General features: G+C 42.0%; 2 protein-coding genes and 1 long non-coding RNA gene across 4 annotated transcripts in view; all 3 read right to left on the reverse strand.

Annotated features, from left to right (window-relative positions):
• Positions 1-8,604: 8,604 nt before the first annotated feature.
• Positions 8,605-132,971, reverse strand: FAM171A1 (family with sequence similarity 171 member A1). The gene is made up of 8 exons (XM_040967927.1): positions 132,875-132,971; positions 62,608-62,835; positions 60,176-60,268; positions 44,844-45,002; positions 40,583-40,759; positions 13,831-13,947; positions 10,928-11,042; positions 8,605-10,342 (listed from the first exon to the last, which is right to left on the reverse strand). Exons 1-8 carry the CDS (start codon positions 132,969-132,971, stop codon positions 8,653-8,655), a joined length of 2,676 nt encoding a protein of 891 aa, XP_040823861.1. The 3' UTR covers positions 8,605-8,652.
• An 89,621-nt stretch (positions 132,972-222,592) lies between these two features.
• On the reverse strand, positions 222,593-237,864 carry LOC121148024. Its single transcript, XR_005882496.1, has 3 exons — positions 237,630-237,864; positions 222,914-222,917; positions 222,593-222,604 (listed from the first exon to the last, which is right to left on the reverse strand). It is a non-coding gene; the product is annotated as an uncharacterized LOC121148024 (long non-coding RNA).
• Positions 237,865-253,715: 15,851 nt separating this feature from the next.
• Positions 253,716-288,358, reverse strand: part of ITGA8 (integrin subunit alpha 8) — a 163,598-nt gene continuing 128,955 nt past the window's right edge. For both annotated transcript variants that reach the window (XM_040967867.1, XM_040967868.1), the window contains 4 exons: positions 279,051-279,164; positions 265,462-265,563; positions 257,965-258,087; positions 253,716-255,919 (listed from right to left, as the gene is read on the reverse strand). In XM_040967867.1, the coding sequence (XP_040823801.1) occupies positions 255,833-255,919; positions 257,965-258,087; positions 265,462-265,563; positions 279,051-279,164 (426 nt within the window). In that variant the 3' untranslated portion in view covers positions 253,716-255,832. The remainder of the gene's footprint in view (positions 255,920-257,964; positions 258,088-265,461; positions 265,564-279,050; positions 279,165-288,358) is intronic.

The following is a 288,358-nucleotide window of genomic DNA, read 5'->3' on the forward strand; positions in this document are numbered from 1 at the left end:
CTGGTTTTAGGCATCACTGGGGGTTACGGTACACATCCCTTGAGGACAAAATTGGGGACTACTACATATGTTTCCAGATTCTTACATGGGGAGGCTATACCATCATGGAGCTTAATGGGTGTCAGCCACCACCTGCCAAAACCTCCCACTTATGTAAAGGGAGAGAAAATTCAGCTTAAGCTGGCAGATTGAAATCCAGATATGGAAATAAGATTCTGTTGTTTTGTCTCCTATTTTCCTGAAAAAGTGGAGAAACAGCTAGTATTACTCCAAAAATGTGACTACGGCTACACTGTCATCAACAGATTAAGGAACCATACAATACAAAGAATAATTATGAGAAATACACAATCCTAATTGTAAATGATTTACAAGGAAATTTAGCATTAACTTATTTGAACTCAACCAGCCCAGAGAAGTGTGGAAAACAAGTCACTCCACGCTCCTCCCAGCACAGGAGAAGTCAGGTATCTGACCAGCAGCGCCACACGTGGCACCAGGTCTTTTGCAGCCAACTCGAGAGTTCTTTCCACAACTATGGAGTCTTAAATCATTTAAGTGGCTTCCAATACTTTAGACTCTACCAATTGAGTATCTGTTGTATATAGAATGTGGCCAGATGGCCGAGGTGTGAAAAAGTAGCAGGTGGGGAAGAAGAGTGCCAAGTACCGGAAGATGACACCCTCTCCCTGAGATCAGTATGTGTGGCAATGTCACTGGAACGCCTGTGGCTGCTGCAGGCTTCACCTGCCTCCTGTGAGAGGTCAAGGTTTCTCATGTTCTACATTCTCAGACTGCAGCTCCTGTTCATCCTCTTGTGCAGATGGTCTTACGTCCAGTATTAGCCACTTTGCGGGCATCAGAACACCAACCATCAAACAAGGCACAATCACCATAAGGGATGAAAACCTTGGCCAGGTATTTTTGAATGTATTTGCACTTACAGTTTTGAAAACAGTTCTGGACGGAGCACGGAAAGGCTTTCAACTTTCACTTCACCTCTAGAGTTGAGCTGGTTCCCTCTCCCCATCTACTATAGCCACTGCCTTCTCCTCCACCTCCTCGTTCCTTCTCCTTTTCTGTGGATCCTAAGAGCCATCGCTCACTTCAGCTGGCTCTCTGTGATGCCCAGGACTGACATCAAAGTCCCTCAACAGAGCTGCAGTTTACTTTTTGATATTAAACAGCAAAAGCTAAATGACAGAATTTCAAAATGGTTGAAAAAAATCCCTGCATGTTCCTATATATGGAATTACTCGTTTATATCCCTTTGTCCTCCAGTTAAAGAGGTTTGCAAAAGTAATGTGTATAGGAGGATGAATATAAGAATTCCTGTGGAGTTTATCCTACGTAATTTCCGTGAGGACAGTCTCTCTGCCTTGCTGCTTTTCCACTGATCTGTGCCACTGATCTGACACTATTCACAGGGTGACTGCCATTAAAATCCTGATGCATGTCTCTTGGCGCAGTTTCATAAATGGTGCCCAAAACCTGTAGCTACATCTGCACCATGAAAGGTACCTCATTCCTCTCCCAGTGGATCCCACCATTTGTGCCCTGAGTTATCAACAAAGACTGGCAAAAGATTTTTCCCCCCTTTAATATGTAGGCCTCTTGGACTTGAATTTATATTCTTTACAGTTTTTTAAAACTTTTCACTTTTATTTAAAAGGCAGAGAGATGAGAGGGAACACAGGAGTAAGCAATCCCATCCACTCACTGGTTCATTCCCAAATGCCTGCCACAGCCAGGGCTGGGCAAGGCTAGCTCTGAACTCCATCTGGGCCTCCCACATAGCTGGCAGGGACCACAGTGCTTGAACCATCACCTGCTGCCTCCCTGGCTGAACACCAGCAGGATGCCGAATCAGAAGCAGAGCAACTGGGACGTGAACCAGGTCCTCTGATAAAGGATGTAGGCACCCCAAGCAGGGATTCAACAATTATGCCAAATGCATCTCCCACCCCACCCCACCCCGGAGGAGCAAGGCCACCTAGATTTTTCTGTGTAAATTAAAATTTTCCATTGGAAGTTTCATAAATGAAATTATGAGCTGAAGCCATAACTACTAACAGGGAAGGTTACTTACTTGCAGTATTTAGTGGGGAGAAGTGGATTACAGAGCAGAGTGAATAACTCTCTGTAGAAAATAATATATCTAAATAGAGAAAAAAAAATCTCAGGGCAAACAGAACATCAGCTGCAGCCCATATCTAGATGGTGGTTTTTGTAATCGTGTTTTTCTTCCTCTTTTTTTTAGTAAAACTTTCCATTTTTTTAAAAAAGAATAATGAATGTAGACACTGCATTAAATATCTGCTTACTGGAAAGCCTGGCGAGCTACAATAAGGTTTGCTTCAGTTCACAGGGCCACGTGTCTGCTTCCTTTGCTCTGACCAATGTCCCTTGATTCTGCAAGAGAGGGACATTTGGGAAGTTGGATGAAGGGGTACAGAACTGTTCCATAATATATTTGCAATTCATCAACTTATAATGACTTCAAAATAGAAAAGTGGCTGAAAAAAAAAATAAAAGCAAGCATCCATGTTTGCAGTCAGGCAGACCTCAGCTCATACATGGCTCTCTTGGAGTGATCTATGGGGGATGCTGCAGGACTCCAGGGGCTTTGCAGGCTGGTTACTAGAATTAGCAATTAACAATTAGATTTTGAGGCCTGGCACGGTAGCATAGTGGCTTAAGTCCTCACGCTGGGATCCCAAATGGGCGCTGGTTCTAATCCTGGTGGCCCCACTTCCCATCCAGTTCCCTGCTTGTGGCCTGGGAAAGAAGTTGAGGACAGCCCAAAGCCTTGTGGCCCTGTACCCACATGGGAGGCCCCTAGTAGGCTCTGGGCCCCTGGCTTCGGATTGGCTCGGCTCCGGCCATTGTGGCTGCTTGGGGAATGAATTAACAGATGGAAGATCTTCCTCTCTGTGCCTCCTCCTCTCTGTATATCTGCCTTTCCAATAAAAACAGAATAAATCTTAAAAAAAGAATTAGATATTGGGCTCAGAGTGATGGTTCAGTGGCTAAATCCTTGCCTTGCAAGTGCCGGGATCCCATATGGGTGCTGGTTTGTGTCCTGGCTGCTCCACCTCCCATCCAGCTCCCTGCTTGTGGCCTGGGAAAGCAGTAGAAGATGGCCAAAGCAGCCACTTGGGGAGTAAACAGCAGATGGAGATCTTTCTCTGTCAATCCACCTTTCTAATAAAAATAAATCAATCTTAAAACAAAAAGAATTTATAAATGTGTAACTATATTAAGGACAAAGGTTTGAATTGCCTTAAATACATCACTTCCAAATGGGTGACTACAGTTCAGTTTTGTGACATTCTGTGATACTGAGCACAGCTTGGAGCCATTGTTCCTCACGGAGGTTCACAGGCAGTTTCCCAGGTGCCTCTGCGCACAACACTAACATCTGCTCTTCCCTACACAGCCTTGTTTTCTCCATGCTTCTATTTAAAGGCATATCCTTTAACAGAGGTTGACATAGTTAGCATATAGTTAACATTTAATACATGATGCTGACTCATGAATATTGAATGCATGGTCAACAAGAATATAAATTATGCATGGGTAAAGTTTATCTAACTGTCTTCTCAGACTTTGGAATCCCAGACAGCACTGCAGCATGGAGCATGGGACCACTTAGAAGGCAGACTGACCAACAAAAAGCACAGAAATGCAGATAACATGACCAAGAACAGATGGGAAAGGGAGAGGCAGGCATGCTTCCTGGAGAGCTGCAAGGCTTTCTCTGCTGAAGTTCACACGGGAACGTGTGTGCTGAGCAATTCACAAATTTTTTCAAATATTTAATTTCAAGTATCTCTTCTGGGTTGCAGGAGTTCTGCTAGTACTTGCACTGTCTTCTGATGCTTTCCCAGGCACCTCAGCAGGGAGGTAGACTGGAAGTAGGACAGCTGTGACTCCAACTAGAGCTCATAGGGGATGTGGGCATCGCAGGCAGAGATTTAACCAACTGCACCAGAATGCTGGATTTTTATACATTTTATTTTTTAAAGAGTTATTTATTTATTTGCTATTCAGAGAGAGACAAAGAAAATTGGTTTTCCATCCCCTAGCTCATTCCCTAAATGGCCACAACTGCCAGGGTAGATCCAGGCCAAAGCCAGGATCTTTATCTGGGTTTCCCACACATGTGACAGAGGCCCAGACAGTTGTCCCATCTCCCACTGTTTTATCACAGACCGTTATCAAGGAGCTGGGATGCAAGTGGAGCAGCTAGGACCTGAACCGGCACCTATATGGTATGCTAGCGCTGTAGGCAGTGGTTTTACCCACCATGTTAGCCGCAAAATCTTTTCACTTGACTCATCCCCACGAGTGTTTGCAAGACACAGGGAATTGTGACTTTTGGGACTGCAAATACATTTTGGCAAGTAGGTGAATTTGTTACTGGAAGCCATGATTTATGAGGGCTGATTGCATATTTAAGTATTCTCTGTGCCCTGAGGTTATTTACCTCCTTGGCTTTGCCTGGTGGAAATAGGCTCTTACCACAGGCTGCTCTGCATTTCTGCCCAATATCTGTGTGCAGTGATCACATCAGAGCTGCTTGATATTGGCCATGATGGGAACACCTGCCCTGTGGGAAGTGGAAAATGTTACAAGTCAGGACTTCCTGTGATTCTCTAGATGTGAGAAAGTGATGAAGAAAACGCTAACCACACAGATTAAGTTTAAAACAGTATCATGTTTGGAGTCATTACTTTGTAAACATATGAAACAACCGAGGAAGTATACTTCCAGACTCAAGCACTATAATGCAACTTGGTGAAGAAGTGACTCCCTGACTTGTGAATGAGTTATGCTCTGACATATCTGTCCACTGTTTCAACTTCATCTTAATCTCTCCTTTTTAAAAAAAGACTTATTTTATTTTTATTGGAAAGGCGGATATACAGAGAAGAGAGACAGAGAGGAAGATCTTCCGTCCAATGATTCACTCCCCAATTGAGCGCAACGGCCGATGCTATGCTATGCTGAAGCCAGGAGCCTCTTCTGGGTCTCCCACACGGGTGCAGGGTCCCAAAGCTTTGGGCCGTCCTCGTCTGCTTTCCCAGGCCACAGATAGGGAGCTGGATGGGAAGCGGGGCCACCGGGATTAGAACCAGCGCCCATATGGGATCCCGGGCGTGCAAGGCGAGGACCTTAACCATTGCGCCATCGCGTCGGGCCCAATCTCTCCTTTTTTAAGATTTGTTTTTTATTGGAAAGTCAGATTCACAGAGAGGAGAGACAGAGAGAAAGACCTTCCATTTGCTGGTTCACTCCCCAAGTGGCTGCAACAGCCAAAGCTGAGTCGATCCGAAGCCAGGATCCAGGGGCCTCTACCTGGTCTCCCACAGGAATGCAGGGTCCCAAGGCTTTGGGACATTTTCTACTGTTTTCCTAGGCCACAAGCAGGGACCTGGATGGGATGTGGAGCAACTAGGACACAAACAGGTGCCCATATGGGAATGCTGATGCATGCAATGCAAGGACTTTAGCCACTAGGCTATCATGCTGTGCCCTCGTCTTAATATTTACTGCAACAAGATAACATTCATATCAGAATTATACCCTTTTGTCAATCCAACTTGGCTACAATGAAAATCAGCAAAGCCATTCTGTAAACGAATGAAATTCACAATAGCATATTATGTACCATATTATTATTTCTAAGTTGATTATATGCACCTTTCTTAGGAACATTTGTAACATATGATGCATCCATTTACAGCAAATTGGTTAAATTAGCACTTAATTACAACTATCCTCTAGTTGAGTGACCTCGGTGACATAACCCATCAATCCCCAATATAGTTAGCTTAGTAAAAAACAAACAAGAATAAATACATCTTCCTCATGAGGTTTTGAGAATTCAATGTACTGTTGTCCCCACACATGGTTCCTTGGAAGGAGCTCCTAGATCTTGGTCCCCTCTTTTCACCCATTTTCCTAGGACAACCAGGGGCTGATTCACTGTCCACACACACTTGTATTTCCCACTCTGCCATAGTGGGCCCCTGAGAACTAGTTATTGGGCTTAAGCAAGTTCTTTACCTGCAATGACCACTAGGTGGCAGGAGCAAGAAGCCTTTGATGGCTTTCGTCTTCCAGACAGTATAACTGTTTTGAAATACTGTACCATACCTTGCCTTTGAAACCTGCATCAAGCAACAGAGAAGATAAATGAAATGTTTAAAATCCACAGTCACAGGGTGCTGTCCAGAGAATGCAGGTCTATTGATCAGTGTTGGTAGCCTGAGAAACATGTTCTAGCTCAGAGACCTCTCTGGGGAGCTGCAAAAGGGGCAGTGCTTCATCTTTGGCAAACCCACTTGCCTTGTCTTCCTGGACACATGCAGTGCTGTGAACACTGCTGGCTACTCCATACCTTCCATAAAGAACCTGGTCGACCCACGCATGTCTCACTTAACAAGGAAGTCTGACAAGAGCCCCCCTCCCGGCCCTCCATCATCAGAGCCAACAGTTCAGAGTTCCCTGTAATGCACAGGTAACATGCATTCACCGAGACTCTTCTGGAAAGTGGTGAAATCAAAATTCCACTGGCAGCAACTTCAGCAGAGCTGCAGGGGGCTCCGGACTGAAGATAGCAGGCTGGTCTTCCAGTGTACCTCAACCCCAATCACCAATGCCCAGCCATGGTTATTCTTGGAGGGGCAGCTGCTGATTTCTTTTGACAGGAGTTAACACCTTCTCTCTGGAGCCTTTGCCCAATCTTCAAGGTTTCACCTGTAGCACAAGTGAGACTATCCACTCCCCCAATGAAGTGACCTCATCTACTAAACCCACAGGTTTCCCAATGTTTAGTCCCACCCTTGAGAACTTCTGAAATCATTTGCTCCTGAAAAGCCAAATGCTAAACATCACCCCTGGAGAACTCCAATAATAAAAAGTCTGCTGGATTAGTTTTCTGTCTGCATAGAATTTGTAAACATGGATTTTTATAAGAAAGTTGTTGACTGTAAACATGACTGACTTAATTTAATTCAGCCAACCTGTTTTACTTTCTGATGTCTTCATTCATTGCTTTGATGCATGGTACCTGTGTTAGGCATCTGGCAAGATTCTGGTCACTTTAATGCAATCTTTTGAAGCTAGTCCAGGATGGAGCGATACTGAGCATAAAATATCAGCTTCTTGTAAAGTTGGGACATTTCTCCTCATCTGAAACACAACAAAATGTTACCATGTGTCATGGAGGGTAGTAAAGGCAAAGTGGGTTTTAAGGCCTTCCACCACAGCGGGAATTCCTAGGGGGTCTACTAGGTAGTTTTCACCTATCGAGCAAGCATGCTTCAGATCACCAAGCAATGCACACCAAAGTCTTCATGATAATGATTCAGAACGAATGAAAAATGACCACCAAAATACTGTTTTTTTTTCCCTCTGTCTCCAGAGTTTATTGTGAATTTTCATTTTTGGATAACCAAGCAGCTCTTTAAGGAGAATGCACAGAAGAGTCATTCTGGCACTTTTGGGTAGTACATAAGAATCTTCCTAACAGTCACATCCAGTCCACCTGCTCTGCCTCTGCTCTCGGGGTTGGTGAGTAAGGTCAGCCCATGGGATTCCGGAGCCAATACGTAACCGTATATACAAACAGCCAGAGAGCCTGTCGTGGTGGCAGGTGGCCGAGGGCTGGAGTCGGGAAGGGCATCTCTAACTGTCCTCTCGTCTATCGCAGCTAATAGAACCCACAGGACACACGGGGACTAGACAGCACACTGCATGGAAATGGGAATGCTGAGCACAAATGGCACTTGGCAGCATGCAGTTGAAAGGTGTTCCTTTGATCACGTTATAAAATCTAGGCAGTTCAATCCAGAAGGTAGAGGAAAAAGACCCCAAACAAACAAAAAGTGAGGGACTGTCTGTTGTCACTGTAAAAAAGGCACTTGGAGTTAATGGGACCAGAATTGAAGGACTCTGAGCTGATACAGATTTCGGTAGGATTTCACTAACAAAGCCTGGGTGTCCAGAGATGACACTCAGGGGCTCCTGAGGGGAGACACCGAAACAGAACCGCTGAGAAGCTGAACAGGTTCAAGTGAAGGAATCAAACCCTTACAACCAAACTGTATCACAAAGATAAACGCAAACCCCCATACAAAACCTAACCAGAGCCAAACCTAAGCAAAAGTAAGACAATAAAGCAGCGATGCATAGCTTTCCTCGGAGACACTAAGTGGTAACCTAATTTCTCAATAACAGCTTCACAGTAGCATCGTCGTGATAAAACCGACTTGAGCAATGCAAAGAGTCTCATCTGTTTCCAGAATCTGAGGGAGGAATGAGGTGATTGGTAGAGCGTTAGCGACACCATGCGTGGGTTTTTCAGCGTCTCGGGTGGTGGACCCGTCCTGTCCGGCCCGGAAATCGGGACGTTTTTCCGGCGACCTCCCTGGAGGTGAGGTGTCCCTCGAGGTTATCCTGTATTCTGATGTGGTGGGCGGCTTTGAACTCTTTCTCACGTCCGCAAGGCCAACAGGAACGCAGGGAGCGCCTGCCTCCCGCAGCCGCTGCTGCTCCACTGCCTCCACACGCAGGCGTGCGCTTCCACCACAAAGGATATTTGGCAAAATTTGCTATTCCACAGCTGGGTGGCTCTGCGGCAGCTCATTTAATGTTAAATGCCATCAGGGGCCTCTCTTCTCGCTTTTGCCAGGGGCTTTTCTTGTCTTCTCCTTGGTCGTCGTCCTCGTCGTCCTCATCCTCTTCGTCGGCAGCAGGCCTTCTCGGGCGGGGGCTGCCTGGTGGCTCTGGGGGCGCGTCTGCAGTTCGTTTGGTCGTCTCTTCCTGCAGGCTGGGCAGCTGGCCTCCGCTCCTCCTGCTGGGTCCTTCCAACAAGCACCGCAACGCGCTGTCCTCAGGGGTGCACACCGTGGTGCCTCCCTCGCTGCCGCTCTGGTCCATGTCGTCCAAGTACACGAGCTGCGTGTAGGCGGTGCCGTCTTGGGCGTGGGGCTCTTTCTGCTGATGCTCCTGGACCGGCGGGTGGTTCTGCGGGAGGGGCAAAGGGTCTCCCCTTCCCTTACGGGCAGATTTTGGTTCGTTCATATCCACGCCAGAGTCCAAACTGGCGTCGTTACTTCCGTTCCTTCCAGCTCTTTGGAGATCAATGTAAGAGTGTCTAACGTGAGCATTGGACCTTCCATCTAGGGAGACGAACCACGCTCGTGGGTGTGGGAGCGGCTTCCCACCGCCCAGTTCCAGCAACGCCTTCTCCGTCAGCAGCTGCACCTCACTGTTCATCTGAGCGAGAGCCGCGTCGTTCAAGGATGCCGGGATGGACAGAGACTCGGACATGGGCGCGTTCTGAGGGCTCCACTCCCGGGTGCCTGCCTCCTGCAGGTGCTGCTGTGAGATGGCCTGGGAAGACAAGGGCTGGCCCTGTATCTGGGAGGCGGGATGGGGGAAGACGCCAGTGTGCGGATTTGCGAGCTGAGCCTGGAGTCTCTCGATCTCCAGCTGCTGGTCGGCTGGAACCGCCAGAGGCTGGCTGACATAGGAATGGTCCCCTGGGAGTTTCATGTAATGGGCAGGGATGACCAAGGCAGGCAACACTTTTCTGTAAACACTGTCATTGACCTGGTCCACAGAACTACAGCAGATCAACTGGCCCGGCCGTGGGAAGGATGTGGGCCTCTCCAGGTGGTCCACCGAGCGTGACATCATGCACTCGTTAGCTCTGCGGTCCAGCAGCTGCTCTTTTTCAGGAGACGCTGGCGCCGGATACATGTGCTCCTGCATGGCCATCTTGCTTCCTGCCATCGAAGGACCATCCCGCTCCTGCTTCTCAAACAAGGGCTGTGAGAGCATGGCCTTGTAACTACCTCGGTAGTCCTCCTGGCCGGGGGACTCGTAGCCCTCTCTTTCTGCAGACTTCCTGGCCTTCAAGGGGAAGATCTCCACGGACTTCTGGTAGTCCTTACCCAGGGTCCCGCTGGGCGTCAGGTTATCCAAGGAGATCTGGCTTTTCTCCTCTTCCTTGTGAGAGAGCAGCTCCTCCCGGGAGCTGAACTCCTGTGAGGTGCTGTAGGAGAGCTTCAGCATGGGTGTGTGCAGGTCCCCTTCACCGCTGGGAGACATCATGTCCAGGTGGACCCCACTCCTCAGCTCCTTGGTGCCTGGGGCCTCTGGGCGGCCATGGCTGGCGACGGACAGCGGCCCAGGGAATTCTGACGCCCGCCGAGAGAACAGCAAGTTGATGTGTGACATCGATGTGGACTGATCTCTTTTGGAACTCTCGAGGGCCGCAGGAAGCTGGAGTTTTCTGTGGTGCTGACGAGGTTTCAAGCACTTCCTCCTGCGTCCAAAACAACAGTGCAAGCCCAGAGATTACAGAGATTCTCACCGTGGAAAAGTTTCAAATCCCATGGTAAGAGCAACGCAACTAGTCAAGCAGCCCGAAGACTTCTCACCCTGCTCCCGTACCCTTATCTTAACCTAGAGCAGTGTAATCCAGGGGTTTTCATAAGCATAGCCAAGTTACTCATTCAAAAGGAGCCACCCGAGAGGTGACAATGAACATTCTGGCAAATTCAGCAGGCTTGGCATCCAAACGAGAGATTTTCTGCCATGGCCTGGAAAGTATCATCACTTTTAGCCAGTGTTCACGAAAATACTGAATGCCTTGAATCACAACTGCCAATTTTTTTTTAATAGTTCCCCTGCTAAGCAATGTTCTCTACAGTATCAACCTTGCAATATCCTTTCTGTTCATTTTCAACTTAGATAACAAATATGAGTTCATGGATATCATTGCAAGAGAAAAAAAGTACCTCGATTTAGAAAAAGATAAGAAGACCTCCACACCAATGCTTCTAAATATCAATTGCACAAGAAATTCTAAATAATAAAAAAAGACATCGCCAAAATGGTAACACATTACCTGCAATAATATAAAAGGAGACACAGCAAAACCAAAAGTATGAAAGCCATTCCTCCTAAAATGGCCAAAAGAAACACCGTGTGATACGTGGTAATGTCCGGTGTTACAACGGGACCTAGAAGGTCAGAAAATGGCATTTTAGATGTTTGAATATTTTTCAATAAAAGAGGGGTAATCAGTTGAGAATGTCACTTTTTTTTTTCTTACTTTTCCCTGCTGAAGCACAGAGCAATGGATAAATGAAACACCCTTAGGATGAAGTACTTCTGGCTCCACCTTTTCATTCACAAGCAATACAACTGTTAGGGAAGCTTCATCGGCCAGTAGCACTTTAATACCAAATACAAAATGCTGTTGTATCAAGGGGACCGCCTCGAGCTGAGGGGTAAGCCTTACTCAGTGACATGGTCAGTGTTCTATGTGCATGATATTCTGAAGAAAAGCAAATGAATACATGATGATATGAACAAGAGACTCATATATTCAGAGATGGACTATCTGGGAATTTTAGAAGGCAGGTAAAAAACAAACCCACAAGATTTTATTCTCACTTTTCATGGGAGTCAATAATAACTGGGAGCCTCTTGCCTAAATAAGTCAATTTAAGTGTATAGCATGAAGGCATTATTTTAAGAAGCTACCAACTTAGTAATGGTTGCCAAAACTGGTGAAGAACGCACTCCATTTTTTAATATAAAATGCTTTTTCTAGTAGGGCCAATCTTACATAGCCTCAGAATTTACAGATCATGTCACTACAACTTAAGATATTTTTTCATTTACATTGTAACCACCACCAGAAATATTTAATTCATAAATGTTATATTCAATGGTAGTACAGATCTTCCTTAAATCAGACAGATCAATACAGACAGATCAGTGATAACTAAAACCTTGCTAAACCACATCTGGGCAGCTGTTGGAGCCTGCGGAGCCTAGCAGTGTAGCAGTTATGTGGGATGGAATGAACTGTGGTTTCACAGCATTATTGCAGAGTAGTATGATTTTGATGAACAAATATCCATTTGTTTATTTTTGATGTTTTAAGATACAGATTTTATTAAAAATGATTTTAAAGAATTAGATCCCTTAATTTTAGAGTTAGAGAAAAATTAACAGCATTTACTTGGAGGTTTAATATGGACATCCACTAAGTCCAAAAGGGAGCTCTTTTCTTGTCTACATTTAGTTACCTACAGTGGTATGAGGAAGGGTTAATGTTTACAAACACTGAAAACTAATGACTCTGTGTAACACCCTGGTTGTTTAGAGAAATGAGACAAAGTCAAAATCTTGTCAGGAGTCACCAAGAAACCAGGGTTACAACAAAACGACCATTTCCAAAACACTAAAGCTTGGTCCTTTAAGTACTCAAGAATGTTTATATTTTAATCTTTGCAAACAGAACTTTTTATAAAACTCATAGCTATACCTCCCTTTATTTTTAAAAGCATTAAAGAGCAAAATCCCTATTATTTTCCCACTGCTTCTGGGTTCATGAGAGCACTGCATCACTGTGACTGTGTTAATACAGTAATGGCCGGGAGGTTGCCAATGTGTGGCTCATCTCCACGTTAAATACCACTGGGGCTGTGTGCTGTGTTTGCCTGAGTGAGTCTTTTCCTTCTAGGAAGCTCCTAGGGGATTGTGTCTGCCAGTCCCATCTTCCTTGTTTACAGAAGCTTACAGTAATCTGTGGTATGATGGCAAAGTGGATGGCCACAGTTGTTTGAAACGGATCTAAAATAAAAGTTTGCATGAGCTTTGTGGCCTCTAATTTGATCCTTGAAGAATTTCCTTTTCCTTCCTTCTCTTTCTCCTCGTAGTCACAGATATTTCAGATGTTGAGAATGGAACATTTCCGTTTTTGGCTCATGCTTATAACACGACCAGAACAATACCATCAAGGGACGTGCTTACGCCTAAAACGCAGATGTGAAGTGTAAATTTTCTCAGGATGCGATTATAATGTCAATGTGACAGATTTTTCCACACCCTGCTAGGAATGGTCTCCATCAAAGCAGTTACTTTGGGAGTCTTGAGTGTTAATTCCAGTGATAATTCCACTGCTGAAATAGCTTGAACTTTTATTTTGGAGCTGCATTCATGGTTAATTTATGAGATACCTTTTAATCATAGCACATTTTGATTTAGCTCAATTTCCTATGTTACGTCCCAAACTTGGATGCACATGACTTTTAAATGTGAAAAAAAAAAATCAGAAGCTCCCTCTGAGCATAAAGATTTTCCACCGATGAAGAGACTTGCTGACAAAAAAGAAATTCTAAAGGCATCTTGGTCAGCAGAAGCCACCACCGGAAATCATTCTCCTGAGATAACTGCTTTGGAAATAATAATTCTGAATACTTGTTGGGTACAGTTTTATTTAAAGTAAGTTTTAGTCAGTTCTGAAATGCGTGCGCTAATTCATATGTAACACATAGATACTATAATTTTGGACACAAAGCAGCTGGTTTGCTTTTCAAGTCTTCTGGAAATGGCAAGCCAAGTTTTTGCTGTATGAAACCCCTGCTGTGGACTCGGTGCAAGTTCCTCTGTTGAGTTTTCTCCTTTCCACGTTCCCTCACAGCTGTTTCAGGAATTAGGGAGGAGGTTCCTGGCCGCCTCCGTGGGCTTTTGAATAAGAATTCCTTGTGGCAGCTGTCTGAGCAAAACGGGGGCTTGAGATGAGACTATTTTTTCTACGCATTATTCCGATCCTAGATGGGAGCGCTCCAATCTGAACTCCTCCAACTGCCATAAAATAATTCTCCTCATTATCTGATTTTTAGACTTTAAAACATTTTTGAGAAAGACATGTTGCCCCTGCTGAATCAAAAGCATACTTAGCCCGTGCTCTCTGAGACAACAACCCCGGGGTCGTATGGCTTGGCTCCATGTTACCTGGGATGGGAGGAGACATGGCTGCCACCCAGTAGCCCAGCTGCGGGGCTATGTACGTCCACGTCAGCTGGCTGCCCTCCTGATGCACGAGGCCCAGCCCACTCTTCAGCCACGTTCCTGTGAGAGTCAGAGAAGAATGTCAGCCACATGTTTGTGAAACTCCCACAAAATACTTAAGCATGTTCTTTAAGTCATCTTTTTTTTTTTTTAAGATTTATTTTATTTTTATTGCAAAGGCAGATATACAGAAAGGAGGAGAGACAGAGAGGAAGATCTTCTGTCCATTGAATCACTCCCCAAGTGACTGCAACAGCTGGAGCTGAGCTGATCCGAAGCCAGGAGCCCGGAGCCTCTTCCAGTTCTCTCACGCGGGTACAGGGTTCCAAGGCTTTGGGCTGTTCTCGACTGCTTTCCCAGTCCACAAGCAGGGAGCTGGATGGGAAGTGGGGCTGCCAGGACATGAACTAGTGCCCATATTGGATCCTGGCACATGCAAGGTGAGGACTTTAGCCATTAGGCTATGCAGGGTCCTCTTTAAGTAATCTTAAATGTCATGTTTATAATCTACTTGATAGCCCAAAGAGTCAAAGGGTCAGCCAGGGACTGTTCATAGCTTCAGTTTTTTTTTTTTTTTTTTTTAATTTCCTATCAGGGAAAAGGTGAAAACTTTTGTTTTTTCCTTGTCTTCTTAATTAAGTTACTGGCTCAATCCAGTGCTGTTTATACTCTTTTTTTCTCCATCAAGTAGTAAATCTCCTATCCTGACTCACAGACCAGTGACATCACAAGTTCTTAGGGATGCAGTTTAAAATATAGGGATTTCTTGATCCCATCTTTGCAAATTCTGACCTAGTAAGCCTGGCTTAAGTGGGGTATTTTAAAAAGCTTCCAGTAGGTTCTGATGCTAGGAATCACCAGAGAAGTCAAATTTCTGCTGTACTCTCAGTTGTGTTGTCTGCTAGAAGGGAACATGAACATATCACAGCATATGCACTTAACTGGAACTCTCAAAACAGCCATACAGGGAAAGACTTATTTGTTCCTTTTGGGATGAGGGCACTGAAGATTGGTCTCTTGGTGGTAGAGGGCTGAGCAGCAATGGAACCTAGGCCCGTCCAACCTCAAGACCAGTGCCTACTGCTGCTGTACTATAATGTGTAGCTTATACACCTTTCAGACATCCAATTATGCTGCTGTTTCTAGGAGCAGATCCACCAATGAAAGTCAACCTGCCCACAGCCGTTGAGCTGATCTCATTCAAAAACAGATGCCTTTGAAGGGACTTGTCTTGCTCATCTGCAAAGGACCTTGCTCTGAGGCCCATGATGATGGCAGTTGTGCATGAACAGCAAGGAAGAACTGGGTTCTGCTCGCTGGGAGCTTGAGTACATACGCACACTGCCATAGAGTTCAGCTGTGTATACTGACTGCTGCTCAGCTCAACTGGCTCCTGTTATCATTCATCAGCCATGGGTGGCACTCAGAGCTTATGCGGACCAAGCATGAACCAACCACATGATTCCCCAGGTCTCTGAATGCTTACCCTTCCTAGTTACATATATTACTGAGCTGCCAATTGTGGATTTCTTTTTCTTGTCCCTGAAGGAAAAAAGGGAAAAAAGAAGAAAAAGAAATACTCAGGCTGCTCATAGGGCTCACTGGTTGCCACGGCAACATTCAAATGCAGTAGGTAGGAAGGTGCCCAAGGTAGAGTGGGAGACACAAGGGGCCCCTCCTCCCCTGCTCCAGCTGCAGCTACACAAAGAAAGAAGAACCAGGCAACCGCAAGGGCTTTGCACTCTTGGCTTCCTCATGCAACACTGGAAGACAGCACTATTTTGTTGCAAGTTGGGGCAACCAACAAGGGAAAGGTTTTTAAAACGGGTATGAGATCAGGGACGCACTATTCAGATTGATTTCCTGAAGCACATCAGTGAAGAGAGTGCTTACAGGTTTAGGAGGAAACAGAAGACACATTAGGAAAAAGAGTTGGTAGGTTGGTGGACAAGAATGGATTGTTTGCCATGATTTCTAGCCCCTGTGTGGTCTCCTTCCATTCAGATCATGACTAGCATACCACGTCCACTCCCACACGCACTCCCACAATAGCAATGCTGTCAGGATGGTGCGTCAGCCAGGAAGAGGCTGTGCATTCTTTGGTTTGCAGTTTCCCCCAGATTAGATTCTTGAGTCACTTCTGTTCAAATGAAACGGATACAAGGTTGGCCTAATCAGCACCCAGAGGATAAGATCTGTGAGCTCAGCAGGAACAGGAGGGAGCAATAGGGTTGAGGCTGGAAAGGAGTTTAGTGTCCTTCTGTAAAGGGCTTTGAATCCCACCTAAACTGGGAGGCCACTGGTGACCTGCCCACAAAGGCACAAGGTTGGCACCTTTCCTAACATGTGTCCGTCTGCACTCCTCCCTCCTCAGTGTTTGCCAGGCCAATCCTCACATCACATATTTACCCATGTGTGACTTTACCTGCTACCATTTTGGCTTCAAGTGTATGTAGCATTTCTCTTTTAAAAATCTACCATCTCTCTAGACTCAAACAACACCTTCTAGTATGTATGCCTCTTCTAGGTTTCAGAGCTCCCAGGGGACAAGCACTATGGCATCATCACTTTCCCCAAAACATGCCTGCCTTAAGGTGCTAACCTGTTGTTTCAGTTCTGATCTCCTTTACTAGACTGCATACTATGGTGAATGTGAGCATGTCTCATATTCCTTTTGTCTTCTTCTCAGCATCTGTGAAGATCCATAATGTAGGAACTCAAAGTACTTTTGGCTGAGTGATAGCTAGAAGCACAATCCACGGGGCATCATCAGGTTGCCTTCTGTGAGACGCTGCAGCTGGTGGGAATGCATCTCCACAGAAGCATGCTAGCTTTGGGATGCTACTCTTGCTTTGGAGCATTTTCTGTAAAAAGCGTATAAACCCAGTGACTCGAGTGTGATAGTTTTGGTATTCAACAGTCATGTTATTCCTGGCAAAAGCATTTCTAAGCTTTCCATGCTTTGTGGGAGGAAATAAACAACAGGGATTATAAGGATTAATGAATTGTGTACTAGCAACATATGTTTCTCATTCTGGGAATCCTGAAGCTGCTGTGGGTTGAAGCCAGTTTCTGCACCTGAGTGGCAGACACTCACAAGGCACACTGTGCTTATGGCTGGGACTCTACGCTGAGATCCTTTAGTGTGATCACGCATCAGGGTAAACACACCTCAAGCACTGCTACTAAGGTTCTGGACTGTTGGAGTGACCCACGGGGTTTTTTGATAAGAGTACCCTTGCTGTGTGCGTTGGCCTTGGGCACTGCTCGGATGTCAGGGTAGCTTCTGCCACACAGATGCAGAGGAAGCTCCAGCTGCAAGACCTCTGGCTTATTATTGAGTTGCCCTACTTACCTACAACCCGGATGGCTTCTGGGGCAGCACACCTGTCCAATGGTTGACCTTCTCTCCTCTGTACTCCCATCATCTAGCTGCAAAGCTGCTTCCTCACACTACCTCCTTCTGGGCTTCTCTGTGTCCTTCCTATGTTTTTGCAGTCTCTCCCTATCGCTTCGTTGGTGGGGTTCATTGTTGCTCTCAGGATCTAGGACATACAGAGCTCCAGGTGGGCTCTTCTGGTGAAGGCAGGCAGGTAGAAGCCTTGGCTTCCTCAAGCCCTGCCCCACTGACCTTAGCTAGTTGGCTGGGCTTCTTCCTGCCAAGCATCACAGCTGAAGCTGCACCAACCTGGCTGCTCAACAGCTATCTTAGCAGTTGGCTGAGTGATGATACACACCTCTTTGTTCTAACCAAGGCATGTGGCCAATGTCTATTATTGAAATCACACGTGTATGATAGTGACCTCTCTGGTAGCAGCAACAATGACACTGTGCATTATAGAAACTTTCACATTGTCAGTTTTAAAATGGGTTTTAAAGCATTAGACAATAGAGAGAAGGTGTGGGGAGGCGAGGAGAGATACAGATGTTTCCCATTTCCTATATGTTATTTCACGCCTCCAAATGCTTGCAACAGTTAGAGTTAGGCCAGATCAAATTCAGGATACAGGAAACTCAACCCTGTTTCCCGTGGGAGTGGCAGGGACCCAACTACTTGAGCCATCACCTGCTGTCTCCCTGAGTCTGCATTAGAATGGAGATTAGAATCAGGAGTGGAACCAGGGTTGAACTCTGATTGATAGGATTTGCAAGAGTCCTAAGCAGCGTTTTATAGGTTAGGCCAAACTCCTGCCTGTCTTTAATGGAATCTTAAGTAGGAGCTAGTTCATGAAACAGATAAAAGGGAAGTTTCAATGGCATGAAGATAAGAGAAATACCACTCACAGCAAGCCCTTAATGCCTCCTAAACATGGTCTGGAGTGTGATACAATTTGTAAAGGTGGTTCCATAAAAATGCTAAGAAGACTCCCTCACTTTTGGCTTAAACTGAATTCAATTTTTATTTTTCTTGATAACTTAAGGTTATGACTATGGCCCACTACAGCCTACTGAGGAATGTAGAATCATCTGTCCTTAAGCAAAATCGCTCTATCCACCCTCCCGTGTGTTTCCCTTTTCTTTCTTTCTCATGGCCTACTGTTAGTAGTCCTGTTATCAGCTTAGCTCCTCATCACCACCAACCCTAATGACTTCACCAACTTCCCAGCTGGGACAGTCTGCTGCCGGGAATCAGAGAGCTCACATTAGGAAAACTGAGAGTGTGCAAACAGGCAGTGAGAGGGACAGAACAAAGCCAGCCACTGGAATGTTCTGAACCCACATTCAAGACATTGTCTGAACTATTCTCTAGATGTAAGCCTTCTACAACAAGACGGTTCAGAGATACCTTCAAGAATAATTTGTTGAGACATCTTCCTAATCTTTTCAGAGTGACTAAGTTATATATTCAACTGGCAAGTGTTGATAAAGTTCTTAATTTAGAAGCTACCATTTAACTTCAGTGATTATCACATACAGCAACTGATAGGCAGGAAGAGATGTATCTTCTGTTTGTCTGTAAGTTCTGGTGGGGTCTCCTAGCAGTCACCAAGGGTGAAGGTTTTGTGCTTGGTTTCCAAGCAATAATGATGTTGTCTTTTATGAGCAAAATATAAAGATTAGAGGGTTCAGAAAATTTAAAAATGGCTCTCAAAAGTGAAAAGAATTCTAAAATGTAGAAAAGGCCCTGTTACAAAATAACTAATTTTGAATACAACCTCAGGAGTTTAGACCTATCTTGTTTTTTGGATCTGGCGTGATCATTTGACCTGGAAGACCCTATTCAGCAGCCACAAAGCCTCAGCTCAGCATCTGGAAATAACTAGAATGATCTGATAGTTTGGGTACCACAGATTCTGACAAAAAATTCCAAGTGAAGACCCTCACTATTATACACAGAAAGTAACATCTTATATATCGGCCAACACACATCACTGCTTAAACACCAAGACACATTACTACACCAGACTTCAAGATACAGGGTAGATAAATGCCTCAAGGCGACTTCTATGTCATGAGATAGTCCTATTCACTGACTCTGGCTCTGCTACTTTTAGGAAGGGAACCAACAGATGACAGCATAGACCCCCAAGGGCCACCTGCTTCTTTTCATACAAGCAATAAATGGCCTTATGATTTAAGCACTTCTTGCAGCTGATGGATTCTAGTTGATTTATTTTCCTTTCAAGAGGCTGCAGTGAGATTTGTTACATCTAAGAGCTGGGACTTGGGTGGGGGGGGAAGGGCGGGGTGGTTGGTGTGATAGCGAAATGGTTAAGGTCCTCGCCTTGAAAGTGCTGGGATCCCATATGGGCGCTGGTTCTAATCCTAGCAGCTCCACTTTCCATCACTTTCCACAAGCTCCCTGCTTGTGTGGCCTGCGAAAGCAGTCAAGGACAGCCCAAAGCATTGGGACCCTGCACCCATGTGGGAAACCTGGGAGAGCTCCTGGCTTCGGATAAGCGCAGCTCTGACCATTGTGGTCACTTGGAGAGTGAATCATCAGATGGAAGATCTTCTTCTCTGTCTCTCCTCCTCTCTGTACATCTGCCTTTCCAATCAAACAAATAAATCTTTTTTAAAAAAAAGAGCTGGGACTTGGGAAGATATTCTATACTCAGAAAATTCCTCTCAAAAAAAAAAAAAAGCCTTGTTAGTGAAAAAGTGATTACTCACACTGTGAAAAACACATCCACTTTTATTCCTGCATCTGAATTTTCACTGAAACATTGGAACATTTATGACAAGAAGTGAGGCCGCCTGGGCTGATATAGGCATGGACTCCCACAACAGGAATAGACAATCTTGACTCTCAGCTGATATCTCGGGGCAATCACCTCTCCTTGCCTGAGCTCTGGTGGCTCTGAGGCTGTTTAAAACAACAACCTTAGTAAGAGGAATGCACTTTCAGATCCACAGCCAGATGCTCTTCCTCTTGCTCCTGCTCCTTGTCATACTTCTAGATCACCACATATGCTTGACTTTCTTGAGAAACCAGGACACTTACTTTCATGGATTTCCTCTACATTACCTTAAGCCACAGCCTCCATTATAATTTTCTAATGACTGTATTTAAAAAGTTCATGGTTATGGAATTAGAAGATAAGGTTATAGGTTGGGTGTTTGTGCTAATGCTTGAGGCTCCCGCATTCCATAGTGCAGTATCTGGGTTCCATACTGGCTCTGCCCTAACTTCCATTCCCTGCCAGTGTAGATCCTGGGAGCCTGCATTGAGTTGTTGGCTCTTGGCTTCAGCATTAGCCAGGGCTATTCTAGGCAGCCAGTGGGAGTGAACCAAAAGAAGGGAGCTCTCTCTTTTCTGCTTTTCAAATAAATGCATTTAAAAAATTGCTTTTTAAAAATAAAGGTTATTTTGGTACAAAAAGTTGTTGGAATTCATGCAGTCTTCCATAATACACATTCCCATAAACTTACTGGAGATGTTTTCATGCATGGATTTCCTGATTTTCTGTAGCAAAACAAACCTATCTTTTAATTCCATTTACATGAATCTTTGGAAGTTCTTTGCGCATACAAAATATCTACTTTATGTATGCATCCATAAAACTGGCACAGGATCCCTCACTAAAACCAACAAAAATCTTTAATTATTTCTACATTTATGGTATCATGGGGTAGCCTTCGTTCTAAACTGAAGCATATCACTCTGAATAGTCAGGTTTCCTTCTTTAGAATCATTGCCCCATGAAATCTGTAAAGTAAACATTCTTAGTTAATTATATAGCAAAGTCTGCCTGGGAGTCAATTGTGGAAAGCAAACAAACTGAAGAGCAAAAATTCTGTGGAGATGGTTGGATTCCTAGGGGTTTGGGCAAGTGCATTTCAACTGTGGTTTAAACAATAATAAAATTAAAGGCAACTTGCTATAACCAAAGAACTTCTGTTGAAAGTATGAAGTCATGGATTAGCTGATTATTAGAAATTAAAACAAGGAATGACTCAGAGTTCCCTACAAAATGTTCTCTGAGTATTTTAGGGTAGCATTGGAGGAGCTTCCTGAGAACAAATGTAGTGTAAGCAGCTGATATTTTTTTAAAGAAAAGCTTTAGCTGAGCTCTCATAAGACTTACTGAAACAACTTTTAGGGAAGGATCAGTTATGGCAAACCATAAAGACTGTGGCAGAGATTTGCAAAGTTTATAGGTAGCCAAATATATTAGGATATATCATAAAATCTGATGAGAGAAATTTCAGAAGCTAGTCAGTCCCATCTGTAGAGAAAATCTGTGCATTACCAACTAATCCTCATACTTGTCTTGTAGTGCCAGCATCCCACGTGGAACTCCCCATTAATTCTCTGCTTATGGTCTGGGAATGCAATGGAAGATACCTCACATCTTGGGCCCCTGCCCCACATGAGTGACATGAAAGAAACTCCTGGCTTTGGACTAGCTCAGCTCCAACTACTGCAGCCATCTGGGGATTGAGCCAGTGGATGGAAGACGTCTTTCTGTCTCTCCTTCTGCCTTTCAAACAAAAATAAGCAATTAAAAAAATTTTTTAAAGAGCTTGTCCAAATGCAGCTTTCATAAAATTCAGATTCTGAACCCTGCATCTATAGGGGTATGACAATCACAGTTCTAACAAGGTGAGTGGTAATGTGAACTCCACTTGGATACAGAACTTGTAGGAGGAAAGTTCTGTGGGGTTCTGTACAGTTCTATGGGGTTGGCTATTCTTTAAGGAAATTATGATGTCGTTTCCCATATTGTGGCCACAGTGCATTGACTATACAGCTGGTGCTTGAAGCAACTTGGAGACAGTTCTGATGGATTCAGGAAGGTGCCTAGACACTGGTGGAACTGCACTCCGGGGGTCAGCAAGCTCAAGTAGCTACAGATGTTATGGAATCCTTGCTTAACGGGATGCGCTATTTAGTAACCTGGTTACCGTGTGTGGCCATATTGGTTCCAACCTCAAGAACTCAGCATTGGCCATTTTCTTTGGCCAGGATGTTTTACCTATAGTGTCCCATTTGGCACCCACAGGTGTCTGTGATCTCAGCTCAGTTGTCACCTCTCCAAAGGTTTTGCTCAGTGAATGGCCCTTTGTGACACTACTTTTCTTCACCATCTTGTGTTTCTAGCCCATCCAAAAGCATCTGGTACACTGTTTCCTTCTAGAACAAGAACTAACAATTACAGAGTCTTCCTTGATTTGTTTTGTCATTACTTTATTCTTAGAGCCTTCAGTAGGGTAATGTCTGGTAAAAAGAAGATGCTCAGTCAATATTTGCTGAACAAATTAATTGTTTGATTTTTTTTTCAAGAGACTATTGCATGGAAAATCTTTTCATTTCTTGATGTTTGCAATAAATTCAAAGATAACAGCTAAACAAATGTTCTCAAGCTAGCATTATGAGCCCCCCCCCCCCCCAAAAAAAAATACATTTGGGAGTGTGTTGTTGGTTTGTATTCTCAGATTAGTCCATAATTCTATAAGTCACATTTAGCCTTGGCATTGAAGGAAGACTGCAAAAATCTGACATTTTGGAGTTTGGGGTCTGAGGGAAACAATGGTTTGCATCTTCCCTTCTCCATTCCCTAGGATGTCCAGGAGGTACACTGAGCACACACCTATGCTAAACTTCAGTTTCTTTATGATAAATAAAAATGTTGGCCTGCTAATTCCAGGACTTTTTTGAGAATAATGACCAAAACCATTTTTTTTTTTTTTACTAATATCTGTTCTCCTGTTGGATAGGCTCAGCTAAGAATGAGTAAAGTTTTTTTTTATGATTGGTATTGTGATTTTATCTTTCACCACAGAGGCTAAGGTGAACAGTTACACACACACACACACACACACACACACACACACACACACACATACACAAATCACTTTTTTTTCTTTCTTTTAAAAAAGATTTATTTATTTGAAAAGCAGAGTAAGAGAGAGAGAGATTTATTCTACCTGCTTGTTCATTCCCCAAATGGTTGCACTGGCTGGGACTGGGTCAGGTTAAAGCCAGGAGCCCGTAGTTCCTTTCAGGTCTCCCATGTGGGTGGCAGGGGCCCAAGGACTTGGGTCATATTTCCTAGGCCACTGGTTTCCCAGACTCAAACCAATGCTCATTTAGGATGCTGGTGATGGAGGTGGCGTCTTAACACATTGCAATAACAGAGGTGCCAAAGGCACCTTCACAAGAGCTACAGAAGACATGTGAGAGAGTGGTGTCTCTTATAAGAAAAGTTGACTGAAAGAAACAAGAAGGGGAGCGTGACTTGTGTCAAGCCCTCCACCAGCTCCAAGGGATACTGCATGGAAACACCTCAGTCAAGCTGATGCCCCAGCTAATTCTCCAAGGTTTGTATCAGTGTACCACTGGAGCAAATGTTTACAACCTCCATAGCCATGCAGTTTCTGCCAGCCCAATCACCAGTAGAAAGGAAAACCACTCAGAGGAGCCACAAGAGGGAGTTTAGGACTGTATTTTTGAGTTCAGAGCCTACTGCACCAAGATTCAGCACTTGATAAAAGCCAAAGGCCATGAGCTACCATAGGCAGAGCTCACAGATGAGCCTCGAGACTTGCTCAGCATCCAACAGAGCACTTGGGGCTGTTTTGGGTGCCAGGCTTGGGCTGGTTAAGCCCAAGACTTCGCAGATGCTGTTTCCATCTTCAGGCAACAAGCCTGTAGACAGATTTCTGGATCTGTCTCTAGATCGTGAGACCTGAACCCTGATGAGACTTGTCTTTGTGCATATTACTGCCACATCTTGTGGGCCTGTTACGCACCCCCAAGATTGTACCAGGTCTGATAAATGTGATGCTTCGCTGTGACCCACTGAGTTGCTGAAGGGTTGCTTCTATCACCCCTCAAGCCACCTTGGGCAGCCAGCAAAGAATCACAGGAATGTTTTAAGACTCAATGCCAGGCTGGTAAGATCCAGCAGTGAGCAGGTCCTTAAGACACAAGTGGAACTGTGTCAGTGCTCTGTAGAGTTCTGTGGTTCTGCTTGAGCACTTTTATACCCCAGCAATGTCACCAGGGGCTGACATGTTGCACTTAGCAGTGAATCTACCTTACAGAAGAAAGATCATAGCAGGGCAACCTTCAGTCTTATTCCTAGGCAGCACTGGTCTTGGGGGGCTAAGGGCCTCAGTTGTGACCCAGTAATACAGCATTCATGGACACTGGACATGGAGTAGAAGCCTACCATAGGCCCAGCAGATGGTTGTAGGGACAGACTACCCACTTTTAGATACTCTGCCAGTATCTATGAGGAGTATCATCAGACTGAATCAGTAAAAACATTAATAGTGGTCCTGCAATAAACTCTGACATAGGGTACTATCTGCTGCTATAGCTCTATACTTGTAAATATATTTAGCATATGTACCAATAGGCTCAGTGAAGTTATGCAGAATGCTTAGAATTTCTAGAATGATAGCCACAAAGTCATATTACTATAACTTTTCCTTTAATGTGCAGACAATTTTTATACCACAATCATCAAAACCTTCTATGGCCTCACCTAAAGAGCAAGATGAGGTCATCTTGGATATGATCTAGGAGTTGAAATTTCCAAATAGTTGGATGAAACTTCAAAATAGTCATTTTAAGGAGAAAACAAATTTCAAAATACAGAGAAATGATTTAATATTCTAACAGAGAGATTTATTAGATAGAAGCAAGCAAAATCCAGTGGAAATTGTTCGGCTGAAAGCTACACAAAGTGAAATTAACAATGTGATAGAAAGCTTCAACAGCACAACAGACCAAACAGAAGAAAGAACCAGTGGGCTTGAAGACAACCTGTTTGAAAACATACTACCTAGAGGAGTAAAAAGAAAATCAAGAGCAATGAAGATGGCCTAGAAAAAATGAGATAGCATGTAAAGAGTGAACATTCTAGTTACTGGGACTCAAGGGGGACCTTAGCAACTTTGAAAGGGGAGAAAATACATTCAAAGAGATAACGACAGAAAACCTCCAAAACTTAGAGCAAGACACAACCGTCTAAGGAAAACTGAACCAAGTCTACTCCAAGACATTACAGTCAATATTGCCAAAGTCAAAGTTAGAAAGAGGATTCTCAAGGAAGTAAACAGCAGAAAGGTATTCCAACTCACCTAACCACAGCCTTCTCAGCAGGAACCTTATGGGTCAGGAGGGAGTGGCAGATTTTTTTAAGAGACTAAAAAAAAATCTGCCAGCCAAGAATACTGTATCAGCAAAGCTGTTTTTCAGATATGAGGGAAAGATAAATACATTTCTTTCTTTTAAAAAAATTCTTTATTTTTATTGCAAAGCCAGATATATATACAGAGAGGCGGAGAGACAGAAAGAAAGATCTTCTGTCCGATGATTCATTCTCCAAGTGACTGCAACGGCCGGTGCTGTGCCGATCTAAACCCAGGGGCCAAGAGCTCCTCCAGGTCTCCCAAACAGGTGCAGGGTCCCAAGGCTTTGGGCTATCCTCGACTGATTTCCCAAGCCACAAGCAGGGAGCTGGATGGGAAGCAGGGCTGCCAGGATTAGAACCGGCACCCATATGGGATCCTGGAGCATTCAAGGTGAGGACTTTAGCTGCTAGCCCATGGTGCCAGGCATGAAAAATGCATTTTTAGACAAACAAAAGCTGGGAGAATTGATCAGTACCAAACCTGTGTCACAAGAAATGGTAAGGGGAGTTCTTGAACCTGACCGAAAGAGATGATAATAAGAAGAAAACATCTAAAGGAAGAAAATTCACTGGAAAGAAAAACCACAGAAACAAACCCAAAATGTTCTAATACTGTAAACAGCGTACATTAATCATTTATATCTTTTACTTATTTGAATGGTAGCTACAAAGAGAGAGAAGGAGATCTTTCACCTGCTGGTTCACTCCCAAAGTGAAGCAATGGTGAAGGTTGGGGAAGGTTGAAGCCATGAAGCAGGAGTTTCATCCAGACTTCTCATTTGGGTGCCAGGGGCCTAAGTACTTGAGCCATCTTTTGCTGTCCTGTCAGAGGCATTAGCAGGGAATAGATGGGAAGTAGAGCAGCTGGGACTCAACCAGTGCTCACATGGGATCCTGGCACCACAGGTGGAGGCTTACCCTATGTGGCATGAAGAGGGTCCCCTAATACACAGAGAATATTAAAAGCAGTCAGAAATTTCATTTAGTAGCATTTTATTTAATTCCATGATGTTGTAAATTTTTAAAATTTTATTCTTGTTGATTTTTGTTTTATGGCTTTTCATTGAAGTGAATGTATAGTAACTGTGTAAAAGAGGCTATCATATCCAGACATGAGGATACAATGCAGTATGCATCTCTACTTCCAAATCAAAGGTGGACTCCCAATGAAAGTGTTGGACATGTCTTGACAACAAGATGCTGGACTGTCTGCCATTTTCTGTATCTGCTATGCCAGGATACACTTACATAGCAGAATGATGGATTTATTACTGCTTAATGAAGGACTACACTATTGTAATAATATAAAAATCAGTGGGGGAGAGAAGTTTGGGGAAGAGGGTATGGAAAATCCCAGAGCCTAAGGAATTGTACCATGAAATTAAAAATAAAATAGAAGAAGAAGAAAAAACAAACAAAAATAAAACAAACAAACAAAGCAAAACAATTTTAAACTGTTGTGGCCACCCACACAGAAGGCCTGGATGGAATTCTGGGCTCCTGGCTTCAGACTGGCCTAGTCTCTGCCATTGTGGACATTCAAGAATTGAACAAGTAGATGGAAGAGTTCCTTTTTTGTTGTTTGTTTGTTTTGTTTTGTTTTGTTTTGTTTTTTATATTCCTTTCTCTCTGCTAGTCTTCACTTTCAAATGAATAAACCTTTAGAAACAACTAAAAATTGAAAATGTGGAGAAAAATGGAGTATAAAATGTGAGTTCTTTATCAGGATTTCTTTTGTTTTCATTTTTGTTTCTTTTGCTATCTTTTTTTTTAAGATTTATTTATTTTTATTGCAAAGTCAGATATACAGAGAGGAGGAGAGACAGAGAGGAAGATCTTCTGTCGGATGGCTCACTTCCCAAACGGTCGCAATGGCTGGAGCTCAGCCAACCCGAAGCCGGGAGCCAGGAGCTTCTTCCGGGTCTCCCATGCAGGTGCAGGGTCCCAAGACATTGGGCCATCCTTGACTGCTTTCCCAGGCCACAAGCAGAGAGCTGGATGGGAAGCAGGACTGCCAGGATCAGAACCGGCACCCATATGGGATCCCAGGCATGCAAGGAGAGGACCTTAACCATTACGCTGTCGTGCTGGGTCCTTCTTTTCCTATCTTTATAATCAATGTTCAGTTGTTATTTCAAGACAGTTTTTTATGATGTAGTTTCTTGTAAGCCTCATGCTAGCCACAAAGCAAGAATCCATAACACACTTCTCAAAAGTATTAAGTAAGCAATCCACCTGAGAACATCACTTAGCCAAAAATGAAGACTAAAAGCAGGAGAAGGAAAGGAGCAAGTATTAAAATGGGAGGATTAAGATCTTGCCTATCAACAATTACATTACATGTGAATGGGCTCCAATGAAAAAGAACAGGTGTTCTGATATGGGACGTAGGTATCTTAACCACTATGCTCAATGCCTGCTCCTGTGAACTTTCTGAAGATCCTTGTATGTTCTACTTTTGAGGCACAGAAACATTAGGTTCAAAGAAAAACATTAGGGAAAACTTAGGTTTTCCCAAGTAAAGATCCATCCTGACATTTGCAGAACTCAGGATCTAAGTACATCTGGAGGTCCAAATGCAACGTTTTGAACACTTACAAGCCAGAAAGCACACTATCACACTGTCTAAACCCTCCCAGCAGGATTCCACAGCAGGTGGGAACATAGAAGTCTTGAATCTGTCAGAGTATGTGCTATAACATGGTGGCCACGGAGGGCTGCTTAACATCTCTTGCCCTTCCCAACTCATCCCCGGCCTCATGCACACGCATCTGCACTCCCACGTCACATGTTTATTGTCATTCTCCAGATGGTGGCCACTTTTCTCACTTAAGGGTGGGTACACATGAGATGTGCATCCAGGAGATGGGCCTGGGAGAGGCCTTGGAGCAGGTGGAGGCCTGTTTAGGCAATGGACTGTAGGATTCTGGGTACCAGGGAGGTTTTCTAGAGAGGAGGCTGAGATTTCAGGTGAGACATCTCTCTGTGACAATAGATACCATATCCCATGGGGGCACATGGTGAGGGCTACAGTAGGCCTTCTGAAACAGGAGACTTGGGCCAGGGTTCCTCATGCTCAGTTTAAGAATGATACTACTAGGGCCCAGCACTCCTCGCCTTGCATGAGCCAGGATCCTATATGGACGCTGGTTCTGATCTTGGTGGCTCTGCTTCCTATCCAGTTCCTTGCTTGTGGCCTGGGAAAGTGGTGAAGGATGATCCAAAGCCTTGGGACCCTGCACCTGCATGGGAGACCTGGAAGAGGCTCCTGGCTTTGGATCAGTTCAGCTCTGGCTGTTGTGGCTGTTTGGAGAGTGATTCAGCAGACAGAAGACCTTTCTCTCTGTCTCTCGTCCTCTCTGTATATATAACTTTGCAATAAAAATACATCTTTAAATAAAAAAAGAGAATGTTACCACTAAATGGGACAGAGTACTAGGAGGTGAACTTTTATTACAAAGAGGTATAATAACTTAACAAAATAGTCTCCTCAGAAATGCCTGTATTTGGGCCCAGCGAGGTGGAGCAGTGGTTAAGGTCCTTGCCTTGCACGCCCGGGATCCCATATGGGTGCCGGTTCTAATCCCAGCGGCCCCACTTCCCATCCAGCTCCCTGCTGAGGCCCGGGAAAGCAGTTGAGGATGGCCCAAGGCTTTGGGACCCCGCACCCGCGTGGGAGACCAGGAAGAGGCTTCTGGGATCACCATAGCATCGGCCGTTGCACTCAATTGGGGAGTGAATCATCGGACGGAAGATCTTCCTCTCTGTCTCTCCTCTCTGTATATCCGCCTTTCCAATTAAAAAAAAAATGCCTGTGTTTTTAAGACTGCACCTGGACCACTGATAAATCTGTATGTAAATAAGATGATAATCATGCCAGGATTATTAATTTTTAACCAGGGGCTTTCAGATGTGATGAATGCATATAACCACTTATTTTTGAAAGTTCCCATAAAAAGTATTACTTTATTTTATGCAAGAATGTCCTGATATAATATCTTACAGAAGGCAGGAGGAAACAACATCGTTTCGGGCCTACCAGCTACTCTTAGCCAGGGATGAGCCAGTCATGTTTAGATGCTGTAAGATTTTACTCTTCCTGTCCACATCCTATTATTTTATACTTTACACACACACACACACACACTCTCTCTCTCTCTCTCCCTCTCACACACACACACACCCCTCAAACTATATGGATCTAATAATAGCAATGAAGATGATAATACAATAGTTGGCACACTTAATGCCTTTATTAAGTGCACAGCTCCATTCACAGATCAGTGCTCTCCACTCACAATTCTACAAGGTAGGGACAGTTAGTCTTCGTATTTACAGATAAGGAAACTGGGGCTCAGAGAGCTTACAGAAGTTGTTCCTGACCACACAACTCAAGCCCCTGCTCTCTTCTTGCCTGGGCTGCATACTGTCTACATTCTTCAGAAAACACCATACTCTACATGTGACTGTATAACTCTCAAACCTACCCAAAATATTCTTTACCTTTTAATTATCAATTCAAGTGGAGAACAATGAAAACAGAAAACATTTGGGAAAATAGTTGTTCTGAAATGACTGATGGCAGCTTTATGTTCCCAACTGTTTTTACTCAGTTGATACTGAAGCCACATTTTAGGTGCCACTGTTAAAATCCTGGCCAAAGCGCAGTAGAGCATGAGCGCCTGAGGTTTTTCATTGACTCGGAGGTCAGCAGGAGGGTACACATTTGCCACAGATGATTCATGGAGTGAATACTCCCTCGGCGGTCATGAGCCTTGACTCCCACATAGGACAGGCTTTCTTTCAGGAGAAATATGTGGGTCTATATTCTTTTGGACTGCAGAAGCAGGTAACCACAATCTGTCAAGCTTGCTGACAATGGCTTCCATTAAATCTAAGCATGGAAAGCCGTAACTCCCTAAAAAAAGATTCTTTAAGAAAACAAAGTTCCTAAGAAAGGAGGTTTTAAAGCAAAAACCAGAACTACTGTGATGGTATTCTTTCCTGAAAATTTTCAGCTTGGGGGAATTATAAATGCCAAAAGCTTAAGAATTCCTATAAATTGACTGATATTACAAGATTTTTTTGAGTTGTTAGGCAACACTGAAAAACAAATGTCCATGTTCTGATGTCATTCTGCTTCCTTCTTTCCCCTTTGGGCAGTGCAAGTGCTACAGGGCTAACTCCACTCCACTCAGACAAGAGGGAAGAACACTGCAGTTGGGACCCTGAGGAGCTGTAGTGGCAAAAAGACACCAATCTGTATCTTACAAAACAACTCAACAAGTGTCTGGCTGGGGCAGTCTTAGGCATGACAAGGTTTGTACCAGACAGTCATTGTCCAATGCCCTCAGTATTCTTAGCTACTAACAGTAATGTTGTAGCACAATATGCTGTAACACAATGTGTTAACCTGTTTTCTCCTTTTCCTCTTTTTCCTCTTGCACAGTTCTAAGGGTGTCTTTAACATATGAGAATGCAAAAATCATTTTCCTAAGGGTTACTGTTTTGTTTCTGAGTAATAGCCTTCACTGTAAAGATATTTATTTGATACCATCTTCCCTAAGGATATATTGATATTGCACTTAGGCAAATAAGTTTTCTTGTTGGTTTAATATCCTTAACTACTGCTGTTTTTTTCAAATAATAATAATGTTTATGATATGCAGTCATAAGATTAATATCATCCATATGACTACACAGTTATTACAGAAATGGACTGCCCTTTTAACTTAGCTTTTGCCTGCATCATGCAACATAGCTCATCCTTACAATTCAATTATTCTATCCCAGTATTCTGATCTAAGCCTTTATACCTAGATAGGAGACTTAAGACATATAGAGAAAAGGGCAAGCTATTATTATTCTTATTAAGGACTTTGTTTTCAAGGCAGTTCAAGCTCACAAATTTGGAGGAAGGTACAAAGATGTCCTAGATCTCCCCTCCCCCAACAACATGCAGAGCCTCCCCATTATCAATCTCCTAACAGAGTTGTACAGCGGCTTCAATTGATGAACTTACACTGGCACGTTATCACTCATAGTCCACAATTTACATGTTCGATAATGCTATTTCAAATTTCTGAGAGCCATAACATAATTTGGTGCTTTAAGAACTTCCATCCCTTACCCAACCACAAAAAAAAAAAAAAAAAAAAAGAATGGGAGAAAATCAGATCTGTATTTTAGAACAAGCTCCACCTTCAAGGGCAAGCTGGCTGTGACTTACCTAAAAAGACCAATTAAAGGAGCACACAACATCAGCAGTAATGTTCACCATCTGAGGCAGACACAAATCTCCAACAGGCCAATTATGACTGGTATTCCTGAATATCTGATACGTATGCACCATACATGATAAGAGGCTGCTTCAGCAACCACCATTTCTATAGCAACCCTCACACACTCTGCAGGCTGTATTTGGAGACGGCAGTTAAAACTGGATTCTACAATGCAGCAGCATTCTTAGAATATGCTTTCAATTTGTTCATCTCATTAGAAGCAGAGTACACAAATCAAGTAAGCTAGGCTGTCACTAAACAGCAGAAATTCAGCAAATGCAGAAGCTAATAAATCTTGACTTCCTTGCCAATCCGTGTCAGTTGGTCACTTTAAATTTAAGCCACTGACCTGGTTTGCTTGTTCATAAGTGACCATTCCCCAGGGCAATAAGTCAGATCTCAGTCTGACAACCTCATTTCAGCCATCTGCTGCCCCAGTTCCAGGCTAAGAAAGAGTAAATGCCTATAAAGGAGGCTGACATATTCACCTCTTACTGTCTAGAAAGTCCCAGCCAAAACGCACATGCTGGGACCAAGAAAAAGTCCTTTGCCCAGTCTGGGAGGGACACCTGTTTCCTTCGAATAACAAACTGAGCCCTGATGCCTGTATTCACTTCACCCCGTCTGGTCCCCTCACATATACCTTGATCTGCATGACACTGAGAGTGCACAATTAGAAGATTCTAAATTAACTCTGCCAGTTCCTCAGAAGAAAACACTTCTATACATCCACTACAGAGTCCTCCCTTATTTCATAAATAAGGGACATTGTAGTTCAAAAGTCTCAGCAAAGCACATAAATTTCAACCTTAGTATATGAAATGGAGCTTTTAAAATATTTTTATCAAGGCTATCTATAGTAACTAGTAAATTGATACTTTTGTAATATACGATCAATGTTCAGATAGTTTTAATTTAATAGGTCATCCTTTGATAACTATGTAGGTTGAAACAGGGAAATTCTAATGTTAAAATAGAAAACAGTCCACCTGCTTCAAAAAAACGAAACAAAAACAGAAAGGATAAGTCTGGCCATTAAAAACAAGAAAAGGATGACTGTGATAAATGGTGGTGCCAAATAATGATCCCACCTTATTGGTGTTAGGAAGGCAGCATTTCCAAGCTGGCCTCACAAGAATCTTGACTCACAATAATCATGACTGAGCTAGTTAAAACGTAGGTTTATACAATTGATACTAGAATCCAGTTTTATTATTCAAACATAAATTATTGCTGAACCATAACGGAATTTTATCCACTGTTTCTTGTTTTCAATTACCTTTGTAGTCTTGCTTTACGATGAAGGTACTGTCACTCTGAGCATCAGCTGTTACTCGCAGCAAACAGAATGCTGGCCAACGAGCAAAGGGAAAGTTCCCCTTTGCTGTATAGTCAGGTGGCATTTGAAAAGAGCCAAACATGCTAAACACAGCAAAGGTTTCAATTATGTATGTAAGGTGTGCTTCTTGAAAAAAGCCATTTTTATCACAGGTGCATATAGCAATTAGGTACTTCATATTCAACAAAATGCAAGTTGAGCTTCAGTCGGCATCCTCATTTGGCCCTGTTGCATGTGGCATATGGTGCTGAACTCGGGGGTCACTAGCTTTTTCTAAAAGAGGTCTGTGGGTTAATCTGGCATCCCATATGGACATTTCTCTGTTTCCTGCCTGCTCCACTTTTGATCAAGCACCTGCTGATGTAGCTGGAAAAGCAGCAGAAGACGGCCTAAGTACTTGGCTCTCCTGCACCTACCCAGGGAATTTAGAAATTCTTAACCCATGCCTTTGTCTTGGCCCATTCCCAGCCATTGTGGCCATCTGGGAGTGAAGCTCTCTGAAACTCGTCTTTCAAACAAAGAAATAAATAAATCTTGAAAAAAACACAAAACAAACCAGGTCAGATGGTAAGTGGTTTTGGTTTGTGGCACATAAGGGATTCAACTGTGTTGTGATGTGAGAATAACACAACATATTAGCAAGTGTGTTTGGTTGTTAAATAAATCTGTACTTCTGGATGTGGAGGCAGAAATTCGCTTTGATTTACCTTAAAAACATATAATTTTAAGGTATTAAAAGATGCTGTGATTATTTTAAATCATAAATAGCAACTAACTAATCAATTATGGTATATAAGATACATACATGTTTGCCATTTTTTCCTGCTCTGCATTTGAAATTTATGAAACTAAATTTTTTTATTTTGAATTTTTAAATTATGTGGTACAATTTTGTATAGAGTGGGATTACACCCCCCAAAACTCCCACCCTCTGACAGATTTTCCCCATTTTACTACAATGGTATAGCTCTTCATAAGGAATCGTAATTCCATCAGCCTCTTATTTAAGAGTACCCCAACACTGCTGGTACAGACAACATCAGACAGTCCAGCATCCCATTGTCTACACATTTCCAACAGTTTCATCGGGAGTTTATCTTTCGTCTGGAAGCAGAAATGTGTGGAATTAAAATTTTTTAATTTCCACTTACATAATTATATTTATGATCAAATACCACATTAAAACAAAATTCTCTAGTTATGTTAGTAAATTAAAGGACATATGGTATCTTTCAAATCTACATCCAAACTTAAAGTTTTCAGAAAACACTATTTCTTTGATTATTTTTGAGTGATGATCCAAATGTAGGTTTCTTTGAGCATGTGCAATCTATTAAAGTGAAGAATCTAACAGTTAAAATTTTAACAGTAGATGCTAAGTTAAAAAGATAATAGAAATAGGCTATACAATAAAGATTCTAAAAAGAAGAGGTCTAATGCCTTGGGCACAATTGCCAGAGAACAAGGAACTGGAAAACTTGTAGTACAGAGATGTCATAATAACACACACTCCTTTGTTGTCATTGATTTCTATGTTGTACACTTCTATTGCTACCACAACAAATTTATTCTCATAACCCTGGGGTCAGAAGTTCAGATTCAGTTCCTCTAGGCTCAGGTTAGGGTTCTAGCAGGGCCAGTTCCTTCTGCAGGCTTGCTGGAAGGCAGAATCCTCTCCCTGCTCATATCAGCTTCTCTAGTTCACTTGTGCTCCCTCTCTCCATTCTCCACGTGTATCACTGCAACTTCTCCTGCAATCACACTGTACCTCTTCTCCATTTGCAGCTCTCTTCTACAGATCCTCCTGATTATGCTGGGACATCAGGATAATCTATCTGATCCAGGATCTCAATAATATCAATAACGTGTCCAGTTCCTTTACAGTAATAATCACAAAGTTCATGTATTAGGACATGGATATTGGGTAAGAGGTATTATTTGGCCTGTCATACATATCAAGAAATCATTTTTTTTTCTGAAAAAGGAAACGGAATATGGACAGAGTACAAAGATGACAGGACAAAGGAATTTCTATTTTTCCTTTTTAAAAAAGATTTAATTATTTATGCATTTAAAAGGCAGAGCAACAGAGAGGGAGATACAGGGACACACACACGCAGATTTTTCATCTGCTAGTTCACTTCCCAAATGACTGGAACAGCCAGGGTTGGACCAGGCCAGCACCCGGAATTCCATCTGGGTTTCCTGTATGAGTAGCAGGGACCTAAGTTCTTGGGTCTTCCATCTCTGTTTTTCCCAGGTACACAATTTGGAAAACTGGAACTGAGGTGGAGCAGCCAGAACTTGAACCAATGGTCTGATATGGGATGTTGGCATTATAAGTGTGGCTTAACATACTCCACCATTACCCTAGCCTCCCAGAAAACTCTTTAAATAAATGCCTGTTCTATACAAAACATACAAAAAACATACATGCAGAAGTAAAGATGTTGCTTTTACAGTGCATATGAAACACACACACAAGAATTCCCTATAGAAAGCAGCACTGACATAATCTTTTAGACAGCCATGTTGATCCCTATTCAAACATACTCATTCCTAGATGAAGAAGCAGAATAACAGCAGGCATGGAAGCCCCATGATGGAGAAAAAAAACCCCAATGTTAACTACTCCCTCCCAACAAGAGCTCAAAGCCTTACCTTTTACTAAAGGAATTCATTCAATATATATTAAGGCAGATTCTACACACAGAACTCTTTTTTTAAAAAGATTTATTTTATTTTCATTACAAAGTCAGATATACAGAGAGGAAGAGAGACAGAGAAGAAGATCTTCTGTCTGATGATTCACTCCCCAAGTGAGTGCAATGGTTGGTGCTGCACCGATCTGAAGCCAGGAGCCAGGAACTTCTTTCTGGGTCTCCCACATGGGGACAGGGTCCAAGGTCTTGGGCTGTTCTCGACTGCTTTCCCAGGCCACAAGCAGGGAGCTGGATGGGAAGTGGAGCTGCTGGAATTAGAACTGGCGCCCATATGGGATCCCGGGCATGTTCAAGGCAAGGACTTTAGCCTCTATGCCACGCCGCCAGGCCCTATATACAGAACTCTAAAGTACAAAAGCTAACATACAAGACACCCTGACCTGATTGGATCACTCATTGAACGTTGTAGCTGTTTGGCTGGTGTATGCCAGGAGCTGCTCCTCATCATAGGAACTGACAGACAGCAGATGTGGGGAACCCTCAGTAACTGCCAGGCATGGAGCTCCCGGGATTAGAACCGGTGCCCATATGGGATCCCAGCGTGTTCAAGGTGAGGGCTTTAGCCACTAGACCACACCGCCAGGCCCGAATTCTTCATTTAATGGAGGGTTAAGCTTGTGATTATAAAGCAAATGGAAAGTCTATCATGGTAAAAATTACAAGAAAAAAGAATAAGGAGGCAAGGTGGGAAGCACCATTAGGTTCTTAAAACATGAAATACATGAAACTTGTTTCCTTTACATGAATAAATTAATGAACTTAAAATGACATTCCTTTGAAAAGAATAAACTAATTAGAGGACTAATCCACAAAACAGAGCAACAGCAAAAGTCCTGGGGAGGGGAGAGACATGGAAGGCCACAAGACAGCCCCCAGAATTGGGGAAGAGGGAAGAGTCCTGGCTGAGGTAGTAGTGGAAACTCCAAGGAAGAGAGAGGATAGGGTAAGTTTGGAAAACTCAACTTGCCATTGATATGACTTTTCATGGTATCAGACGTGGCACAGAAACAAAAGAACAAACTAGAGTAACTCTAAGGTTCTGGTTTGATGGTCTGCTGGACGGCACTCTTCTTAAGATTAGAATCACAAGGTGGAGGAATCCACCATGGGGGGAGGGGTATGGGAGGGGTGGGGGGGATCCCCAGCGCCTATAAAACTGTACTACATAATATAATGTAAGCAACAATAAATAAAAAAAAAAGATTAGAATCACATAATGAACAGTGGGTATAGAGGTGAGTGTTGGTTTTCAACATGTTGAATCTGAGTTTCCTATAGGACATCCAGAAAATGGGTGTCTTAGAGATGAACAGAAACACAGGTAGCTATGGAGGTGCAGGGAGGGTAAGACGCCTCAGCAGTGGCTCACAGAGTACATTAGGACCTGGGCATGCAGCAGGCCGAAAAGATAGCCCCAGGAGAGTCACTATGTCACAGGAATGGCGACAAAGAAGTGTTGCAGAGGTGTGATCAGAAAGGACGAGGAGGTGCCCTAATTCTTCTATTGCTCTTTCAGGAAACTGGAGAGGGGAGGTCACAAAAGAAAAGACAGTGGACTTGGAGGTGGGTGCCGTGCGTGGGGAACCAACTTTCAAGAAGCCAGTCTTGATGGCATGATAGGGAAAGTTGTCTACAAAACAGGAAGATCTTCACTTACTCTGCATCCCTCTCGGGGTGCACTTGCTATGGACCAGGCACCGGATTAAGCCTCTTTTACAAACAGTACCTCGTTTGCTCTTGTGGTGGCTGATTTTATTGTCTTGATATTTGGTCTAGATGCCGCTATGAAGGTACTAGATGAGATTCACTTTTATAACTACAGACTGAGTAAAGCAGACCACTCCTTATAATACAGATGGGCTTTACACAATCAGCTAAAGGCCTCAAGAAAAAGACAGGTCTTTAGAGGGGGAGGAAATACTGCCTATTCATAACCATTGGCCTTGAATTACAGTGTCATTTCTTCTCTGGATTTCTGGGATGCTATCCTCCTGTATACCTGTGATTTGCCAGCCTCTACAACCGGGTGAGCCAATTCCTTAAATCTGTGCAAGCCTTAACAACTTGCAGCAAAGAGAGGTATATACTTCCTATTGGTTCTGCTTCTCTGTAAAATGCCAATACTCTGTTCAAAATAGTGGCAAGTACATGTTACAGTGGAGGAAACTGCAGCACAGTGGGGTTGAAAACTTGGCCAGGATCATCCAACCAGTGGGTGACAGAGCTGGAATTCCAATTTTCTCTGCCCCTAGCATATGCTGTGTGCCCCCCCCCCCCACACCAGAGCATCAACCTGAATGGGTTGGGGACCCCATAGGAGGGCTAAAAGATAAAGGCAAGAGAGTTTCCAATAGTGTATGGATGGGAAAACATAATGTGTGATTTGCCCACAGTGGGACCTAATGTTCTATAAGTAGCAGGAGCCAGGATTTTAGGAAACAAAATGCAAGCCCTTTCCATTCTCTTTCCTACCTTCATTATCCACGTTCCTTCCACCTGTCACTCATGTTCAGAGTTTCTCAGTCACATATTCCCTCTAAGATTATGAAGAACAGAGAACACACACCAGCAATACACTGCCCTTACTCAGCAGGACATGCAGACGGAGCATCACGGCCCACCTAACGATGCTACATTTAACTGAGCAATGTTGCTGCAATCCACATGAGAAGTATAGAGTCTGAAATCAACCAACTGGGAACAAATAACAAAACAAGGCATCCCCAACAGCCCACGGGCATTTACTTTCAAATATAATCCCTAGAATTATATTTTGACCAACTCAAGAAATTAGGTAACTATGAAAAGATACTTGATATAAAATTTAAAAACAGAAATTCTCATTTATCTTAATGAATCATCTAAAAGTTTTGAATTCTGAATTGGATTATTTGAAAACTGGTATTTCTCAGATTGACATTTATGGAACAGAAAACCAAGGCACGTGGGAACACCTCTTGGATTTAACCATGGCTGTATATAAAGATTTAGCTACAAAGATTTTTTTCACGTTATTAGTGACCTTTTCTTTCCTAATTGAAAGAGGCTGATGCACTAAATTGTGATAGAGACATATAATGGAATACCATGTACTAATCAAGCTTGATATTGCAGGATAATATTTAATGTTTTAGAAAGATGTTTAGAACACTGCTTAGCATAAAATTCTCTTTTTAAAAGTATGAGAGTACTTCAAAAAGCTCCATGCACATGACTAGCTTCGAAAATTTAATAGAAAATGTGTTACATGAAAAAAACTGTGCATGGCTTTTGAGGTTTTAAAATTCCATTTCCCATGAACTTAAATTTTTTTTTTTAATTATCTATTTGGAAGAGAAAGAGACAGAAAAAAGATACATATAGAGAAATATATAGAGAGAAACACTATCATCTGTTGGTTCATTTTCCAAACACCTGCAAAGGTGAGCATGCGCTAGGGCAGAAGCTGGGAGCCCAGTGGCTCAGAACGGGTCTTCCACATGGGGTGCTAGAAATTCAATCACTGGAATCATTACTATGACTTCCCAGGGTCTGCATTAGCAGAAAGCAAGAGTTAGGAGTCAGAACTGAGTATTCCTCTCAGGCACTCCAATATGGCACACTGGCATCTTCACTAAGTCAAACACCTACCCATCCATCAACCTTTCAAAGTGTTCTCGTGTGCTTTGTGGAAGGCAACCTCTGAGATGACTTCCATTCTGAGTACCTGTGCTTTTACATTTTTATTTTTTAATTTTCTCTAAGATCACATATTAAGAGGATGGCAAGCTGCCATGCTATAATCAGCTCTATGGAGAGACCCATGTGGCTACTACTGAAGCCGCTTGCTGAAGTGTGAGTCCGGAAGTATGCTCAGTGGCTGCAGGTAACTCCTGCATCTCAAACTCCTGTTTGAGATGACCAGAGCCTTGTGGGCAGCAAGATAAAATTTTGCTAGACACTGACCCAAACTGCTCAGTTTAGTTAGGCCTGGATTCCTGACCCGTAGAAATTGATAAGGCACTGATTTAATTGCTAAATTTTAGGGTAATTTGTTATTTAATAGCTGATAACTAACACACAGGTGCATGGTAAAAATAACTGAAAAAGGTAGACTTCAAATATGAATAATCCTTTCCCTTGTTTTGAAATGCAGACAAATGTCTTTCCTTTTTCATTTTCTGAAAAATGACCAAGAGAGACTGTAGGAGCTTCTGAAGAATAAAATGAAGCAACCAATTACAGTTTTAATAATCTCTAATGGTTCTTTTCAAAATGGGCATTTGGCCTGAAGGTTAAGAAGCCAGCTGAGATGCCTGTGTCTCATATTAGAGTACCTGGCTTTGATCCCCAGCGATGGCTCTTGACTCCAGCTTCCTGCTAATGCAGACCGTTGCAGACAGTGATGCTGGCTTTTGGGTTCTTGGGATCCCAGTCCCAGGTCCCGGCTTTGGCCCAGTTTAGTTCTGGCTGTTGCAGGTACCTGGGGAGTGACCTGGTCAATGTGAGTACTTTCTCTTCCTGCTCTCCTAAATACATAGTTTTCCTATAACATTCTTTTCAGGTAAATTAACAAAAACACACAACAAATAATAATAAAAAAAGAACTTGAAATGGAGTATCTGAATGGTGTGGCAGAGTGAGCTTTATCCAGCTTTATCTAGTGCACTGTGAGCAGCATTCGCCAACTGCAAGCAAGGGGGCCTTTCACAGGGTTCTTAGAAGGAAAACCAAACAGCAGTGAAGTCCTCGAGAGCTCATCATCAGCTCAGAGCTCTTGCTTACCCAGCTTCTGGTCAAACCGCCACGCTGCAACATAGGCATTGTGCCTCAGACTGCTCTGTGTGGCCAGGGGCACGGTGACATAGATGGGCCCATCCACCAGCACCGGCGTTCCATTACTGCTGAGCAGGTGGACACTGACAGCCGTGACCGGGGTCAGGTCGTACCTAGTGCTGTTTCCTAGAAGGAAGAGGTATTCTCCATCATATGCATACCAAGTACTGTGTGGGGCTGCAGATAGCCTTTGTAAAACAAGAACATGTCTCAGTCCCCATTTCCTGAGCACTGTACCTCCTCACAGCCAGAGGCTCCAGTGAGCATTCTATAAGCATAATCCTCACCACAATCTTCTAAACCAAGTAAAGCCTCCATAATACCCTGGAAGGAACAGGTTCGGAGAGGTGGAGATGGCAACTGGCCTATAGATATCCAAACCCCAGGTCTGTCAATTCTAATTACTGTGTGTGCTTTCAAAGAAGGACTTTTTCTATTATGTGAGATGAAGGGGAATGTGGAAATCACCAAGAATAACTTTCATATAAGTGAGCCCTATGCATGTGTTGATAACCTATAGCATATATTATATAATAAATTGTGTTAATAACAGATTACAACAACAAAACCAAATGGTTTAGAACTTAAAAAGAAAATAGTAGATCTCTTCATGTCTGTCTTAAAACTATTAACTTACTTGGAGTTGAAATATTTAAGAATGATTTTAGTTCCATTGTTGTTTTGATCTATTTAAAAGGAACTTAATATACCAATTATTGTCCATTAGAGGCCTTTTATCCAAGCCAATCCTTTAGTGACTCTCTACTTACAGATAAAGAATATTTATGGGTGTATTACTTACACACTTAAGTAATCCATTTTTACATTTTTCTCTAGTAAAATACAGTTTCACACAAATGTATCTGTCATAATTTTATATATTTGCTTGAATGGAAAGACAAAAACAGTGGTAAACACATTTTTAAGATGTATCAGAATGTAACATAGGATTTCTTGTTTAGTTGCTCATGCACTTACCTATCTAATCTGCCCAAATTTGCATTACACTACATGCCTGAGTTTGGATTACGTTTAGACACTGAAAGTAAATCTAGTGAACTTTTCGGTTTCAACAGTGAGTTCTAATGAAATCCTTCACAGAGTGATTTCTATACAGCTAATGACCTTTCACTATTCAAACCATCTCTGTGTACCAACGTAGGCATGCAAAGGCATGAGAATGGAGATTTCATCAAAAGGTCTAGGTTGGAATCTTAGATTCAAGTTCAGAAATCTTCTTGTCTGAGCATTTCTTTCCAAGGTAAAGAAAACAAAAATCCAGAATTTACCATGCTGCGGATTACAACTTGCTGTGGGCTGAGACATCGATGTGCCAACTCCTTAGAGGCAAGGCAGCGTCGCACCAGATCTATCCCAGGTTCTCTTAGACCCCTCAACCAGACACAACTTAAAACTACAGAAACATGAAGTAACTTCCCAAACTGCATGAACACCTTAGAGATAGTATTCTCCATCATGGAGTGCTGTTTTTCTTTCATGAGATCCTAAGCAGGCTGTCTGAACAGCAGCAATAGGGAGATAGACAGAAAAGCACTAGGAATGCCATCTCCCTTCTCTGCTCACATCTCCTTTCACTATTCCTTTCCTCTGATCCTGGACAGTCCTGGTCCAGGAAGATAAGGTGCCTCTGCCAGATCTGCCACTAACTACCTACACAGCCCTTGGCAAATCACTAATTTCTCTGGGGTATGTTTTTCTTACCTTCCTGAATCTATGGAAATAAAAATATTCAGCTGTAAACATTCATTATAGCATAGCAGAAATGAGCACATTAACTGCAAGCAATATGCCTTATGTCTGTGTCATTTCGTATTTCTTTAAAAGGTGGCTTAGGGAGGCAGGCATAGTGGTATAATAAGCTTAGTGTCTACCTGTGGTGCCAGCATCCCTGGTTCGAGTCCCAGCTGCTCTGCTTCTGATCCAGCTCCCTGCTAATGTGCCTGGCAAAGTAGAGGAAGATGGCTCAAGTCCTTGGATTCCTACCCATGTGTGAGACTCGGAAGAAGCTTCAGATTGGGGGCAGTTATATCTGCTTTCTGGTGGCCCCTTTCCTTCTGCAGTGTTCCTACTCTGTTTTCCCCAAAATTCTTCCCTTATCCTCATTTTTTTTTAAAAAGATGAATTTATTTGAAAGGCAGAGCTGTAAAGAGATTCGGAGACACAGAAAGAGATCTTCCATCTATTGTTTCATCCCTGTATGGCCACAATGGCCATAGCTGGGCCAGACCCAGCAATTCCCTCTAGTCCCTGTATGGGTGAAGGGGCCCAAGCACTTGGGCTGTCTCCAACTGCCTTCCCAAGCATATTGGCAGGGAACTGCATCAGAAGCACAGCAACCAGGGCTTGAACTGATACTGAAACATCATGAAGCACTGCAGGGCAAGGAAGAGGAAGTGAGTGCCACCAAGCTGGACGGCAGCATCTGGCTGATGGCCTGCAAGAGTCACACAGTTCAGTGGAGCCCAGGATCCCAGATCCCCCTGGCTGGGCAGCTGTGTGTGAAAACACCCCTGCGGCAGACCCTGGCGGGGGGGGGGGTGACTCAGGGAAAGGCTGAACCTTTCTAGGTCCATTCATCAGTGATTCGATGGGAAAGCAGCTTCATGTCACAATCTAAAGACAGTGTGCTCTCTCTCTCTTCTGAAATAATGCCGAGAGACTTTAAAATAAAACAAATGCTTCTGAAATCAATAGTCCTGGGCCTTCGTGTTCTTCTCTACCACCTTCCTCCTACCAGCCCTGTCTCTCAGGTTTCATAATTTATTCATGGAAATGGGGCACCAAAAAATTAATGAGCTCTGAGGAAGGAGGTAGTTTGAGTTTGGGTTTTATAACTTCTTTCCCTCAATCAGACCTCATATTCTCAGAAAAAATGCTTTTCTCCCAGGCCTGCACACTGAAAGTAATACTCAACATATTCCCCATGAAGACTGGTTAGGATGCTGGTATACATCTGCCTGCTGCCAAATGACTGACTTATTGATTGCATTGCCCTGACATATGAATTAAAGGAATGAAAAACATTTCTGAAAACAGGTGCTACAGGTGGGAAGACAGGCAGACAATAAATCACTGGCATTCCTTAATCTCTAGGCAGAAATATACTTGCCTGCTACAAAACACATCAGATATTTCAGGTTCAAAAACTTCCCCAGACTCATCAGTTTGTAAAAGGTCTAGAAAATAAAGTGCTCCTAAGAAATGTGATAATTTACTCACCTAAAAGGACTTAGCCTAGAACTGCCTCTGGTTTTCAAGTTTATGCTTTGAGTAGTCCAAAGTGTGTGTGTGTGTGTGTGTGTGTGTGTGTGTGTGTGTGTGTGTGTGTGTGTACTGAGGGGGAGGTGAAAAGAGAAGGCGGCAAACAACAAAATAATTCTGAACTGTGGAATCTCAGCACCTCCTTTTCCCCAGGACTAGGGCAGGTGTCCTGGAGAACTGCGCTTGCTGGGTATGGGCGGCAGCGACACATGCACAGGCTCTCCCTGATAAGGAATTATCACCTACTTTCTGGCTGGTAGCTTTGAGCTCCTCTGATCTTCCAGCTCTATGTGTCACGCCAGAAGGGTGACAGGGACTGACTCAGAGCTATCTGCCAGAAGAGGATTCCAAAACCACTGCAAAGCCCAGTGACTACTGTGTTAGAGGGCAGAGAGAACAAGCAGAGAGAGGGGAAGACTGGATGAACACAGCCGGCAGAGAGCATACGTTCCCCATTTCTTTAGCATGCCAACTGCTGGGGCAGCGGGTGGGGTGTTTGCTTGGGGTGCCCTCTGCACAGTGCCCTTTGCTTCCCAGCATCTCTATGACCCTATGGCCCCATGCTTGCACACACACATTCTAGGGGTGGAGAGCAGAGACACAAATCCCTGTATCTCATACAACTGTTTTAAATAATTTCTGCTAGAACAAGTGTTCTGAACTTAATCTGATCAGAGCCCAGAGAAAGAAGGTACTTATGGCAACAGGCAAAGCAGAATGGTTCAAGGAGATGGAGCCACTGAACTGCAGAGATGCAGGCTCAACTGCCTGGCTTCCCCAATTTTAAAGTGACGAACTTGCAGAAAGGGTTCTTAGGCCTACTCCAGCACTGCTCTCCCACCAAGTGCTAACACTCCCAGCTGTTGCTAAGACTCACATATAAAGACTGCAAACACAGAAGCCTCTCCTGAGCAGAGTGTCCCATTACCTGTTCCATTGCCGTCTAATCCTCGTAAGTAAGGAAAACTGTCCACCTCCGAGGGGGAGCTGGCGGCTGTGAGGAAAGCGGTCAGATCGCTGTAGCTGGTGTTCTCCGGCAATCTCAGGGCCCTCCTCTGGAAGTGAGCGCGAGGCTGCGGCCGAGCACCTGCGGAGATCAACCTCCAAGTTACCTCCCCAGGCAGCAGTTTCCGTTTATAGAAAATGCAGGGCGGGGAAGTGCTGTTCTAAGGTTTCCTTTGGCACGCCTCCCCCACCCTGCTCCTTCCCACAGCCCTGTCTGGATTCTTCACTCATGCAGGACACCCAGAAGTGACAATATGCTATTATGGGGAAGAGAAATAATAGCCCATTGTCACATTTGTTTTGACACAGGATGTGCCTTGGGTTCCTAACAGAAAGCGTGTTCCAAGGGCAGCTGGTGAGCAGGCTCCTTGCTGCTCGGCATCTCCCTGAGGATGAGGGTGACATTTTGGGAAAGTCCATGAAAATGAGACCAGCAGAGGATAATTAATCTCTTTACACAAACAATGCATGGCTTATTTTCTGATATGACCATAAACCCATCTTTAACTTGTCTGGTCTGACTCTGGACCACATTGAGGCAAAGTGAGGGAATGAATGGAAGTGTGGTGTTGAGAAGAACCCTAAGCAGGGGTCCACCAATCATGAGTCCCTGCTCCTTGGGGAAGCTGCCACCTGGCACCTAGTCTCTCCTGCACAGGCACTTCTTGTTTGTCACTCTGAACAGGCTTCTGCAGTGGCTCAAGACGAGACTCCTGCCTCAGACTCTGCTCCTTGGTGCAGGAGGATGGGGTTAGTCACAGGCTCTGTGCAGCTTATTAAATGATCTAGCCCAGGCTCGAGGTAGATCATGCTTCTCCTGTGCTCAGCTGAGGGCTCTGCCTTTCCAGCCCTGGGCTGTCCTGGCACCACCTTCTGGTCCTGCCCACAGCCCGTGGTCCCTTTTAATATTACATCTCAGAGCTTGTGTGTGGAGGGGGTTAAGCCTATCTTAGAAGTTCTAGAATAGAGGTGCCTCTAGATCTAAGACCTTTCTTATTCCTAAAACACACACTGGTCTCTGTCTCTGTATCTTTTTACATTCTTCATCTTCACATCTGTTCTTCTTTTCCTTCTGGTATAAAAATTCTGATATCTTATTTCTGCCACCATCTCGGTCTGTGTTGAGGTCCAACCCCTTGCACTCCTCACCAGTGTCTTGAGGCTGGCTGGCTGTTCCTGACCCCTGTCTGCACTTGGCCACATGTGCTGTTAGCTTCTTTTGTTCTTCTTGGCCTTCCCAAGATGGAAAGTTAAAATCCATCCTCTCTCTTTTCATCTCCCCTCAACTATACAGCAGTACTCTGTTATCTTTTTTTTTTTTTCAATGACAGGAAGAAAACACTTTCTCCACTGTTTTGTAGGCCAAACAATTGTTTCTGACGTTATCCAGTAAATATGCTCCTGTTTGTTAAGGGCCTGGGTTTCAAACAGCGGAAAAGCCAGGAACTTTGCTAACACAAAGAAAGAGCAGAACAGTACATCTAAGTGTGACAGGGCAAAGAGGGAACTTGCTCTCATGAGCGTCAGGACAGGAAATAGATTCCTGGCTGGGGACCCCAGGAAAGGATGAGGAGGGGTTCATATAGCTCTCCGGGACTGAGGAACAACTTCCTGTGAAACAGGAAGGCTGAAGTCTGTGTGCAGGGTCTCTGGTCAACAAAAAATAGCTTCCTGCTCAGCCTGGGCAAGCGAGATTCACAATGAAGCTGGGATAGGCGGCCCAGTGAGGCTGAATGTGGACTCGGAGAAACACACCCAAGGCCATTCTCCCCCAATTTCCCAGGGCTTTCAGGGTCTCACGGGTTCTCTACCTATGCTGCTTTATCCCATTCTCCAGCAGATCATGTATCTCATGCATGTTGGTGGGAGATGCCAACTCTCTTTCCTTTCCACCTGCTACCTCCCTTCACTGTTCCAAGCATAAGAAACTGGCCCCAGTCATATCATATTGAGGTCCATCTCTGTGTGGCTCGGGACATGCTGGGGTGCTATGTTGAGGACGGTTTGTAATTAGTCTAGCAAATGTGACAAATGCTGTGACTGGCATGGCAGGGGCAAACGGATCAAATATACCCCTATTATGCAGTACGAGCAAACCTGATAGCTAATAAAACAGGCAAAGAACATGGACTCAGAGAAATACACCCAAGAAATTTAAGTGTAAAAGCTTAAAAAACACACTGAGAAATTTAAGTGTTAAAGCTATTCTAAGTCATGGTGCAAACAAAACCTCAAATGAATGTGTAGAGTAGGTGGGTGAATGGTTGTGTTCGTAAGCTGATCTTTATGGATTAAAGCTGCTCCGATTTCCCACATGTTGGAATGGGATGTGATTGGGTGGGGATGGAAGGCTGTCTTCTTAGCTTGATTGTCCCCGCTCCCCCATTCTCTACAGCAACTGTTTCAAAAGTCCTCTGACTTTTGGCCCTGTCCTCATCCCCAGAGTGCTTAGGTGCAACTTTAGTGAAAACATTGGTGCCATCACTCCATTTCCACCCATCCCCCTGCCTCCCTTCATAAATAACCTGTTTCTCCCACGACATGAGTTTGGAAATGCTGACTGTTGATTGTATGATCTGCAAACCCGTGATCCTTTCTCAGCTTCCATCCTCATCCACCTCGGCACAATGGTCAACATTGTTCACCACCCTACCCATGACCCCTTCCTTCTTGGCATTCATGGCCTTATACTCTGCATGTCCCCAGCCAGGGCTTGCCTGTTTTTTCCTTTGCAAGAACAGTTCCCTCCTTAGGAATGAAACAGTTCCTACAGGCCCTCTGTCGCCTGCCTCTGCCATCTCCCTCCTCTCTCAGTAATTCTGCCTTGGACCTTGGCTGCTGTGGCCCTTTCTAGCCCTGACTCTTCTGCCAGTCCCACATCCAGATACATCCTTAAATTGTCTTCTGCCTTCTCTCTCACTTTAATACCCATGCTCCTCAGCACCCAGCATTGATCCAAGTAATCCTCATCACTTTACTTTTCCAATATCTTGCATATTCATTCAGGGACCAAGACTGGCCAATCTTCCTGCATCAGTGCTTCTTCCACTATTTTTTCTGCTCTTTCTGCCTCCATCCTATGTTCCTCTTTGCTTCAACTATTGCAGAAGTCTCCTATGTAGCCTCTGCTTCAGTCTATCTCATTTTTTTGTTTTGTTTTATCCATGCACACAATGCTTATTCTTAGATGCCACTCTGATTGAGTGTATGCTTTTCAGCCAAAGGGTCTCCACTACTTGCCAATTTTGCAATTATGACTAAAACAGTAAGAATAGATAAGTTCATGAGGCCAGCATTGTAGCATAGTGATGACAGCATCCCATATGGGCACTGGTTTGAGTCTGGCAGCTCCAAGTTCCTGCTAATGGTCTGGGAAAGGGGCAGAAGATAGTCCAAGTGCTTGGAGTCCTACATCCATGTGGTAGGCCTGAAAGATGATCCACGCTCATGTATTTAGTCACGGTCATTGCAGTCATTTGAGGAGTGAACCAGTGGATGGAAGATGCTTTTGCTCTCTGTCTCTTCTCTCTGTAACTGTCTCTGTCTACCAAATAAATAAATCCTTTTTAAAAATAATAGGTAAACCAATGCAGACTTAGACTGTTACTATATATCTCATGGAAGTGAAAGGTTTAGATCAGTGGATCATGAGTTACAAAGTTCAGGAGACTGTGGCAAAGTGGGTCAAGTTGCCGTTTGGAACACCTGTATTACTTATGAGACAACTCATTCAAGTTCTAACTACTCTGCTTCTGCTAACACATTATTAAGAAAGAGGAAGATGGTTCTAATGCTTGGATCACTGCCATTCAAGAAAGAGATTCTGATGAAATTCTTGCCTCCTAGCTTCGGCCTGGTCTAGACCTGTCCACTGCAACCACCTGGCGAGTGAACCAGCAAATAGATCTCTTTTTTTCTCTCTCACCTACAAGTTCATATACATAATTTAACATCAAGAACAATCTCTCTCTATGGGTGAGGAATCTAAAATCAGGAGCAGTTAAGTGACTTCCCAAAGTCATGCAGCTTGGAAGAAGTAGAAATGAATTTTTTATTCTAACTTCTTTATTCCTCTCTATTATACAATGCCTACCTCAGAATAAATCCTGTATTCAGTCAGCCATCACCTGGTCAAGCAGGTTCATACAACTCTGCATCTGTATTTATGCCCATGCTTGTTTCCATCTCCTTCAATGATCTCTATTTGTGTATCCTGCACGTCATCCAAAACACATGCCACATGCCACATGCCACATGCCACCTCCTCTACGATCTCATCTCCAACGTTAATGTCTATTTTGGCATCTTGTGTGGCACTGATCCTACTGGGCCTTGTATTCTTGTTTATTTACATTCTCATACATATCCCCTAATGAGAAGTGCAACCAGAAAAAAAAAAAAAGATGGACTGTACTGTCACTTAACACTAAATTTAGCTCTTTCCTCTATCACATGATAGTTGAGTGACTGGGCTTCAGGTTTCTCATCTTTAAGATTGAAAAGAATTGGAATCTACCATGTGGGGAGGGCACAGGGAGGGTTTGGGGGAATCCCAGAGCCTATAAAACTGTGTCACATAATGCAACGTAATTAACAAAAAAAAGATTGGAAAGAATCATGCTGATATCACGATATGGATGCTCTATAGTTAGTTCAGAATATATGTGTATATGTATATGTATGGTGCCCAATAGTGGCTCCTGGTTAATAACAGCTACAGCACAGCAGTGCTTTTCTATGTTTTCAGCCTGTTTTAACTGAAGTGCCTTAAAGGAAGACATACTACGAGATGCATCACACTATGTTGTCGATATGGATAGACTGAACAATATTTAGTGAACAGCAGTAAAATATTTAAGAATGAGATCAAGGTTTCTCAAATTCAGTACCATTAACATTATGGGCAGGTGATGCTGTGTTTGGAAGTTGTTTTGTGCCTATAGCACCCCTGACTTTTTCCCACTATATGCCAGCAGTGGCTCCCAAACTGTGACAACTAAATCATCTCTAGAGGTTGCTAAATGTTGCTAGCTAGGGGGTGCAGAATCACCCCATTAGAGAGCCACTGTGTTAGCTGAGTACCTTCACAATAAACCAGTGAGAACCTCCTCTGCAATGGTGGTTGGAGATAAGAAGAGGAAAAGGATCAAGACTTTGTCTTTTGTAGCTCAAAAGTCTGAGAGGCTATCCTAGAAACAGCTTCATCATCATAGCGTCTTAATCTCACAGTAAGAGAGAAATGAAAGGAATACTGGACACATTTTAACAGAGAGGGTCCAGTTAATCGAGAGGAGAGAAGTTCCTCAGTATTTGTGAGCTGATCTTGAAGGCTACTCTATGCTTCCCCATGCTGTGTTATGTGCAGAGGAAGAGGAGAAGAGCCAGCATACATGAATACACAGAGGTGTGAAACAGTACAGATGTATGGGCAAGTCTGCATGAGTAAGTGTAAGTAATGAGGGACCAGGAGCAGAGGGTATTCTAATCTAATTCCAATAGCAAGGTGGTGGGAAGGGTGTAATACTGAGGTTGCTATTGAAATGGTAAAGTTCCCAGTAAAGTTAGTGGTTCCTGGAGTCAGCACAGAAGAGGAAATGGAGTTAGAAGCCATTTTTTAGAATAAGAGGCAGGAAACTTAAGAATCCACAAATGAGGTAGAGAAGCAATGGATAAAGAGCTGGGCAGACAGCATAACGGAAGGAAAGAGACTCAGGAAGGAAGGAATGAGTGGGTTGGTAAAGCTGGAGAGAATAGGCTGAGAGAGGCCACAAGCCTGGCAACGTGAGTTCTGTAGTACTCAGCCGGAGGAACTGCTGAGTGATGTGAGGACACTGAACCCTAAGAAAAGGGAATTAAGAGGTATACACATGGTAAAGGAAGCTGTCCCTAGAGACTGGGAGAGAAAGGAAAGGAGAAGTGTGCACCTGGAAGGAGGAATAGGGTTTCTCCTTGAATAGCAAAGCCTATGTAATTTTCAGGGCTGAGAAAGATTTGGAAGAGAAAGCTGGAAGATTCTGCACAAACAGAGCAAAGTTGGAGAGGAGGCAAGTGACAGGATTTAATGGGAATGGGAAGGCACTTGTGGCAGGGCAGAGAAACAGCAGGAAGGAACTTACCACACCCTTGCGGAAAAGGGGGCAGGAAGAAGCAGTTGGATGTGTCCTCTCCCTGCAGACCTGATTTCTCTATGAAACAGGCAGTCATGTCATGGCTAAGAGGATGGATGAAGTGTGGAGAGTGTGGTGGGAGAGGCTTCCAGCAGCTGCCCTGCGGAACAGAAACTGGACCAAGGAGAGAGCAGCAAGAGCCCAGGAGAGGAGGAAGCTGATTTGGGTAGTGCCAGGCGGCTGGAGCATGGTGTGCAGTAGCAGCCTGGATAGTTTAGTTTGCTCATTTACTGTTGTTTCTCCTGAGACCACAGGAAGGCTCTGAGCCTGAGCTGCAAGTTGGCTTCCACTGCCTAGCCTTAGCGTTCGAACAACTCTCCCATTACCATTTGTGCCCCACACAAGGAATCCTTTTGTAATTTTGACACGGACATGTTTTTCAGCAAAGTACAAAGGACTGAAGGAAATTATTCTGTTTAATATATAAACAGAATCTTTCTATCTCTTTTTTTCCATCCTCCTATCATTTCATTGACATTTGTGAAAGCAACTGGCTTTTGCAACAATTAACACATTTCAGGTATAGTCGAGGCTGGGAAAAATCCCTTTGGTTGAGACTTCTAAGCTAGGCTTTTGCTTTTGACTCAAACCTGAGATTGTTTCAAACAACATAGCTAACTCAGATACTAGAGCAAATGGGGTTAACTGATATCTACAGAACCTTTCATCCTATACTTTTTTTCCACCGGTACATGGAACTTTCTCTAGGACTGATCATGTCATAGGCCACAAAACAAGTGTCAATCAGACCATCAAAGAGTGAAAATAGAGATCAACAAATCAAAATACCCAGGAAAGCATGCAAATACATGGTGACTGAACAATATGCTACTAAATGAGCAATGGGTTAGAGAGGAAATCAAAGGGGAAATGAAAAAATTGCTTAAAACAAGTGAAAGCATCAATACAATCTATCAAAAAGTATGGGATACGATCAAGGCAGTGTTAAGAGGAAAGCTCATCTCAATCAATGCCCATGTTAAGAAATTAGAGCAGCACCAAGTAAACGAGCTAACCGCACATTTGAAGAAGCTAGAAAAGCAGCAGCAAAGCAATCCTCACATCAGCAGGAAAAAAGAAAAACCAAAGTAAAAGAGGAAGTAAGCCAAATAGAGACCAAAAGAAAAATACATAAGATCAATGAATCAAAGAGCTGGTTCTTGGAGAACAGATTCTCCAGTAGCCCAACTAATTGAAAAAAAAAAAAAAAGATATGCATCAATAGGATCAGAGATGAAAAAAGACATATAACAACAGATATGTTGGACATACAAAGAATTATTAGGTACAATTACCAGCAACTATACACCAACAATTCAGAAGATCTAGAATAACTGGATAGATTTTTGTACACATACAATCCTTCAAAACTGAATCATGAGGCAATTAATAATTTAAATAGATTGATAACAAAGACTGAGATTGAATCAGTATTTAAATCCCTCCCAACCAAGAGAAGCCCTGCACCAGATGGCTTTACTGTAGAATTCTACCAAACATTTCAACAACTTATCCCAATTCTCCACAAGCTATTCCAAACAATAGGAAGGGGGGGAAATTTTCCCTTTTTCTATGAAGCTAATATAACCTTAATACCAAAACCAGACAAAGACACAGCAAAAAAAGAGAACTACAGGCCAAAATCCCTGATGAACATAGACACAAAGATCCTGTTGACATAAAATACTCTAGTCAACAGGATCCAATAGTACATCAGGCAGATCATTCACCTGGACCAGGCAGGATTCATCCCTAGTATGCAGGAATAGTTTAACATTCACAACTCAATAAATGTGATTCATATCAACAGATTGAAAAGCAAAAACCACATGATCATCTCAATAGATACAGAGAAGGCATTTGATAAAATCCAACACTACTTCATGCTACAAACCTTAAGCCAGGTAGTCTTAGAAGGAACATTCTATAACACAATCAAAGCAATATACAAAAAACCCAAATGCTGGCATCATACTAAAAGGAGGAAAGACTGGAAGTTTTTCCACTAATAACTAGGACTAGACTAGGATGATCACTTTCACCACTGCTATTCAATATAGTATTAGAAGTCCTTGCCAGAGCAATTAGGCAATACAAACAAATTAAAGAAATTCAAACTGGAACTGAGGAACTGAAATTATCCCAGATGCAGATGACAAGAACCAAGAGACCCAAACAAGAGACTACTGGAACTCAAGAGACTTTGGTAGGATAGTAGGACGCAAAATTAGTGAACACAAATTGATGGCATTAGTGTACACAAATAATTCCATGGCTGAGAAAGAAATTGTAAGTACAGTTCCTTTTAAAATAGTGGAGAGGAATCTTAAATACCTAGGAATTAATGTAACCAAATACATGAAAGACTTCTATGAAGAAAATCATAAAATATTAAAAATATTAAGAGAAATAGAAGAAGACATAAAAGATGGAGAAACTTACCATGTTTCTGGATCAGCAGGAGCAACATCATCAAAATGTCCATATTACCCAAAGTAATGTACAGATTCAACGTGATCCCAATCAAAATCCCAACAACATTCTTCTCAGAAATAGAAAAGAAGATACAGAGGTTCATCTGGAAACACAAGAGACCACAAATAGCCAAAGCTATCCTAAAATATAGCAATCAAGCTGGAGGAATCACAATTCCAGACCTCAAGACATACTACAGAGCAGTGGTCATCAAAGCAGTCTGATATTGGTACAGAAACAGAGAAAAACCCCAGAATGGAGCCCCACATGTACAGGCAACTAATTTTCCACAAGGGAACTGAAAATAATCCAGGGGAAAAGTCTGGTCTCTTCAATAAGCGCTGTTGGGACAATTGGATAGCAGCCTGCAAAGCTAAGAAACAAGACCCCCACCTGCCACTTTACATAAAAAGCAGCTTCAAATGGATCAAGGAACTAAATCTGCACCCAGAAACTATCAAACTATTGGAGGAAAACATAGGAAGCACTCTCCAAGATATAGGAATTGGGAAAGACTTCTTAGAAAAGGCACCCAAAGCACAGGCAGTCAAAGTCAAAATAAACAAACAGGACTACATAAAACTAAAAAGCTTCTCTACAGCAAAGGAGATGATCAACAAAATAAAGAAGCAACCAATGGAATGGGAGAAAAATTTTGCATTCTACACAACTGATAGGGAACTAATACCAAGGATTTACAAAGAGCTTCAGAAACCCAGTGACAGCAAAACAACAAATACTGTGAATAAATGGGCAAAGGAAATGAACAGACAATTTTCAAAAGAACAAATGCAATGGCTAATAGACAAACAACAACAACAAGAATGCTCAGGTTCCCTAGCTCTCAGGGAGACACAAATGAAAACCACATTGCAGTTCCCTCTAACTCCAGTGTGATTAGCCTATATTCAAAACAACTGACACTACCTGCTGGATGTGGGAAGAAAGGTGATCTACTTCACTGTTGGTGGGAGTGTAGGCTAATACAACCACTATGGAAGTCAGTATGGAAAGTGTCACGAGAATTGAAAACTGACCTGTTGTATGACTCAGCTATCCCATTTCTGAGAATATATCCAAAGGAAATGTAATGTGAGAAATGGATCTATACTCATATTTATAGCAGCACAATTTACAATAGCAAAGACATGGAAACAACCCAGATGCCCATGAAAACAGGAGAGGATAAAGAAACTGTAGTACATCTACCCTACAGAATACTACCCAGCTATTAAAGAAACAATTTCATTCTGCCATTTACAACCAAATGGTCCCAACTAGAAACCAGTAAGCTCAGTGAAACAAGTCAATCCCCAAAGGACAAATATATGTGCTCTTTGCTATAAGGCAACCTTCATGTAAAATACAAAATCAATAGCCCTTTCAATATTGTTTTTGCTACATTTTAGGGGTTTGATATTTTTGTTTTTGTTTTCATTCATTCAAAAAAAGTTTCTGTTTTTCTTATTATTTTTCTCACTAACTAGGTCACAAAGTAGCATCGTTTGCTTCAGGAAGGTCTTTGATTTTCCTTTTCACTTCTTCAAAGACACATTGGTCATTCAGTAACATGTTATTTAACTAAATGTTGTTGTAAATTTTCTATTTTTCTCTCTGTTATTGGTGTTGTTCTATGGTTTTTCACTTAAGGGGATGTATAATAACTGCTGTAGAGACTATCACATAGAGATGTAAGATACAATGCAGTGTGCATCTCTATTTACAAATCAAAGCTGGACTCCCAATGAAACTGTTGAATGTATCTGGACAACATGATGCTGGACTTTCTGCCATTGTCCATGCCTACAAAGTCAGGATACACTTAAACAGCAGAATGATGGATTTATGATTGTGAAGGAGTATACTATCCTAATAGTATGGAACAATCAGTGGGTATTGAGGTGGGGGAAAAGGAAATCCTGGAGCCTATGGAATTGCATCATGGAATAATAAAACACATAAATAAACTTGGAAAAAAACTGTTTCAAGTATAAAACAATGTTGAGGATCACATTTTTTTTCTTCTTCTTTTTTTTAAATACCAGGGATTCTGTTGACTGTTGAAACAGTTTCTATTGCAAACATACATGAAACATACCTGTACCGTGTGGCAGCTCCTGAGTCTGCAGGCATACAACACCCTTCGACTTAGTCTGATAAGGGAATGCACTAACTGGGGTACAAGTTTTTACTTTGAAAGGGAAGTTCTCATCAATCACAAGTCTATCCTCTTTCATTGCAGTGTTAAGATTTTTAAAAAACCTTAACTGAAACATTGAGAACTGGTGGATGAAAATAATGGCTCCCATTGCTCTACTTGTCCCTGTGTGGTGTTTATTCTTTTCAAGCTTTAGTGTCACACCAAAACCAAACCCAGAGGCACCATCTGACCCTGTGCATGTGAGGTGTGCAGCTGCATGCGTGAGCACCACTGCACTAACATTGCCTTTCCCAGGGATCGTCTGACACCCCAGCCAAGCAACATACTTCTAATTCAGTGGGCTGATAGTCCCAACATTTCTCAGCATGTAACTACTTACTCTTTTTCTCCTCTTAATTCACAAATGAAAAATGGTAAGTGTGTCCAGTTTGAAAATAAGCCTAGTAGTTCATTCACAAATTCTGCTACAGGGGTTTTACAGAGGAGAACCACATTAAGCACCAGTTACTTATACATATACACATGATTTTCCTTCCAAGTAGGGAGACAGCGCAAGACAAAGTAAATTATTCATTATGGTTACTGCCATGCCTTGGTTCTACTGAAACTAAAGGATTAAACATTATTGTGCTCTGAAGTAGAGGCAGTTAAAAAGAAAACTAATTGTCCATGATTTGAAAGAGCTGTCAGGTAAATGAGATCCCAGAAAGTGAGAAGTGCTTCACACCTTGCTCCTGTTATATAGAGGAGGCAGAAGAACACTGAATCAGTAATTATTAACATATAATGATCTGAATAAATTATCTGCTTGGAGATATTTATAATATGGTCATGGTTCTTGTTCCTTAGAGAGAGAAGAGCTACTTAAGCACTCTGTGCATGTTTGAATCTGTGTGTACAAACTCAATTTTTCTTATCTCTCATGGCAAAGAAAATAATTGCCCACACAGCAAGCAGCCTCTATAGAAAATACAACAAGCAGATGAGTTCTTACTGTTTGTTTACTCCATCAGTGACTCACTCATTGGGTATCTATCATGAGACAGGCACAGGACCAGACCCTGAGAGTATCAAGATGATAATGCTACATTCCTTGCTTTTTGGGTTGTTAAGCTTACGTGGGGAGCTAATGCTATCCACCAAATACGGCAGAAAGGAAGGTATCATCAAAAGATCCAGAATCCACATCTTAAGGGTTGTTAATGTGCAGTTTTGAGTCACTGATAAGACTGTGAATAGCAGTAAGAAGGACAGGAACTTGTGGGACATTAGGGCTAGGAGCAGAAGGAACTGGCCCATATGTTCTGGCTGCAAGTGGGTCTAGGGTGGCCAGTGGGAGTACATGGGGTTTACTCTGATGCTCAGGCATGATGAACTCCCTCCCTGTTATCAAGTGGCCTCGTTTGTTTAGTTATCCTGTTCATTCTCACAGGTGGCCTGGCAGGAGATGGGCCAGCCTATTCCTCATGACCCTTCAACTGCTACTCTTACCAGCTCTGGGTTCTTGACGGAATTCTAGTAAAAGGAAGAGAGACCAGAGCTATCGACCCTAGCTCACCTTTTCCACCTGAGTGGTCACTTCAGACCTGACTGCTGGAGGCTGGAAGGGATGGGGTCACATGGTCTAAGCCTCTGTCAGGTGGATGAGAAAGGCAAAGTGGCAGCATGATGCACATGTTCAGAGATGCAGGAAAGATCTCCTGGAGAAAGTGGTATTGAAGGTGGCCTTACAGTATTGGGAGACAATAAAGTTTGAAGGCAGATAGGAAGACGGGTGGGATATTCCTGGAGGAAAACAGAAAGAGGTATTTTGGTTAGAATAATATTGAGAATAAGTGTGGAGGCCAGATCAGAGAGGCCTATGAATGTTAAGGTAGGAGAAAGGATTTTATTCGATAGTCAAGTGGATTCTCACGGGAGGGAAAGGACTAGAGTTAAACCTCCAGAAGTCTAAGCTGACAGGTGCAGAGCAGATTACAAAGGGGAGACTAGAGGAGGGAACCTAGCTCATTCTTTTGAAATCTGGCCTCAGTCCTACCTAAAGGGCTGGTGAGAGTATATGAACTGCAGCGGTTGGGACAGAGACCCACCAGGATCGGAATGAGTTCCTAGACCATGGCAATGCAAGTGGGTAATACACAGAGAACACATAGTAGGCACACAAAGTGTGTGCAGGCACAGGGGTTATGATTCTCAAATGACTTGGGCTGTAAAGTTACTGTAACCAAATCAGATCTATAGAGATACAAGAAAAGGAGAAGACACTGGGCTGCTATGTGGTCAGAGGGTGACTCAGGACAGGTGTGCTAGGATCCTCCTCTACAAACCCCTTCAGGGTAGAGGGAGGAGACAACCAGGCATCAGGGCTGCAGATGACACTGGGGAATGGGCAGATAGCCATGACAGAACACAGTGACACTCTACAACCCCAAATTTGGGCACTGCCTCAAGTACCGTGAGAGGAGAGCAGGGATAGGCAGGAGTTACACATTTTTCCCTAATAAAGGGGAACAGATAAGTGGAAAATATGGCCAGCAACAGTTGGGGGTGGGGGACAATGCTGAGGACCTGAGGACCTGGGGCCTGGAAGCCCCAAGTAGAGAGGAAGGGGTGCAGGCAATTGACTCTGCAGGGAGCCCTTATAGCAATGTTGCAGCCTTCTTTCTTACGATTAGTTTTAGGATTGACTTATTTTATTTGAAAGGCAGAGTGAGATAGAGAGAGAAAGAAGGAGGAACAGAGACAGATGGATTTCTGCCTGCTGAATTCACTCTACAAATGGCAACAATGACAAGGTTGGGCTAGGCTTAAGTCAGGAACCTAAAACTCCACATGTGTGTCAGGGGCCCAAGTACTCAAACCATCCTCCACAGTGGGGTCCACATCAGAATGTGCAAAAAGGAAGTCTCTTTAAAAGGCCCAAATAACCCGTCTTTCCCCTAAAAGATGCCTCTAAGCAGCTTTAAAGTGTTAATCTCATTTTTGTGTTTTCAGTTTTATCATGAGAGAGCAAGGAAACAGTGATTTCACCTGTCCGAGCTTTCAGCATATCATGAGAACAGAAATGAAGAGTTGCCAATCATATACTTCTGGTAGCTTTTTGTTTTGAGCAGATTACACAAGACTGCCCTTTGAGGATTGTCCTCACCCTCTGACTGTTAGCTGCTGTACAGTTATTTTTTCTCTCCTCAAATTTGTGTTTAAAAAACTTGACCCTCTGGTAGACCCCTGATCACTGTGGCATGAGGTTTCTGGCCTAGTAAGTTTTGCTTTGTTCGCTGATCCGTCCACACGGAAATGCTTCTATCATGTGAGACAAGAACTGAGGCTATCTTCCACTTTTCTGTGCCGTTTCCCCCATAACAGGTTCAGACAGAAGGAGATCAAGATGTACGCAAGGAGAGAGATCTTCCACCTATTGGTCTACTCCCCAAATGGCTACAATAGCTGGGGCTGTGTCAAACTGAAGCCAGGAGCCTGGAACTCTTTCCAGGTCTCCCATGTGACATGCAGGGGCCCAAGCACTTGGATCATCATCTGCTGCTCTCTAGAAATACAAAGAGAGGAGTTGTTTTGGAGAGACTCAGCCTGGCACTCAAATGGGATGCTGGCGACACACATAAGGCTTAACCCTCTGTGCCACAACACTGGCCCCTACGATACAATGTATATGCTTAACACAGCATAAGTGCTACATAAACAGTTGCTCTACTGCCTTGGTGGGAGAATAATGACAAGAAAAATGTTCATGTTTAGTAGAGACATAATTTATTTTTCTTAACGTATCTGACTCATGGTTGGCTGAATCCACAGATGCTGACTCTGTGGATTCAGAGAACTGTCTGGAGATGAAGAGCTAACCTGGGGAGACGTTCAAGGCCTTGGAATACTTTCAGGCCCAGGATTTAGATGGAGTAAAATGCCCCTAGTACAGAGACACATTTCACATAGCATCTTTCCAGCTTCTCTCTCCAGTATCAACGAAAGGGCAAGTCCCTTGAACCTTTTGTATCAGCTTCTCTAGAAGAGCGAAAAAGAGATCATACAGAATACTTCTTTATACATCATCACTGCAGGAGAGGCAAATTAAAAATGCAACAGGGCGGACAGTGGGAGAAGCTAGACACATGTGATTATTTGAAAGGAACCCTTGCACTAGGAAATGGGCCCAGGCAGTAGCCTGGGTTCTGACTCAACAAGCTTAGTAATGTTTGTCTTAGAAAGAAAGGTGGTGGTGCATAGAGCAGAATAGTCTTAAGAGATGGACCTAAAAGAAACAAGACTACAACCAGTTGATAGTTTAACCAAAATTTAACTGTGCTGTGCCCTCCCAGGCACAACTGACATTATGTCCCAGCCATGGAGAGATTCATTGCCGACATCATCTGAAAAAGATTTTAGCCAATTGCCCAACTGTTACCACGACTTCTCTTTTTAAAATATTAAACATACCTTGGAATCCTGATACTATTTGGACAACATCTTCATATACCATTAGTGTAGCAGATCTCTCTGGAAGCAGGCCAAGACTCAGTGAAGAAAATACTGCAAGAACGAAAGTGGATTTATGAGAAGTCTGCAATTCAAAGACAAATTATTCCATTCTATTTCCTTGACACTATGTATTCTTTGTATTTGCTGATTTCAAATCAATCAATAATGCTGACTTTAGCAGGATTTCATTTTACTTAAAAAGTAGAGAGGGATAGAGATCTTTCATTCATTAGTTCATTCTCTAAGTATCCACAACTGTTGGGGCTGGGGCAGTCCAAAGTGGAGAGCCAAGAAGTCTGTCTGGGTCTCCAACATGGGTGGCAGGAATCCAAGCAATGACCTGTTGTCTTCCAGAGCACAGATTAGCAGGAAGTGGGTAGGAAGCTGAGGAGACAGGCCTTGCATGAGGCACTCTGCTAGAGTATGAGTGATCCAAGCAGTGATCTAACTGCTGCACCACATGCCTTCCCTATGGAAGAGCTTTAAAATGCCAAAAAGAGTACTGCAAATCCTTACAGGACAACTGCCTGCCCTATAATGGCCAATTTTTTTTAAAAAGTTTTTTTTTAAACTTATTTCAAGATCTAAAAATATATTTGAAAGACAGAGAGATAAATAGTTTACTTCTCAAATGCCTACAACAGTTGCACCTATGCCAAGCAGAAGCCAGAAGCCAGGAACTGAACCTAGGTCACACATGTGGCAACAGAATTACAACTAACTGAGCCATCGCATGTTGCCACAAGGGTGCACATTAGAAGGTGGCACGAATGAATACCAGGCATATGGCATGTGGGCATCCTACATGGCATGTTATTGATACATGGTACTAAACACCTATACCCACATACCTTTGGTTTGTTAGAAGCTTTTTTCCTGTAAAATAATTTAGCTTATTTACATTGGGAATGTATGAAAATTTATAATATATACATATGAATATATTAGGCAACAACATGAAAAAAGAGACTTAAAGAGTATGTGCTTACAGTAATATGTTTTCCTTGTTGTAGGAACTAATATGTGATTTAAAAATTCTTGCTGAAGAACCTGAATTTCTAAATAAAGATTTCACATCACAGGGCAGGTGTTGTGTCATAGTGGCTTAAGCTGTTGCCTATGCCACCAGTATCCCATAGGCACAACAGTTTGAGTCTGGCTACTCCATTTCCTGTTCAGTCGCCTGCTAATGAACCTGGGAAAGTAGTGACAGATGGCCCAAGGACTTGAGTACCTGCCATTCAAGTGGGAGACTCAGATGATGGAGTTTCTGCCTCTTGGTTTGCCCTCACCCAAGCTCCAGCCATTGTGGACAATAGTGGAGTGAACCCATAGATGAAAGATCTCTCTCTCTCTCTCTCCCTCTCTCCCTCCCTTCCCCCCCTCTCTCTTAAACACACACACACACACACACAATTCTTTCAAATAAGCAAATTTATAGCAGGCAAAAAGTGAGAGCAACCTAAGCAGATCAACTAATGAATGGATAAGTAAATTGTGGCAAGTCCTTAGAAGGGCTATGTCCTTCTGTCCACGTCCACTCCTCCCAATCACTAATCTACTCTGCTTTGTTACCAGCAAGGTTCTCGGAGGCTCCAGTCTTTTCCAGTGCTCACTGTTGGTGCAGTGGCTCAGCAGGACTAAATGGAAGAACCTGATCTTGGGTAAATCCTGCATGACTACAACAAAGGTAAACTGAATCTTTAACAGTGGCCCTTTCCCCTAGTGACACAGGCCCCTTGTGGCCAGGAAGCAAGGGCAGGTGTGGCCTGCAGGAAGCAGCTCACTTTTAAAGGCGGGGAATGTCTCTCACCAAGCCCTTCCAAGCCTTGATGCATTCCTGAGTACACACAGAGCTTCACCACTCACCCTCTTAATCCTTGTGCCAACAAGTAATGTGGTTTGCGAGCCAGATGTAGCCTGAGGCAAGAGAATGGGGGGACTGCAGCTGCTGGTCCCCACTTGCTCAGCCCCTACTGAATTGGGTCAGGGGCCACCCCTGCTCCTTGTAGTGGACAGAGTGCTTTGAAGGGGTCAACAGGATAAAGGGGAAAAGAGAAAAAATTATCTTGATCCTACCTGCCCTCTCTGGACAGACAAGCATACCCTGCAGCCTCTGCAGTTTGAGAGCTGAGGGAGAGGATCTGGGGAGCAGAAGGAGGGTGCCCCACCCTAAAGGACTCTCCCAGATTTCCTTTTAGTCATTATCCACAGGGTCTGAAACCCAGAGCTGGGTAGCTTTTCCAGATTGTGTGGAATGAGGTAGAGCCCATACCTGCCTCACACGTTCATTCTTTCTTTCCTTCTAAGGATGCCCCTCTGAGGCAGAAAACAAACATGTCCCACCACACAATGGACTCAGCATTATAGAAGGTTGGTGAATACTGTACCTGGGAATCGGATAGGCTTCCATGGGGCAGAGTTTGGCACGTAGCCATGCTTCGTGGCAGTGACCACTAGCTGACTGCCCAGCTTATACTGGAACTTGATGAAGGCGACACCATCTGTCCCCGATGTGCCAGAGGCAATGGAGACTTGATTGTTGAAAATCTCAATCAGTGCATCCCCAATGGGCTGGTGGGTGCTGGCATCACTGATATGCACCTTCAGGGTGACCTCTGAAAGCAGAAAAAAGCCATCAGAGCAATTGTTGTCAATTGGGCTAGGTCCAGCATAATTCTGCCATTACTGTGGTAGCACACTGAAGGGGGAATATACCAAGGAAGCTCAGGCCCACACCCAAAACTGGAGTACTTTTATTCAGAAATATTTTCTTCCTAATTCACAGGATTTTGTAATTTCTCAAAAACCACTGCCATTTGCTTTTTTCTTTATTGCTTCTGCACATACATACAAATAACTGATGGAAAGATTCTAGCCCTTTAAGACATGGGACTACAAACACAAATACTCTTTCATCTTTCTCAGTATTGCTGCCAAGCATAGCCCACACTGAGCCTGGGCTGTTCCAGAAGGGTCAGACAAGGATGTAAGCTTTGTAGCCACACTGGTTAACAGCTGTGCCTCTGTGGACATAAATATTCACTGTGCTGGTCGTCACAAAGCCCAGACGAAAAAGGCATCAAAATATCTTGAAAATGGAAGATCTACAGAGTGGGGCAAGGCAAGGTTAGAAGAAGAAAGCAAGCAAGCAAGGAAAAAAAGAAAAGGAATGTTTGAAAAGACAGATGAGGCAGATTTAGAAATGTGGCATAAAGGTGGATAATCACTGTAGAAACAAAGAGATCCAAATTATCCAAAAATTAAAGTGGGATGAATGGTTTTCATTTACTGACATAGGAGAAGAATTTACTGAGTTTTGCCTGTGACTAGAACCCTAAGGGCTTTATGACACAGCATGAAGGTGAAGCTGACAGCTGTAGCAGTTGAGAGGGAACAGCAGGTGCCAGGGCTCGGAGGTAAGAACAGGTCACACTTTCAGGAGCAAGGACAGCAGGTTCTAAAAGCCAGAGGGAGAGCACTTGGGACAGGAGACTGCAGAGACAGGTGATCAAGGTTACTGACAGCTTCATGAATGACATACAAGGATTATTCTTTATCCTGAAGGCAGTGGGAGGCCACAACGGTTTTAAGCAGGGGCGGAAATCAAATTCAAGCTACAGAAATATCTGGCCCTGGATGAAGAATGGGTGAGGGAGAGACAAGAGGGGAGACTGGATCTCCAGGAAAGGCCTCTGATAACTCAGGGAACATGACAGTGAGGCAGACTCGAGCATCATAGTGCACATCAACTGAAGGCACTGACTCTAGAACCTGAGGAAGGAGACAACTACAGCAATTCACATCCTAGTTTTGAATCTCAGCTCTGGAGGACTGCCCATGCAGCCTTCTGTCTGTCCAGGTCTCAGACTTGGTACCTGTAAGCTGGGGGTGGCAGCTGCACACATCTCCACGATCAGGTGGAACCACTTAGGATAATACAGAGCAGGGGATGCCTAAAACACAGAGCTTCTGCTGTTTATCATTCCAGTTACTAAGCCTGAAGCACTCCACTGCTCCAGAGTGACATGTGGGGCTGGGAAGGGAGGTGAAGAGGAGACAGGTGCACCAAAAATGTGGCAGATGAATCATTCTGGGGGAACTAACACCTTTGCATCTGAAGTTTCCTCCTAAATTGGAGCAACGACACACAGAAGAATATCTGGTTGGAGAATTTCTTCCTTGTTAATTTAGCAGCTATTCCTCTCAGGATACTAGAACAACCTTTTCAATATTGTGAATTCTAATAGGTCAATCTCTTTCTCATCCAGTTTTTTCCTGATTTACTGATTTAATAAATTTCTCAAGTAGATGATGAGAGAGAATAGCTAATAAATCCTGGACCCAAATAATGTATTAATGCACTAAATAACTCACTCAAAAATTTTAGAATGAAAAAAATATGCCAGAGAAACTTAACTTGGACACTTTACACTATCAAAGGAGAAAACTAATACCAAAACAGGGGTAAAGTCAACATCTCAAAAGCACAAGGAAATTATACTATGAAATACATTTAATTGATTCACTGCAACCTTAAATGATTATTTTATTGCAAATAAATGCTACACCCACATTATCTTAACTTTATCTTCCTTGTTCTCAAGAAGTATGCTAAGTCACAACATGAATTAACTCAGCTTTCGTGAATATTTACACAGAATTCTTCTAGATGAGGATGAGTGGGAAGGGCTTTGAAGGGTTGCATTGAAATAATTTTATGGTAATGCAGCATTTACTAACTATTGGGATTACAAGGTTTCTGTTCTCTTCACTGTTTGCTGAGAATGCAAATCTTGAAGAGATTTGGGGAGAAAAAAATTATGAATACATAGAGAAAGGAATTCTAATCAATGCTCTAGGTTCCACCACTGAAATTCTTTTGATATAGGAGCTCTAGCTTATATACTGCAACTGTGTACTTCAAAAGAGATCATTTAGCTACTTCTTTTGTGTGACAGGATAGAAGGACATTATCGGTGTGGTTAGGTGCTTCTTACAGATGACTTGGATATCACTGTTTCAGAGTAACAGCTTATCTGTTCAATAATAAATGAAACTATTTTACTAAAGGAAAGCCTGGTGAGCAATAACAGTAATATCATTATTTGTTATTAATGTACTGTCATTCTGCAAATAAAAAGACCCTAGAAATGGCTCCAGGGCTACACAGGCATTAAGATATGGCATGTTTCTGTGCTGTTCAGTGAGAGTTTAAGGATCTTGCTGAACAGAGCAGGAGCACCTGTGCCACTAAACCTGAAACTAGAACATTGTCCTTTACTCCTCCTCCTGCACATCCATCACCAATTTCTGCTGATTTTCATTCTAAAATACACATCTTAAAGGGCTTCCTTTAGCACCCATGTTAACACTGCCCTGGTTTCAAGGCTTCACCATCCATCACCCAGACTTGCTCAGCCTCTTAACAAAAGCTGCCACTGTCTTCAGCCTAAGCCTTCTCTGCCTGCCTCTCTGGAAACTCTTACTGCCTTCCTCCTACCACCTGTAGCAGCATGAACACTCCCAGCCCAACCTACTGCCTGCTCTTTGGTGATTGAGCTAAGCATGGATTTTACACAGCAAAATTTTATCTACTTTAATTGAGACACATAGAAGAAGGAAGAGAGAGAGAGAGAGAAAAGGAGAGAGAGAGAGAGAGAGACAGAGAGAGATCCCATCTAGGTTCATTCTCTAAATTCCTGCAGTGATTGGGGCTGGGCAGGGCTAAAGCCAGGAGGCAGGATCATATTCTACATCTCCTGTGTGGACCCAAAAACTCAGTTATCATTTGTTGCATCCTCAGGTGTGTATTAGCAGGAAGTTGGAATTGGGAGTGGAGCCAGGACTCAATCCCAGGCACTCTAATAGGTGTTTCAACCAGTGGCTTAACCATTAGGCCATGTTGTCTCGTCTTCTCCAAATACCCTTTGAATGGAGAAAAAAAAAAAATCAGAAGAATAACACTGTGTCACATGAAAATTATCTGGGATTCAAATGTTAGCTGCTAGACACAAATTTTAGTGGAATATAGTATACCAGTAATTGCATCTCATCTTTAGCTGTTCTGCTTTATAATGGAACAGTTCAAAAGTTGTCACAGTCCTATGGCCTACATGTCCTAAAGTAGGTAATTTTGGCCTTTTGAAGAAAAATGCTGCCACTCTAGAGGGACAAGGATGGTGCAGTGGGGAGGGGAGGAGGAGAAAAAGAATGGACAAATCCTCCCATCAGGCCTTGTCTGACCCCAAATCCTGCCCTGGGGCCTATTCCTTATGGCAGAATCATTTCACTCTGGAAGGAAATCACTTTGTGCCCATTCTGTGTTTCCTATTCCAATTCCTCCTTTGAAAGTCTGAGTCAAAAACTGACTTCCAGCTTGACAACCCCTCTCCAGTTCGTTCCTCCTCCTTGTCCCCCCGCAAACTGTGTGTGCACATGGACCCTACTCTCCACTTTCGCTGTGGATCAGCAGTGCAGGCGGGAAAAGGGACTCAGACCCATGGGCCTAAGGAGTTTGGGGCTTTACACATTATAGGAGTCCTCTCCCACACCCGCACCCATGTTTGGGGTTTCAGGTACCAAGTGGTCAACCGCAGTTTGAAAATACTGCATGGAAAATTCCAGAAATAAAGAACTCCTGGATTTTATAAGTTTCATGCTGTTATTTCTGAATAGCATGATGAACTCTCACACTGTCCCATTCAACCCTGCCCAATAAAAGAATCATTCTTCCTTCCAGTGTATCCAGGCTGGAAATGCTATCTACCTGCTGTCACAATTAGCAGATTAACTGCCCATATTACAGTGTTTGTGTTCAAGTTATTGTATTGTATTTAATGATAACCCTCAATAGCAATAGTGATGATGCCAATTTTGCTACAATGTATTTTATTTTTGATTTTTTGCTAAAATATTACTTTGTATTATAACATTTTTTTACAGGCACATACAAGGGTACCTTTAAAGGTTCATGAAAATGGAATTAAAATAATTCTATTTTGGTGGCAGAAAATCTGAAATTCATGTAGATGAGAGTGATCTAAAGGTTTATGAAAAGTAAATACTACAAAGGTCTATGGATGGATTCCTGGCTTCAAAACAGACTTATCTTTTTCCATGAACTTTTTTGAGGTATTCATGTTTTGATGGGACAAACCAGTCTATATATGCATGTTGGTACTAGCCACACCTTCATGTACTACTAGAAATCTTGGAATGGAATTCCTCTGTAGATAAGGAAGGCCAACTGTAAATAAATACCAAAGTCTAGTTATACACGGGCACCCCAGGAGAGTGCACTGAGGGAGTCAACTTCCAAGTGTGTGGTGTAGGGGGACCTTTTTGACATGCTATCATTTAGACCTGAAGAGATAGGCACCAGCCAGGAGAGGGGCAGGCAGAGGCCAGAGACACCTTGGGAGGAGGATGGTCCGGTCCTGTGCACTGAACAAGATGCAGTGTACAGAGAGCCCGCAGAGCCCTTCAATCTGAAGGTGAGTAGTACAGAGCAGCATGTGCCACTGTTTCACAGCTTCTGGTGTGGCCTAGGAGCCTCTCAGGAGAAGGAATCTTCTTGTTTGCTTTTTTTTCCCCCCAGATAAAATGTCTTTAAATTTAATTTTTGATGATATTTACATAGTTCATTAGGGTGGAAAGGGTCAAGAATTATGGGAAAGTGGGTGAAACCATTGTTTCCAAATTTTCTTTTCTTTTCTTTTTTTTTTTCTTTCTTCTTGTTTCTGGAGGAGAGGGGAGGATTAGAGGAGAAGCTCCACTCAGTTTCCCAATGTCTTGGCATCTGGAGATGGGGAATAGTCATACGATGCCATCCCAGGGTTCGTGACGTGGAGCATGCTCTGGGAGTTCTGCTCAAGTGGTTTTGATAGTTCTGAAATGCTGTTGATCTTGCTGATACAAGGATGAGGAAATCCTTCCAAGGTCCATTGGCTGACACAGTTCACCTGAGAGTCTCATTCACCCTGATATTTGCTGTCAGCACTTGGCTGGGGTAGTTGTCCAATTTGTTCTACCCTCCTTCATCTGCTATGGTACCAGATGTCCTCTGCATGCTGCAATGGACTGCCAAATCGTCCTGTACCTCTGGGCATGCCATCCGCTCCATCTAAGCCCCTAGGAGATCCAGTTCTGACACATGCACTCCACAGTCAGATCACTGATCATATGCTTGGAATTCTGAATTCAGCAGTTCAGCTGGGAGGGATCCCCAAAGAAACTGCATCTGAGGTGATCCAGGAGCTGAGTCTTGTGAGTGCTTGCCAGTACTTTGTTTGGCTCCATCTGTCATCACCTACCTCCACCTACATCAGCCTATGCACACACTGGTAGTTTTGATCGCTTGGTCAGTTCTATCTCTTGTCCCATCCCTTATGTAAGACAATGGATGCTGTGGCTGAGCCCAACCCTGCCCACCAAACACTCAGCCCTCACATATATCAGCAGCAACTGCAGCCTTGTCAGAGCAACTCCCAATAATTCCCACAAGGCCATCCCAGTCATGGCTCCTGTGCTTGCCAGTATATGCAGCAGACCAATGGGTGTTGAAGCCTTGCTCAACCCAACCAACCCCATTGTCCAGCCCACAGGCACACAGGTTCAGAAGTCATTCCTCGCTTCCCTGATCAATCCACAATCCCGCTCCCAGGAACTCATGGGTTTCCCAGCCGAACCTTCTGAAGCCCAGTCTTCCTGAGGGGTGGTGAGCTGGCCCAGAGCTTTCCCCACCCACTAGGGTCCCAAGCTCTTGGCATGTATGCTGACCTGGGACCTTACCTCTCTGCATACCCAAATTCCAGGCCTATTTAAAGTTACCCAAGCCTGGTCTACCAGCATACCAGGCCAGCATGCTAACCTAGGGCTTTCCTCTCCCCTTCCATCCTCTCTCTCCTCTCCTCTCCTCCCTCCACACTACCCGTGACCAAGCACATGGGGAAATCCCCAGGCTAATTCTGCCTGACTGAGCTATCCTCTGCTGCTTTTCCAGGCCATTAGCAGGGAACTGGACTGCAAGTGAAGCAGCCAGGACATGATGCTGGTATTACAGGTGGAAGCCTAGTCCAATACTCATGGCACTGATCCCTTTTTCTTTTCTTTCTTTCTTTCTTTTTTTTTTTTTAAATTTCATTCTGTCATCTTAAAGAGCTAGCAAGTATTCACTCAACATTTGTGAAATGAATTTTGGGGTGAAACTAACGATATCCAAATATGGCACTGGCTCCTACAGGTGGGTGTGCACATTTAAGTTAAATTAGTTAATACTAAACTACTGGAAACACTGAGCTCCATGATCACAGAGGTGGCTTGTGGCTGCCATCTTGGCCAGCACAGGTTGACCCTTTCCATCACCACATAGAGCTCTGCAGGACAGCATTGGTGATACATAACGAATTTTCACCTCATGATGCAAAGAAAGAAATCCAGGTATCTAAATGGCTTAGGGAGCTCCCAAGAGGTTCAGTGCCCTCAACTGCCTTGATAACAATAAATGGGGCCCTTTATAGTCTCTATCTCTTCCTCATTAGTAGCTAAATGACCTGTGTCCTGTTGCCTGTGCTCTCCCCATTCCAGGAACTGTGAGGAGGCCTTGCTGGACACCATCTTCGACCAGTCCTCCTGGCAGCCCAGTCACTTAGCTTCTCCAGGTCCTTGCCATCTCCTCAATGAGGCTCTATCACCACCAAACTACTTCATTATTATCTTTTCAATTATTGTGGCAACTTAGGACATTCTTCCTTGCTCTAACCATATATCATAAATTAGATAGTCCATACACAACGTAAAATTCTAACAGTGCTAGTGGCCTGGAAGTCTGTGGTCATGGTTGATTTAGCATGTGGTCAGGGCCTGCTGTCCAGGTCATGGATATTGCCTTCTTGTTTAATCCTTGCAGGGTAGAAAGGGTCAGGGGTCTCTCTTGGGTCTCCCTCACATGGACACTAAGGACATTCCTCCCAGTCATCTGGGCTCTACCCTCATGACGTTACTGTCTTTGAAAGACCCCCTGGGGAGCCAGGGTTTCAACATGAGAATTAGGGCAGGGGAACAGACCAAACTAGGAAAAGTTACGCAAGGGATTCCTCTCTGCCACTACTGCCACCATGCTGTCCAGATGGATTAGTTTCAAATAGTGATAATTGTCTGCCATTCTTTTCTCATCTATTCTTTTCCTCCATTCCTTTTCTTTCTGGAGCAAATTCCAGATATCATATTAAGTTACATAACCTCCCTGTAAATTTCAATTTATAAAAGATAAATATTTAAAACAAATAACCAAAATCACATCATCATACCCAAATGAAGTAACAAGCTTTTTATATCATCTGATGCGCAACATATATTCAGCATTCTGCTCTCTGAAAACATTTTTAAAAATTCTGACCATTGAATTTAAAATGTCAATTCCAACCTGCCTTGAACTTCTGATATTACTCAGCTTGTTCTCCTTTTAATATGGTGACACCCATTAAGTATATTATGTATATGTTTATTAGCTGTGAGCCTACACCAGATGCTTTGAAATATAGTTCACCTGCTTATTTTTCCTTCTTTACTCTCAAGTCCCAGGTTACCAAATAGTGTCTAATACATGTGAGCACTCAATACATATGTTGAGCATATCAGGAAAACCTGTTTGTATTTCTGCATAACATTTGGCACATGCCCTAAGTTAGTGTCTTTGTTGTTGCTCTACTTATATCTTACTCTTTTTTATGCAGTATTTTTTAAGATTTATTTATTTTTATTACAAAGTCAGATATACAGGGAGGAGGAGAGACAGAGAGGAAGATCTTCCAGCTGTTGATTCATACCCCAAACGGCTGCAACGGTTGCTGCTGGGCCAATCCTAAGCCAGGAGACAGGAACTTCCTCCAGGTCTCCCACACGGGCACAGGGTCCAAAGCCTTGGGTGTCCTTGACTGCTTTCCCAGGCCACAAGCAGGGAGCTGGATGGGAAGTGGAGCTGCTGGGATATGAATCGGTGTCCATATGGGGGCCTGGTGCATTGAAGGTGAGGACCCTAGCTGCTAGGCCATGCCGCCCAGCCCAGGTTCTGCTAATTCTTAAATAATATCAAACTTCATTGGAAAAACATCAAATAAATCATATAAGTGACTGTAATTAATAAGTATCTAATACCATACTATGCATACAGGAGCTGATCAGAAAATATTGATCAGCTACTGCTACATTATATGGTACATGGTCTTTATCACTGCTTGGTAATTTAAACAAAGGAAATAGAAATATATAGCTCTTGTTTCTAAGAAGATTATAATTTGGAGTAGAAGAGGGAGCCAGAACCGATCAATGTGGGGTAAAGCAAAAAAGATAAAATTTGGTAGGGCAGTGTAAAAAAAGTTGCAGTCAAGAAGAGACAATCTGGAACTTTTGCAGACATAAGAAGGAACAAAGAAACCAAAAAAGATCTGAAAGTATTCACAGAGAGAGGGTTGGTAGTCAAAAGATTTAAAGAGGGGTGTGGTGTGACCACCACTGGAAAGCAACGGACATTGAAGGAGTACATGTTGTGTGCCTACTGGCCTGATTGTAGGGCACAGAGTTTGGTGGAGACAAAACTTCCTGGGAGGGATGAAAACTGAAGGTGAGGCTAGAAGGGTGAGTTGCATAGACAGATGAGGCTGACCCAGCGTGGCATCTTTCAGAACAACCTTCTTCCATGTGAGGACGTTCCACACTCCAACTTCCAGACACCCATTTTCCCAACCTTCCTGTGGGGGAGCAATATACTTTGTCACAGCTTAATCTAATGTTAGATTTGCATTTGGAAGACAGCATCACAGAGAAGCAGGTGCTTTTCCTGAATCCTGGGACCAAGAAGGAGGCATCTGGGATTAGTCTCAGCCTCCGGCTCAAGGCATGAACAAGGATCCCTTCTTATTAAGCCAGCTAGAATGTGTAGTGCTGGTTGTCCAGAGTGTGTGCTCTGGCCTCATCCGGTAATGCACTCTTTCTTAGCGAATTATTTTCCAATCTGGAATTCAACTGTTGCTTCCATAGCATTCCAAATTTTCACAGGCCAGTGGCAGAGCAAACAGGAGCATGCGGTAATTCCTCCACCGTGATCCAGAGCTCTTTTTTCTCTTGGCAAACATGAAGGGTTTGGCTCTGCGGGCAGAAGCTTATCCGTTTCAACTAGTACAAAGAACAGCTGCTTTGTGGGTAGAAAATTAAACATTATCTTTTAGCCCAGCATTATCTTTTAGTCATTTCCTTTCTGACTACTACAGATTTAGAACTAAATGTGACAGGGCTGTTTCAAATTGCTGGCTTGGGAGAAGGCACCTCTAAGTAGCAAGTTAAGAGCAGCCTTGGATGGCAGGGACAAGAGGATGGAATTACAGTACATGATGAGCAGACAAGAACACTGACAGAACTGCCTGAAGACACTGAAGGTCCTGCATAAAATTTGCCAGGATTTTTCTTCCCCCTTCATCCTCAAATAATAATGCACACCTTTAGCTATTCTTCTGCTAACATGAGAATGCATTTATTTGATAACTTGTCATCAAAACTCCACAACAAACATCTTTAACTTCTTTCTTAACATCATGTGCTAACCATGGAACAATCAGGACGGACAAAACCCTCATGGATTTCACCAGTCCCCTGCTTGTGGAATAACAGGCACTTGCTTTCTGAGTAGCCTACAAGTCCTGCTCTCAAATCTACAGTAACAGCTCTGGCTTTGTCTTGGGGGGCAAAGTTGGCAGACTCCATTCTTTCTGTTTGTCTCTGTGAAGTCTGTGGCTCCCTCTGTTTCTCATTTCTTTTTACAGTTTCCTATATTGGCCTTTGTTTTGGGACTTTAATTATTTTCTTTCATTTTGGTTTTTAGAGATGCTGGTTTCCACAGCAACCCATCCTAGTTGAGAACCCAATATTTTCTGTGTTGGCTCTAGTGGTCAGGCAGAAAAAGTCCATTTCCACTAGGCCACCCCCAGGAAGGCTCTCATCCCCAGTGCCTACAGCTGTGGGAACTGCCTGTCACCAGGGGAAACAGCTGAAGAGGAGGCACCACAAATGATCTCCAGCACTGTGATGAGCTATATTTCACTCCAATGATGGGGAGTTACACGACTCTTCATCTCTTAAGACAAAGAAAGATTACTTGATCATTTTTTCCAAGAGAGAGGCTATTTTTTAAAATGTTTCCAGATCTTTATTCCAAGAGATTTTTGTCCCATGCTTCTTAGTGCTTGAATTTTACAGCATCTGCATGTGCATCGAATTTCCATGACTTTATACAGCAATTAAAAGCACATTCTAGAATGCTTAGCATGTGCAAGGGGCAGCTTTCTTTCCACTTACATTATTGTTTTTATGAACAGAAACCTTTTCACTTTGCAATCTGAAGAATTTATTTAAAAAATGCTGCTTCACTAGAATTTTACAAGTGTTTGTTCTTATCTACTTGAAATACAGAGAAAATGAAGGAGAGAGAGAAGCTTCTATTTCTTGGTTCACTTCTTAAATGCCTGTGACAGCCAGGGCTAGTTCAGGCCATCCATGTCTTCCATGTCAGTGGCAGGGACCCAAGCACTTGCTTCATGATCTGCTGCCTCTTAGGATACATTAGCAGGAAGCTGGATTGAAAGCAGGTTAGCTAATAATGAAAGCATGATATGCACACACAGATGTATGTTGACTTTCTACTGTTTTCAAATAACAGGACTCATTCTTCTCCCTCTTAAACACTCTATCATGAAAACAGAAGGCATCATCCTACAAAATCATCAATTTCCTGCAAATTTTTGGCTAAGAATTCTGCTAAGTTTGCCCATTTAGCATTGATTAAACAGTTTAAGTTCATTCTTTTATTATAACTGATAGAGAATGAGGTTTCCCTATGAACGCTATGCTGTATGAGCAAGTTTAAAGGTACTATACTTATCAAGACATATTAGGTAAACATCCCAGGATAATTTGAAAATTATTGTTGAACTTAACCTGGCTCAACTGTAGAATTAATATATAAGGGTATTTCAAAAATTTAGTGGAACAAGAGAATTACAATTTTATTTTCATGCAAAGAATTGAAATCCATGCATAGCTTTTTACAATATGCATGTTTGATGACTTTTCTAAATAATATTTATTTATTTAATTTACTTGGGAGGGAGAGCAGAGAGAGAGAGACTGATTAGCTCTTACGTGCTCATTCACACACCAAAGGTGAGCACAGCTGGGGCAGGACCAGGCTAAAACCAGGATCCAATGATGCAAGCCATCACCATACCTCTCATGGTACACATTTTGTAGGAAGCTGAAATTAGGGCAGGAGCTAGACTGGAACTTAGGTACTCTGATATGGGTTACAGGTTTCTTAATATCTCTCTCTCCAAAATCTTTAAGAAGCAAATATCATGTATTTTTATTTATTTAAGAGAGAGAGAGAAAGACAAGGACAGAGATACCATCTGCTGCTTTTACTCACTAAATGCCCGGAAGAGCCTCTGGTAGGGACTGAAATTGGGAGCTGGGAACTCAATCTAGATCTCCCACATAGGTGGTAAACAACCAAGTATTTGAGCCTGCCAAGATCTGCACTAACAGAAAGTTGGAGGCAGGAGCCAGAGCCAGGAAGAGAATCCAGATACATCAATGTGCAATGTGGGCATTTTAATCACTAGTATCATATTTGTACCCTTTGCTCTAAAACTGGCAGACTAACTTACTGGCTTCCAAATAGTGCAGAACTTGGACCCCTCACAGTTTTCTGATAATCACAAAGGAACCCCAGGAACGATGATGTCACCAAGGCAGGTGGGTTAGGATTCTAGACAGATATAGGGAAACTGGAGAAGAAACTAACAAAGAAGTCCCAAGTTATCAAGACTTGCTTTTGACAGTGGACTTCCAACTTCTTAAATAATTGCTAGGGATGGTCCAAATTGTCCTTTTTTTTTTTTTTTTTTTTTTTGGCAGATTCTAACCACTCCCACTCCTCACATCATACTTTCCCCTACATACCAGCTAATGTGCTCTAATTGTTCCAGAATGTTCCACATGACTACAACAGTTCCACAGGACAACGGGGAGAAGCAGCAGAACCTGGGGGTTTCTACTTCAAGCATTTGTGGTTGTTTTATTTATTCTTAAGGCACTGATCATTTTAGTTCCTTTTTAGTTCCTATGAGAGGTAGAAAGTCACAGTCACCTTTCCATAACAAGCAGTAACTGAGAAATGGAATTAAAATGATATGCTAGTTAGGTTGCCAGTGCTATTCATTTAACATTGAAAATGAATTTGTTTAATGAAGCACAATTTCTGTTTTTTATATCTGTTTGAATAAATTATTAATGAGACAGCATAGTCAACCATATTCACTCCTACAAGTAACAAAACCTTATAACATCCTAATTAACACCCAGATTATAAACTCCAATTTAGAGTAGTTTTCTAAGAAATTTAAAATTCTGCAGCACAACTGAAATTTCTTGCTTCATCTATGTAAGGAAAAGATTCAACAATTCTGAACAGCAAAGTACTGTTTCTGATGATTTTTTCCCCACAGTGAACATCACCATACAGTATTTTCCACAGTTTAAATCTACAGAATGGGTTCTCAGTTTGTGCCAAATAGATTAACCTTTCACCCTTTAACCTTTACAGCTCATGTTCTGGCAGTTCTATCAAGAAAGGGGTTTTATTTTCATCTTTTCCCTTGAACAAGTTCCACACACCCTTTCACTGCCAACTCTGAATAATTCTACAGCAGAAAAATGGAGCTTTATTTTTCTAACTGGCAGTACCGGTCTGCCATGATTTTGTTTAATATTTGAAACTGATGCTATTTTTACTTCTCCTTCACAAAAGCATTATATTAAATGTCACCTGTCAAATGGGTCACAGACATTTACTCCACACTTCATAATCATTTGGCTCAGATCAAGAACTCAAAACTTATGAGAGTTGCAGGGCCAAAAATTACATCCGCAAGAGAGCCCATCAGCCAGAGAAGTGAGGAATTCAAGTGTTGGCAGGAAAACGCACAGATGAAAGATATGGAAGCGTAGCCCAGGGTGGTCAGCTGGTGACCAGCCATGTTGTTGCTGGAGCCACACAGAGAGGGCCATGCCCATCCATAGCCATCAAGTCAGCTCCTGGGGCTGATGGTGCACCTTCCTGCTGGAACACAAACAAGAATTTGCAATGAGGAAAACTGTGGGTCTTGTTGGAGGCTTCATCCCCACAGGGAATGAAGGGTGGGTCTTGGATGTACTGTAAGCTGTAACCCCTTGTTTTACAATGAGGAACCTGAGATTCTCATTCATAGTATCTTGCCAGCCTGTAGCCGAGATGGGACTGAAAGGGTGAATGGGGGTAAGAATTGTCTTTTTCTTTCTTCTGTAATTTTGATGTTCTCACATCTTAAGTTTTGTTCCTCTTCAGTAACTTCCCCTCCCAGGACAAGCTAAACCCTGGGCACACTGAACTCACCCTTATGTGTGATGTTCAACATAACCAACCAATCCAGGGCACACACCTCTATCTCCTCCACGAAGGATTTTCCAGTCCGTGCCACACTATTCCTCTGCCCTAATCACCCAGGGTTCAGAAACCTGACAACTCAGAGCAGCTGCCATGCCTTAAAACCTGTTGAAATTATTCAAGTTGACCAATCCTAAACCTGCCTGGCACCTTTACCCGGTCTTTTCCTTCCTGGGAAAGTCACCATAAAGGCTCTCACCCACCTTCTCCTTCATTCCTCTGATCTTAAGACCAACCTTGCTGCTTCTGTGTGGCCCTGTGTGGCCTGGGCTGCCCTTTTCCCTCAGGAATTATGAGTATAATTATGCATTTAATTATCTTTTCAATGACAATTGTCTCTTGATCTCTTGGCCAACTCACATTTAAATTAGCAAAACGCATATTTTATTTTAAATTGTAATTATTTGAGAGACAGAGAGTACTTTCATCCCCTGATTCACTCCCCAGATGCCTGTGACAGCCAGGGTGGAACTGGGCTGGGCTGAAGGTGGGAACCAGGACTCAACCATGCTCTCCCACATGGTTTATAGAAACACAATTAGGCGAGCCAGCATCACTGCCTCCCAGGGCTTGTTTTGGCGGGAAGCTGGAGCCAGGAATCTAAGCCAGGTACTGTGATGTGGGATGCAGGCATCTTCACTGCTAGGCTAAACACCACCCTCAAAACCTCTATTTTAGGAGAGTCAGTGACTCAAGTTTTTTCCTAGCTGAGGATACTCCATGAAGAAAGGATCAGTACAGAACTAGTTGCACTTAACAGCTGCTACCAGGAAGAACTTCAAAGTTTAGGCTGTGTGACTGAACAGTAAATTCTAGATCACGGAAAAAAATTAAGCAGTGAGAAGAGGAAATATCCAGTCAGGGAAGTGAAACAGCAAAGTGAGGATCAGAGCTGATGAGCCTTAAATCCTCTTCGATCCTCTGTGATGTACAGAAAATAATCAAATGCAGCAGGGCAATGAGAAAACAAACAGCTCTCACTTTCAAGGTCAGTGGTCACCAAAGATTTCTGAGTAGAGAAGTGGAGGGATTCATCTTGTAACCAGCAAGACAGACATCAATGCGAGGAGACTAGTTGGGACGGAAGGGTCAGTTGGGAGCTGATGAAGTGCAGTCTGAGATCAGACAGAGGCTTGCTGACACTCATGAACATGAAGGGAGGATAGGAACAGGACTGGGAGCGGGAGAGAAAGTTAACCTGAATTCCTAACCTCTGTCCAACACAGGTGAAGAATCAGGAGTGGGCAGAGGTTCGTAGCGGAACTGCTCCTGACCCCTGACCCTAACCCTGAAAGGTCATCATCAGGTCCCACAGCATAGACATGAGTATGCAAAGGAATCTCCCCAGCAGAGCAGACTCCATACAAAATGGATAAATACCTCAAAGATTCAGTTTAGCGTGAAAATGTTAGGCCCCAGGTCTCTAGCTTCACACCCAGAAGCACATTTACCAGAATAATTTGAAATCAGAATTTATGGACTCTGTTTCACGGAGGTTAGGACAGGAAAAGTATTTGCTCATTTTCTTTAAAGTTGTGCATTAAAAAGGTGTTTAAACAATTCTGTCACCAATAACTGTCTAATTCAGAGCAAATTTTACTTAGCTTTCTTAAAAATCCTTTTAAAGTTGATTATCAAGATCATCAGATTTAGCGTGAAGATTCTTGGGCCCAGTGCAGTGGCCTAGAGGCTAAAGTCCTCGCCTTGAACATGCCAGGATCCCTTATAGACACCGGTTCTAATCTTGGTAGCCCTACTTCCCATCTACTTGTGGTCTGGAAAAGCAGTCAAGGACAGCCCAAAGCCCTGGGGCCCTGTACCCGCATGGGATACCTGGAGGAGGCTCCTGGTTCCTGGCTTTGGATTGGTGCAGCATCAGCCATTGTGGTCACTTGGGGAGTGAATTATCGGATGGAAGATCTTTCTGTCTCTCCTCCTCTCTGTATATCTGACTTTGCAATAAAATAAATAAATCTTCAGGGTGAAGATTCTTAAGGATTACCCCAAAAATATAAATGAGGGCAGAGGGCATTTTGGGAGCAAACCTGTGAATGAAACATTTCTGTATATTTATGTCTCTGCATCTGAAATAGAAAATATTTAGAAGTTGAAAACATGGAGGGTGTATGGAAGGAAGTGGGTTTGGGGAAAAGGTATTTAGCCTACCAGTTATGTTTCCCACATCTCACCTTCAAAGTGCTTTAGTTTTAATCTCTGGTTCCTCACTCTAGCTTTATGCTACCACCACCCTGGGAGGCAGCAGTGTTGGCTCAAGTGATTGTGTCTCTGCAACCCACAGGGGAGACCTGGGTGGTGTTCCCAGCCCTGGCTGTTATGGGCACTTAGGCAGTGAATCCGTGGATGGGAATGCTCTGTGTGTGTATGTGTGCATGTACGTGCATGTGCCTCTCAAATAAAATAATAAAATGAACAATAATCTGGAGTGAGCCCTAGGGCCCTCCCCTGGGCTTTGTGTCATCTCATTTTTAGGGTATTAATATTAGTTTAGACCACGTTTCTGTGAAAACACTCTTGGGTGACCTCATTATCTGCTTCCATGTGCTGATGCTGGAGAGTAATGATCACCACTGGCTCAACCTCAAGAGGGAAAATAGTTTCACTTGTTTATCAGGAAATTATGATTCAGTGCGAATCCTACACTTCCCACTCACTTGCTTGATGTCACTGGATAACATATAAAAGGCCCATGCAAGAGTGGGAGGTCAACCCATGACCTTGGTGTAACACAAATATGAACCTAACCAACAAAGCTACTGGCCCAAATCCTCAGGATAAAGCATGAGGACTTCCTCAGAAGTCAGAATGGAGGTGAGAAGACCATGAAGCTACAACCACCACCACACAAGCATGAATGCAGTCTTCCAATATGATGGTGCTGTCTTTCCAAGAGACCAACCAACAAATACTTAACATTGACTTAGAAGCATGAAGGTGATGTGGAAAAATGAAAATTTAATTATTAGCAAATATTAAGTAGTTTTGTCATTCTCATGCTACCCATATTCACATCATAATCTTACAAAAGCACTGACTGCTGTGCACACAATTTCAATGCAATACATTGGTACTCTACTTCTAGGTACACAATCAGAGTCTGCAGGATTTACTTAGGCCACACCCAATGACTCTAACTCCAGAAAGCAAGACTGCTGCCTTACTGTGCAAATAAATAAATACTAGGAGGGATCTATAGAGTATGTCTTTAGATAGACAAACATCTGCTGGTATTTAATTTTTAAAAGCAGAAGGCTTTTAAGATGCCAAAAAGCTTAGACATATTATCTTGACAAAATCTATTTTGATCAGTATTTCCACAAACAACTGTTAGTATTTCAATTTAAGAAAGCTATTCCTTTGGAGGCTGGCATGGTAGCTTAACCAGCTAATCCTCTATCTTGTACTGCCAGCATCCCCTATGGGTGCCAGTTCTAGTCCCGGCTGCTTTATTTCAGATCCAGCTCCTTGCTTAGGGCTTGGGAAGGCAGCAGAGGATGGGTCAAGTACTTGGGCCCCCGAAACCTGTATGGGAGATTTGGAAAGAAGCTTCAGATTGGCTCAGCTCTAGCTATTGCGGCCACCTGGGGAGTGAACTGGCAGATGGAAGACCTTTCCCTTTTTGTCTTTTCTTTTCTCTGTAAATCTGCCTTTCAAATAAAAATATATATATATATTTTTGAAAAGCTATTCCTTGTTATTCCTGCTTTATACTTGGAGTAGTCCAATTTTGTGCTTATTGTTATGTACTTTATAAGCAGAAAACTTAATCGATATAAATAAGCATAAATACAACAAATTAGGTGCAAGTAGAACCAAGTGTATCGCATTTTCAAATGCACCTATTTACTAATATTTATCAATATTCAAATAAGCCAAACACTTGCTCAGAATCACAGCTTAAATGAATTTTAAGTGTTCTCAAGGAAACCATTCATTAAAAACACAGACAAAGTGCTAACTGTTTGCTGTAGAAAAATTTCCATGATCATTAAATTGTGTGTGTTAGTGACTGGCAAGGCTGCCATGTGTAGTATGTTTAGGTTCTAAACTCTGATCTCAAAACTACTGCAGGTCTCTGAGTTTGTTATTTTTCTTTGCTTGTTAGATTTATTTTATTTTTATTGGAAAGGCATTTTAATTGAGAGAAGGAGAGACAGAGAAAAAATTCCATCTGTTGGTTCACTATCCTAATGGACACAATGGCTGGAGCTGAGCTGATCCGAAGCCAGGAACCAGGAGCCTCTTCCGGGTCTTCCGCATGGGTGCAGGGTCCCAATGCTTTGGACCATCCTCCACTGCTTTCCCAGGCCACAGATAAGAAGCTGGATGGGAAATGGAGCAGCTGGGACATGGACTGGTACCTGTATGGGATGCTGGTGCATGGAGGCAGAGGATTAGCTAATTGAACCAACATGCTGATATCCTCTGAGTTTTTTCTTAAGTAACAATTAAGTTATCTTTGGGTCTAGGATGTACCAGCCAGACAGCAAAAGAGAGCGGGCTTACCCTAGTCAATGTGATTTGACAGTCAAATCTTTTTCTGGTTTCTGCTGAGATGCCCACATGGGGCAGTGTGGTCTGATGGAAACTGCTGGGTCAGTGAGGAATGTGGTAAGGGGAACATAAAATTTATTTTAAAACCTTACACATATATGAGTGTATAAAAAATTGAGTTCTTTTACTTTATCTCAATAGTGTGCTTGGTTATAGTAAAGGGACGGAGTAAACTGGAAAAATTTGAAGGGCCATAAAAAGGGTAGAGCTGAGGTTCATCACGTGACTTCCTGTGAGCCCTGACAGTACTGTGACTGTCCTGGATCAGTAAGCAGAGAAGCAGCCCACAGCCCAACCTGTACCTTAACCCAGGGGCTTAGTTCTGCCTAATTGGCCCATCTTACAAATAAACAAACAAAAATCTTCCTTTCAAAACATGGGCTGCTTGCTGTATTGTATGCTCAGCCTGAGTACTTCTGTTCAGAGAGATGCAACAGATTTTGACTTTCTACAACTATAATAATAGGGGGCACATGCAATGCTCTCTGCCAGCATGGGTATATTCTCAAGATGTCTGCACAAATTTCCATTTGCATTTAACATTTCAACGAATTGCAGTGAAGGGAGAAGATGGGAAAAAAATTAAACCTTATTCCCCTTTAACTAACTTTTCATCTACTTGCTAAAAAGTCAATGATGGGATTTGAAGGCATTCAGTCTTTAGGAGGTAACTTTTCTTCCACAAGACCCAAGGCTCCAAGTAGATTTGGGCTCTCTTATCAACAATAAGAAGCTCCTATGGCTCCATTTCCATGCATCCTGGGACTCCCCTTACATGAGCTGCTCTGGACAGCTGAGACTGAAATCTAGGCACTGTGTTCTTCCTCTCTGGCTGTACACTTGAGCCTAAGGAAGGAACTTCCTTATGCTCCCCACTGAATGGAAGCATGCAAGGTCTGAGGAAGCTAGAAATGGGTACTTCACCCACACTGCAGCTCTCCTCCACCCCAGCCTTTCCCATGCACATGATGGGATTGTTCTCCCAATCATCTCTCTGGTTTTGAAGATCTAAGCTCAATCTAAGAAAAATGGTGACTAGACAGTGCCAGACGAGGGGAGCTACTGATGCTTCAAGGAATTTAGCATCACCCTATGATGTGTGGGCTGCTTTACGACTCACAAGGCATGCTCACTTGTGAGATATGTAAGATTGGCTCATGTCTTCAGACATGGGATTTGACTCAGAAGGGTCAGACAACCTTCCCTAGGCACACATCAGAGCTGAGACTCAAGCCAACATCTTCTAAATCTCCAGCACTTTGTATTACCCCCAAGGAGCCTGCATCTCAGATGCTGATCTTCAAATGTGACAATAACAGGAGGCAAATGATAAATGCAAACCCAATTCCAAAAGTTCATGAAAATGTGACTAATATTCATCATGTTGTGTGTATTTGCCTGTGTGGCCCCAGTACCAGGTGTGAGTACCCTCATAGCACACAAAGAAGCCAGGCAGTAAGTGCCTGCTGTACATACTGATATGCCACCTTCAGCCTGATTCCCTGTCACCTTGATGCTGAAACTCCAAAAGAAGTCTGTTGGTATCTGAGGTTAATTTCCAGGATTTCTTAGCCTTTGAGTCATATGGTCAAGATAAAATGCTGTGCTTGCTGGAACTCAAGTAAAAGTGGAGCCAGTGTGGTGAAAGGCAGTGGATGAGGCCAGCAGATGTGTGTGGCCTGGAGCTCCGCCTTCTCAGAGATCACTATTGTCCCTCCACATCTGTGGAGCAGTGTTCTAGCCTGTGGTTCTCTCAGCCTGTGGTTCAACGGTGGTTCAACTGCTTGTTACTTTTAAGCTTGGCACTAGAAGGCAAATCAACTACTGGACCGAATGCTGCACTTTTCTGGTTTTTTTTTTTTTTTATTTCACAGCAACATCCTCCTAATAAACTGAGCAGAATTACTGATTTCCATTCTGGTCTAAGCTCCTTTTCTCCCTGTGCAAGCCAGGAACAAAGCACTGGTCCAGGAACCAGTTCCATAGAGTTCTGGTGTCCAAAAATGCTTGATTAGAATGTATTCCTTCCTCCATGAAAGCCTCTTGGGACGTCCTGCTCTGACCCGCAGGAGCACCCTCCTCTGTGCTGCTGTCGGAGAAGCAGGGCTCCAACCAATGACAGACACCCACTGCCAGTCTGGAAGGAATCCCTTGGGTAAGGGGGCACTTCTGGCCTGTAGCAATCCTCCGTCTCTCCCTCTCTGTTCAGGACCAAGCAGCTGCAGGAAGGCAATCAGAGAATTTCTGACAGCTTCAGGGCAGGCCATTCCAGCACTTGTAGCCAGATTACCTCTAGTTCTGGCTACTCTCTTCCCTGACTGGCAGCCAGCCTGTTCTGAGATTGCACAAATCTTTGTCTTCCTGACTTACAATTTCCTTTCTGTGGCTTCTCTTTCCTCACTTCATGCTGCCCTGGAATGTAAAAATGAACACTTATCCTCTGTCCTGAAGGTCTGGTCTAGCAAGAATTTCAAGATGAAAATATATATACCATTAAACCACAGATCACCTTTAAGTCAATCAGTTGTCATTTAACAAGCCAGTTTTCTTCTGAGAAAAAACTGATCACTCTTCAAAAGTTAGGAGATTTGGGGTTTTCACTTTTGGGACGCTGCAGATTTCTGAGCCTTTTAAAATGAAGCATATCTACAGTCATGGGGAAAGTAAGGTACGCAACACAGGCTGCAGAACAACACAGTCCTTCATGGGACACTGTACTATTTGCTCTTTATTTTGTGAACATTAATGTGGAGAATGTACATAAGGTGGCAGGAGTATGGGGTCAGGGAGCAACAAGCCTTTGCATTCTCTAATGAGGAAGGCTCACTTTCTCCTGGAACTAAAAGGCAGCTTCCCTGGAGTCCACACTCGGTGTAGGCAGGAATTGATCCTGTCCGCCTACCCAGTGCACAGAGGCCAACACCATGACTTATCAGATCTGGCCAGTTCTGGGATTCCTTCCGGAAGTCATGGCCGATTCACTGGCAGATATTTCCTATAGACACTGTGCTCCTGACCATACCAGGGAAGCCACCTCTACCACTGCAATACAATGGTGTGGTACAGTGCCATGCCAAGAGCTTGACTACACTGCACTCTCTAGGAAAAATCCCTGTCCTTCCCCAGGTCTGGGAGAGGACTTCACAACAGGAAGCCACCTACAATGCCACAAAAACTAGAGACCTGGGGCAGGCGTTTGGCTTCTCAGTTAAGACTGAGATGGTTAGGATACAGCAATGCCTTGTCAGAGGATTTAGGTGTGAGTCCTGTCTCCTTTACTGAAACAGCTTCCTGCTAACGTGCACCCAGAAAGGAAGGAGGTGATGGTGTATGTGATTGGGACCCTGTCACCCATGTGGATGGAGTCCCTGGCCCCTGGGTTTGAGCTAGCACCCTCCCCACTTTTCTGTTGTGGGCCTTTGAAAAGTGAGCCAGCAGAAGGGAGATGTCTGTTAATGGGACACCTGGCTGGAGTTCCTGGATTCTGGCTTCAGTTTGGCTTAGCTCTGTCTGGATTCATTTTGGGAGTGAGCCAGTAGATAGAAGATCTTTCTTACTCTGTTGCCTTTAAAATACATATATAAACATAGGGTGAGGGGGAAATGAGACCTACTTTTGGCTACCCTGGTTGGTCTAGGTCACTCACCCTCATGCACAAGGACCTCTGTGCTGAGCTATGTCCATGATAGTTTTCCTTTAGTGCGAGTGATCAGGCCATCCTCCTCCCAGGGCACCTATGGCTCTGTCTGTACCTCTTTACCTGGCTTGTGGTCTGAACTCAAATGATACCTCCTCAGAGAGGCCTCCTGGGACCACCCAGCGGCAGACTTGAACTTTTCTGGCCATACCTATTTCCATATCTAACTGCGGCTGGCAATATGGGGATAACCGAATTTCATTAGATGTGAATCATGTTCTCCTTATAGGGACGATGACTACGGCATCTACATGGCCAACTACCCAAGTCCAGCAGCCTATGCAGGAGCAAATGAACCACTGAGTGCTAAGCTATTTCTGGGGAAGAAATTCAAGGGCTCTGGAACAGCTCCTCACTCTGGGGCAGATCAGTGTATTTTTTTTCAACCCCAAAGATGTGGAGTGCGGCCCTGAAGGACCCACATTCTACTGCACCCAGGCACAGTCAGGGAGCATCTAGTTCTTTGGTCCTCTCTCCTCTAATGAGCCCTGGGAGATGGGTCAGAAGTCACCACTCTCACCTGGCCATCAGCCACAGGGAGGGTACTGAGCAGCTCTGCCTGCGCCATGCTTTTCTTCCATTCCTCTGGGACTGCTGGGTGAATGTCATACTGGCATGGTTTTTCTACATAACGAATCCTGAAACTGCAGTTTGGAATTAGGGAAAGAAGTCACCCGAAGGACCTTTATATTGCATTTTAAAACTATCTAAATATAATTTAGACAAAACCCATAAATCTTAAATGTACAATGGGTGACTATGCACAAATGTACATGTCTCTGAACCCAGACATACATTTCCATTACCTCCCAAACTCTCCTATTCCGATCCATTGGTTCCATCTAATACATAAGGCTAGAATGACTTCACTCTGGCAACCAGCCATGTGACTTAAGTAAGTTATGCAATCTTTCTTTGTCCCAACCCCTCTATCCACAAAATGGAATCAGTGATAATATTTAGAACAATATACTTTGTGTATGAATTATATGGTTTTGATAGGTGTACAATATTTAGATTTGTACCAGGTACATGTCAGCTTTCTGCTTGTACACACTGTTATTATTATTAACATGATAACAAGTGACAGCAAATTTCTCAATGGTAGAAGGTGCTTGTGGCACAGCACCCTGGAAAGTCACCCTTTACCACCACATTATACTGCATTTCAGCAGAAAGAGCATATATGCAAACACAGACCAATTCACAAAGTGGCTGAAACAGCCTTACAAAGAGAAAACAGTAGGCCCGGTGCAGTAGCCTAATGCCCAAAGTCCTTGCCTTGCATGTGCCAGGATCCCATGTGAATGCAGGTTTGCATTCCGGTTGCTCCATTTCCCTTCCAGCTCCCTGCCTGTGGCCCAGGAAAGCAGTGAAAGACAGCCCAAAGCCTTGGGACCCTGCACCCATGCTGGAGACCTAGAAGAGGCTCCTGGATCCTGGCTTCAGATTAACTCAGGTCCTGATGTTTCGGCCACTTGGAGAGTGAACCAGCAGATGGAAGATCTTTTGCTCTGTCTTTCCTTCTGTCTGTAAAATCTGGCTTCCCAATGGAAATAGGCGGGTCTTTACAAAGAAAAAAGAATAATAATAATAAGAAGAAACAGTCTCTCAATTGAGAACACACCATGTTTTAACTAACCACCATCATCGAGATTACCATTGCATGGTTAGCTATGTCCTCACCTGCCTGAGCTTCCCCGTGACTCACTCTGACCTAATAAAGTCAATGTGAAGCCAGGAGCTTCTTCTGGCTTCCCATGCACAGTCTCCCCATGACCTTCCACACTGCAGAGTTAGCGTATGTTCAGACAGGACCATCATAAACTTACAGCCCCACTCTTAGGAGCACAGCATCCCTTAAGGGAGGAAGAAACTTTTTTTTTTTCTGTCAAGGGCATTTAAACATTGAGAACATCACTGTGGGCCATACAAAACCATCAACTTACAAACTGACCTACCATAGACTGAATACCAAGTCCCACCTGTGGCTGCCTTGGTGTAGCCAGGCCAAATGATTTCACAGGCCTCATAAGGCCTGCAGGGCTGGACATTCCCCACCTAGTTAACCCAGCGAAGTACTTAACTACTTGATTTGAAGCAACAATTCCAGCTTCAAGACTGGCATTTTAAGTGTTGACTTAGTGATAGAAAGGGTGTTTTTACTCCTTAATATTCAGTACTTTTCCAAGTAGAACTGCTTGGGTGGGGGGGGGGGCGGGGAAGTTCCTGATTGAAACAGATATTTGCAAGCCACCATTTTCCACTTGCTTGGCTTGCAAAACATTCTAAAGCATTGACAATACACTATTCTTGAGTAACTGTGGCAAAATGGGCACTCAACCATTCATTCTGGTTAAAACATCAATTAGAATGAGTCCCTGTGGAAGGCAGTGTGGCAGTACCCACCATCAAAGCCACAAAGACAGTTTCTCAGGAATTTGTTCCAACACAGATTTAGGCACTCTCTGGCACAAAGGAGAAGAACAATGTTGTCTTTCTGGAAGGTCCAGGTGACACAAAGGTGAACGAGGTGACCAGCACTGGAGTTACCACTGCTCCTGTCCACTGGACACTGAGTCCGGTAGGAAAGCAGTCCAAGCACCTCTCCTTTGGGGGATATAAAAGAAAAATTACAATGTGGTTGAGAGCTGTTTAGAGAAGAAATGTGGGCCTTTCCTGCTATGCAGGAGGAGGGAGGTGAAGCCAGATAAAGGGAAGAGTAAATAGAAACAGAGGCATCAGACATAGGAAAGCAGGGTGGGGAAGGGCTGATCTCAGAGTGGTGGGATTTTAGTCAGCTGCAGCTCAGAATGTCAGACATGGGCTGGATTTATCCTGGGGGCCAGCGGGCACTAATGCCAAGCACAAAATCACTGCTAGACACTGTTAGCTAAAAGGAAATGTGATTACATAGTGTTTTATAAAGACACATCTGACCTGATACCAGTTATCAATAAACAGACTACTACTAGAGTCTGTGCCCAATTTTAGCACTAGGGGTCCAGAAATATGGAAGGCGAGGACTTTAGCCACCATGCTACTGCACCGGTCCTAGAAATATGATCACAGAGATGGGGAGCTGCGGATTGGGCAGCAGGAGGACCACTGCCATCTGTTGTTGGGAAGGCATCAGGAGTCCCAGAGCAAATAACTGCTAGGATTCCAGTTAAGAAGGATCTCAGGCCAATCTCCTAACGAGCACTGATAGTAGTTCCTGTCATTAACCTGGACAGTCATTTTCAGGTGTTTTGAGGTAAATGCAACATTACTTGCCCTCTGTGTGGGTGCATTTATAGTTCTTCCTCATCCTTTGAAGAATGCTCAAGACCTTCATTCTCATAGCCCTTAGAGGAGTCTGCAAGTGAGGCTACTCTAAAGAGCACAACTTCCACCCTCTTTCCACCCCCGTGCCCAGATTAAAGGGGTGCAGGGACCCTCCTCATTTTGGTTTCACACTTATGCAACCTTCTCATGAAAGCAAAAGAGAAGGAAGTTCCAAGTCTTGGTAGAGGAGTGACATCTTGGTTCTGGTAGTTAAAAAGAAAACTCACAGGCCTGCCAGTGGTTCCATGAAGGCTCATGAAGTCTTCTAAGGGCAAGGTTAGGAAATTCTAAGGGGGACCACATGGCCACCAATATGGCATCCTTGCTCATCCCTACTTACAGTCTACAAGAGGCCACTGAGGTGTTCAGAGAAGAAAGAGGAGCACTGAAACACGGCAGCTACCTCTAAAGGGATATGACCAGACTCCAAAGGATGATACAGAAACTTCTGGAAGCACTGCATACACGTGTGCCTCTAAATGAGGCTTGGGAACTGACATCTGTTGAAATGAACCATAGGATCTCTGTTTCTTTTTTCTACCCCTTCTTTATTCCAACAGAAAGTCCATGCCCACAAAAGGGGAAAATGATGCATTACTCTCCTCTGCCAATAAAAACCATTAAACATGCAGGAGAGGGCTTCAAAAGTTGACAGAAATGTCTTTTCCATGAACTTTCTGAACTCCATATACACATTTTTGTTTTTTGAAAAATTCTTCTTTAACTATAACTCTAAGAGTTAAGAAACATAGTTATACACCATAAAACATAAAAAAAAACCCACCCAGATTGATCATGTAAATTATACACAATAAGATTTCTCTGGTGTTACCTAGATATACTGAGATTGTATGATGGATATAGTAAAAGATACATGAGAAGTGTCAAAGACTTTAGGTAATTGAAATGATGACTAGCTACTGTCAGGATGTATGTGGCAGATTTTGTACTGACCTTGGCAGTCAAAGTCAGAATTTGTGTTCTGGTTTATTTTACATTTGATTATTTTGTGGTTTGATTCAAGAGGAGCATCCACAAAAGAATTTTCTGTATAAGTTCCAGTTTGCTAGTTTGGGAAAAAAGTCATTGAAGTCATATAGGCTCTTTGGAAGAGTCTAAATACAAATATTACATGTTTTAAATGAGAGATAAAGTGGCTTTTGTGTTTTGCTATATGATTTCTACCAGGAAAATGAGAGTAATCAGAAACTCCAGTGGAAACTAGGCTGTGATTTCCTAAAGATAGACACGCCTGAGTCTGGAGACACCTCTGAGCCCAGGACTTGTTAGAAAGCCAAAGTTCTGCTCTCAGACCTGAGGTCAACACAAAGAAGAAACAATTTATTGCTCCTGTCTCACATGCGTTCCCAAGCAGGCATCTCTCAAAATTTCTTCTCACAAACACTTAAAGAGACATCCGCAATTTCAGCTACGGTTACCAGGAGTCAACAAAAGAATTTTCTTAAAGCTTTTTTTTTTCTAAACTAAAATTATGATCTGGTTTCATAGTCATATAGTGGATTTACAACTCTGTAAAACTTTCAGTAAAATAGAAAGGTTTTTTTTGGCAAACACTAACTACAAAGAAAAATAAACATGTTTTCATTTTTTCTAAGTCTAAAATTTCTATATGCGCAAATACTACCATTCACAGTCAGAAATTTAAGCCTTAAGATCTTTAATGAACACAGAGATAAATACTGAGATTTCAAAACCAAAATATTTGTGCATCAAATCAAAAACAATGACCACACTGCCTGTATTTCATATTGTTATGAGCTCATAAAACCCACACAGATCATCCTCTTTAAGATGCAATGTCTGGGATAGGAATTCAGCTGGTAGTTGTCTCCAACTCACTGGCTATCCAAGCAATACACACAGCACTGATTTTGCATCCTGCATTATTTATCTTAAGCTGAGAGGCAAACATACATTTGCTGACTTTGTGGCAAGACAGCCATATATGATCATGTGTCATGATGCAAATTCTGCAGGAAATAAAACTCTAATGGTTACAATGCCTTTCACATGAACACTATGTGTCTCTTTATGCACTGGTGGCAACCTCAGGCATGACACAACCATGGGTTATTGCAGCTTTTGAGACTTTCACAGATACAAGAAGGCTGAACCATTGGGGGTTAAAAACAGATCTCTGAAATTGTTCTAAATGGACAAATAATGCTTTGCTTTCTTTGACAGCTGTTCAATAACTGAATACAGCTGGAGGGAGAGTCAGCTGCCAAGGGATTTCTATTTGGTTTGCTACCAGGTTTTCTTTTCCAGAATGCTTTCCAGGACTAGTTTCTCAAACTAGTCTTATTTATCTTAAGCGTATTTACAAAGATAATTTTAATTCTTTTCCATCACACTCATCCATATTAAATAAAACAGTCTGCACATTGAAAGGAGATGAGTTTAAAGTCTCTTTTTCTTACTCACCTAAACTTTAGCTGGATAAAATGTTTGGAGCGGTGTCTGATCATCTTTAAGCTGCCTCCAGTAGCATACTACACTCATTCAAATGTATCAACTCCCAGTTGGCACTATAAGGCACTACCTTCTATGTTGTTTAAGAACAACTGTTAATGTTTCAAACAAGCAAAAAAAAAAAGAAAAGAAAAAGAAAAAAAAGAAAAATCGCTGAACTCCTTAAGAAGTAGTAAGAAGCTTTCCAATTTCTTTCTTACCCCACAGTGGGGTCATTCTGATCAAATGATCTATCTACAACCTTGGAAGGGATCTTGCTCCCAGGATGATCTTAAAAACAAAACAAAAAACCAAAGTCTCCGTTTGCAATGAAAACACACCTTTTCTTGAGAAGGCAACATTTTCATTAGATGGGCAGTAAAAGCAGATGGATCCAACTGAGAATCAGCAATGTATTTGCTGGAACATTAGAAAAGGACTAAGTACAGGCTACGGGAGAGTTTTCATGGTGCCAGGCTAGAGCCCAATACCTACAGTTTCACAACTGGAATAGTTTTGTGAAAGGGACCGTGATATCTTATAACCTCTGTTAAGATTTTACTTAAAGCAAGCGGGATGCACTATCATAGTAAGAAGAGATGTTGAGCTTCCAGTTTGAAGAAGTCCCTGTTCAACTTTCAACAAATAATAGTGCTAAATCCTTTCACATGGTGCAGTTCAAAGGTCAGAGCCAATTATTTGCCCAGAAAAAGTTCTATTTTCAATGGTACTAAAAATGCAACAGTGAAAAAATCCCACTTAGAGTCTAAACCGTTTCAAAATGAACCATTACAAACAGAAATAACGGTGGTTATCTCACCTTGCAGGAGGGTGATCTTGCAACTTTTGATTCTAATTCCTGAAATTCATGTATCAGTGACCAGTGAAGTGAATGACTCATAAAAGAAAAATTTCAAGTCTTGACCTTTATCCCCAAATGGGTGAAATTGGCAAAGTAAAGTGAGCCGACATGAGGCCCAATTCTGAGTAACATGGAATTAAACACCAGTGCCACACTCGGTGGAGCCGACCTCCTTCTCTTCTCCATCTCTTGGGCAGAGAAGCTGAGATCATTGAAGGAAAGCAGAGCTCCCCTTTTGGTGGATCTTTACAGGGCAACGCATGTCTGTCCCCACCCTCAAACAACACACTTTAGGAACTTCAGAGGTCCATCCCTTTGAGAACAAGCTTTTTTATACTGCAGCCAAATATACTATATCCCCATAGCCTAACACACTGTGAGTATTCCAAATGTTAACTCTATTTTCCTGTAATCAGTAATCTCTAGACTCTGCTAAAGTATTTCTGGTAGCATTGCCTTCACCCAAGCCCTGGCCTTGTGCACACCCAGCTGATTTACTGTTTGTTTTCAGTGGTGGCTTTTCTCACATTACACACATCTACCAAAGGAATGTGTAAGAGGTTTCCTACTGGCAACTTTAAAATCTCCTTAACCACCAGTGTCTATTAAAAAAGCCAACAGATGCAAGGCTGAGGAAAACAGAGTCCACAAAAAGAAGCCAAACCAAACCAGCCCATCAATATCCTTGCTGCTGTGACAGGAACCGCAACTTAGTCATGGGTTTCATCATAAATCGCAGGCACATGGACCCGTCTGAAGCAAAGGCCTTTACACTTTTAATCACTCTCTGAGTAAAAACACCTGGGATGATGTGCCCAGCACTTGTACCCCACATCCGAGGCTCGGAACAAAATGGAAAACACAATGTGCATGACAAGACAAGTGAAAGGCTGGAGGCACATCACACAACACACATTTATCTACTGATAATGAAAGGGAATAGCCAGGTGAAAACTCAGTAATGAAACAAGTTCCCTGACAGTTTGGGGGAGTTGTGCATCATCTTCTTCGCACAGTCTGCACGCACCGAAACCACTGCATACCACTGTCACTTGCTCTTTCCTAAGGGTGCAGAGAACTTTGGAAGACACCTGTAGAGCCATCTCAAATAGAATCCTTCTAGTTTGTCTTAACCATCCTTTTCCAATCTTTCTTCACAGTAGGTCCACCCAAACCTGAACCTTGCTGAATCTTTCCAAAACCTCCAAGTAATTTTTTCCAAAGGATAACTTCTTCATCACATCTACATGGGTCACATAATATTATGTTTCAGCAACTATATACCAATAAATTCAACAGGAGATCACAGACTGAAATAAACTAATCCTCTGAATACAGCTCTCCTTCCATGGCAGTGTTGTATGTGCATCAGGAGAGCTGGGGGGCAGATTCCATCAGCCACAGCCCTGACCCTATGGGGATGTGATGAACGTGGCAAGTTTGGAGAGCTTACAATGTCTGAAAACTACCACCAGGTAAACTCAGAGTAACTGCCTTATGATATGAAGTGTCTTGCCAGATCACCTTTCTGCTCAAAGCCAGTGGCAGTTCACTTGTCTTCTCCCTGGAGTCTCAGCTGTCTCCTCTAGCTGGCAGCCCTTACACACTCTGACCCAGTCAGCCCATCCCTGCCTGGAATCCTCTTCTCCTAGCTCCATTTTCATACCTCTCTTGCTTGTCCCCTATGACTGAGCTTTGGCCCCAGGCAAAAATTACCTTCTTTTGTGCATCTTATTAATCCCTCACTGCCTTTCAAAGCCAGCTTCAGGTCCCCCTTTCCTTTGCCTTTTTTTCTGGGCCATTCTGTGTACTCCAACACACTCTAAGCATTTCTAGTATTATGTTGGATATCACGGCTTTCCAACCACTCACTTGTGCACATATGAGCATGAGTCAGCTGTAATACTGCCTAAATCCTGAGATGTGCATCTATTTTTTCTTAAAAAAAAAATCTCAACATAATACACTCACCTCCATCCATGGCACTGCCTGGCTTCTGTGTCCCATCAGGCCAGGAAGAGAATGTAGGTGGAGAGATGAGTGGGGAGGGGGGAGTCAAATGCAATTGCAGGTGGGAAATGCTCTTTATGGACCTGGGTGCAGATCAGTCATCAAAAGAGAAGAGAAATTGCTCTCACAATTCCATCATTCCATCGTCTCATCCAATTTTAAGCAATAATCAATGCAGAGGCCTCCTTTTAAACCACATTTCTGACTTCATCCTAACACAGATTAAACATATCTACATCAAATCACCCTGTAAATACCCCAAGGACGCTAAAGATTTTAGGAAATCAATGCTGGACTGTTCACCAAACAAAGAATCGTTTTCCACTGAAGCTAATTACCCTCTAATTCATCTGTTAGGAAAGTTTATTCTTCCATTTTATGTTCTATTAATAACTCGAGGAGTCACTGGAGGACTGACTTCTATTTCTCCCTTGCCCGCTGTGTAACCTCCTTTTCACTCAGAGCTCATCTGTTGAAACAGGCTAGGTAATTAAAAATAAGCAAGCCTTCCTACTATTCTTGATTTTTTTTTTGACAAGGACAAAGTCATGCATGGTACACATGGTGGCTGTTGCCACTAAAATGTCACAATAGAGACATATGAATGCCCCAGTATCTCTTTCCACAAGTACCTCTCATAGTTTAATATAAACTCTCAGTTTTAGGACAACTTCCCATAAAACAAAACAAAACAAAACAAAACAAAACAAAACAAAACAAAACAAAACACTATGGAAGAGCAAATCTCTAGTAGGGAGTAAAGTATGATGATCAATAGTTCTGCAGTCAGATACCTAGGTTCAAAGCCCAACTGTGCCCGCCACCAGCTGCGCAATCTTGAGCAAGGCCCCCATCCTCTCTGGGCTGCCTGCCTCACAGTGCCACAGGGGAATGAACAGGTTAGGGCTTAGAACAGTGCCTGGAAATGGCAAGTGCTCATTAGATACCTGTGATTATTCTCGTGTCTATATGAGTGTCCAGTTTATCTATTGGGTCACTTTATCGACCTCCCCAAGGAAACTTCCCTGAAATTAGCCAAGACCGTGATAACTATGGACTTATTGCTTAAATTCACCAGGAATTTACAGCTCTTAAGAAAAATATTTTTAAAAATTATCAGATTCTTGGATTTCAGCAGGAATGGTCATTCTGAGCACAGGCAGACAGGTGCCTTGGAGCTCAACCCTTAAGGAACAGCGACTGATGTCCCTAAGAACTGCTGGGTGTGTGTCTTCTTCACACAACTTGCCTGAGCTTGGGCTTTCCCAAGCTGGAGTAGGACAGATGTCTAGCGGCATGTTCATGGTTGATGTTATTTCTTTCCTCCATCAGCTTACCTAATTTACCCACCTATCTTTGGCCACATTCCTTGCTAGCCCCAGGGATTTGGCAACCTGCTTTCCAACAACTCAGGTCTTGGCAAGCCAATTCCACCTCCAAGTTTTAATCCCTGGCAAATAAAGGTATCCTCAGGGCACCAAGAGACTTGGCCACCCTTCATGCTGTTTCTGGCATGGCAGAGATCATCATGTCCATCACTGGGCTTCCTTTGTCAAATACATCATCTTGGTAAACATTCACAAGCAACCTATATAAAGAGGGTGAGTTGCATCATTAACATGTGGCTTAGAGGTTAAGCAGCTCACCTTGGTCATGCAAGATGCAGCAATGACAAGGAAAGTCACGGACACGCTGAGTCACTGCCACTGAGGTTATGATACAGTTATAGGTGCAAGGATGCCCTCAGGTACAGTGATATGTAAAAAAGGTTGAAAATCACACTGTTAATAAAGAACAGTGAAAAAAGTCAAGCACCATGTATTTTTTAGATGGTCATTTATAAAATTAAAATTGGTATACTAACTTAAAAACAAGTAGTTCACAAAAAAAGCCCTGGTCAGTCAGACACAATGGACAGAGATAGCATAGAGGTTTTTGGACCTGTGATGATGAACTGGGGATCCTATCTAACTGAAGAGCAGACATCCAATAGGAATGAGGAACTACTTCAGTGATAATAAATGGTATGTCTGTTTCAGGAATAAAGTCTATACCATCACACAGCAGACAGAAAGAAACCAGGAGCCTCCCCGTCACTGCCACTCCCTATCAAGCTTGCCCGAGGTCAGTACAAAGCTCTTGGCATTTTGGTTTCATAAACCAATATTCCCTTGATTGTTTAGGCTAGTTTTGAATTGTGCTTCTTATTAACTTAGAGAGTTCTGCTACAGAATGTATTTAAGATAAGCATGTCACTGCACAAGATGGTACTGCAATTTGCTGAGTAATTTTCTTGGTTAACACATTTCCCCTCAGATATGATTGGTATAAATGATAATTCTGAGTCTATTCTAGATCGAATGAGTCTATAATATTGTCAAAAGTATAATTTACTAATTTTTTTAAGGTAAATGAAGCTGCTTCATGGAGGGCCATAGAATAGACAAGTCAGAAAAGAAAAGCAGGAAGCCTTCCACGTGGTAGCCTGGGGGACAGGGCTGGAAAATAGCCCATTAGGCTCCAAAGATAAGTACAAAATTTCCTCCAGTTAATATTAATAATGTCACTTTAATAATAAAACAACGATGAGAGAACCAGTCAAAAGTGCTTCAAGTTACCTTGTGGTGCAAATGTAAATGCCAGCCATGGGTGGTGTCTTACTTTCTCCCATCGCCTGAAAAGCACTCCTCACAAAACAGGCTAGTTTCTGAAGGTTCCACCTCATGTTTACACACTTAGGATCTCACTGCAGCCCCCATCCCCAACATCCTCAGCAGTGGCAGGTGCTATTAAGGGTTGCAAACAGAGACACTGACTAAAAGGTGAGAGGAGCCTGAGACCTTCCAACTCAAGTCAAAGGTCCCAGCCAGTGGTGGAGGGCACCTTGCCTCCAGAGGTCAATAAGCAGATGGACCAGTGCTAGAAACAAAGCTGCACTCTTCAGAGGGTGAACAGAGGCATGCCGCTGAGAAACTCCAGGCAACTGAAGCACAAAGGAACACCAAACACCCACTTCTGAAATGCAGTTTTTCATCACACTCCTTGTCCCGCAGCCACTCTTCAACCCCAACAGTGCAGGGATTTGGTGAGCAGCTTGAATACTTTATACTACACAGTGAACTCTTCCCTGATTACAGAAGTCAATTTACAGCTTTCAGATAAATAAAAATACAATAAAGTATTAAGAGCTCAACCCTTATACAAACTACTCAAAAACTCAGACTCACATTTGGACTCCTTTGTATTTTATGCTGAGTTTCTTGCTTGTTTTTTTTTTTTTTTGTTTGTTTTTTAAACAGGTATAACAGGCAGCAACCATGACACAAGATAGAATATTTGTTTACTTGGGATTTCCTCAGTTTCAGAATGCCGGGTGATTTCTTCTTATTCTTTTAAACTCAGGAATCTGTATGCCTCTCAATATTGGTGGGCTCTGGCAGATATGGGGTAACTTTCCTCTCAGAAGCACAGATTGCACCTGGCGCTGCCTGGGCAATGCTTTCATTTGTAAAACACAAATGACTGTCTCCTCCACAGAGTCTGAAATGGCGTCTGTGATGGACAGAACTTACCACATAATTCTTAAATGTAGCATTTCTACTAAAAACCAAGTTTTCGAGCAAACTATGTTATTCCCTGACATCCTCTAAACATAGAGCTAGACAGAGAATTTGCATGCCCATTGCTTACTACCGTCCACACTTTCCATTTTACCGCCACGCAATCTCATGACAGAAGTACACACACCCTTGAAATCTCTTGGCAATTCATAGCTGCTCTCCTCGCAGTCCCTGAACCACATACTCAGTTCCCGTCTGCTCCATGTTGCATGTTAACAATGGCTTCTTTTCTGGGGTTGCTCACCCAACTTCTCTGTCCAGTCTGGTCATCTTTTCCCTGTGGTATCATCCTCACAGTATCATCACTGGCCTTCCTACCACAATCACTGGCTTAGGATTTCAATTCTGCCCCTGAATACCCAAAGCCTTTAATCTGAAATCCCAAATCTCAACATCCAAAGCCTCTAATCTCAAATAGCTCCCTCTCCCTGGGCTATAGCTCCTGACTTCATGGTGTGTTTCTAATCCTAAACCCAGGCACACAAACTTACCTAGGCATCACAGCTCCATCATTCCGCTCACAGCAAGACTAAAGTTTTTGTTTCCATATCTCTTTGGGTGGGCATTTAAATGCAACACATTATTTTCTCCAGCTCCTGCTTTTGGTGAGCGACAGAAAAATGGAAGATGGCCTCAAACCCTGAAGTTTTGAACATGGTTCTGTAAAGAGGACACCAATACCTTCCTGAATGTTGTTGATTGTCTTTTATATACCCCTTGTACCAAAGCTCATCCAGGAATCAGGAATCTGAGAGTAACTAATTTACAAAAACTTCAACAAATAAAACATTTGATGGTTAAACACTAATGTTATTAACCTTACTTTTGTTTTATATTCTGTAGGAATAGTTAACTAAAATTAACCCAAAGCAACAGTACACATACAGAACATTCAAGATACAGAATGCTTTGAAAGGTTCTTAAAAAATTTAATTAAATGGAATTTTTGATTGCAAAAAATTGAAAAAACAATGTTTAGTTTTTTAATAACACTTTTGAAGATCCCCTCGTATGCATGGATTTCAAAATTATTTTTGTATCAAAATTAAACACATACTTTAATTCCAATTTCCACAAAATTTTTGAAAATTATCCTTGTATATTTACAAAACGCAAAGAAAAGATTTCAAATTCTCAGTGTTTCCCAAATTGTTCTCACAGGACATCAATAACCGCTGGCATTGGTGGAAAGTGGCACCCAAATGTATCCAGGGAACTCTGGTTTTACAAAGGGCAACATCTTGAAGATGGCACCTTGTAGAGCCTTCAGTATACTATGATGGGTGGTGGGGTGGTGGGGTGGGGTTGTGGTACAGCAGTTAAACAGCCCCTTGAGATGCCCACTTCCTGAATCAGAGTACCTGGTTTGAGGTCCAGCTACTCAAGAGCTTCTTAACCAGCTTCCTGCTAATGTGTCTGAGAAGCAGCAGATACTAGCCTAAGAACTTGGGTTCCTGACACCCACATGGGAGACCCAAGGGAATTCCAGGCTCTAGCTTCAGTCTTATACAGTCCCAGTTGTTGTGGACATTTCTGGGACAGAACTAGTGGGTGGAAGATTTGTGTATCTCCCAGCCACTTTGCCTTTCAAATAATAAATAAATATCTTTTTTGAAGTATGTTTATGGAAAGCTGTGAAATACCAGGCCACTGAACACAGGTTCAAAGCTATGTCCATAATATTATCTTGAGTTTCCAAAAACAGTTCTGAATGAGCTGCCTGCACATTAATATGGCTGAACACACCTGATGCCACCTAGCAGGCTATCTAAGTTCAAAGTACACTGTTGGGGAATGTGGATTCCCAAATCAGCTTTTAAGCTATACCAAGAAGTCTACAAAATCCTTAGTAAAGATGCACACGAATACAGATTTAGCTGCTCACATTGTGATAAGAAATCAGCATACATATTCAAACCTATTGCTTCATTTTAACAGTGTTAGCATATTTCATAAGAATATAAATTTGAATAATCAATTTATGCCAACAATAATTCTTAAAAATCTACCCATTTAGTTAATAACGTTACGCAAAAAGCAAAATTTTCTCCTAAAAAATAAGTAAGAACTCATAATCCTGAAGAATCCTATCAGGTTTTCAAGAAGAAAAAGAAGAAAACATGGATCAAAGGATGTTGCTAAATTTTAAATAGCAAGAAAACATTTTCCAAGAAGCATGCTTTTACTTAGCAATAATTTTGAGATTAGAAAAATAAATGCTAAACTTGTGTGATTTATAGTCTGAAATTGACAAGAGAATTGCAGCCTCCTTAAAATTTGTACTAAGATCCAGAACACATTCTTCATGTGTTAGACTGACTTTTCAACAAAGGCAAACTGTGTATACAATTGCAATTACTTTAGCTTTCATTAAAAGGGGATAAAATTGTACATTAGTATATTGCTTTTTCTAACATAGATTTAAAAATGAAGGAGGAAATAAGAAAAAAAATCTTAAAACTGATAATAAAGATTGGGTTCATTTTTATCCTCCACCTAGACTCGAGTTTCTGAGCTGGTTAAGCTCTTATTATTTACTTTGATTGGTGAGGGGGAAATTTTCTTTTAATCTCTGCAACTGCCTTCAGATTCATACCCTGCCATCAAGAACTTAATACTGCATCTGGTGCCAGAGGTCCTTGTGAGTGACAACTGTGAAATCTTTGATTTATACATGAGCCAACAAGACTGCATTCTGAGGAGATGGAATAACAATGAAAGAGACACCCCTCACAGCATGCAACCGTCACAAAGAGTTAATAGAAGGAGAAAGGTTTGGAGACAGACTAGGAGGTGAGGCACCATCTGGGTGTCATCTGCTACCCTAGCAGTGCTGAGGTTGTACTGGTCTGTGCATTGTTAGAGGTAAGGCCGGGCTTGAGGAAGACCCAAGGTAGGAAGGAAGGAAGAAAGGAAGAAAGAAAGGAAGGGAGGGAGGGAGGAAAGGAGGAAGGAAGGGAAAGAAAAAAAGGGAGGGAGAAAAGAAGACAAAAATGGGGCTTGGTAGAACATTTTATCTGTAAAATATATTTGCTCACAATGCTCTGTGGTCAGTGGCTGCCAGCATATGGCGGTTGTGGAGTTTGCAGGCATGCAAAGCCACATGCACAAATGTTTCCTGTGCACTCTAGCATTCCTTAGACCTTCAGATGGGATGCAGCTTTCCTATTCCACTATATTTCTGAAATGGAGATATGTTTTATAATATGGAGATAAATGGAGATAAAGATTCTATTCACATGTAGATTGATGTGATAGTACTTACCAGAAATATTCCCTTAGAATTGAAGGAAATACTACCCATCTCTTATTATTTTTGTTACTGCAGAAATATGCTTTTAATTAATAAAATGTCAATTAATTTTAACATTATTAACAACATTTTTCCAACTCAAAGGTGCCATACAACGTGAACACCGAAATCCCATGTTTACAGGAAGTAGGTATTTTCTTTAAAAAGTAAGATCTATTTGAGGAGCAGAGTGACAGCTTCCATCCACTGGTTCACTCCCCAGATGGCTATAATCGCCAGGGCTAGGCTAGACTGCAACTCGGAGTCAAGAACTCCATCTGTGGTTCCCACTTGGGGGCAGGGGTCCATGCACTCAGATAAACTTCTGCTGCCTTCCCAGGCCATTAGTAGGGAGCTGGATCAGAAGTGGGGCAGAAGAATTGAACCTGTGCTCATATAGGATGCCAGAATTGCAGGCAGTGTACTAACCTGCTGTGTGCCACAAGGCTGGCCCTGCAAATGGGTTCTGGGGATTACTTTCAGCCTGGAAATGGCTGAACATGCTAGACTGAAAGATTCCTGTCTACTTTCTCCTATAATGCTCTGGCCAAGGTTCTCTCTGAGCAAACCACACTAAATATCATCCATGGCCATGACTGAACCACTATTTAATAGGGCCAAGAGCAGAAGCCATCAGACAAGGAGGGAAATGAGTGCTGAAAATAAAATATTTATTCCAGTTTCTTCTTGACAGTACACGAATTTTAAACTCTTCAATTCCCCAATTAACAAATTTATTCAGGCTACTATAGGAACAGAAATCCTGGGGTTCCTCAATCAGTGCCAAGCAACAAGAGGATGGAGGTCACAGAGAAGTGCCTGGAGCTTCTTTGAATGGGTCGCAGGTTGGAGGCCAGGGCTGCAGTGGGCTCCCAAGCAATGGGCTCTTGGAACTTAGGGGTTGGAATTTTTGCAGCTTACATTTCTCCTGGGTCATATGCCTACATCCCACCTTGGAATACACGAGTTTCCAGCAATGCTCCTGACGTCAGCTTCCTGCTCCTGTACACCCTGGGAGTTGAGACCCTGTGTCCCATGTGGAAGACCTGGATAGAATACCGGGCTCCCAGTTTAGGCCTGGCTCAGCCCTAGCTGTTGCAGCCATTTGGTCCAGTTAATCAGTGGGTGGGGGATCTCTTTCAGGCAAATACACATTCGAAACAAAAAAGTACAGGTCACATTATGTTTCAAATTTTTAAAAATGATAGCAATTAGCAAAGTCACTAATTATGTGACTATTTTTGCTTCTGTTGTCATGTCTAATGGTCTGTTTGGCATCCTCTGACTTTATTATACTTGCCAATGGCCATCAACAAATCAAGTCCACAATACAGACCAAATACTTTATATACTTCATGTACTTTTTACCTGAATCAAAATAAACATCAGTGACATTCAGGAGTAGTATATTCTCCCCTAATATTAAGAGTCCCAAAATTTGAACCTATCACACATTTTTTCTTATGGAACCTTTCTGTTTAGCTAACAAACATCACCATCTAGAAAGACCTCTCCACTTGCATTGTTAACAGCCAACTGTTATCTTCCTGCTTTATATTTTTTAAAATCGTAAATAAACTCCGAATTTTAGAACTGTTTTGGGTTTACAAACTTATTGCAGAGATAATATATTTTCACAAAACTATCATCTAGCTTCCTCCATCACTCCTAGTAGGATGGCAAAAAACGGATTCATTATTAACTAGAGCCAATCTTCATTCAGCTTCCTTAGTTTCTCCTCTCCTTTGCTTTTTTATTCCAAGATCCCATCCAGTATACCACATTCTATTTTGTCATGTTCTTCTGGAACCCTCTTGGCTGTGAAAATTTTTCTTTATTATTATTATAAACATTTTATGATGCAGTTCCATAGGCCATGGGATTTCCCTTACCCATCCCCAATACCCTCTCTACCTACTGAACTTCCCTATATTATTACTATAGTATAGCTCTTCATAAACATCATGGTGTTGGGGTCCGTGCATTGGATGTGAGGGACACGAAGGTGTGAAGAGTATTGTTCCACTGCAGGCAGCAAGGCACAGAACTTCCCGCTGTTTGGCAGGGCCCCGCAGACACAGACATCTATGCAGCCACCTGAATGCAGCTCCACCTTCTTTTGCATGGACATAGGACCACCCTGCCAGGGAATTCTAATCCATCCAGGCATTGTTTGCTACTGTGGGGCTGGCCTTTTGCTCAGTGTGAGCTTGGAGGTTAAAGTCAGTGATAGCATCTTGCAAAAGGGCCTTCTATTATTCCTACTGTCTTGGCTGTCCCCATTGACCTTATGCTAATGAAGGGACCTATATTTAGGCTTTCATTCTTTCCTCATTCTTTAGATTCCCCTTTTCTTTGTGATACAAGATTGAGTTGTAGGATAAGAATTGTAGCAGGAACTTATATTGTTTCTAGGTAAAACTAATGGCAGAATTATCCTTAGAAATTCCCAACTTGACCATGATGTAAAAAGTCTGAGCCAGAGTTTGACTGATTTTGTATAAATAAAGCGGAGAGCTTTCCCACATTGTCCATTGTGATCATGTAATCCTAGTGGTCCGTCTTTCTTTCCTCTTTACGCCTCATCCATGCACCCTTCTCAAGTTCCAAACTCAGCTGGCAGAGAGTTCAGCATCCTATTGTCAAGACATAGTTAACAGTTTCACTGGGAGTCCATCTTTGATCTGAAAGTAGAAATGCATACTGCATTGTATCCTCACATCTGGATACGATAGTCTCCATTACAGAGCTACTATACATCCCCTTAAATGAAAAGCCACAATACAAAATCAACAACAGTAAGAAAAATAGAAATTTACAACAGAATGAAGTTAACTAATATGCTACTGGATGTAACAGTCTCCATTATACAATTACTGTACATCCCCTTAAATGAAAATCCACAAGATAAAATCAACAGGAAGAAAAATAGAAATTTACAATGTCATGAAGTAAATAATATGCTACTGAATAACTAGTGTGTTGCTGAAGAAGTGAGAAACAAAATCAAGAACCTTCTTGAAGAAAATGATGCTACTGTATGATCTATGAGTCACTGAAGAATTTAATGAGAAAGTGATTCAAAGAGATGAAACTAAAAAAAAAACCAAAAATCCATGAGATATACTTTCCTATGATCTTTGTTGGTGAGATATGTCTGCTGTAGGAAACAAATAGATGGGTTTTGCTATGGTTTTGTTATTTTAATCCAGTCTATAATATATGATGTTTGATTGAAGAGTTTAAGCCTAGTACATTAAGGGTTAATATGGATGAGTAGTCATTTGGTTCTGTCATTTAGCAATGGGTTGTTCATTGATTTAGTCTTAGTCTTCTGTTGTTATTTTATTTGAATGTTCATCACACATATGCCTTTGGTTTTGTTTGGTGCTATTCCATTTCTCTGTCAAGACAGTATCTTTATCATTTGTAGGGCAGGTTTGGAAGAGGCATATTCTTTGAACTTTTCTCTACTGTGGAGGAATTTTATTTCATTTTCAAAGACAAGAGAAAGCTTTGCTAAGTACATTGTCCTGGGTGAAAAATGTTTGCTTTTAGAATCTGGAATATGTGGCTCCATTCTCTTCTGGCCTGTAGAGTTTCCTGTGAGAAGTCTCCTGTGAGTTTAATTGGCATTCCTTTATATGTCAATTGATGTTTTTTCACATGCACACATTTCAGGATCTTTTCCTTATGTTCAACTGAAGAGAGCTTGATTATCATGTATCATGGTGAAGCTCTCTTTTGGTCAAGCCTGTTGGCTGTGCCCCTCCTGGATGTTGTTTCCCAATTCTTTCTCTAGATTAGGGAAATTTCCCCTTACTATTTCATTGAATACACCTTTAATCTCAGCTTCTCTTTCTGCACCTCCTGGGACTCCCATACTCTTATATTTGGCCTTTTAATAGTGTCTCTTATTTCTTGAATACTTTTTTTTTCCCCTTGATCCAGCTCTGCCTCCAGCTTTTGTTTGTTTCCCCCTGGTGATAGGAAATATCTTCTAATTCGGAGATTCTTTCTTCTGCCTCCTTCATTCTATTTTGGAGACTCTCCACTGTACTTTTAATTTTTCTCCATTATATTCTTAATTTCTGATATATCAGCTTTCCCTTGGTTCATTTCCTATGACATATTCTTTAAATTATTTGAACTCTTGCTTTATGTGCTTCTCACTGTGGATAAGAAGCTTTGTAACAAGTGCTTTGAATTCTGTATTTCCCATTTTCTTGATGTCTTCTTCAGTTAACTTTGAGGTAGGCAAAGGGTTTTTCTCCGTTGCAGGGGAATTTTCAGTAATATTCGTTGTGTCTTTTTCTCTTCTTTTGCTCTTGGTCATTGTACTTTTGGTTATCAGATTCTTCTCCTTGGGGCAGGTTTCTAAGCTCTGTCACCCACAGGTCTGCAGTTTGATTTTACTTATTGCTGTTGGTACACGGCTTTTTGTTTGCAGTCACTGTGCCACTCTCTCCAGTGAGTTTCAGGTTTGGGTTGTTATGTTCGATTTCCACCATGATCTCTGTAGCCCCAGCTCCTGGCTCACCACTCTCCATCTCCTGTGATATCATGCTGAGTTTGCACTGTTGTCTGTACAACCTTTCTTCCACTTCTGGTTGGAGCAATTCCCAGGATTAGGGAGACACCAGGTGTTCTATATAGCTAGGTTATTTTGCTGGTGCTGATCTTGCCAGAATCTCTTGGCCACTGGATCTGAGGGCCAGATGGAACTCTTTTGATCATTACGATGCCAAAGTCAGTGTTATTTTCCCTATGGGACCAGTGAAAAGCACTGATCTCAGTGAGTTTCGTTCCCAGCTTAGCACATGAGCAGCTCACTGTTGTCCCTGCAGTCTTCAAGCTTTTTTGCCACACTGTACAAAATGGTGCCTGATGTGCCACTACTAGAATTCTTGATCTGCTGGCCATCAGGTCTGAGGGCTACCCACAGCTGTCTTAGGTAGAACCTGTAGTGTGCCACATTGTTGCAGTTCACTGAGCCAGAAATGAGTGCACTCCCAGCTCAGGGCACATGCAGTCCTGTCCCATAGCCTTTGCCTTCCTAAACAAAATGGTTCCTAATTTGGTGCCTTTGCAAGACAGTCTAGTCTGTGAAATCCAGCCTGCTCCAACACTGCTTGTCTGGGTCCTGCTTGTCTGTCTCTGCTTCTGGTCAAATCAAACATTCCAGCAGACAGACAGTTCTTTGTCTGTGTTCACCTCTTGAGCTCCTGATGAACGTCCCTTCACACCTTGTTGCTGGTGGAGTTCTGGCTGCTGGTGGAGTTCATATCATAGCTTGCTGAATGCTGCTGGGGTATCAGTCACTGTAACACCACACCATTGTGTCCACTGCTTTCCCATGTCTGTCAGTCTCCATGTGCCCCTCTGTTGTGGTTCTATTCTCTCCTATTTCCTGGAATGTGCCTCTCGGCTAATGTTTCTCCATCTTTTTAAATGTGTCCTTATCCTATTCTGCCATCTTGATTCTCGGCTGTGACAATTCTTGAACTTTTTGTGTTTTTGTCTTTGACCACCTTTTCAGTTTGAAAGGGTACTAGGATGTTGCTCTGTTTGGGTTTCTCTAAAATTTTACTCATTATTAGACTGGGCTAGGAGTTTGGGGAAGAAGACAACAAAGGTAAGATGGCATTCTCATTATATTGTGCGTATCAATATGACTCGTCAATGGCTTATTTATTATCTGTTTAGTATGAAGTTTTTTCTTAAGTATTTTAAATTTGTAAAGAGTAAGAAAGAAGACAGAGATAGGGCGATCTTCCATCTACTGGTTCACACCCTGAATGGCCCCAACAGCCAGAACTGGGACCGAGCTGAAAACAGGAGCCAGGAACTTCATCTAGTTCTGCCACAGAAGTGAAAGGAACTCAAGCTGTTGGTTCAGTTTTTCTTGCCTCCCAGAAACAACATCAGATAGCTCGATCAGAAGCAGAATGGCCACGATTCAAACGAGCACTCCGATAGGTAATGCTGGTGGCCCAAACCACATGTTAACCCACTGAGCCACAACCTCCACTTTTATTTTTAATTAAAAAATGTATTTATTTTAAAGGGGGGGATACAAAAGGACACACACACACACGCAGTAAGAGATGGGGAGGGAGGGAGAGAGGAAAAAAGAGAGTCTCAGCTGCTGTTTCACTCCCCAAATGTTCACAATTAGCCTAAAGCTTGGTTCTAGAAACTTAATCCAGGTCTTCTCTCGGGTAGAATAGACCCAACCATTTGAGCCATCACCTGCTGCCTCCCAGGATCTATAACAAGGAAAATTGTGAGGCGAAAAGGGTTATAGGTCCCAACCAACTGTGTACCATACTCAATGGAAACAAAGTCCTTCAGAAAATAAAACCTTAAGTTTTAAAATCTGGGATTCTTCAAGAGGAAGAACACCTAGAAGTAATAGTGAAATCTGGACTGATGTATTTACAACTGGCTTGGGTAGACTTCATCTTAGGTTCTCACAGATAAAAATAAGATGCATCAGAAAACTACACTGGAGCGAAAGTTCTAAACTATGATATTTTCTAGTACAAACTGGAGAAGGTACTCCCAGTACCATTTTTAAGTACCAAAAGACTTTTGCTTAGTTTGCAAAAAGTCCTAGGTGAGAACTTCAGGATTATACCACAAATTTGTATAACAAATATTTCCAATCTACTGAAGGATACACGTTGGAGGCCATTCTGTCTAATTCACTATAGAAGTCAAATGAGTTTAAAGAATTAGCATAAAGAGGTTTCAAAGACTAATGTTTCAAAACATTATATAAAAGTTTCCTTGGTCATTGTATCTTATTTATTCTTATTTTGTTGCTGGTAATTGCTACTGCTGCATATTTAGCTCTATTTTGCACCAATGTACCAGGTGACTTATGTAGCAGACTCTGCTCAAGATAAAATAATAATACATTGGCTTTCAAGGCAATAGGAAGAAAATATCTAAGAGCAAAGAGCAATACCACTGCCACACCAAGATGTTAAGAGCCTTAGCCAAAATACCAGCCAGGGTCAGAGCTGGAGATAACGCCTCACATAAGTTTTGGAGGATGCTCCTCATCTCCGCAGGCATGAAACAGGGGAAAGAAGGACCACAGCCCAAGGGAAGCTAACCTGATCCTCTGTCCACAAATGCCAGCTTCAGCCCCCTCTGGCTCGGGGAAAACATGGCATTAGTGCAGTCGTCTGCCACGGCCAAAATCAGCTCAGCCCTTGATTCCAGCATCAGAAATCAAGGGGTTACTCTTGGATTCCAGATCTCCTGACCCACCAGCTCTGAGTTAGGATATCAAGGAACCCCATAGTTAGAACCTGAGCCCTAGACACAGGGCATCCCTAGGATGATTTACATCACACTGACTTAGGGCTACAGACCCTGGCCAGACCACCCTAGGAATGGCCTCTGAAGGCTGTCACCAACAAGACAGATTTGTTAACCTAATTAGGGGCACACTCTGAATCCTAGACAGTCTAATTAGCAGCCTGGTGTTACCATGTGTTGTGCAGTTGTTAACGTGTGACACTGCAACTGGCTCATATGCCTCAGTACTTACACCTAATTACATTCGGCTTCACATGCATCGTTTTCATTATCCCAGGTTAACACCAATAAAATTACACCAACAGACTGCACATCTCACAGGATGAATGATAAATAGAAAAGCAGCAAGAATACAGCTTCCAAACAACTTTAACTCAAATCAGAGGCACCCTTGTATGCCTCACCCTCTCGAATCACCCTCACTGACAGTTTTAAAATGCAGTTAGCATACACCTAGGTTTCTGATCATGTGGGCTCCTACTGAAACAGCTTGGAAGCCTGATCTTGATGCCCTGGGCAGGAACTAAGACCACCAGCATGCAATCCATGAGCAAATGTTGCTAGCTTATTATTCAGCTTTCACAAGGGTGCTCAAGGAGCAAGGCACTGCACATGTGAGGCTTAAACCTAGCAGGCCTTTGCCCTGGCTGAATGCAGCATCACTGGGGGAGCCATGGACAGCCCTGTGCAGGCCCCACCAAGACTAAATGACTCACAATCTCAGCAGTGCCCTTGCCCTTGGTGATTTAATGACCCCTCCCACCACTGACTTCCCTCCAGGTAACTGCTGTGTTCCTCTGCTCTCTAGCCCCACTTGAAGGGCTTTCTTCCTGTCTTGAAGGAGGGTACTGTTTCTTCCACTCTGCCTAATACATGGGATACTTATCCCATGCTGAAGTAAACGAAATATACTAACATGCCAGACAACTCTGCATTTCTGTAACAGGCAGGAAGCCTCAAGGATGGGGATTTGTGATTCCGTTTTTGCAATTGCACAGCTTAGCATCAATAAATGTCAGAGCTTCATTTTTTTTTTCTATGACTGACCTATTGACTTGAAAAGCAGAGAGATAGAGACAAAGAGATATTTCATCTGCTGCTTCATTCCCCCAAGTGGCTGCAATGGCCAGGGCTGGGTCAGGCTGAAGCCAGGAGCCTGGAATCTATCTGAGTCTTCTACATGGATTCTGCATGGGTGGTAAAGGTCCAAGGACTTGAATCATCTTCTGTTGCTTTCCTGGGGTATTACCAGGGAGCTGGGTTGGAAGCTGAGCTGCTGGAAATGGAGCTCCAATATAACCTCCTGAGCCACAACAGCCACCAGTCTTTAACTTTGAAAGAGGTAAAATCAAAGAGGGAACATTTTTTTTCACTGCTTTGTCCAGGTCAGGGTTGAGATATTTATTAAAACTGTCGTTTGGACTTAAGCTGGCAAAGGCAGCATTTTTTACCCAATATTGGATTCTCCCCATGAAATATCCCTATAACTGAAAACTGAGAGTTAAAAACTGTTAATACCAGCACCTATCTTCTCCCAATAATTAGGGCTGACAGATTTAGCAAATAAAACTATAGGTCCTCCCAGTTACATTTTTAAAAAGAAAGCAATTAATTTTTTTTTAGCACCAGTACATCCCAGGCAATATTTGGGACATACTTACATCACAAATTTATTCCTGCTCATCTGAAGTGTACATTTACCTGGGCATCCTGTATTTTATCCGGCAATCCTGAGATCACAGCCCTGAAATAAACTGTCCTGTTTACTTGCCTTGTGTTTCAGAAGACTTTGTTACTTTCCATTTGTTCCTTTGTTAAATGCTATGACAGTTACAGGCATAGGGACCATCTAAGAGTAAGACTATTCCTCTCTCATTAAGACTTCCCCAAAGAACTGAGCTTTTCAGTTTTGAACAAAGCACATAGTGGAAAGGAAACTTGTTGGCTGCAGCTGAGCAAACCTAGCAAACAAAGGAGGTATTCAACTTACACCTTGCATCACACAAACACAAAAACTTAAACTCTATGTACAAACCAGAGCAATGATGAAATTTGATCTGCCTAATCTTGTCATGATAAAGTTCTATTTCCTGGTTTTTGCTCCCATGAGAGCTGGGAGGGAGATTCACAGTAGAAAAGGAAGAGAAGTCAAGGAAACTGGCATGATCAGAATTGCTCTTTCAACAAACAATGTTGAGGGCAGAGCACTTCTAGTTGTGAGGAGGGAGACAAACAGCTGCCACGCAGGGCGGGAATGGTCCCTATAAGGTTTTGTGCCATACTCACCCCATGTAGACAGAAACGAGAGCCCTGAGGTCTTCAAGGGAAGTTTGTTGGATAAACAGCACAGGGAGCACATAGACCTGGCTGGAGAGTGAGGGTGGAGGCAGACAGATTCCAAAGGCCATGACACCTGATACTTCAGGAAGAGTCAGTGACTTCAAGCAAAAGCAATCCGGGCAGGGGGAGCAGCATGTTCAGGGGCAGAACAAAGTGGCGGTACTGAGGCCATGCCCATGAACACATCTGACAAACGATAGCAGCACTGGCTGCTGGTCAGAAGAGATCTGGACTGTGGAGACACCTGGTAGCCCAGCCTGCTGATGGCAGCCCCTGAAGCCAGGTGCAGAGAGGAGGCTTTAGGGAGGCCAGGGATGGAACTTGGGCCACATCTTTCTCTAAAGAGGAAATCAGTCAAAGGCTACAGAAGGGCAGTCCCTGTCCTGAAAGCCAGGAGTAGAAGCAGAGCTGGGAAATGTCTGTAGGGTTGGATGAAAGGGGTTATTGTGGAGCGATGGGGACAGGGGACAGACAGCAGAGAGTTCAGACAGGAATCTGGGGTTGAAAAGGTGGAAATCGTAGCCTTTTTCTGGCGATGGAATGAAAGAAAGGAACAGGTTGCAAGGCTATAGCATGAAAGCAAAATGTTTTGCAGGTGTTTTCTTCTGTGGGAAAAGCCTCAAGATGTGTGTGAAATGAAGTCACAGACAGGGACGTGTTGCTGACAGAGAGCTGCCTCATCACAGTATGCATGCGAGGGACAAGGATTCAAGACGCTTCTTCTAAGCCTCCTTTCCCTTATGTTCACTCCACGACACCCAGATTCCCGGTGGCATGAACAAACCTTGGGGTACAGTTGACTGTACCCCAGCTCTCTCAGGAGAGCTATGGCTCCTGCCCAGGTGATCAGTTCTTCTGCACAAGGTATGAGAGCATCAAGAGGTAAGGACCAAGGGGCCCAACTCGATTTGCTTCAGTTAAAAACGCCCAACCCAAATAAAAGTCCATGAACTGGGAACACAAGTGCTCCCAGGGTCACTGTTTCAGTTTCCTCCAGGCACTTCTGCGATTCTACAGGCAGCTAACAATCTCCAGGGAGAACCATGCCTACAATGTGCCTGAGGGAGGCAGCTTACCTCTGTTGTGCCTGAACTTACCCTCCTTCTACACAGGTACAAAGAAGACAATGGCACCCATAGGTGCTGTGATATTCAGGAGTTATGCAAAAGCCCTAGCTCAAAGGAAAAAAAAAACAGACAAAAAAGCAAGAACTCTGCACCTCTGAGTAAAAATGGTCAATGGTCTTTAGATGAGCCCCCAATGGCACACATTAAACGACTTACTCAAGATGCCTCATCTACAGTATTAAAAAGCACACTAACATAATCAACAAAAATGTACAAGTGCTACATTTGATAACAAGGTTGCACAGTAATGAACACAAATGGGAATCAGGACAACATCCATATTTCTGTTGTTTCCTGAAATAATTTCTTTTGTTTTTGTTTAAAAAAATTATGCCTGGGGAAAAAATTATCCCTGGGTAGGTCCTGTTGGTCCCTGAGCATCAGCCCTAGTGTGCAACGAGAAGCCTTGTCGTTTCAGTGTGATCCATGCACCTGCAGTATCATCCTCCAGTGGGCTTGTAGGAGTGGCAGTGCTCCAAAGGCTGGTCCCAGACCAGCTGAGTTTAATCTACATTTAATGCGCTTCCCAGATGACTGACCTGCACAGTGAAGTTTGAGAAGAGGCTAGAAGAACAAGATTACCTGTACTACTCCACATTCAAAGGCAATGTTGAGAACAGACAAGGAGCTGTAGGGAACAGTCATGTACTACTTTCCTTATATTATATTTCTTTTTATAACTTTTTATCTTTTCCCTAAAGTGGTAGAACTATTTGCCCTTTCTTTATCCATAAGCCTTACTGTTGAAAAAAAAGTTTAGCTTCATGCTACTATCCAAAGTTCTGTTAACTTTAAATTATTTCCATGAATGGAGGAGAAAAATGGAAAATCTTTAGCAAACCTGAGTTCACAGCAAGTTAGAAGTTACTTAGACCATTCTCCAGAAAGATTATGTCATTAGGACTGCACAGAGGGTGCCGTTTATTATAGAGCACAGGATAAGATCATGCACAAAGTCACATGTCTCTAGACAGGTGTTCTACAACAAGTCTAAGTGCAGATTTTGCCATCTGGAGCAGTATTCTACTAAATGAATAATGAACTGCATGCAACAGATTCTGAATTCAGGAAAGGCAGGATCATGTAGCCGTTTTATCCTGCCTGACAAACAGTAGAAGGGGGGCTGCTGAACATCTGTGAGTCAGTGAGACAAGAGGACAGAACTTAAATCCAAGTGCTTCTTACAACATCCTGTTCTTTATTTCTTTCCTTTCCTACAAAGACAAGGAACCTAAAAGGAGCCGCAACTCATTCCTGGTCACTAGGAGCCCTTTGTCTATTTCTTCTTGTGTGGCATCCATGAGGCTAGAACTCAGTTGTCCCTCTCCATCACCAAGATATTGAGCATTACTTTCTTAACTTATAAGACTGGAAAGATAATATACATAAATCAAGATCTGGCATCACTGACTTCATTTAACAGCTTTCATGGTCTCTCCTCTCCTCTCTGCTTAAGTTTCCTTTGAAAATACTGAACTTTCTGAACCCTTCTGGCTGCTGTGAAGTGGACACTTCTCATTAACTTCACTGAAAAAAAAAATAAATTACATGAGATTAGCAGAGGAGGCTGGGGTTCAGAAAAGTTAGAGTAAAAAATCTAGGCTCTTTGATGTTGGGATATCTGGTTGAAGATTAACCAACCAAGTAGAACAAGTGGGTAAAAAGAGTTTGTAAGAATTTGACAGAGGAAGACAGATCCAACTTGGCAATCAGTTCACAGACTTAGAGAACACCCAGAAGATAGGAAGCATGAGTTCACACGCAAGTTCAGGGGCACCACTGATAATTTTACAGAAAGGATGGAAGGGAGGATAAAAGGGAGGGAGACAGAGAGGGAGAGGGCAATGGTAGAGGAAGGAGAGAAGTAGAAAAGAGTGTGACTAAGAGAAAAGAAAGAAGGAAGGAATGAAAAAGGAAGACAAAGAGATTAAGAAACAGGAAGAAAGGAAGAGGGGAGGAAGAATAGAGGAGAGGAAATGGAGAAAAGCATGAAAGATGAAGCTCTTTTTCAAATACTGTATAAATGAACTTGAGCACCTTGGCAGCAAGGCCTAGGGAGTGAGCACTTACACTCTTGACTTCATATAAGCAATTCTCAGCCACTTGCCTGGGAAGCCCTCTGAGTGTCCCATACTATTCACCTTCACCACTCCCCCGAGCTTAGCCCATATTCTTGAGCACTTTCCTTCCTACTGAATTCTCTGCTCATCTTTTTTTACTGCTTGCAGGAGCTTGGGATCCTGAAAAGAAGGACTGGGTCTTAACTTTTGGTATGCCTAGCGCTGAGACTGTAAGAAAAGTCCTGCTAATATTTAGCTCATTCTGAAAAATATGAGCTGTGCTTGGCAGGCTGCATACAGTGCTGCCCATGAACTGGTTGGCTAAAGCCACAGGGTGAGATGAACTAAGAGGAGAGAGGAAGAGGACATGCGTGGGAAAATCACTTCCCCACAGTACCAGCCACATCTTCTTCATTTATAAGGATAACTCTCCTGAACACTTCTCAGAATTATGGGTAGCAAAAGAGATCATGGATCTGAAAGTACCCTATTATGTATAAGGGAATGTTTTGGTGGCAAAAGTAAAGGAAAAGTGGAGATTTGGGGAGATCCATGGAAAAGAAAACAAGAGAATAAGGTTGAGAAGTCTTGTCAGTCCATCCTCCTATGTACTTAGAGGAATCCAAACTCAGGACTGGGAAGATCTGAGCCGGGAACAGCCCAACCCAAGTAATAGGATGTTATCAAACAAGTGTACATACACAGTAGTCCTGGCTGTTAGCAACTTGTCTCATTAGTTAGCATTTATACACTACTTTAATAAGCACTGATTTAGAATGCCTAAGTTTAATATGTATTGCAGCTTCTAGATTTCCACCAGGCTACTAAAAGAAAAATGATGGCATGATAGTTAATGATTCTATTTTTTAAACTAAAAAGGCAAATGAAGAAAAGTGTTTGCAAAAGTAGTAGGGAGGGAGCAAGCATTTAGCCTAGTGGCTAAGATACTGGCATCCTACAATGAAGTGTCTGGGTTCAATTTCTAGCTCTGGTTCTTGATTCTAGCTGCCTGCCAATGCAGACTTTGGGCAGTAGTAGTTATGGTTTAAACAACTGGGTCCCTACACAAGTGTCGGAAACCTGAATTGCATTCCTGTCTCCTGGCTTTGGCCCTTACCTACCCTGCTTGCATGGGCATTTGGGGAATAAGCAAGTAGATGGATGCTCTCTGTGTATTTCAAATGAACAAATAATAAAATGTAAAAAAAAAAAAAAAAGCAGTGGAGAGAGTATACAACAAGGGCCTATTTTCAATTACAAATGCATCTAACCAGTTAAGTTGCAACACAAAAGTTGATTTGAAGACCAAATGTGTTCTAAAGCCATTTGAACAGATTACTTTGCTAGAGGTGAATGAGCTAAAGGGTCAACCACTAGACTTAATTTCACCCAGATTCATAGCAAAGGGGAACAAACAAAACCATGCACTGAGCACGTGTGTTGTGTGGCAAGTGCCATCCTTTAGAACAGAGAAATTTCACTTCACTATGGTCTTATGGCAACGTTGGACAATTCCCAACTGATGTGCTCTCCGCACGGGCTCCTGAGCCATGCTGCGTCTTAAAAGGGCTCTCTGTGCTGCAACAGATGGACTGCAAACTTGACCAGACTGCAGGCACTTGTCCTCCGCCCTCACCAGTTGCATGCATTAACTTTTCTATCCCTTAGCCATATGCCTTATCACACATTCAAAAACATGTACAGCAGATGGCAGGCAACAAAAATGAGACTTACTCAACCAAGCAAAAAGTGAAAAACCTTGTTCCAAGGCAGGCATGTTAAAGCTTATCTCCTCCAACCTCTCCTTAGAGGGGGCTGTTTTAAATAATCAGAAACCACTATGTACAAGTGATTTCTTATATGATATCTTTCAAAAGAGATACTGTGCTTTTGTGTGAAGACCCCTGAAATGACAGACATGCATTTAATCCAATACTAGACTGTTTTCCTAACTCAGAATAACCACAGATTTTCTTTAATATTGGAAACCCTGGCACAAAAATAAACTGATGAACAATTCCCTGAGGAAGACTTTCTGTCACATGAAAGCTGGAATAAACGTGGGATTCTGCAATAAGTAATCAGCCTGGAGAATATACGTCAAGAGCACTGCAACAAGAGAAGGTTCCAGTTCAGGAAAGCAAAAATCCTGGCCCTTTATAAAAATATTTCATATAAACAACAGAAGGACTGTTTTCTATGTAGAGCCTAAAGAAGGCAGTCGATGAGCATGGGGACATACTCTGGGTGACTGCATTGCCAACGGAAGAGGGCACAGGTGTCACCCTTCTCCCCGGGGCACGAATTCTATGAAGCAGAGGCTCTGGAAAGGAATATAAGTGAGTCAAGGCCACAAGAGAGAGGAAACAACTAAAAAGAGAGGGACCTGACTGTAACATCTGCTTCTCCCTTAATCTCTACTTTGGACCATGAAAACAGCTCAGGACCCATTAAATCTTAAGATGTGCGCCATGTCTGAAGTGCCAAGACTAACATGCTTCAACAGGATCACATGGCAACTCAAAAGTAACACTATCAGCAAGGGGCACTGCACTTGTAAAGTCCCTTCAGAGGCAGAGCCTTAGTGTGTGGCCATGCTGGCAACCAAAGTGGGGAGACAGAGTCCAATTAGCCCCTTGCCAGGCAGCATGAGGCCTGCCTTACCCCATCAGGACACCTGTGATCACCAAGCAGCAATGAGAAACCCCTGCCAAACTGCGCTCTCCTCATTCCTAGCCCAGCTCTCAGAATTCTACATGAGAAGCTGAAGGTAGAGGTGCTCCTCAGGCAATGAACCTGGCCACAGTTTCTCTCCAAGTCTTAAGAAGAAATCTGGGGAACAGCCCAAAGAAGCAGCTATACAAGGATCCTGGTATGATGGCTCAGTGACTAAATTCTTGCTTTTGATGCACCAGGATCACTTGTCAATGTCCTGTCTGCTTCACTCCCCATCCAGGTCCCTGTCAGTGACCTGGCAAAGTAGAAGAGGATGGCCCAAAGCCTTGGGGACCTGCATCTGAATGGGAGACCTGGAAGAAACTCCTGACTTCAGATCAGCTCAGCTCTGGCTATTGCAGCTACTTGGGGAAAGTACCCAGTGGACAGCTGGTCTTTCTCTGTTTCTCCTTCCCACTATAAATCTGCCTCTCAATCAAATGAACAAATATTAAATAAAAAAAAAGCAGCAATACAGGACTTCACACAGAGAAATCAAGGTGGCAGCTAACATGGCACTATGTTACTGAGCAGACACTCTGGCTTCATAAGCTTTTACTCTATTACAGGTGGCAGAAGATCAGGAAACATCATTATCTACAGTCTTTGAGCGCAGCTGGTTAAACTGATGGCATGTCACTGTTAATGGAAAGCCACATCCAGGCACACTCAGCAGTGATGTCGACTTCTGATGTAGAACTTTGTGCTGTCTTAACACTGAAAATCTATTAGGACACACTTCGAGAAACTGACTCAAAACAGTAATATAATGGATACTGTAGTGACCCAAGGAGCTTCTAAAAGCAGTGCAGCCATTAAGAGATCGTGGCTGTTGTTTCAATCTGTCAACACCTGTGTCTTCCAACTGGCTGTACCCTCAGGGCTCCTACCCAGTAAGGAGAACAGGAATGACAAGGATCTGTCTGCATCTGCAGTGTGCAGATATCAAACATGGGGAAGGGTTATTTTCCTTTTCTCCTGTTTCTTCTCCACCCAACACAGGTACACGTGCACATACACACACAGACCTGTGCACACACTCTCTCACCAGTTATCTGGACTGCATGTGATAAAGTGGTTTAACTTGAGCAGATGGGACAGTCAGTGATTTGATCATATGACAGATGAACAACATATCAAAAATATGTACATAACTAAGACGTCGCTGAAAATAAACACAATAGCAAAACCTCAATTCTGCCTTCTAAAACTGTCTCAACACTCTTCAAAATGTCAAGTCACATATCTGGAAAGCATAATATGCTTCCTGTTTTTAAAATCAAATCTGAATCTATAGATCTGCCCTCAAAGTGGCTAAAGTAAAGCAGACTAACAATGCCAAATGTCAATGAGAAAGTGGAGCAACAGAAATCTCATGTTTGCTTGGTACAGAAAGATGCAACTAACTGAAAAAGCTCTAGCAGTTTCTGATGAAACCAAACATTGATTTGCCCTATGATCCAGCAATTCACTCCTAAGCACGATCTCAAGAGAAACAAATAATATGTCCACAGAAAAATTGCCTACAGGCTGGTGTTAGGTGCAGATTAGGCCACTGCCAGCAACGCCAGCATCCACGCATGCCAGTTGGAATCCTGGCCGCTTCACTTCCCGCCCAGTTCCCGGCTGATGAACCTGGTAAAGCAGTGGGAAACAGCCCAACAGTTTAGGCTCGTGCACCCACGTTCCTGGCTCCTGACCCAGCCATGCACTGCAGTCATCTGGAAAGTAATCCAGCAGATGGAAGATCTCTGTCTCATCTCTTCTCTCTGTAACCCTGACTTTCAAATAAATCAACCATCAAAAAAAATTGTGGACAAATTTCAGAGCAACCATATTTATAAAAGCCAACCTGAGTGGCCTTAGACAAGGAGAATGAATAGATATAGAATGGAATATTTATATAATTCAGTATTATTCAGCCAGAAACAAACTGATATACTGCTATAACAACAGGGATTCAGCCTCCAAAAATGTGATGGTGAATAAAAGAAGCCTAGGTTTATACTGACTGATTCCATTTATGTAAAGTTCCATGGCAGGTAATATAAACTAATCTGACATGCAAAAAAAAAATAGTAAGAACACTTTTTTCCCTAAAGAGTAGAGGCAAGGATCTACTTGGAAAGGGAATGTGTGACAATATTCTGTATCTTAGAATTGTGATTTGCATAGGTGTATGCCCTTATATATAAATTTTCCCAAGAGAAAAAAATATCGAGCACCAATTTATTATGTATATGCTGAAGTATTGGGGGGGAGGGCACTGATACTGAATGAATCATGTTTATGAATACATAAAACTGATTAACAGATACAGATGTTTAATAAATGGATAGGTAAGTGAGGAAGCAAACAATCAAATATTCACTATAGAATCTAATGATCTGTATGAGGATTCATTGAAAAGTTTTTCCAGTTTTTCCCTGGTACGACTGAATACTTTCAGGAAGGAAGTTGGAGGGGATGGACCTTGTGGCATAGATTATGCCAGTATCCCACACTGGAGTGGAGGTTCAAGTTCCAGTACTTCTGCTGCTGAACTAGCTTCTTGCAAATGTACCTGGGAAGACAGAGGATGAAGGATGTGTGTGTCCCTGCCTCCCACACAGGAAATCCAGATGGAATTCCTGGTTTCTGGATTCAGCCTAGACCAGCCCAAGCTGCTGGGCATGAGGGAAATGAACCAGTAGACAGCAGATTGATTATCTTTCTCTGCCTTTCATTTGTTTGTTGTTGTTGTTTGTTTTGTCTTGTTTTTTTTTTTTAAGATTCATTTATTTTTATTGGAAAGGCGAATTTTCAGAGAGAAGGAGAGAAAGGTCTTTCAACCACTGGTTCAGTCCCCAAGTAGCTGCAACAGCTGAAACTGAGCCAATCTGAAGCCAGGAGCTTCCTTTGGGTCTCCCACGTGGGTGCATGGTTCCAAGGGCTTGGGACATCCTCCACTGCTTTCCCAGGCCATAGGTAGGGAGCTAGATGGGAAGTGCAATACCCAGGATACAAACCAGTGATTACATGGGATCCCAGGGCATGCAAGGCAAAGTTACAGCCACTAAGCCATTGTGCTGGGCCCAATCTCTCTGTCTTTCAAATGAATAAATACTTTCAAAAAATCTTTACAAGAGATGAAATTTTTATTTTAAAGAAAGAGAAATTAGAAAAAAGGTTATAGTTCCATAATTGTACCATTTAAAAATCAATTTTTGGGTCACTTTATGAACAGAAAGGGACTAGGGAGTTTTTCTTTTTAACAGAGAAAAAGATTAAATTTTGCAAATTTGAACACCAAATAAATATTGGCATTTCATAGTTATCTTCAGAATAAACAAAGCCCTCCTTGTAGCCCAAAAAGAGAAAAGAGGCATCCCATTAAGCATTATGAATCCAAACATGCCTGGATGACTATTTTACACATAACCACATCCTTATTTAGCCCCATCTTGCCAACTGTTGTGTTCAAACATGTTTCTCTTCTGATGTTCAGTCTGCCAAATACTAATGGGCTTTGAACACTAGCCAGAAGATCCCCCTAGACTCTACTGGGTACAATCCCCCAATCCTATCCTTCTCTTATTGGACCTTCCTTAAGCATACACGAGACATATTTGTGCAAGCTTCTTATCTCTTCTACACATCTGGATCTCACACAGAGCCAAATACAAGCTTTGCTCTTTCGAGAAGTTTAGTAAACAGCTGTTCAAGGTTGTTCTCCATGGTTCAAAAGCGAATGGGGATTTTACAAGGAGATGTAGTTTTGTCTTTTCTTCATAAAAATTCCCAGGCCCAGTGAAAGCCCCTTAATTATACTGGTAAAATGCCACAAAGACCAGAATGGTATGAAATTATAATTTATTCCTCTGAGTTACAAAGCAGCCTAGTCTGAACTCAGAGGCCATTGGCTCCCACGATACCATGGACTCTGGTAATGAGCAGGTGACACTGGGAAAGTAATTTATCTTCTCTGTACCTCTGCTAGAAAATCAGGTACTTACACCTCACAGGTGAAGACTGAACGTGACAATCCCTCAAGTTCCTCTGCACAGTGCCTGTCATGTCCTAAGCACCTGCAAATAACAGCACACTGCCACTGTTACTTGTTCATGTCTAGGTAAATGGGGCAGAGCATACTGTCTCTGATACGCTGATCAAACATTAAGTATAACAGAGATATAATTAATAGTTACCACTCAACAAAGTCAATCACAGTTATTTAGCAAACTTCACTAATGGGTCTCAGAATCCAAATGCAAAAACTTAATATTACTTTAATATAACCACATGTGATTTTACATGGTTGCCTTACGTTTTCCTTGCATGGTGTCCATGGTGAGTTCTAAAAACACAGGGGAGTAAGAAATGAGGGAGTCATTTGCCTAGAATCTTTCCTGGGCCTTACCCAATGAGCCTCATCATTCTCCTTCCTCCTCTTCCTCTTCCAAACTCACCAACTCTGCACTGGAACCCCTTACATTTCAGCTCACGTAGGCATAATGAATCCTCCAAAGATGCCCAACACCCTCACATCCCTAGAATCTGTGATCATGTTATGTTAAGTGGCAAGTGACTCCAGGAGTAACTAAGAGTCATGATAAGAATATCAGCCACTCTTAATCACAGGAGCTTTTAGTACCTCTTTTGCCTGAGGTCACAGATGCAACAATCTCACAGAGCAGAGACTTGATGCAGAAAAGGACTCCATGTACTCTTGGTGGTTTGGCAAAAGAAGGGGGCAAGGTGGCAAAGAATGCAGGTAGTCTTTCAGAACAAAGACAAGCTCCTGGCTGACAGGCCCTATGTCCTGCACCTGCAAAGGACTGAATACTGACAATATGATGATGTTAGAAGCAGATTCTTGCCTGGAACCTCCAAAAAGGCAAACAGGGCGCCCTGCTCATGCCTGGATTATGACCTTGTGGGACACCAGAGCCTTGGCTGGGACTACACCAGGCCGAGTTTCCAATGTATGCATTAATTGTTATTTATTTGAAAGGCAGTGTGACAGCAAGGGACAGGGAGAAAGAGATATTCTGTCAACTGGTTCACTCCCCAGGTTGTCCCCAATGGTCTGGGCAGGGTCAAACTGAAGCCAGGAACCTGGAACTCTTATCTTAGTTTCCAGAAGCCTGGAAATTTTATTTGAGTACTTGGGTCATCTACTAGTGCTTTCCTCAGTGCCATGACAGGGAGAGCCAGGTCAAAAGCAGAAAAGTGGGATCCTGAACTTGTGCAAGCCAACACTGCATGAAGCAGTTTAGGCAGCTGTGCTACAATACTGGGCATTTTAAACTACTAAATGTTTGCTAATTTATTAAGGAAGCAATTAATAACTAAAACAATACAATGGTCCTTAAAATTTGTGATGTTTCCTTTAGTCCCTGCATGGATCACCTTTCACAAACAAAAGTTTGGAGCTATACATCTAGATGGCATCATTCACAAAAACAATTGAAAGAACTGCCTGGAGTTCTTCCAACTGATGAGTTCAGCTCAGGTATTCTGGAGCTGAGCCTGCAATGACTGAGGGTGGTGAGGTCCCTGTGGCAGGGCAGTGTGAGTACAGGGGTCTGCTGGTGCTGCCCCACACTTGTAAATGCCATGGCTTGACAATGAAATGATTTGGATTACTACAGCTTACCAGACATAAGCTCAAGCTTCTCTTGAGTGGGTTCTGTAGAGTCAACAGCGATCCTAGACCAAAGGCATACCAGCTCACGACACTACAGTATTATGTCCTACACTTTCAATTAGAAAACACTTCTTTGACACTTCCCTCCAATAGGAAAGATTTAAGCTTGCTTTCTTTTCTTTTCTTTTTTTTTTTTTCCTTTTCTTTATATTGGAAAGTCAGATATACAGAGAGGAGCAGAGACAGAGAGGAAGATTTTCCATTCAATGATTCACTCCCCAAGTGGCAACAACTGTTGGAGCTGAGCTGATCTGAAGCCAGGAGCTCGGAGCTTCTTCCCAAGCTCCCAAGCGGGTGCAGGGTCCCAAGGCTTTGCGCTGATCTCAACTGCTTTCCCAGGCCACAAACAGAGAGCTGGATGGGAAGTAGGGCCACAGGGACATGAACCACTGCCCAAATGAGATCCCAGCACATGCAAGGTGAGGAATTTAGCTGTTAGGCTACCACGCTACGCCCAAGCTTTCTCTCTTTCTTTAAACATTTATTTATTTTTATTGGAAAGACAGAGTTTACAAACGAGAGATGAAAAGAAAGATCTTCCACCCACGAGGTCACTTCTCAAATGGTCACAACAGCCATAGCTGGCCAATCTGAAGCCAGGTCTCCCATATGGATACAGGGTCCCATGGCTTTAGACCATCCTCAACTGTCTTTCCAGACCTCAAGTAGGGAGCTAGATTGGAAGTGGAGCTGCTGGGACATGAACTGGCACTCTTAGCCTGTGCTGCAAGGCAGAGGATTAGCCCACTGAGCTACCATGCTGGCTCCAGATCTAAGCTTTCCACGTGGTGCAAAAGAGACAAACCATAATCACACTCTAACAGTGCTGGTATATGGAGAAAAGGAGTGAACTCACCCATTGAACTGGAGATACTAATGACTGCCTGTGAAATCAGAAGTCTGGGTCACCCACCAAATGTTCTGTGTTTCATTCAGCACTGCCAAAATGACATTTAAAAAATCTTTCCTCCAAGACAAATCCAACTTTCAAATTCTGAGCTAAAAATCATGTCCAAGCAAATGAAAATGGTCAACTGATTTGAAAATAGCTGAGTCTTCAGGAAACCGATCCTTCTCTATTCCCATAGGATTCATGTTAAAATAGGATAAATAAGATAACTGTTTTATTATCTTTCATAAACTCAATACAAAATTCCGAGGTATCTTTTCTAAGCTATCTGCTACTTCCAACAATCCCAAAAGATCTTACTGGCTTTTATATTTAAGCGCCATTATAAATTATATATAAAAGTAAGGGTTCAAGAAATTGGTTGATCAGAGGTAAGTATTTGAAACAGTGGTTAAGACACCACTTGGGACTCTAGTGTCCCACATGGAGTGTCTATGCTCAAGTCTCAGGTTTGCTCCTGATTCCAGCTTTTGTTTAATGTGCAACTTGAAAACAACAGGTAATGACTCAAGCAACTTGGATCTCTGCTACTACTGTAGGAGACTTGGGATGAGTACCTGGCTCCTGGTTTTAACCTTGGCTAGATCTTGCTGTTGTATCCAATGAAGATTCTACTTCTCTCTGCCTTTCAAATACATAAAATTATTTTTAAACGCTGAATATATCCAATCCAAAATTGATCATCTTATTTGTCTAACCAGTTTAATATGAGCAAGCTTTGCTTTTTCTTCACAATTATTATTCAGTAATCAGAAATCACCTTAGCATCACTACTTACTACTTACTCAACTACATTGTCGCTGCTTAAAAAGTGATCACCAAATGTATCTCTTTTCCTTAATTTAATGCCATTTAGAAAAACTAAGTGATGTGCTATATGCTTCTTGAAATTAAACTTCTGCTGTCCACTGGATAAATGGATAAATCTGAAATATCCAGAAATGAACATCATAAACAACTGAGAGCTGGACTTGCAGTCATAAGAGCCAGTTGGTTTCACCTTACTCAAGACATAAAAATGTACCTTACGAAGGCTGGCTTTGTGATGCATGGGCAGCTGGCATCCCACGTGGGAACAACAGTTCTTGCCCTGGTCACTGCTCTGCATGCAGATGGAGCTCCTGGCTTTGGCCCAGCCAGACGTAACTATTATGGCGACCTGGGGAGTGAACCAGCAGATGGAAGATTTCTTTCTCTCTTTCTCACTCCCTCTCTATGGCTCTGCCTGTCAATAAACAATCACTTTTTGTAAAATACCCTAGAGGTGTTCTTATTCTTTTTTTTTTTAATTTGATTATAAAGTATCAGGGGTAAGAAGTTCCAAATAATCAGGCTTAATGCAAACATACTCTCCTACCTCCACTTTTTGTCTAGTAAGTATTTAGGCATCTTCACACGCAGATGCCTGTATTTGGGAGCGTGGGTGCAGGGACAGAGGAGAGAACCTGCACAGGTGAATGGAAGTGAGGACAAGCAGCAATCACTCAGAGGATGTTGTGTTGGCTGGAGATCAGGTAACTGATGCTGGTGAAAACAGGAGCCAACACTGGGACAGACCCATAAGGAAAACAGGGAGGTCATAATTTACACGGAATGAGCAAAAGGGAAACAGCTAAACATTTTCCTGCAGGAGAGATATACTACATGAATAAAATGGCAAGTAAACAGATGCATAAGAGTTTGGGTCAAAAGAACAGACTGAAATAAAGATATCCTATATTCACAAGTACTTCTTGAAGACTGAGGTCTATGTGGCAGTGGAGACAGGAATGAATGCACAGTGTTTATGAGATAGGATAAGGAGACAGATGTGTTGCCTTACCATGCAGGGAAGTCTCTGGCCTTAAAATATGAAGTGGTGCTCTCTGACTCTTTTATTTATCTTTTGAACAAAGCCTAAAAGTCAAGAAGGCTCCGGTTTCTCTTCTGATTGAGATCAGTTCCTTGGCTGAAGACTGCCACCAGGACATTCTGTTATCCTTCTCCTTGGCCCAGAACACGAAATTTGAGTCTTATATTACTCCACCAAATCACCAGTGACCCCTTCATCTGCTGCTCTGTGACCTTCCTCTCTTCACTAGGCTACAATGAACTTGATGCTTTGCCTTCTAAGAAGATAAAAACTATAGGAGACCCCAGTGTCTTTAATCTCTCTATATTCTCTAACAGATAACAGAGCTGAGGCATGTCCAGGGCTTCCACATTGCTTCTTTCTTTGCCAACATGGGACTTCCTTCAGTCACTCACCCAGTCCTGGTTCCAGAGACGCTGGGGTTCTTTTGTTTGAGCAAAGCAGAGAAAATTGATGGAGTGGTGTTGAGGTGCTGGAGACCATAGGGGAGCCATTGGTTCCCTAACAATTCAAAGCATGGAAGGCCTATGGTGACACTTGATAGTCATTTAGTTAATAGATACATTTCTTAAAAAAAAAAAAAAAAGATTGTAAGAACAACAGAGCAAGAAGGAGAAACAGAGAGCAAAAGAGATTTTCTAATTACATGTTTACACCCCCAAGTAGTCACAATGACCAGTGCTGGGCCAGGCTGAAGCCAGGAGCCAGAAAGTCCATCTGGTCCTCCCACATTAGTGGCAGGGGCCCTAATACTTGGGCCAGATTCCACTGCCTTCAGAGATACACTGTCATGGAGCTGAATTAGAAGTGGAACAGCTGGGACTCAAACCAGTGCTTTCACAGAGGATGCTGGCATTGCTGGTGGCAGCTGAAGTTGGCCACACCACGTTATGCGCCCCAACAGATATGTTTCACTGGAAAATAAAACTCAGTCTGAAAATAAGCAAGATTTCCAACTATGGCATTTGGCAGGAGTTGAAAGGTTATATATACTCCCCACAGGTCTGATTCCTACTCAGAAAGGAGCACAGCAGACTTAATATACCTTGCTTATGAGCAGAAGGGAAATCATGGTCCACTGATCTCATCCAGAAGAAAAATTGCTTTTTGGGTGGTGCAGAAATGTTCTTGGGTGCTCCCCAAGAATCCCTGTCATGACTCTAGTTGGACGAAATTTTGTTACATGTTTGCTAAGCCTCCATGTATTTCTCTGTAATCTCTAGTAACTTGATTCCAAAATATGGTTCATGCCACACTCTGACCCTGTACGGTGTACTCCTCTCACAGTGCTTAGGAGTTAGGGTATGCATTAGTTTCCTATCGCTGAAATAACAAATTACCACAGCTCAGAGACTAAAAACCTGATTTTATGATCTTTCAGTCCTGGAGGTCAGAAGTGCAAAAGCAGCCTCGATGGGCTGAAGTTAAGATGTTGCCCACACTGCAATCTTTCTGGAGCCTCTGGGGCAGTGGCATGATTTAGGAGTCAGCTTATGTGTCCCAAACAGGTTTAGTCCTCAAAGTCTTGTGCTAATTCTACCAAGAGGATTGGAAACTTAACCCAATTATGGTGTTTAGAGGTGGAGCATTTGGGGAGATGAGATTGTATTTGAACATATCATGGCAGCTTTAAAAATAAAATAAAATAAAAAGGGCAGAGAGACAGGCCCTTCCTCTTGTCACGTGAACCTCCCCAGCTCCTCAGGACTCAGCCAGCAAGAGTGCTGTCACCAGATGTTCAATCAACAGGGCTGCCTGATCTCAGGCTGTGAGCCTCCAAAACTGCAAATCAAACGAGCCAGCCTTCTTTCTCTAAGGACCTCATCTTAGTTTCTTGTTCTAGAAACAAGAAGATGCTTGATGGAAGGATACTCTATTCCTGCCTCTTCCACATTTTAGAGGCTGCTTGCATTGCTGGGCTCATGGCCCCTTCCTCCATCTCCAAAGCCATCAATAATGAGATATCTTCCCTTTCTGTAACTCTGACCCCCTGCTTCTGTTGTCCCCTCTCTTCCTCTGACTGCAGTCCTCTGTATTTCTCTCATAATGATACCTGTGAATACACTGGGCCTATCTAGATGATCAGACCAAAGATGGAAGAGTTTCCCATCTCAAGGTCCTTGGCTGAATCAACTCTACAAAGTCCCTTTTGCTCATTCACAGACTGCAAAGTTTAGAACATGATCCTCCCTGGGGCCATCCCTCCAGCAACCATAAGAACACCACTCATTCCCTTTGGTTGATTTACTTCTCTTGGTTTCCTCATCACCAAAACAAAAGGGAAAAAACTCTATTTTCGCAAGATCTTTCTGACAGTAAAGAATGCAGTATAAAAAGCAACCATGGGAGATGGCTGGCTGTGTGAACTGTAGCAAATATGTTGGATTGAAGGAGGAAGATGAGCAATGCATTGAGGCAAGCATAGTCCGTGGACATGGAGGTGGCTAGAAGCAGGAGAGACAGGAATAAGCAAAGCTGAAGGAAAGAGACAGCAAAGTGGGAGCCATTCACACAGCATTGCTTAGTGACTGGAGCCTGCAAGACTACTACGTTCTGTAAGAGTAAGGGAAAAAACACCAAATGCTGGCAAGGTGACCTGAATGTGGGAAGAAGAGGAGTCTGCAAATGGCATAGAGATTAACCAAAGCCAGAATCCTCTGAAATACACCAGCTCAACAGTTTAGCAAAGGGGATCTATTAGGAAGCCTTTCTAAGCAGTTACTTGTCTCGCATTTTGTATCCTTACAAGTTTGACTTTTAATAGTTTTCTTAATATAGGGCATGCTATTGAGTCACACCGCAGAATTTTTTAAAGCTACTTCATATAATTAATTGGTCTACTTAGAATGTTGGAGCCTAATTTTAAAAATATATTTAGAATAAGTCAGTTCCATGTTTGCTAGAACTGAATAATTCAGCTATAGCTATAGTTTTATAACTGCTAAAGTTGGGGTTAGCATTGTGGTGTTGTGGGTAAAACTGCTGCCTGTGAATGTTAGCATCCCACATAGGTGCCATTTATATCTTGGCTGCTTCACTTCTGATACAGATCCCTCACAATGCACCTTGGAAAAGCAGAAGCTGCCCCAAGTGTTTGGCCACCTATTCCCACACTGGAGACCTAAAAGATGCTCCTGGCCCCTGGTCTTGCTTTGGTCCAGCCCTGGCCACCGTGGCCACCTGCGGAGCGAATCAGTGGATGAAAGATTCTCTCTCTCTCAGTTCTCTTTCTCTGTATCTTTCAAGTAAATAAAAAGAAGTACTAAATTTGCATTTTGTGAAATATTCATATGTAATATTTCCCTATAATGATATCAAACTATAATATTAATGTGTATAATCATTTCCTTTAAATATGTTTCACAGACTATACACACTTTCTTAAGAACCTTTTTTGGGGAGTGGGGAGAGTCAGATATACAGAGAGGAGGAAAGACAGAGAGGAAGATCTTCCATCTGTTGATTTACTCCCCTAATGGCGAGAATGGCTGCAGCTGAACCAACCTGAAGCCAGGAGACTGGAGCCTCCTCTGGGTCTCCTATGTGGGTACAGGGTCCCAAGGCTTTGGGCCGTCCTCAACTGCTTTCCCAGGCCACAAGCAGGAAGCTGGGTGGGAAGCGAGGCCACCAGGATTAGAACCAGTGCCCCTGTGGGATCCTGGTGCATGCAAGGCAAGGACTTTAGCCACTAGGCTATTGTGCTGGGCCCTCAGGTTTTTATCATAGGACAAGCCTAACAAATCTCTGAAAATTGGTTTTTCAAAATTTTATTCAGTATTCTTGTGTTTTTCCAACATATTTCTATTAATTTTTTTAGTAAATACTGTTTACTATAGTAAAAAATGCAGTTAGATTGACCAAGTTATGAATAATGTGTTCAAAATGAAAACCTGATTAAAGCCGATAAAGTACTTTAATTTGCAAGGTATTACTTAAGACGTCCATTCAATGTTTACTTCTTTTGGCTAGGATTTTAAGTTAATAACCTGGAATTACAAATTATTATAAACAAGTATAAATACGTTGTAACAGTAATTCATGAAGTCATTTCAAAGACATACCCAGGGGCCAGCATCATGATGTAGTGGGTTAAGCCAGCAGGGATGCCCACATTCATATGGGTTCTGGCTCAATCCCAGCTGCTCCATTTCCAATCTAGCTCTTTGTTAATGGCCTGAGAAAGCAGCGGAAGATGGCCCAAGTGCTTGGGCCCTTTCTAGCTATGTGGGAGACCCACATGAAGTGCTTGCCTTCAGCTGGCCTGTCCCCAGCAGTTGCTGCCATTTAAGGAGTGAACCAATGGATGGAAGATCTCTTTCCCTCTTCCTATCCCATCTTCCATTTGTCCTTCTGTCTATATAATTCTTGCTTTCAAAAAAATAAATGTTTCATTTTTTTTTAAAGCTCTGAGAATTCCCTTCGGCACTACCATACTTGCCACCGAGCTCAGTGACTTCCGTATGCAGTTTCCCAGGATGCGAGCCCTGAAGCTATATTTAGATGTGATGGTCTTTATATTTAGATGTGATGGTCTTACAATAACCTCAGTGTAAGTCACGCTTATTGAGTGATCCTCCCATGGCTTTACCACCTTTCAGCTGATCCCAATGATCTAGTTTGAGTTTGAAGAGGACAGAAGTAGGCAACCCTTCACTGCACATATTATGACAGACTTTCCCCTGCTGAACACTTCGTTGCAAAGTATCCTGTTGTTAGACAGCCAGCAACAAAGTAAGCTCACATAATGGGAGACTGAGCATGAGGTTGTTAGCCTGGCTCTGACCTTTCTTTTGTCAGGTAAAAGTAACAGCATCTTTACAGGGTCTACATGCACAGCTTGCTTCTCTTCAAGGAGCCCCTCTGGCAAGCCAGTGTCAAGGTTCAGTTTTGTAAGAGATGCACAAAGCCAAAATTGCTCAATAATTTTGGACAATAGTTCCTGTAAAATTTCCAGAGGAAAAAAAAACTAGATACTAAGACACTTCATAGCAACTTTGGATAAAATATTTCATAAACACATGAAATCATATTCTAGAGCTAGTTCAAGTTCATGATCAGTCATGTGACAAATGTCACACTAGGAATTGCTTTGCGGACTCAAGGCAGCTACAGTTAGAGAATCTCAAGCCAAGCCTTCCGTTTTATTTTGAATAAATAGCAAAGAAATGTCAAGAAATTTTACAGATGTTAGCTTCCTAAGATAATATAACAAAGATTCATTTGATAATTTAGTTCCAGGAACCTACTTTGAATATTACAGTACATGATCGCCTTATGCTTCATGTCTCTAGTTTTCCCCCAAGTGATTTCCAAACTCTGCTTGTACATAACGTATGTAAGCTGTGCTCTTTCAAAGTAACCGGTTCTATAGTAAAAGCAAAACTTGTTTTGGAAAAAGTAAACGTTAAAGCTTTTCTTCTTAAAATGCATGCCAACGGTGATGACTGCTATGTGTATTATGGTCTATGGATTAGCTGTTTCCAACCTTCCAACCACCCAGGCACCAAATAGGTACCAAACAATCCACAACCTGCTGTGGAAATGCAGAGTGAAACCACAGCACTGGTCCTAATTGTGTGTAAATCAAGAAGAGTTGAGAATACATGAATTTAAACTGTCTGGTATAGCAATTTAGATGCTTGCATCCTGTCTCAGAGCCCCTTGGCTGGAATCCCAGCTCCGCTCCAGCTTCCAGCTTCCTGCCTATGCACTTGTCTGGGAATCTGCAAGTGATGGTTCAAGCAGTTAGGTCCCTGGCTCCTGCCCAAGCTGTTGCAGTCATCTGGGGATGGTGGGGAGAGAATTAGTGAATGGGACTTGTCTCTGCTTGTCTGTCTCTCTCTCTCCTCTCGCCCCATTTTCCCACCTTCTTCTCTAGCCCCCTCTCTCCTTTGCAAACAAATAAAAACTATATCATAAGAAACAGAATAGTTCAATTTTAAGATGGCTGGAAGATCTTAGTGGGTTGAAGGTTACCTCTGAGTGTCAAAAGAGAAATTAACCATGTTGCTCAAACTGCCACTTGCTCAAAAGCCAGGGGCTAGGGAGGGTGACCCTGATTTCTGACAGAACTCCTAAGTTTAACAATGTAAAGATTTATTTATTTTTATTGGAAAGGCAGATTTACAGAGAGAAATAGAGACAGAGAGATCTTCCAAAGGCTGGTTCACTCCTCAAATGACTACAACAGCCGGAGATGAGCTGATGTGAAACCAGGAGCCAGGAGCCTCTTCCCCATCTCCCACACAGGTGCAGGGTCCCAAGGCTTTGGGCCATCCTCTACTGCTTTCCAAGCCACAAGTGGGGAGCCAGTTGGGAAGTGGAACAGCTGGGAAATGAACCAGAGCCCATATGGGATGCCAGTGTGTCAAAAGAGAGAATTTAGCCAACTGAGCAAACACATTAGGCCCTGTATTTAACACTTTTAAAAAGCCATCCTTGCCTGCAAACAATAAGCATGGAAATAACATAAGGGAGAAAAATTCCAAGATATCTGAACTTGCACACAAACCATACCACACCTCACACTCCAGGGATGCATCTACCCAAGCACATCCTTTTAGGCCTACCCTTTCCTTTGCATTTTATGGAATATTCCATTTTTGAGACATTAGCTGGCCAATCTGACTTTTAGCTACAAAAGCTCATTAAAACATGGTGTTAGACCTAAATCCACACTTTTTTCATGCCTTCTTTAAAAAATGAAGCTGTGCTGTTTCCCATTTTATATGAATATGAACACAGTAGTCGCATATTACTGCTATTTCTAGTGCAAAGAAAAAAAAAGCACCTTCTCTTTGGACTTAATGGCCTCACTGAGGCGGAAATAACACATTTGCTAAGATAGCTGATTCAAAACGCAGTAGGGTATGAATGAAAGGGCTCCAATTTGACGCTGATGATCTAAGGTCCTAAACATTCATTTCCTACAGGATAAGACATAAGAGTGTTTTTGTACCTTATCAATGCCCCCCACCAACATACATACATTACTGCATTCATGCACAATCCATAATGGCCACATTCTACCATAGCCATAGAAGAAGTGATGCATTCAAGAGGTGCCAACAAGTGCTGAATATAGAAACCTTTAATTCCACGTGTAGGTAAACCTAGACTGTGGGCCTGGCCTCCCCTGCTCTGTCCTCCCATCTGAACACCAGACTCCTGGGGTAGGTTAGCAAGAAGAAAGGAGGTAAATCAGGGATTCAGCAACAGGATGCTGCAGGATGTGAGAAACCTGGGGTCTACCAGCTGCCTGGAACTCCCTAGCAGGGGGAGCAACGAAGTCCAGGCAGCAGCATTCTGGGTGGACCAAGATGCTCATTCGTGGTCGACCCCAGGCCCTTTCCGAAAGGTCAGAAATCCTGAAGTCATCCAATTTGTGCCCAGTGATGCCTGCCCAGGAAGCTTCAGGCTTACCCACAAATAAATTCTGATTTTAAAAACAAAAGACAGACAGGCTCGTGGTCGTTCTCACAGGCAACCAATTACTCCCAGGGTTAAAAAGCAGATTTGCAGAGGCCAAAGACTAGACAAAAGGCACGAGCTGGCGACACACAGACCTGGAAATTTTTTTTTTTTTAATTTGTTTTCCTCTAAGTGCTTAGGACCTCCTAGGTCTAATTCTTTCTTCCGTCTGAGGATGACTCTTGAGCAAATTCCCTAGCGGTCTGCAACAAACGTCGGGTAGGGAGGTGGGGGGGGGGGGACGAGGAAAGACCCTAAAACTTTCCCAATCCGCAGCAATCTGGTGGCGGGCAGCAGCGGTGGACACCAGCGTCCAGGGGTGCACCCCGGGGCAGCGACAGTCCCCCTCCCCACAACAAAAGGACCCAGCGCAGACCTCGAGCTCCGTTTCCAGGACTGGAGCACCGAGTCCTAGGCGACCCCACTGGCCGCGACCAAGGAGAAGGAACTGCGCGTCCGTGTTGTGGCATAAAGGAAAGGATCCTGGGATGCACAGCAGAGGAGCCACGGGCAGCTGGTGCCACCGCACCCGTGCCCGCAGGGATCCCCCGGCTCCCCTGGAGCATCGGGCGGGTGGGCCCGCGTCCCTGGGCGGCGCCGCCCCCTCGGGAGCACGGTGCGGGGGGCTGCAGGCCCAGAGGCTGTGGCTCAGGCTGCTGCCGCGGCCGCCGCCACAATGCGGCCCGGGACCCTCCCGTCGCCGCCGCCGCCGCTGCCTCCTCTGCACCAGGCCCGGCGCGACACAAAGCCCCCCGGCCCCGCCGCCGCCCACCAACCTTGGGCTCCGGCGCCGGGCTCCCGCAGCGTCTTGGTCACCGCCTTCCAAACGTGGCAGCCCAGCAGGCAGAGCAACAGCGCTACGGACCTGCTCATCTCCGCGCCGCGGGGCCGGCGGGCGGCTCGGGCTCGCCGACAAGAGCGGGCCGGGGGAGCGGCACGTCAGGGTCGGACGGCCGCGCCTCCCTCCATGTTGCCTGGCTCCGCGCGCGCCGGACCCGCCGCCCGATTGGCCCGGCCCCGCAGCCCGCGGCCGCTCCCTCCTCAGCGCCCCGCGCCGGGTTTCCCTCAAGAGCCGCGGTGGCGGCGGCAGCCCTGCCAGCTCCGCCAGCGCCTTAACCCCTTCCTGCCCCGCCCCGCGGCCCGCGGGCGGCGCCCAGGCCCCGGGCCCACGGTGCCACCTGGCGGCCGCTGCGCCGCGGGAGCCCGGCTCCCGTCGCCCGGATGCCCTGAGGCAGCTCGCTCCCACTCGGCCGCGACGTTCCCTTGCCTCGGAGGATAAAGGGCCCAGGCATTTGTGTCAGGGATGTGACCTTCTTGGGTTTCCTCAGGGTGACCCGCATCCCGCAGCTCTCTCCTCAGTGTCGGCGGGAACGCGACACCCCAAACGCGGGTAGGCGCTCAGTACCTCCGCATTGAAGGAGGAACATAGTGGGGGTGGGCTGGGCTCGGCTATGGGACTAGAAGCTCTAGGGCGAGGCTGGGATTGCGGTGGACTGAGGCTCTGGACTTAGAATGGCGCTAGTGACAGCCCAGTGAAGAAGGCCTTTGGTGTGGGTTCTACTGCCACAGGTGCTTGCGCTGGGTTCAGGGACTGCAAGCACCAGGGGGAGGTAAGGCCAAGGCGCAGCGTGGTATGGGGTGGGGTGAGGTCAGAGGACACCAAATTACCTAGAGGAAACACAGAACTGTGTGGCATTTCAGGTTGAACCCAGCTCAGGGGCTTGCTTGCTGAACACCAGCCAGGAAGACCAGGTGTGACCGAGAGGATGGTCAGGTGGGGAAACCGCGCAGGTATCTGGGATTTGGAGGGAGATGGGTGCTATTGGGGATCCTGGGCTTTTCAAGGGAGTGTACAGATGGGCCTAGAAGGTTCCGGAGTATGCTTTTACTCAGAAGTTATGTGTCAGGCTTCACAATAGTTGCTCCAAGAGGCAGGTATCATTACGCCCATTCACAGATGTGAAAGCAGAGTTGGCATTTGGCTGAAAGCACATAGGTGGTAAGTGGGAGAGCCAAGATTCCAATGAAACAATCCAAAGTTGAAAATCTTCACAAAACCTTCCAGACTTCCCTGAAGTCCAGGATGTGCCCCTGTCCCCAGCCCAATTCCCCTTTGTCTCAGTCGGCTTCTGTCTGTATGCCCTCCTCCATGCAGGGCTCATGTCCCCTGAATCTCTCTACCTGGTGCCCCAGCCAGCATCGCACTGGTCCCCACGTCTGCCCCGGACTTCGGCTCTGAAGAAATCCGCCCTGGACTCAGCATCTGCCCAGGGCTGCTTCCAGAACACCGGGCCAGAAGAAGAGTTATTGTTGTAATTTTATTAATTGAGCATTAAGGCATGGCAGGCACCGTACCAAAAAGAAAATGAAGGATGGCATTTGCCCAGTTGGCTTACAGTAGACAAATTATTATGATACACAATAAAAACTCGGGGGTAGCTAAGCCCATATGGCTTTGATAGTCACCAGTGCTACAAAACTGTGCACCTGCACAGGGCAGCAGGTAGTCAGAGAGGAACCTCACAACTGGTGACTGTTTCCCTTCTTCTGACTGCACCTCCCCGGGACATGGCTATTGCTCCAGGGTCCATCTGGGTGATAGGGAACCAAGTGAGTGGGTGATAGTCCAGCTTAGCCCTCAACTTCAGCTTGGGCACCAGCCCACAACACCACCATGAGGTCAGGCCAGATGGATGGGTGAAGGATGGTTTTGTGATGCAGGCTCAGTCTGAAGCTTACAAGTCACTTTCTTGGGGGCAGAGGGCTACTTCTAAGAGAGGTAGCATTAAGCCTGCCCCAGAAAATGAAATTTTGCCTTTAAGTCCTTTGAGGAAATACCTTTGGTGGAGATGTTAGTTATGAGACAGGACCAGTTGGAGCAGAAATTGAGCTAAATTGTCTGGTCTTAAAGAGTTAAGGAAATCAGTGTTTCGAGGTACCTACTTTACGCCATTCATTGGACTTGGGAATATTTCCTCTCAATAATATTATTGTTTATAGTTCACAGTTGAACAAACTTAGGCTGAGTGACTTTAATTTGCCCAAAACAGAGATATGAAGACCCTAAATTCAGATTCCTATGTTACCTCCAAGAAAATATTTTTTTTAGAAAAGACTAAACTTACCTCTAGCAGTATTCAAACTGTTTTTAACAACCTGGTAATGCCAGCGTGGTCTGAAATTAGTTAGTAGTTTGGTCCCAGTATCAATTTCCTGATTTTGATAAATGTACTGTAGCTATTATTTGTAAGATGTTACTTTTGGGGAAATGGGGGACAGTATACGGACCATCTCTGAACTTTTTTAGTTATTTCCTATGAATCTATCATTACTTGAATTATCTGTCTCTCTATATTTTACAAAATCCTTTTCTATTACCACTTTCCTAAGCTATATTCTTGACTGAAACACCAATCCTAGTATAGCATACTAAACTTTTAAGGGACCCCATCCTGTCTGTAAATGCTCTTGTTATGATTGTATGGAACAGACTCGGCCCTTTAGGGGAAGTCTCTGTAACTTCAAAGCAACCCTGAGCCTTGCAGACATTGCTGCAGGCCACCCTCCTCCTCCCATCTTGCAGATGCTTTTGTGAAACAGCGAGAGGTTAAATCATTCACACAGGATATTCTCTAAGCCAAGAGAGTGGGGACCCCAGGGAACATTGCCTCATCCCATGGATATTTTCCAGTTGTGTGGGTGGGAGGCTAAGCATGCACAAATTCTGCTCCATCCCCAAACAAATCCATTTGCATATCATGTACCCAGAATGATGTAAGAATTAAATAATCACATTTATCCTTTACTGAAATAAAAGAATACGTGTTACCTTTTCTCCTGTTCTGATCATCAGGCACCCACGCAGTCACTTCAGGGAGAAAAAATTGCTTGAGAGGGAGTGTTTTGAGAACAATGGCAGTTAGAAGTGTTATTTCCTTCTAGAACTTTTCCTGTTGCTCTTATTGAAATCTTACATTGTTTGACTAGAGATGAATTATGGCTGTACTTATTTGAAATTGCTCAGAAGTTGCTTGCTTGCAGCATTTGATTTCAATTTTCAAAGCCTGTGCCAAAAGAAGTCAGCCCCACACAGAACTTTTCCTGTCTGGATTTTCCAGAGACCTTGGTTTCAGAAGCTCTGTGTCAAGGTTGCTAAGTTCAACGTTATGCATTGAGATCTGATGTTGGTGTGCATGGGGTAGAACTTGTCTTAGTTTACTTCAGAAGGCCGTTGTCCTTCCTTCTTCCCTTTCCCTTCCCAGCCCCCACCCCCACCCACTCCTGAATTAGAAACTGCCAGTAGACAGAAAACTGCTTATGAAGACTGCACAGATCAGAAAATATGGCTGCCATGTTCCAACTTCTGTATGCAGGCAGTTTTCTTGAACTGAGATACAGTGTAACCACAGATAGACATAAGAAGGAGTTAGCATTTTTTTTTTTTAAGGAAAATGGGCAGGCATTTGGACCAGTGGTTAGATGCTGCTTGGGATTCCCATGTCAGACTGCCTGGGTTTGTACTTTGGCTCTGTTCTTGATCTCAGCTGCCTGGGCTATGTTCCCTGTGGGACAGCAAGCCATGGCTCAGGTATCTGGGTCCCTGCCACCCACATGCAAGTCTCAGACTCGTTGTAACTTAGGCTCTGCACAGACCTGGCTGTTCGGGGTATTTGGGGGATGAATACCAGTTGAAAAATCTTTGCCTCTGCTTCTCTTTCAAATACACTGAAAACTTTTTTTTTTTTTTGGAAAGAAAAATTTAAAGGGGAAAATAAAGGGCAAGAAAACTACTCTCCATGATGTGATATGTTTAAGTGAGCCATTACCCTCCCACTTTCTCCTCTGTGCTTGGCTGAACACCATACAAGGCTACCTGGAAAGGTTGATGAAAAGTGAAATGAAGGGCCCACTACCATGGCCTAGTGGCTAAAAGTCCTCACCCTGAACGCGCTCGGTGTCCCATACGGGTGCCGGTTCTAATCCTGGCAGCTCCATTTCCCATCCAGCTCCCTGCTTGTCGCTTGGGAAAGCAGTCAAGGAGGGTCCAAACTCTTGGGACCCTGCACCTGTGTGGAAGACCTGGAGGAGGTTTTAGGTTTTTGGTTTCGGATCGGTGCAGCACTGGCCTTTGCGGTCACTTGGGGAGTGAACCATCAGACGGATCTTCCTCTCTGTCTCTCCTCCTTTATGCATATCTGACTTTCCAATAAAAATAAATAGATCTTTTTAAAAAAAGTGAAATGAAAAGACAAGTTTATTACGGTGCAAAACATTTTTGAAGTCCATACACAGTTTAAAAGATTTATTTGTCTTTATTGGAAAGTCAGATTTACAGAGAGGAGAGACAGAAAAATCTTCCATCCACTTGTTCACTCCCCAGGTGGCCACAATAGCCAAAATTGAGCTGGTCCAAAGCCCAGAGCTTTTTCTGAATCTCGCACATGGGTGCAGGGTCCCAAGGCTTTAGACTGTTCTCCACTGCTTTCCCAGGCCACAGGCAGGGAGCTGGAAGGGAAGTTGAGCAACTGAGATATGAATCGGCATCCATATGGGAGGCTGGCACATGCAAAGCGAGGACTTTAGCTACTAGGCTACCGTGCTGGGCCCACATATGCAGTTTTTTTAAAATAAACATTTTCTATTAACGTTTTGAAGTCTCCACATATGCACAGATTTAAATTTTTGTATCAAAATAAGCATCCTAATTCCATTTCCTCAAGATTTTTATTTGCTTTAGTGTACCCATCCTTGTGACTTTCTAACAAACTTCTTTCAAAGAGCCCTTTATTCTTACAGCCTCCTTCTCTCGTGCAGGTTCTTACATAGGAAAGACATCTCTGTTAGAGAAAAGTGCTCAGCAAATGTCTGATAGTAGCTTCCAGTGAGGAGTAAATGTACATGAGCCTGTGAGAGTGGATCTTGAGTTATTACACATCCTAGGCACCAATCCATAGGTCTTGCTCATTGGAAAGAGTGTTGAGACTCAAGCTGCTCAGCAGTTCTCTTTAGGTCAGTGTTGGTGAGCCTATTCTGTTAGAGCTCTGTGTTTGGCCAACACCCTGAACTGCCATCCTATAGACAAGGAGAACTCAAGGAAGTGGGAAAATGAGCTTCCACGTTCTATCTGGGAGATGCCAACCTGGGACTATAATTGGTCTGCCTCCAGACACACAACAGAAAGATATCAAGCAAGTAGAGAATAGAAAGTTTTGATTTTTGTTGTCATAGAAAAGTAGAGGAACAAAAGAGGAAGATAATGGAGAAACTGGAAAAGATGCTTAGCATTGATTGAAATCTTGCTTGGCAGCTGATTCTCTACCCCAAACAGAAAGCTTTGGTGAAAATCTTTGCTCTTCCAAAGGTTCTAAATTCCCCTAAAGTCCAACTCTCTTATTCTTTCTCTTCATTTCCTCTTGCTTTAAGTTTTAGGATCCTAATCCAAAATTTACTGCCTTCACATTTCTCTCTCTCTCTCTCTCTCTCTCTCTTTCTCTCTCTCTAAGATTTATTTATTTTATTGGAAAGGCAGATGTACAGAATGGAGGCGAGACAGAGAGGAAGATCCTGCCTCCGATGATTTACTCCCCATGTGGCTACAATGGCTGGCGCTGCGCCAATCCGAAGCCAGGAGCCTGGAACTTCTTTCTGGGTCTCCCATGTGGGTGCAGGGTCCCAAGGGTTTGGGCCATCCTTGACCTACCTCCCAGGCCATAAACAGGGAGCTGGATGGGAAGTGGGGCTGCCAGGATTAGAACCGGCGCCCACATGGGACACTGGGAGTTCAAGGCGAGGACCTTAATTGTTACGCTATTGCCCTGGGCCCACAACATTTCTCTTAATGACCTAGTTTTGTGTAATTATTAAACAGAGGGTCCCCCTTCGTTAGCTCCATATGGAAGAAGAGGTCATTTTTTCTGGGCACACGCTGTAACAGGCTTGAACAGGCTCCCTGAGATACATACAACCTGAAGAGATCGTTTCCTACACACTGAGAGTTGGAAGGCTGCTCTGTGTGCCTGTGACTTGCTCTCATGGCCTGACATGGGCATTTTAACTGCTGGTTTTCTAGCACCCTCTTTGTAGACTGGGACTACAATGGACAAAAAGAATGTCATCTGTATATATTTTGAAGTTCCATAGACATTTTAGTTGATCTTTTATTGATTGTATTTTTCTAAAACCTTCAGAAAGTAAGAGAATGAAAAAGGAAAAAAAAAAATGGAAAAATGAAAAATCTCATGTCTTACTCCTGATTTTCCTGTTTGGGAACTGCCGAGTCAAAACCTCTGGTTGTCTTCCACAAAGAAAGTGGAAGGGGAAATAAACCATTCCTTTATAATTTTTGAAAGGTCTGGTTTTATGTACAAATATAAGTTGTTGGTTTTACAAATAGATTTTGTGACTTAAAACTTTGTCTACTGGTCAGTGGCCTGCTGCATTGAATATTGTACATGCTGATGGTTAGCCCATTTCTACAGTAATGTTCCTGGTAGTAGGGCCAATAGTTCCAATCTAAATGCACCCAAACCCTACTGATACGTACTACTGAATTAGGTGTTAACTGGGCGGGCTGCAGTGGACAAAAAAAGCAGGGAGCTTTGTTATATGGGGGGCCAGGGTTCTTGAGAACAGTTTTACACTGATTTTGAGATAAAGATATAAAGATTACACTTCAAACTTTAAGTATTTACTTATTTATTTCAAAGGCGGATTTACAGAGAGAAGGGGAGACAGAGTTCTTCCATTCTCTGGTTCACTCCATAAATGGCCGCAATGGCTAGAGCTGAGCTGATCTGAAGCCAGGAGCCTGGAGCTTCTTCTGGGTCTCCCACATGGATGTAGTGACCCAAGGACCTAAGCCATCTTCCATTGCTGCCTCAGGTCATAAGCAGAAAGCTGGAATGTGAAGTGGAGTAGCTGGGACTAAAACTAGTACTCCTTTGGGGTGGGATGTTGGTGGTGCAAGCCAGAGGATTAGCCTATTAAGCCACCATGCCAGATCCTGCACTTCAAACTTTAATATCAACTGTCTGTAATGGCTTAACCTTTTCACATTATAGGCTAAAATAGCCTTCAGGAAGGGCTCAGGTGATAGACAGTGAAACCTCTTTATTTCTTAAGCAGATATTCTACTGGAACTGGGGGCTTCCAAAATCTACAGAGGACTAGAAGGAGCTGAAGGAAAGCCTTCCAGCACAGTCCTGTCCCAGGGAAACTTCTCCTCATTGCCCAGTCCAGAAAGCAAGGAAGCTGCACTGTGCTGCAGAGGCTGCATTTAGAAACCTCTCCTCTTGCTGAAACCCAGGGAGCCACGTTTCTTGCCACCCTGTCTGCCTGTGGCTGGGAGTTGCCACAGGAAGTGGACATTTCAGAAAAGCCCAGCATGTCCAGCTCAACAGCAGCCCGCAGCAAGGAGATGGCCCTCTCCTGGGTTTGTGAGAAAGTTTGGAAATGTCTTTGAAAAAGAAAGTCCTTGTGCAGCCTAGGACCACATAGAAAGGGTGAGGCATGCTTGCTAAAGGCATCTACCACATCATCACAGGGCCTGAGCTTAATGGCCCACCTGTTCCATCTTGGCTGCCTCCCCAGTTCTAGTTCTGAGGATAACCACAGATGATCCAGTGGCTCGCTTAGAGTGGCTCTGGGACATTTCCTGCATTTTTAAAACGTGAATTGCAATGGTAGGAATCATGGAATCATGGAGTGCTATAACTCAAAGAAACTTGAAAGGATTGGTCCCTGCAGGCCATTTCACAGAAGAGAAAGCAGGAAACTATAGCAGCAGGACAATGAGGGAGTTGAGATCACTCAGCTGGTCTAGGTGGTAGAGGTAACCTTAGCAGAAGGGAGGAAGGTGCTCCTGTAGTGTCCTCCCAAGAGCCTGGATTCTGTGGCCTGCTTTGCCCTTAGACCCCTGGGTGTGGAGATAATTCTGTGTCTAATGTTTGTGTAGAGCTGCAGCTTGCTCATACTGCCTTGAATCCTTCCAATACCCTACTAAAATGATTGTCCTCCAAGTTCTCTTCCAGCACTCCATGGTCTCACTAACAGTCACCCCTGCCTGAGATGATCCTATGTACTCATATATTAGTTAGCCTCTTACAATCTGCTGCCCCAGCTTCACGAAAGTACAAGTTACATAAGAGCAAGGCTTGTGTTTCATTCACTGCTGTGTCCCCAGCACAGAGTTTGGCACAGAAATACTCAGTGACTAAGGAAAATCACATCCTAACCTTGAAGATACATTATCCTTCCAATTGATCTAAATATGCTTGTGCTACACATCAGGCTCTTTAATCGGGAAGTATTTATCCTAGAGTTCTCACCAGGGGCATCAAGTTTAAAAAAATAATTCAAGACCCTCTCCAGTCTGAGCCCATCTAACCTGTCTGGAGTTTTCTCTCATTTCATGACTATGGAGATGCCGCCTGGGATAAGTTGGCAGCGCTTCCTGCACTGTGAACTGAACCCAGAAGATCCCCTCGCCAGGGCCTTACCCAATGCTGACCATCCTCTTGGGTTGTCTTCCCCATTTCTGCTGTTCTTGAAGTCCCACCTGTGTGGTGATCTCTAGTATGGAAAGCCCATTCTATTCATTCACTACTTTGCAGAGTTAGCTCTTATAATAATATACTGCCAGTGTTGGAAATAGCTGCTTTATACATGTAAGTTAGACCTTCTCTGTGTAGAAAAGGTAGATAGCCAAATTCCAAACTGAGCTGAAGTCCACACTAAGTACAGTGCAGGCTTTCTCTCTGTCTCTGTCTCTCTGTCTTCTCTCTCACGCTCAAAAGCTGAAAACCACAACATCTGGTACTGCTATCTGGAAATATTTGCATAAACTTTTGACCTCTGAAAGTATACTATTCTTGGGTTCTGACATCAGTATTAGGGTAAAGGTTTATGTATGCACTAACTGCAGATACTTAAAAAAATGAACATCCTCTAGTCATTTAAAATAAACTCAAAATTGAATGAAGGTACTTCACAAAGTTTATGGGAAATGGCATTGAAAGATTAGTTTATTTGGTGCAAAACAATTTGAGATGCCTGAATATGCATGGCTTTTGGAAAGTTCATGGAAATGTTTATTGTAAAAAAAATTATGCAGAGATTTCAAACATTTTTGCACTAAAATAAATTTTTCATTTTATTCCCTTTTTCCATGAATTTTTGGAAGTGTGATTGCACATCTGAAAACCTAGGTGTGCTATATTTTCTACAACATACTTTTTTTCTAACTGCCAAACCTTCTGCATCTTTGTGACTCCCTTAAAATCTCAACCATGCCTCTGGACATTTAGTAATGGTAACGACTTGCTTATTGGATGGTATAAATAGATGTGCTTGAAAAGGAAAAGCTCAAATTAAATAGAAATTTTCATATGGGAGACTACATTTTGTTTTATGTAAGATCTTATTTAAGAATTTTTGAAAGATTATATTTAATGAAACGACATATACAGCAACATTTTGTCTAAATACTGTTTGTTTTCTAAATAAACATCTTTCTTGAGGTATTCCTTGCCTCCCCTATTCCATTTACCAGTTTTCCTCCCAAGAATCTGCATTTACTCGCGGTGAGGGCATTAGCAGTGATCTTGGGGATATCTTCCTGAAAAGGGTAGCTTATGTTGGTAGGGATTGAGTTCTCTTTGCGTGTAACCAAAAGAACCTAACCAAGGGTAAGCATTTGGCACACAAGTTAAGTTACCACTTGGAGTACCTGCATCCTGCATCAGAGTGCCTGAAATTCAGACCTAACTCTACTTCTGAGTCTGTAATATAAACTGTGGGAGGAAATAGATGATGGCCCAAGAACTAGAGCCACTATTATTTAACCACCTGGGAGACCTGCATCAAATTCCAGGCTCCTGGTTTTGGCCTGATCCCATTTCAATTGTTGCCGGCATTTGGAAAGTTAACTAGCAGATGGGATATCTCTCAATTTGTCTAGTTCTCTCCCTGTCTTTACTAAAATAAAAACAAATAAATAAAAATTTGAGCATGAGCTGACTGATCCAATTGGAGAACAGAAACAGTGGGCACCCACTGTGATTCTGGATGCTGCTTACAAGATGAGGTGGCATCTCCCTGACTTTGATACCCAATGACTGTGTCTGTTTTCACAAGGAAGAACAACTTTTCTGGGATACTAGATTCTTTTACTCTTTGGATATCTTCCATGTAGACAAGACACACAGGACAGTAAAACAAGCAATTCTGGAGCTGTTGCAAATCACTTCTTTCAATTTTAACATCTTACTGAGTAAAGAAAGTCACTAAAAGGATAGTAATATTGGTATATTAGAGTCTAGGTTTTAATGTGCTTTGAAACACAGCCTGCCTACCAGAATTTTCTTCTTGCTGTTGCACAGACACACATGGCCGTGTCTGCCATTTCTCTTCCACAGGTATAACGTCATCATTTTCACTATTTCCCAAGAATTCACAATCTACTTTCACCCATAAGTTGCCTTGTGGGTCACAGAAAGGAGTCTCTCTTTCTCATTAGCCACAGAATCACAAAAATCAGGAGCCTTTTTTAACCGACTACAAAAAATCAAACCTAATATGGCAAATATGACTGAAAACTAAGTTTGCAGCAATGAATGTAATGCTGGCCAATAAAAATAGAAATCGCTATAGAGAAGTTAATTAAACATCATAAACAAGCAGAACAGGAAGCTGCTATTTTTCCTGTCTCTAAAGCTTCTATGGTGCAGGAAGGAAGGAAGGGCTAATCAACAAAGAACCAGGAACATGAGAAGAATGGGAGACTCGTAGCAAGGACTGAGTGGTTGGCAGAGAGGAAGAGCTAAGTCACAAATTGAATCCTGGCAGGGATTCCAGTCCAGACCTGGGGGAAGGGACAGAGAAAAGAAAATGGTGTTTGTCATGTAAAATGGCAATGATTAAGGTCACCTAGCACTGAGATCTGTGAGTATATCTCAAATAATTTTGAGTGCCCATGAAATATATTTCAAAGAGCTCTGAAGACTGAAAAAAAAAACCTAAATGCAGGAAAGGATAGTATGTGGAGACAGAAGGAATGGGTAGGAGGGCAGCATGACATGGAGAATGTGAAAGGAGGAATAGATTGAGACGTCTTCCAATTGATATATAGAGTTAAAGGAGGCTCATCAAGAACCCGGGGAAAATGCAGTCCACATGGAAGATTGATATTTGAACTAACTTTCAATGATTCTGTATTTAGACACAAGGCTTCCACAGGATTCTACAAATATCTGTTACCCTTCTGTCAAATATAGAGTTCCACAGAAGCGAGGGAAGGGAGAAGAATAAGAGGCAGGGAGGGACCCACTGCTCTGCACCGCCACAAGACCAGGAAGTGAGGCTGTGCAGAGAACAAGGCTACCCTTTGCTAATGGTGAGGATGCTGGGTGCAGAACCAATCAGGTTACACACCATGCTTTGCTGGAGGACAGGGCTAGGCCTCTCCCCCACAACCTGAGGATAGCTGCTTCCATCTGCTTCCCCTTTCCCCCACTGAGCACACCATCTGTCCCTGGGAAAAGAGTGTGTGGCAGAGGAACAGCACTGCAGACCCCATGCTGATCCCATCATCCAGTCTACAGAAGAGCAGACTCTAGAAAAACCCTGCCTGCTCTGCTGTTCAACATTCACACCACAGGGTTAAACAAGGGATACATCTTGTCTCTAAGTAACCATTTGGGCTGAGAACCTGAAAAGCTGAAAGAAATGCATTTAAAAATAGGAGACTGAAGGAAAATCTGGGGAGGATAAAAGTCAGAATGAGATGTTACTCATCTGATACTGGTACACTTAATTGAGAGCAGTGTCAAAAATGCAGGACGATGCAGGCAGGCTGGGGCGAATCTGGCATGCTCTGGGACCAGTCAACAGGAAAACAAACATCCTGCAGATGATGAGTTGAGTTACACTGAGTTACGATGAAGGAATAAAAAAAATAATAATAAATATTGTGTACACTTTTGGATGGTAATAGTTCAAATAACTAACTAAATGAATCCAAAATGAAACATTTAGGTTTAAACCATGACCCCACAGCATCAAAACAATAGCCAAAGTGGAACTAGTCGACACACTGAGAATTATGGGTATTTTCAAGAGAGTGATTATAGAAGTCATTGTAACCATTATGTGGAATGTCTGGTAATTTCCAGAAGTTCCCAATCACAACTTCTTTAGAAAGACTGGAGACAGAGACCCAGCTAGTTGTATGCCAGATTCCTTTCTCTTTCATACTCATTTTTTTTTTTTAAAAAGGCAGGCTAGGGGTCAAGACAACCATGTAGCCCAATGTTTAACACACTGCCTGTATCCCACATCCCACATCAAAATCACAAGGCTCTGGCTTATTATTTCTGTTTCCTGTTAATGTAGATCTGGAAGCCAGTGGTGATGGCTCAAGTAATTGGGCCTTTGCTTCCCATCTGGGAGACCTGGGTTGAGTCCCGGGCTCCCAGCTTTCGCCTAGTACTGGCCATTGTGAGCAGCTGGAGGAATGAACAAGTAGATGGGAGCTGTATCTCATAGATAGATAGGTAGATAGATAGATAGATAGATAGATAGATAGATAGATAAAGTTTTAAATGGGATGATAACAGATAAGAACAACATACCTTATAGGATTGTTGAGGTGATGAATGTAGCTATGTAAAGAAAAGCACTTTGAAACTTGTGAGTTCTAAGTAAAGGCTAACTGTTACAAAAGTGGACAGTATTTTGAATTTCCTTTGTCCTCTTGCAATGATATCTCTGAGGGTCACGATTTTTAAAGTACATTTATAAATTGGGTGTTCACTTTGGATAACCGTGCACACTATGGACACATTAGAAAAACCGACACTATGGGTGGTCTCTGGGTGGCTGTAACAAGTAACTCAGGACACCTGTTCCATCCTAACAACATCTGGAACACAAGATTAAAATAAGCACAGAAGAGTGATCAATGGTAAGTACAAGGGGTGGAGGGGTGTGTCACTGTCCCACCAGTTGCTTAGGCCCAAACCCCCTGGTGTCATGTGGCAGATGACATGCGGAGTGATTTTTTTTAAAGATTTATTTTTTATTGGAAAATCAGATATACAGATAGTAGGAGAGACAGAAAGAAAGATCTTCCGTCTGATGATTCACTCCCCAAGTGGCCACAATGGTTGGAGTCAGGAGCCTGGAGCCTCTTCCAGGTCTCCAACATGGATGCAGGGTCCCAAGCCTTTGGGCCGTATACAACTGCTTTCCCAGGCCACAAGCAGGGAGCTGGATGAGAAGCAGGGCTGTCAGGATTAGAACCAGCACCCATATTGGATCCTGCCACATGCAAGGCAAGGACTTTAGCCACTAGGCTACCACACCAGGCCCAAGGGAATGATTGTTTAGGGGGATGGACTTTCTACAATATGCAAAGAACTCCATGGATGGGTAGTAGTGATGATGGTACAGCATTGAGAATGAACCCTGTGCCACAGAACCTTGGAATGCTTAAAGATAGTGATTCTTATATTATGTGATTTTGCCACATTGAGACAAAACAAAAAATAAACAAAAAGCCATGAGTCACCTTTGTCTCCTACATTAATTCATTGTGAGAGGATGGGTGGTGAAGACCTACCATGGTAAAGGTTAATGAACTCCCTGGACTCCCAAGCTGGTGACCCCTGAGTACCAGGCTCCTGCTGCCCTGAGTGATGGCTGCAGCAACAGCTTCTGTCTGTCCTCCTTGCCCAGCAGCTTCAGGCTCCCTCCAGGGCAGGGGCAGCAGAAACAGGGAGGAAAGACCTGAAGAAATGTGACATAGAAAGTAAACAATTCACCCCCAGCTTCTGCAACAGAACGATGAGACTTGCAGCAACTTCCCATGCTGGGCAACAGGAAGATATTATAATTGTATAAAGATGCTGGAGGCCCAGATACATGCTGGATATCCTGCCTTGTCAGTGTCTCTGTTAAACAGAAGCAAAAACAAAACAATTGAGTGCTCTGGGAGTATCTTGGCCAAAAACAGTTTCCTCAAACTGTGTCAATAGGCAACACACAATACAAAGTTCTCATCCCAGCAGGTCCAAAGCTGAAACTCAAAAACAAAATAAACTGGGGTAATGGCAGGGCAGGAAACCAGTCAGAAAGCTTCTGAGACTTGACTTTTTCAAAGCTGTTCTCTCATGAGGAGTTACTGGTATCTTCCTTGATGCTAGGCATGCTCTGTGAAAGGGCTCTTGCCTGTTCCAGTGACCCACAAGAAAGCAGAGTCTGGAAGGGTCAAGTGTCACACACGGCCCAGAAGCTGATCCAGGAAGGCACATGTGATGAGGCCAGAAATGCTGTGATTCACAAATGACTAATTATCGTCAAAGAGAATATAAATTGGACTATTTGAGTATGTATGTGTTTGTCTTTAAAAAATGTTTATTTTTGGTTCAGGATTTTTACTCAAAAATTCTCCCTATGAAAATAGTTAAGGACCCGGCATGATAGCCTAGTGGCTAAAGTTCTCGCCTTGCATCTGCCAGGATCCCATATATATGCCAATTCATATCCCAGCTGCTCCACTTTCTATCCAGCTCCCTGCTTGTGTCCTGGGAAAGCAGTAGAGGATGGCCTTAGTGTGGCCCCCATTGGAGAACCAGAAGAATCTCCTGGATCCTGGCTTTGCATTGGCTCAGCTCTGGTCATTGCAGCCACTTGTAGAGTGGACCAGCAATAGAAGATCTTCCTCTCTGTCTCTCTTTCTCTCTGTAAATTTCACTTTCCAATTAAAAAAAAAAGACTATATTAAAAAAATAGTCAAGCCTAACTGGGATTTTTTTATGGCATTGCTTATAATAGCAAGGAAAACATTGTCAGTAATATAAATATTATGTTGATTAAATAAATGATAGTCTTGTACATGTGATGTTAGGAAGCCACTGAAGTGCTGGTGAAAATATGTGTCTATTGATAGAATACCAGATTTATCTGTAGCTTGGAAATGTATCAATAATTCTTTCTTTGAAGTGCAGGCATCTTTTATTATTATTATTTTTATATTATTATTGTTACTACTATAATTTTATGATACAGTTCCATAGGCTCTGAGATTTCCATTACCTCCTCTATAAATCTCTCCCCCACTCAACTGAACCCCCATATATTATTACTATAGTATAGTTCTTCATAAACAGTCATATGTCCATCATTGAGGGCATGGACAATGGCAGGGAGTTCAGCATCCTATTGTTAGGATATAGTTAACAGTTTCATTGGGACTCCATCTTTGATCTGGAAGTAGAGATTCAAACTGCATTTGTATCCTCATATCTGGATATGATAGTCTCCATCACACAGTTACTACTATATATCCCGTTAAAAAGGAAAGCCAAAATACAAACCAACAACAGGAAGAAAAATAGAAATGTACAATGCCATGAAGTTGTATAACATGCTATTAGATTTCATAGTCTCCGTTACATGGTTACTATATATCCACTTAAATGAAAAGCCACAAAACATAATTAACAACAGAAAGAAAAAAGAAATTAATACCATGAAGTTAAATAACATGATACTGAATGACTAATGTGTTGCTGAAGAAATGAAAAAGAAAATCAAGAACCTTCTTGAAGAAAATGATGCTACTATATGATCTATGAGTCATTGGAGAATTTGATCAGAAGAAAGTCTTTATGAAGAGGTGAAACTAACAAAAAAAAAGTCAAAATTCATGAAACATGTAGTTTCTGATGATCTTTGTTGGGAAATGTGTCTCCTGTAGGCAATAAATAGATGGCTTATTTTTCAACACAGTCTATGTTATATAATGTTTGATTAATGAGTTTAAGACTTTTACATTAGGGTTAATACAAATGGGTGGTAATTTGGTCCTGTCATTTTAGCAATAGGTTATTCATTGATTTAGTCTTCTGTTGTTATTTTACTGGGATGTTCTTTGCATTTCCCTTTGGTTTTGTTTGGTGCTATTCCTTTTCTCTGTCAAGACAATATCAAGTATCATTTGTAGGGCAGGTTTGGAAGAGGCATATTCTTTGAACTTTTCTTTACTGTGGAAGAATTTTATTTCATTTTCAAAGACAAGAGAAAACTTTGTAGGTATATTATCCTGGGTGACAATACTTTGCTTTTAGAATCTGGAATATGTGGCTCCATTCTCTTCTGGCCTATAGAGTTTCCTGTGAGAAGTCTCCTGTGAGTTTAATTGGCATTCCTTTATATGTCAATTGATGTTTTTTCACATGCACACATTTCAAGATCTTTTCCTTATGTTGAATTGAAGAGAGCTTGATTATCATGTATCATGGTGAAGCTCTCTTTTGGTGAAGCCAATTGGCTGTGCCCCTCCTGGATGTTGTTTCCCAATTCTTTCTCTAGATTAGGGAAATTTCCCCTTACTATTTCATTGAATACACCTTTAATCTCAGCTTCTCTTTCTGCACCTCCTGGGACTCCCATATTCTTATATTTGGCCTTTTAATAGTGTCTCTTATTTCTTGAATACTTTTTTTTTCCCCTTGATCCAGCTCTGCCTCCAGCTTTTGTTTGTTTCCCCCTGGTGATAGGAAATATCTTCTAATTCGGAGATTCTTTCTTCTGCCTCCTTCATTCTATTTTGGAGACTCTCCACTGCACTTTTAATTTTTCTCCATTATATTCTTAATTTCTGATATATCAGCTTTCCCTTGGTTCATTGCTGCTATTTCCTGTGTAACATATTCTTTAAATTATTTGAACTCTTGCTTTATGTGCTTCTCCCTGTGGATAAGAAGCTTTGTAACAAGTGCTTTGAATTCTGTATTTCCCATTTTCTTGATGTCTTCTTCAGTTAACTTTGAGGTAGGCAAAGGGTTTTTCTCCGTTGCAGGGGAATTTTCAGTAATATTCGTTGTGTCTTTGTCTCTTCTTTTGCTCTTGGTCATTGTACTTTTGGTTATCAGATTCTTCTCCTTGGGGCAGGTTTCTAAGCTCTGTCACCCACAGGTCTGCAGTTTGATTTTACTTATTGCTGTTGGTACACGGCTTTTTGTTTGCAGTCACTGTGCCACTCCCTCCAGTGAGTTCCAGGTTTGGGTTGTTATGTTCGATTTCCACCATGATCTCTGTAGCCCCAGCTCCTGGCTCACCACTCTCCATCTCCTGTGATATCATGCTGAGTTTGCACTGTTGTCTGTACAACCTTTCTTCCACTTTCGGTTGGAGCAATTCCCAGGATTAGGGAGACACCAGATGTCCTATATAGCCAGGTTATTTTGTTGGTGCTGATCTTGCCAGAATCTTTTGGCCACTAGATCTGAGGGCCAGATAGGCCTCTTTTGGCCCGTTTGAGGCCAAAGTCAGTGTTATTTTCCCTATGGGACCAGTGAAAAGCACTGATCTCAGTGAGTTTTGTTCCCGGCTCAGCACATGAGCAGCTCACTGTTGTCCCTGCAGTCTTTAAGCTTTTTTGCTACACTGTACAAAATGGTGCCTGAGTGCCACTACTAGAGTTCTTGATCTGCTGGCCATCAGGTCTGAGAGCTACCCACAGCTGTCTTAGGTAGAACCTGTAGTATGCCATGTTGTTGCAGTTCACTGAGCCAGAAATGAGTGCACTCCCAGCTCAGTGCACATGCAGTCCTGTCCCATAGCCTTTGCCTTCCTAAACAAAATGGTTCCTTAGTTGGCTCTATGGGGTGACTGGCCTGTGACATCCACCCTGTTGCCGCACTGTTCGTCTGGGTCCTGCTTATCTGTCTCTGCTTCTGGTCAAATCAAACATTCCAGCAGACAGACAGTTCCTTGAGTTCACCTCTTGAGCTCCTGATGAACGTCCCTTCACACCTTGTTGCTGGTGGAGTTCTGGCTGCTGGTGGAGTTCATATCATAGCTGGCTGAATGCTGCTGGGGTATCAGTCACTGTAACACCACACCGTTGTGTCCACTGCTTTCCCATGGCTGCCAGTCTGCATGTGCCCCTCTGTAGTGGTTCTATTCTCTCCTATTTCCTGGAATGTGCCTCTCTGCTTCATACTGGCTACTGTTTCTACATCTTTTTAATCATGCCCTTATCCTATTCTGCCATCTTGATCTCCCAATGTATCAATAATTTTAAGAAAGTTTATGTACTTTAATTTTTTCTGTCTTAGGAATTTATTTCCAATTATCATACAAGCTTAGGATGTTCAGTCGTCAATGTTTGTTACACCAAAATTGTAGAAATATCCATCTCTAGTAATTGAGACTGGCTAAGTATGTAACATAATTATTATGCAATTGCACGAAAACCTTAAGGTTTTGCTATAATTTATCTTTGCTGCATGGGAAACTAGCCATGAATACTGTTAAGTAGAAAGAAAACAACATTTATAAAATAGTAATTGTGGTATGATCCCATCTTTGAAAAAATATCTCTGTGTAAGATAAAGCACACAGGGATATGTGAAGAAGTGATCTTTTTGTTCTTTTCAAGCTTTCACCAAAATAACTGGATGGGATCCACACTTTGAAAGGAAATCTGCTTTATTCAAAGTCCATCAATTTAAATGTCCATTTCATCCTAAGCATCATGAATGCTGTTTAATTACATATCTATGCAGCTTTTTGCTCAGCCAAGTTGACTCATAAAATTAACCATTACAATATATGTGTATATATGTGTGAGTAGATTTATTCCTGAGTATACTTATATAATACACATACATACATACAATATATATGGAGGCAATAAAACACAGAGGAAAGCATGGCAGTAATAGATGCTAAATTCAGGTTGGCAGTCATCTGAGCTGGGAGTAAATAGGAAGGTGAGATGAAGAGAAGACTGTGAATTTGGTGACAGAGTACCCGGGGAGCTTCCAGCTGTTTGGCAGGACCCGGCAGATGTCTCTCTGATCACCTTGCCATGGTTTCACCCCCTTTTTGCATGGACACTCAATCACCCAACTGAGAATTCTGTAATCTATTGAGGCATTGTTGTTTGCCCCTGTGAGATGGTTTGCAACCAATGTGAGCTTGAGAGTTAATGTTGCTGATAATGTCTTAATGAGTGGGCCTTTGACAATTTACACGTAGGAGCACAATTAAACCCATGCCGTTTCTGGACACCTTATTTTATGCCTACCCATTGCCCTAGAATCTGGCCCAGACATGTGGCATGTCTTCTGGGAAATGGCTTGATAAGAATTTTGCAAACTAATGCAAGTGATGGGAGTATGAGCTGAAACTGCTATGGCAAAAAAATATAGTTACTGTGACCCTAAAGGCTGACCTGTCCTTCCAACTCTTTAGAGCATAGAAAATGTAGCTGTTTTAGCTGCCTTTATAAATTTTTAACTAGAAAAATTATAGCATGATTTGATTAATATCACAGAGATATGCTTTTGATTATTGTTTGATTGTTTATGGGGTTATAGAGCCTGTAATTGTTTCAGTATTTGAAACTTTTGTCTTGGATTTTTATATTTTCCCCCTTGTGACATATTTCAAACATTAAATGATGGGCCAATTGTGGAAATAGAAATGTAGTAGGAATGTATTACTAATTAGTAGGTAATCACATGTGCCTTGGCCTTGGACTCCTGGCTGTCACCCAATGGCTACTACTAAAGTATAAATAATGGCTTGTTTTGAAGAAAGTGATTATAGTATCTTTAAGAGCATTTGGTTGACCATGAAGTAAAAAATAAAATATCCAAACATTTGTGCATACCCACTTTGTCATGAAGTAAAAATAGAACAATCAAATGATTATACAGAGGCTTGTGATATGTCTGAATAAATTAAAAGGACATCTTTTTCTTGAGTTCTTACAAGAGGGCACCAAGTGACCAGCGTCCGTGTCTTTTCTTATTGCCGACTCCACATACCCTTCTCGAGCTCCGAACTTGGCTGGAGCTGGACTCCGGCAAGGGTACACAATTTTTCCTTTATAATTTTCCTACATTTTCTAAGTTTTCAACAATGAGTGTGTATCTTTTCTGTGCTCAGAAGATAACCTAATGTATTACTTTAAAAAATCACGTTGTCTATCTAAAAGTTGGTATTTGAAATTCTGCTATTTGTTTTAGAGCTTGTAAAATACCATCAACACCTGCCACTTGGGAGCTCCTAACCAGGAATGTGTACTGTGTGTAGAGAGCAGCTGTTGGACTAGTTCTTCTTGTCTTCTTGCTCCAGTTCATTGGGCTAATAAACACCTGGAGCCTTGACAAATGGGCTACATCTAAGTGGCCATAAGTGGACATTCACCTGCCCCATGCTTCCCTGTCAGGACTATTTGCAGGACAAATGCCAATGAATTCTGTGATGATTAATTTTTAGTTGCCAACCTGATCAGATTAAGTAATGCTTAAGATCAGGGTGTTTAACAGAGATCAGCAGGTGAGTTTGAGTGCTTCTAAGCATGGAGAGTCTACCGTTCATGTGAGGGGCACCATGCAATGGGCTGGGAACCTGGAGACAACAATAACAGAAGGCAAGCTGTCTTCCCTCTCCAGATCTGGGGCAGGTTCTTCTCTTGCTGCCTTGGACATTCAGAACTCCAGCTCTCTGACTCTTGGATTCCCAGAAGCTCCTTGGGTTCTCAGGCTTTATCCCTCTTGCTGAGAGTCATACCATTGGCTTCCCAGTTTCTGAGGTTTGTGGACTTGGATTGAGCCATGCTGTCTGTCAACACCCAAGACTCTCCAGCTTGTAGACAGCCTGGTGTGGGATTTAGCTGACCTCATGGGCATGAGCCAATTCTTCTAATAACTCCTTTCTCATGTATCTATTTACATATCCCACTGTTTTTCTTTAGCAAACCCTAATACTATTTCTAAATCATGATGCTAATGTGCGTATTGTAACAGTTTATAGAAGATATATCAACTCCTCAAGAGTGAAAAGGAAAAAAGTAAACAAGCACAAAATCACTAGTGTAAGATGACAGAATTATAGCCACATATCAAAAAATAGAATTTCTTTTACATTCAGACTTCCACAAAAAAACAATAAAGGAAATCAAGAGTCACACCACCTGTTTTCCTTGGCTCCATTCTTTTTAAGAAAAATGTAATCACTTTCTCTGCTGCATAAGTGTGCACTTTTAGAATGAGAGACACATTCATGATGTAACTTGATTTTTTAAGTACAGACTATAAAAGGATCTGTGTGTGGATGTAAGAGAATTGTGGAATCCATGAGAAATAGCATCCTATATACACAGTGACTGCTGCCATTCACAACTCAAGAAATCAAGGAATGAAGAAAATCCACTGCAGCTTGGACTGTATTTTGCCATATCTGGGACATCTATGCTCAAATGAAGGGTGCAACGGTTCAGACTACCTCAAAGGTCTAATGTTTGCAAAACAAAATCTCAGATTGTGATCTCTTGGATGTCAAAATGACTGGAGCTGAGCTAATATAGGCAGGAGCTTCTTCTGTGCCCTCCATGTGGGAGCAGGGGCTCAAGACTTTGGGCCATCCTGCTCTGCTTTTGGGCCACAAGCAGAGAATTGGATGGGAAGTGGAGCAGCTGGGACACGAACTGGTGCTTATAAGGGATGCCAGCACTTGAAGTTGGAGAACTATCCTGTTGAGCCATAATACCAACCCCTTGCTTTTATTTTCTAATTTAAAAATGGAAAGAACAAGGGAGAGGAAGTTGCAGTTTTTTGTTTCCAATGCCTGAGCTGATATTTTTCATGTTGTAGTGTTTCTATGTGTAGGCTTTAGGAATGTACATAGAATGGCAGGATTGGACAGAAACAGCATTCTATTTTAATAATAAATTTAAATAGGATCTTACCTTCAAAGTACATTTACTACAGCTTGTATTGGCTACTTGTAATTCATTTTTATATTTGTTTAACAAATGTGTGTGGAGGCTTAATTACATGGCTGACCCTGCTCTAGCTGGCTGGGAGAAGCTGTGAACAAGCCAAGTTTCTTGTGGGAAGCCACAGTATTTGTAGGCAAGTTCAAGTTGGTTAGTCTTATTTTCTTTAGTTAGATGGAAAGCTTCTTTAAAGTAAGGACTATGGTTTGTACTTATGATACTCACACTCTGCATCTGACTGATGGAAGTATATATTTTATTTGATTTTTGTCTCACAGCTATTTGGTGGGAAGGACAATAGTCATTAACATAGATGCTTAGATGCAGAAGTAAGTTTCAGAAAATAAGCCAGTCTCTCTTTTCTTAAAAGTACCAAGCATTTAGGAGCTAGTGTTGTGGGATTGTGGGTGAAATCACCACCAAAGAAGGCATATCCCATATTAGAGTGCAGGTTAGAGTCCTGGAGGCTCTGTTTCTGATCCAGCTCCTTGCTGATACAACTGAGAAGAAGGCATCAGAACCTGACCTGAGTTCTTGGTCCGCTGCTACTCATGTGGGAAAGCAGGATGGTGTTACTTATTGCTAGCTTCATCTTGGCACAGACCTTGCTGCTATGGCCATGTGGGGAGTACCCAGCAGATGGAAAAATCTCTCTCTCTTTTCCTTCCCTGCCCCCTTTCTGTCTTCCCTCCTTCTGTCACATTACCCTTTGAGTAAGTATTTTTAAAAATGAAGTGTTATTTCAGAGGCAGAGGGACAGAAAGCAAAGCAAGTTCCCATTTGCTAGCTCTCTCCTCAAATGCTTGTATCAGCTGGGATGAAAGCCAGAAGCCAAGGATGCAATCCAGGGCTTCCACTCGGGTGGAAGGAACCTACCCAATTGTTTGAGTCACCACCACTGCCTCCCAGGATCTGCATTAGCAGGAGACTGGAATCAAGAGGCAGAGCTAGAGATCCATTCCAGTACTCCAAGGGAGGTGAATGTCTTAACCACTGGGTTAAATGTCCCTTGATTCTTAGGGCATTGTTCTATGAGATGGGTCACATTCAGAGTGAGATGTCATTAGACAAACTCAGCCACAGGACCCTGTAGGATGATGATCAAGAGCATGAGATTTGGACTTGGGTAGATGTGGCATCAAGTTATCACCTAATTTCTGAACTGACTTCCTCATCTCCCTCTGCGTGTACTGTGATGATTTGCTTGATCAGTGTCAGGCTGCTAATATCTCAAGAATATATGTTTTTTAATAACTTGATGACAATGATAGGTATTAGTAGGGTGACCCTTAGATACAGGATGGCCACCACTCTGGTTATGTGCCCTCTTAATTACTGCTTCTCCTTGCCATTTCTCTGTACTCAAAGCTTACACTGTTTTTTTTTTTTTTGACCTGATTTATTACCTCTCCCAATACGAAAACTGGTAGAACTTGGATTCTATGCCAGCACACATTCTTCATTGGTTGCTGATATTATTCCTTGTTACATTTGTGCTGATCTCAGAACATTTGTTGTAGAGTTTAAGTTTCTACTGGACAGAGATAGTTTACTTTGTATGCTTATGGTTATTCTATCTCTTGCATTGGGATTTTTCTTTTTTTGAAAATTTATTTCTTTATTTGAAAGAGTAACAGGGATACAGAGATGGAAAGGAAGAGAAAGAAAGAATAATTTCTTTGTTTATTTAAAATAGCAGGTAGGTTTTCCATATCAGTGTGTCAGTTTGAGCTTCAACTGTTGTGCTGTTAATCCAGCTTCCTCGATGCATTTGGGAAGGCAATGGAGGATAGGTCAACTACTTGGGTCCAAACCACATATGCAGGAACCAAGACTCTTGTTCCTGGCTTCACTTCGGTCTAGTCCTGGCTGTTGTGGTCATTTAGGAACTGAACTAGCAAATGAAGGATCTTTCTCTCTTTCCAACAATCCCTGCCCCCATACTCTTTCAAATACATACATGCATAAATACATAAATAATTTTTTTTCTAAAAATAAAGTAGTAGGGGCAAGTACTGTGGTGTGATGGGCTTAGCCACTGCTTACATTTTGGAGTGTTTGTTTGAGTGTCTGCTTTTCCACTTCCAATCCCTCTCCTTGTTAATGCACATGACAAATCAGCAGATGATGACCTAAGTACTTGGGCTTCTGCTACCCAGGTGTTAGATCGAGATGGAGTTCCTGGATCCTGGCTTCAACCTGACCCAGCCCTGACTATTGTGGTCATTGGGGGAATGGACCAGCAAACAGAAAATCTCTTTTCTCTCTTTCTCCTTCCTTCCCTCTCTCATTCTCTACAATTCTTTCAAATATGTAGTTAAATGTAGTTATATTACACTAATCATGCTAAATCAGGAATGGGAAGACATAGCAGAGGTTGATTTTCCTCAAGATGCTTAATGTCCAGTAGAGGAAAGGAATAAATAATATGTGTAAGAATCCCAAGTTGATCAAGTAAAAAGTTCAGGAAGATTGTCATTCTTCATTTCTATAGGAAAGTTTAGCATTGGTATGGACCATTGATCTTAATAATCAATGTAAACAAGTTAATGTGAAATAATACAAACAAGCACATTTTGAAGGCCAACTGTGGCAGTCTTTGGGGATTAGTCCTATGATGTCTTGGTTCTAAAGCAATCTGAAATGCTGGTGATGTGGACTTAGTTTTCCTTATCTACTGGTAATGGTCAGATTTCTTACTTAAAGAAAATTTCAGAAGTTTAAGATGCTACACATGAAACATTAATTCTTCATCATTAGTCTTTTCCAGATGTAAAACCTTCCTTTTATAGTTCCCAATTATTCTTTTCATAACTTAAAGCAATTGGATGGTTAAGCCAAGATATTACTTGTTTCTCAGCTACATTTCTAATAGATATCCCACTTGTTAAATACGTGTATTTAACAGTTGCTTGGCTTTGTGTCTTGAGGAATCATCATTGAGATGTGTTTCTCTGAAAAGGGAAATATTACTTATACATTCTACTGGAATTGGCTGATAGTTTCAGTAGCTGTTCAAATTCTTGCTGACTTATCTTGAATGAATCCTTTTGTTTTGATGACTCTGCTTATGTAAGCTGTCTTTATTTTCATTGGAAAGTCTATTATAAGCAAAATTACTTGTTAATATTAGACTGATTTCTGTTTCCAGTTGGCAGGGAACTCACTGCTGATCCTCTTCCTTTCCAACATCTAAGGATAAGAAAGCAGAGGTCTGCTGTAGAATTGTGGCTCTCATCTTTGAGAAACTGTAACACTAAAATTTCTACTGATACACAGGAATTCAGTGTGCTCCACGGAACACGTTTTTCATTACAGAAATTTCCTGTTATTTCCTAAATTGAAGCATGGAGTTTCTTATTAAACTACTAACAAATTATTTCAATGAGTAATGTCATGATAAAATGTAACATTACTTTAGCTTCATAATCGAACTGTTCAACATTTTTAAGCTCTTTAGGAAATCAAAACAACTGTCTTGATCCACTCAAATGAATGGTAATTTGTGAATTTTTCAAAAGTAATTTTAAAAACAAAGGCAAAAGAAAAAATAATGAAACTCTTATTTTGAGAATCTACAGGGCTATCCCTCCAAATCTGGTTTCCTAAAATTTTTATTTTTCAAACAATGTTGGGAATAAGGGCACTGGGGTTCACAAAAATACTTTGACCTATTTGAAATGCAGAGAAAGACAGAGAGGGAGAGACACAGACGTACAGAGAGAGAGAGAGAGACCTTCTGTTAATTGGTTTATTTCCGCAGATAACCACAGCAGTCAGAGCTAGGCAAGGCCAAAGCCAGGAGCTGGGAACTCCATCTGAGTCTCCCATGTGGGCAGCAAGAAAAACCAAACACTTTAGCCATTCCCTGCTGCCCTTGGGGTACACACGAACAGGGAGCTGGAACTGGGAACAGAGCTAGGACATTAGGACATGAGTTCGGGCACATAAGTAACATCTTAACTACTATGCTAAATGCTAAATGCCCCTGTCCAAAGCTCTATTTCCAACTATAATCATATTTATTTTGTACCAGGAATCAGGGCTTCAATATGTGAATGTAGGGGAACATCTTGCACATGACCCACATAATTCGTAGAGCTCTTGGGCAGTCTTGGACCTGGTACAGTGGCTCAGTTGGCTAATCCTTCTCCTTCAAGCACTGGGATATCATGTGGATGCTGATTTGTGTTCCAGCTGCTCCACTTCCCTTCCAGCTGCCTCTTGGTGGTCTGGAAAAGTGGTAGAGAATGGGCCAAAATCTTGGGATCCTGTGCCCACTTGCGAGGCCCGGAAGAGGTTCCTGACTTCTGGCTTGGGATTGGCTCAGCTCCAGCTTTTGTGGTCATTTGAGAGTGAACCGGTAGACAGAACATGTTTCTCTCTGTCTCTCCTTCTCACTATAAATCTACATTTCCAATAAAAATGTAAATATTGAGAAAACGATAAACAAATCTAGGGCAGTCTATGGTTCACTGAACAATTTAGGATCATGGACTAACAAACCTAGGTAATCATAACTTTTTACTGCAGTATATTTTTAAGCAATGCCTTGAATTGACTGAATGACCTTTCAGATTTCTTTTAACAGCAGAGGTATTGAATTAGTGAACCACAGTGCATCCCAGGGGAAGTTGTCTCTTGAGAAAGTGTCCCAGGGCGGTGTGGTCTGAAGCTTTGCAGCACTGTTGGTTGTCAGCTTACTTTTGTGGAGTTCCACCAATTCAAAAGTCAGATATTTGGTAAAAATATTAGTTAGGGAATCCATTTGTTTATTTTTTAAAATGATTTTTAGCTGGTTTCCATGAGAAATGCTGAGTACCTGGAACTGTGCTTATAATGAAAGGAAATCTCACTGAAGAAGGTGCAGTTCTTGATGAAGCGATCTTACATCATCCTTGTGGCCCTCTGGTAGAAAGTAGTTATGTATGTGTGTGTGTATAATTTATAATGTAAATTACATAACATATAATTATATAATATATAACATAATCATATATTACATATAATAATGTATAATTATATATAATATATAAAAAATTGACTTTTTGTACCATCAACTTTGAAATTTAAAAAAGCCTCAGTTTACCATGTTGAGTTGGTGCTGAAGAAAAATTTACAGCTACATTTTCCCTATTAGTACAGGGATAAGATACTGTGTTATATATGTAAGGTTTTATCTACGAGAGTTTGATTATAGAAACTAGTAAAATATTCTCTAAATAATGGGGAAAAGGCTGTTTTTAATATGAGATAAGCTTTTTTGATCAAATGCAGCCTTATCAGGAATAGTTAGTGTTTTAGTCTGGATCCATTTCTCTAGTTATAGACAGTCTCAATTTTTCCTGAACTCACATGTAATTGGAAAAAAGTTTTATTTTGACTTTTAAAGCAAGGAAAATTTAAAAGAAAGCAAAAATATATTTCTACATTTCCACTGGGAAAAAAAGTTAGGATTTAGAGGCATGATAAAATTAGAAAAATGCAAAGAAAATAATACACAGACACAGCATAGTAAAATTGCTTTTAAAAAGTCCTAAGATTAGTCAAAGGATGATACTGTTAAACAAGCAGCAATAAGGCTGTTACACCATAGCACCCCCATCCTACAGAGAATTTAAATACAAATCTACTTGCATAAAAAGAAAAAAAAAGACTAACAAAACAGATTTCTCTTTGGCTAGGTAGGTTCAGGAAGACAGAAAGAGCAAGCACAACCACTGGTGGGATTTAAAAGATGTTCAGTGGAAGGTTGCTCAGCAGGTAGGCGGCTACAGACGAGATGGGAATAGAAAGTTCTGGGATTCTGCACAGTAGGGTGATTATAAATAACACACTGTATACATTTCACTATTAAAAACAAACATAAGATAGGATTTTGAATGTTTGCACCATGAAGATGTGTTAAATGCTTGAAGACATATGTATTGGACATTATACAATGAAGTATCAGGTGACATTCTATAAATGTCAGAAAATGGATAAAAGGGGCAGGCATCTGGCCTAGAGGTTAATATGCTGATTAGGATGCCATGTCTCACCCTGTAGTCCTTGGGTTTGACTCCTACCCCTGACTCCTGATTCCAGTTTCCTGTCAGTTTACACCATGGGAGGCAGTGGTGAGGGCTTAAATAGTTGGAGTCTTGTCCCCAACATGGGAGACCTGGGTTAAGTTTGTGTCTTCTAGCTTCAGTTCCAGAACAGCTCAGTTCTGGACATTGCCTGTTGTGGGCATTTGGGAATAAGTCCTTTTGTCTTTGCTTCTCAAATAAAAACAATTACAAATTTTAATATTAATTTAATTTAAAAAATTGAAGAATAAAGAGAACTAAGGACAGGTGGTAGGCAGAATAATGGCCTCTCTAGGATGTTGTAGGTATTCAGCTTGACTGACTACAGCCATTTTGTCTATAACCACCCTTTTTCACTTCAGGTAAACCTGACAGTCATTCTAAACCTTATGAAACAAAGAAGAAATCATTAAGAAGTCATGCTAGGTTAGTATTTTCAGGCAGGTTCCTGAAATGTCTCTTTCCAATGCCTATGATATTACTATTTCTTGAGAAAGGCCAGGTGCACTTGAGTTAACTGCAGGCCACTTTTGTGGCTTGATATAGAAACTCCTTACTACTGATGGGTGGGGCTGGGGAATCTACTGTTTCATGGCTGCCTGAGACCATGCCTCCTTCTCTAAGTCCATCCAGAGACCCAGGACCTTGAGGCTCTGCTTTCTGCCTCCTAGGGCACACATTATCAGAAAGCTGGAATTAAAAGTGGAGCTGGGACTTGAACCCAGTTATTGCTGTATGGGATATTGGTATCCCAAACAGTGTCTAACTACTGCCCCAAATGCTGTTCCCAGAATAGTCTTAAACAGGAATTAGACTGTATTGACCTAAGACTTTTATTAACTGAAAGAAACCATTTGCAGGACTAAAAACAACCTGAGTGTAGCACCAGCTGTTAAAAATACAAGTATAATTAGCTAATGGCTGATTTGTCAGATATATATATAAGGAATCTCTTTAAATCAATAAAAACACATACCCTGGTACAAAAATGGGGTTAAATATATAGTTCAAAAATAATCTATCTAAATGATCAATAGCAACACTAGCATATGTTCATCTCATTTCTGAGCTGGTAAAGTAAAATTAAACCCACAATATTCATAATATTTCCCATAATCTGAAATTCCCTCATATATATCAGAATGGTCAAAATTAAAAACAAAGATACCACATGTTGATGAGGAAGTAGAGCAACTGTATTTCTTGTTGGTGTGGATAGAAATTCCAACATTCCTGTTGGGAAACTGTCAGGTTCCTCTACGGTTGTGCCAGGGCAGTCCCTACGTAGAGATGACCTGGCCTTCCCTGAAGAGTTTTGGTTTATATAACTTTCTCAGAATGCTGTTCATGTTCACATTTGTTTTGAGTGCTTCCATTTTTAGATAAAATTTTGTCATTATCACATTACAACCCACTGGGTGAGGTATAATGTGGTACACCTGTGTTCTGGTTGCAGCCATGATCCTGCCTAGTAGCTTGGGTCTATGAACACAGCTGGAAATTTCACCCATTCTTACCTCTTAAAGACAACACACTTTCCCTCTCTTCTGATGCCACGTAACTAACTAAAATTCTGTCTCCTTTTCTCTTTGCCACCCTGCCTTCCAAATAAATAAAAAAGTGAATGAATCTTAAAAAAAAAGAAAGAAACTACACATCTAAGATTCAGGAATTTTGTTTTAAGTATGTATCCAAAAGAATTGAAAGTAGGAACACAAACAGATCCTTGTACACAAACATTTACAGCAGCAGACCAGTAATCAAAACGTCCATCAACTGACTGATGAGCAGATATACAAAATGTGGTTTATGCATAATTAGAATGTTATTTAGATTTAAAAAGGAGTGAAAGTATAATTTTGCCTTAAAAATGAGGCAAATAGAGGAGGAAGAAGAGAGATCCCAGTGCCTGTTAAACGGTGTCATAAAACAATAATAAAAAAATGAGTGAAAGAAATACATGCTGCAATTGATGAATCTTAAAAACATTACAGTAAGTTGAAAAAGCCAGACACTAAAAGATAAAGATTCTGACTGTGTATGTGAGATACGTATAATAGGCAAATTCAGACACAGGAACTAGAACGGAGGTTACTAAGCACTCGGTAGAGGGGTATATGAAGTGCTATTCTACTAAGCTAAACTAAACCTATTACTCTTTAGACTTTTATACACACAAAAAAGCCCTCTATTTGTTGTCTATCATTCATTGTTTTACAAATGTTTCAGCATTAGAATTTGTTAATAAACCTAGTTGTCCTGCAACAGAATTAGAAGTTTTAGAAGGAAATCCTTGAAATTTGGTTGATTTTGTTCAGAATTTATTGAAAATATTACTAAGAAATTAGGCAACCAAAACCACAACTTTGAGGCCAGAAGTAAACTGCAATTATTGAAAATCAAGCTTGGAATCAGAAAAACATTGCCACTCATCTTTATAAAAGCAAGAGGTAAGGTAAAGACTGAACCAGCTGAATGATGAGAACTAAAAGATTGTACAAGATGTAATTTTGGAATTGCACGTTGGGCCTATTGACACATTTGATAGAATTCTCATTTTTAATTGGATGTGCCTATATTCTGTACCAGAAATTAATGGAAGGAATTGAGGCTTACAATTTTGCTGCCAATACATGTTGCAAAAACACTTGAGAGGGCACAGAATCAGCTGATTTTATAACAAAATATTTATTGGGTAGAGAGCAAAAGATAGTATCTGTGGAAAAAAATTGGTACATATTTATGCATTTCAATGGCAAAAAGGAGGACTGAGATTGTCTTAAGTTTGTAAGTTACCCTCAACATATTGAGAGCATTTTCTGCATTAAAAATACATTCTATAGGCAAGAGTCCTCTGAAAGTGTCAGAAACCAAACTAATAAACATTAAATGCAGTCGTGATGAATTTTGCTAGCAATCTTAGAAAAATACTAATAAGACTACTAATATGTGTATAATTCAGCAAAGATGCTAGAAGTGGTTAAAACTGGTTTATATGTAAAGACATGTACTAAGGAAAGTTATAGCTTTTTCAAAAACATTCAATTTTCAATATAAATCTTTAAATAATTTCACTTTAGCATTCTTGGATATATGCTATTTTAATATTTTAGGAGATATTTTACTTTGGCAAGTAGTTTTGAGTCCTAGTCTTTTGATAGGACTACCAATTTATTAAACCAATTTAATGATCAATAATTCCATGCTAATCATTTTGTTCTATTATCATGCTTTATTCCCTACATTGTCCCAGTCTGAATGACTAAAATATAGGGTCAGTCTCTTCTTCCTGTGATCCAGCAATTTCATTTCTAGGGATAGCGAGCGCTGGTAAACCCTGAACTTAAAACCACGTGAGACGTGTAAGGGATGTTTCAGTTGTAGTTACTTCGTGTGGGAAGACAACCAGGTCGTCACCGAAAACCAGAGTGAGGAGCACGTGATTCCTTGCTGTCCTGGCGTTTCACATCCTGTTGTTGGAGATGTGACTCTTCGGTGAGACAGGGCCCTGACCAGACTCCCCTCCCGCTCTTCCGGATCCGGGACTTGTGAACCTTTGCTCAGTGTGCAACAACTATGGTTCTGACTCTGAGCCTGACTCCTTCCCTCGCAGCCTTTACTAACCCAAACTAGAACCACCTGCGACTTTGATTGGCCTTTAGCTATTTACCAACCCAGAGCACTCACAGGATTCCAGGAGGCACAAACCAGCGATCCTCCTGGTCCATGGGATAGCATCTTCCGGCACACTCCTGCCCAAAACCATAAGACTCATTTTATGCACTGCTATCTTGTCCGAAAAGATAGTGTGAGTTTCTCTGTAAGTAAATCTGTCATAATGTAGTAAGTTTTAAAAGTTTAATAGTTTAAAAAAATGAAGACACAAACACCCAGTAGATCGAAATACTGTCATGTTATACGCTCAGTGTTAGTGCTGTGCTTGGTGGTAAGGGATTAGATAAATAGTTCAGCTGTAAAAATGCTTCACAGGGCATTGGGCTTGCATTTTATGCTTTAACACCGTAGTCCATCTCCCGAGTTTTGGGACAGAAGGCGCTAGGATTCAGTAGATGGCGCTGCTGCACTGTCTGATCCGATCTCAGACTTGTTACCTGGGACGCCAATGGGGAAATTTGTAACGGGTAAAGGTGAGGGGCGGAGAAGACACCAGCTGTCTCTTAATGTAACTCCAGATAGTTTACAGTTAGGTTTTTAAGTATCTTTTTTTAAGACTCTGAAATTTTGTAACTGGAGTGAATCGTAGTCTTGTGAATGCATCATTTCAAGGCAGTATTTATCTTTTTTTAAAAAAACACATTTATTTGAAAAGAATGATAGGTTGGAAGAGTGGGGAAAGTGGAAAGCGAAGTCTTCAAAGGGAACAATGTGTATTATGAAGATACTATGCATGGATTTCATTGTGGTTTTTTTTTTCCCATCAAAGCATTTAATTCCATTTTGCCACACTTTTGGAAACACCCTCATATTCTATTTTACTTCAAAATGCTTAAAAAAAAAACACACACACACACACAAAAACAAACAAACAAACAAAAAAACCCTCCTCAAAGTAGAGCTTCTCCAAAGACAAATGTATTTATGCAGGTGTGACATTGTGAGGGAAATATATTAGTGTGCTGTATGTCAATCCGAGGAGGACAGGACAAAGGGAAGGACAAGGCAAAATGAGCAGGATTACATAAGATACCTTGAATTAATCCTTGGCTAGAAGGATCAATAAAAAGGGTGGCATCCATCCAAGACTAAAGAAATGATTGCTGGGTAGATGTCTTTACAGAAGTAGCATTTGTTGGGTAAAGTTATGGCTGTTATAACCTCTGAGGTTTATTTACTTATCTTTGGTTAGGGCATCATAAAATAACTTGATTTCTGATTCTGATAATTTTCTCAGTTACCATCATTTTATTTAAACAATAATTAGTAAAGAAAGGAAGAAATGAAGAGGCTGGGTCTGTGGCACAGTAGGCTAAGCTTCAGCTTGTGGTGCCAGCATCCCATTTAGGCACCAGTTTGAGTCCCTGCTGCTCCATTTCTGATTCAGGTCTCTGCTTATGGCTTGGGAAAGCAGTAGAGGATGGCACAAATCCTTGGGTGCTGCACCCATGTGGGAGACCCAGAAGAAGCTCCTGGCTCCTGCCTTTGAATCAGCTCAGCTTTGACCATTGTGGCTATTTGGTGAATGAACCAACAATTGGAAGATTCTCTCTCTCTCTCTCTCTCTCTCTCTCTCTCTCTCTCCTTTTCTTCTCCTTCTCACCTTGTCTTTGTAGCTATGCCTCTCAAATAAAAAGTAAAATTGATCTTAGAAAAAGAAGACTTCTATTCATGTTTCCATGCTGTTTGGCCATGTTCAGAGAACAAATAGAGTGAAAATGTACTGTTCAGAAAAACCAAGGGGAAACTAGGAGATATGACATTTGTGACCTGATTCACTATAGAAAAAAAAATGAGGTGTAAAGTATTGTTGAAATTTGCTTGCCTCCTCTTCATTTTAAATTCTGCATGGAGCGTTGACTATCTTCCAAATGGAAGAAAATGCAAAAAGGAGCCTCGTGGCTTAATGTGACACGAAGATCACAAATCTAGGATGAAATTGGGCATATCCATTTTTGGTCTAAGTGCCTGAGAGACTTTTAATTGCTACTTGAAGACTTGAATGGAATAGGGAAAAATTTTGTTTCTAAGCCTTGGATTCACAGTGAGGGACTGACGATGCCAGGCTTGTGTTAGAAATGGGGCTTGGTTGAGTAGGTGAGGTGTGTGCGATCAGGAGCACCCCTCTTACTTCTTATTGTGTTATCAAAGTGCTCTGTTGCATTCTTTAGGACCTCTTTTCAATGCCATAGGCAAGTATATTTTGAGGACATTAGAAAACCTTATTTAAGACATTGCTTATTATAGCACTAAAATGAATTTTCAATTATTTTTATTGTTTAAATTCAGTCAGCAAAATAGCCTCTAAAAATCAAAATCTAAATTTTGAAATGCAATAGATGAGTGATCTTTTAAACTACGCTTTGAGGCTGATCAGACTATGCACATACGCACAAAGAACCATTTTGCAGGATGGGATATTAACTTTCTTTGTGACTATACACTGAGCTTTCTGAATGATAGCAGCGGGATTATTGAAGAAAGGCTTGTAAGGAAATCCATCTGTATTACAGTGGATAGAGAAGTAGCAAATGCTCCGTCTATGACTACAACCCCAAACAGACTTCAGATAAAGTCACATTTCCCTTAAGCCTTTCTAATCACACCTGTGACAGATCACAGTGCCAGCAACAGTGTCATCTTTAAGAAGTGAACAACACACACACACACACACACACACACACACACACACACTTTCTGCCTTGTGATGAGTCAGCCACCAGAGGGCGATGTGCACTCTCGTTTTCTCTTCTCCATTTCTTCTGAGCATGGTCTGCCGCTTGAGGATGATCAGCCTCATTTCAGGATGATCACCTTCTGGTTCCCTGGGCTGGGCTGCTCTGGCTTCTCTGCTGTCCTGTGGTCTAGGCCTCCACGGTGTGCCAGAGAGCTATTCACAACTCGTTTCTTTCCAGTATAAGATCCTTCCTTTATGGACAGTCTTCTGGGATTCGGTGACACTTTGATGTGCCACTGTCTTAGGCGTGTAGCACATGGGACTACCATGATTTATCTGTGTGGCTACCTTCCACACTAGTGCTTTTCTCTAGGATTGAAATATTGTCTTCATACCTGAGGCTTTTTTGTTTTGTTTTATTTTGGTAACCAACTACTGAGATGATACCGGACACACAGCAGGCTGCTAATTGAGAGGCCAGTTGCTAACTATTCATCAATTCTGTTGCATTTTAACAAGCACGTGTGAGTGCACCCATGTTTGTCGTTTCTCTGACCCACACTCTATGAGACCAAAAGAATCCCATGTCCCTACGTCCATCCTGTCAACATTTGGTACTTATGTTTAAAGGACACTCTACAGATAATTAATTATTGTTTTAAACATGTTTCTATATTTTACAAATGACCAATTTAGCAAAGGGTACCAGGCTAGATGTTGGAGAGAGCTGGGTTGGATTCCTTAGAAGAAAGGGGATAGAGAACAAGGTGTTCCAAGGGACGTGATGAAGTATTTAAACCTCACAACTGTGACAGTGCTGACCTTGTTATATCATCAGCATCTTCTCCTTAAGCATTTTTGAACACGTGTGCTGTGTTTTACTGAACCTATAATATGGACAATTGAAATAAATGGTTGATTATATTTTTTGCTATTTTTTAAACATGGTAACACATGCATCTGGTAAAAAGAAATTCAAACAGCACAGAAGGGTAAACTAAAGCATCATTTTAAAGTGGCAATTCAAGCATCTCTTGCCTTAGTTTGTCTATTTCATTCTGATTAATTTTCCTTGGTTAAATGCTGCATCATCATGAAATAAATATTTTTTTTTAAAAAATTATTCTTATTTGAAAGGCAGAGTTACAGAAAGAAGGAAAGATGGAAAAGCCTGTCATCCATTGGTTCACTGCCCAAATGGCTGTCTTGGTTGAGCTGAGCCAAATTGAGGCCAGGAGCTAGAAGCTTTCTCAATCAGGATCTCCCTTTGGGTGCAGGGGTCCAAGGATTTGGACCATCCCCGTTGCTTTCTTAGGCCGTAAACAGGGAGCTGGATCTGAAGTAGAACAGCTGGGACATGAACTGGTGCCTGTAAGGGATGCTGCACTGCAGGAGGAAACTTAACTTACTACCCGTGGCACCAGCCCCTAAACAAATCAGTTTTAAGAAGGATTGGTCTACAGCCATCATGCTTTTTTTCCCCCAGAATTTATTTTATTTTATTTTATTTTTTATTGGAAAGGCAGATTTACAGAGGGAAAGAGAAACAGAGAGAAAGATCTGTCTGGGTCCGGTGTAGTGATTAAAGTCCTTGCCTTGAACGTGCCGGGATCCCATATGGGCACCTGTTCTAGTCCCAGTGGCCCTGCTTCCCATCCAGCTGTCTTCCTGTAGCCTGGGAAAGCAGTTGAGGATGGCCCAGAGCTTTGGGACCCTGCACCCACATGGGAGACCTAGAAGAAACTCCTGGCTCCTGGCTTTGTATCGGTTCAGCTCCAGCCATTGCAGCCACTTGGGGAGTGAACCATCTTCCTCTCTGTATATCCATCTTTCCAGTTTTTTTTTTTTTTTTAAAAAGGCCTGTGTGCTGGTTCACTTCCCAATTAACCACAGTGGCTGGAGCTGAGCTGAGCTGATCTGAAGCCATGAGCCATGTACTTCTTCTGGGTCTTCCACACAGGTCCAGAGTTCCAAGGCTTTGGGTCATCCTTTACTGCTTTTCCCAGGCCACAGACAGGGAGCTGAAAAGGAAGTGGAGCAGCCAGGATATGATTACAGTTTGAAGAAGTTGTATCTAAAATGTGTGTACATATTCACCCATGTTTATACAGCTTCTTTTCAAGGTGAACAAAGCTCACAGCTCACCTGCTAATATCAGCAATAGGCAGCTGATGTAGGGAATGTACCCAAATGCAGTGTGACAGGTAAACCAGGTGCAGTTTGTACCACCTGGTTGCAAAATCAATGATTGAGCAAAAATGGTACAATGGTATTTCTGAGTTTCCAAATTTTTCCTTTTCATACTTTGCTGGGAAGTCATATTCAGGGTGAAAAAGATATGAGATTAAGCAAGATGTTTATTTTGTTTTGCCTAGACACAGAAACTGAAAGGTGAAAGCTATTGCTTTATCTAAATAAGTCCTAGTTGGAAAAGATATCAAGATAAAATATTCATGCCATGTTGATCTTTCAAAGATGAACTCTGTGGGCCTGGTGCTGTAGCCCTAGTGGCTAAAGTCCTTGCCTTGCATGCACTGGGATCCCATATGGGTGCCAGTTCGTGTCCCAGCTGCTCCACTTACCATCCAGTTCCCTGTTGTGGCCTGGGAAAGCAGTCAACATGGCCCAAGGTGTTGGGACCCTTCATCTACACCTGTGAGACCTGGAAGTAGCCCCTGGCTCCTGGCTTCAGATCAGCTCAGCTCCTGCCATTGCGGCCACTTGGGAGCGAATCAGTGGAAGATGTTTGTCTCTGTGTCTCCTCTGTAAATCTGACTTTCCAATAAATTTTTGTTTTAAAAAAGATGTGCTCTGAGAAGACTTCTGTTTCAAATCGAAATGAGTATAATTACTTCATTCTTACTGCATTTTGTAACTTCATAAGGAGTGTTGACAACTTAAATATTCCTTAGTGTGTGTGCATTTTTTAAAAAAGCTGTTGAAATAGAAATAAGGAGTTCAGATTAGAGGCATTCTGAAGTTTTGGGGACAATCCAGTGTTTCAAAGGCATGCGATAAAATGAATCAAAAGAAAATATTTTGAGACACAAACCAAGAGACCTGAATGTGTGAGAGGATTTTTATGAGAATTTAAGGCTTTCACGGCGTGTTAACCTCAACAGTTGTGGTCTGAGATGAAAGTGTTTAGTGTGCTGCTCCATAAATATTATTGTTGGTGATGAGAAGTTTATTATGGATAAAAAGGGAATTTTGTGGGTGAAGAAAAATATACTTGTAATGCAGTATGTCCAAATATCTTCAGTAACTTTAAAATTATTTTTGAAATGTAAGGTAATACAATAAGATATTTTCTTCAAGTACGCAGTAAGAATTTGAAATGACTATCCAAGCAAATAATTTAATTCTCATCTGAAATATTCCAAATAGAAATTGCCATTTAAGACATGCAGTGATTAATATGAACCTGGTAAATCTTGTGTTGATAATGATCATTCATTGGAACTGAATATTTGCAGTGTGTTCTGAATGCTCATATATCAAGTTTTCTTGAAGCAACGACTCCACATTGATTCATTTCATATTGCTCTGTTGCCCCTGGGCAGCCTCTCTTAGGGCAAGAAGGGCATGAAGACAATGCCCTGCTGTTTTTCCATTCTATGGAAGCGCAGTTGGTTGCAGGGGTGTCCAGAAAGAGAACAGAATAACCACTGGCATCGTTTACAGTTTAGTTAAGAACTCGGTGCACTGAATTTCCTTTTATAGCCAAACTCCAGTTGGCCAACCTCCCTCCCATGTTCTGCTAATTTTGTTAGAGATGTAGGCATCAGAGAGGCAGTTGGCAGAGGGCTGCACATGAAGCCAGCATCCAGGCAGAACAGGAGAGAGAACTCTACAGGAAATGAACCTCGCTGCAGGCAAATCCCACGCAGGTTTGCTCCAGTTCTCACTGAAAGCAAACTCTTTCCGTTTGGGTCTTACACTCATTCCTGTGCTCTCCAAATCACCCTACTTATCATTAGACAAACTCTCCACAATCAGCGGGGCAGAGCTCTGAAGGCAAGAGTGCACTGACCCGTGCTGTGTACAGAATTCCATAGCTTAACTTCTGGGAGGCAGGAAGCTCTATGTTTAGTCAGTTCCACACAATGTGTGGACATCCTTGGGAACTTGCCCATGCCAAAACAGACACACACACAGCTCTCCTCAGCTTCCAGGGGAAGAAGGAGACCTAAGGGAGCCTCCAGGAAACAGCAGGAAAAGAAGCACAGGCAGGATTTATTTATTTATTTATTTATTTATTTATTTATTTATTTATTTATTTATCTTGATAGACCTAGGAGAAGTAAGAAGGGTAGGACGCGAAGTAGTGAGAAGGGAGGATTCATACTTCCTCAAGCTTGTGCTTCCATTAATTAATTGAAACACTATTTCTTTTATTGCCAGGAATGTTTTAGGAGCTAGGACTATAAGAGTGAAAGACCATGGCCCTGCCATCATGAGATTTATGTTATAGATAATATATAATTCAGGAAGGCAGACACAACAACCAAATAAACACATAGACTATAACTTTAACTAGTGCTAAATATCATGAAAAAAAAGAGGGGGATCAGGAGTTGATATAACTCACATGTATTTTATTATTATTTTGACAGATAGATGAGCTCTTGTCCCCAGTGTGCTCCCCAAATGCACAATGGCTGGGCTGAAGCCAGGAGCTGGTCTCTGTGGGTAGGGGCAGGGATCCAGTCACTTGAGCCTGCATCTTCTACTGAGCTCTTCTATGTGAAGGTCCACCCCCTCCTGCTAGGGGTTGTAGGTGGGCACAGAGACCCACAAAGTCCCTGGCTTGCAATCACACTGCCTCCTGTGCTTTGCTAAAACAGGAGATGGAAGTCCAGAGCCCGAGTTGAGCATTAAGCACAGTCACTAACAAAGAGACACAAGTGCCTTATCTGGCATTGTAACCACTTGGCCAAGTGCCTGCCTCTGTGCATTTTAGGTGAGCAATCAGAAAACTTCTAGGAGGAGGTGGCATATAAACAGAATCTGGGTTGAAGAAGTGAACAGCCATGTAACAATTTATTAGGAAAGTTGGGGAGTGCTTTCCTCTTTTTCTGGCTTATGATACATGGAAATGTAGTCTGTCCTCAGACTAGAACCAGAACCCTACCTAAATCACAGAGAGATGGGAAATTAGAGGAGCAGCGTCAGACACAAGTGGGGGTATTCTCTTGCTGTATTGCCCGATAATCAACTTCAAGCTCTATTTACTTGGCAAATACAGTCTCCAGGGTTAAGGGAATGTCCAAGATAAAGAAAAGGGAGAGTAGAAGAGACTCTTTCCTGCTTGTAATATTTTATGCTTTTACATTCAGAAATCTAACTTATGAGCCAATAGATGGAAGGACTGTGTGTGTCTTTCAAAGGAAATGGAAATACATTTAAAACATGACTAAAACTGATTTCTTGCAACTTTCCTTGTTTGTTGGTGGTATGGGTCTCTTAAACACAGTGCTACCAGACAAACGTTCTGGAATATCCTCTGAAAAAACAAGCCCAAGTGAGCAACCAGCTCAGAGTCTCTGCAAGTGTTCTAGTGCCTCCATCGGCAAATAATACACTCTTCACTTATACTGCAGCCAGGTGGGCTCCCAAGGTCAGATTTGAGGCTGGACTGTGAGGTCTGGGGAATGGGAAGGAGGGGAAGGCAACGGTTTGGAGTTCCATGGAGTTGCTCACATTACAAGCTGGGCTATGGGCAAAGGTGTCTTAGTTGGCTCTGGGAATGTAGGAGCTAAATAGATCAGTTTGGTGGCCTTAACCTCTCTGGAGATTCATTTCTTTTTCTGAAGGAGATTAATGGAACTAATCTTCAAAATGTTCATCGAAAATGCTATTATGAAAATATCATGGGACCAGCATAGAGGCATAGTATGCTAATCTCCTTCCTGTGGTGCCAGCATCCCACTGGGCACCAGTTCATGTCTCATCTGCTCCACTTCTGATCCAACTGCCTACTTGTGGTTGGGAAAGCAATGAAGAATGGCCCAAGACCTTGCAAGCCAGAAGAAGCTCATATCTCCTGGCTTCTAATCAGCCCAGCTCTGGCTGATGTGGCCATCTGGGGAGTGAACCAGTAAATGAAAAAGTTCACATACTCTATCTCCCTCTTTCTCTCTCACTCCTTGTTTTCCAGTGCCTCCCTCTGTCTCTAACTCTGATCTTGAAGTAAAATAAATACATCTTTTAAAATATTATATATGAATTTTATTTTTTGCCCCAAACAAGCACCTTTTAATTCATTTTTTTTTTCTATGAAAGTTTTGAAGTGTCCTTGTAGGTTCCTGTGGACATTCAATTCTGTAGCTGTCAGCTGTTACTAATGACAGGTTTTTTTTAGTGGGCTGAGGTTCTCGGGCAACCAAGATTGGTAATTTATTGTCAACGTTTTACTTTGCCAGGGAAGGGACTAACTTTGAACAGCAGTGAAGTGAAGAGGAGGAAGAAAAGGCTACGAAGAACAAATGTGTAAGTGATGTGAACAATGAATGTATTAATTCTAACCCAGGTTCTTGCTTCCCACAGAAGGGAAACACTAAACAGAGCCTTGTATTGTTTGCAAATACGAACGTTTATTTAACAATGAGGGAGTAAACAGACAGTCACATGTGAGTGTGTGCCACCCTACAGCGGGAAATACCCACTGTGAGTGGGCCAAAAAGTTGCCTGTAAATGAGAAAGATAAACTGAAAGTGGAACCTGAAAGTGAGAGCAGGGCAAGTCTGAGGCTGCTCTGTGGTGGGAAAAGGGAAAATAGGCATGCAACCTCTTAGTACGTTCTGCAGGGGAAAGAGGACTCTCTCCTGCCTTCCTCCTATTTTTATAAGGAAAGGGATGAAAAGCACCTACACTCACCCCAACCAAATCTACACCCCAGGTGAAGTCTGAGCATGCAATGGTTTTGGATTTGACAGGTGCATCCTTGGGAGAGGACTATATCAAGCCAACACATAGCGTTGAACATCGCAGGGGTCCAGGAGCTCCAAAGTTGTAGCTCACCTAAATTTTAACTGTCTAATTTCACACATCTTAAGAATAAGAAGCAGTAACTGAGAGGCTGGGGGAAGGGAAGAAAAGGGACATAAAGTAGCCAGGTGTGAATAGGCCGCAGAGGGGAGAAAACTCAACGGAATATTTCCAGGTCTCTGTTGGGGAGGGTCTGCTGGTTCTTCATATTTAGGTTCTTTCTCCTGTGGGTGCTGCCTTCATGTCTATCATTTGCTGCTTTGCAGCTGGTGTCACCCCATGACACAAGGTTCTGAGCACCCCATTCCCTTGCACCCTCCATGGCAAGCAGAGGAGAAGCTGTTGAGTTTGCTAAGTTGGAAGCATGTTCTTTGTTTTGAGTGGAAAGAGGAGCTTTATCCTTTAGCCACTCCCCACGCAACTCTGTACCTACTCCTGGAAAAGGTTATTAAGATCCCCCACAAGACAGCCATTCTTACACTCTCTTGGATGTAGTTTCTCCAGGGCTTACCATGGACCCTGCAGCTTTTGTTATTAAGCCTAAACACAACAGGTTGAGTGTATGCACCTGCCAGGAAATGGACATCGTAAAGGAGATGCTGTGGGGGTTTTCCTGCAACCTTTCCTAACTCTTGGAAAAGATTTATTATGTGGGGACAGATGAAACTTTCAAAAACCTGTTTCTAACTAGAGCCAAAGCAACATTAAAAAAGCAATTTTCCCTTGATGAAATCTAATCTTCCTCGAGAAATCTAGATACATTGAACATCAATGTCTTTACATTCATTTATGGAGAATTGACAAATAGTGTGTAGGAAAATGCAAAAGAAATGAAAAACCTGGTGATTTAATTTAAAATGCTGATCTGATCATGATACATGTATATATACAATGTGTGTGTGTGTATATATATATAGTTTGAAACTTACTTATTTGACAGAGTGACAAGAGAGAAAGAGAGGCTTCCCTTCTGTTGGTTCATTCTCCAACTAGCTGCAATGGCCAGGGCTGAGCTAGGCTGATACCAGGAGCCAAGAACTTCATCCACATCTCTCACATGGGTGTCAGGAGCTCAGGCACTTGGACCTTTTCCTCTGCCTTCCCTTGGTACGTTAGCAGGGAGCTGGATTGGAAGTGGAGTATATGGGGAGCCATATAGAGTGCTAGTGTCATAGGTGGCAGCTTTACCTACTAAGCCACAACACTGATCCTAACATCTTAATATTCAAAGTGGTCCATGATCACTGTCTCTGAACAGTGTCCACGTGGCCTTGAGAACCTTCATGCCCTGCCTCTGCTCACCTCCCCAGCATCATTGCTCCATCCTCCAAATGCGTTCTCTGAATTTCTTTCTGCAGACTTTGGCATGTGCTGTTTGTTCTGCCTGCAGTACTTGCTGCCCTCTGCCCCCAGGCCCTGGGATCCTCATTAACTCTAGTTCATCTTTTAGGTCTGTCTGAAGTAATTTCTTCACTAGGGGTGCCTTGCTAGGTGTTCCATGTCTGGAGTCATGCTTTTCTTGGGTTCTGGTTTAGCAACTGTCACTTCCTGCTTTGCAGATGACATCATCCCATTACAAAGGGTGGGGCTGAGCATCTTATCCAGGTGTTGCATCCCCTGTACCATCATTGGCAACCACAGGTGAGACTAATGAGTTTGTTCAATCAAGGCTGGCACTTTGCTTTCTGTTTGTATATGATTTGTTGAATGATGCAGCCAAGAACACTGAACACAGAGCTACAAAGCTAATTGCTCCGTGTTTTTCCAATAGGTGAATTTCTTTTTCTTTCTGTTTTAAAAAATCTTTATGTATTTATTTTAAAGAGAGAAAGAGGCATTTTCTGTATGCTGGTTTATAGAAGTGCCTGAAACATTCAAGTCTAAGCCAGGAGCCTGTGACTCGTTTGAGATCTCCCATGTGTGTGGCAGGGACCGAACTACTTAGCCATCAATGCTGTCCTCTTGAGGTGTGCATTAGCAGGAAGCTGAAATGGGAAGCAGAGCTGGGACTTGAACCCAGGTATGCTGAGTTGGGATGTGGCCATCCCAAGGAGCATCTGAACTGCCTTGCCAAATGCCCACCCTACGAGCAAATTCCTGTTCTTTTTTTTAAAACCTTATCTTTGGGGAGAATCAAGATGGCAGAATAGGGTAAGGACATGTTTAAACGGATGGAAAAACATTTAATTAGGATGAAGCAGAGAGCACATATTCAAGGAAATAGGAGAGAACAGAACAATAGCAGAGGGGTACTTGGAGACTGACAGACACAGGAAAGCAGCAGACACAACGGTGTGATGTTGCAGTGACTGATATTCCAGCAACATTCAGCAAACAGTGATCTGAACTCCACCACAGCTGGAACTCTATCAGCAACCACGTGGGAAAAGACTTTCAATGGGAGCTTGGGAGGTGAACACAAAGAAATGTCTGTCCTGCTGGTCCGTTTGATTTGACCAAAAGCAGAGACAGAGCGGCAGATCCAAGATGGGCAGTGAGAGAACAGGGTGGATTTCACAGCCCAGTCAGCCCCTTAGAGCCAAATTGGGCGCCATTTTGTATAAGGAGAAAAGGGCAAGGAAAAGCACTGAGCATGCGCTGAGGTGGGAGTGAACTCATTTCTGACTCAGTGAACTGCAGCAACGTAGCATTCTGCAGGTTCCAGCCAAGACAGGTATGGGTAGCCCTCAGACCTGATGGCCAGTGGATCAAGAATTCTAGTAGTGGTACATCAGGTGCCATTTTTTACACTGTGGCAATAGCGTTAGGATTGCGTTAGGATTCCAGGGGATAACGGTGAACAGCGCATGTGCTGATCTCATGAGAACTCTCTGAGTTCAGCGAATTGCACTGGACCCACAGCAAAATAATACCGACTGTGGCATTGTATGGGTCAAAATAGGTCTGGTGGCACTCATACCTAACGTCCAACAGGTTCCAACAAGATCAGCCCCACCAACAACCTAATTATATAGGACACCTGGTGTATCTCTAATTCTAGGACCCACTCCAACCGAAAGTGGGAAAAAGGTTGCAGAAACAACGGTGCAGCCTCAGCAAGGTATCACAGGAGGAGGAGAGTGGTGAGCAGGAGCTGGGGCTGTGGAGACCACGGTGGAAATCTAACATAAGAACCCAGACCTGGAACTTGCTGGAGGTTGTGGCACAAGTGGCTGCAAGCAAAAAGCTGTGTACCAACAGCAATAAGTAAAATCGCATTGTAGACCTGTGGGTGACAGAGCTTAGAAACCTGCAGCAAGGAGAAAACTCTGCTAACCAGTAGTGCAATGATCAAGAGCAAAAGAAGAGACAAAGGCACAATGAATATTACCGAAAACTGCCCTGCAAAGGAGCAAAACCCTATGCCAATCTCAGAGTTAAATAAGGAAGACATCGAGAAAATGGGGCATACAGAATTCATAAAACTGATTTTAAAGCTTCTGATCAACAATGAGAAGCACATACAAGAGTTCAAAGAATTTAAGGAAGCAATAACACATATCTAGTCTGATATATCAGAAATTAAGAACACAGTAGAGCAAATTAAAAGTACAATGGAGAGTCTCCAAAATAGAATGAAGCAAGTAGAAGAAAGAATCTCAGAATTGGAAGATATTTCCTGTCATCAGGGGAAAACAAACAAAAAGCTGGAAGCAGGGCTGGATCAGGCCAAAAAATATTCAAGAAGTAAGAGACACTATTAAGAGGCCAAATATAAGAATTATGGGAGTCCCAGAAGGTGCAGAAAGAGAAACTGGTTTTAGAAATATATTTAATGAAATAATAAGGGAAAATTTCCCTAATCTGGAGAAAGAATTGGGAAACAACATCCAGGAGGGGGCACAGAACTCCCAATAGGCTTGATCAAAAGCGATCTTCACCAAGACACATGGTCATCAAACTCTCTTCAATTGAACATAAGGAAAAGATCCTGAAATGTGTGCATGTGAAAAAAATAAATTGACATATAAAGGAATGCCAATTAAACGCACAGGAGATCTCTCACAGGAAACTCTACAAGCAAGAAGAGAATGGAGTGACATATTCTAGATTCTAAAAGCAAAAAATTGTCGGCCTAGGACAACATATCCAGCAAAGCTTTCTTTTGTCTTTGAAAATGAAATAAAATTCTTCCAGAGTAAGGAAAAGCTAAAAGAATTTGCCTCTTCCAAACCTGCTCTACAAATGATACTTCAAGATGTTCTCTTGATAGAGAAGAGGAATAGCACCTACCAAAACCAAAAGCAAATGGGAAGAACATCCCAGTTAGAAGACAACAGAAGACTAAATCAATGAACAACTCATTCCTAAAATGAGGACAAGTAAATGACAAGTACCATCCATACATGTTAAACTCTGAATGTAAATGGCTTAAGCTCAGACATCATAGATTAATAGATTGGATTAAAAAACAAAACAACATCTATTTATTGTCTAGAAGAGACACACTTCACCAACAAAAATCAGAGAAATCTATATTGCATGGGTTTTGTTGTTTTCTGTTAGTTTCATCTCTTCAAAACACTTTCTTCTGATAAAATCATTCAGTGACTCGTAGATCATGCAGCAGCAGCATTTTCTTCAACAAGGTTCTTGATTTTCATTGCTTCAGCTACACGTTAGTCATTTAATAGCATGTTATTTAACTTCATGGTGTTGTTAATTTCTTTTTTCTCCCTGATGTTGATTTTGTTTTGTGGCTTTTCATTTAAGGGGATGTGTAGTAGCTGTGTAATGGAGACTGTCATATCTAGTAACATGTCATTTAACTTCATGGCATTGTAAATTTCTATTTTCTTTTTATTGTTGATTTTGTATTACGACTTTTCATTTAAGGGGATGTACAGTAGCTGTAAAATGGCGACTAACATCCATATGTGAGGATACAAGGTAGTATGCATTTCTACTTCCAGACAAAGATGGGCTTGCAATGAAACTGTGTGCTATATCTTGAGAATAAGATGCTGGACTCTCTGCCATTGTCCATACCCGCAATGATGGACATATGACTGTGTATGAAGAACTATACTTTAATAATGATATAGAAGAAGTAGGTAGGTGGGAGGAGGGAATTGGGGAGTGGATAAGGGAAATACCAGGAGCCTATGGAACTGTATCATAAAATGATAATAATAATAATAAAATGTTAAAAAATAATAAATAAAACCTTATCATATTTATACAAAGTTAAGACATTTCATGTATTTTACAATATAGATTTAAGGGCCTAGGGATATGTTCCTCACCTACCTATTCATTCCTTCTTTTTAAAATATTTTACAATGATATACTTTCATTTTACTGCACAAAGGTTAACACTCCACTAGGTAACAATTTCAACAAATATAGAATTTTTTAAAAAAACCTCTTATTCCTCAGGAGTGTGGAAGAAAGCTATAAACAATGATCAAATGTTGAAAAGTCAGTATTGCTCCTATAGATGACACTTTTTTTTGCACTCTGTGTATATGTTGCCACAGACCAAGGGAAACATGGTGTTTGTCTTTGGGGGAGTGGTTTGGTTTTTTAAGCATATGGTTTGCAGTTGCATTCAGTTGTTTTCTAAAGGCAGGATTTCATTCTTTTTTATGGTTGGGTAGTAGTCCACAGTATGCATATGTACCACATTTTCTTTTTTCAGTCATCCATTGACAGATATCTGGGTTGATGCCGTATCTTAGCTGTTGTGGATTTCTAGGAAGATTTTTGTCAAAGTTATCTGAAGAGTGGATGGCAGAGTGAGAGTTGCTGAGGGATGAGGGAAAGCCTTTGTAAGTGAGGTTAAAGAGTTTGGGATGCCGTTGTAGGATATTCAGGATGCAAGGAAGAGTTCTGAGTCAGGGAAGGCCATTGTCGTCAAAGTTGATCACAACAAAACAATTATAAGCTTCTTGTCTGCAGAGTCCTACTCTAGCAACTTTTCTCATCAGGATTTGGGAAGCCTGGGGGATTTTTGATTTACTTACATATGCTACATGCCATCTGTGTGGCCTTATACAGGTGAGTTAAGATCTTCTAACATCTTTGTTCTAGCGATAATATGTATGAAGTACTTAGCCCAGTGAATGGAACAGAATAGCCATCAGCAGTAACAGTGGTGGTAACAACAGGACTAAGGAACCATCCTTGGGAAGTGAAAAAAGGCCCATTATTTGATACAGGCATATTCTCGGGGCATACCACTGTGAGGTCGCCTTCTTCTGTTCCCTGGGTTTGACACTCATTCAGCAGGGAGCTCACAGAAGGGCAGGATCCATGAGAAGCACAACCTAGGGGCCAAGAATAAAGGAGATGAAAGGATAGAGGGCCTCGGGGGGTGGGGGGAGGCAGGGAGACAATCTAAGGGGAGAGGCCTCTCTTGCTACAATTAATAATTAGCCATGTTTGTCCCCCAACATAACATGTATGTTTGCATGGATGTGTGCACAAATGTGCATACACACACATGTTCAACACAACTGAAATACATCTCAGGAAGAGAAGGTTTTGGTAGAATAAAATAGCACTTTTCAGCTGTCCTATGTCTCACTGCAGACTAATACTTTAAAACACATGTTAATTTGGGTATGACCATGGTGTGTGAGCTTCTGTATCCTCCTGAGAGTGAGCACTGGGGCTAGAGCAACACTGCTCCTTTGTCTCCCTGGACAGTGCTGCAGGGTGTCGTGGCAGGCACATTGCTCTTATTGCTGCTGTCACTGATTTCATGCGCATGCAGAGACTCACCGCTGAAGTGAGAGTTTTGACTTCCTTGGGTGATCAAAGGGGAGACACAAGGTGTAAGAAATGGAGGTCAACTTGGAGGTCAATCCTCTCTGGAATCATGTTTCTGTATTTGAACCCAACCTTATCTAAAGAACTGGGAGAAGAGGAATCATTCTTGTAAGCTGCACATCCTAGTATTACAAGCCTCTCCCTATCCCTAACCTCCCACAAAGGAACTAAACTACTTTAGATCCTTTTACGTATTTGACAGTCATATGTATATGTATACATATAGTAGTCAGGGGCCTGAACCAGGCATCAAACTCAGATGCTGTGATGTTGGACGGGGCATCTAACTGCTAAGCTGCACCATTGGATTATCTCTACTACTGAGATGTGAGACTATTTTTAAAGGAGAATGGCACAGAGAAGAGTGCCATTTTTTTCATTTTTTCCCTTTAAGAGACTAATGTCTTTTGGATGCAACTCTTGACTTGACACCATTGAAAATCTGCCTCCCATATGGAGCCAATGGGGAGCTACTCCCAAACACCAGTCACAACTGGCTGGGCACTCAATTGGCAGAAACAGTGTTTCCGTCTTTGCAATTTCAGGGCCAGCGGTTTTCAAACTCTATGGATAATACAGAAAATTAAATAGAAAACAGAGCAAGGTGTAGCCATGATTTATGGTGCAGCAAAAGGGATTGAGAAAAGAATGTGGGCCTCACATGAGGGTGTTTTTAGGGCCCTTGAAGCTTCAGCATGGTGGGGGCAAGGGAAGCAGTGGTGTCATTTTCAAAGTGAAGCAGGTTTTAATGAAGAATAAATATATCTTTTTCAGAATGAGTCCTAAGCCTAACAACATGTAGTTTGTTGTAACATTCTGTTCCTATTATCCAAATTGATTTGCTTGTCCTGCTGATTGGAAAGGCTGAAATCCTTGTATGTTTGGATGATTCTGTGATGGAAATACTTTTTACTGTTAGTGCTTCTACAAAACATGAAGATGTCCCAGCTAAAGCCAACCTAACTGATCAACACCTGAAGCAGCTAGGTAGCGAGCCCCCAATGGTGAACGATGTTTCTAATCTTTCATGAGGAATGAGGTAGTCTTGTAGATCTGAGGATGAATTTCCAAACTAGGCTCTTAGATTTAAATGGACATGACAACGCAGAATGCGTCTTGTGCAAAGAGCATGCTGTTTGTGCTGGCAGGTAGTTGGTTAAGAGCAAATTCCTCAGAGGAAAGTGAGTTGAGGTGTTTTTTTAATGCTTTTTACATAGTTGATTAGGGTGGGAAGGGTCGAAGGCTAGAGGAAAGTTGTGAGATCATTGTTTCCACATTATCTTTTTTTTTCTTTATCTGGGGGAAGGGAGGAGATAAGGGGAGAAAACACACCTAGCCTCCCAACTGCCTCCATACCCTGGTAATGGGGGTGGCCACCAATACCAGGGTCCCTGATGTGGGGTATGTTACAAGGGTCCCACTCAAGTGGCTTTTATAGCTCAACCGTTCTGAATTGCTGTCGATCTTGCTACTCCAAGCATGATGAAATCCTTCCAGAATCCATTGGCTGACATAGTCCACCACCTTAGAGTTTCCATTTGTCCAGATATTCACTGCCAATGCTTGGCTATGGTAGTTGATCAGTTTTTCTGTCCTCCGTCCTCTATTACAGTACCAGGTGTCCTCTGCAGGCTCCAATGTACTGCCATATCCTCCATGTGCATCTGATTATGCTATCCACTGCTCCATCTAAGCCACTGAGGTGGCCCAGCTCTATCACATTCACTGTCAGAATATGAAGTCTCAATTCTCCCCATCGTTAGAGATCTGAGACCAGTAGTTGGAAGGACCCCAAAGAAACTTCATCTAAGGTGATCCCAGACCCGATTCTTGTGTGTGCTTGCCAATACAGGATCTGGCACCATCTGACACCCAAATCAGCCTATGTACACACTGGGGTTTACAACTGCTGGGTCAGTTCTGACGCAAGCCCTGTTTCCTACACAAACCAATGGGTGTTGTGGCCCAGGCAAATTCTTCCCACTACACACTCAGCCTTCATGCAAACCAGCAGGAGCTGCAGACTAGTCAGAGCGACACCCCAATAATACCCACCAGGCCTACTTCCTGCCCTGGTTCCTGTGATTGCCAAGTATGTACAGCAGGTTGGTCCAGTTTGTCCCACATCCCATTCAGATCTCATACATGTCAACGGGCATTGAAGCCTAGTTCAACTTAACCAGCCCTACCTTTCAGCCCACACTTATGCTGGTGGGTGCCACTCTCTGTCTAGCCATGCCTGCCTCCAGTCCTGGTTCTCATGCTCACCAGTTGAAGTGGCAATCCAAGAGGGAGGTGCCCACTGTTTCTCTAATGGGCCCACTTCCACTCCCGGATCTTGCACTCTCCAGGTGGTACTGCAGTTTAGCTTGACAGAATTAGTCCCCAATGCCAGCACCTACCAGCTGATGCTGTGGCAAAGTCCAGTCAATCCACACCCACTTTGATTTATGCATGCACCAGTGGGTACAGTCATCCCAGTCTGACTTTCCCCCTAACCCAGTTAATTTGCAGGCCAACAAATGTTGTAGGCCGGCCCCTGATCCCAGTTCTCACACTTACCTTTGGGAGTAGTGGCCCAGCTCGAGAGCCTCCCATAGCCCCACTACCGGGTTTGCCAACCCCTCCTCCCTGGGTCTCATGTGTGCTGGTCTCACTGGGCACTGCAACCCAGTCTGGCATGGACTGCTTCACCTCAGCATTTGCCAGTGGGTGCTGTAGCCTGGCCCAACCTGGCCCACCCCCAGTTCCAGCTCATGCTGTTGAGACCTAGCCCAGCACAACCCATCCCCCAATCCCAGCCCTAATGTGAACTGGCTGGTATTAACAACCTGACCCAGCTTGTCCGTCACCCCATTCTGGTTTTTGGGTGTGCCAGTGGGTGACATGAACTGGCCCAGCCTAGCTCACTCTAGGCCTGAGCCACATGTATGCTGGTGTGTATCATAACCTGGTCTGGTCTGGGCTGCTCCAAGTCTGGTTCTGACTGTGTCCTGACAGAGGAGTTCCCCAAGCTCCTCCATCAGAACCCCTTCCAATGCCAAACCTCACACACAGCGGTGGATTCATGGCCCAGCCCGACTTAGTCCATCTCCTGTCCTAGCAGGAATAGTGGCATTTCCTGACCAGCCCACACCCATTCTGGTACTTACTGTTGGGTGCTACAGCCTAGCCAAATATGGTCCACACCCAGACACATCTCACACATGGCTCACCAGGAACAGAGACCTAGCCTGACCCATCCTATACCCACCCTGGTCCTCACAGGCACCAGTGGGCACTGGAAGTATAGCCCAGTCCACACTTGTGCCGAGGAACACTGCAGCCATGTCAGCCTCCTTCCAAAACCAATCCACACACTGGCCAATGGGTAGAGTTACCTTGCCCAACACCCAGGCCTGAACCATGTGCTCACCAGTGGGAGCTGTAGCCCACTTAGGGGAGTTTCACAAGTTCCCCTACCAGGTCCACTCCCAGACCTAGATCTCACACATGCCAGTGGGTGCTAGGACTTTACCCAGCATAGCCTGTCCTCTCTGTCCTGGCCTTGGTATGGGCTGATGGATGTTGCAACCTGGCCCACCCCACACCATTTTAGGATGCACATATGGGTGCTGCAGCCTGGGCTTGCTGAGTCTGTGCCCAGCCCCAGTGTTAGCAGATGCCGTGGTCCTGCCTAGCTCAGCCTATCACTAGCCCAACTCTTTTTTTTTTTTAAAGATTTATTTTTATTATTTTTTTTATTGGAAAGGCAGATATACAGAGAGGAGAGACAGAGAGGAAGATCTTCCGTCCGATGATTCACTCCCCAAGTGAACGCAACGGCCGATGCTATGCCGATCCGAAGCCAGGAGCCTCTTCCGGGTCTCCCACGTGGGTGCAGGTTCCCAAAGCCTTGGGCTGTCCTCGAATGCTTTCCCAGGCCACAGGCAGGGAGCTGGAAGGGAAGCGGGGCTGCTGGGATAGAACCGGCGCCCATCTGGGATCCCGGGTGTGCAAGGCGAGGACTTAACCACTGCGCCACCGCACTGGGCCCCACTAGCCCAACTCTTAAGCTAATCAGCAGGACTTACAGTTTCACAGGGTTAGGTCCATATACCCCCTAACAGACTACCCTTGGGCCTGGTTCTCTTGCGTGCTGGTTAGTGTCATGACCCAGCTTAATGTGACTTGTCCCTGTTGTTGCACTCACTGCCAGGTACCATGATCTAGCCCTGCCAGATAGACCCCAAGCCCTACCTTTCATGTGGGCTGGCATGTAGTAGCCAGCAGTGATCCATGCTAACAAATCCAGCTCAGGTCTCCCACATGCATTGGAGCATAGGTCTAACCCATAAAGCTCCTCCAGCCTCTCCCTTCCAAACCGCCAGGTCTCAGTCCCCTTGCTTATCTGCAAGTACATTGTCCTTGTCGTTGGGAATCCCTCAGGAATCATTCCTCACCTGAAGCACACTCCCATGCTATCATGGAGAATAAAAATCAAGCTGGAAGAATCACAATTTCAGACCTCAAGACATACTACAAAGCAGTGATCATCAAAACAGTTGGGGACTCCTACAGAAACAAAGATCAATGGAACAGGATAGAAAAACCAGAATGGAGCCCACACATATATAATCAAATAATCTTCAACAGGAGAACTGGAAATAATCCAGGGAAAAAGTCTGGTCTGTTCAACAAATGCTATTGGGACAATTGGATAGGAGCCTGCAGAGGTAAGAAACAAGACCCACACTTGTAACCTTATACAAAAATCCACACTGAATGTATCAAGGACCTAAATCTGTAACCAGAATCCATCAAACTATTAGAGGAAAACATGGAAGCATTCTCCAAGATATATGAATGGGGAAAGACTTCTTACAAAAGTCAACTAAGGCACAGGCACTTAAAGTCAAATTAAACAAATGGAACCACATCAAACTAAAAAGCTTCTGTACAGCAAAGGAAATGCTCAACAAAGTGAAGAGGCAACCAACAGAATGGGAGAAAATATTTTCACACTACTCAACTGATAAGGGACTAATGTCCAGGATTTACAAAGCACTTCAGAAACTCGGTGACAGCAAAACAAACAACCCTGTGAAGAAATGGGCAAAGGAAATGAACAGACATTTTTTCAAAAGAACAAATTCAAATGGCTAATAGACATATGAAAAGATGATTAGGCTCCCTAGCCATCAGGGAGATACAAATGGAAACCACATTGATGTTCTACCTAACTCCAATGAGATTGGCCTACATCGAGAATGAGAAGGGGATCTGTAATCCTATATTAACAGCAGCACACTCTACAATAGCAAAGACATGGAGACAACACAGATGCCAATCAAAGAGGAGTGGTTAAAGAAACTGTGGTGCATCTACTTCATGGAATATTACTCAGCCATCAAAAAGAATGAAGTTTTACCATTTTTAATCAAATGGTCCCACTTAGAGCCCATTGTGCTCGGTGAAATAAGTCCCTAAAGGTCAAGTATCATATGTACTCTCTGACATAAGGCAATGTTCATGCAAAATACAAGATCAATATTCTTTCATTACTGTTTTTGCTGCAACTCATGCTTTTTTTTTAAAAGATTTATTTATTTTTATTACAAAGTCAGATATACAGAGAGGAAGATCTTCTGTCTGATGATTCACTCCCCAAGTGACCGCAACGGCTGGTGCTGCACCGATCCCAAGCCAGGAGCCAGGAACCTCCTCCAGGTCTCCCACACGAGTGCAGGGTCCCAAGGCTTTGGGCCGTCCTCCACTGCTTTCCCAGGCCACAAGCAGGGAGCTGGATGGGAAGTGGAGCTGCCGGGATTAGAACTGGCGCCCATATGGGATCCCGGGCATGTTCAAGGCGAGGACTTTAGCCACTAGGCCACGCCGCCGGGCCCCGACTCATGCTTTTTGATATTTTTGTCTTATTTTCCTTTCTTCAAAATAGTTTCTTTTCTATTATTAAATTATTCATTGACTCATAAGTCATACAGTAGCATCATTTTCTCCAGGGATGCTTGTTGTTTTCTTTTTATTTCTTTATTGATGCATTGATCATTCAGTAGCATGTTACTTAATTTCATGGTGTTATACATTTTTTAAACTTTATTCTTGGCTCTGATTTTGTTTTATCACTATTCATTTAAGAGAATGTATAGTAACTGTGTAATACAGTCTATCATTTCCAAATGTGAAGATACAATGCAGTATGCATCTCTATTTGCAAACCAAAGATGGACTCCGAATGAAACTTAAATATATCTTGACAATAGGATGCTGGCTCTCTGCCATTGTTCATACCTGCAATGTCAGAATAAACTTAGCAAAATGATGAACTGATGACTGCTTATGAAAGATGTATTATTGTTAAAACATGGGGAAAATCACTGGGAAGTAGGGGATTTAGGGAGAGGGCAAGGGAAATCCCAGAGCCTATGGAATTGTATCATAAAATAAAAAATAAAATTAAAAAAAACTGTATATTCTTAAATATAAGAAATATGTGATGACTGCTTTACCAGGTTGCATTATTTCATATGTATGTGTATGTTACTATCATTGTGTATAATGTATAGCTGTGGCATAAATATTTGTAAAACATAGTCTTTAAAAGTAGTAAGATTTACTCAGTGTTCATGTGCCTAGCATGATGCTAGAGGCAGTGTGTGCATCATGTCATGAAATTCTCAGCTCTGACCTTTGCAGCCATCTGGGGAGCAAACCAACAGGTAGAAGATCTTTCTGTCTCTCCTCCTTTCTATAAATCTTATCTGCCTTTCCAATAAAAGATAAATAAAACAAAAAAAAAACCCAAAAGTTTTGAGTGTGACAGTAATATTGGAATAATTATATATTTTTTATAATTGTTTTAGCTATCCTAATTTGATTTATTTGAGAGATAACAGAGGTAGCAAGGTAGAGATATAGAGATGGACAGAGATAACTCCCATCTATTGGTTCACTCCCCAGATACCCTCAATAGGAGGGGCTGGGCCAGGCCAAAGCCAGAAACTGGAAACTCAGTCCAGATCTCCCGTGCTGATAGCAGGAACCCAGTTTCTTGAGCCATTGTCTGCTGCCTGTCAGAGTGCATGTACATAGGGAGTTGAAATTAGGAGCCAAGTCAGAACTCAAACCCAGACACTTCAGTATGGTTTGAAGCTGAATCTTAAATCTTTGAGCCAAATATTCACCCTACCTTAAAAAGAAACCATTTAAGGTGCTGGTGCTTTGGTGTAGTGAGATAGGCAGTTCATGTTAAGCATCATACCATATCAGAGGGCCTCTCTCAGCTGCTCAGCTTCCTGTTCAGTCTTCAGCTAAAATGAATAGGAAAGCAGCAGAAGACAGCCCAAATACTTGAGGCCCTGCCACCCCATCTGGGAAATCCAGATGGAGTTTTAGATTCCTAGTTTAGTACAGGCTGTAGGAAGTATTTGGGGAGTGAACCAGCAAGTGGAATATCTGTCTGCTTCTCTGCTATTACTTTTCAAATAAGTAAATAAGTAAATTTTAAAACCCATCAGTACATAAGGCACTTCTAGGATGTTCATTTTAAAAAAGAAACACAATGTCCAAAATGAAGTGATGGTGTATTTTGGTTAAAATCTTGCTGAGTGTTTAGAATTCTTCCAGCTATCATACTGCTTAGGTATTGGTACCTTGACTGATCACTGAATAGACATAGTGGTTCTTCCTTTTTCACAACTTCTTTATTTAAAATTTAAAACACTGGAAGACTCTGCGACACCTGAAAGGTTTCCTATGTCCTATGTCCTGAGAAGCATATGAGATTTAAAATCTGGTGATAGGTTGACAGACATTTGCAGAGCTGGCAGGAGCTCCGTCTGCAAAGGGCAGTCCAGAGGCCTTTGTTATTCTCCTCTCAAGTGTGTGACCATGTAGCTCTGCCCTTGTTAATATCCAGCGCCAACAGAAGGACAGCTGGAGAGAGGGATCTCTGATAAGAACATGCTTCTTTGCATGCAGCCCTCTGCAAGCTGGAGTTTGCTGATAAGCATTCCATAAATTGTAACTTTAACGACCCATCCTCCCATTCTAGGGGAAGCCAGCTTACAACAAATGCACAGACACGAAATTTTTAAGAGTGATTGTTATAAACATACTCTTCACCTTCTCCCTGAGTTTATTGTTATGCAATGGTAGTTAACAAAAATGACAATGGTCAAAAATCCATCCCCAATTTCTCCAAATCACTGTCCGGTTGCAATGGCACGAACCCTTCCCAAGTCACATAGCGGTGTCATAGACCATTAATCACTGTTGCAATGGAGGATTCACTGGTTGATGGTGTTACTTCCTGAGCTGACTTCTTATTATCAGCAGGATTTATGCCTCATTATTCTCTCAGCTAAAAGATTTCTCAAATTTCATATGGTTTTCCTCTTCCCACGGATGCACAGGAAGAGGACACCTCCCATTCTAGATTGTGCTTTGTTTTTTCCTTTGAATTGTGAGCAATCTGTACTCCTCCACCTATTTAACTGTCAATATTATTAATGGGTGTTGAGATTTATTGGTTCAATTAAGACTCTACATGACAACCAGCTAGTGGATTTGGTCTAGTTCTGGAAAAAAAAAGTTAATTAATTAACTCAGTGAGATAAAATATTGTCAAGTTGCTGATGGGTTGAACAGAACCAATCAGAATAGCCCCGGGACTGTGAATAAATAACCGAGTGAATATGTTACTGCAGTGTAGTGGAAATGGAATTTGAAACCTGCTCAAAACTTCTCCTTGACAACAATACCTCTTTCATCATATATATATATATATATGGTACAACAATTCTAGTCTTTTTTTTTTTTTTGCCAAATTGGATATTCTTGTGTTGCCATATGTGAACCAGCTTTCAGGCTTTAAAAGATGGGTACTGAGAGCTCAGCCATAACAACTTCTAATTTAACTAATCCCTGGTCAGCCATATTCTATGTCATAAACTCTGCATCCAGAGGGAACCATTAGTGTAGAAAGTCAAGTGATTAAAAAAAATCAAAAGAAACGTCAAAGCAGACACTGTAGGTAGCCTAGGAGTTTATTATGTCCCCAATCTTCCTTCCTAACAGAACCCCAGTATGCTGAGGCAGTTGGTGGGAATGTGCTTGGTGTGTCCTTGCTATCCTAGGAGTGAATATTAACAGAGGAATTTCACTTTTCTTGCTCCTTGAGGTATTGTTGTGGGGTGGGTGGATCCAGATTCTTGTCTCTGATGCAAGAAGGAATTTGAGGATGGGACATAGATAAAGGTTAGCAAAGGAGTAAGATTTATTAGCAAAGTCAAAATTTGCTAAGGAAGGAAGAAGAGCAAGTTCTAAAGTGAACTGAAACCCACAAGACTGAGTCATCCTTTTATGGAGCCATAACAGGGTGATGTTTTGGGCAGAGTTTTCTAAAACAAGACATGGATTTGGAAGAATTAGGTGTCTTCCCTGTTTTGGGCCTTCTTAGGAAGTCTCAGAGTCTTGTGGTGTCCAGTGCATGATGGGAGGGGGGATGTCAGCTCGGTAAGTTTATTTTAATGCCTTTGTAAGAGGCTGCAGGTGATTAAAAGGATGCAGTTGGCAGCCGTGTTGGATATTTTCCTACAGCACAGGTTCTGGGTGACTGCTTTGCTAGGGTAAAGATCGCGAGTTGCTGGCTATGAGAGTTTTAGAGGCCGCCCTAAGAAAGAGTATGGTGACATATTTCCTGTGACTTCCACTAATTTCTATCTCCTTATTTATAACAGTCTGTGCTTGTGGCATAACTTTCATCAATGAGATGTGAGAGGGAATCGGTTAGGGAGATTTGAGGAAGTTTTTGCCTTCCTAAAAGTCAATACAAGGGGAATAATAGTCCTTGCCTGTCTCAGCAGTCTATGAGGAGGTGACCTTGGGACCTGACATAGTTCTCTTGCTGCTAGTGATGGATGAAGGTTTCCAAAAGCCAGGAATGGCAGAGAAGAAAATTTAACTCAAATGTTTGAAGATGTCACTAAAGTGCTGGATTATACTAGAACCACCTTATCTTTGGAATTACTTTTATAACATTATTCTTATTGTATGATGTAGTTATGTCTTGTGCAGCTTGCAGATAAAAACATTCTAAATAGGCACAAGCACAAAACCAATGCTATGTAACTTGTGGCATTCTCCAAAAGACTTGGGCAAAACCAATGTTTTTGGCTCTGGAATAATTTGAAGATCTATCAAAAAAATTAAGTTCTGGACTAAATGTCTGAAGTCAGGGATGAGATCTTTAAGTAAAAATAAATAATAATGAAATTCAGAATATAAGAGCAAAAATGTCATTGATGCTGATCGCTGAACTTGAAGCAGGGCACATTTTGCTAAATGACTTAAAAAAAACCCCTCATATTATAGGAATTCATTCATACAAAATGTCCAGAAACATCCATGGAGAAAGAAAATAGATCAGAGTTCTTTAGGGTGTTGAAGTATTGTCAATGACTGTGATGGGTAGAGGTGATGAAATGTAGCATAAATGTATGGTTGTTAGTATAATATTGTGAATGCACTAAATTATACCCTTAAAATGAGTGAAAGGTAGACTTTGTATCAAATGATTTTACAACAATTTTTTAAAAACCTGAAATAATCATAGCATGGCAATAACATGATGGGGGCCACATTCTTTCACATGAACTAAATTCATCATTAAATTTTTGCAAATGTTTTAGAATTAATATTGTTATTTTTTCTCAATGTAAGGAAAATTAAATGATGGCTACTTGAAAATACATTGTTAGATAGTTTGATTATTTTTACCTTAAGAAAATGTTTACTGTGGGGTAGGTGTTGTGGCCCACAATGTTTAAGTTGCTCCTTAGGACACCCATATCCCGAACTGGAATGCCAGGGTTTTTAAAAATCAATTTTGATTATTTGAAATGCAAAGAAAAGGAGAGAGAAGGGAGAGAGACAGAATCTTTCATCTGCTGGTTGGTTTCCTAAAATGGCTGCAATGGCTGGGACTGGTTCAAGCCAAAGCCAGGATCTCACAATTTCATCTAGGTCTCACATAGGAGTGACAGTGGCACCCACAATTGCTCAGAGAAGTCAGCCTTCTAAATTAGACTGGACATAAGAGCAGCTTTTGTTTTCTATGCTCAGATATACCCTTGGCTTTGACATAATTTCTTTCAGAGGGCACAGGTTGTACCTTCTTAAAGGTGGACCAATTCTGAGTGGAATGGGCCATCTTGTTGAATGCTTTTGTCTACAGACATGCAAATTTGTCTATAATAGGTGTAGTCTCCCAACTCATAATTGTCCACTATGAATTAGAGTGACTTGGTATAACATCTTTGAATAAGAGTATGGAATGGAACTCCTATGATTAATCAAACAGAAAACTGGGAATCTCAGTGGCATTGGGACCAATTACTTTGGAGTGACTATTTCTGCTTAGCACAGAAGTGTGATGAGGAAATCCTGTACAGTTGAATTTCCACGTTTTTTGTTTATCTAAAGGGAACAGAGAAATCACAGAGCTGAATCATTGAGCCCAGTGTTTAGTAATTTTCCAGCAAGCGGCACAGGATTCTGGCCATCAATCTCAGCAAAGAATAGTTTCCTTCCCTCTTCTGGCAGCCAGCCTCATTCACTCACACTGTTATGGGTCTGGAAACATCCCCAAGTCCCCAGAGGCCTCTGCTGAATCGCATTGTCCTGTAGACCAAGAGAACACAGTGGACAGCCCATGGTTTTTCTTGTGGAGGAGCAAGCTCCCTTTGATCTCAGCCCTTGATTTCATGGCAGCCGGCCACATCCCGGAAGAACGAAGCACGAAAGAGTCGGGGTGGGTCATATTTATTTTAGAGGAAGATGGAGGAGTCAGGAAAACCTTTAACAGATGAATTAGGGTGTAGAACAGAATGGGACAGGGACCTGGGAATGTAAAATGAAAGACACACCTACAGGCCAAAGTATCACTCTGCATAAAGACCAGAAACACCATCAGGGAGGACACATCACATTTTACAAGATTTTCTAACAGCCAGGGATGGATAGCCTGAAATCAAATGACCTGCTATTCTCACTGGCTCTGTTTCCTCAGTCCTTAATCTCTTGCTTGTTAGGATAACTGAATTCTTATTTGATTCCTTGCAGTGCCAACACCAACACACAGTGTTTTTTAGGGATCTGCTGTTGATAGGGCTCTGTCCCAAACAGCTGCCTCATGTCCTGTTTTGAGAGCATAACCTTATATAAATCAACAGGAAACTCTGCTTGTCTCCTGGAGCACAGGGTGGCCCTGTAACCTCGTTTTCATGAAGTGGAACTTAGGCCATCTGCACGTGCACCGAAGGATCTAGCTCTGGCCCTCTGTCAGCCATCTGCTCATTAGAGAATGGGATGACCTTCTCTTTGGGGACACAGATGAGTGGGCATTTTGCTTTTCAACTAGGTCAAGTTACTGAATTTGTTTTCTTTGTGATAGTAATCAAACCACGAAAAGCTGATTCTAGTTAAGGATGTGTTTATTGGAAGATACTATCATGGGAGGATGCTGTTCAGCCTTTGTGCACCCTGTTACCCATCTCTGACTTGGAATTTAGAGATCCTGTAGAGATGGTTGAAAATCTAAGCTGCCTCTTCTCTGAATTAATTTGGTTGGGTGGTCCATCCTTTATCGTGGTGTCTGGATAGGCTTATTCACTGAACATGTGATTAAATAATTCTCTGCCCCTAACCCCCAACCTATGGATCTATATTAAATGATGATGTAAGGCACTGAACTTACTGAGTAAACTGGGATTCAATTGGTGTTGAAGAGATCTTTCAGTTACTAAGTGAATAATTATCACAAATGAAATTCCTTCAGAAGACTCTGGAGGAGCATTAATGAAATTTCTTTTGTTAACTGAACGATTCTCTACCATTTAAGTCCTCCTAACATTGCATTTTCATACTTTGTAGAAATATATCTTTTTAAGTACATCAAATTCAAGTTTAATATATGAACGGCATTGGGTAAGGTGTTTTCTTTAGGTGTCCTGCTTTCTCAATCTTAGTAACTAGCCAGGAAAAGCATACAAACTCAGCACTAACTGCACCCTGCATTGTGGACAACTTCTCTGTCTTAGCTTATCTGGAGGTGAAGTAAGAGTCTCAAATCATTCTACGAAAGCCCTAGAAGATCTGATTTGCTTCACACTCAAAAAATTACTTTTTAAAAATTTATTAATTATGAAGTTAATTAAGATCCCACAATAATGTTAATGGCATGCGTTTTGTAAAGATTTATTTATTTATTTGAAAGGCAGAGTTACAGAGAGACAGGGAAAGAGAGAGAAGGATCATTTGTCTGCCGAATTAGCTCCTCAGGTGGCTGCTGCAAGGGTTGGGGCTGGATAGGGTCAGACCTGGCTGGAGTCTGGAGTTTTGACCATGTCGCTCATGTAAATGGCAGGGATCCAAATACTTAGGCAACCTTTTGTTGCCTAAGTATTAGCAGGAATCTGGATTGGATTTGGAGCAGCTGGGATTTGAATTGATGCTCATACAGTATGCTGGTATTTCAGGTGGCAGTTTAACCCATTGTTCAATCATGCTGGCCGATGTGTATTTATTGTAATAGCATGTGCTTACTGCAGAACATTTTAAAAGTTTAGAAAATATTAAGAAAAAGATGAAAGCTACTAGCAATCTAAATTTCTTGAGATATGAACTCCTAAAATTTTGGTATATTCCCTTGCAATGTTTGTATAGGTACCTGTATAATTAGCAACTTTAGATCCCATTTCATATACATCTACATTATATATATATATGCATATGTATATAATAGTATCATTTTAATATATACCTATAAAATTTTGTATCCAGTTTTTTACTCACAATCCTTTGTTTTACAATTATTTAGTTTTCAAGATACCTTTGGGGAATTTTCAGTTGCATGAGATCATCTGATACAACACCAGTGCCACTGTGTGTGAGCTACTGCTTTATTCTCCAAGAGTAAAATCAAACTGTTTTTCAGCAATTCCATCAACAACCTGCACACATGTTACAGGTTTTTCCAGGACTACTGCTATGCTTCCACTCACTTCCAAGCTCATATATATGTATGTTCTTTTTTTTTTTTTTTTGACCCTTGAACTTCAGAGCCTCTATCAGCTGCTGTCTCCCATTTGAGTAATCTCCTTGATCTAGGAAGCCATGTGTGCCTTCTCAACCACGTGGCATCTGGCTCTGTGGCTTAGGTTAAGTGCAGGCCAGCATTTTGTAGCTAATGCTGTTATCAGCACTGTCACCCAACTGAAGTGGCTGCCCACTGGAAAAGATCATCTGTGTCTCATTTTATCTAAAAAATATCAGTAACAAAGAAATATTGGACTGGTCTGCTCTTCTGTTATCATTTGGTTTCATACAGTAAAAGTTTTCAGGGAGCAAGAGCCTTGGCTATAGATGAGGGAACTTCAAAACATTCTCAGACACTAGATTGAAAACATAAATTTAACTGGGCACAGAAAACTGTTTTTAAAGACTTATCTTTAAAATGTGTTTGAAAGGCAGAGACAGATACAGAGAGGACACACACAGAGAGAAAAAACAGAGAGAGCATCTTCCATTAGCTGATTCGTTCTTCAGATGGCTGCACCAGCTAGGGCTGAATCAGACCAAAACCAGGAGCCAGGGACCTGCTCCAGGGCACGCCTGTGGATGCAGGGGCCCAAGCGCCCTCCACTGCTCTCCTAGGCCACTAGTGGGGAGTTGGATCAAAAGTGGAGCAGCCAGGTCTTGATACCAATTTGGGATGCTTGGATTAGTGGATGCTAGGCTTGGTTTAGCGTGCCACCCTAGAAAAAATTTTAAATCCATGCATATCAGGGTCTTCCAAATATTCATCAAAGCTTCATATTATGGAAAAATTTCAAGAATTTAAAACATTTTTGCACCAACAAATTTGCCTTTTATTTCCATTTTCTGCCAAGTTTTAAAAGCATGCTTATATATTTATAAACATATCCTTGATATGTGAATGTGTGTATGCATATTCTGCATAGGTGACTATTTGTATACCCCCACATATGTAATGCATAGAGACCAAAAGTTCTTTCCTGTATTTTACATGAAGGTCACTAATCTAGATGAAAAATAAAAGTTCACTCAGCTATATCAATTTGAATTGCTAAAGATTAACTCCTGGAACCAGTATTGGGATGTAGCAGGTAAGCCTCTGTCTGTGTTGCTGACATCACGTAGGAACTCTGACCTGAGTTCTGGCCGCTCCATCATTTCTCCTCCAGCTCCCTGCTAGTGGCCTGGGCAAGTATTGGAGGATGGCCAGCGTGACTAGGCCCCATGTGGGACACCTGGAAGGAGTTCCAGCCTCCAGGCTTTTACCTAGTGCAGACGAGAGATGAAACATTCTCTCTCTCCTTCCCCCGGCTCTATGTGTTTCTCCCTCCCTCTCTGTAAATCTCAGAAAAGTTAATCAATGCTTAAAAAAAAAAACTCAACCCTTACATAAGTCTCAAGATAATTTTAGGTCTCATTGGAAAAATTTAACAAAAACGGTAGGATGGCACAATGGCTCAATTGGCTAATCTTCCCCCTTGCAAGTACCAGCATCCAATATGGGTGCCGATTCAGATCCAGGCTGCTCCACTTCCCATTTAGCTCCTTTGTTAGGGCCTGGAAAAGCAGAAGAATACGGCCCAAAGTCTCGGGATCCTGTACCCAAGTGGTAGACCCAAAAGACGATCCTAGCTCTTGGTTTTGGATCAGCTCTGCTCCGGCCGTTGTGGCCATTTGGGAAGTAAACTGGCAGATGGAAGATCTTTCTCTCTGGCTCTTTTCTCTGTAAATCTGCCTTTCCAATAAAAATAAATAAATTTCAAAAACAAAATAAAATGATATAATTTGTCATAATCTCCACTGTTCTTATGACTATGCCTCCTTTTCTGAGACTATCATGAGATTTTCCTATTTAGAACAGAGTGCCCAGAGAGTGTCATTTCCAGGGCTCAGGTGTAGCCTCTCCTCCCACCCTCTTCACAGCATTCCTTTTCATGGGGGCCATTCCAGGCATTTCCATTGTGGTTGAGGCTGCATGCATGCGGATAGGGAACTGGACAGTTGATGAATCAAAGTGAGTTTCCCATCTGTGCTGTGGTCAACAAGTGCCATATGACCCCAGGCTTGGTGGCTTTCTTGGTCAATCAGGGAATGACTAGGACCAAATGGGCCGTGGGGTTTGCTCCTCCCAGGAAATGCAATGCAGCTGGAGGAGGGAGCCTGCCAAACACTCTAGTGTAAGCGACAGATGACTGACAGTCATGGCAGAGACATCCAGCTGTGAAATGAAGCTAATCACTTTAACCTTCCTGGGATTTAGTTTTCTCAAATTTAAAATGAGAGTATTGATACAATTCTTCCTGCTTTGTAGGGTGCAGTGAAAACTCCATGAGGTGATGGAAATACAGGCACTCTGTGAAGTATAACACAGTATACAATTCTAGGGTATAAATTAGGGTTTTCTAAAGAGTGATGGGGTCAGAGTGACTGCAAGGACCTGCACACCATGTACTGGTTAAATTGAACTTTATAAACAATATAATTTATAATTTTATATTCTATAATTTTGCATTTCAGGAACATGTGTTCTTAACTGGTAATCATTTATATGGATAGATGATGCGTATACATTAAAAGTAATTCAGGAGCTGTGCCCAGTGAGGAAAACTACTGCTCATGATGATTACATCTCAGATCAGAGTGCTGATCTGAGTCCCAGCTGCTTCTCTTCGGCTCTACACTCTGCTGATGAGACCGGGAAGGCAACTGATGCTGATCCACATGCTTGAAACCCTGCTGCGTGTGTCGGGGAACCCAACAGAGTTATGCCTGGCCCAGGCCTGGCCATTGCAGCCCTTAGGAGTGTGAACCAGTGGATGAAAGATCTTTCTCTGTCCCTCTCTCTGTTACTCTGCCTTTCAAACAAATTTTTTTTTAGAAAAGAAAAACATCTAATATATTAAGTCTCAAATATGAACACTTTACTAATGATAAGCCTCAGCACTGTTACAATCTGGTTTTAGTTGGCTGTCTTGCTTCCTGTTTTGAGTGTTAGAAAGTTGGTTTAACTTTTCTTATTTTCTCTTTCCCTGCCTCTTTTGTTTTCTTATAGCATTAATAAACCCATTTTCAAATTGAGAGACAGGACAGGTATTTAGCATAAAGGTTAAAATGCCTCTTGGTACATAAACATCCCATATTAGAGTTCCTGGCTTTGATTCCCACTCCACTCTAGATTTTAGCGTTCTGGGGTGTATATCCTGCAAGGTAGCAGGTGGGAGCTCAAGCAGTTACTTCCCTGCCTACCATATGGGAAGTCTGGATTGAGTTTCTGCTTGACTTTGGTCTAGCCTAGCACTGGCTGCTGTGGGCATTTAGAAGTGAACCAGTGAATGAAAGATCTCTGTCAGATTTTCAAATAAGTGAATGATTTAAAACTGGCACTCCTGTGGGATGCTGGGCACAACACCCCAAATGCACTTGTTTTACTGAGTTACTGGTACAGTGTGACAACTATAGATCCCCCACACAGGCTATCCTGCTGCCTGTTCACAGAGAGCTGGTTAGAATGCATTCTCTAGAGAGGAAAAGGAAGGTTTCAGATGGAAAGCTTAGGTTTTTTTCTTCTAGCTACTTGACTAATACAAAAGTTGAGTGAGAGACAGAAAGAGAAGAAAAGAAATGAAATATGTGGTGCTTATATTCTTTTGGTAGATGAGTTTTATCCAGTTGAGAACCATGAACTGATGCCTGCCACCCCCAAGATTGTATATGTGTGCTTTGGAGAAGAAAGAATGCTGGATTGAGCAACAGGCCAGGAGTGTTCCTCTGATGTTACACAAGGAAACAGAGTCAGGGAGAAGAATTTCATTTAACAGAGGCCAATTTGGTGGGATACTCCATGGGGTATGATCTCAGACTCAGCAATGAGCTGCTGAAGAACCACCATAGTAAGTAGTGTTGCATTCACTGGACCACTAAAACAGCATGTTACTTTAGCTGGTCACAGTCACAACAAAGTTTTATTATAAATGAGAGGAAGGTAACCAACTGATCAACCAACTGACCAACCAGTCAGCTGGGATCAACACTCATTACTAGAGTGTGACCCTGAACAGAACACTCACAGGGTTTTTATAGGAGCAGTCCACAATAGCTTGAAAAGGGGCAATCCACAATATCCTGCAAGGTGAGGTGGGAGATACCACACATTTCCTACCTATTTTAGCTGAACAGTCCATGCTGGCTCTTCCTGGCTCTTCTCTGGTCCAGCAATTAAAGTAACCACCCACTTAATTACTTGGAGCCACCAGTGAGATAACCAGATTTGAGTCTTGATTCGCGAGAATTGGGGTCCATCGGTGCTAAAGATCACATAGGCCATTTGGCCTGCAAGCGCACACAGTTTCTTAGTAGCAACAAGCCAATGTTTATTCCATTTTGGTTTTGATTCTACATTTTCTTCTTTCTCTAGTAACAAATCAAATCCTTGATTCACCTTCATCATAGTCTCTCAGAGGCGCATAATGTACTTTTAAGCTATTAAGGACAGGGTGCAATGACCGCTCTAGCTTCTTCACGCTGCAAAGGGGTGTTGAGGAGCAACAGCAGTAGGGGGTCAATCTAGAGGTTCCTGATAGAATTGCACAATAGGAGGGCTGGATTAACTGTGTTTGTTTTTTCTTAGCTTGTTTTTACTCCTGCTGAATTATATTATAAAATGTGTGATTCTTTTCATGGAGGAAAATATTTTCCTGTCTTTATTTACTTAATAAAAAAAAGTATCTTAGTCCTTTCTTAGTAGACTTTTTTTTTTTCACTTTGTAAGCTAGCATTTTGTAATCTTTCATTTATTAAGGAGTGTAATGTCAACTGAAGTAAATCATGTGAGATTAGATGATAGATGATATCTGGGGTCTACCAGGCCACTCAGTTTATATTTGTAAAAGTTGAGGAAGTCCATAATTCTGTTTTATGAAGGAAACTTTTTTTTTTTTGGCTGTAATTTGCTTAATCAAACAATGGTTACATGGCTCGCCAAAGTCTTTTCTGTGATTTTATTATTTTTCTTCCCCAACAGCCACTTAATGTAACCTTTAAACTTAAATTTTTAAAAGAGAAACCTACTGGAGCCATAGGAGATCAATGTGTCTGTTCTGAAAGATACGTTTTTGAGGGGAGAGGAATTTATGAAATAATGAAGTAATGTCTGAAAGTTATACGTAATTCTTGACCCAAATCCTGCCACCCAGATGGCTTACTCCAGCCAGCCTGAGGAGCCTGTGGAAGCTGTTTGAGGGTAGCAGCCTGTTTAAAATCTGGACCCCCAAAAAGGAGGCCCAAGGAATGTGAGGAATGTGTATGGAACAAAGGACATGCTTATGTGGCACAGAGAGGTTTAGGGAGTTTTCTGCCTTAGAACCGAGGAAGTAAGAAGCAGCCAACTCAAATCAAAGTACAAACTAAGAGAAAAACTAAGTACAAATGAGAAGCAAAGCAGAAAAGGCGATTGGTTTAAGACTGTCTGCCAAGGCTTACTGCTCCTCTTAGAAAGAGTACCAGTTGAATGTGAGTTTCCCGCCCCTGCCCTTGAATCTGCAGACTCTAATGTCTTACACATAACCAGCAGAAAGCAGCAAAACTGACCCTTGTTACTCCTAAGAGGAAATGCAGCTTTCACTTCCCACCCTGCCCTGTGACATTTGCTTCTGGAGTTTGGAGCTATCAAGCAAAAAAGTGTGACTGTCTAGGGCAGCCATGCTGCCAGGAAGCCCAAGTACCAAGGGGAGGCCTGGGCTGGTATTCCTGTCAGCAGCCCCACTGAGCCCCTCATCACCAGACGCAGTTGGTATTCCAGGTGGGTCCAGCCTCTAGCCATCCAGGGAGCAGCTCCTGAGTTCCTGAGTTTCCAGAACTGAAGCCACCAGTTCATGGAGGAAAGTGTGGTCATTCTTCCTCTTTTTTTTTTTTTGCATTTCTGAGCCTCAGATTTTGTGAGTGCAATAAAATTGCTGTTGTACTTCACTAGATTTCTGAGTGGCTTGTTATACAATAAGTTGGCAAAGAGAAGGAACAATAAGAACATTTTATAAAATGTAAGAATGAATACTGATTATCTTAAAAAATTGTAAATTTTTCTTTTTCAAAGAATAAATTACGATTCTTTAGTAAATATTCATTAATAATGAAATTTTCTAAGCTAGTTATTTTCTTGGTAAATACAAACCAAAAAGGGGAGAAGAATTAGAGGTAGTTGCTTTCAGTAATGAGAAAAACTACTATTTGGGGTTCATAAAAATAGCTAGTGATGATTTTAATATTTTCTAGTTGAAGAAAGAATGAAAAATAAGAGCAAAAGTCTGACCCTTATCTTCAGGAATGTCTTTTGCTGAACACCTACTATCTGTTAAGTTTTCTGCTAGGTGTGGGGCTATCTTAAGGTAGATGGGTAGCGATCTATATTTGTTGTGACTACTTTAGAGACTAAGCAAGAGAGTAGAGTGGAGAGACTGAGAGCTCTCATCTGCCGATTCACTCCCCAAATAACTAAACCTGCTGGGTCCTGGCAAGAGGCAGGAATTGGGAACTCAGTTCCAGCCTTTCAGGTGAGTGGCAGAGACCCAGCTATGGAGACTTGACCTGTGGTCTCCCAGGGTGTCCGTCAGAAGGTAACTGGAATCAAAAGCAGCACTGGGACTCAAACCCAGGCACCCTGACATGAGACACGGACGCCTTAACTGCCAGGCTTCCACAGAGCAGATCATTCCGTTTTAAACCATTTTGAAGGATAAATCTAACACTGAACTTGTTATTCATAGGTATCATATATGCATATAACCTTATAGCTCACATGGTGTTAAATAATGCAGCAAAAACAGGAGTTCCTTGCACCCAGCTCCACATGTCTCTTTCCAAAATACTTTGCAAAAGTATTTTCCTTCTAATTTTTCTTCCCTGAGACAAGCTGGAGTCTTAGAAAGAGACTCGATAGAAGTGCTTGTGCCCTGACCTGAACTAGGGCTGGCATGGAGCTGACTCCTGCTGTGTGTCTATATGCTGCTTTCTAGAGCATCTGCACCCAATTAATGTAGAGGGAATTGGGGGCAGGTCCAAGGTTTGACTCCTCCGTAGAAGGATGGTCCATGATATGTGCCAGGAATTAGTCATTCTTTTCAAATGCCCTGAGAGAATAACCAGAGAGCTTTATGTCAGCCCTGGTAGGATCTGTGAATAGATTATGAAAGGAACAAGTGGAAGAATTGCAAAAGGAAAAGTAGTGCTCACCAGCCTGTGTTCCCTAAGAACATGTTATCATGTAATATGAAACTCCAAACATACCTAGGAAGGACCATGTTCAGCTTCCTGTTTTTGGCAACAGGAAGTAGTCTTAGACCACGGCCTGACACGGGATTTCTGTGTTTCCGCAAGGCACGTGCTGAGATCACACATGATATTGTCACACATAAATGGTGGAAAGTGATGAAATACCAGTATAACCCTCCTAAGAAAAAAGTGGTGTCTACACTCTGGATCTTCAAGTTGAACAGGAGTCTCAAGGAAACCTGTTTCAGTTCAATATTACCTTCATGTAGACTCTTCATGTAGAAGCGACTGCCCCAGAAGCGAAAGAACTGGCTCTGGTCCTGGGAATATTTGAACACAAGTTGATTGGACGCTTGTCAGGGAAGGTATAGAGAGGACGTGATACTCCATAGATGTTGGAATTCAATGTCCTCTTTTGTTTGTTAGTTCTTAGAATCTGTGAATTTTGCTGTATGTAGCTAATGGCATGTTCTCAGTTCCCAGTTAGACTGAATTCTGCAACTCAGCAGTGTTTTCATGGGAATGTTAGAGAACATGTCAGTGGACAAGGACAAAATGTCTTAATTACAGGAAGAGCCCAAACAAGTCAATATCCTATGACAGCGACTTCTGACACTTTGTGTTCTCAAACCGTTTTCCTGTGCGGGTCAGCAAGATGACCAGCAGGGGGAGATATAGCACAGAGCATAGAGGCTGTAATGGCCGATTAGTGTCTTAGACTTGTCAAGGCCTGAGGGGCAGAGGGATGGATTCAGAGACTAACAAAGGTTCCTGTCTGGCTTGTGATTCCTTAGCACAGTGACTGGGTGACCCAAGAGAAATGAGGATTTCCTGTGAAGCCAGGACTCTGAGCCAAAGCTGACCACCCACTCTTCTCCACCTCTCCCTGGGGAGAGATGATTGCTTCTCTCTGACCTAGAAGCAGCAGCCCTGGCCCCTTGACCCAAGAGCTTCTGTCTGGTGTCTCCCAACGCTGGAGAGGAAACAGTTGACCTGAACTTTGGATGCGGCTTAATAGCATTCTCATGACTTTCTCGCTCCAGCTCTGCCCCGTGGCCTCTCCTGATTAGGGCTGGAAGTTTGGAGTCTGGATGGCTAGCTTCCTGCAGACAGTAAAGAGAGGCCAAACTACAGCCAGCAGTTCCTGGAGGTCACTAGGTCGTTGTTCTTTATTTTCCCCTTCATCCCCCGAAGCATCATGTTGAATAAACAGCTCTTTCTTCTCACAAAGCAAGATATATAAAAACAAACAACAAACATAAAAACCTCGTGGGGCCTCTCCGGCTGCTACTTCCTGGTCCCGTTTCCTGTGCCTTGCTCACACCTTCCCTCTGCCTTTTGGATCCTCAGAACCGATGAGAGGGAAGTAAGCAGGCTGCAACCTTCACACTGAGGTATGTCGTGAATGGTCTTGGTTACAGAAATCTCTCCTGAGTTTGGAAAGATACCGTGTTTTCTTAAAGCTCTTTTTTTCTTGCGGCAATCAAGATTTAAAAAATTCCACGAAGAAAATATTTCCATTCTTGGTCATGCTTGATATCATGCATCACTTGGAATTGGATGAACATAATTAAAACAAGCAGGAGAGAGTCAAATACATGCAGAAATATCAAGACTTCTGAATACCAGCACAGACAGGACTGTTGTGCTGAAGAAAGGAATGAAGTTGGCGTCCCCCGCCAGCAATGCCCCTGTTCCCCCTTCCCAGCCTTCCTGACTCCGTTGAGTGCTGCCCGCGTCTGCATGACCAACAGGCATACACACACTGCTAAACTATGCGACTGCTAACTACACACAGATCCCCAGATTTCTGATGAGGATTTCTTTAGGACAAACAAACACAAAACGCTTGGAGGGAAAAAAAAAAGTTCTTAAAATGTAAATAACATTTTGAATACCAGTCTGGCTGTTGCTTGATTAAAAATCATTCTGTGTTGTTTATCCCAAGGTCATTATTCAGCAGCCAGTAAACCTCGAGATTTAGAACTTATTCATTGGAAGTCATCTACTCTTATGTTTTTTGTTTTGTTTTTAATTTCTTTTTCACTATATGTGTGTATTCTGAGTTTGGGAGATTTGATATCCTTTATCCTCTGATCTCCCAGTTCATTTATCTGAACTTATGGCATTGATTCCATTCTCTTGTGATTAAATTAATTAGGGGGCATCTTGGCTTCCACCTGGCAACATGAGAAATTTTAAAAGGAAGGAAAAAATGCACCAGGAAACTAGATTATGTGATTCTGTTTCTTAAAATGTATCCCTGGCTCTCTATCACACTAAAATCTAAATTGCTTACATGATTCACAAGGCCTTTTCTGATCCAATTCCTGTTTCTTGCTCTGACTTTATGTTTCTTAAGGTATCTTATGCTTTGACCTCTGTTTATCTGACAGGCAAAGAGACAGTAGAAAAGAAATAGACGTCTTCCATCCACAGCTCATTACCCATTGGCCTGTGGCAGTGGGGACCGGGGTTGGCCTAAACCAGGATCTTGAAGCTTGATCTGGTTCTCCCACATGGGTGGAAGCAACCCAAGTACCTGAGCCATCATCTTCTATGGCTTGGGGCACACATTAGCAGGAAGGTAGATCAGAAGTGGAGCCGGGACTCCAATTCAGGCCCTCCGATATAGGATATAGACATCCCAGGCGGTGTCTAGTCTCTGCCAAATCCCTGCCTTAGGTCTCAAATTTTATTAAATCTATCATTTCTACAATTATCACAATCCAGTTTGGGAGTATTTTTACCATCTTTTAAAAACTTACCATGAGATTGCTAGCATTTTCCATATACTTCTCTTCTAAACCTTAAGTCACAGGCAAGCATTAGTCTTGCTTTTTGTCTCTGCAAGTTTACCTTTTTGGACATTTCTTGTACAGGGAGTCAAATAATATGCAGTTTTTTCACCTATCTTCTTTTACTTAACATCAGGTATTGTAGATTCAGCCATGTAGTAACATGTACCAGAATTTCACTTCTTTTTATTGTATCCACACACTGTATGTTGCCTATCCATTCACTAGCTGATCAGCTCGTAGAAGGTTTTGACCAATAGAAACAATGCTGCTCTGAGCACTCACATACAAGGGATTGTATAAACAAGTGTGTTCCTTTTTCTTGAGTGAATTCTTAAGAATGGTACTAAGGAGAGTCCTTTTTAACTTTTTAAGAAACTACCAAAGAGGTGTATGCAGCTGGCAGAACTCGGGTTAGGTGGTCTGGGTGCCAGTGGCACTGGACCAAGCCCTTGTGCTGCCCATAGTGAGCTCTGGGGACCTGGGGATGTGGGGCTACAGTGGCTTTGGGGGATGGCACAGGTGGGGGTGAGCAGGGACCTCAGTTCATGTCCAGGTGTGGAATGACTTCTGAAGAACTTCCATGGACAAGGCCACTGCCCATTGCTGGGCTAGGTCATGGAACCCAATAGTGAGCGTTAGAAAAGTGAATGGGTTATATAAGGCTGGTCCATAACACTAACCAGCACATGAGTGAATCATGTCTTGGGGTAGATGGGCTTACCCATTTGGAATCTCTATTGGCATGCACAAGACCTGTGGCTGGGAACAGGTCTGGTTAGGGAGCTAAGGGGACACCTTGGCTAGGCTGAAATTCCTGCTGAGCGCAAGGGCCAGAATGGGGGCTGCGATCTAGTCTGGACATGGCTGCAGTATCTCTCAGCATGGATGTGGATTGGGTCTGGAAAGTGCCAGACTGGGCTAAACTCCAATAGCCACTGGTATTTGTGAGAGCCAGGGTGGGTGTAAAATGAGCTGGGCTAGTTCTCATTTCCCACTGAACCACACAGAGCTGTGTCTGGGCATGGACTAGGTGTGGCTGGGCTGTAACACCCAAGAGTAAGAACTGAATGGGTATGGGCTGATTGGCTAACGATAGTTTTCCTGCCAGAACAAGAGGTGGACAAAGTCAGTTTGGGCCAAGAATCCCACCAATGTGCACAAGATCTGCCACTGGGGGAAAACCTAATAGACTTGGGGAACTGCTTTGTCAGGACACAATCCCTGCAGGTGAGTACAATAACCAAGGCTGGGAGCAGCCCAAACCAGGCCAAGTTATAGTACCCACTGGCATACATGTGGGTCAGGTCTGAGGGTATGGACTAGACTGGGCCAGTTCATAACATCTACTGGCAGATCTGAGGACCAGGACTGTGTGTATGAGGGGCCAGGATGTGCTGTAATACCAGCCAGTTCACACTGGGGCCGGGTCTGGGGACTGACTGGACTGGGATAGGCTAAAGTACCCACCAACATGAGCTGGAACTGGGGGCAGGCTGGATTGAGCCAGGCTGAAGATCATAAATGCCGAGGTGAGATGAGCCATGGCGGTATGGTGGTGGTGGGTGCCAGGTCTGTGAGTTGGGGGTGGTGGGGAGAGTGGTAGGGCTCAGGTTGCCTAGCGTGTGTCCTTGGGCCTGTCTATGTGGTGGAAGCTGGGTTCATGAGCCCCAGGGGCTGAGGGTCTGGTGGGGCCTAGTCATCTGGCCCAGGTCCCTGGGCCCACCTGTGTGGTAGGTTCCAGGTCCATGAGCCCAAGGGGTAGAGTAGAGGGGGGTTGGTGGGGCCCAGGTTGCCTGGCCCAAGCCCTTCAGCCTGAATGTGAGGTAGTGCTGGATCTGTGAGCCCCATGGGTTGGGGGTCCTGTGGAGCCCAATCTGCCTGGCCCAGGTTCTTGAGCCTGCCAGTGTGGCACATGTTGGGTCCATAAGCCCCAGGGGTAAGGGACCTGGTGAGGCCCAGGTTGTCTGGCTTTGGTCCTTGACTCACCTGTGTAGTGGGGGCCAGGTTGACGATCCCTGGGGCTATGTGTATGGGAGGGTCTGGTGTGGCCTGTGTTGCTGATCTGGGCCCTTTGGCCAGTCTACATGGTAGGTGCTGGATCTGTGAGCCCCATGGTTGTGGTCTCCAGTGGGACCTGGGTCTTCTGGCCCAGGTCCTTGGGCCTACCTATGTTGGGGATACTGGGTTCATAAGCCACAAGGTTGAGGGGTCCAGGTTGGCCTACCCTTGAGGTAGGTGCCAGGTCCATGAAGCCCGGAGGTGGAGGGTCTGGCGGGGTCTAGGGAGTTTGCCTGGCCCATGTCCTAGGAGAACCTGTCTTCCTCAGTGGAAAAGACAGAGTAGTATGGACAACATGCCTTGGTGCAGCCTGCATCCATCTCCACCTTGATCTATTAAACATCATCTATTAAAATAGAAAGGAAAAACAAAACTACCAAAGATTTTTTCAAAGTGCAAAAGAGATTTCCACAGTGGGCTTTATATTCCCATCAGCAATGAATGAAACTTCCATTTTCTTCACATTCTAGCTCATGTTTGGTGTTCTTCTGTACCTATTGATTATATGGATTTTGTACCTTATCAATATGATAACATTAATTGAGTCTTGCATATGAAGTCAATTTTACATTCTTGGGAGAAAGGCTACTTAGTCATGGTATATGCTTCTCTATGCTGCCAAAATTCCTCTGCTGACATTTTATGAGAGATTTTCATGCATATTCATGAGGATATTGATTGTAGTTTGGTTCATTTATCGTTCCTGCTGGTGATGTCTTTGGTCTCAGGACAATACTGACCTCATGGTTGATAGTTTTCTCGGCTTTTCCATTTCCTGAAAGAGTTTCTGAAGTGTTGGAGATAATCTTTCTTTAAATATTTAAGAGAATGTACTAGTTAAGCCAGCTGATCCAAAGCAAGCTTTCTTTGTGGGAACATTTCCAATTATAAATGCAAATTTTTGTCATAAATATATTTTAATTTCCTATTTCTTTTTGTGCTTGTTTGTGTGTTTTTACGAATGTTTATTTAATCTGTATTGTTTGATTTTTTGGCAGATTGCTGTGCCATTTTCTCATAATAATCCTTTAAATGGAGTTGATAGCATGTCCTCTTTTACCTGCCTAATTTTGCTAATCTGTTTCTTCTATCTTAAGTTCTTAGTAATACTAACGTTTTGATATATTGCTTAACTTTTTAGAAACGCAGGAAATTCTTGTTTTTTAAAATACAGCTACTTATTTGTAAGACAGAACCACAGAGGGGGAGAGACAGAGAAGTAAAAACAGAGAAAGAGAATATCTTCCTCATGCTGATTCACCACCGAAATGATCCCACTGGCCGGGGCTGGGCAGACCAACACCAGGAGCCTGGAACACCGTTTTTGTCTTCCAGATGAGTGCTGGTATTTGGGCCATCTCCCACTGCCTCCCAGAAATCATTAGGAGAAAGCGGGATGTGAAGCAGAGGAGCCAGGATTTGAACCGGCACTTTAGTGTTGGGGGTACAGGCGACTTGGTTGGCAGTTTAATGTGCTGTGTCACAATGCCCACTCCTTGGATATTCATTTATTTATTTATTTAGACAAAGAACTGACTTCAGTATTATTAATTTTTACTCTTATTTTTCTGTTTTTGGTTTAATTGGTTTCCATTCTAATTATTGTTACTTTCTTCCTTCTGGAGTGTTTGCTTTTACTTTCACCGGTTTTACAAAGCAAAAAACTTAAGTTACTGGTTGGAGTCAATTTTATTTTCTTTTTAATAATTTTATTGTTTTATTTGAGACACAGAAACACACACACATACACTGAGATAGATAGCTAGAGAGAAAGCACTCCATCTGTTGATTCAATCCCTGAATGCCCCCAGTGGTCAGGACTAGGCCAGCCTGAAACTGAGAGCCTGGAACTCCGCCTGTCTCTTCCATTTTGGCAGCAGGAACCTAATTACTTGAACCATCACTAATATCTCCCAGGATCTGCGTTTGCAGGAAGCTAGTGTAGGAAGCCAGGAATTCAGTTTTAGATCAACACTGTCTGATACGGGATGTGGGCATCCTAACTTGGATCTTAACAAGCCAATATCCACCCCCAGTTTTTCTTTTTTGATGCAGAACTTAAAACTATAAGTTTCTTCTTACCTATTGATTTATTTGAAATCTATAATTGGTGTGTTTGTACACTTTTGATCCGTAAAACCATTTTAGAAGTTTCTCTTATTTTCTTCTTTGATCTGTGGTTGTCTACAGGTGTACTGTTTAATTTATGAATATTTGAAGATTTCTAAAATTTATTGTTTTTTTTGGATCTTTCATTCAGTTGTGGTCAAAAGCGTATTTCACATGGCTGAAATATTTTAAAATTTATTAAGACTTGTCTAGTGACTCAGCACACATCCGTCCAGGGAATGCTTTATGTGTGCCTGAAAAACTTTGAGATTTATGCAATTGCTTGCTTGAATGTTCTGTAAGTATCAGTTTGGTTGATAGATGTGGCTGGAGGATGATTGGTTGGCAACAAGCTTTGGAAGTTCAAGGAGAGGCTTTTGGAAAGATTTAGTGACACCTGCCCTAGAGATTATGATCATTGATATTTTAAAGAGTAGTACAGGCTTCCCTTTATTCCTTCAGAGAAGAATTGCTTACCTTCCAGAATAAAGGCAGCTTGTCCTCTCTCTTCTCTCTGCTTCTTTCAAAGGTGAAGATGTAACAATGGTTCTTATGTACTCCTGGATTCTTCTGCGGCTACATGAGTTTTATTGCTTGTGTAGTTGACAGCTGGCTTTCGTTGCATTGTCCTGTTGGAAACTGAGATATGGGAAAACAGCCTAACCTGTTCTGTGGATCAACGACCTTCGTGTTGATCTAAAACTCTCCTGTTTATCAAGTGTGTGTGTGTTAAGACATTGGTCATCATTAACCCTGCTGTTTCCATGTACAGAAGTGGCTTATCTCATATTACTTTTAAGATTTTTTTCTCTTTGTCTTTCAACAATCTGAAAGATTGCTTGGGTTTTGTTGAGTTTCTTAGATCTGTAACATAATGGTTTTTTTTTCATAAAATTTGTAAAGTTTTGATCCATTTTTTCTTCAAATATATTTTTCTGTCCTCTCTTTCTTCTCTCCCATTTTATATGTGCTGGTCCTTGATATTGCTTCTGAAGGCTCAGGACCGCTGGATATTTTTCCACCCTCTTTTCTCTCTGTGTTCACATTAGACGATTTCCATGGCTCTATCATCAAGTGTGTTGGTCTTTTGCCATTTCAAACATACTGCTCAGACCCTCTACTAAATTTCTCTTATACTTATTGTACTGTTTAGTGTCACAGTTTCTTTTAGTTTTATAATTTGCCTACATTGTAATTTCCACTGCATGGAATCATTGTCATCATACTTTTCTTTAATTATTCAACCACATTTTTAACAGCAGCATTGAGGGCCTTCCTTTCCTTTTGTTTTTGTTTTTGTTTTAAGGATCTATTTATTTTTATTGGGAAGGCAGATTTACAGAAAGAAGGAGAGACAGAAAGATCTTCCTTTCACTGGTTCACTCCCCAAATGACTGCAAAGGCCAGTGCTGAACTCATCCGAAGCCAGGAGCCAGGAGCCTCTTCCAGGTTCCCCACTTGGGTACAGGATCTCAAGGCTTTGGGCCAGTCTCCTCTGCTTTCCTAGGCCATAAGCAGGGACCTGAAAGGGAAATGGAGCAGCAGGTTCATGAACTAGCATGGGATTCCGGTACTTGTAGGAGGAGAATTAACCAATTGAGTCATTAAAATGCCAGCCCTTCAAATACAGTTTCTTTGTGTTTCAAAGATAGATCATACTCATACTTTCTTATATCTGCTTTAAAAATACTTAAAGGTAGACAACAGAGAGAGACAGAGAGAAAGAGAATGAGATTCTTCCTGTCCATGAATTCCCTTCCCTAATGTCTGCGACATACTGAAGCCAGGAACTCAGGGCTCCATCTGGTCTTCCATGTAAGTGGTAGGGGTCAACTTCTGCTGCTTTCCCAGACCTCTTAACAGTGATCTGGATTAGAAACAGAGCAGCTGGGACTAGAATCAGCTCTAATATGGGATGTTGGCATTGCAGATGGCAGCTTAATATTCTACACTGTAACACTGGCAACATTGTCTCTCTATATACCATAACTTTTTGTTGAATACTTAATATTTAAAAATATATATATTAACCACTGTGAGTTCTAACATTTATTTTGAGGGTTATTTTTCTCTGTGTTTTAGTAATTTGCCTTAAAAAAAACTTTGAATTTTGTCCCTTGTAAAATGGTAGACCTTCATTATTTCTTGTTTTTATTTCTCGCTCTAGTTTTTGAGGAGTTGTTTCTTAGCATAGCTTATCGTATAACTAAAAATTACCAATGGTTGTGTTCTAGCATCTCAAGCTTGTGAGGTTTCCATCCACTCTACTAATATGTTTTTATGGGGACAATGGATAAAATTCAAATGTTAGGCCATTGTCACATGTACCATGGTTTTTATTTCTACGTATTCTTTTACATCTCGTGTGTGTGTGTGTGTGTAGAATCTGTTAGCTGGAAATGTGTGGGTGCTTTGGGCTTACTGTGGTCTCTGCTGTACATTCAAACAGCTTCTATTCAATCTTGAATAGTATGAAAAGGTTTTCAAGCCCTTTAGGAGTAGTCATCCTCTGGAACTCCATGTTAGATTCCCAGGCAGGGGGCCAAGGTTGTGGCATAGCTTGTTAAACCATCTTTTATGATACCAGTATCCCATATCAGAGCGTGAGTTTGAGTCCCAGCTGCTCTGCTTCTGATCCAGCTTGCTTCTCATACACTTGGAAAGGCAGCACTTTGCCACCTGTGCAATGTCACAAATGGGGTTCTTGGCTCCAGGCTTTGGCCTTGGTCAAACCTGATTGTTGTGGCCAACAGAGGAGTGAGACAGTGGATGAAAGATTCTCTTTCTCTCTTTGCCTCTCCATCTCTGTCACTGTGCCTTTCAAGTAAATAAAATATAAATATATACTTTTAAATAAAGCCTTTTCAGGGTAGCACAAGTGTCATCCTAAGCTGTAGGAGCTTTATTGTCAAACACAAGACAATAGTGGCCATGCCAAGGGGCAGAGAGAGCTAGCATGTGTTAGTGATTGACAGTGAGATGCAGAAGACCAGGAACCTGAACATCTCTGGGCAGAGAATTTGTTGCAGACATGTTAGGGGAGATTTCTTCTGGATTCACTGTCTCATTTTTTTCTGCCCCACTTTCTCCCATTCCTCAGCTGTGACATATAAAGACATGTACATCTCTTCATTCTAGGTTGCAACAGAAGTTTCCTGTGAAGACATATGCAATGATGTGGGCCCACCAATGGACTAACTAGAATAATTAGGGAGACTAAGAGGAAGTTAAAAGAGCACAATTCAAAGGAAGTGATGTGGGGTGATGGCCACAATTCCTTGGAAAATCAGGAGTTCCTCTGTTTGCTGAGTGGGGGAGGCAAGGGCAGAGCAGGAGACTCTCAGGCACAGGCAACTTCATGGTGGTCCACAGGAAGAGAAGGGGCTGGGAGCAGGAAAGGGGTTTCCAAGGAAATCAAGGCTGATATGAATTCTGGAGGGTTGGTGAGGTTTGCTGGGCTTGTGGGGAGGGAGTGGTTGGGCACCGCATGAGTAGTAAGGAAGAAACCACTTTGTAACTGCTTTTTAACATGGGCCTTTAGAATAAAGTTTGTGTAGTTCAATCAAATTATGTCAGCTTTTAGAACATAACAAGTGAGCATGAGTGATGGAGGCCTCCAGTCAAGCCTGGGGTCATTCTACCTAAAGTTAAAATGTCAGCAAGTGAAGTTCAGTTCTTAGAAATATTTGAGTGGTGATGGTATTGGTGTTTTACTATGCAATATCCATTGAGGGCACAGCTGCACAGATTATTTCCCTCACATTTCCTTACACGAATGCTAGAAGTGATGGTTTAGATAGGTTAGCCAAGTGAATTGTCATATATCTATTCATTCAGGTGAGATTTTGCTAACATAGTTGACTATTTTTTGAAAAGATTTATTTATGTATGTATTTATTTATTTGCTTACTTATTTATTTGAAATGTGGAAGTAGTTGAGGTGGGGTTGGGGGAGAGAGACACACAGAGTGAGAGATCTTCTATCTGCTGGTTCACAAATGACTGTAGTAGGCAAGGCTGGACCAGGTTGAAGTTAGGAATCAGGAGCTTCTTCCACATCTCCCATTTGAGTTTCAGGGGCTCAAGTATTGGGGCTTTTACTTTTACCTTTCAGATGCATTATCAGGGAGCTGGTTGAAAGTGAAACAGCTGGGGGCCCAGCATGGTAGCCTAGTGGCTAAAGCCCTTGCCTTGAATGTACCAGCATCCCATATGAGTGCCAGTTCTAAAACCAGCAACCCTGCTTCCCAACCAACTTCCTGCTTGTGGCCTGGGAAAGCAGTTGAGTGGCCATTGCAGCCACTTGGGGAGTGAATCAATGGATAGAAGATCTTCCTGTCTGTTTCTCCTCCTCTCTGTGTATCTACTTTCCTATAAAAATAAGTAAATCTTTAAAAAAAAAAAAAAAGGAAGAAGGTAAACACTCCTATTGAATGGCAGTATCACAGGTGCTGGCTTAACGGGGTGTGGTACAACACTGGCCCCAACACAGCTGACTATTAAAACAAATACTAAGAACAAGGAATGGAAGGAAGTGTGTTCACAGAAGCCTGGTGAGCTTTGATTAAATGAGAATCCTTTAAATCATGACAAAATCAGCCAGGGCTCAATCAAGGGTGGAGTGTTAGTGAAGACGTCACTGCCATTATCTTCCAGAAATACTTTCCTTGTCTCTGTTAGTCATCTGACTGCAGCTACAACATTGATTTCTTTTTGCTTAGTGTTAAAGAACAGAAAGCAAGCTTACAGCAGAGCTAAAATCAGTGAGATGTCCTAACCATAATTAGAGGCAGAGGAGAAAAGTGATCTGCTTCATCCTCACCCTCAAATACATGATTGGAACTAGAACCCGGAGGAGGCCTTCTATGGAGAAGGGCTCAGGAGAAGGATAGATGGAGACCATTGAAGGGGGGAAGGGTAGGGGCCATAATAAATCCCCAAGTTTGAGGGAAATTGGATGTGAAGACTGAATTGGGGTTAGGTAGGAATACAACCGTCCCAGACATCCTGTTTACTGCCTAGGCAACTTTTTTTTTTTCTTTTTGTTTTTCCTCAAAGAAGGGACCCTCATTCCCTCCCTATCCCTCTTAGCATCAGGGCTATTGTTGACTGAGACACGTGTCAGTGTGGACCTTGAGGGACTTCAACTTTATGTAACAGAGCACTTCTCACCTCACTCCATCTTTTCTTTACTATGTGGACTTCAGAGCAATCTGCAGTTATTGTCCCCTCTGAAAAATACACTGTGGTCTGCAGATCAAATATTTAAAGCGTGCCTTTGGGATCACCAGTGTATAGCCTCTTCCCCACATCTGTCAGCTACAAGTAGTGCGTGGTGAACATGTGTTACCCACAGTGTCCTGCTCAGATGATCTGGCAAAGTCTTGGTCATTTCCTGGGAGATTTGGATTAAATAGAAAGTGTTCAGAAAGGTCTTAGAGATATGTATTATGATCAGACATGTATAGACTCCAAAAGTTTTTTGCAACAAAATAGACTTATCTTTTAATTTCACTTCCATGAAGGTTTTTTTTTTTTTTTAAGATTTACTTACATACTTGATAAGTAAAGCTATAGAAAGGGAAGTGAGAGAAAGAGATTGTCCATCTGTCAGTTCATTCCCCAACTGGCTACAGTGACCAGGGCTGGCCAGATTGAAGACAGCAGCCAGGAACTCCATCCAGGTCTCCCACATGAGGGCAGGGGCCCAGCTACTTGGACCTTTTCTGCTGTGTTCTCAGGTGCATTAGCGGAGAGCTGAATAGGAAGAAGAGCAGCCAGGACTTGAATCAGTGGTCAAATGGGATGTTGGTATTGCAGGTGGTAGCTGAACTCACTGCACTGGAATGCTGGCCTCTTCCATATAGTCACAAATACTGTAGACTATATCTTTGAAATGCCTCTCTCATATTTGTTTGGAATATGTCTTTGTTCTTTTTTTATGCAGCCATTATCAGCCCCATCTTTACTTTTATTACCCATGTTTAGGTTTTGGCACTAGCTTTTTAACTAACTAGTTTGTCTATTTCAAAATTTGAAGTGGCTGCCCTTTTTTTATTATTGTTTTATGACACAGTTTAATAGGTACTGGGGTATTTCTTCTCCCTCTCCGGGTTCCCTCCCCTCCCCACTGTTGTCCCCTCCAGTCTTACAATGGGTGTCTTCTGTGAGTTTTCACAAGTCCATCATGCTGCCACTGAGGTGTCTTCCAACAATGTAGGAGATTATCAGCCATTTTACTGTGAGTCCGTCCTTGTACTGCATGCATGAGTTCTTACTTCTCTCTCTGTTTTCACCTACGAGCACATTAATTTCCATTACACTTCCATTATGCATCCCCCTGAGTCCACCATGGGGAGAAAAAAAATTAGTGCATCTTCATCTACATGAAGTTAACAAAGATGTAGCAAAGGTATCAATGTGACGCTAGGGTGGTGAAAAAGATTGTCTAACATCTTCATGTAGGAATAAATGCTGGTGGGTATCTCATGTGGCACTAATGAAAGTACAATAAGGGTTAGATCATCATTACTTATGCACCCTGTTTTTTTAAATTACAAAGTATATGCAGTCTAGTGTTGGCATAGAACACCCTCAGAACTGGTTGGAGGAGTTGCTATAGAATTTCTACTTGTCCCATACATATAAAGCCAACCCCTGATACTGGGAAGATAGAAGAAAGGTGTTTACTGCAAAGCATGGAGCAAGGAGCCAGACAATGATCACTAAATTGCTGGGCTTTTGGAGAGCTTAGGAATAAAGTATCTTATAGATTGAAGTTGGACTATAGTTCAGCACACGTAAATGATGTGTTCGTTTGGATGGTGATAGTATGTGCATTTTGGGAATTTTGATGATGGCAAAGTAGGCCTCATTTAGTCTGGGGTCTTCCTTCGTGTGGTAGCCACCTTTTTGGAAATGGAATTCCTGGAATATAAACAACTCGAGACAGAACCAAACATTGAGATATTATTTACTGGAGAAACAAATGTCCACATGAGTCCCTCAATAAGAACCTTGTAGGGCAAGCTGCATAGCTTCTGTCATCCAGTGACATCATGTTAGTAAGCTGTGGATTTGTGTCATATCTCAGGACAAGGAACTTTTATGTTATGGGAGGAAGGCAGATAGACAGAGACCTGGTGGTATCCAGTGTCTGCATCCCAGGCACACTGTATGGGAGCTGTATTTCATTATTAAAGTCCTTCTCCAATCCCATAATTGTGTTTCTGTAATGTTCATGTCCATGCTTGTCATTACCGGCCTGGCCCAATAGGGGTGCTATCCTCACTAACCCTGGACCTCTTCCTCGACCTCTGTCTGTATTTTGCGAGACAACCCCCCCCCTTTTTTTTTTTTTTTGCCTCTACCTACTCACTTATCCCCAATCTGTAAGGAAGCCTCCATGGACATCCTTGCTTTTGCTGTCCTGACTTCTCCAGGGGCTCCTGACTATGCCAGCAGTTCAGCCCAGTTTTGCACTGGCTTTTCTACATGCTTTCAAATTTGGGTTTTGAATTTTAAGAAATGGTGTTAATGATTTCCACTGGGTGTGAAACATTTCCTGGGCTAACATTTCCTAACCTCATTTTGCTTCTCTGTGGATTTTCTTCAAATTCTGTGTACTTCCTCCATTTTTCATCTATAGGCTTCGAAGAAAGATGCCAAATGGCACTGCTAACATCTTCCTCATAGGAATGCACTGTTAATTTATCATGCATCCAATTTATATGATGACTCCTCCTATCCTTAGCTTTGATTAGCTTAAAAAGATAAATTAATCTATTGGTAAATATTTTCACAACTACTTATAGACCATTTGATCTGATTGTTCTTTTTTTAAGTTAAATTTAGCTTAACAGGGAATTCACAGGGTTGAGTGTAGTTTTAGTTCACCTGTAAAACAACTAATCATTCTGAAATATTCTCTGAAGGCACATGAGCAAGGTAAAAGGCAAGGAGAGATTGCTGTTTGGAAACAGCGTAGAATATGTGATGTACCCCAAATCCTTAAACATGGCCTTTGTTCTTTTGCTTCTCTTCCATCATCCAGGAGACTGCATAGTCACTGCTGCTTCAGCCTGTTTCATCAGCATTTTAGTCACTAACTAGGACTGTTCCTTCACTCACATCCACTGCTTGATTTCTTCCATTTTAGGAGATTTGCGTAGTGTTTAGATTTGGAAAGAATACTTTTGGAAGGAAGGGATTGCACCCATACCCATGGGGATAGAATTCCTTACTTCTTAGTGAGGCTATTTGTCAACCAAGATTAACCTTGATTAACATTAAGTGTTAAAGTTTCCGATGAGGTTTACTAAGAAAACTCCACATCTTGCCTGAAGTGTGTGTGTGTGTGTGAAGAATGTAGATATTAGCAAGATATTTACTTTTCGGAATGGAGCCGCAGTGTTGCAGCCTGGGTTCCTATCACAGGCCCAGTGCCACAGTGTATATTGTTGGAGCCTGTGTGGGTGACTGCAGAGTTCAGCAGGCTAAAGAGACAGGCTCCTGCCTGTTGCCTACCACCAGTTCTATCCCCATGGGTATGGATGGGGTCCCTTCCTTCCAAAAGTCTTCTTTTGAAATCTAAATACTGTTGCAAATCTTCTGCTCTTGGGCACTTCTGTCTGAGACTGTGTTTGCTTTTCACCATTGTTTATTTTGGAAATGTCGCAATAAATAACAGAGGAGAGGATGTGAGAGAAGGACTCCTTGAGGAAGGCTGCAAATTCTTCAGGGACACAAAGCCTCCTGCCTGTGGCCTCTGATAAGAGGAAATTATTATGGATAATATTTGGTTTTTCTAGATTCCCAGAGGACAATAAAATGGAACAGGAAAATAGCAGCAGGGGGAAAAAAAAGTGCTGTTATTTGTTTGCCTAGTGAAGCCTTCTATTTTAATCCTGTTGGTTGAGCCAGGGACACTGGATCCTAAACTAAGTCAGTGCCTTGAAATGCACTGGTCAGATCTGCTGGGAAGCCGCAGGAGTGAGATGGTTCTATATCTGCTGAGGTCAGATCCACTCTCACTCCTCTACCACTAGGACAGCTCTTTGGGGGAACTTGTCAGGGCTATCCTGAATGGAGTGGGTCTCTAACCCATCTTGTTTACCCAAGCCTGAGAATTTCTGGGATAGACTGAGTTTGGAGATAGGCCTGCAGCCTTGGCAACCAAGGAGGAAGGGTGAAATCAAAGCACCTTGCCTCAAAGTTGCAGATTCCTGTTGTGCTCACGCTGGGGGTCTTTCTCCTCCTTATCTCTTTGAGCATCGCTCTGCAAGGGTTTTTGGCGCAGGCACAAGCACCACCACAGGAATCTATGGACTGAAGCCAAACCTGACATCACCCGAGAGGATGAAGCATGCTGGGTGTAGGACCTGCAGCCGCAGGACCTGCTGTGGGGGTTAGGTAGGGGGGAAGTTGGTGTTGGCTTTGTCCCCAGGACCCCTGCCCCTCACTCAGAGGAGGAAATGTCTCCCAAGGAATCCCTGAATTCCTGAGAGTTCATCAAAGAAAAGCCTCCACTTCCCTGTTGAGTTGCTTGTTTTTCTTCCTAATTACTAAAGTAAAAGGGTATCTTCTGAAATGTTGATTTGGGGACTCTGAATCTAAACACTTGAGGCTGCCTGTATTTAGCTTGCAAAGGAGTTAGATTTTTGGCAGCCCAGCAGGAAGATGTTTGGATTCCGACGTCCTCCCTACTGCAGGGGTAGGCAGGAGAGTGAGGGGCTGCTGACCCTTTCTGAGGACTTGATAAGGTGGACAAAGGATTGACAAATCGCCATGAAAGGCGGAAGCCACTGCATTCAAAAGAGGGGACTTTAGCAAGAAAAGGTCCCCAAAGTCATCCAGAAGAGTGTCACACTGGGATGAAAAGGATTAATTAGACTTTAAATCTCAGAGGAGTCTCCTCTAATGTACATGACAGGAATAAAGAATGAACTTTATTATCTGATCTGAAGTGGGGAGTCGGAAGTTGCTGAAAAGACACATATGGCTGATGGGGAGGAAGAAACCAGAGGAAGTTTAAAATAAGCTTACAAAAAGCTGCTGTTGCTCTTTTAAAAAAAAAATCTGAAAGTAAAAAAAACAAACAAAAAACCTACTCTGTTTTGAATCTGGTGGACATTAGCTTCATTTTAAAAATTCTACTTATTTGTTTTTATTTATTTGAAACACACACACACACACACACACACACACACACACACCCTCCCTCCCTTCCTCCTTGGCATCCTTCTCTCTTCAGAGAAACATTCCATCTGCTGGTTCACTACCCAAATGCCTGTAGCTACCAGCAGTGTGCCAGGCCAAAACCAGTTGTCTGTAATTGGGATCTCCCTTGTTGGTGGCTGGGATCAAATATACCTGCTGCTCCTTGACCCCCAGGCTATGCACTGGTAGGAAACTGGGACTGGCAGAAGAGGAGGACTCACACCCAGACTCAAGTCCAAGCTACTGGATTTGGGATGTGTCCCAAGTATGCTTGCAACTGCTTCAGCAAAGTCCTCACCCTTTATAGAGGAAGAAAACAATAAGAAGAATAATCGGAGTCTCCAGGTTTTCTGAGGCCCTTCTTGGTCTCTCAGTGCACCTGTGCTCTGTGGAATTACCACAGGCTTGGTCTGTCTGGGTTCTCAGAGGAGGTGCTGAGATGAGGTAATGCCTGGAGATCTGTAGAGAAGCCACCTATGGGAGAGAAACGTAGTGGGGGCCAGGAAAGATGAGATGCCATCACACTGCTATGCATGTCTGAGCCCACGTAGAGGAGTCCGAGAAGGAAGCTTGAGTGGAAGCAAGCAAGAGTACAGTACTCAGCAAGGCCACCAGTGAGAGCCTGAGCCAAAGACAGGTACTATGTCGTAAGAGAATGCCCTAGAATACTGGGTGAGCCAGACCGTGCCAGTCATTGGCTGGGATCAGCTCAGGACAAAGGTAGCTTTGATGCTGATGTCACTTTGGAGTTTTCAGGTCATGTAGCTAGACCCCTTGATCAATCAGAAGGGCAAACTTTATAAAGATCTTTCTGTTTCTTCTTTAAGATATCCTTTCTCTGATTTTAAAGAAAAAATCCAGAGTGACTTCTTAAACCTTCTTAGTCCTTTTTGACAAAACATTAATATAACTGCTGGAAAATGTTTACTTTGTGATATCTTTCTGTACCTAGCTCATTTCATTTAGCATGATGTCCTTCCATTTCATCCATGTTGCTGCAATGATCAGGATTTTATCTTGTAATGGCTGAGTAGTATTTGTTCCATTTATGTAAGTTTGATGTCTTCATTTATTTAAGTTCATGTTGTTTGATTCCATGTCCTGGCTGCTGTGAATTGTACTGTATTGATACGGAAGTATGGACATGGAAGTACAAGTATACTTTGATTACTTTTTTTTTTTAAGATTTATTTTATTTTTATTGGAAAGGCAGATATATAGAGAGGAGAGACAGAGAGGAAGATCTTCCATCCGATGATTCACTCCCCAAGTGAGCGCAACGGCCGATGCTATGCTGATCCGAAGCCAGGAGCCTCTTCCGGGTCTCCCATGTGGGTGCAAGGTCCCAAAGTTTTGGGCCGTCCTTGACTGCTTTCCCAGGCCACAGGCAGGGAGGTGGATGGGAAGTGGGGCCGCGCCCCTATGGGATCCCGGGCGTGCAAGGCGAGGACCTTAACCGCTATGCTATTGCACCGAGCCCGCAGAATCCTCTTCTAATGTGGCTCCTTCCTTAGGCTTGCTGAGGTGTGAAAGGGACCAGCCTTTGGAGTCATTTCAGAAGAAAAAGAGGTTCGAGTCTGAAGTTGAATAAAAATGCCCCAGAGGCCACGAGGTGCTGGCCATATTAATAGAACTCAGTGACAAGCCTTGCGCCAAGGACAGAAAGTGAGACTCTGTTTTAGTTGGTGTCTTTATGTGATTCTCTTTTTTTATTCTTTTGTAAATGTTACCTGACATGAAGAACCACCTGATTTGTGGACACTTTTGAGACTGAGCCAGGAAAGCCAGTGGCACCTTTTGGCAGGGTAGGAGCACAGGGTGGGAAGAGAAGTAGATCTAAGTGGGATAACAGCTTAGAGCCTGGACTCTCATCAGCCAAGTCATTTCATGCTTGGAACAGTGGTTAGTAGAATGTGCCATTTGGGATGACCTCTGTGCCAAGAGGACGGGACAGGAAGAGGCCCAATGAAGCCAATGCCGAAGGGCCATTCCCCTCACAGTACAACTGATCAGGGGACACAGAAGCACAAAGTCTCCTTGTTAGCCTCCTTGTTTCCTGAAGTTAGCTAATTAAATGGCACCACAGGAGGCAGATGATCTGATCCTGGCCAGCAGCAGGAGCTTAGCTGGATTCTTCTAGCCATGCCTGAGAAGCATTAGGTACAAACTTTTAGCCATTGTTGGTAGATATCCCACTTCCCCAATAGGATGCAGTAACTTTCTCATAGGCTATTTGAACAATTGCAAATTTAAATCAAATTGTGGGCCTTGGAGAATGCCTCCAGTTACTGCAACACACTGAGAACATTGCTGGGAACTATCTGAATGGTTATTAGACTACAAAAAGCTCACAAGCTAGAGTTTCAAAGTCTTGATAATTATTAACTGTTTATTTCACACATCTGGTATATTTTTGAGAGAAGACTGAGAGCCATTCAGTGTCTTGAAAGTTAAATGTTAAAAATTAAACTTGCTTTCTATTGAGTAAAGTAGTAGCTAAAACTTTCAGTAATCCTGGAAATTATGTCTCTAAATTATATTTGCTATTGAAAATACTATTTAGGTTAAATGTCAATTAGGCAAACTGTCTAAATGATACATGAACTAGTTAAATGATCTAACTTAACTTTGGTTTCTTATCAAGCCATGAAAAAGCATCAAAGAGGACTTTTGCATTTTCTTAAAATGGAAGAAGATCAATGAATTAGGATAGAAGTTAGAACAATTCCAATGTTCCTAATATTTTTCCTGCCCAAGAGTGGGATCAATAGCTTCTCCCTGTATAATTTTCATCGCATCAGATTAAAATTAGGATAAAATCACTTCATTAAAAAAAGAAAAAAGACCAATTTTCTTACTTCTTAGTTATATAAGTTATCCTTATCACCTCTTTAACCCCTTTGTATTACAAAGTATGGGATATCAAACAGGCTAAGTGCAAATTAAAAATGGTAGCACACAATGTAATAAGACAGTGTGCTCTAATATGTTACCTCTGGGGTGTATGTCATTGGGGTAAAAAAGTCTTTTGTGCACTTATTATGTATAAGAGATATAACATGCCTGCTCACTAGTGAGTAGAGGTATGTATGTCAGGGAGCAAAGTTTCAGCTCTCTTGAAACTAACAGGTAACAGCACTAATAAATAGCTCGCACTAAGTCTCAGTAAGGCCAGTATAGGCTGGCGCAGACAGGCTTGGGTTGTAAATTAAGATTAAGAAACCTACACTTGAAGACCATATTGTGCACCAAAATCACTCTGGGTCTGCAGCAAAATGTCTGCTACTTACCTTCCTACTGCTCTGTAACTTTCTGAAAGACAGAGCCAGCCTCTCATTTTCCTGAGTCCCTTAAATAGTCTAACAGCTTCGTGTCTCTAACGGATGTTCAGTAAATACTTGTTGAATGAACAGGCCTCATAGTCTGTTGGATTTCTGTTATCCTTTTCAATGCAGGTTAATTTTGCTATAGAGAGCCAAGCTTTACATCTCTCATGGGTGAGTGTTTAGACAAACCCCTCAAAACAGGGTTTTAGTAGAGAAGGCACCTCTTCCACACATGTCATAAAGAAGCAAAGAAGATTTTGCCATGAGCCACATACTCTTTGACTATGTATTTCCTTGGCTCTTCCATTTGTGCTGCTCATAGGTGACTTTGACTGTCACTCTTCTTGTTTGTCCACTGACTGGGGTCATCCAATGTCATTTGCTTGGTATCGTTAATCCCAGTATGCAGGCTACCTTTATGATACAAGCAGCCCCTGAAAACATATAATTCCATATTTGAAGTGAATAGAATGAATTTTTCCCCAAAGAGTGCAGTAATGTCAAAGAAGTGGGCGATAGGTACACTCAGAGCCTGGGAAGGGATTCTTGCTATGCTTTGATGCTTCTGCTGACTAACATGCACCTCACCCCATGTTCACTAACAGGTCTGCTTGCTGAATAAACCCATTAATGTCTAAGGCTCCATCTCCCACTGCCCTGTCTCAGTCTCCACTTCATTTTTTTCCCTTTTCTATTGGGATTTTAATCATCACCATGTCAGATTTTGATATAATTTCAATACCTTTGTTAATAACCAAATCTGAAACCAAGCAAAACTTGAGTCTCTAACAAGCCTAGCATTTATTTAAATAAGTCATTAACAGTGCTTTTAAAACAATTGGGGAAACTTGAATATCGATTATATGTGAGAAAGTTATCAGTAGCTTTCTTAGTGGTAGTACTAATATTGTGATTAGGTAGGAAAATGTCTCTTAGGAGATATTTTTAGGAAATGCATGGTTATATGTTCCAGAAGTAGTTTCATGATACCTGTACCTTTCTTTCAAGTGACTTGCAATATTCAATGTCTGTTTATCTAGTCATTATCTAGAAACAAAAAAAAATGCTAAAATGCTCATAACTTTGGATTCTAATGATGAGTCTTTGCGTGATGATCCTTGTTTTCTTTTTATATGTGTGTGAATTTTCCTAATAATCATTGGAAAAAGTGACATACCAGATGTCTGTGATCTTGAAAATAAGTATGTCCATAGGGTCATTTTGTGCAGGCTTGCCTCCCCCAGAATCAGATATGAACCACAAATGTTGGGGAATCATCTTTCCTTCAGGTATACATTCCTGCATCTTCTAGGCACCTTAGTCTGCCTTTTCACAATCTTGGCTATCAAGAAGTTTTCTCTTAAGTCTTTTTCAGTTGGTAACTGAAAAAAAAATTGAGGTGCTTGATTATTTTGCTGTCTTCTGACTTTGAAGGGGGCCTGGAGAAGGTACTTGATTTTTACTTTCTCATGATTCAAATTTCCCTTCTGTAATGGCTGGTTAGACAGACTTCTCACCCGTGTGGTCTAATACTTATCTGGAAACTCTGAAGGGAGACAGAAGACATGGTTATGATGGTGAGCCAGACGGCCACATGTCTTCCTCCCATAATTTGCTCATTGCTCTGCTCTCGTGTCATCTCCTCAGAGAGGTTTTTCCATTTCTGACGGCCTTGTATAAAATAGCACCCCATTACTCTTTCCCGATTTCTTTGATTTCCTTTTTAAGAAAACAGCATTGAGCATTGCGTGACATTATAATGCACATTTCTTGGATCTTTATTGACCCTCTCTACTACCAGAACGTACATTCTACAGGTGGGGCCTTATTCTCAGTTGCTGTTTTTCAAGTCGAATGTGCATCGTTATTGCCTATAATGCTTGTTTAAAAAATTGACTGCCAAGGCCTCACACCCATAGTTGTGAGTGTAGTTAAGTCTGAGGTAGAGCCTCCAAAATTGCATTTGTGCAGTTAGGTTATATTGATGCTTCTAGTCCATGTTCCACATTTATTCTTCGTCAATATAATCCAGTATGTAAGAGCTCCACGAATACTTGTTGAATGGATGAATGAATGACAAATGGGTGAGAGTTGGTTTGCTGGTAATATAATTGGGCTCTGGAAATGGAAAGACTTTGAAAGCTGCATGACAACCAGTTGAGGAAAGCAGTGTAGATCCCACACCGGGGGTCTTGGATGGAGACCTGAATGCCTTGCTGGGAAGGGCTTGAGTGTACTGTCTTTGCTTTAAGTCATTAGAAGTTCTTGGAAAACAATTTAGAGACGTTTAGGGCCATTTTAAGTGTTGAAGATGATGCGGTAGAGGACAAAATCTGTGTAAATCCCTTTAGTGCTATTAATAGAAAGCAAATATGGAAGTTGGTGATTCAGTGGTCTGACTTTGTAGGGCATTTCCATACTGACTTTGGTACCTCCCTAGGATGCTTATCCTTCATTTGAGATATTTCCTTTGAATTAGTTCCATTCTGAAGGAAGAACCAACAGAAAGATGCTACATTTACCATTAGAAAAATGCTGTTTGAAGCTGCCTTGCTTCTCCTGAGTGAACATCAAAAGACTACTCACCAACTATATTTCACCTCTGCAAGCTCCCAGGAACAAAATAGCCTTAGCTAAGTGCTCCAAATACTTTTCCTCCAGCTCTATTTGAGGTTCCCTACTGATGCAAATAAGACATACCTTCCACCAAGTAGAGAACCAAATAGAACAATCTTTAGACAGAACAGAACAGTCCTCATGTTATGTTTGTATAAAATAGTAGTTTCCAAATGACACAGATGAATTAGTCTTCCTCGGATAACTTCCTGCTATCCTGTAGCAGGCAGTTGAGTCTTTAAGGAACTACTGGCAAGTTTCAGATGTATGCTGCTGGTCAAGGCTGTGTATCCTTGTACCCTGTGGGAAAGATAAGTTCTCTTTTGAATGTGAATGCTTGTGTATGTGTGTACACACAGGCACACACACAAATGCATCAATTCAGTGCAGGAGTTTGCATACTGAAATCCAGCCTGAAGGAAGCTGAGCTGCCCTGGGCATGCTCAGAAGGTTGGGAGTAAGGCTCTGGGATGTTTTGAAGGTTCTCTTTTGGTGTCAGATGCAGTGTAGATAGAGCAGCCATTAATTTAACAGAGCATCTGGGATCTTTAAAGCCAGAAGGAGCCATACAATTTATCAATCTTAATTTGTTCGTACTGCAGTTAGACAGGGAAGATCTCTGGAAACCCTGACAGGACCCAGATGCTCTCCATTTGGCTGATAGCACACACACAAGCGCAGGCTGCATGCTTCCCATCCAACTTCCTCAACCCCCTTCAGCCTGGCCCCCCTTCAGCCTCACCTCAGGCACTTGGGCCTGCTGCACTAATGCCAGACAGTGTAGAGTCACATAAACACTCTCCTCAGTTAGATTTTCTCTGAGTGACTTTCTTGCAGCCGGAAACTACTTGGGCATAGGTCATTGACGTTTGGAAATTGGGATGCTTCCACTGGAGTAATCAGTAGGCTTCTGATCAGAAAATAGAGGGAGGACTTGGTCAGCCCCATTGGTTCCAGGACATGCTCACATCTCCAAAATGCACTCCTGTCATTGATAGTTATTCTGGCCTCATTATTTTAAGTTCTTCAATGTAAGCATGAGCCTTACATACCTTTTACTATTCTATAACTTTTCCTGTAATGTCTCGTATGGCAATTCTCAGTGAGTATACCTGATGGAGAATCCACCAGCATGTATTTTTTGAGACATTCACCTTTTCTTTAAAAATGGGGTCATTAGTTCCTTAGGATTAAAAACCAACTTCTCTGTTGTTTAGGTTATTGATTTCTCATAGTGTGCCCCCATACTGGGCTGGGTTCTGGGTGTACGCAAGGAGATAAAGAGATTTTTTTTTTTAAAAATTTATTTGAGAGAGAGATCACTTTCTAAGTGCCCACTATTGTTAGACCTGTGTCAGGTGGAAGCCAGGATTCAGGAGTTTCATCTGGCTTTCCCATCTTAATAGCAAAAGCCCCAAAAGTTGGGCCATCTTTCACTGCTTCCTGAGCCCATTAGAAGAGTTAGATTGGAAGTAGAACAGTTGAGACTCAAACTGGAGCCCATATGGGATGCCAGTATTGCAGGCAGTGGTTTAATGTGCTGAGTCACAATACTGGTCCCCAGGCAGCAGTTTTGACTATACAGAGTTTCAAATCTAGTAATGGAAACAGAGATGTGCACAGAAGGGTAACTGCTGTTGGGTCAAGGAGAGGTCAGGTACTAGGCTTCATGAAAAGGACTAGAAGATTTTTTAATCTATTCTGGGGGTTGGGAAGGAGGAAGCAACTTGTATTTATTTATTTTATTTGTTCATTTTGTTTGAAAGATGAAGCACACACATGCGCGTGCGTGCACACACACACACATACACACACCTTCCATCTGCTAATTTACTCCATGATAGCTTGTAGTAGCCAGGGCTAGGACAGGTCAAAGTCAGTAGCCTGGGACTCAATCTGGGACTCTCATGTGGGTGACAGGGACCTAGCTACTTAAGCCAATACAGTGGCCTCCCAGGGTGCACATCAGCTGGAAGCTGGAGTGAAAGTAGAGCCAGGACTTGAACGTAGGCACTCCAATAGAGGATGCCTAACTCTCAAGCAGTATCTTCACTGGGAGAACACCTGTCCTCACCAGCAGTATTTATTTTGACTTCTTGACATAAAAGAGAGCACAGCAGAGGTGAGGGGTGATGCTTAGAGCAAAGTTTAGAAAGGATCTGAGTGGTGGGTATTTTTGTGGCTGTGGTTGCTTTGACGGCAGGGAGAGAGGGAGCAATTTCCCTTCACTCTTTGAGTGATGACCCTGATGTGGAAAGAGCAAGTGGCTTTTTCAGCTGTTTCCTTGTATAAGCATAAAATTCTTTTCACTTATTCTGTTCCTTTGAATTAGACATTGATATTTCAGGAGTCAGGAAAAACCACCATGTTCCCAAGGAGAACTACTGCTGTAATCATTACCCATTGGCAACTTTAAATGAATGCAATGATTTCTTTGTGGTATAAAGTCATCTTACTGGGAACTGAGGGAATGAGTAATGAGGCTGCTGAATTTTGAAGAGAGGAGGAGAGATTCAGAGCATATGAGAAAAACAGAGATGGCTAGGTCTTGGGTCTCCACTGCTGGTTTTTCTGGGAACCAGCTGGGACTTGAATTCTAGGTACTTTGATGGGGCTACAGGCATCCCATTGGCCTTAAACAATAGGCTAGTGCCTGCCCCAAAACATGTTAAGGAAAGCAAAAAAAAAAAAAAATTTATAATAGGACTTAAAGCCACTATTATGTTTCTCCAGATATGTAACATTAAACTTTTTTTTAAGTGTTAGAGGAGAGAAGGAAAGAGAGTGAGCAAGCTAGAGAGCATCCTCCTCCTTCTGCTGGTTCATTCTTCAAATGATGTCAATGGTTAGAGTTAAGCTGATATAAGGCCAGGAGCCAAGAGCTTCTTCTAGCTCTCCCATGTGGATTCAGGAGTTCGTGAATTTGAGCCATTCTCTTTTGCTTTCCCAGGCCATTAGCAGGGAACTATGACAGAAGTGGAGCAGCTGGGATTAGAACTGACTGTCATGTGGGATGCTGATACTGCAGGTGGAGGCTTAGTCTACTATGCCAGCCCCAATTAAATATTTTTGGTCATGGTTTGTGCTCTAGGTAACACCATTTGGAAATTCTGGCCTTGTCTATGGAATGGTTGAATAGGACAACTCCAGGAGAGGTGCGTTGTGTCATCACCATGGGCAAAGCATTTCATGGTGGAGGGCATTTGATTGGTTCATTTAAGTCCTGGACTAGCTTATTTCTCTGTTAATACATTTGTAGCTGAGCTACCAGAGAGTTGGGATATTTTAGTTCTGAAAACAATCCTTCCCTTAATTTATTTATCTTTCCTAATTTGTTGTTTTTTTTACATTATTCTCTCTAAAAGTCTGAGTTTTTAAAGCTCGGGAAAAAAGCACAAACTATGTCTATAAAAGTACCACGCAATTCATCTTATCCACTTGACCTCCTTTATCTTGCTTAGTTTATCAGTCCATCTTGGAAACACACTTTCACCAAGCTGACCATGACTATTTATATATACTTAGAGGACATTCCACTGGAAATTACTCTCACAGTGTTCTGTTCTGTACAGCAAGGAAGCCGTAACAGGATCCTACTATTTCGTCACTATGTTTTCCTTAAAATCGTTTCCTGTGCTGCTATCAGCCAGTTAAGGATTAAGAGAATCTCCCGCAGGCATTCCAAAACATCCTTCCAACTCATTTGGTTTCTCCTGGAACGAGAACCATTTAGATATTTCTTTGGTAAATGCTGACAAAGCAAAATGTAAGCCTGTAGAGAGGTAGAGCTATTTTCTTGGATGGGACTATTGTGATGACTGCCAGGCACAAGAGACTCTGTTGGAGACTAGACTATGATGGAGTATGATGTGGTGATGGGGCCCGTCCCTTCAGCAGGCCAAGAGAGGAGAGGAGATAACTGCATAGCTGATTACCCATCATTCAGATAAAGACAAATCTGAGATAACAATAGAATGATGGCCCCGGATGCACATGCTGAGTGGATAGAGGCAAAGGTTTTCAAGAAGTCCTCTCAGAATAGGTTTGAAGGATAGATGGGATTTCACATCAAGGAAATTTTGGGGGTGATGTTTCCCACAAGGGAAGAATGAGAATGGAAGGGAACCTAAGGTGTGTTCAAGAAGGATTGGGCCAGTCTTTGTTAGCACTCAGCCATCCTGTGACATTGGCCACAAACCAGCTGTCACCCTGATTCCTCTGCTGCCTCTAAACTTCACACAACAGAGTTCTAAGCCCTAGGGATTTTATCTTCTGAGAATCTTTCAAATTCACCACAGTGCATTCCACTTCGTCATTGCTAGTCTATCCATCTTCCTGCAATCAACTTCTGACTGATTTCACTTTCCTGCCTGGGCTGCCTCCAATCCACTTTTCACATCACATTCAGTCTTCCACAGCAGCCATGGCTGCCAAGATGCAGTTCAAATTTCTGACCCTGGCCTGGGTGCCAGTATTAAGTGGTCCTGAACTCAAACTCCAGCTTATTTTTGTTATCAGTAATGTGACCAGCTGTCATCAAATTTTTGTCTCTTCATCCAGAAAGTGAGAATTCTTAGTAGCCATCATTAATACTATTGTTGCTTTTCCTGCCCCATTGTCATACGATTCCTGCTCCCAGATTTTGTCTGCAAATGCATAAAGTTCTCTCTTGCCTACTCTGTGTCCTTCTGTCCGTCCCCTTTCCTTCTTCTACCTGTCTCTGGAGACTTCCCTTCAACATCTCTTCCTCTTGAATCCTTCTCTTGAATCCTTTAGCTTGAGTCCTTCTCTGGGTTCATTGTTCCTCAGGGGCCTATTGGACACCTGTGCTTGCATCTACCTTGTACTTACCATATCATGTTACATGTCTTCACACCTAGCTGAAAAATTCCCAGAAGTGGAATTGCTTATCAGATGAAATGTCTATTTTAAATTAAGATATCCAGAGCCAGACTGTCCTCTAGAAACAGCTATCAATTTCCATTCCTATCAGTGGTTAATAAGAGGACCTTGCTAATTCCAGGCAGTATTATTCCTTTCAGTCTTTGCCAACCTGATAGGTGAAGTATGTATAATTCATCACTGTTTAACAGGACTTCCTTGGATATCCAGTGGCATATCATGGTATCTGTACTTCTATCCTTGTGAATTATCTCTTTGATTTTCATTCATTTTTTTCCTAGTGGGGAATTTATGTTTCCCTTATTGATTTATAAGCTGTAAGATTATACTCACCTTAAAAATATTCTTTGCCAATATTTTCCCCCACTTGTTATAGAACTTCAAACTTATTTTATGTAATATTTTTGTAGACTGTAGAGTTTACAGTTTTTATATTGTCAAACCTATGAAGTTTATAGATTTTATATTACCAAACCTAATATTGTTAAAAATGTTCTTCTGAATTAAAAATATTTTATGAGATTTCAAAAAATATTTCAGCCTCAATATTTTCAGAACTTATTTAGGCAAAGGATAAAAATATATAGGGAGCACACGTTGTGTGGCAGTAGGTTAAGCCGCCACTAAGTGAAACTAGCTCCCTGTAGTTTGAGTCCTCGCTGTGCTGCTTGCCATCCAGCTCCCTGCTTATACACTTGGGAAAGCAGGAGAAGACAGGCCAAGAATTTGGGCCCCTGTACACATGTGGGAGACCTAGATGGAGTTTCAGATTCCTGGCTTTGGCTTGGACTAGCTCTGGCCATTCCAGTTATTTGGGAAATGAAGTAGTGGGTGTAAAATTTCTCTCTTTCTCTCTCTACCTTTCAAATCAGTAAGGAAATCCTAAAAAGTTTATAGCACTCTTTACTTTTCTCCTAAACTGATGTTTCACTATTTCAATAGTATAATCTTACAGTTCTTACTCCATGAAGAATCAGTTTAAAATATTTGAATCATATAATAATTTCATGTGTGCATTTATGTTTATATGTACATATGTATATGTGTGAGCATCTCTATGTATGTGTATCTTTGTATGTGTATGTTTATGAATCTGAGTGTGTTATCTCTCTCTGCCTAGTCCCTGGATTCTTCCTTCTTTTTTGTAGCTGTATCTCTATTCCCATAGAGCTGCTATACTATTTTGCTTCATATTGCCTAATGGGCTATTTTGCTGTTAAGTCAACCTCAGTGACCTTATTCTGTATATTTCCCTAGAATTGTGTCCTGGTATCCAGGGTAAGGAAAGAATTCACAGATGCTCTGTGCTTGCCCAGAGATTCTCAAGACTCAAGGATAGCTTCAGATTGCAGTGTATTTGCAGAGTTGCTGGGTCAGGGTGCTGCTGTAGAACTCATGGGAGCAATGACCCTAGAAGTTTAGGCATTCAGTCACAGTGAGGTCTGGAGGATTAAGTGTGCACCTACTGAGGAGACTGACAGCACAGAGCAAGGGTGGGGATGTAGGAGGGCCCGTAAAAGCATAAGAGGACTGATCTCTGCTGTCACTCTGACTTAACTCAGCACCACATGTGCTTCCTCCACACTCATAAAGTTAGGATACCTAAATGCTCTATTATTCTTATGATAAGAATGTGGGAGATGATGGATTGCAAACATGAATGCTGGTGACTAGAACACTCTGTGAAATGTTCATCTACAGAGGAATGAGGGGCTGTTTATTTATGCTGTGAAATTCTTACAACATTTTCAGAGCCAAGAGGAGAGGGACTTCACCCTAAGACCTTATATGGGTCCTGTCCCTACCCTTGAAGAAAGAGCATTTGAGTTCTCTATGCTTTCATTTGCATGCCTGTGTTCTAGCTGCTGACACTGTCTTGCTATCTTAACTCAGTCCAGCCCCACAAAATACCATGCCAAAAACAGGTCAGGAAAAGCAAGCGAGCAAGGTTTGGATTAAGCCTGTGAGGAAGGCCTGCTGCAGAGCTGTGGGGCGAGGAGGGGGACGGTCACACAGGTCAAATTCCATGAAGGCAAGTCTTGGTCTAAATCTCCTGAGGTCTGTGCTCTCCTCGTGATCAATGGTTTTCCTTTAAGGCAGTTATCCCCTTGGGCTGCAGCCATCTTTTGTTACTGTGCTATTTTGTGGTGACCAGATTTAACCTATAAATAGAACTTGCATGACTACGTTCTTCTGGAAATGAGGAGCAAATCAGCCCTCGACTCAGCTTGCCTAGGTGACTTGTCAGAAGATGGGCAGGGTATAGTTTGCCTTCCTTAGGAAATGACACATTTTTGAGTGACAGTTTCATCTGAAATTGTGCAATTCACAGAATTTCCCTAAAATGCTGTGACAGTGTCAGGATGTCTTCAGGCAGCTGATTCCTGCTCTGAGTTTACAAAATGAAACACAGATTTTTCCTTCCAGAGATGTAAACAGATTTACTCCCATGTAGAAGCATGGCCAGAGTGAGTAAAAATAAGAACTTCATTAGCTTCCAATTGTGTTCTATTATTTTCTGTGTCTGCATTCTTGAATGCAGTCAGTCGGTCCTTAGGGAAAGGAAAAATTGAATCAGTTTTAACTCTTCTAGTATGGAGGCATGATTTAGTATGGGACAATATCTTGCTTGACCATCAGTAGTTCAAAAAAAATCCATACATACAAATCAATGTGTATCTGGTCTTTCTGTTTTGTTTTGTTTTATTTCTTAACTGGCATCTTGTATTTGTTACAAATTCCAGGAAGCTATGGCATTCCCTTTGTGGTAAACACAAGACATTTGCTGAGTGTCCAGACAGGCCAACGCACAGTCATAGCCTCTAGTGACAGGGAGACAAACCCAGAGTTAGGGAGACAGTCCCAGATGTCAGGGCTGACCATGGGGAACACAGGGAAATGAAGATAAGAGCTTCTGAGATGAGAATACATAGAAGAACCAACTAGCTCAAATTAACATTGGGACCAGGAGGAGTCAACAAGGGCTTTTGGGAGGAGACAAGGTGGCGACTGAACTGATTCCTGATGACGAAGTGGAAGTTGGCCAAATGAAGAAAGGGAATCAGAGAGTTAGAGGAGCACTAGCAAAGCTATGGAGGCATGATAAACCACCCAAAGCAGGAAGACCAATGGAGTACCAGGATTCCAATCTCTTCTTATCCTTGCCAACATCTATTTTCCATTTACCTTTTCAAAATAGTTTGGCTGCTATTCTTTCATTTACCCTTCTTTGAAGTTTGTGGCAGAATGCTGTGTGTCTACTAAATTGCATTTTTCTTTTGGGCACCAAAAGACTCTAACATCTCCTGTAATTAGGAGCACATTCTCGCTGATTTCTTGTCAACCGGGCATACCTGCTGTTCCTAGACCTGGGTCGTGAAAAGTTGCTGTTGGTTTCTCATCACATCCAGTGACCGAATGGGAATGACTCCGGTGATCTATAGGGGGCAGGGCCACAAGCTGAAAGGACCTTGGGCACAGTTGTGGGCAAGCTGCTGAGGAGTGCTCCAAGAGCCCCATGGTGGCCCGCTAGGAAGCCAGTGTCCAATTCTGTTACAGTTGCTGAAGTTTGGGGATGTCTGTTGTGGCACTCACCCTAACACAGGACCACACCATCTCTCACCTTTATTTTTGTTGACACTGTTGCTTGTTTTCCCCTAAACCTCTGACTCTTTTAGCCTCTGCATATATAAGTAGAAAATGGCCGCATGCATTGTTGTCCTTTACTCTCCGTTAAGTTTGATTATGAGATTTTTAGCAGCACTGAATTCCAAATTCAAGCCTTCAGAATAGAGAATCAGTTGGGCCCGACTAACAGCTGTTAGAGATGGGATGGTGAAATTTGCCTTTGACTTTAAAACTGCTGTTTCTTTATATTTAATTAGTCTTTTGAAAACCATTTTCTATTTTCTGGTTATGTACTGAGGATTGAATTAGGCATTGCAAACTCAGAAGCATTTACAGGCCAAGCAGATGTAATCAATAAAAGTGGCAGTGGGATTTAAGACAATCAAAAGTGAGTGGGCCCATGAGAAATAGAATGTGTGCCCCTCATAAAGGCTTCCAGAACTGGAGTTGTATGAAATGCCACTGTGAGACCAATCGCACGTCTCAGGGCTGCCCTGAGCTACCGAAGCTGTGAGTGTGTGTCTTTGTTCAGTGATCTCTTCCTCCTTCCACAAATTAACCCGTATACTGTCCTCTTGCTCATGTGAATCCTGTAACAAGCGGGCATGCTTGTTCCTTGCTTTCAGGCCTCAGGTAGAGAAGGAACTGCAGAAGTTGATTGCGTAACAGGGGAGAAGAATTCTGTTTCCATATGTCATCATTTCTACTACATCTGTTATCAGTGTGCTTGCTTAATATCATAGTTGTTTAGCTTTGTTGTTGTTATTTAGGTACTATAGAAGGCTAAAAGGAAATTTGGAAAAGAAAATGGAAAAAGTGGGCAAAACTGACTCATTTGTCCATCCAAAAGCAATCAGGTGAACATTTTGATGTATTTTTTTTCTGATTTTTTTCTTCTGTGGAAAGTTTGAAATGCTATTTATTGTTTTAAACTCACTTTGTGCCAAAAGAGATTAAAGCTAACTCTAAGTCTTTAAGTGATTGCTTATGTGCACAGGTATTTTATGTATGTATGTGTTTATTTAGAAATAATGCCAATCATATTGTATGTATTAATAGCTGTGTACATCTTTTAAAGAAAATGAGTCTTAGAGATATTTCTATGTGGTTGTCACAAGAGCAATAGATAGTATTTATGGAGTGCTGTGATGTATCAGGTACTCCTTGAAAATGTCACATGTGCCACCTTATTTTTTCTTTTACTATATATTTTAAAAGCAGATCTACGTATTAAGAGAGAGAGACTAAGTGAAAGCAAGAGCTTGTGTCTCCTGGGTCATTCCTAAAATGTCCACAACCGACAGAACCAGAAGCCAGAAACAGTCCAAGTCTCCAACATAGGTGCCAGGGACCCAATTACTTGAGCTATCGACATAACAGAGATAGTAACAATGGGTCCTGCTAGTCTGACCTCAGGGTCTACACGCTTAACCGTCACAATGCAAGTAGTTTGTGTCATGCTTCACAGACTGTTCCACAGCTTAAAAAAAGCTACATGATGTTTGGGTAGTTCTAAAATTTTACTAAGGTAAATAATATTACAGAGATATCTTGGTTTACCGTTGTACATGTTCTATGGAATATATCTCAGTCAATGGGTACTACTAAGCCATAAATTAATGGGGAATTAAGCTTTTATTATTTATCAGCATGGAAGCTATACCAATTTGTATTTTAACTCACAGACTATGAAAAGACATGTTCTTTTGCCAGCACAAAGTTACAATATTTTAATTTTTGCTCATGTAATGAATAAAAGAAAAATGACATCCCCTTAAGAAATTTTGCATGTAATTAATTGTTAGGATTTGATGTTTTTTGAACATTTAAATTTCATTATTATTATTGAGTTACCTACCAAAAGCCTCTAGTGATTTTTTCTCTTTATTTTTTCTCATTTCTTTTGGGATTCCTTCATGAATTGTGGGTTTTTAAGCACTGTTTCAGGTGGCATTTAAAGACATGAAATATAGCATGGAGGACAGGTTCTGAGCATAGTCCTGGCAGTTCAACTGTCTGGTTCTAATACTGGCTGGATCAATTACTAATTGTGTGATTAGTCTAATTGCCTGACCTGTATTTCCTGGCCTGAAAATGTGAATAATTATGGCACCTACCTCACACCTTTCTAGAGGTAAATGAATGAGGACACATTAAATCAGTATCTGGCACACAGGAAGTATTATAAGCAGTCTGTATTGTTATTTGTTGCAAATATTTTTCTATATACTGCTCATTTTCTAGCTTTGTGCTGTCTTGTCATGAGTAAGCTTAAATTAAAAAAAATTGAAGAGTAAATTTCCTCACTCTTTTAGAGTTTCTGAATGTCAGGTCTTTAAGGGTTTCTCCATTGTCATCAGCCACAAGAAGGGACAGTCAGTGGTGTGAAGGTCATGGTTGGGCTCCAGGCTGTGACCCATCATCCCCACACTGGGTCCCAGGAAGTGATTTCTCAGATCTGTGTTGCTCAATGCTGCTTGCTCCCCATGGGCTTGATCTGTTAGGTCAGGAGATGGGAGTAAAGAGAAGTTGAGTGTTACTTATTCCCTTTCTCTTTCCTTTAGCAATCAAAGGCTTACCCTTATAAATAATTATTCTTTTATCTCCCTTTAGTTCAATCCTTTGGAAGTCCAGCTGAGATTTTGTTAGGAGGAAAGCACTTTAGTCCCAAATCTGTATTTATTGAATTAAGTCTATAGTTCATGGCTGCTCCTATTTTCTTATGCATGTTTCCTATTTTAGCAACATTAGGTGCTTGGTTGAGATTTAAGGCTGTGGTCATGTGTTATACCATGAAATTATCCTTCGGGTTAAATATTTGTGTTTTTCTGTTGGAAGAGGAAAGGGTATGCAAGTGAGGGAGTGGATGGTGCTGCTGTCAACACATAATTAAAAGGATTTTTTCAAGGTCATGTTTTCAGGGGACCTATGATGCTTGTGCGATAACAAGGATAAAATGTGCCTTGAGCTACAGAAGCATTGAAAGAATTTTTAGTGACTGTATACAGAACCTTTGACCTGAGTCCTAAGATTAGTTCCATGTTCTGAACTCCTTTTAAAACGACCCTATTATAGTCGTGTGAATGATTGCCACTTTTCAATTCCATCTTTTATAACATGGACCCCACGGGGTAGACTGGGTCATGATACAATAGTGGAAAGATTGAATTAGAAATGAAGTATTCCTTATGTAATAGTATATTACAGACTAATAATATTTAAGAGTAGGAATCCATCTGCATTTCTGTGATTACCACTGCCCTGTCTCTCATTCACTCATGGAAACTGTCCCCTTCTTCCTCTCTGTTTTGAGCCATTATGTAATGTCTTCAAACTTAATCATCATACTGTTAGATATGAATAAAATGTAAATGTAAAATGCCCTTGAATGCTCTGGCAGGGCCCGGGGAGCCTGAGAGGTGCTGTAGTTCAAAGATTTATGTAAAGAATCATGGCCACCTGCTCCTGTTCCATGAAAATCTGTTACAGCTGGAACTCCAGCAGGAAGGACTACTTCCTATCCACTAAATTTTACTGATCAGCACGGGAGTTTTGACCTGCTCCGTTTCCGACCTGGGCCGGTTCACCCCTCCTTAGGCAACCTGGTGGTACCCCGCTCCCGGGAGGTCACCATATTGATGCCGAACTTAGTGTGGACACCCGATCAGCATAGCCACTACAGCCCAGAACTCCTGGACTCAAGCGATCCTCCAGCCTCAGCCTCCGGAGTAGCTGGGACTACAGGCGCGCCACCACGCCCGGCTACTTTCTATCCACTAAATTTTAGAGCAGGCTATCTCTTTCCTATACTACCTTGATTACCTAGAAGGAGGGCAGACATGAGAAAAACAGAGAACAGGGTTTGGTATCATGAAATAGTAGGTTAAGCTTCAATCTGCAGTAAGCTTCTTGTGTCCTGGCTGTTCCCCTTTCCATCCAGCTCCTGGTTTATATCCTGAGAAAGCAGCAGAGGATGACCCAAGGCCTTCAGTCCCTGCACCCACATGGGAGCACCAGAGGAAGCTCCTGGTTCCTTACTTCAGATAGGCTAAGCTCTGGCCATTATGGTCATTTGGGGAGGGAATCATTGGATGGAAGATCTCTTTCTGTGTCTCCTTCTCTCTGTAATTATGCCTTTCAAACAAGAATAAAATAAATCTTTAAAAAAAAAGAAAAGCAGAGAGCATTAGAATTTATAAAATATAGCCACCATTTTTTGAAAAGTATTTGGAGGAAAATAAGCTTCTATAGAAATGGATGGGTAAGTTAGTTTTACTTACTGATTAGCTTACTTATAGTTTCTCATTCATGTTGATGTTTAAACTCCCAGAAAGATGGGAACATATTGTTTAATATTGCATATTCAGTGTGCAAATAGTAATAAGCCTGAACAATGAAGAAATTCTGGGGCCCGGCGCTGTGGCGCAAGTGGTTAAAGGTCCTCACCTTGCACGCGCCGGGATCCCATATGGGCGCCGGTTCTAATCCCGGCAGCCCCGCTTCCCTTCCAGCTCCCTGCCTGTGGCCTGGGAAAGCAGTCGAGGACGGCCCAAAGCTTTGGGAACCTGCACCCGCGTGGGAGACCCGGAAGAGGCTCCTGGCTTCGGATCGGCATAGTATCGGCCCGTTGCGCTCACTTGGGGAGTGAATCATCGGACGGAAGATCTTCCTCTCTGTCTCTCCTCTCTGTATATCCGCCTTTCCAATAAAAAAAAAATAATAAAAATAAATCTTTAAAAAAAAAAAAAAAAAGAAATTCTGAGCCAACTGTAGGATTACCTAGAAATTTCAGGAGATGATTCAGCTTGTGCGTTTTGATGGCAAGATCATGGCTGCATGCTTTCCAGCTATCCATATGTATCTCCAAGGAACCTATGATTATGTCAAGTTACACATCAAGGGGAATGAACACACGACATGTTCAGGTTGTGTATGGAATTAGGTTACTACCTGGTGATCTTATTTGTTTTTCAAAATTTTAGCTGTTTTTTTGGGGGGGAGATTTTTTTCTTAATTGAGAGGCAGAGACACAGACAGATAAATGGAGAAGAGAGACCTCCTATTTGCTAGTTCACTCACCACATGTCCACAGTGGTTAAGGCTGGGTCGGGCCAGAACAGAAAGCTGGGAAAACAGTACCAGCCTCTCCTGTAGATAGCAGGGGCCCAGCTACTTAGACCATCATCTGCTGTCAGAGTCTGGATTAGCATGAGGCTGAACGTTGAAATGAAGCTAGTCCTAAGATCCAGGGAACAAAGGTATTTTATGGAAGCTGGGAAAGGCGAAGAAACAACTTTCCTGTCGAGTTTCTGCAAGGAACATACTGTGCTTTTAGCTCACTACTTTAGGCACGCCCTTTCTCAACCGTTTCTCTGGACTTTGAGTAAAATCAGTGTCCTCCTTCACATCAGATGTGCACATGTGATTCAGCCGTGGCCAACTGGAGCTATGTGCTTGTCTGGCCAGAGTCAAATAAGTTGGATATGCTTGAGTGTGTCCCATAAGCAAAAAACAAACAAAAAACCTTTGTGCATAAAATGGAACTTTTTTTCAATTCTATAACCAAATTTTTAATGAGGAGGCCTAGGTAAGTGATAAAAACAACATATCTATATTTGCACACAGATCCTAACTCAGGATGATTCAATTTGATGAGTTTTCAACTTTATGATGATATGAAAATACACCAATGCAAGCATTCTGGCTTTTTTATTTGTTTGTACAGCATTCAGTAAATCACAGGAGATATGCAACATTTTATTATAAAATAGAATTTGTAGTAAGTGCTTAAGCATCTGAGCACGTTTAAGTAGGTTTAGCTAAACTGTGATATTCAACATTTTTTTGTATTATGATTTATGATATTTTCAACCTATGATGGATTTATTGGTGAGTAATTCAAAACAAACATTGAGGAATATCTATGTATTATACATTGAATGCAATAGGGTCTTCAAAAAACTCACAGAAAATAGAAATAAAAGATAAGTTGATTTTGGTGCAGAAAGTTTTGAAATCCATGCATATTTTTTCATAATTCAAATTTTCCACAAACATCTTGAAGACCCCTTATAGATTTTCTTTACAGAGTGTGCTCAGCCATTTGCAGTCACTTTTTCATCTTCATTAAGATCTGAGTTCAATACACTTCATCCTCCACACACCTCTACCATGCAATATTCAACATAAACAACAAAAGAAGAAAAGTAATTGACAGAAAAAGAATTTTGAGTATTTGATTGAAATAGATAATAATTGATAAAATGGATATCAATTAATCTAGCATTAATTTAGAGGAATCTAGCAATTTGTGGTGAAACTTAAGGATTAAATACTTTGACCATTCTGCTGATACCATTTTTGTGGCAAGTCATGGTTATGTACATTGGATCAAAGTTCCTTTTCATGAAGAAATGGCAAAGTATGAACAATACAGTTCTTACAAGAATTTGCTATGACATTTATAGATGTGACAAGTGGAGAAGTTTATTTGCATCAACTGATTTTACATTTTAATTAAGCCATTCTTTTACAAATTGTAATAAAATATATATGAAGTAAAATATACTGCTATTGAGTTTTCAAATTCAACATTTAATTGTTGAACTTTAAAATTCTACATTGAAATATTATTAAATTAAAAAATTTAATAACATGAAATCCTTTCACATTGTTGTGCAACCATCACTGCTACTAGACTCTAGAACTCTCCCATTACCCTCAACTGAAATTCTAATCCTATTAAATACCACCTCCCTATCCGGGCATCCCATTCCTTACCCCCTTGTGGCCATCATTCTCTTTTCTCTTGTCTCTTTCAGTTTGATAATTCTATGTGCCGCATGTAAATGGACCCATATAATATTTGTGTTACTGATGTCCCCCCCCTTTTTTTTTTTTTTAACAAAATGATGTATTGATTAAGTTAACAGATATTTATTAAACTTGTAGTATATACAAAACACAGGTTTACTTACTGAGCCAACAATGGAGAAAACAGTTAATATGGCCTTTACTATTTGCATGAGGGCAAGGGAGGTACAGAGGATAAGGAAATACACATAAAACGAGCAAGGTAATTTTATAGTATACTTTGAATATATAAACTTTGTGATTCTCACTAGGTGTCCAAGTCAAGAGGTTGATGGGCATTTGAATGATGTATGAGCCTGTTGGGTACATTGAAGGCACAGAACTGGAGCCGTCATCACAGACTGCATCTATACACGTGTACCTGTAGAGCTTAGTGATCTAGAATGTAAACATCAGACAGGAGGGCCCCGCATGGCACACTTATGCCTGTGTCAATCAATGGTTGAGAATGTTATATAACTAGAGTTTTAATGATCTGTGATTACTTAGACAATTTCTATATGAGTATAAAACATCTTCTTTCCATTCTATTATTGCGTATAGTCCTTGATTATATTTATGCTAAACTAGGGTCTTCTTGTTTTTTTTTTAGTTCTTGAGCTCTTTATTAAATGGAACACTAAGCCTTTGTATAATGTAGATTAAAATGTTGTTTCAAAAACTAAAGAAGGAAGAAAGAAGAATAGTGTTATATTCCTAGAATTGTATTTATGAACTATGTTGAACCTGTTACAAACTGAGAAACTAAACTAAAGGTCACACAAAGAAGGAAATCACAGGAGAGACTAAGGAGGAACACTGAGCAAAAAGTGAGTGTGGTGAAGAAACAGTCAAAGGAAAAGACTGATTCAAGGGGATGAAGTGGCCAGCTGTGACGAATACTGTGTGAAACGGGGGTGAGAAATAAAACGTGACCATTGGCCTTGGCCTCAAGATCCCTGGAGGTCTGAAGCAGGCAATTCTAGGGGTGTGGTGTTGGGGTAAGTAGAGATGGTGGCTGTAATGAGCTCTTGAGGAGGCTTCGTGTCAAAAGAAAGACATGGAATGATAAATTAATCCTGAGACAATACAATCTGGTGCTTGGTATCCATGGGTTCTATATAAGTGGATTTAACCACCCATAAACCAAAAGTATTTGAAAGGTTTCATCTGTACTGAATATGTTCATGTTTTATTTCTTGTCATCATTCCCTAAACATTGCATTGACCTTGCATTAAATATTGTAAGTAAGCTAGAGGTGAATTGAGTAATATGGTGTGTGTGTGTGCATGCAATACTGTTTGCTATCCAAGAGGGACCTGGGTCAGTGTCCCAGGGATATGGAGGGATGATTGTATTTTCCTGAAAGTGGGAGAAGTATATGCACAGCTTCAAAATTCAAAGATCCTACTCTATTTTGAGGAAATGCCTCAGACATTGCTCCTTTGAACTTCGAAAATCCACTTCAGAAATGCTTCTTGGAATCAAACTTACTTGTAAATAAAATAACTTCTCTAAGTGATTCCCTTTCCTCAAATCTAAAGAAGGGTTTAAAACATTCTGTTATTTGATTGTCCTTTGAGCAAGTTGGGACAATTAATTGTATGGTAGATCTTGTTTTAGCATAGATAAAATGTCATCTTATACATAATCCTCTGTGCCAAAACTATTTTGTTTTTCATTCTTCAAGTGATGTAGGTAGATGGAGAAAAGCAGAAAGGGCAAACATTTCTCTGGCTATTTTGAAAAAGAAGTTTATTATAGTTTTATTTGAAAGGCAGAGTTACAGAGAAAAGGAGAGACAGATTTTGCATCTGCTGGTTTGCTTTCCAAATGGTTGCAGTGCCTGGAGCTGAGCCAATCTGAAGGCAGAAGCCAGGAGCTTCTTCCAGGTCTCCCACTTGGGTGCAGGAACCTAAACACTTAGGCCAGCTTTGCCATGCTACAGAGAGTTTGATCAGCAGTAGATCAGCCAGGACTCAAACTTAGTTTCCATATGGGATGCCAGCATGGTAGGTAGAGGCTTAGCCTACTATGCTATATGCTGGGCTCTCTGACAATTTTAACAAAGGTAGAAGGGTTTAGAGATCATTGGGAACACACTCTTCATGTTAGCTATCATCCTTCCATGACTTCTGCCTGGATGAGCAGAGCAGACATCAGAGATGAAGAGAGATGTGAAGACCTGCTCTCAAGCCAGTTGAAGGAGGAATCCACAACATCTTGTTAAAAACTCTGTCTGCTATTGAGCTACTGTACAAAATTCAGTTTCCCTAAGACCTTTTCTTTTGAGTTACTGGCATCTTCCTTGTCAATAAATTTAGGGCCCAAAGTAGTTTAAGAGCATAAAGAAACTTCTACATTTCCAAATCTCTAAAAGTGCATTTTATTCTTCCCTCTCCAATAAAACTCAGAGCCGTTCCAAAGTGCATTCATTTGTAAGCTGAAGTGAAATGGCTGCCCCAGGGAAGCCTTCAGAACATCCTCCTAGCTGCTTCCTTGGGGTTGCGTCTTAACTTTCTCCAGATGGAACCCGTCACTCCTTCTCCCGCCTCATAATTTTTGTCTTGAGTAAAACAACTCAAAGAGAGTTTTCTTTCCCCTCCTGTGAACTTTAAAGCGGGAGACGCTGGACGGCAATTGCAGTGGTGAACACCTGGCGGAGTGTCGTGTTGGGCTTGCCCTGGGATGTCCATATAAGGACAGTGGCCTCTGCCTTAATGGAGATGGGTCAAAAGGACCAGACTTAAAACGTATGATAAGTCATATTCAAGGAAAAGCTTGTGATGGGGCATGTCTGTCTCATGGGGGCCATTTCAGGCCCGTAAAAACATTTGGTCAGGCCCTGTCAAGGCAACTACAGGAAAGACTCAAAATTCAGTACATGTATAGCAGACTGATTTTTAAGTTGATAGTTTTGTATGGCCAATAAATGATATTATAAATACACAGATGGCCTTTGGCAGAAAAAAAAAATGTTCCCACCCCCAAAAGCACAATTCCTATATCCTGACACTCTCACAATAACATTAAGGATGAAAGAGACAGGGCCAGGGACACCCTGGTGAGATGAATTCACTCAGATGGTGATCCTTGGGTGGCTTCATGAACCACAAACTTAATGCCTGGGGAATAACTAGTTAGATGTGAGGAGCCTTCATACGCAGTACTCACTTATTTCCTGACTGTTGTACAATGTCGTACAATATATCACATGCAGATACTTCATTGTACTGAAAGCACGACATATGTAGGCCATGACAGACTTTTCCATTTTTGTAATGGAACCCTCTTCTGGCATTTATTAGGGAGAATTTTCTCATAATTGTCTCAAGACCCTGCCCATGAATATGGGGGTGAGGAAAGGGAGTCAGTCTCCTTCCCATTCTCAGGTCACGCAGGCCCTTGTTACCTCTGGATTCTCTTGGCCCTGTTGCCTTGATGGGGTGCTACCACTTTCACATCAATTGTGGTGGTGCTGAGGCTTCAGGACATGCCACCCTCTCCACTACTTTTTAAAATATTTTATTATTATTATTATCTTTTTATGGTACAGTTCCATAGGCTTCTGGTATTTCCCTTATCCCAGCCCCAATACCCACCCCCTCCTCCGCCTAATTCCTCTATATCATTACTAAAGTATAGTTCTTCATACACAATCATATGTCCATCATTGCAGGCATGGACAATGGCAGAGAGTCCAGCGTCCTATTGTCAAGATATAGTAAACAGTTTCATTGTAAGTCCATATTTGTCTGGAAGTAGAGATGTATACTGCATTGTATCCTCACACCTGGATGTTAATCTCTGTTTCACAGCTACTATATATCCCCTGAAATGGAAAGCCATAACACAAAATCAACACTAGAAAGAAAAATTGAAATTTACAATGCCATGAAGTTAAATAACATGTTACTAGATATGACAGTCTCCATTACACAGCTACTATACATCCCCTTAAATGAAGAGCCACAAAACAAAATTAAAATCAGGAAGAAAAAGAAATTTTTATTTAAAGATTTGTTTATTTTTAAAGATTTATTCATTTTTATTGGACAGATTTGCAGAGGGAAGGAGAAACTAGAGAAAGATCTTCCATCTGCTGGCTCACTCCCCAAGTGGCTACAATGGCTGGAGCTGAGCTGATCTGAAGCCAGGAGCCAAGGAGCTTCTTCGAAGTCTCCCATACAGGTGCAGGATCCCAAGGCTTTGGGCCATCCTTGACTGCTTTCTCTGGCCACAAGCAGGGAGCCGGAAGAAAAGTGGATCAGCTGGGACACGAACTAGTACCCATATGGGATCCCAGCGGTTGCAAGGTGAGGATTTAATCACTAGGCTACCATGCTGAGACCCCGTAATTCCTCTCTTACGTGCCCATTTTTCTTTCTATCTTACACACAAGTCTTGCTCATACACAAAATTTTCTCTTACACATACGCATACCCACTCTCATGCTCTTACACACTCTGTTACACGCAATTATCTTGAACGGTTTTATACAATTGGTTGCTTTTTCTTCTATACAGGCATACACTTTTTCTCTCTCCATATGTGCATTCTCTTTTGCATGCTCTCTTTTAAACACACACACACATACACACACACCATCCCTCCCAATCCCCAGGGATAAATATAAAATTTCCAACACAGCATGACCTAAACACAGAAAGGTAAAGAAAACTACTTCATATTTCCCTTTCTTTCCATCCATCCCAAGTGAAATGCTCTTGGCAATAAGCAGCTTCTCATTACACAACATCTAGCAAAGCAACATCATTAGCTTTGCCTTTTGTGAAAAAAATTATTTATTTGAAAGGCAGAGATACAGAGGGAGAGAAGAGAGAGAGTGGGGAGATCCTCCATCTGTTTCTTTATTTTCCAGATGAAATGGATCAGGTTGAAGCCAGGAGCTTCATCTGGGTTTCCCACATGGGTGGCAGGGTCCCAAGCACTTGGGTCGTCTTCAGCTGCTTTTCCAAGAGCGTTAAGAAGAAGCTAGATCAGAAGTGGAGCAACAAGGATTTAAACCGGCACCCATATGGGAGACCAATGTCACAGTCTGTCTTTACTTACACTGCCACAGCACCTGATCCTTAACTTTCCTTTTCCCAGAAGTGAAGCCAGAAAGATCCTTGCTTTCTACTATAGGTCTCTGTCCTACATAGATGTAAATTAGGAGAGATTTGTTCTTCAATATAGTTACTGCATCTTGATTTTTAACAATGGGTAGCAACTCAGTTTCATGTAAACTAAATTACACAGGAATTGAGATTGATGCAGTTGGCAGAACTGTTGATGTAGTTCGGTTAGGGATTAAATTGTGACATTATTTTCCTGAGTTAAAAATAAGTTCATTATTACTGATTTTCAAAATATAAAAATGGAATAGTTAAATTGCTAGACAGCATTTGTTTGAGGCCGTGACAGCATGTTTTCTTGACATTTTCTAAAGTGAAACAAAGGTCCAGATTTTATTTTTTTAAATCTGAAAAGCACACACACACACACCCCCCAAAAGAGAGCTCCTGCATGTTAGTCTTAATCCCCAAATGCTTGCAAAGGCTGGTTGAATCAGGCTGAAGTTGAGAGCCAGGAACTCAATCCAGGTCTCCCAGTTGGATATGAAGAACCCAGCTGAATCATTACTGTCTACCTCCCAGGCTCTGCATTTTTCAGAAGCAGGAGTCAGAGACTGACCCACCATCAAACCCAGGGCCTTGGACATGGGATATGGCTATCCTAATGTCTTAGTAGCCAGGCAAAATGTTCACCCTAGAATTTTTGCCTTGTCAAGTTAAATTTATTCCACCTTTTAGGCTTTTAACAAGTGTGTGTGTGTGTGTGTGTGTGTGTGATGGAAATGGTTCAAAATGAACTGTTTCCCTTACCACCCCCCAGGGTTTATCTGATCACTGTGGCCAGCCTCTCATTGGATTCCCCCAATCCCTGATGTTACCTCTTAGAAATTTTGCATCCATGGCCTCCACCCAGTTCCTTGTCCACAAATGCTCCTTTTTCCTTGTGCTAATCAAAGCTGAGCTCCATCTTCTCTACCATAAAGCCAACCTCCAAGTTGTCCATGCACTTTTTGTGAAGGTTCTGAATAAAGTCTGATTTATAATTTAACACAAACCTAAATAAGGTTTTCTTTGACAATATCTATTGCCTATGTGATTGGTGAGGGTAAACAAAGGAATACACAAAAAGCACTTAGCAGGGGGGTTGGCTCACAGTTACTATGTCATGAATCTGCATTTTCATTGGCATCATTAATAATTTTATTATCCACTCTGCATTCCTTCTTACCTTTTCCTCTTCTTCCTCATAAAAGACCTAATATTCTTAGAGTCAGTATTCCATTAGCTATTCCCTTCCCTGGATTCAATAACTCAAGATCTCTCATGCATTCCTTGTATGGTCTGGGTGAGTCATCTCTCCGTTATGTAATTCTTGGTCAGGGCGGCTGAGCCGGGTTCCCCTGGGCTCAGAGCTAAGAACAACTCCTGAGTCCCAGTGTGGACTGAGAGACCACTGGACAAAATAATAAATGACACATCCTTTATCTGGAATCACTTCCATGTGACTTGATAGAAATTCTCCATTATTGTCAGGAAAGAAAGTTGGCAGGAAGAGCCAGTAGGCAGGGGAGGTGTGAGAGAGATTAGCTTACCAGTCCTTACTCTGGCCTATTGCTCAACCTGAGAGTCCCAATATCCCAGACAGGTTCTTGTTGCTGCCATTTGTGGCACTAAAAGACCTGTCATCTGTTGGGTAAATTTCCTCCTGTCCCAGGCAGGTGCCCCAGTGCCACACACAATGTATGCACATAAAATGCTAGTTATTTTTATTATTATTTTTTTTAGTTCTGTCATTCACTGTAGTAGTCATTCTCCTCAACTGTGGTCACTGCAGATTTAAGCAATGCCTTCTCTGTGTGGACCAGTGAGGTTAGGGCTCAGGCCTTATAGCCCAAAGACAGACAGTGTCTCCCCTTATGACTCCCACTAATTCACTGATCAGCATCATTTGGTTTCCAATTCATTTATATCAAACAACTTACATTTACCCATATTGTCCACCAAACTAAGATGGTTATTTCAAGGGACAAGTGAATAATGAGATTGCGGGAGATGATGGCAAGAAATTATAGAGCAGCGCCTGGCGTGGTAGCCTAGTGGCTAATGACCTCACCTTGCACGCCTGGGATCCCATATAGGCACCAGTTTGTGTCCTGGCTGCTCCACTTCCCTTTCAGCTCCCTGCTTGTGACCTGGGAAAGCAGCAGAGGATGGCCCAAAGCCTTGGGACTCTGTGCCTGCATGGAAGACCTAGAAGAAGCTTCTGGCTTCTTGGGGAGTGTGCCAGCAGATGAAAGATCTTTCTGTTTCTCCTGCACTCTGTTAATCTGCCTTTCCAATAAAAATAAATAAATCTTTAAAGAAAGAAATTGCAGAGCAAGGCAGATGAGTAAACTAAATGAAAACTGCTGTTATATTAATTTTTTATACATGCATAGATACAGCAAAATGGAGAAAGGACATACATATTTTAAATAATAAATTCATTTTATTTTTGATGATGTTTACATAGTTGAAAGGGATGCTTTCCCATGTGGAGTACCAATCAGGGCAGAGAAATAGGAGAAATGGGGGAAGGTAGATGAGACAACTGTCTGTCTGTAATCTCCTTTTTCTTCTGGTATCTGGGAGAAGAGGAGAGAGAAGGGGAGAGGACTGCTCCAAGCAAACCAATTGCATTAGTATCCAAGAATGGGGGAAGGCCACCTGATGTCATCCCAGGGTCCCCAGTGTGGAGCATGTTCCAAGGATACTGCTTAAGTGGTTTTGGTAGTTCTGAGAAGTTGTTGATTTCATTGCTCGCTCCAAGGTTGAGGAAATCCTTTCCAAAGTCCATTGACTAACATAGTCTACCTTAGAGTCTTGACTTGCCTAGATATTTGTCGAGGGAGCTGTCCAATTTGTTCTTCCTTCCATGGCACTAGATGTCCTCTGCTGACCTCAATGAACTGGTTGACATTTCTCCCATGAGCATGTGGGCATGCTGTCTACCGCACAGGTCTAAGCAACTGTGGAGATCCAGTTTTGACACATGCACTCCACAGTCAGACCACATATCCAGTGATTTTCACCTTGGTTGAAGTTCTGAGTCCAGTGATCTAGTTGCACAGGGGTCCCCAAAGAAACCTTGCGAGAGGTGACCCTAGACCTGACCCCTGTGTGTGCTGTACAGTGTGAGGTCTGGCTCAGTCCATCACCCACATCAGCATACACACACACTGCTAGTTGCAGTCACCTGGTCAGTTCTAACCCCAGCCACATCTCATACACAAACCAATGGATGCTGTGACCCAGCCCAACCTTACCTACCATACACTGGCCCTTAACCCCCTCAGTGGGAGCTGCAGCCTAGTTAGAGCAATTCCCAATTACCCCCACTAGGCCCGGCTCCAGCTCTGGTTCCTATGCATAACAGTATGTGCAGTGGACTGGTCCAATGTGTCCCATATCCCATTCAGCTCTCATATATATCAGTGGGCATCGGTGTCTAGCTCAACCCAACTGACCCCGCTATCTAGCCCACATTCATGCTGGTGGGTGCCCACTGCTTATCTAGCTGGGACCACTTTCACAGCCCTAGTTCTCATGCTTACTGATGGAAGCTACATCTCATCAGAGGGGTGCCCACAATTTCCCTCCAGGGATCATGGCAGCCCTGGATTTTACACTTTCCAGGTAGTTCTGTGGTCTAGTCTGACAGGACTTACCCCCAGTTCCAACACATGCCAGCTGATGCTGCAAAGCCCAACCAGCCTGCATTTACTCTGACTCATACAAGTACCAGTGGATATGGTCACTTAGCCCAGCCTGGCTCTCCCCCAACCTAGCTCACATGCAATGGGTTTTGTAGTACTGCACAACCTGTCGTAGCAGTGGGCCATCAGAGGATCACAGGCACTCCCCTACCAAGCTCACCCTCCATCCTAGGTCTTATGTGTGCTGGTAGTAACTACAGCCCAGACTGGCATGGCTCACCTCACCATGGCATTTGCCATTGGGTGCTGCATCCTAGTCTCACTCAGCTTGTTTCCAGTTCCAGCTAATGCTGGTGGGTGCTACACCTAGCCCAATACAGCCAGCCCCCAGTTATGGTTCTAATGTGAACTGGCTGGCATTGTGGCCCAACCTGGCCCATCCTGCACACAGTCTTGGATCTCAGGTCTGCTAGTGGGTGTTATAAACTGGCCTTGCCTGGTCCACACCCTAGACCTGACCCACACATATGCAGGTAGGTACTGTAACCTGGCCTGGTCTGCACTTTTCCCAGTCATGGTTCTTGTATCCACCTGCAGGGACTGCATCTTGGCAAAAGAGTTCCCTAAGCTCCTCTATCAGGTCACTTCCCAGTAGCAGATCTTGCACACACTGGTGGGTCCTTGGCCCAGCCTGACTTGGCCCACCTCCTGTCCTGGCAAGAAAAACGGCCCTGCCTGACAACCCAAATCCATTCCAGCTCTTACTGTTGGGTGCTTCGGCCCAGCCACACATGGTCCACCCCTGGACCCAGTTCTTGTATGGTTCAGTGTGTATAGAGATCTAGCCCAGCCTGTCCTACACCTACCCTGGCTCTTATAAGCTGGGGTGTCCCCTTAGCTCCCTGATCAAGCTTGCTCCCAGACACAGATCTTGCTCATGCCAGTGGTTGCTTTTATCGAGCCCAGCATAACACATCTCCCAGCTTGGCCTTTGGCATCAGATACTGCAGCCTAGCCCTGTCCAGCCTGTCCCCTATCCCTGGTTTCTATGCAAACTAGTAAGTATGATAGCTTAGCCTATCTTGCACCTCATCCTGGCTCCTGCACATGCCAGCATGCTTTGGTTTGGCCTGACCCTGGCTAGTCCACTCCCTTCAGAGCCAACCCACATGCTTGCCAACAAATGAAGCAAGGAAACAAGTCAGACGGTATTTTGGGGCTGGGGTGAGGAGAATTCAAACAAAAGTAGAGTTATACCTTATGCATGCTGGTCATTCTTTTTTGTTTCAAAGATGTTTATTTGTTTGTTTATCTGAAAGCAGAGTGACACAGGGTGATAGGGTGTCAAGGAAGAAGCAAGGAAAGGAGAGAGAATGAATGAATATTCCATCTATTGGTTCACTCCTTAAATGGCCTCAATAGCCAAGACTGGGTCAAGTTGAGACCAGAGATACCATATAATGGTGTTGTGTATTTCACAGAAGTGTGTAATCTATTAGAGAATTTTTTCCAGAGAAATCTGGAATACAGATTATTCCTGATCTCTATCCAAATTTGCCTAATGTAATCACCGAAATTTCAATTTTTGGAAACTATTGATACAGTCAAACTTCGACACATAAAACAGCAGAATGTGGCAAAGATATCAAGGGAACTTGCTGAGAAAACTGAGCTCTCACTGTTTAGATACAAGTATGGAACACTTAACTTTTATATAACGCTTGATAAGATTTCCTCTTCTTCACCCTGAATATGTACAGGCTTAACCAGCAACACTGACTTCAGATGATCCTTATATATAGTGCATTAGGCAAAATGTGCCAAGTTGGTTGCTTTGATCTTCACCAAATATCACTGAATGTTAGATGTAGTGTTTCACATTTTCTTTTGGTACATGCAGGCACCTTTGGACCAACATAAATCTTCAGATATGTCTAAGTTTTGAAGTGTAAGTGACACACGCCAGGAAGGGAAGGATCCTGCCCATTACTTGTTCTAGGCTCTAGGAAAGCCCCAGACATGTGTTCTGCTCAGTGTAATTCCCACATGCCAGTGAGAGAAGCAACTATTTGGAGTCTGAGTGCACTTGCATTTGACTGACCTGTTATGTGAGGTTAGATACAGCATCTTCCACTTGTGATATTATTTTGGCATCCAAAAAGTTTTGAATTTTGGAGCATTTTGGATTTTCAGGTTAGCAATGCTCAACCTGTGATGATATCATGTCAACATTGCAAATAGGAAGATGTGAACAGATTTGTGTGTTCTTTGGTGCTTAGCAGTGAAAGTGGATCACACAAGTACATGTTCACTATGATTATTACTGTGTGCATATTTCTCATTCCTTCCTTCTGTCTAGAATCTTGCTTGATTACAGGAAATGCACACATGAAAAGACATGATTTCTGCCCTCAACAAGGGCCAGTCACATGGGAGATAGTCATGAAGTCAATGGGAAAGTGTTGGAGGACCCTGAGATGAACAAAGCTGCAAGTCTCCATAAAGAAACTAAAATATGAATATGGACTGTATTTAAAAGGTGATGTGAAGAAATTGGTTTTATCATTAAAGGTGACATTAAAGAATTATCCTTTAAAAATATATTTGAGGAGATACAGAGACAAGTAGAGATAGAGAAGGGGAGAGATAAAGAGAGAGATTGAGCGAGAGAGAGAGAGGGGTCCTGTTATTTGCAAATGCCTGAAGTTGTGGGTCTATAGCTCAAATCCAGAGCTCCTACATGGTTGGTTAGAACAACTCAACTACTTGAGCCATCACCTGCTGCTTTGTAGGGCACACATGGGCAGGAAATTGGAGTTAAAGTGGAGCTATAACTCCAGCCTAGGCAGTCCAATATGGGCTGTAGGCATGCTGATGGGCGTCTTAACTGCTGGTCCAAATTCCTACCCCTTAGCTCTTTGTTTAGATATAATGCACATGCTATAAAACCCACCCATCTAAAGTGCACAACTCAGTAAATTTTAGTGTACCTAAAGTTGTATAACCATTGCTGCAGTCTAAGTGAAGACACATTTTTACCATCCAAAGGAGTGTTTAAATTGTGCTCTTTCAGGTTTCTTCCTAAGTTAAACATTTTTACAATAAAGAATCAAGATATAAAACTGGAAAATTTTGATGTGTGTCCATTATGAGTCACCTCTGTGTTACACACAAAAATAGCCATAAATATGCTACTGTGTCTTTAATTTTTAATTTTATTAGTGACAAGGTAAATAGGCACATGGAAATCTTCACAGATATCTACACATGTATTTAAATAAAACAAGAGTTGAATTCTAAGAGAAGGATTTTAATGGTAACTAGTACATGTTATTTATTTACTGTAGAAAAAAATCTCTAAGTTTATAAAATTCAATTTCTCCATTCTTCCTGTGTCCTAAAAACCAGCTGCAAGAATTCAAACAGGGAATTCTTTGAAGGGAAATACAGATAGACTGCAAAAGAAGCACAGCCCTTGAGAATCACAAAAGCGATTGGCGGTGCTCTAACAAGAAGCAGAATGCTGCAGGGCCTCATTGGCGTGGCCTTGGTGTGAGGGCTCCACCTGGCCCTGCTTTTCACCCTTCATGCACTTGCTTCCAAATCCTAAGGCACATGGGCTACTACGTGCATGCGTGTGACAGATCTCTGCAATGGCCCTCGGTAGCAATACCTGTGAGCAACTTGGGGTGCCCATCAACAAGGTAACCAGTCTCGGTGGAGACTGAAGGAGTACCAAGTTTTCTTAAAACCCTGATGCCTGGCTCCATTAAAGATTCCAGGCTGCCTCCTGGCATTTCTAGTTTCTGCTAGGTGTCCATAGCAACTAGTTCTGCATAACTGTATGTGTATTTATCAGGAAGGCCTGTGATATCATTTGTTTTGGCCCTGCCAAGGCAGCAGGCTAAATTTTAAGTTGCTAGGGTTTTGTGTGTGTGTGTGTGTGTGTGTGTGCGTGTGTGTGTGTGTGTGTGTGTGTGTGTGTGTGTGTTTTGTTTTGTTTTGGTTTGGTTTTTTTGGTGGCCTGTAGAGGATGTTAGGAATATCCAGATGGTCCTTGGCAAAGGAAAGCTTTCCCACCCATGATAGCCAGATGAGTTCTACATTCTTTAGTAAATGTTATCTTAAAGGCAAGGAGTCCATTGTCTTGGGGGAGGGAGCTCTTATGAGTCAAGATCCCAAAGTGCTAATTTTTCTATTGGTCAGGGTCAGGCACAAGAATGAAAGCCCTGACTCAGGTAGAAAAAACTGCACATGGCCTCCTACTCTTACAGCTACAACTACCCAGCACATTAATAGTTTTAACACTGGGGACTCCAGTGGCCAATGTGGGATCCTCCGACACTCTGAGGCAAGTGCCTGTGGCTCAGCCACTGTGAGTTAGACAGACAGGGGCTCCTCCCAGACAGGGTTTAGTTTCCAGGTCGGGAGAACATGCATGGCAACAGCATTTTCTGCCAGGTGCCTTTTGTTTGCTTCCCAGTGAAGTTCTGCAGCTTGGAGCCATTTGGCTTCCCTCCAGGTTAAGGCTGGCAAAAAATTTAGTGTCCATGAGTTCAGCTTTCTTTCAAATAATGTGTCATTATTGAAATTGGGGCACTAATTTTTCCAACTGCTGTGTAAACTTTAAGATTTTGTTTAGCTTTTTCTATCATACTTGATCATCAAGATATCAATTAAAAATAATTAGTGCCAGTGTAAACATGTCCCAGACACATAGGTTTATAAAATATTGCACATAAAAATTTGTTCAGCATTTCTTCTTCATAGCTATTTTCCATTATTATAAAAAGGATACAAAATTGTGCAGACTATGAATTTAGCAATTTTACTTCAAAATGATAATACTACACATGAATATGTTTATTTACAAGAATTCTGAAGCATCAGTTCCTTTTGATGGCTAAATTCCAGAGGATTAGCAAAAGGCTTAAATAAAAGAATATTCTCCAGAGTTATGCACTATAAACATGAAATGTAAAAATAAGCACTGTGTTGGAATAAGAAATTTTAAAGAAATACTTAAGAGCCAATTTTCTAGAGTTGCCTCACACCTGCATAGCTTCACATTTCCATCCTAATTATGCTTGATAAGTAGAATGTATAGCGTGGAAATTGGTTACTTAATCTCAAGCTAAATATTGGCGTTGCTTCTTATGAGTATTGAAAAATAATCTTTATCCATATTGTTAAATTGCTTGTTAATACTAATAACCTCAAGACATTTTCCTTTTAAATACCATAAAGTGTGGAGAGTATCTTTACATTCATGTGTTAACCAAGTCAATGAAGAGACATGTATGTATATACAAGGAAATATGTAAATAACATGCTTTTCAAAGCTGGTTAAAGCAGATATGAGTTCCTGAATAACATGGCTATCAGTGATTTCAGGTAGAAAGTAGCAATATTGATTTGCTTTTCCTTAACACTGTCTCTGATTCTGTGTGAGTAATCTGCACACAGTGGTGATCTGAGGAGGAAATTCAGTGAAAAATGAACTAACCAAATCTCAATTTCCAGATCCTCTAAATGATCAGACACTCAACCTAGAGGATGGAAAATAAATAAATACATGTTTATCCTCACTTATGAGAGTATCTTTGTGGTTTCCAACGTACTTTCACAGTACCAATGACATAGGGCCTGTCTCCCTGAGCCACAGTGTCATCAGAAACACTTCTCGTCCACAGGGAGGTGTCACTTAATCCGTTTGATACAGTAGTGTTGGACAGTTTGGTCTGAGTTCACCTTCTCAGGTCTATGATCATTCTGACATCTCATCTTTGCAACTTCAGTTGGATTTTCCCAGACAGCCACCTGAGGCCCCACACCCATTTCAAAGTGTCTGCCAAATACAGAGTGACTGGAGCAAAAGAAGTCGTGCACAACTGCTGATTACTTGCACAGTATTGGCCTTTCTTTTCTCAAAATGTTCCCTGGGCCTGTGACAATTTCTCCAAAGCATTTTGTAGATGAAGCGATGATTTCAGGGGTCTCTCCATATCTGAGGTCACAGGCAGGTACAGGAAAACCTTTATTTGAACCCCGATGTTCTTTCTTGTCTTTGCACAGGACCAGTGTGCATGTCCTTTGACCTTTGTTTTTCTTGTCACGCCTCTGGGGTCTTGTCGCTTGTCAGCTGTTCACGGTCAGTCATATCATCCTGTGGCGGTCTTGATCTGTCAAAGAAGCCACACTGCAAAACAGATGAAAGAGCTGTGAAATGGAGCCACTGGGGGACTTCATGCAGAATACATTTGAAGCAACACGCATTCCATCTAATCTGTAAGGAGCTGGCAGCTCTGTGGAAGCAACCTTCCCTTTCCTCTGAATGAGGAGGCATCAGCAGCGTGTTGTCTGCCTGCACTGTACAGGATCAGCTGGGCACAGGCAGCGGGCTTGCACGCTCCTCCTGCCATGAGGTGGACACGGTACAATGTGCCTGTTTTCACCAAACCCCTCCAGACCTGGAATACTTTTCTGGGATCACAGTAGTGTTGTCTCAAGGATTCCTACTGAGCTTCCCTCCTTGTCTGGAAACCAATAGCAATGTTAGCTGCTGAGCAGGAAAGGGATGTTACTCCTGAAGTATGTTGCTGGCTACCTTGGAATGAGAAATGGGGAGATGGCTGCACATAGCCCCTACACTCGGTGGAGCATGCAGTATATTTAGGACAATTTCATTTGCTGGATCACTTCCAGGCATCCGGCAGACAGAGATATCTTGTTGACTTTGCAAAGATTAACCAGCAGTTCAGGGAGGAAGGCACATTTCTACTTAGTATTTTGCCAAAGACAATGTAGTTTTTTCCTAGAAACCTTGCATCTCAATTATGTTTATTGTTTCTCAGGTTTGAAGCCTGGGTTTGGCTTATCACTATCAAGTGATCTTTGTGTGGCAATCTGTAATTTGGTATAAATGATTCCATCTTATGTTCACTGGAAGAATAGCAGTTACTATAAATAGTACAGCAATACAAAAATCCATTTCTAAGGGTATGTCAAATACTGATTGAGTTTAGCATGTCAAAGCAGACAAATAAAGGAATAAACCCTGAAGATGATGATCAAAAATACTATTCTTTAACTCAAAGCTAAGGTTTTCTAAGCTTATAGGTCCATTAAGCATGATGTAGATTATTTTAAATTAAAAAAACACAAATTGATTTAGAAAGGAGAGAACTCCACCCATTTTTTATCTGTAAGTGTTCTCAATGGCTGGAATTGGGGCAGGCCTAGGCCAGGAATGAGGTACATAATCTAGATTTTCCACTTGAGTGGCAAGAACCCAATGACTTGAACCCATCCCTTTTCTCCCCACCTTGTTGCCCCCTCTGCTCCCCATTTCTGCATTGGGGAGAATTTGGAGTCAGAAGCCAGAATTTGGAATTGAATCCAGAGACTGTAACATGGGATGCAGGTGTCTTTAATTACTAAACTCAGTGTCTGCTTCTGTGTATTATTTTTAAATGACAATAGTGGGTAACTAATGTGATTAGGTTAATTTTTCTTAGAGGCCTGTGATTGTGACACTGGAGTTTAGAAGAGCCTGGCAAACTTGGCAGTTGTACAGATTTTTGTGACAGAAATTAATCCTCATTGTAGAATTTTAGAACAAATATCAGTAAAAATTGACTCAAGAGGAAAAAATTGACTAGAGTAAGTTAGAGTGAATTAGAGTTTCCTAATGCAAAAGGACAAGTGACAAGATTAAGAAACGAGTGCAGTCATTTTTTAACATTCATGATCAGTTTGGTCTGATTGATGGTTAGAATAAAAAAAAACCAGAATTGACCTTTATTAATTGCATCTATGCAGTACTTACAATGACAGATCTCTAGGGATTGATGATAAGCTCATGTCAATAGAAAAAGCTTAAGATCTGGGTTAACTGAACAAGAAAAAGCAGACTTCATAACATCATCACTCCAAGCAGATTGGAAAGAGGATCACAGGTCTTAGTTAAGAAAGTCTAACTGTATTTATTCACAAGATCTCCTACTCATTTTTTTGAAAAGAAAAGATGAAAGCAATATTAAAAACTCTGTCTTCTTATGTTAGCTACATAAGCACATTATGTATGTCAAAGCAAGCAAGACACTAGTTTTTCTTTGTGTCCTGTGACTGTTCAAAAAGACTAAATCCTGCCTCCAGCATTGTCGTTTTAAATCCCTCAGATGTACTTCTAAATCCCCTTACTGGTTATTTCAGTCCAAAAGGAAATAAATTAAATCAACTTACCTTCCATAAAGCTAAGGTTAAAATAGCCAGAACCAACAATCCAAGAAGTATTGCTAATATTATTACCCAGAGTGGGATTGAGAAGGAAACATTTGGGGTCGCCCAAATAACTGATGTCTTAATCTGAAATGGAAAATAAAGCAAATGAGCTCTAATTTGTAAACTGTTTAATGAAATGAAGCAGTCATTACCAGTATAATGCTTGGGATAATTCTGAAAGAACCCACATAATAATCGAAATTTTCCTGAAGGAGAATTAAGAGGTTATAGTACTTGACCGTGAGTGTTTTGAAACTAGCACATTCCCAGGCCTGCACAATGGTCAATGTCATATGACTGACACTTGTTTGGTGGGTGCTCATAACCACAGAAACTCCAGGACAGGAATGAGGTGAGCCAAGAACCAATAACATGCTTATGAGGGGTCTTAAGTTGGGCTGCACGTTAATTTTAAAAGATTCACTAATTTATTTGAAAGTCAAAGTTACACACACACACAGATCAAGAGAGAGAGAGACAGAGAGACAGATATCCTTCAATTATCCATCTGCTTGTTCACTGCCTAGATAGCCACAAAAATGGGCTGGACCCCGGTTGTATATAAACTTAAATTGAAATGTCAATGAAGTAGTCACAAGATGTGGTCAAGAATTTGCATTTTCTAACATAGTGGTCACTCAATACCATGTCAATTAACTCCATAATGTTGTAAACTGTTGTTGTTATGTTGTGGCTTTTAATTGGTCGGGATGATATTCTGCCAGCTCAGCCTTCAGACCAGAGATGGTATCCCCAAGAAAATCGTTGAATTTATCTGGACAATAAGATGCTGGACTCTATGCTTGGTATATGCTTGCAATGAAAGAATCTTGACTGAATTTGAACTGTAATACTGCAACAAGGTGGAGGAATCTACCATGGGAGGAGGGTACGGGGAGGGGTTGGGGAAACCCAGAGCCTATGAAACTGTGTCACATAATGCAATGTAATTAATAATAAAACAAATTTTTTAAAAATGGACTGGACCAAGCCAATGCCAGGGGTCAGGAGCTTCTTCCAGGTCTCCCATATGGATGGCAGGGACCCATGCACTTGGGCCATCTTCTATTTTTCCCAGGCCAATAGCAGGGAGCTGGATTGGAAGTGGGACAGCTGGGACATGAACTGGTACCTATATAGGTTGTCAGCATTGCAATTTTACCCACTATGTCATAATGCCAGCTCCTGGGCTGAACTTTTTATGGCAATAGTGTCCACAATGAGACTGCTAAAATATTGGCCACACCTTCAAGTGATGGCGCAAGAACTGCCCAGCTATTTCCTAACTGGTTGAGAGACCATCAATGGGAAACATCTTCACAGGTTCTTGCCCAGACAAGGAGGGGTCAGGGAACATTTAAAATCCCAAGACCCTTCCAAAAACTGGGTGTCTTTCCCTCTCTCCTTTTAAGAGGTCCCCCATCTCCTGGCCCTCTCCTATGAGGTGCTTTCTCTTTCCCTTTTTTTCTATGTTCACTCGGTCACTTCATAAATAAAAGTTCTCTGTCTGTAGCCAACTCCAAGCTTTTTATTTCTATACTGAGATAAGGAAAGAATCCACTGGGCTTTTCTTGTAACAAACAAAGGGACTCTAAAATACCAAGTCTGAACACGTGTGGCCATAGAACTCAATGAACCTCATTGAGAGGTGAGCTTATGAACAACTTTGAACTGCTAGATATGACTGTTAGAAATCCTCTAACCCTCTCATTTTACAGATGAGAAAATGAAGTCTCAGAGGGACTAAAGAGTTCACACCACTGATTAGTGTTAGCAAGAAGTCTTAAGTACAGATTCTGTGCTTTATCGAGGAAGGGCAGCTGAGATCATTAAGTTAGCCATCCTGCATTTTATATAGTTGTAGAGTCCATTAGCAAGGACTTAAATTGTCTTGCTGTGTTGGATATGCCTTCAGTCCTAAATCCAATTTTCAGATGCTAAATTAAAGCAAGTACCCAAAGATTGCAGCACAGCTCACTCCTCAGTATTGTAAGACAGCTTGGGAGAAAGACTTTCCCTACACACTGCACACTTGTGGTCTCTGGAGCATCCCTGCTCCCCATCCCATGTGATAGAAGAAGTACTTCTATTGCTCACATGTTTATGGGGTGCTGTCTTTGGAGGTCCAGACAGCAAGGGAGCTGCAGACCCCCGTGAAAACCAAGAACCCAGGCATGCTGTTAAACCCTTTTGTCAAAGAAAAGAGCAATAAATGTATGTTGGAATCCAGACAAGATTCAGCATGGCAGGCAAATCTAGTTAAAACTAGAGAGCAGTCATCTTTCCCTCCATCACCAAGCTGGTCTAGGTGTTCCTCCTTTTAAGTGTGTTGCTTAAAAAAATCATGATTGCCAGCCAGCAGCACACTCAAGAACTCCACGGTATGATTTAACCACCATTCCATAGAAGAGGATAGAATCCCAGAACTGTGCTTGGTGTCTTAGGAATCTTCCTTGTCAGGGAATGTTGGTATATACTTGAAATGTATTTTGTATGTGCTTAATGTATAGCATGTAGTTTTTATGGTACTGGCACATTGCTTACACACAGCTCTCATGCATTTAGCATGTAGTTGGCATCTGAATCACATACACTTATATTCTACTTGACATGTAATAGGCATGTGACTAGTATGTCCTTAATACATATTTTGCATAACATGCAGATCATATGTGAATGCCATTACTGGGTGTGTGGGCCACACATGATTGGCACATGCTTAGCATGTATTTCACATGTGATTGGCATTATCAAGCAATCTGAGTGATTAGCATGCAGTTGTGACACTTGTCACATGTAGTAGGAATTGATTTTCATGGGCCTGACATATAGCAGACATGTGTCTGGCATGTGCTTAATATGAAGTTGGCATTCACTTATCATAACGTTGACATGCATTTCACAAATAGTTGATCTGTAATTGACTTGCAATGAAAATTGCTAGTTGCCAAATTTAAAAGAGTGAAAATCAGGGGAAATGCATTTTATTATTTGATTAACCCTAAACATCAACTATGATCTATTAATGATACAGCTGTTATCATTTCAACATTCAGTTATCTGCTTCTAACAGATCATTGTTTGTTACTGATAAGAGAGATGGTTATATTTGAACTCATATGCTGATTCATGAGGCTAGGAGGGGTCAGATGGCTAGAGTTTGAATAACAAAATAGTGGAAGCTGGATGTGTTTCATTTACAAATCTGTAAATATGACAAATCTATAAATATGAGATATTAATGGGGGAAGCAGGGTGATTAGTTACATGGAAATATTTTGGGTTACAATGTCATAATTTAAATTTAAAACTATTCTGAAGTAAAATATTTAAAAGATAAGGATCACTTCAACATTTAGTTGCTGTTTTCTGTGGCTAAAGTGAAACGCAATCTCATGAAAACAATGACTCTGGCCAATGAGAGAAGCACCTTCTAGGAGGAGGCTTCAACACTTGTGGGAAAAATGAACAAAATGAAAAGATAAACCAAACATTTCATGAAGCTTGTGAAGATCCTTCGTGGTACTTTGTGTTTTCAGTTTGCCTATAAGTGAGTTAAAATGAAATCAAGCAATAAGTCCATTCTGTAGTGACATCTGCCACATTTCAGGTCCTGGATAGCCATGTCTGAGTAGCAGCTACTACGCTGGATTCTGCATCTCCAGAGTAGGGAGAGTAGCTGGAGTGGCTGAGTCTCCTGTTCTAAGTGCCTGTCATTGAAAGGTGGTCCCAAGACAGAGCATGGGGTGTATTGAGCACAACAGTGAATTCTCAGAATGCAGGCTTGTGATGAGATATTTCAACTGCTTTAAGAAAGAAGAGAAATGGAGAGTAGCTAACATGCTTAAAGCTTAAGGAGAAAATTCCAAGTGTGTGCCAGCTAATCAACAAACTGTTTAAATACATTTTTATTTATTTTTAACTTGGAGTCTTTTAAAGCAGTAGCATAAAATTTTAACAATTCACTTATTATGTTTATCTGCAATTTTAGGAAGTAGGAACCATAAATTGTAAGCAGTTTAGACTCTCTTAAAGTGATCCTAAGTAGGGAACATTTAATCTTACCTTCATTAGGTTGTAAATCTTTTTGTTCTTTGTGAAGGTGGAAAGACCATAAATAAGCCTTTAGTATTGCCTATATTTTATCATTGACATTTATGCTATGTTTTCATATATATTTTGACAAAAAAATACCAAGGTGGAAGGAGAGGGCTCTGTTGTATTTACAGCTGTAATTAATGCTGACAGCTGTATTTATGCATCACAAAATCTTGTGTAAACATACTTCAGTGGGGTCAGAAGAGTGTTTTAAATAAATTCATGAAGACACTCTACCCACTGTGCCATTTGGAACAAAATAATAACATAAAGTGGGCCAGCTGAGCATCCGTGTCACTATTTAAATGACCCTATGGGAAAAGCAGTCCTCACTGCCAACAATTGCTGACTGTAAGAAGTCCACTTTCAGGGGCCATGTTCTGCTAACAATTCTGGAAATCAAATGTATTACTGTTTAGGGATGAGCTTTAAAATCGGAAGTTTCATATGATCTAATAACTGCTTTTGAAAATGCTGTAAATTTTTGGACTTCGGTTGCATGACATGCAAATGCTCACAGTTACCAGTGACCTGAAACAATGTCCAAGTAATTGAAGGATTTTGTTCAGTCACACAGAAAGGATTCTGTGTGTAGTCACAAACTTGAAATTATACAGTCTTTCCCTCACCTCTGTACAGGACGCTGTCATACCACATGAGGAATTCATTTGTTACAAACACAGCTAAGCTCTGCGACTCAGCTGTTAACATATGCTGTCTTAGAGTTATATGCCAGTTTGGACTATCCTAAAACTTGCCAGTTCAATAAAAATTATGCTTCAACACTATAAACTGCTAAATACTAAAATGAAAATAGATACAAGACAGCCAAATAGTACCCTATAGCCATTTTAAGATGTATAGCAGCCAGATGTGAATAAACCAAAATAGAGATGTCAATAAAGTAGTCACAGGACGTGGTTAAGATCTTGCATTTTCTAACATAGTGGTCACTCAATACCATGTCAATTAACTCCATAATGTTGTAAACTGTTGTTGATGTTATGTTGGGGCTTTTAATTGGTCGGGATGATATTCTGCCAGCTCTGCTTTCAGACCAGAGATGATCTCCCCAAGAAAATCGTTGAATTTATCTGTACAATAAGATATTGGATTCTATGCATGGTACATGCTTACAATGAAAGAATCATGACTGGATCTGAACTGTAATACTGCAATAAGGTAGAGGAATCCATCATGGGGAAATGGTTCGGGGAGGGGTTGGGGGAATCCCAGAGCCTATGAAACTGTGTCATAAAATGAAATGTAATTAAACAAAAACCAGCTAAGGCCTGCAATCTTCTATATGTAAAGTTACTTGGGCTTCAAGAAATGACTGAATTACAATTACCCTGAAAATGAAGTACCAACTAATCACTCCACACAAGAGTCCAGGAAAACAAGCAAATAGTATATAGTTTCCTTACAAAATAAGCAAGCAAGCAAACAAACAAAACCAAAGAGACTTTTACAAATGGAAGTTCTGGTGATCCTCAAACCACCAATTCCAATTGATTGTATTCCCCCATAAAACAATGCTCTTCTCCTGGGTTTATTTCGAAAGAAGAATGACATGACCTTTGAGAAGGACTTCTTAGAAACAAAAGTCTAACAGCTCTGATCAGAATGCTTCTTTCAAATCAAGCCTCAGGAGACTGTTTCCCTGTGGTGCACAGCTGACTCTGTACTGGCAAGATCTGTTCCAGTTAATCAGATATTGGGAGACTTGAAAGCACTGCCAATTTCCAAATGTTTTTCCAATAACCTTTACTGAAAGGGTGTAGTAAATCACCTGCATCAGATAACAAGTCTTTTAATTTTTCTTTTCTCAATGTGGTAACGGGTGGTGGCATAGGGAAAGCATGTATTGGATCATTTTGTGGATCTTTTGAGATGAGCTGAGAACAGCAGGCTGTCACCTGTGGCAGCCACGAGAGAAGCAGTGCTGTTGGCAACATGTGTTTCTGTGAGGGAGCGCATGCTTAGAGCAGACAAAAGTGCTTATCTCACTGTGAACCACAAGCCTTTGAACATCTGGGATGAACGCTCTATATTAAAATCCCAAAGCCTCTGCTTTCTGCATTGAACATAAATCCAACCTCCAAGAGCCGTCTCGTGTGAGAGAAAGAGATGATGGAAATGAGAAGGGAGGCCGTGGTGCTTGCTTTCAAACCTTTGGCCTGTGTAAATTTTCACTGTCATTTCAAATTTGGGCTTTTGCAGGACTTAGAGAAGAAAAGATGCCCTACTTTGAGATGAGACTTGAGATTGAGTTGCTCTGGATTCAATGCTACAGCATCATGAGAATGTGTGCTATTTTATGACTGTTCTTAACAGTTTCATCAGCCTCAGAGAAGCAAAGTGACTTCCCAAAGCTTTCCTGATTCCAGTGAAGTAGAGGCAGGGTGGGGGCCAAGCACTTTTAGCTGGACAGCCTTAGATTTTCCTCTCTGCGTCTCAGCATAGCAGGTGCTGAGAATCACCCATCCATTCATTAATTTCAGTGAAAGTATCATAGTAGATTCAATAAGGAGGATTAACTCTTATGGAGAAAGGCAAGGCTCAGAAGACGTGACAACAGTTTAACTTAGATGCTCTGTCATGGATGCCCTGAATAAATGCTCTGATAACAAGCAGAGGGAGACTCAGCAAGGGTTTCCTCCTGTAGGTCTGGCAAGCTCCCAGGTGAGGCCAATTGCAGGTCTGCTAACCACATTTTGAATAATAAGTACCTGGGGACCAGGAGTTTAAGTTGAGGGTTGTAAACATGTATGGAATAGACAGTGTGGTCTGAATTTTTCAAAACACCTGAAAAAGGCATAGCTTGAGTGGCAGAGCCTACTGATCCCCGCCCACTCAGACCTCCCTTTTCTCTGGACAACCTTGCTTGCTTGCCAAAGATGTAGGGGGTTGTTCTGCCAGGGATATCTGAGGGTCAGTGATGTTTAGTAGTAATCCTAGTTCTGACAAATGATGAATGGCATTTCATTCATCTGAAGTGCACGATGTATTCTTTCATTTTTCTCAAATTAGAATTAATAGCTCTTTGGAAATATGACCAAAGTCATGGTCCATGGTGAGCTCCCCACAGAGAAGTTTCATTCCTGCCCACTGGACTCACCTAAAATATGAGTCTGACTTTGTCATAGCTTTCATTGCAATCTGACTTCTCTGTAACAAAATGGCTTCATTAACACACGGTCCTAAGATACCAAAATTAAAATCCCAGATCAAAAGGTAGCAGGAAATGTTCTGAATTAAGAAAGCAATGCTCTGAAGAGGGACATGCTTCCCAATTGAGCGTTAACCTTAAGATGTTATTTTCATTATTTGTGCCCATATATGATTGAAGGTACTCACTGCTATTCTTCCTTCTGGGAGTTTTGCTGGCTGATCTTTATATGGCATCTTCTGAACTTCAAAGGACACCAGGGATGCAAGAGCATAGGGATCATTTTTTCTCTGAAAGTAAAAAAAAAAAAGATTATTGAAGTGTACCCCTTACAAAGCTTGTTGAAGTGTTACTGATAGCCATTCAATTGTTTTCCATTTCTGAAGCAGATTCCCTTCCTGCTTCTTTCTTCTTTCTAATTTTTCCTATTCACCTACACCCCTATTCTCCTAGTTCCCAGTAACCCATTCCTGCAGCCTCTCATCCTCCTACCCCCCCATCCACTCATCCACTCATCCACTCATCCACTCATCCATGCGTCTGTCCATCCACTCGCTTCCTTTTCAGTTCTAAAGAGAATGTCTTATTATTAAGAGACTTGTATGCAACAGATTAATGAAAGTCATAACAGATTAATGAAAGTCATAAGAATGAGGAAGCACAAAAATCATTCTAGTTTCTGCTGAAAGGACAAGAGGGAGGGATGGTAGGTTACATGGTAGGATATGATAGGTTACAAAATTTTTATCTGATGGAGGGAAATATTTGAAAAGAGGGGCTGCTCCTAATTTCTAAAGAAATTCCTCCCATTTCACCTCATATAGAAGTCCTGGAACTGGGTTTCTGGCCTTGGCACCACTAGCAGTTGGGGGATTCCTGGTGGATGATTTGAGCCCTTTTGATTCTTGCCACTAGATGCCAGTAGTATTCTTCTGGCATTTCCATTTTAATTGAAATTTGTATTTTTGAGAACTTTTTTTTAATAAAATTTGGAAATCATCGCCCATAAAATCTGTGTGCATGTGGAAATTTCAATCTGATTTCCTTTCCAGCACTCACTAGTACACACAACAGACAGTTGAGTCAGGAGATTTCGTGTGGGCATCATATATACATACATTAGTGGGTGTCAAGGCATGAAAGAAGTTTGTCTTAAGTCTCTGAGTTCAATTAGAAAACAGGATAGAGAATTCTACTCCTGTTCTTAAAGTCATGTCTTTGGAGCACAAATCACAGAGAACTGTGTCTTTGCACTTGCTTGGGGTGTGTGCGATGTGTGTGATATCTGTGTCCTAGAACATACAGTGTGGAGAACTTGTTTCTCTGTGCAAATATTCTTCCTCTTCTTTTCTTTACTCCTTGGTTCTTGGCTGTGATTTGATACCTCACAATCCCAATCATTTCCAGTCTTCATTGGGGTTCCCAGTGATTCCCAAACTGCGGTCTTTGATGAGCTTCAGGCACACCTGGAATTCATCTCCGGTGATTCTCATCTCTCGAAGATGAGACTGTACTTGCCATACAAGTTTTGCAAGGTTGGTTTACCTTATTCACTATTGCCTTTCTCTGCAACCAGATGACACAAAAATGTGAGGCATCTATCTTGGAATCTTCCTCAGCGCTTAGAGTAGTGTGCCCAGGCAGGCTTCCTACTAGTTGGGACCACACGAGTGGATGGTAAATGAATGCATCTAATGACTTGGTTGTTTGACCAGAAACCTATAAAAGGTTTAATATTCCATTATTGAATGGAACCTCCTTCTTTTCCTTAATTAGATTAGGAAGTTCAGAAAGATGTGAGACAAGGGAGTGATAAATGAAGCAGTTCATGATAAGGAGATATTGACACCTTCTCACCTCTAGCACATAATTCAGACATGCAAACTGACACAGACTGGGGCCTGAGCAAAACAAGTGGTGGCACTTAGCCTCTCAACGTTAGTACTCAGAGGTTAGTCTGTTCGTTATGGTCGATTTATTCTCCAAAGGCAAAGCTTCTCCTGTGCTTTTCAGCAGAAAAAAAAATGCTATCTTTTTCATTTAGAAAACTGTTCTGAAGCTCCAAGGAACAGGAAGAGTTTTATACTATGATCAGCGAGGTTGACATAAAACCCACACTGATCCTGTGGCTGTAGTCAAAGGCATGGGGCATGTGAGCTTCTAACTTGTGAGTTCGGGCAGAGTCATGTTAATTTCATGTTCAAAGTTGATTGCTTTCAATTGTACCCTTTAAAAATAAATTATACTTATTCAAACGTTTTTTAAAAACCTTCTGAAGTCTTCCATACAGCAATGGCTTCTATAATAACAATCATAGCAATCATTGTCATATTGTAGTCAGGTTAAGATTGGAAAACCAGCTGGGGTTACTCTCCCTTGACTAAATCTTGGACCTCCATCCAGCCCCAGATCACCCGTTAACCCTTAGAAATTGCCCTGACTCTCTGTCATTTCTGCATTTTCCCCATCTTGCTTCTACGACTGACATAAGCAGACACTGGAAATGCAGAAATTGTGGTCAAGGGTGGGTAAAGCTTCAGTGACTTCTATCATTCCTTAGTGTTTCTGAAACTGACCTCTTTTCCTGGAAGCTCTTCAAAATATCAGTATAAATTGCTCTGTTTTGTCTACTAGAACAAATATTTACTGTGTTAAAAGCTCCCCTTTCTCTGTTACTGTTTTCTTCTTCAGACACACTGAATCATCTTTAATAGGAACTTCTTTGTGTTCCTGCTAAATTTTTACTCTGTGAATTTATTGTAATAAAACTGGTATTCATAGATCTGAAGTCTGTACTCTAACGTATTCATTTCCTCCTCCTGACTGTTGTTATGATAGGCATCCTGCTTCATTGAAGAGCGTTTCTCCCTCATTTCAGTAAGATGTGATGCTCAATTGGGGAGGAGGGATGTGTAGTGACCCTTAAGAGTGTGTGGGCTAGAGCATTCATTAATACACTCTTTCCTGCAGCTTTTAGCTAAGAATAGCCGATCACAGGGTGACCCAAAACAAACTGATGGGATGTGAACAAGTCTTCTAGGTCTTCAGAAGATTTGTGAAGGTAGGAAAACTGGTATTCTAGGGAGGCTTAAGTATCGTATGAAAATGGGAATTTGATTTGAAAAGGCAAATGCCATTTTCAAACTTTTTAAGGTATTAAAAGGTATGACTTTTGAAGGCATTAAAATGACAAAATTTTTGTTGCCATTCTGTCTTTGAGGAAACGATTGTGCTATTAAATACAGGCTAACAAAACAACAGAATGACAAAAGACTAAAATGGCAATTTATACTTAGGAGGCTAAAAACTGGATTTTCTGAATTCCCACATGATTAAATTTTTTTTTTTTCTGTAGCTCATATTTTTTTTTTTTAATCTGAACTTTTGGATTTCATGAAGACTTTCAGGAAACCACCTGAAAATTTAAAAGTTGTTCCTCAGAAGTCAGGGAAATAATAGACTACAAAGTAAATTACACTCACATAAATATCTGTGTGGTACATTTCTGGAAGATAAATTATACTCACATGTGTAGGATGTTTTTGCAAGGCCTCTTTGTGACACACTTTCTTTGGGGTGCACATTTGTATCTTCTGTATATGTCAATTACAGACTAGAGAGAAACTTTCCTCCATTTTCCTCAAAATGAAGGAATTTGTGGCCAGCTTTGATCATTGAACCTGTCTCAAGTGAGGTAACAGGGTTATGTCTAGATGTCATGGAGGGTCTTATGACTGCTTCAGTGGAAGAAAGAAAATGAATCAAAAACCCATCTTTGTGCATCTGTGTCCTGTGTGGCTGTGGGTTGCAGGCGACACTCCTGTCTATCACCACACCTATTCCATTAAGTCTACATACATTGCTTCAGCTTTGAGGAGTTGGGTCTTGCACTGCTCAGACTTCTGAAGCTGTCTCACTTTTAGAAAATGTTGCAAGCAGTACCAGCAAGATCTATCAGTGGTGGTTACCATCTTGAACATGAAATAAAGGACATATGAATTCTTACACTTTTCTCTGTCCTTAAGATCCTGAACCATCTGCCTCACTGACCTGAAAAGAATCAGATTTAGGTGTGACTCAGAGGGGAACAGCAGTCTAATTTTTCACTATCTGGAAATATGAATTTCTCTTCTAAGTTTGGACATCTTGTTGACCTCTCAGGCTAGAGGACTGCAGTTGGAGAGAGGTAGGAAAGTCAGTTCAGGCTGCTCCTCTCTGCTTGAAATGCATGGAGGCATTGGCAACCTCATTAGATGGGAAAGCATTTGATTTGAGAGCAGGACCAGGTGGCAAGAATTTGGGAAACAAGCCAAATGTCAGAATAGATGTGAGCTAAAGCTGCTCAGAGAAGACCCTTTCTGCAAATGAACTGGTGGTGCACGAGTGTCAGCACCAGAGCAGGCACAGAGTCAGTCACCTGTCTTGCCTCTGGATCAGTCAGCCCAGGCGGCGAATCCAGTTTCCAGGGATTGCAAGTCACTTCTTGTATCTTCTCTCACATTGGAGCTTCTTACAGAATATCTGCTTCTTTTAGCTTAAGAGAAGCAGTTCAGGATTTTGTTTGGTGAATTTGATTGGTTTCAGAAGCTATATGAACCAACGCAGTCTAGCACTTAGCCTTAGCAGTTTCAATCGATACAAATGTTGTGAGCAGGGTCCTGAGCTGGCTGCTACACAGACTGGATAGAAAACACGAAGACAAAGAAAGCACTTTCTGCTCTCCAGAAGGCCCCACTCTGGTGTCAACTGTTAATGGATGTGAGGGATGCTTCCTTCTTTCTCCTCCAAAATAACTGCTCAGCATATCCTCACAAGATTTTTTTCCATTATCTATAGCACAGTTTCTTTGTGTAACTTGCTTAGTAGTCATGAATCGAAGTTTACTTGGATGGTGCATGGTTATACAGAGCTTTGAACAAAAGCCAGCACATTTTACCCTTGGTCTGAAAAATCACATTAAGTTGTCTGTCGTGGTTGGATAGTTGGGCAAACAGGGTCTGTTGGGTTTGTTCAAACCTCTAATGTCATATCTAGTGTAAAGTGGATTCTTGAAGTGCCAAATTCTCCATTGCCCTGGAGAAAATGGAGATATCTTTCTTAACTTGATAAGAGGATATAATGAAAGTGAGAAAGCTAATATTAAATTCAGTACAGTTCTGTATTGACAATATGATAACTAACTATACAATCTCATCCTAAAATTTTGAAGAACAAATTTCCCTGAAGTTATGAAACAGGGCTGTCCAATAGAACACGTTTGAATGATGGAAATGCATTGTCTATACAGTCTCATAGAGGGGATACAAGCTATAAAATATGACTAGTGGCAATGAGGAAACAAACTTCTAATTTTGTTTAAATTTAAATACTTTAGTCACATGAAGAAAATACTACTCTGTTCTTTACTGGATTCTGAAATTGCATGTCATGTAACTTAGATGTGCTTGAAAAGTTGTAAAGATTTAATGTACAGTATTTTAAAATCTCTTTATAGTAATCTCTGGTAGAGGAGTTAAAGTTTAGTGGTCTCAAATATAGTGATTATGGTATAAAGTCTACAGTAAGCAGCAGTCATATAGTAATGTTTCCTTGAACAATATTAGCATAGAGGTATATGCAGGACAAACCTCAAAGACTCGCTATGTAACTGTAAGATCACTTAATCTCTGTGTCTTAGCACACTCATCTGAAAAATGCAGTTACAATAATAGTGCATATCTCATGCACTAGTTGCTGTGTGAATTAAATGAGTAATTCATGTGCAAACCATCTATCTTGCTTCTTAAACACATGGTAATTTCTCAATAGAAACCTGGCTGTTTGCAGGGAGAGAGATGTCTTTGAAAAGGTTGGCTGACTATGTTTTAAGTTTAGAGAACCATTTAGACATAGTCTGTTTTGAGTCAACCAAAGCGTCAACACAGTACAAAAGTAGGCTATTAATAAAGCATACAGAGTTACTGCTGAGTTAAGCTAAGTAGAATAAACATCATAAATAAGCCATTAGGAGGGGATCCATGTGAATTGCTCATAGAATCTGCAAATTTTTAGGAATGAAAGCAGTCCTTAATCCATTTCAGAAATGAAGAAATTGAACCCATGGAAGTTAGGTGCCTTGAACACAGCCACTGTGGAGTGGAATGAAGCTCTGGCTTCTTGACTTATTATTCAACAAAATCAGAGACCACAGGTTCTAATTTAAGCCAGGATCATCACTCCTAGAACTTCATTTTATTTTATATCTCTAGCATTTTACATATCACTTTCCTACTGAGCAGTTTCACATGTGAATGGGTGCATATAAAAGGCAAAAATATTCTCATCCACATCTCCACACATAAACTTGTGCTAATATTTACCAAAACTTCTGGAGCTTTTACACTTACTTGGTTCTGGTTCAAAATTTTGCCCAAGGTTAATGATGATGTGACTGAGAATAACTGGGAAAAGTATGTTACAAACATGAAGAAACAGTCATAATATAAGCAATGAAACCCTGGTTACTTCCTCAGATATTACCAAGGATGGTGAGGTGTTTTAAGAAGCATAACTAGTATGGGCCCGGCGCGATGGCCTAGCAGCTAACGTTCTCTCCTTGAACGCACTGGGATCCCATATGGGCACTGGTTCTAATCCCAGCAGCTCCACTTTCCACCCAGCTCTCTGCTTGTGGCCTGGAAAAGCTATCAAGGATGGCCCAAGGGCTTGGGACGCTGCACCCGCGTGAGAGACCTGGAAGAAGTTCCTGGCTCCTGGCTTTGGATCAGCATAGCATTGGTCATTGTGGCCACTTGGGGAGTGAATCATCGGACGGAAGATCTTCCTCTCTTTCTCTCTTCTCTGTATAACTGACTTTGTAATAAAAATAATAAATAAATCTAAAAAAAAGAAGCATAACTACTAAATTATAAATTATATTACAATATCGTGTCAAAATGGAATATGGCTTTGCTAGCAGGAAGATAAGATTGTTGATTGTACTGGATTGAATAATGTCCTCCCCAAATTCATGTGTATGTAAAATTTAAGAAAATGGGACTGTTTGCAATAAGAGTCTTTACAGCTATAATTAAGGTAACATTTGAGATAAATATATACCATGATTGGGTTATGTTCTGAAAACCAGTAAAATTATCCTTCAAAAAGAAAAGGAGAACACACAAGGACACAGATTAGAAAGAAATGTCAAGGCAGAAGAAAATACAGAAGTATTTATAATCTGGTGGGTCCCAAGGACTGCAAGCAAATGCTGGATGGCAAAAGGGAAGTGTGGAATGGTTTCTCCCTCAAAATCTCCAGAAGAAACCAACACCTTGGTTTTGGACATAGAACCTTTGGAACATGAAAAACTAAATTTCTGATTTTTTAAGACAGTTTATGGTAGGTTATGATATTAATCTTAGAAAAGTAGTTTGTTGATTGTGATCATATGATTTGTTTGCTATTTTATGCAATCAAAGGAAAACAGAGGATGCTTTAAGTATGCCCTAAAATCATGAACTAGCTGGTGTATTTGTGGTAACCAGTCTCCCAGTGGCCCCTATGACTCTTGCCTCCAGGTCTACACCTGCTTGTGGTGGCTCCTCCCATGCATGCTAATGTCTAAGCAAAAGGAAAGTGGGAACCTCAGAAGACTAGCTCATAACAGATGGTGCAGTTTTGCTTTCTCCCGGCTCATATGCTTGGGGGAAGCTAATCGCTATGTTAGGACATCAAGCCACCTAGCCTGGCTGCCGGCAGGCACTATACTTCCATGTCTGTCCCTATGTTGACCTATGCAGCATTAGTCAAGCCTCCACAAAACTGCAGTGTCACCACCGTCATCTCAGCTATAGCCACATGAGAAACACTGAACCTGACACCCACTCCCACCAATCAAGCTATAGCCATATTCCACACCATCAGAGAGAGAGAGGATGCCTGTATGTTATTTTAACCTGCTAGGTTTCAGAGGAATTGGTTACACAGCAGTAGGCAACTAATAATTAGAACTGTAGAAAAGAACTCTTGTTTTTCACTCTGAAAACAACGTGTGCCTAAGTGAAAAACATTGGAGTCATTTTTGATTCTTCTCTTTCCGTCACTCTTACAATGAATTCAGCAAGTACTACTGGGTTTCACTTCAGGATAATGCAGAATCTTGGCTCATCCCTCCTTGCTTTCACTGCCCCACCATTACTTAATCCACCATCATATCCCCCTGGACTTTTGCCCAACTTCCCAGCCATCTCAGTGCTTGTGATGGTACCCTGTATTAGCTGCTGATTAAAATCAGAAATTTCAGCTGGAAGTCAACATTGGTAACAGGTGATGTTACCATGCCACATGAACATGCTCCTGGAATGACACTCTAAGCTCCTTCATGAGTGGTCCATATCCTAGGAGACCACTCACCGCCTCACTCAACCTTCTACTGTGATTCCATTTGTAAAGTTTTACTTATGCATTCACTTACTTTTGAATTTTATATAATTCAAATCATTTCACTTTACATCATGTTCCTGAGATTCATCTCTCATAATATGTGCCTAATCCTTTGCTTTTTACTTCTATATAGCATTTTCTTGTGTGTCTAGACATCAGTTTATCTATTCACATTTCTTTCTAAACTAATTTCCTTGGTGGCTTTCCACTACATTTAGAATAAAACCAGACCTCTTCCCAATGCATAAAATTCTTCATATTCCTCTGCCAACTCTGCAGTGACACAGACTCATTTGTCTTCATCGTCCCTGTCTGGCCTTGGGGACTCTGCCCTGCTGCCTGTTCTGTCAGGGCCTCTGCCTGTAATGCTTCCCAGGCATTCTATCTCAACTCCAGGTCACCTCCCCACTTTCCTGACTGCTTACCCCACTACCCTGACTTACTTTCTCCTAGGCACACACCTCCATTTAAATGGATCTTCTTATCTGTTCATACTCTGATCCCTTCCCTGAGATTATAGCTCTGATAAGGGAGGCCAATATCTGTTTTATTCACACTGAGTCACAAGCAACTAGAAGCAGAAGCTCAGCGTAGGTGATCCATCAATATTGAGTAAATGAATGGATCAATAATTGGATTAAAAACATCTAATATATTGGGTACTGTGTTCCTTCTTAGGTCAATGGTTTAAATCTAGGGACAATTTACTCCAGGTATTGACTATCTACAAATGTTTTTGATTGTCACAACTGGGATAGGTTGCTACTGACATCCAGTGAATAGAGGACAGGCTATTACTAAATACTCCATATGTACATGATGATTTTGGACCACAGAATTGTGCAGGCTAAAGTGTCAATGCTGCTGAGGTTAAAAAAAAAAAAAAAAAACGTTGCTGAAGAATCAACATGGTGGAATCATTAGCCAGGGTGAAGCAAAAATGGAAGATTCCAGGAAATAGGACAAGGCATTCTGACAGCACAAGGGTCCCTAGAGACCTGTGGACACAGGGAAGTGGCAGAAACAACAGAGTGGTGTTGCAGTGACCAGATACCTCATCAATGGTCAACAAACGGTGATCTGAGGTTCACCAATGGCCAGAGATCCACCAGCAGCCAGGTGGAAAACAGAGTTCATTAGGAGCTCTGGAGGTGAACACAGGCAAAGAACTGCCCATCCTGATGATTTGTCTGATTCAACCAGGAGCAGACAGAGCAGCAGACCCCAAGCAGGTGGTGCAGAACAGGGCAGATTTCACAGCCCAGACCACCAGCAGTGCCATGTTGGGAGCCATTTCGGGTAGTATGGCAAGGCTAAGCCAGGAGAGAACTCATTTCTGGCTCTGTACATGCACTGGCACCACAGAGAAAAGAGCACTGATGTTGCATCCTACAAATTTCACCCAAAATAGGTCCGGATAGCCCTCAGGCCTAATGGCCAGCTGACCCAGAACTCCACCAGTGCCATGTTGGACACCATTTTGTACAGTGTGGCAAAGGCTGTGGGACTGGAGGGATAATAGTGAGCTGCACATTGACTCAGCTCTGGCTGTTGCAGGGAGAAAAATCACTTCAGGCTCAATGTGTTGCACGGGTCTCACAGGAAAAATAGTACCGACTTTGATATGCTACAGGTCATACTCAGAATAGATCCAAGTGGTCCTCAAAACTAGCAACCAGCAGAGCTCAGTAAGAACAGCATCACGAACAACCCAGATATTTAGGAAAGCTAGTGTCTCCCTTTAATTCTGGGAACTTCTGGAATTAGAAGTGAGAGAGAGGTTGTACAGGCAATGGTGCAGTCACAGCACAGGATCACAGGAGATGGAGCCCCAAGCCAGGTGTTGGGGCTACAGAGACCGAGGTGGAAGCCTAACACAATAACTCCAGACCTGAAACTCACTGGAGGGAGTGGCACAAGTGACTACAAATGAACAACTGGGTACCAAACTCAATCAATAAAATTGACTTGTAGACATGTGGGTGACATAACTTAGAAATCTGCCCTAAGGAAAAAAACTGCTAACCAGAAGTGCAGTGACCAAGAGCAAAAGAAGAGACAGAGAAACGATGAATATTACTGAAAACTCCTGCAAAGGAGCAAAAGCCTTTGTTAACCTGGGTTAACTGAGGAATATATTGAGGAAATGGGGGATAAAGAACTTGAAAAAATTGGTATAAAGTTTCTTTTCAACAACAGAAGCACATACAGGAACTTAAGGATTATGTCACACAGGAAATAGCAACACTGAAACAAAATCAAGCAGAATTATTTGTAAGAAAGGACACAATGGAATGGAGCAAATTAAAAATTCAGTGGAAAGCCTCTACTATGGAATGAAGGAGGCAGCAGTAAGAATCTCAATTATGAGATTTGAAAGATATGTCTTGCTTCAATAGAGAAACAATCAAAAAGCTGGAAATAGAGCTGAGTCAAGCAAAAAAAAAGTATTTAAAAATTAAGAGACAGTATTAAAAGGCCAATTATAAGAGTCATGGAAATTCCAGAAGGTACAGAAAAAGAAGCTGGTTTTAAAGATGTATTCAATATGGAGAAAGAACTGGGAAACCACACACAGGAGGGGAACAGAACTCCCAATAGGATGGATCAAAAGTGATCATCACCATGACAAATGATAAGCAAGCCTTCTTCAGTCAAACATAAGGAAAAGATCCTGAGATAGGCACATGAAAAAAATCAACATCCAGAGGAATCTTAATCAAACTCATTGCTGACCTCTCATAGGAAACTCCACAGGCTACAAGAGCATTGAGTGACAAATTGTAGATTTTAAAGGAAAAAATTGGGCCCAGTGCACGTAATCTAGTTGCATGTCCTCACCTTGCATGTGCTGGGATCCCATATGGGCACTGGTTCTAATCCCAACTGCTCCACTTCCCATCCAGTTCCCTGCTTGTGGCCTGGGAAAGCAGGAGATGACCCCAAACCTTAGGACTCTGCACCCATGTGGGAAACCCAGAAGAAGCCCTTTGCTCTTGGCTTTGGGTTGGCTCAGCTCTGGCTTTGCAGCTACTTGGGGAATGAACCAGAGGATGGAAGATCTTTCTCTCCTTCTCTTTGCCTTTTTAATAAAAATAAATAAATCTTTCTTTTATGAAAAGGGGGTGAGAGGTGAAATTGTCAGCCCAGAATAACTCACCCAGTAAAGCTTTCCTTTGTCTTTGAAAATGAAAGAGAATTCTGTTACAGTAAAGAAAAGCTCAAAGAATATGCTTCTTCTAGACCTGCTCTATAAATGATACTTAAAGATGTTCTCTTGACAGAGAAAAGGAATAGTATCTACCAAAGCCAAAGAGAAATGTGGAGAACATCCCAGTAAAATAACAACAGAGGAGTAAATTTAAAAATGAACTATCTATTGCTAAAGTGACAAGACCGAATTACTATCTATTCATATTAGCCCTGAATATAAATGTTTTAAACTCATCAATCAAACCTCATGGATTAATGGACTGCATCAAAAAGCAAAACCCTTCTAACTATCACCTACAGAAGACATGTCTCACCAACAAAGACCAGCGGAAACTGTATCTCATGGATTTAGATGTTTCTGTTTTTACTTTCATTTCTTCAAAATAGTTATTTTTTTTCTCACATTAAATTCTTCTCTGACTCATAGGTCATACAGTAGCAATATTTTTTTCAAGAAGGTTCTTTATATTCTTTTTACTTTCTTCAGTGACACATCACTTATTCATGTTATTTAACTTCATGATATTGTAAATTTTTGTTTTTTCTTATTGTTGATTTTGTTTTGTGGTTTTCATTTAAATGGATGTATAGAAACTATGTAATGGAGACTGTTATATCCAGATGTGGGATGGAATGCAGTACGCATCTCTACTTCTAGATCTAAGATGGACTTTCAATGAAATTGTGAAATATATCTTGACAATAGGATACTGGACTCTCCTCTATTGTCTGTACCCACAATGTCAGGATACACTTAAATAGCAGAATGATGGACTTATGACTGTTCATGAAGGACTGTACTGTGTAATAGTATAGGAGAAATCAATGTTTGTGGGAGGGATTTGGGGAGAGGGTAACGGAAATCCCAGAACCTATGGAAGTGTATCATGAAATAATAATAAAATGAAATAATAAAAAAAAAAAACAGAAAAAAGTTGCTACAGAGCAAACCAAAATTTTCAGAGCAAGCTCTTAGAAGTTATTTCCATTTATCTTCTGTTTGTGTTAGAAGCACAATTTAATAAGATTTGTGAAACTTTAGATTTGTTTTTAATCAACAAGATATTTATATCTAGAGATGCAAATTTATATATTTTACCATTTGCCTTTAGAAGCAAAGAAGCAAATAATTTTTTCTAGTAGCTGAAATATGTACAGGCATAGTAGAGTTTAAATTGATTTTTTTTTGTAAAACAAAGAAAAATCTTCCACAAACAATAAGGTCATGAAACAGTGGTATTGTTTGAAGAAATACTCTTTGAAGATGAAACTTGCTTGTTTGTTTTATAAGAGATTTTCAACCATTAAAGTGCACACAGTCATGATGGAATTTTCCACAACAGGCTTGGATGCCCCAGGACAGATGAGGCGAAGCACATAGCAATCTATGAGCCACACATACTGGAAGGCAGTCGTCACTGGAGCCCTGGCGGCATCGGATAAGTGAAAATTTCTATAATAAGTTCCCATTTCTCTTCCTGATTAATGACTATTTCTACTTTTCTGAACACATGGCTTGAATTGTGTTCTCACTATTAGTTAACTGAGGAACTACTCCATTCCTTAAAATTGATAGTAGCTGTTATGTTACTATCTTAAGATCTTGGGGATTTAGGATACCTAAATTGCCCTCATCTTCTGGGAAAGATGACTGGCTAATCTTGGTTCAACTGCCCTACAGAAATTTCCTTTAAAATATTTGAAACTTTAAAAATAAAATTTTTAAAAAGGATTTATTCCAGATACAAAGGAAAAAGAGATAGTGAAAGAGTGCTTGTCTGTTAATACATTCCCCAGATGTCTCCAAGGGCTCTCAGCTGGGGCAAGAGCCATGAGCTCCAGCCAGGGTCTCACATGTGCCTGGCAGGAACCAAAGTACTGCAACCTTCATTGCTGCCTGCAGGGGCTGCCTTAGCAGGAGGCTGCAGTCAGGACCAGAGCCAGGCATTGAATGCAGGCATTTAGCTCTGAGGCACAGACTTCTACACCTGGTTCTTCCAACACTCATACCACTGCTAAAGTTTTTTTTTTTAATGTAAATTTACAAAAGTTTAAAAGTCTTTAATTATATGATTTAAATTCTTAAAAATAAAAAGAGGTAAGATAATGATACATGGGCATTTCCATGTACCTCTCTTACCTGGAGGAATGTCGGAGCCCACAGTCGTGATCTGACCTTCAGGACTGCGCTTTCTCCTCCTTCCAGGCGTCCCACTGTACAGGAGATTTGCAAACACTCAATATTGGTACAGTTCTGCAAAAAACAACAGGAGTGGCAGCAGCACATCAATGACTTTAGGCTGTGGTAGACAAACACCTCTGAAGTCAGTTCATTTCCCCAGGAAGCATTGCCTTATTAACAAATTACAGTGAAACAAATACATTGAAATAATCAAGAAAAAATATAGTAGCAATGAAAAATCAACATTTTTGGCAATACAATATAAAATGGAATACACAGTATAACATGGAACAGTACCTACGGTGTAAGCTCTTTCTTAAGAACCCTGAAAGCTTCTGCTTCACTTTCTCAGAACTCTGGAAGATTCTTGAAGACATTCATGATACCAAATACAGAAGTATGGAAAGGGTTGTGAAGGAAGGCTGCTTAGTTCCAGCATTATTGATCTGTTGCTATATCTTAAAAACCCAATAACATTCATCTGTTGTAGCACATTTCTCCATAACCTTCTTCTCTATGTTCAAAGTATTTCCTTATTGCAAAACATGTCCTTCTGTGCATTCCACTGTAAGGTTTTTAAACTTGCGTGTAGGGTTGTCCAGTTTATAATGGATAACCTTTAACACATTCCCAGAAATGTTCCAAGAAAATGCTCACTGTGCCAATGTCCTGCATTTGTCAATTGGATCACAATTTGGAAAGAAATGACACCTTACAAACCATTTTCTGTGTGCCATACACAAAACCCTTGCCAATTGCATTCCTTCACTGATTTGAATTTATCTTGTGGGCAATGCCTGTTCATTTTTCATGTCTCCATTATTGGACACTGGATACATATGCTCAATGAAAATCAATGTACTGGATATCGTGTGAAGTAGCTAAAACTTCATTTTAGTGAATTTATTAAACTATAGAATAACCTGAAGAACATACTACTATCATAGCCTTTTTCTAGAACTCTGGAATTCTCTTAAAAGAAAGAGTTGTAATATATATCTAATCAATTTTAGTGAGACTATATTTCTGTTTAAAGGACATTTCCAAACACTGGTGCCTGGGCTGTTCTACATAACTAGATTTGAGTACTGAGATGCCTACTAAGCCTGTGATTAAAGTAAATTGAAAGTATGTTATTGTAAAACTTAAAGGAAAAAAATGTAGGGATGGAAAGGAGGGAAATGATTCTTTTCTTAGAGTTGTGTTAAGGAGACCTAGGTTTGTATTCAGAAGTCAGCGGGGGGCCTGGAAATTTTCCAAATCCAGGAGTCTGATGAGGTTAATATTTTAAAGACAAATGATGTGCCTGAAGGAATGGATAGAGGAGAGTGACAAGCAGAAAGGTGACCAGGGCCAAGAGCTCAAGAAGGAAATGCCAAGACCCTGAACTGAGACAGTATGGAGACAGGATCATGAAGTTTAGAGTTAGAGAGAACAGGTGGTGCTTAATAGAAGTTAGGACAAAGGAAGGAAGGGGAGAGAGATGGGAGTTCTTTGGGATGAAACCAGGTGGACAGATACTAGTAGTACTGAGATTTGGGGTTCTAGACAAGATACATTTGGGCTAGGGGTAATGGAGCAAGGAGTTGAATGGCTAGGGCAGCTATCAGACATGCAGAGGACCCTTTCAACTCTTGAGTGCAGTAAGAGTGGGCTATGAAGGTAAGAAGCACCTTCCAATGATTGGGGATAGGGTCATGCAAGGGAGTTCCTTGAAACGTGCCAAGTCAATGGGAGAGAAGAGGAGGGTGGAGATGGAATCTGGAGGTGCAGAAGCACTTACAGGTGGGCAGGAGAGGATAGCATTAAAAATAGAAGAGACTGGCCAAAGAAAAAAAGAGAAATAGGAGACAATGTTATCTGGGGAAGCCACAAGAAGTGACAGTCTGAGGAAGTGGCCAATGGTGTCAAATACTGAAGAGAAGGTTGCTGCAAATCAAGTGAGTAATGGGCAGAGAGGAAAGCTTAGGGAGGAAATGGAGGTGGCAATAGCAAAGGAGCAGGGCCCTGGGAAGAGAATAACGAGGGCATTCTTGCGGGGGGTTGGTTGGATGGGGAAAGAAGTTATTCAGTATTACAGATACAACTTTTTCCAATGCAAATTGGAAATTATGATTGCAAGGGGATGCTGGTTTTTGGCACTTCAAATTCCTAATCAGAAATGTGCTTCAGTAAGTTGTTTTTAACTAAACAAAAGCAGTAGGAGGTCTTATTTAGCTTTTGATTTTTAAAATAAACTCTGCATAATCACGCTCTTTCCATAGCTGTTTTGACTTGAGGACATGGAGAGGCATTCTGATTTGCATTTTTAGCCAGTAAGACAGAGAGAATTAAATCTAAGGAAAAGTCCTATTTGGAAGTCAAGGATTGCCTTGGCAATCATTTGCAGGCAAATGAATTTCTGTGATAATCAGAGGTGAAAAATAATCTTACATCAAAAATGCTTAATAAATAACAAAGGAAGTAAAAAGAATTATCTGAAAATCCAAGCACAATAATTTCAACAGAATCTTAATCGTGGATTTTCACTACCTCAGAGTACTCATGAGATACACACAGAAGCAGAAATTGAAGAACGGGCCTGGTGCAATAGCGTAATGGTTAAGGTCTTCACCTTGAATGTGCCGGGATCCCATCTGGGCGTCGGTTCTAATCCCGGCAGCTCCACTTCCCATCCAGCTCCCTGCTTGTGGCCTGGGAAAGCAGTCGAGGCAGGTCTAAAGCCTTGGAACCCTGCACCCGTGTAGGAGACCCAGAAAGAAGTTCCTGGCTCCTGGCTTCGGATCGGCGCAGCACCAGCCATTGCGGCCACTTGGGGGTGAATCACCAGATAGTCTCTGTCTCTCCTCCTCTCTGTGCATCTGCCTTTCCAATAAAATAAATATTTTTTTAAAAAAAAGGAAATTGGGGCCCGGCGCGGTGGCGCAGTGGTTAAGGTCCTCGCCTAGCACGCCCGGGATCCCATATGGGCGCCGGTTCTAATCCCGACAGCCCCACTTTCCTTCCAGCTCCCTGCCTGTGGACCAGGAGAGCAGTCAAGGATGGCCCAGTGCTCTGGGATCCTGCACCCATGTTAGAGACCTGGAGGAAGTTCCTGGCTCTTGGCTCCAGATCAGCACAGCACTGACCGTTGCGAGAAGATCTTCCTCTCTATCTCTCCTCCTCTCTGTATATCTGACTTTGTAATAAAAATAAATAAATCTTAAAAAAATAACAATGTGCAGAGTGTTATTAAAAGTAAATTAACACTCATACATGATTTGGATACATTTTAGTGTCTTAAAATTTACTTGAATTATAATCTGCCAATAGCCATAGTTTTTTTGCACTTCTGTTATGACTCCTAACTTGATTTAAATTTAATTAATTATTTAAGATTTGACTGTACTTTTCTATTCCCATGTTTGAAACATTTCCAGATGATTATATAAGTATTTTTCAAAGAGAGTGTAAGATAAACTTTGTATGTTTAGAACCATTTTAGAGTAAATTCTGGAGCATTAATTACATGTATCCCACTGCCACCATTGATCTGCAGAAATCACTGTTCTTCCTGAACTGAAACGTTGGTTCCATGAGACACAGAACTGTGGTGTGTGTCTCTTTCGCCCAATATCCTCTTTTGGTGGCTCTTTTCTATTACTAATAAGGGGTGAATCATGGGACAGGTAATATTTAGAATTTTCTAGAAAAAAATCAATGCAAAATGGTATAATCCTGTTTGATCTGAACTAAATGATTAATAGTATCAGAGTTTTTTAAAATTAATTAATTACATTTCATTTTATGACACAGTTTCATAGGCTCTGGGATTCCCCCAACCCCTGCCCGTACCATTCCCCCATGGTGGATTCCTCTACCTTGTTGCAGTATTACAGTTCAGATCCAGTCATGATTCTTTCATTGCAAGCATGTACCATGCATAAAGTCCAGCATCTTATTGTCCAGATAAATTCAATGGTTTCTTGGGGAGACCATTTCTGGTCTGAAAGCAGAGCTGGCAGAATATCATCCCGACCAATTAAAAGCCCCAACATAACATCAACAACAGTTTACAACATTATGGAGTTAATTGACATGGTATTGAGTGACCACTATGTTAGAAAATGCAAGTTCTTAACCACGTCCTGTGACTACTTTATTGACATCTCTATTTTGGTTTATACACTACTGGCTGCTATACACCTTAAAATGGCTATAGGGTACTATTTGGCTGTCTTGTATCTATTTTCATTTTAGTATTTAGCAGTTTATAATGTTGATGCATAATGTTTACTGAACTTGGCAAATTTAGGATAGTCCAAACTGGCTTGTAACTCTAAGACAGCATATGTCAACAATTGAGGCGCAGAACAGTTTTAGGAGGGGTGTGCAGAGAAATCTTCAATACCTTAGTGAGGAGTAACTAATCTTTGTGTCCTTCCTAGTAAGTGAGTCCAAGCTGACCCTTTCCTTATTGGTTCTGAGCTTTCCTTATTGGTCCCTGACTATCTAATCTAATAATTTTTAGCGGCGGGCGCTCCGGAGCAACCCTGATGGGCATTGCAAGAGAGGATTGGAATCAAAATTGGAACTAAGTGAGGACCAGAGAGAGCTCCCCTTCTGAGTCCTGAAGAAAGTTTACTGTTCTGTTTCTGAGGTCCACTCAGGGTTCCTGGTTATTGTTCCAATAACATCGGATCCTGTAAGGAAGGATCTGAGCATCTTTTATCCCATGTGAGCGATCTGAAAGGGAGTGGATGACCTCGGAGTTCTTGGCCTACAAGGGCAGTCCAATTCCCAGTGGTCTCCTTGGAAGTTGGGATATAGCCCTTGGTGCCCGTACCGATAGTCCTAGGTGAGGATCTGGGAGTCTCCAGGGTTGTCATACAAGCCTCCTCCTGTCCTCCTGTTCCCTTGTGGGGTCGCCCCTGATCTGTGCTAATGACCTCCTGTTAAGAGGTTGTCAGGATCACTCTTGATTCCCTCTGTATGTCTTTATAGTTTTGCTAATGTCTAATGCTGATTCGAGTCTGTTATCTATAATTTACCTGATATATTCTTGATAGGTTATACTTCACATCCTCCACACTCATTCTAAGGAGGTGGAAGATTTCTCTGCTTTCCTACCCCATTATGGAATAACATAGGATATTAAAAGTATATTAGGTTTTGCAGTTCTTTGATGTAGATCATAAGCAGTCTGACTCACATTGATTGTTCGCTCATTGGTTACATCACAATATCATATTGCTTGTAATACAGGCTGTTTGAGGTTGAAATAATATGACAATTTACAGGTACTATTTTTCGGATTGACATCATTTCATCTTATATTAAGGCAAATGTGGTATCTAACCTTGTGGGATTGGCTCATTTCCCTTAGCATAATGGTTTCCAATGGGGCCCATTTGACCACAAGGAACTGCATTTCATTTTTTTAAAAATAGCTGAGTAGTATTCCATGGAGTAGATGAACCATAGCTTTCTTATCCAGTCTTCTGTTGATGAGTATTTTGGTTGCTTCCAAGTTTTTGCAATTATTGATTGTGCTGCTATGAACATGGGGGTGCATGTTGGTTTCTCATGTAAAAGGTGTTTTCGATATATTCCTAGGAGTGCTATTGCTGGGTCATATGGTATGCATATTTTCAGTTGTATAAGTGTTCTCCATACTGATTTCCATAGAGGCTGTACCAACCTGCAGTCCCACCAACAGTGCAGTAGGGTTCCCTTTTCCCCACATCCTCGCCAGCAAGTATTGTTCGTGTTTTTTTTGTATATGAGCCATTCTTACTGGCATTAGGTGGTACCTCATTGATGTCTTAATTTGGATTTCCCTTACTGCCAGGGAACTTGAGCATTTTTCATGTTTGCCAATTGGGTTTGTTCCTCTGTGAAATGTCTGTCCATTTCTCGTGCCCATTTCTTGAGTGATTTGTTTGTTTTGATGTTTTGGTTGTTCTGGGGATCTTTGTATATTCTGGATTAGCCCCCTATCACCTATGTAGTGTGCAAAGATCTTCTCCCATTCTGTGGGTTGCTTTTTTACTTTGTTGATTGTTTCCTTTGCTGTACAGAAGCTTCTTAGTTTGATGTAGTCCCATTTGTTTATTTTGGTCTTGATTGTTATTGCTTTTGGTGTTTTTTAGGAAGTCGGGGCCTACACCTAAATCTTGCATGGCGTTTCCAATGTTTTCTTCAAAAAGTTTGAAGGTTTCTGGATGTAGGCTTAGGTCTTTTATCCATTTAGCTTTGATCTTGGTGTATGGTGAAAGATGTGGGTCTATCTTCTTGTTTCTGCAGGCTGTTAACCAGTTGTCCCAACAGCATTTATTAAAGAGACCTTCCCATTTGCATGGATTGTCGCCTGTTTTTTTTTTTTTGTCAAAGATTATTTGGCTGTGTCTGTGTGGGTTCCCTTCTGTTGCTTCTATTCTGCTCCATTGATCCTTCTCTATCTTTGTGCCAGTACTAGGTTGTTTTGATAACCACTGCCCTATAGTATGTCCAGAGGTCCAGAATTCTGATCCCCTCCTGTTCACTTCCTATTCTTCAGGATGGTTCTAGCTATTCATGTTTTTCTGTGTGTGTTTCCAGGTGAACCTTTTTTTTTTTTATCATTTTTTCCAGTTCTGTGAAGAATGTTTTGGGTAATTTGATTGGGATTGCGTTGATTGTATATATGGACATTTTAATGATATTGATTTTACCTATCCAGGGGCATGATATGTTTCTCCATCTTTTGAGGTCTCCCTCAATTTCTTTTTTAAGTTTTTGTAGTTTTCTTCAAAGAGGTCTCCTACATTTTTAGTTACATTTATTCCTAAATACTTCATCTTCTCTGTTATTTTGAATGGTACCCTGCTGGTTAGATATTTTTCCGTCTTGGGGCTATTTGCATACACTATGGCTGTTGATTTTCGTTCATTTATTTTGTACCCTGCCACTCTACCAAACTCTTGTGTAAGTTCTAGCAGTCTCTGTATTGAGCCTCTTGGTTCTTCTATGTAAAGGATCATGTCATCTGTGAATAGTGAAAGCTTAACTTCTTCATTTCCCATTTGAATTCCTTTGATTTCTTTTTCTTGTCTTATGGCCTCTGCAAGCACCTCTAGGACTATGTTGAATAGCAGTGGGGATAGCGGACATCCTTGTCTTGTTCCAGATCTCAGTGGAAAGGGCTCCAGTTTTTCTCCATTCAGTATGATGCTGGCATTGGGTTTTTCATATATTGCTTTGATTATGTTGTGAATTGTTCCTTCTATAACTACCTTGGTTAGGGTTTTTAGCATGAAATGGTGTTGGATTTTGTCAAAAGCTTTTTCTGCGTCTATTGATACTATTATATGATTTTTTGTTCTTCAGTTTTTTGGGTGTGGTGTATTATATTTATGGATTTCCAAATGTTGAACCATCCCTGCATTCCAGGGATAAATCCTACTCAGTCTGGATGAATGATCTGTCTGATTTTTTTTTAATTCTATTGGCTAGGATTTTGTTGAGGATCTTAGCATCAATGTTCATCAGGGAGATCGGTCTGTAGTTTTCCTTCTCTGTTAATTCTCTATCCAGTTTTGGGATTAAGGTGATATTGGCTTCATAGAATGAGTTTGGAAGGGTTGCTTCCTTTTCTATTGTTTTGAAGAGTTTGTAGAGGATTGGGGTTAGCTCTGCTTGGAATGTTATGTAGAACTCTGCAGTGAAACTGTCTGGACCTGGGCTTTTCTTTGTTGGGAGTTCCTTAATCTCTGAATCAATCTCTGCCTTGGGAGTCTAGGAATTTTTCCATTTCCTGGTGGTCTTCCGATTTGCTGGAGTACAGTTGTTTGTAATTTCTAATTATTTTCTTAACAGTTGCAGTGTCTGTTGTTATGTTGCCTTTTTCCTCCTTGATGCTATTAATTCTCGCTTTCTCTTGCTTTTTCTTTGTCATTTGGGCCAGTGGGGTGTCTATTTTGTTTATCTTCTCAAAAAATCAGCTGTTTGATTCATTGATTTTGTGTATTATTATTTTTTTTCTATTTGATTTCCACTATCTCCTTCCTTGTTTTGATGATTTCTTGTTTCCTATTGTTTGTGGGGTCATTTTGCTGCTGTTTTTCCAGTTCCCAGTGGTGTGTGTTTAATTCCTGTATTTGGTGTCTGTCTTGGGCCTTGACATAAGTACCAATTGCAATGAGCTTACCATGCAGCACTGCTTTGGTGTTGTCCCACAAGTTTTGGAATGTTGTATTTAAGTTTTTGTTGGTTTCCATAAATTTTTTGATCTTATCTTTAATTTATTCTCTGACCCATTGCTCATTTAATAGCATATTGTTCAACCTCCAAGAGTTTACATATTTAATAGTATCAGAGTCTTACAAACATTTTTATCATGCTATCTCTGAGACAGACACAGAGAGAAACAGGAAGCTCCCATTCACTAGCTCTCTCCCCAGATGCCTGTCATGGCCTAAGCTGGGAGCTCAATCCAGGTCTCCCATGTGGGCAGCAGGGACCCAGTTACTTGAGCAATCACCTACTGCCTCCAGGTTCTGCATTAATATGCAGGGAGTTCAATCAAGAGCCATCATGGGTACTCTGACAAAGGACATGGGAATTGAGGAATTGAGGAATGTCTCAACTACTGGCTCAATATCTGCTCAGTCCCCCAGCCTCCAACCCCCATTTTAATGTAAATTTAATCAAGGAAAAATACAGAAGCACAAAACTAGAAAGGAAGCCAACTTTAGAACTTCTCCCTAGGTCTCCAACTTACTACCTTGTCTGTCTTCCTCAAAACCCACATGCCTTCTCAATATTATGATGACTCAGACTAGGACCCCTAGGTGAAGGGAAAGGGAGGATCTATAGCCGGAGGGCATTCATCTGGGTCTTGGAATCATGTACGTCAAGCCTATGGATTACACAGTAGGATGAAGTATTGCTCTCTCCTGGTGCCTCCCTAGCTGCTCCAGGACTATTTGTATTCACCCCTTTCATCTGTCTTTTCTGAGCTTAATCTTTTCTTTTATTGGAACTTTCCCAAAACACAACACAACACACACACACACACACACATACATGCACATCACCACACCCCATTCCATTAATTAGAGTGAAACGTTGTTTATATACATTACCCATTGAGTGCCTAGATTCACCCCCTTTGTCTGTCTTTCCTTGGCCGACATCTTTTATTGAAACTTCGCTGGCTCTGCCTTCCTCAACAAACAAATACACACATGCACACACATACAGTCACCATTTCATTTCACTTAGAGTGGAATGTTGTTTATACCCAT

This window comes from Ochotona curzoniae, unplaced genomic scaffold (assembly GCF_017591425.1).
Source record: "Ochotona curzoniae isolate NIBS_2020 unplaced genomic scaffold, NIBS_Ocur_1.0 scaffold_4683, whole genome shotgun sequence".
Taxonomy (NCBI): Eukaryota; Metazoa; Chordata; class Mammalia; order Lagomorpha; family Ochotonidae; genus Ochotona; species Ochotona curzoniae.

What these genes read in the sequence shown, in the direction of transcription:
- FAM171A1 (XM_040967927.1), bottom strand. Translation starts at nt 132,971, where the DNA reads ATGAGCAGGTCCGTAGCGCTGTTGCTCTGCCTGCTGGGCTGCCACGTT. An exon ending in GCCCGGCGCCGGAGCCCAAG is followed by an intron (nt 62,836 to 132,874) that starts GTTGGTGGGCGG and finishes TTCTGCTTTCAG; the next exon opens with AGGTCACCCTGAAGGTGCAT. An exon ending in CATGTCTCCTCCCATCCCAG is followed by an intron (nt 11,043 to 13,830) that starts GTAACATGGAGC and finishes CTGACCTTCTAG; the next exon opens with GTCCCGTTGTAACACCGGAC.